The following is a 288,358-nucleotide window of genomic DNA, read 5'->3' on the forward strand; positions in this document are numbered from 1 at the left end:
TGCTAAAGGCGAGGCCAGACCGAAAATAGCACGTCAAAGTCGCTCAAAAATAAAGGTCATGATGACAGTTTTTTTCGATTTTCGTGGTGTGGTGCACTATGAATTACTTCCACGTGGCCAAACTGTTAATAAGGAATATTATTTGAGCGTTATGCGTCGTTTACGTGAAGCAATTCGTCTAAAAAGACCAGAATTATGGGCCAACAACTCTTGGTTTTTGCATCACGATAATGCACCATCTCACACTGCACTCGTTCTTCGTGACCATTTCGCCAAAAATTCCACGCATATCGTTCCGCAACCACCGTATTCGCCTGATTTGGCTCCGTGTGACTTCTGGCTATTCCCAAAACTCAAGAGACCACTCCGGGAAACGCGTTTCGACTCGATTGAGGAGATAAAAGCTGAATCGAAGAAGGTGCTGATGGCTATACCGGAAATGGACTATTTGGCATGTTTTGGGGATTGGAAAAATCGTTGGCATAAGTGTATTTCATCGAGAGCGGATTATTTTGAAGGGGATGAAAGTTATTTACAAGAATAAGTAAAGATTTTTCATTTTACAACCAAATTCACCTCAACCACTTTATTTTTAATTCTCTGCAGTTTTGTAAGACATTTTAACTTTGTCTTGAAATTTTGGCACAAAAGACCATAAGGCCGAAGTGCAAACCTCCAATATATCTAAGAAATTCAGTCAGTGTGAATGAATTTATCAAAAATGTAGAAAATTCTTGCACTAAAAGCTCGTTGGCGTATCTGGCTTAAAGTCGTTTTCCGGACATTTTGCAAGCGCATTTCCTTATTCACATGCCATAAGCATTAAGTTGTGTAGAAATTTATTTGCGCACAAAATATTCACATCTCTAAATTTTTGCATTTCATAGGCACATATTTTAATTATATTTCTATGCTATTCCGGTCTTAAAACCTTACAAAATTTTGTAATTCCTGATGGTTTTATTTCCTAATAGCGCAAATAAAAATAAACACACAAATGCCTGTTAAATAGGAGATCTGCTTGGAAAATTTGTTGCAATTTAACTCACAGCAGTTAAGCCGAAGTTCCTGTTCTCCGTAATGTAGCGAAATTCGTTTGAATTATTTAGTACACTTTTAGGCGAACAGGCATTTAAGCCATTGAAATGTGCATAAACCATAAACTCTTTAATGGAATATCTAAACATGTTGGTGTGTATTCATGTGGATATTCCTTTATTTGTTATTTTTTACAAAGCCACATTTGAGTGACATGAGCCACTCGCAGACATAGACACACAAATGTGCGCAGGCTTGTGTCGAAAACAGGAAATAAGGAAATAAAGCAAAAGGTTTCAGACATATGCCATGATTTGGGTTAAAAATTTGGTTATGCGGAAGGTGTGCCGATAGGGAGCAAAACAAACAAACAAATAGAGATCTCAATGGCAAATGTCGATGCAACGAACAGCGAATAGACCTCTGGGGCAACGCCGAAATGGCATGCCACAAGTTTGCATATTTGAGTATTTTAAAACAACTTTTATACTCCAAAGTAGGCAGCGTAATACGAATGCCATTTTGCATCATTTAATGTATTACACACGAAAGCTTTAATATAAGAGGAACCCTTAAAGGATTGCTGATAGCAATATATTTCATATTTTTGGAATATTTACGTGCAATTCGCTAGTTTTTTTTATAGGTTGGGAGCGTCTTATGGTTATAAGTACTTAGATAATTGTCTATAGCATCCAACCATGTGCCTCTATCTTTTCAAGCAAGAATACCAGAGAAGCTCTTAGATAATAATTGGTAACCAAACACTCACCCTAAAGCACCAAAATTCTCTGTGGTTCAAATAGATTGTCAAGTATTGCTTTCGTAAAGCGATTAGATTTTTTATGAGGCTTGCACCATGAAGTCATGGTCTTTTGTACACAAAACCGTAAAGTGAAGAAGGTGTGTTTAGTTCAACTCCATGAGATTGGCTTCCAAGAGGATCGTTCTACCGCAGCAAAAGTATCCCTTTTTGCCGAAGACCGGACATTCACATACATATATAATGGAATGTAGTCTCGACATCTACTAGGTACATCTCACATATTGCCGACCCACTTACCTCTATTCTGTTGAGGTAATCATTCAAGGGAATAAACTTTGACATATGGTGACCAATGGCATGTTTGCTAAACTTTAGCAGGCCCAGTCCGGCCGCAGTGTGACACTTCGATTGATATTTTAGATTCCGTACAAAAGTTCAGACTATGTTAGTCTCTCTAGGATTTGAGGCAGTCGATTATAACTTTGAGTGTGGCTGAGTTGCCCCCCAAAGCCGATGGCTGATCATTGAATTTCTCCACCAAAGTAGTTTTAACAAGTACGCCCGCGTTTTCGTTGTCCAAGTACTGCCAGACGATGCAGCCCAGATAGATGGAGCTTAGGTGATTCGGTTTTGCATGTCTGCATACTTTGCAAGTTTTCTAACGGCTGTTTATATCAGTCAGAAGATTTTATAATTTTCAGGCACTTTCTCTCATCAGCGATTCACAGTAAAGTTAGTTATGCCGATTGATTAAAGTTTTTTAACAGTAGGTATAAGCAGTTACGCGATTTTATAATTTTTGGCTCGGTTTTATATTTTTCACTTCCATGTCAAGTGATCCAAGTATTTTAAATATTGTTGAACATTTTTCTGAAAATTGGTTTATATATTGGCTAGAGTATAATAAAAAATTAAGTGGTATAATTTTGATATAAAATTTAATAATTTGGAGTTTTATTCAAAGTTGAAAAGTGTGGTTGTAGAGCTTTTTAAAGTGAAATACCTGCGGTACTTTTTAACATTTTTATACTTTATTTCTAGTTTTTGGAATAAAATCTATTAAATTTTTTTTTTTGGGGAAAAATAAAATTATAAAATTTTAAATTAAATTAAATTTTTTTTTTATCTCATAAACTTTTAACAAAAAATAAATAAATTTGTTTTTATAATAATTAATTAATTTAATAAACATTTTATAATTCTAATATATTGGAGGTTGAATTAGTTTTAAAGGTGACACACAGATGGCGCTATTTATCACTTTATCGCATTGTCAATACTGAATATATATTCATGACAAAGCCTCATCCCTAGGCTTTGTTTATCAGTATCTGTCATTTCGCTGAAGTATAAACAACGCAGTGTTTTCGTGCTCCGAGTATGTCAACTTTCGTGCCGTCGAAACGCAATTTGCGGGAAGCTTTGCTTTTCTGCTTCAATTTGAAAAAAAATACAGCCCAAGCCCGTGAATTGCTGCAGGAGGCCTACCCAGACCATACTCCGTCGATTTCAACATGTGAGTACTGGTTTCGACGATTCAAAAGTGGTGATTTTCACACCGAAGACAAGGAGCGTCTTGGCCAGCCCAAAAAGTTCGAGGACGCGGAATTGGGGGAATTGGTAAACGAGGACTCGTGCCAAACCCAAGAAGAGCTTGCTGAATCATTGGGCGTTGATAAATCAACCGTTTGCAAGCGTCTAAAAGCGATGGGAATGATCCAAAAGCAAGGACATTGGGTCCCGTACGAGTTGAAGCTGCGCGACGTCGAACGGCGACTTTTTACGTGCGAATTGCTGATCGAGCGACAAAATCGGAAGGGTTTTTTGCATCGGGTGGTGACTGGCGACGAAAAATGGATCCACTACGATAACCCAAAACGCAAAAAATCATGGGGTTTGCCCGGCCACGCATCAACGTCGACGGCTAAGCAGAATATTCACGGCAAAAAAATCATGCTCTGCATTTGGTGGGATCAGGTCGGCGTCGTATATTTTGAGCTGCTCCAACCGGGCGAAGCAATCACGGGGGATCGTTACCGACTGCAATTGATGCGTTTAAGCCGGGCATTGAAAGAAAAACGGCCGGAAACGGTAAAAAGGCACGACAAGGTTATTTTGCAACATGACAACGATCGGCCGCATGTTGCTCAACCTGTCAAAAAATACCTTGGAACACTTGGCTGGGAAGTGTTACCCCACCCGCCGTCTAGTCCAGACATAGCTCCCTCCGATTATCATTTGTTCCGGCATATGAGTCTCGATTTGGCGGACCAGCGGTTCTCCTCGTACGAGGCTACCAAAATATGGGTTGAGTCATGGATAGCCAAGCAGCGGCCAGAATTTTGGAGAAACGGCATCCGGAAATTGCCCGAAAGATGGGGGAAAGTTGTAGCTAGCGATGGCCAATACTTCGAATAAAATACAATATTTTGTACCGTTTTTTCACAATAAAGCCCCAAATCTTCGAAAAAAACCTTTAAAACTAATTCAACCTCATATTATGATTTATTCAAAAAGACTCTTTCATTTACTTTTAAATTCTACTTTTTATATTTTCTTTTTTCAATTTTATTTTTTGATTTTATTAAAAGCTTTTGAGGTAAAAATTTTGAAAAAAACTTAATAATTTTATGATCTATTAATCAAATTAATATTAGGAACTTTTCAAAAAAATATCTTGTTTTTAAGTTTATGAGAAAGAAACTAAAAAAAATTGCAATCAAAATTAATATTACGATTTTTTCAAAATATAAATTTTTTTGTTAAAAGTTTTTGGGTTTAAATTTTGAAAAAAAAAATATTTTATGATTCATTAATCAAAATAATATTGACTTAACAAAAAATTAGTTTTAACTTTTTTGTTAAAAGTTTATGAAGTGAAAATTTGGTTTTTATTTTTGTGAAAAGCTTATGAGATATGAATTGTGGAAAAATTTAATAATACTATGCGTTTTGTTTTCTAAAAAATCTATTCTAATTTATGATTTTAAAAGAAAATATATTTTTTTGTTAAAAGTTTGTGAATGAGAAAAATCTCATTTATTTTTTGTTAAAAGTTCTTAAGGTAAAAATTTTGAAAAAAATTTAACAATTTTATGGTTTATTAATCAAAACAATATTATAATAAGTTTTTTTTATTTTATTTTTTCTGTTAAAAGTTTATTAAGTAAAAATTTTAGTTTTTATTTTCGTGAAAAGTTTATGAGAAAAAACTGTGGAAAAAATTTAGTATAACATTTGTTCTTTTTTTATTGTTTGTTTGTGATTTACAAAAAAAACTTTTTTTTTGTTAAAAGTTTGTGAGGCAAAAATTTTGATAATAATTTTATGATTTATTGTTTGAAGTAATACTTTTTTGTTTTGTTTTTTTGTTAATTTTTTTATTTTTTATTAAAAGTTTTTAAGGTAAATTGTTTTTTGAAAACAATTTTATAATCAAAAAGATATTATGGTTAAAAAAAAAAATATGTTAAAAGTTTTTGAGTAAAAATTGGGGAAAAATTAAATTGGAAAAGATTTAAGAATTTTATGATTTATTAATCAAAATAATATTATAATTTTTTCAACAGATCTTTAAGTTAAAAAATTGTGAAAAAAATTAATATAATTATTTTATGATTTATTAATTGTTGAAAATTTTGGTATAAAGGTTTTTAAAGTGAAATATCTTTAATGTTTTAGTACAAACTCTGTATGCTTAAAAAAATGTTTTTTGGGAAAAAAACTTTTTTATGTTTTGTTCAATATTTTTGGCGAACTTTTTTTTTATTACATTTGTATTCCCAAAAATTTTTAACGGAAATATTAATTTATTTCCCGAAAAAAATTTTTTTTAAGTATGTTTTATACTAAAAAAATTATGAAATTTTTGAATAGAACCGAAGGTATTTATGACATAATTTATTTATCTAACTTTATACCAAATTTTCAACCTTGACTATTTTTGAAAATTACTAAATATTTGTTTCAGTTTATTTATTATTATTCTCAAGTCTACAAGTAGACTAAATTATTCAGAAAATTTTCGCGAATATCGAAAATAAAAACAAGAAAAAATTAATTGGGGCATACACTTCGGTTAGATGTTAGGCCGAGTTTCTTCTCCTATTTGTTCCGCAAATGGAGGGACCCCAAGTTTTAAGCCGACTCCGAGGGGAAAATGTTTTTTTATGAAGAGTTTTTTTCATGGCAAAAATACTCTCGGAGGTTAGCCATTGCCTACGGAGGGGCGACCTTTACAAACAACCGTTTCTTTCATTTCGTTTCTGTTTCAATATCCCAAATAATTGGGCCACCAGACATGGAGTCGTTCTTTGGCTTTCTCAGCTTTCAGTAGTGTTGACACGCAAATCGAATTTGGCGTGATCGAAGCGTGACATTGCAGGCATTTCCTTTGCTTTATTCTTATTTCCAATGCCTTCATTAAAGTGACTATTATGTTCATGTGCTCTCCATATATGCCCTATGTTCCATGAGGTTTTCAAAAATTTCAGCTTGGCTCTGTGACTCGCTTGACTTATAAGGCAATCCTTTGAAGGGGATTTATTGAACGATAATTCTTTAGTGGAGAGCCTTCGGGTACCCTTGTCGTCTTACTATCAAAATACAATCAGAAAATAAATCTATGAAAACAAGTTTCTTGTTCGCTTTGCATTTTGCTCGATCATTGCTTAAGTACCTACCTTTAAAAGTACTTGCGTTTATCTGAAGTCCTTAAGAAGTTCGTGCGTTTATCTGCTGATTTTTTTTATTTCATTCACATTCGGGACCTGCGTAGAGAAATGGATCCAAAATATAGTAAATCGTGGCCATCCCGATAACTTTTGAATGGTCCGCATCCAACTTCTTCTTCATTGTTTGCTGCACTCATTGCACTCCTATTCAAACCAATTTTCTAGACTACTTTTTTGGCAAACATATTCTTAAAAGTGAGTGTTTTTAACTCCCTATTGACTCTACTTTAATTAAAGGCACCGCTTTTCAGATAACTTCATGGAACCAAACTTATCACTTCATTTATGAAATCCTCGATGACACAGCTCTACTTTTTCGATTGCATTACCACTTCCCGTTTGAACAGCCCTTTCTTGCCGTAAGTCTTAATTTTTCCTTCTTTTTTCATGATGTGAAAGACGCTTTAATAAGAGGCTGTCTAGTTCAGTGATCAGCGAGTTAATGAACTCTAATATTTTGCTCGCACAGTGACTTTCTTCGCTTCACTCAAGTAAGTGTAACATGAAGAACGCTCGGTGAGCCCAGCAGGCTTAGTCAGTTAAGCCCTTTGAGTGCTCTGAAAAATCTTTATAAAAATTTACGCAGTGTAATTCCAAAGGAGCAAAAACTGCGCTGACTAATGGAAATTGCGATAAGCAAATCAGAGATAAAAATGTATGAAAATTGGCACATTTAGTGCAAACCATTTAAAGCACACACATACAGCTATATATACGCAGATATATTTATCAGTTGCTCTTTTCCTAAACCGTAAAGCCATAATGAGTTCATATTTTATTTAAGTGCTTCAAAACATTTCAAAATTTTTTATATATTGTAAATATTATTTACATTTCGTCTGACACCCTTCCACTTAGCGACTAAATAGTGAAGCATACTTTGAGGCGCATATGCTAATTGGCTTTCATGTTAGAATAAATAATAAAAACAAAGTGAGTCATATTTATATGCTATTGGGCATGTGTACATATTAATATGCAAATGTGTGCGTGCCTGTATTGCCTTATAAAATTTTATACTTTTTTTGTCTGCTTTTCCTGCCTGCGGATAAGCCCAAGTAAATTAAGTTCATCTTTGCGTCGTTAAATTGTGATGAATATTAAAAATTCAAACATTTGAAATTTGCATTTTATATGCGCCTACATATATACATATTTACATTAGCTGACAAGCTCACATATGTAAGTGCGTACTTAAATGCAAACAGTTTTCAGCATTACTTTGATTTCGGGTGGTTGGCATGTGGAGGTTATTTGTCAAAAAAAAAAAAAAAAAACATAAAAAAGACTACGTCTGGCATTCTGGATATGTTTGTTAGTGTTAACAGCTTTGGTTAAGAGTATATTTAATGAGCCTTGCGAGTGTTTAGGAAAAATGATAAATGAAAATTTCCGGCTGTTTTTGCTTTTTATGCCAACACTTAAGTGATTTAGTGGAATAAGAATTGAGAATTTGGTATGGGTCACTAATTTTAATGTCGTTCATCAATATACGCAAAAATTTACGTCAATATATTAAAAATGTTTATAGGCGGCTAATAAGTATCAGGCTCACCACATTTCTCATATCATAAATTGAAGCATGGCAAAGTAATGTTGGCAGCTCTGATCGAGCGAGTGATCATCTGCGACGTGAGACTGTGGACGGGAGCTGTTGTGATCCTCCACAGAGCTTGTTGTGATTAATTGTATATGCATTATATATATATAATTGGCGCTTACATTATTTTTGGGTGTTTGACCGAGCTCTTCCTCCTATTTGTGGCGTGCCTTTTGAGGTTTTTCCACAAATGGAGGGACCTACAGTTTCAAGCCGACTCCGAACGGCAGATATTTTTGATGAGGAGCTTTTTTCATGGTAAACGCCAATAGTTAGATAAAAATGAAACACCAGAACCGACCTCTGGAGATGGTGGGATATGGCCGGTATTGTTTATTATGAACTTCTGGAACCAAACCAGACGATAACTGCTGATTATTATTCCTATCAGCTATCAACCCTGAATAAGGCACTTAACAAAAATCGACCGTCTTTAGTGAATAGACGCAAATTTTTGTTTCACCACGACAACGCAAGACCTCACACCGCAAGGCAAACATTAAGCAAACTGAACGAGCTCGGATGTGAGCTAATACCGCATCCACCATACTCTCCGGATATTGCACCTTGTGATTATCACCTTTTCCGTGGACTTCAATCCCATATGAGTAACAAGAACTACTTCTCAAAAGAAGCTATAGAAAGGGATTTTGAAGCGTATTTTGGCTCCAAGGACAAACAATTTTTTCAGCAGGGAATAAAAAATGTGACTAAACGTTGGGAAGACATTGTAAATAATGAAGAAAAATATATTATTGATTAGTAAATACTTTAAACATCTTTTTATTAATTTTGAAAGCACCTTTAAAAAACGCACGAATTTATGGACACACCTGATATTTTACTTTTATCGACATTTTTTGTTATTATCGAATTATTAAAATTTAATGAATGTTTGCCATGAAATGCTTCTTCTTCCTTTCCTTTTTTTATAGTTTTAAAATTGTTTATCGATTTAATAAAATCTATTAAATATAAACTTTAGAAAACTAACATTATATGCAACTACTACTATACAAGGAAAGCATCTAATTAATTTTTATTGCCGAATAATTTTTAGTTATCGTTTTAATTCATTACAAACGATTAATTTTTATATTTTTATTATCGACATTATTTTTACTATCGATGTATTATTTTTTATTCATATTTGCTTTATTGTCGATTTATTATTTTTTACTATCGATTTTCCAACAGGTTATTAAGATCGGTTATTCAGTGATTGATTGTGCTAAATTAGCACTCTATTTTCTTTTTTCCACAACCTTCCCACTAGTTTGAACCAGAATACCAGAGAGGGAAACAGGTGCAACACATAACTCCCAATTTATGAAAATTTTGGTTTCTAAAAATTTAGTTTTTTCCACGTTAGGCTGATAAAACTATAAATTCTTAATTTAACAAATGACCTTAATTTTTCCAAAATTTGTCGAGAATAACAAAACCTAAGAGCCATGGATGATAAGAGATGTCCTGTACAACTAGGAATGGTATTTCTTACAAATATTTTAGAAAGAAAATCAGGAGTTTTTGTATTGAATTTTGATAGCATTTTATTTCGTGGGTTTTCTTCGCCACACATATTTCATAATTGTTTGCGACTTATTTCGTACCAATCACGAAATACTTCTGAATACATTTTTCATGAACTGAGTACTTGGAAAAGGCTATCAGAAAACCAAGTAAATTGCAGAAATGCTTCACTGTTCAGCCAGTCAATGCGAATTTTCATAAAGTACGTCAGACAGTTTGCTCAAAGAAAGCGTTACAAATCGACGAAATTCCAAAAGCACGCATCCTATTGACTATTAGTACACAAATATAAGTCTCACATCGCTCAAATTCGATCCTATTAATAATGAATTTTCCTATCGAAAACTCCTGCTTTTCTAATTACCCTGCAATAAGCAATTTATTTATTTGATGTATTCCCTTCAATTATTTTTTGCACTCCTCATAATTATTACCTCATTTGCCTTTGCAACACAACTTTGATAGTCTTTCAAGTAAACAATTTTTTCATTACCATTAACACAGCAATATTAACAAAATAAAAATATCGTCTAGTTGAGTTTTTGTTCTTCTTTTTGGGGCCTTAACGGCGTGCACGTGATTGGATTCCTAAGCAGCAGCGGTCACATTAACAGACAAACTCAAGCAACTAATCAAGAAACAAAGTACTAAAATTATACAAATTGCTTTGAGCTCAAAACAACAATGAACGTCAATGAATATGCGAGCAAAAAATCACAGTTTATTCACCTTATAAATATGGGCATGCCGACGCATAATTGCGCACAAATTTGCATAGGATCGTTATTGTGGTCCACTCGGGCGTATACTTAAAATGAGAAATTGGTTTATTTTGTAGCAAAACTTTGAATTTCCTTTCTAGATGTAAATTGCGGACATAGCTATAGATGGTGCACAGGACCTGCCTTCTGGTAAAATGGTAATAATAAAAAGTTGTTAATGAAAGCTGGCAAGCATAAATAAATGAGTTCATTAATGTAAGCAAAACATTAAAGTAAATACTTGGGCATGATTTGATGTTCTAAAAAGTTTCGCTTTCGAAGGGTGTTAATGGTCAATTTTGTACACTTTGAGTGTGCAAAGAAAATTGGTTTTTCAAATATTTAAATATGTAAGGAAATGTTGTTTTTTGGTATAAAATTTCAGCAGTTGATGCTGTTCTTTAATTATTTCGTTTGAGATTTTTGTTAAAGCTCATTTTTCACTACGGTTATGATGAGTCCCTATACTCCAAATAGGAGTTAATGCAACATATTTATATAGAAATATAGACAGAAGGAATTTATAGGTAATGAACATCTGGTAATTTTTATAAGACATTCGCTTATGTGGTGCTAAATAAGGCCACAAATGCGCGATTCCATGTCGAGTGATCCAAGTATTTTGGACGTTGTCGTCAATTTTATTAAAAATTTGTTTATTTGCAGGCTTGAGTTTAATAGGAAATAAAATTATTAAATCGGGAAACAAATTAATAATTTCGAGAACTACTTAATGTAGAAAATTTTCGTACGGAGATTCGAAAAGTGAAATGTCTTCGATTCTTTTTAATATTTTGCAGAATAAAATATATTTGCTAAAAAATTAAAAAAAATTTTTTTTTGTTAAACATTTTTGATAATAAAGAAGCCATACCAGGTTAATGAGAGCGGTGTTTCTTTAAAAAGGCAAACCAAAAAATGTTCTTCAGGGTCATGGAAACGCGCAAATTGCATGTGGAAAACTTACTTTTGAGATAAAATATAGTGACTAAAAATCTGAATAACTTTTTAAAATAAAATATATTTTGAAAAAAAAAAAATTTAGAAAAAAGTTTTTGGGGGAAAAAATTGTAGGGAAAAAATTTTGAAACATGTAAATTTTGAGAAAAAAATTTTTGGGAAAAAAATTTGGAAAAAAGCATGTTTTGGAGATGACTCACTAATTGCTTAGAGTAAAATATACATATGTGCTATACGTAAAAAAAAATTTTGTAAAAAAAAATTTTCAAAAAAAAATTTTCAGAAAAAAATTTTTTTTATAAAAAAAGAGTTTAAGAAAACAAAATTTAGAAAAGAAATTTTTGTTTCTAAAACATTTTGGTAAATTTGGAAAAAAAAAATTGGGAAAAAGATTTAGGAAATAAAAATGTAGGGAACAGTTTTGGGAAAAAAATTTGGAACAAAAAGTATGTTTTGGAGATAAAAGGTAGTAACTAAAAATCTGACTAATTGTTTAGAATAAAATATATCTACTATACGTAAAAAAAAATTTTGGGAAAAAAATTTTGGAAAAAAAACTTTTTGAAAAAAAATTTAAAAAACCAAAAAAAGGAAACAAAAATTTTTTTTGTAAAACATTTTGATAAATTTGGGGGAAAAAATTTAGAAAATAAAAATTTAGGAAAAAGTTTTGGGAAAAATAAATTTGAAAAAAAAAAATTGTTGGAAAAAAATTTTGAAACATGGAAATTTTGAGAAAAAAATGTTTGGGGAAAAAATATGTAGATAAAAGGTAGTAACTAAAAATCTGACTAATTGCTTAGAATAAAATATATTATATGTACTATACGTAAAAAAAAATTTTGGAAAAAAAAGTTTTGGAAAAAAAAGATTTTGGAAAAAAAATCTTGTAAAAAAAAAATTTTGGAAAAAAAATTTTTTTTGTAAAACATTTTGGTAAATTTGGAAAGAAATTTAGGGAAAAAAATTAGGAAATTAAAATTTAGGAAAAAGTTTTGGGAGAAATTTTGGAAAAAAAAATTGTTGGAAAAAAAATTATTAGACATGGAAATTTTGAGAAAAAAATGTTTGGGAAAAAAATTTGGAACAAAAAGCATGTTTTGGAGATAAAAGATAGTAATTAAAAATCTCACTATACTATACGTAAAAAAAATTTGTTAAAAAATTTAGAAAGATTTTTGTTTTTTTTTATAATTTTGGTAAATTTTTTATAAATATTTTTGGCAAGAACAAAAAAACTTGGTAAAGGGAATGAGGGCGATGTTTCTTCAAATTGGACAAATAAAAGGTCTTCAAGATTCAAAAAAACCTGCTTCACCTGACATGGAATCGCTCAAATTGCACGGGGAAAACATTTCATTTTAGACAAATCTGACTAATTCTCGAGTATTCGAAACTAGGAATCTTTCTAATTCACGAGTTATACCTATTGCAAAGCTCCACAGCCTTTCTGTGTAAAGTTTTGAGTATATTTGGTCATTCCGCAGTTGCTGAGCTCGTAATTGGGGCAATGTTGCCATTTAAATTTAATTCAGAGGCTTAATTGGAAAATACTTAAAAGCTTTCGCACTCAAGTGCTCTTTATCAAAACGGCGGCAGTGCTACTTGAGGAGTGCCAGACTGGCATTTTAACCAATTCACCTACAAAGTGCTCTTCCTCCTTCTCAATGATATTATCTTTAAGAGGCAAAATTTTTTTTTAATGTTTTTTAAAAGTTTGTTGTTACCATTTTCCTTTCTATATCTATTATAGTATGCAATTTTAGAGATACTTTCCCTTTTTGAGTAGCCCGTAACCAGTTATTCAACCATTGCTTGTTTTTATCCAGTTTATTTCCGGCTGATTTTCACTTAATTTTATAGTTCTTATTGAGAGAAATAGTTCAGTTGATTCACTGCAGTTAATAATTTAACTTTATAGAGCCAGTCATTATGCCATCGCATTTTTACTTCACACTAATGTCTTTGGCTTCTACTTACAGTTGGTTACGGAGGGCAATAAAAACAAATAATTGGCACGTACACTTCTGATGGGTGTTGGCGGAGCTCCTCCTCCTCCTTGTGCTGTCTTTATGTTGTTCCGCAATGTACGGACGGTTATGGTCCGACCTAATAACGTAGTGAAGCAAAATTAAAAGTTTCATTTGTTTCTAGTATTTTTCAGATCAACTATACAAAATAAAAATATTCGTTTTTTACCAAATATTTGTAACAGGATCTTTTTTCATTCTATGCCCTTCCAAAGTTTAAAGTTCTCATTTTATGTGAAGTTACGAGATGTTATGACAAAAATCATATTCAAAATCGTCAAAGATTCTTTAAAAATTTATAGATCTTATGTGGAAATGTTGTTAAAGCCTTTTATCTTAGCTTGAGCTATCACAATTGAAAATTCGCTTAATTGTTTTTGGTTAATGGTTTTATAAACTAAAATGGTTTCTATGACTAAAATATTTTGTTTCATAAATATTATTTTCTCCTTCGTAATAATTGATTTTAAAAGAAAAATCAAAATTAATTGCTTTATTTATATAATTTAATTTTCTTGGTTTCCATAACCTGTCAGAGTATGTAGAACTTGCCCCTGTGCTGGCCTGAGTTCCATTTCTTCATGTGCTATTTCGAAATCTAGTACAAAAGGCGGAATACTGAGAAAGTTTTGGAGACTCCCCGCCATTCTATTTCCAAAGTCGTAGCTGTGTGCCCACCAAATTGGACGATCGGCACACCCGCGGGAAAGCTTAGTTTACCATTTAACCCCCATTGCAGGAGCTGTGGGGACGACCTTTCAGAGAAGAAGACTGTTGAGCACTTTCTCTGTAAATGCCCGGGTTTGGCAGCCAGACGATTAACGTCACTGTGTGCTCCTTCGAGAGCCTGGGGTAGTAGACCAACCTAAATCCCATCAATCTTCTCCATTACATAAGCACCTCTGACTGGCTGTAGATATCTGCATATTGGAGGTCTCATAATGGTATCAAAACGGCGCTTTAGTGCGCCTTGGGGAGTGCCAGACTTCAACCATTTGACCTACCTACCAATAACCCATCAAAAAAATACCACGAGGCCCCAGTGATTAAAGTTTTATTTAACTTTTTGGCGCTATGGGTCTTCCCTTTATTATTTTTGGTATGTAATTTTGGTTTTTCTTGAGACATACGTCGTCCTCTTCACACTCAAGTATTTTGTCTGAGCATAGCCTTCATTCGCATTAGAATTATGTTAAGCCTTACAATAAGGCGATAAGCATAAATATCACTTTATTGCTAGCGACTTCAAAGATTAGGAGCACCACTCAATTCTATATATAAAGTTGGGAAATGAGTGTTCTTTCAGTATTTTAAAATGTATGGCAGGGAAAAATGTATGAATGGGCACTCAGATTTGTGATGTAGAATTTCTTTTTTGGACAACTAAATTTAATAATTAGCTAGTCACTTTAGTTAAGTAAAGTTGTTTTTAATCACCTTCCTATTAATACCTATATTAAGAACACCAAGCACCGATCGAATAATTTGCTTTGAAATTCCCATTGATTTCTGTAATTACTCACTCAAATTTATTCAGGCTGCATTCGCCCGGCAAAACCACAAATGGCAAATCGTAAAAGCGTTTAATAATCTCCTGAGGGCAACAAGCGGAATAGTAAATCCTTGCTTCACACCACCTTTTCCCCTATCCTGCACCTCCACCAGCTCCACCAGCTCAAGTAATCTGCACACATATCTGTACAATATCAATAAATCGCACTAAGCCGCAAAACTTTGCATGACTAATTTCAAATGCAATTCACACATACACAGCCACTTGCGCGTAACAAACAAGAAAGCAACAAAATAATAACCAACAATAACAAGAAGATAGGAAAATAAGCGAGCAACTGTAACATGCAGAGCGTAGCGCGCAACAGCGTCAAGTGATTGAAGGATATCGCTGTGAGGAAGTTGAGACAAGGAACAACTTTTGGCGGCAGGCGATACATAGCAAATTGCGGCGTTAACGACACAAGTGGCTAATGTGGAGTGAGAGCGGATGTATGTATGTGTATATGTAGCTATGTATGTATGTTTATATGTATCTATGTGTATATGTGTATATGTATCTATGTATGTGTGTAGTTGTGTGCATATTTTGTTTAGTTGCTAAAGTGGCAGCAACTGTGCGACTCTGTCAACTAGAACGCAAAATTCAAATTCAGTGCCAATGTAGTTGGAAATACAAGTATTTGCATATGTATGTATGTATGCGTGCAGTAGATATTTATGTATTGCTATGTAGACGTCGTTATTTAGCACTTGGCGTGAATTCGACAACACGCTTTACTACTTTATCTACATAAGTAATTTTATGTGCGTCCGTGAGTTACACAAAGGGTGTAAAACTGATTAGAATAATTTAATTTATTGAAAATGTAGATGTACACCTGCTTGCCGAGATGCCATTTAAAAGAAATTAGCATCTGCTGAGATGTGGTTGGTAGGCATGATGGAAAAGTTGAGTAGTACAGGAGTTGATTTCCTGAAAGTTTCTGGGGATTACTTTATAAAACAAATCTTTAATGAATTTGTATATTATATTTGTCGTATTTTTTCACACTCGTGTTATATTTTAATAAATAAGTAATTAAGTAATATACGAGGCAATATTTCAATGTGCAGGCCCATCGCAGCTGATATCAAAGGAAGGAAATGGCGTTGGATTGGGCACACCTTGCGCAAACAAGACAATGACATCCCAAAGATGGCCCTAGAATGGAATCCACAAGGCTCCAGAAAATTAGGGCGACCCCGAACAACCTGGATGCGATCAACACACGCGGAATACCAATCAGGATGTTCCTGGCATGAAATTCGAAAAATTGCACAAGATCGCTCACGTTGGTCTGAGTTTGTTTCCGCCCTGTGCTCTGATTAAGAGTGGTATTTTTTCATATAACTATATAAATAATTTCATGTACAAACTATTTATTGTTAATTTGACAAGATATGTCAAGGAATAAAAAAAACAAAAAAGAAATATACGAGCCATGTGCTATGAGTAGCAGTTCTGGAGAGAAAAAGTGCATATACACCAAATGCCAGTGATCGAGAGCTACTAGCCCTGAAACCTTCCATCTTGCTTCCATATTTGGTTTTTGAATACCTTTTTCACTAAATAAAAAAAAAAAATTAGTGATGTAAATCCTTTTTCTTTTTTGTTTTTTTTTTTGTGCTTGCTAGCAGCCACATTCTTGGGCAAATCAAACGCAGAAAGTGGCGATGGATAGGTCACACATTGAGAAAACCATCAGATAGCATCACAAGGATGGAACTTGACTGGAAGCCGCAAGGGAGCAGAGGTCGCGGTCGACCAGAAAACACTTGGAGAAGGTGGATGTTGCGCGAACTAGCAGATGCCGACATCTCTTTGAACGGTGCCAAAACAACAGCACAGAACCGTGTACGGTGAAACAGTCTTGTCGAGGCCCTATGCTCCCGAGAGAAGTGAAAAAGGCAGAAAAAATCGTTTTTATTACCATTGTTCATTTGTTTTGGTACTCCAGTTGTCTACATTCTGTCAAAAAAATATTGGGTATTGTTCACTTAAAAAGCGCGCGTTACACATACAAGTACGTCTAAATGTTTTTTTGCTAGAATGTTGGTACATTTGTCCTCTATAGTGTCACCTGTTTTGAGCCTGATCTGTCAATTAACTTGTTTTTGGCATTGAATTATATCAGTCAACCGCAGGTGTGCCGTGCGATTTTCACTATGGATAAAAATATCAAACAAAGAATTTGTCTTAAATTTTGTGTTTGGAAGGGGATTTCGTGTGCCGAAATAGTTGAAAATGTTGCAGAAAGCCTTTGCTGAGTGTGCTTTATCAAAAACACGGGTCTACGAGTGGTGTAAGGCTTTTGCAGAGCGCCGAGAAGACGTGGAAGATTTGCCCCCATCTGGTCGCCCATCAACGTCTTCAACGGGTAAAGACGTCGACAGAGTCAATAGAAATGGTACTCGAAAATCATCATTTAAGTTGCTTAAGGGGTTATATACCTTGTGTTTTTCAAAAAAATCAAAATAAATTTTATTTCTTTATCGTAAAGTACAATCCCTTGAGAACATTTTCCAAAAATTTCATAGAGATCTGAGCAATAGATCGAAAGTTACAGCGTTTTAAATTGTGCGTCGTCACGTCCTGAGCGTACGGCCTCATGCGGCGCTTGAAACTTTAAACGCGATTATCTCAAAAACGTGTTTTTCCAAAAATGCTTTTGCGGTGGACGCGATTGCAAAAAAAGTATTCAACCGATTTTTATAATTTTTTTTTTAAATTGTTCGTAATTGATGTCGCCTCTTAGTGAACGATCAACTTTTTATGTATAAATTTTTATTTTGCAGATATGAATTTTTTAATGCCAATTTTAGGACTGTAGAAGTGGAGTTTTTTAAAAACATGTTCCTATTTTCACAAAAATCAAAATATTTAATATATTGATCGTTCACTAAGAAGATATAACCCTATACTAATGAAATCTTTTCGATTTTTTGATTTCAGTTGACTTGGTGGACTTGAATCGCGTCCACCGCAAGCCTCTTCCAAAAAAAGGGTCTTGGGGGAAAACGCCATAACTCCGCCATTTTTAAATATTTTTACACAAACAAAGCCTTTTTTTTTCTTTAAACATTGTAATATCCAATAATAAAAACTTTTATACAATAAAATTATTGCTACATATCTTTAAAAAAAACCCAACTTTCGCTAATTTCACCGGACCACAAGGTATATAACCCCTTAAGGCGGTAGCTCGTGACCTTAGTGTATCTCGCGAATCAATTCGCAATATTTTACACCATCAATTGGGCTCGAGACGCCAAGACACATGGCTGCTCGACTCGTTCCAAGAGAGTTGAATTTCTTTCAAAAAATTCATCGGAAGAAGGTGGCTGAAGACAACGTTTATCCAGCGCATCGTAACAGGTGATGAGCCGTGAGTATATGAGTTTAGCATGCAAGCCAGTCAACCAGTCAACTGGCGACTGAACGGCGCTATCCACATGAGCCGAAACCTTAAAAACTACGTCAACGTCTCTCAAAAGTGAAAGTCATGCTACTCGTTTTCTTTGATTACCATAGAGTAACGCACTCGGAATTCATTCCAAATGTTTCTACTCTAACTAAAGAATATTATTTGGAAATTATCCGACGTTTGAGAGAGAATGTGCGTAGGAAACGGCCCAATTTGTGGGAGGAAAACTTATAGATCTTGCACCATGACAGCACACCGTCTCACAAAGCTCATATTGTGAACACTTTTTTTGCCAAAATCAGGACAAATATCATCAAACATCGAACAACCACCGTATTCACCAGATTAAGCTATGACCCTGTGACTTTTTGCCTTTCCCAAAACTTAACAAACACTCCGCGCACGCTGCTTTGGGTCGATAGAGGCCATTAGGGAGAATTCGCTAAAAGAGCTGAAGAAGATCTCTTCAAACGCATTTTAAAGGTGCTTTGATGACTAAACTAATCATTTTCTTATATGTATTGCTTCGAATGGAGCCTATTTTCAAGGCGACAAATTAAATGTTGAAGACTAAACAAATATTTTGCGTTTTATTGAACAATTCCCGGTACTTTTTTTGACAGAATGTACTACTGCCGCGTGGAGTTGGATGTCTCAAGTGGCGGTGGCAGATATGCAGGGTAGGTGGAAAATAAAATACCACCTAAAATACCACTTACAGACCAAAACGAGCAATACCTGCTTGGAGGTAATTTTTATATGATACCAAGCTAGAAGAGGCGGGCTAGCATCCTACTTATTAGAATTTAAATTGCTAATGAATCGTTCAATTGTAACGCCCTATACTCGACTAAGAGTTAAGGGAAAATATATATATGTACTTACATATATATAATATATATATTACGGCGGGTCGATTTAAAAATCGCTAATTGCTTTGTGAAAACCGTATTCTAGGGATCAAAATAAGAAACTTTGCCGAAGGAACCATACCTCTAAAACGAATTCTGATGCCCCCCAATTTGGGTCGAACGAAAAATCCCACTTTGACCCATTTAGAGTGCTCCAATCGAGTCCAAATGTATGACCGACCCCCACTAACTTTGGACGGCCGATCCACCCATGCAAGGGGTACACCCCCTGGAACTCCCCTGGGGGGTTCCCCATACAATCACTTCAAAATATCACCATTTTTGACCTTTACATTAGAAAAGAAACTAAAAAGTTCGACCCAAATTAGGGGCCATCCGAATTTGTTTTAGAGGTATGGCTCCTTCGGCAAAGTTTCTTATTTTGATCCCTAGAATATGATTTTCACACAGCAATGGGCGAGTTTTTTGCCTCCCCACAAATCGACCCGGCCTAATATATATATATATATATATCCGAGTTTATATATAAAACTGCATACCAAAAATCTTTCTGAACATTCTAATTAAAGCCCGTGGAATTGGGGTGATAACTGTGTTGCCTTTTTCTAATTTTTGCATAAAATTTGGAAATTGGATTTACATGGGTTTTGCTAGACTATCAGCAAAAAAAAAAAAAACAACGAAACACAATCAAAATTGGTCAAAATGTAGATATGCTTTACCGAGGTGTGTAATTTTTTCCTGCTTTCCTTTCTTCCTCTCAATGGTACCAAAATGAACGAATTAAGGTTTCACGTTTAATTCAGAACTCTTTTATTTGGTGGCAGCCATCTAAACTAACCTACATATATTACAAAAATTTAAAATATACCCTTGTCCGAAATTAGTTGATTACCTCCTCCCTTTAAAGCGAATAAGTTGCAAGTTAAATAGCACCGGCGTGTCAGTGTTTACAACAGAATAATTTTTAATTACTCACACTATATTTGAGTTAAAAGCAATAGAGCCAAAACATATTATATTTATTTTCCCTCAACTTCAAACAAACTCAAAATACATACATACCTATCTGCGCATCAACTTTCCAGCAACTAGTAGCTCTTCTCTTTTAACTGTAGAGGTATTTGTTTGTCCTTCTATTTATTGTAAATGAGCGGCATGCTGATATTTCACATCCTTCTACTCCCTGGAGATGTGGCGCACCATTAGACTGATCTGCATTTTAAATCATGCTTTATGTTAAATACCAACAGCCAAATAACCATTCGCATGTTTGCTATGTACATTCCATGCACCCTTTGAGACATTTTGAATTCACTTCCACTTTATTTTATCAACCCAATTACTTACAAGCGACTCAAGCATTTAAAGGAAATGGATAAGTGGCATCACATAGGAATTCCTTTGTCACGAGTTATTAATAAATAATGCAGCAATGTGTACATAGGTATGTATGTATTTTACAAAGAAAGAGAAGCATATATACACACACCTAAGTATGAAGAAAAGTGGTAGAAAAGCGTGATTACACATTCGAGCGTGATAAGGCAAAATAATTTGTAGCTGCACAGATACATACATACTAACAATATATGGCACATAAAATTGCCCTTTAAGAACTCTAACCTTAAGCGAAAAGTCAAGTGCTTGCAACTGAAGTAAAATTCATATCAAAGTTTAAAATCAAAGTTAAAAGAAAACCGAGTACAGAAATGCCTACCATACATTGGGCTGAACTGTAGTGGAGAGCAGTCATTAATGGGGCGCACGCTAGCCGAAATTAAGAAGCTTGAAATGCAAATTTCCCTAGTGTGCAAAGTTTCAGGTAATAAGGTAACTAAAGGTAAGGGTAAAGCCGCCTCCATTAACTAAGGAAAGTATGAATAAATAGCGCTAAGGGTATACGCCAGTATCGAGGCGAAAAAACTGAACATGTTTGGGATTAGGAACTTTTTTCCGCAATATGATGCAATAAATTAAAATTCAGAAGAACATAAGCACTTATGGTAAATATCACAAGCTTTATAAGTTTTTTTGTTTTTGGTGAAAAAATATAAGAAATTACACCTTATTTGATTTTCTTAAGTCAAACTCTTTTTATGGGTTTTTTCCACAACGGCACAGTGTTGCTTTTTTTTTTTTAATTTCAAAATTAACAAAATAATGGAATTTTTAAGATATGATGAATTTTTTTTTCTATGCCTAAGGGATGACAAAAGTGTTCTCTATTAATATCGATTTTTACAAAACCAGTCATAGGAAGTAGTGCAAGTTCGATGTTGGTTGTACAGTGGGAGGCAGACCTAACCGCAAAATACTCAAATGTTCTCCGTTCAATGATTGTTTCAAATCATTTTAAATTATCGTGAGCAGTTAATGTTAATGGTTAATGGTAGTAAAGGGTTAAGATGTGGGCTTTTAGCACTGCGACCATATAGTCGTCCCCTTAGTATAACAATAGCCTATGTGCTCATAGGCTATTCTCTTTTTATTGAATTTTAGGATTCTCCATCGTCGATTTTATATGTGGTCAAAATTTTGTCAAATTCTAGTTCCACAAAGTGGGTCAAAACGTCAGTCAAAAAATAATAAATATTTACAGACATAACGAGATTTGAGTGAGAGCTACTTTCGACAAAAAGTTTGAAATTCATTTTCTCAAAACATCAAAAAAATTATAGGCTATTTCAATACTAAGGGGACGTATTGTGCACCCTATGCTGTCTACTGACTGTTAAGTATGTTTATGAATATGTGATTGAAGGTCTCCATCTATAAGCATGAACTTGTTCAAAAACTTTTTCCTTCTATGCGTCAACCCCGGACATTCGATGATGAGATGTTCTATAGACTCCTAATCTTCGCAGCAAAATCTGCAGGTGCTGGTGTTAGTTATGGCTAATTTATGTAAGTTGTTGCAGGTGAAGTGACCCGTGAGGGCGCCTGTGAGAGTGCGAATGCTCTTTTTGTTTAACGCGAGGGCCATGTTAGATCTTTTAGCATTGAAACTTAAGAACTTTTTGGAGTGTCTAAGACCCTCTACGTTATTCCAATGCTGATTTAATAGAGTTTTAGCCTAGTATTTTACTTTTTGTTTTGGGCTGCTTTTGGTAAATCCAAACATGGGACTAGGTCCGATGAAATTTACATCTGCCCCTTTTTTGGCTTGAAAGTCTGCCTTTTCGTTGCCTCATGTCCTGCTACCCAAATTAATGACAATGTCTCATTTGGATGTCAGGTTATTGAGTGCCTTGTGGCATTCTAAGAGAGTTTTTGAGTTGTAGTTATAGCTTGCTAAAGCTTTTAGAACTGATTGGCTGTCCGAGAGTATTGTAATCTTTACTCTCTTGTGGTTTCTACGTTACATGATGTTTGTTGCTTCCATTATTGCGTATAATTCCACTTGGAAGATGGTGGTGTCCCTGGTGAGAGTGACTGATTTGTGGATTCTGGGCCCCACTACTCCTGCTCCTACACCATAAGATGTTTTTGATCCATCAGTGTACCATTTTTGTGAATCATCATTCATCCATTTTGGGTTTGTTTTCCACTCGATGCTCTCAGGAAAGGAAACTGTGTATCCTTCTATGAAACAGAGGGTTGGGTCAATGTGGTCTGGAGCTTGAGCCATTCTTATGGTGTTTTTGATTTTATTTAGCCTTTGTACTTTTCCCAGTTTGGTTACCGCTGTTTTTTGAATAGATTTGCTCCACCATACTAGTGCCCCATGCAGCATGATGGGTCTAACCATTTGGGTGTATATCCAGAGGGCCATACTAGAGCTGAGGCCCCAGGATCTCCCTAGTAATTGTTTGTTTGTCCACAAAGATTTCGTGTTATATTATTTATATGTGACTCCCAAGTGAGTTTTTTATCTAAGGTTAACCTAGATACTTGACCTCTTCCTTTACTTCTATCACTGTTGCATCTATTTTCAATATAGGAAACTCCAACTTTCTTTTTCTTGTGAAGGGGATAATAACTAGTAGGAACCATAGCAGTGGAGAAGGAACTCCTCCTTGCGGACATCCCTTTACTGTTGTTACATTAAGTTCAGCTTGGCCTAACGAGGCTTTAATAATCCTCTGATTAAGCATTTGGCTTATCCAATGTGTTAGTATAGGGTTCTTTTCTCGAGTGCTGTTTCCATAGATTTGTAATTTGCGTTGTCGAAGGCTCCCTCTATGTCCAGTTAATACAAATGAAAGTTATCGAGAATAGGTAGTATAATAAAAGTTCTTATATTAAACAGTTTGTAGAAATGTTGGATAAAATGTAATTTTGATAAAGAAAAAGATCGAGTACAGTTCGAAAACGTGAAAAAGGGTGGGAATACTTACTCAGAAAAAAAAAAAAATAAATAAAAAGAAAATACTCAGAACGTGCATTTTAACTTTAAACGCGTTTACTTCCATTGCTTCCAATGACATGTACGAACTTGGCTCGAAACGGCCAAAGTACAACTCGTCACTGAAAAATTCATATTTCGGACCACGACATACGTGTACAAACTGAATATCGCACGTTTCGCGATTGTTTTCGAGAAGTTTTTTTTCTTATGGCGGTCACTCTTTGCGAGGCTCTATATTTCATTCGAGACAAAAGGCGTTGAAGTAATGGTCGCTCTCGGAAGGCAATAGCAAACCTCCAAGTGTATTTCTGCCTTGAAGTAGCTTCTCATGAAAAAAAAAAAAAAAACAACAAAAAGCAATAAGTAAGCAGCAAGAAAAAGACGCAAAACCGGAATAGGAGGAGAAGCTTCACCAAATGTGGAAGTGCCAATTACTTTTATTAGTAATACTACTAAGCGTCTAGAGGTATGAACTTTATCATTGTTTTTGCGAAGCATTTGCTTAGTCATATATTTTAGTGGACCCGATCGAGCTTGTTCATGACACACTTACTGAGTTTGGGTCTGCGCATCAATTCATCTGCAAACTTTATCACCACGGACGCTTCAAGTATGTCGCATGTGGAATCGCATGGTAAAGAGACTGTAACTGAGAACAAACCCGGTTCTTAAAAGTACTCGGCTCCGATGGGTAGCTAATAAAATAACTTGCGTAAATGTAGTTTTTCCGCACACGCGAAGAGTCTCTTAATGGAACACCGCTGCTAATCTATCCACATTGTTGGGAGGCTTAAAATAATAGACTGAGCTGTGTTGGCTGAAGATGATATTTGAATTTTCACTGATATCCTGACAGCGATAAAATTGCTCTCAACGCCGTCGACAACCTCTTAGGCAGTCAGCAAATTCCGCATACAACTTAACGATGAAGGCTTAGACTCTTCCTTAAAAGTAAAATTTGCGACTTTGAAGGGAATTGCAGGACCAATGAACTAGCGAGACTTGGTATCAAGGTGGCTAATGAGTACACACTCAAGGGCACAGACACAGGGCCACTTACTTTTGAGGAAATTGTAAGATAAGCGAATGAAAGAAGGCATAACAAACTCACTTGCAGAATCGTCGGACAATTGTGACCGACTCTCAATGCTAAGCTTACAAAAACTTTGCACAGCCAAAACAAGCATAACTTTAGCACACTGACAACCGTTTTAACGAGGCACTGCCTAACAGGCAGACACACCCAAATAATGGGTGTACAGAAACATATCTTCTGCAGAAGTTCTGTATATGAGGAACTGGAAGAGATGATCCCGCTGCTGTCCTGCTCTATCCAGACGTAGATTCACCACAGTTCGGTGGAAATCAGGGATCTTCAAAATTTTTGTAAAAGTTCACACTGGTTTTGAGAGAGATTAGTACGAGTTCCCTACGTGGCATCACAATGGGCCATGAGTCTAAGGGCGTCCCATAGTAGACAATCGCTCAAACCTAACCGAACCTAATCTTAATAGCTCGCAGGGTCTGTTAGCTTACTCCAGTATAATGTTAATAAGCGCTTTTTGCATTTACATTTATTGAGCCTTGTGGTTCGAGTATTCATGATGCGATGAGGTGCAGTGCATTATTTGATCTTCAAGATGAACTTTTGTTGAAATTTATTAGTACAGCTTTGTTTCTCCAGAAATTCTTGTAAAGAGGCGCTCTTAATGGGATCTGTTTAGTTTGAGGCACTGGTGCGTTATGTGACTTTCCGGGTGAGCTCTTAAGGAGTTTATTGGATCTTCTGCATTAGGTTTTTTAGCTTGGCAAATGAAAGAAAGTTAAACGGAAGTCGAAGCGAAAGTCAAACAATAGCAGTGCGAAATTCGGTGGTATTTTCCATTTCAAATCAAATCAAATTATGAAATGCTTGACTGCATTTCTCTCTTTGTTTTCTAATAATAAAAAAAAAATATGCCCCACGAATTTTATTTCGCAAAAACAAAAAATAAATTACCACTTCTAAGCACTTATTTTTACATACATTAAAAATCGTTATCTCATTCGCGCACATGTTTTTGCATTATTCGCATTCCAATTCCACTTGTTCAGTCATATTCGTTTGTCTATATGTCAACCATGAACATTTACGCCGCATTTATTTCGCCGCAAGCCCTTTTCGACAGCCAAGCAGAGGCCACACCAACGCTGATAGCGCCAATGTCACTAGACATTTATATACTCACACATACATATACACATGCATATATACGTGTTTTAGACGCACACCATGAAAATGGGCCACATATGCGAGCTAATCTTTTTTAATTCACTCATTAACGCCATTTGATTGCTCGGGACGTGTGTAATGGAAGCGTTTGAAGGAGTGAATTCAAAGCATAAATGGTTTTCGAGCGCACGTAAAATTGACTGTGCGAAATGGAAATGAAAAGGGATTTAAGGCTTATAAAAAAGTGTGCGAGTGTATGTGAGGGAAGAGAGCGCATATAGGTTGTGAAATAATGCTAACTAATTTGTATTTGCATTTTTATTTGACATGGGTAAAACTCTCAACAACGATGCTGTTTTCCGTTGTTTTATTTTAAGCTTTTTAGAGGCTTACTAATACGCACCTGATATTTCTTTTAAATACCCCACATATTGACGCGATTTAACTTTCAGTTAAGTCAAGCTTCAAACTTTATAAAAGGGAGCCAAATCTGACGAATACTGTGGATGTGGGAGCAATTCGAACTATAATATATTTCATGTAGTTTTGCCGGCACGCACTTTGATCCAAGCTTTATCATAGTCAAATCTTCATGCTATATAAAGACAACTCGTTCTTTTGATACCTTTACGATGTCAGCTGACTCCCGCAACTTCACTTTTCGATTATTAAAAACGATTCTGTCGATTTTGAGGTTTTCTGGTGTTACCGCCTCATTTGGACGTCCACTCCATTGTCCATCATCGGTGTCTCTACGACCAGGTTTGAAGTCAGCAAATCATCATTTTATTGCCAAAATGAAGCCAAAAGCAAGCTAATTAACAGATCAGGCTCAAAACAGGCGACACTATAGAGGACAGTTGTACCAACATTGCAGCAAAAAAAAATTTCGACATGTGTGCAACATGCGCGCTTTTTAAATGAACAATGCCAGATATTTTTTTGACAGAATCAATAATAAAATTAGTAATATATTAAAGAACTTTATTAATAATTTTGTTTCACTGCGTTTATTCAGTTTCGCACATACCTCACACCTTCTTTGAGGCTTTTCCATACTTTGTGTAGGAGGATTTTTTCTTAGGAAGTGACCACCCTCCTCCTCTAAAGAAGTCCTTCCGCGTGTTGGGTGTTAAGAAATATTAGCATTTTGTAGAATTTCTTGTGCAATGTTCAGCCGAAGTTTTGAAAATTATTGTTTCCTAGAATTTGGTATTTGTTAAGCTTTGCGAAAGAAACAACATGCTTTTCAAAGTTAATTCAGCAGGCGTACATTGCACGTCAGTGCCAGTCTAGAGCAGATAACAAGTCGACGTGCATTGTACGTCTTTCCAGCGCAAGAGGTTAATATTTGCAGGAAATAATTGGTTAATTTCAGTGTAGTAAATACTTGAAGGTCTTGTAGCTTAAAATTAGTACCTCAGTGGGTTAAACAGTTTTCAAGTTTGTATAGCTTGAAAATGAATTTTACGATTTTTTACACATTTTTACTTGTAGGCACGCGCCTTTTATCAGCTCATTGAATTTATGTAAAGAAAAACTCTCCGAGAGAGAGACTGGCCTCAAATTATGGCAAACCCTGAGAAAATCGTAGTATTCTGCGAAGAATTATTTTTCGCGTAAATTATTTTAATGCGCACATAAATTTTGAGACTTTATTTTATGAACTGTAAAGAAATATTTCTTCATATACACGTTGGCCAGGGCGTATGAGTGACTTTGTGCTAAGACACCACCCACGTGCATATATAGGTATGTGTGAATTCATATCTGCACACGAAAGTTAAAAGTATTTTTACATAAATTACTTTTAAAGCTGTTGATCAATCAAATATGCATGTTTATTAATGTTTAATTCGTCAGCTTTTGCTATTTTGCTACTTTGCCTAACGACCAACATACGAGCGCAAACAGGGCACATGCTGAGATATCATTTTAGTTCATGAATTTCCGGAAGTGCTAGCTAGAATGCTAAAATGCCACATGTTTAAATGAATGTTATCCTCCAAAAAAAAAAAAAAAAAATTAGCAAACAAAAAATTAAAATTGCAAACTGCCTGAACTGAGTTTTAACTGAATGATATAAAGTTTTAAATTGCTTTAAAGGTGTTTGTGATGTGAGTGGTGCTTGCGTGTGTTTGTATTTTAATGCAATTTGTGAGCGGAAGTGTTTTTCATGCAAATTAAGCGTTGCTCTGCATATGTTTTGAATTAAATTTTTAATAAATTTCTGATGTTTGTGCCCATAATTTTGAAAGCGGTCAAAGTCGTATATTTCTGGTTTGGAGGTATTTAATGAATTGCATGTGAATAAATTAAAAAATATTTTTAGATTATGCGGCCGCTTTTTTCAGAATTTGACTAGTCTTGATTAAACAAAATTTATTATGAATGTGGAATTTTGTGTGAATTTCATGCGAAAAAGTGGTTTTTAAAGTTGAATCATTTAGACTTAGATCCTTTTCAAAATAAACTGAGTGTCCCATAAATGACTTCAAGCAAAAAAGTACTATGAGAAAATATGAAAACAACTTTAATGAAATAATTCAAAAGATTTATTAATTATTTAAAAAAAGTAATTAATTTTTATCAGTTCGAGTTTTTAAGATTCTTAAGGGTACTGATACCTGTAAAATTTCGAAAAAAAATTTGTTTTTACATATAATATTAATATACTCCTTTCAGAATATGTCAAACAATTTTTGGAACGTAAATTTAAGTACTTCTTATATTAAAAATCGTCAACCGTGACGACTCTATTCTTTGCGTTCGAGCGTTGGGAGAGGAATTTTCATGTATTAAAACTTTAGACGCGTTTTTCTCAAAACTATATTTTCCGAATTGGCGAACACGATAACTCGAAAAGTTATTGACCGATCTCCCTGAAATTTTGCACACATCTTTTTAGTGATATTACAATTTTTGAAAACTTCTTTTTGAAAAATTTTTGATTTCTTTTCTCAAATTTACCAAGTCAAAATTTTTTATTTTTTTTTTCAAAAATTTTTGATTTTTTTTCTCAAATTTACCAAGTCACTAATACAGAATGTAGAGAAAAATGAAAAAAAATTTTTTTTTGTAATTTTTTTTTTAATTTTTGATATAAATCATGACTTTTTCAGAGCGAAATTTTTGCTCCTTTAATTTTTTCAGGATTAAATAGAAACTTCGGAGGGTTTTTGTGGGTATATTGAACAGTTAAAGGAGCACTTAACTTAGTGGTTTCGCAATATTTTTGATTGTGCGCTTGATTTTCCAAAAAACCACGAAAAGACCATTATTGGTTGCTTTTTCAAATTCATGTAATGATCGAAAAAATTTGTTTTTGTTCAAAAATCAATTACTAGCCCTTGTAGAGAATTAATTTTTGTAAGAAGAGTAGTACGAAAATTCGCCTCAAAATTCTTTTTTGAAGCAGTTTTTTCCGCGAATTTTTTTTCCTCCTTATTGTTAATTCATATAGAAATTATGACATTAATAAACAAAAACATTTTAGGGGTTTTGTATTCAGGTCACTGACGCCGATGCTACAATGCCCGGCGATTGAGAAGCCCCGCTGCTACCTTCCTGGAAGAATTGAGTGTACATCCGCCATTTTGAATGATTAAAACAAAAAAAATTTATATTATGTTAATGTATAAATAAACTGTTTACCAATTTAAAAAAAAATATATAAATTGATTTCTTCATTTTAAATAATTTTAATGAAAATCAGGAAAAATAAGGCCGTTTACAGGTATCTGTCCCCTTAAAATGTTCCTGAAAAACTAGAAGGATGTATGGTAGTAAACACATAACATTTCTATGTTTTTTTTTGTTACTGATTTTGTTTAATGGACACGGCTTAACATTTCGGTATATTTTTGGTCTTCCCATTTCAGGTGAAATATTCAGATCGTGGAACATCTAAAGATGTTTTAGAACATTTCATAAGGTTAATTTTTCAAAAATCGCATCCCTTGTGTTTGTAGCCAAAGAACAGATTTGCTCCCGGCATTTCTCACCCTTCTTATTGTTGTTTTTTCTATAGTTTTTTATTTTCATGTCTACCAACTCAAAATCACGGTCTTTCGATAGAAAGGAATAGCCCGCTACCAAAAATGTGTGGTAAATCCTCTCAATATTTTTGCCAATTAGGTATTTTTGAGTGGTTATATCCTCCATATGCACTAAAATGTTTCAGACTACTTCCTGTGCACCTCTTGAAGCTGTCTTTTCGTCCCATACATATCTACTTATTGACGTTGTCAATATGGAGATTACGGAAACCCAAGTTCGCTAACCAAAAATCTGGAATCTGGAACTCTCTTTTACTTTTTTCTATTCCTTTCCAAGACAGTTCCTAGTGCGTTCAGCATCTTGTAAATATCATTACTGCATACTCCAATTTTTCTTTCAGTAAATTGCCAAGTTCAGTTCAGTAATTTCCAAGTTCTCATTAATGCACGAACGGCCTGGAAAAATGATTATATTACCTTCGCGCCAATTATATACATAAACCTTCAAACCCGCATCCCAGTACAATGATGGCACGAAATTAGAAGATGGTCGAACAATCGATTCCAATGGGTCTCTACCCAACAATCTTTCAGGTAGACATATATGTCATTGAGATATGTGTGAGGGGAAGTCTCCGTAGCAAAATGAGAGAAACTCACATTAAGAAAAGGGCAAACATGCCCCTAGTTTGTCCTGATTCTTTCCGCGATCTTACAGAAGGCCACATCAACGAACTTCTAAGGAGGTGGGTGGAGAAGAACTTCTTTGAACACTGGCGAAATTCCATAGGTCAGCGAAAAGCGAAACAACTCCTAACGCCGGACAGAGGAATTTACGTAAAACTACTTCCACTTAGCAGAGTAGATTTAAGAATTCTAACTGGGTACTTTACAGGCCACAGTTGCTTGAGATATTACTTAAGCGAAATTCATTTAAACTGAGACTATCATTTCTCGGTTTTGAGAAATGGGCACCCCGAAAATTCAGAATACATTCTTTGTAAATGTCCTGCGCTAAGTAGAGAACGGCCACATAAACTTGTGGAACTGCCGCTACTCCATATAAATTATAGATCAATAAACCCCAGAATGTGTTAACATTTTTAAAAGGTTTTAAAATATAGGGTACCTCAGTAGGCTTTGCACAATAGATCTATTTTGGTCGCAGTGCGCAGTAGCCTAATAATAATAATAGTACTTTTCTAAGTATCATTTTAGTGGAAGGCAGATGACACAATGTGAAAAACCTAATCTATTTACTGCCAAATGAACTATATCGACGATTTGACAAAACTATCACAGTACTTTGTAATAAATCTGCTCTGGGTGCCGGGTCATAGAGACATAGAAAGCAACTGCAAAGCAGATGAACTGGCGAGATTGGATACCACAAGCGAACATACCTTTACCTTTAACAACTTGTAAGATGCTTATAGATAAACACACTGTCAGTGCTGCCAACAGGCTATGGTCTCAGTCCCTAACCTGTGCAACTAGTAGAATGACGTGGCCGGAATGGAACATGGGCCTCGCAAGCCCACTGTTGAAATTGAACAGGAAAAACATGAGAAATCTTCTCAGGATCCTAACAGGGCATTGTCTGATTGGCAGGCATGCCAGTAGACTGGGAGCGCCCTATAACGACTATTGCAGAAGCTGTAATGACATTGAAGAAGAAGAGACTATAGAACACTTTCTATGCGGGTGCATGGCTCTGGATAGAAGTAGGTTCAATATCTTAGGAAAAAACTCCCTGAATAACTTGGCAGAAGTAGCCAATATACAAGTAACAAGTCTTTTTAGTTTTATTAAAGCCACAGATTGGTTCGATGAGGACGATGTAGAGTGAGGAGAGGAACAGTCCCGGTGGTATCACAATGCGCCTACAGCAGGCCTAGGTGCGTCAACCGACAACCACTATACCTACCTACCTACCTACTGCCAAATGAAGCATGAGAGCAAGTAGCCAATAATTAGTTCTGAAGAACCCAACTGAATTACATCTTTAGATAAGCGCGAATGAATTGCCGTTTCTGTTTGCTTATTTCATTGTAATTTATGGGGTTTTGTGTAGTTCTAAAACGCATAAAAGAGAACTACGCGTCATCTCCAGGTTCTGTTTGTATAATTTGTTTGAATTTTGGACTTAGACCACTTTTATAATTAACACTAAGGTAATTCCATATAATGGGAAAATTACAACCATAACACTGAGCGACAGTGATATTATACTTTTATGGAGACCTCCCACAACTTGTAGGTATAGTAAAACTAAGAAAAATGGTGTAGGAGAAATTTCCAATACACTCCCAAAATCTTAATTTATGGCCAAAAAACCGTTTTTCGAGAGGTTGATGGAGACACTGACTTATAACTTCGCCAATTTTAATCCGATTTTAAATTTTTTTTTTAGTTCTAATGGTTAACTTTTGACGATATCGTAAAATTACTTTGAATAAATTTAGTTTTAAATAATTTGGTGTGAAACAACTGGTAAATTAATTTTTTTTAATTTTGAGTTAGACTCCTTTCATAATTATGGGCGCATTTGCATATAAAATTTCACATTACATTGGAGATGGAAATTTGAATTTTTTGCTAAATTCATTTGTTTGTATTTCTTAAGTATTCGGGATTAGAATGCATTTACATACATGCCCATTTATCTTTCCTGTACATCCCATTCAGATCAATCGATTTTAAATTTCATGGAAGCAAAAACAAGCAAGCAATCAGATAAGTATTCATGAACAGCGTCCGACTCATTTTGTTGCTATAATTTATTAATTTTCCCAACAATCTTTGAATAGCTTTTACGTTACTTTTCTGCCTGTTGTCTACCACTAACACACACACAGGCACACACTTACCCAAACTGTGCTTACACGCCTGCCTAAGTTGCGTGCATTGATTGTGTAAATCTGCAAATGTTGTCAGCTGCATCATTTTATTAGAATTTGCTGGAAACACGCACACTTTCTCTCACATTCCCACTCATTCGTACTTTGAGCTTGTTTTGCGTGCAGCCTGTTAATTTTCAAACCTATTAATTACAGAGCGATTCCATGTGGAGTCATGGCAGTATTTTGGACATTCAGTTCTTCGTCAGTTCTTCTAAACATTTGTCGACTTAAGTATGTATAATAAAAGGGCAACAGCCTTGAATTCAGCACATCAACATATCAAATATTCTACATTTTATCTAATGTGATTTAAACTGTTTGAGTGGCCTCCACATATTCAGTTGTATTAAAAAATAGTTTCTGCTATTAATAAAAATTTGCTGCTGAGTAATAAAATGTTTAACTGATTTTGCTCGTTAATCCCTTGCAGTAATTTCCGCTATGCAAAAAAGGTTACCTAACAGGGTAGGCAAAAATTCTTATTCATTGTCTGCCATTTACTTGTGTGTGGGACAGGGTATTTGCTGGAAAAATGGGGAATTAAAAGCGAATTTTAGTTTTTTTTTTTTAATTACATATTTTCATTAATGCTTTATTAAAATATTTTTCTAAATGTTGACTGTCATGCCGGATACACTCTTGAAATCTCTTTGTCATTCGCTGGAGAAGTGATGTCGGAATGCCACCCGGACGGTTTAAAAATTAAAAAAAAATCAATTTTTTTTGTTTTTTCGATATTTCGAAAGTATAGTATTTGAGAGTATACTGTGAAATTTTCACGCGGAAATTCCCAATATTAAAGCTTCTACAGCCCAGCTGTAGCTGAAACTTTAAACTCTTTTATCTTGAAACGGCTTTCTTCGCCTTGGTGTTTTCAAAAACTATTCAACCGAATTGTCTGAAATTTCAATAAGTTATTCACAATACCAATGGCTTTGCCTCGTACTAGAAATATATTATTATTTCAATGATTTCGTAGTTTTTTGATTAAAAAACTGAAAAAACCGATTTTAAAGTGCCAAAATCAAAACCAATCATTTTTTAAATTATTAAAATTAATATAAAAACAATTTTTTTTAATTTTTGTTTGTAAAAGAAGTTTAATAAAAATACTAAGAAATGTAAATAACATTTTTTAATATTTTTATTGTGCAAAAAATCCTGAAAATACCCTAAATGTTCGATCTCTAGACCACCGGTACCTCTTAACCTCACGAACGATATTTTCTTTTGGCGCTGAGATAGTTGCTGGGCTCGTTTCGTAGTCTTAACTTTTAAGGTACCCCGACAGGAAAAAGTTCATAGTTCGTATAGCTTGAATGACGAGGAGATGCCACAAAATGGCTTATCAGTTTTTTAGGGAAAAAATCTCCCCGCAGTATCGCAGTATCACCATGGCCTCTGTGGCTTTGTGCGGCATGGCGTAATCTTTCAGCATGCGGTGATAAAAAACAGCGTTCAAAAAAATTGTTTGCCCCCGTTAATTTTAATAAAAATATGGTCTAACTATTTCAGCGCTTGGGCGGCCTCGGTAGTCTAGCGTAAGTGCACTAGCCTGCCATCCCGGAGGTTTTGGGTTCGTATTCTACGTAAAGCACGGTCCTCACACTTTTCCAAACTTACCTGCTTTCCTAGTTTATATAAAAAAAATAATTCCTCAACCCCAACAACTTTATCCTTCCAATCTTTACTCCCGCACAAAAGCCAGGGCATTACTAGCATTGTGGCTGCTAAAACAAGTAAAAACACAAAACCAAAAAGACACAGTTACACATTCCATCAGAGGCGCCAGCAAGCGGAAGTAGGCAATCGCGGTAATAGCGCAGACACACCAAATTTAGCAAAGTTCTCAACCATCTGTGCGATCCTTCTGCCAGGAAAATGTGAAACACAGATGGCGCCCCAAGCAGTAAGAAGGCGCGTTGGTCCTAAGCAATGGCAGGTGTGCATTCCCACTACTTACGACTAGTAGCGGCAGGTTAACCCTCTACGCTGTCAGAAAGTAAAATGATTAACGAAACCAACGCAAAACTGAGTCTTGTCGAGGCCCTATGCTCCCGAGTGGAGTGAACAAGGGGGAAGAAAGGTTCCACTGCTTGTCAATGCACACCAAACCGTCAACCAAACCCTTGGGACGGTGGAGTGGCTGTTGATGATTTAACAGTAGGTCCTGTCCTTTAGGTAACCATCAGTCTTGAGCGCTTGTATGGTTTTTATTTTGATAGGATGAACTCTAAGATCTTTTCTCAATATTTTATGTACAAAAGGTTCTGGAAGTCTAGGGTAGTCGCACTCATGTGCATGGATTGACGCGGATTATTGTGTAAACTTGTCGCGACAAGCTCAAAACTTCTATATGTTCTCGATGCCCGCTTGGGTACCGGCAATGAGCTGTTTGCCACCGAATTTGTTGCCCGAAAGCTTTGCATCGGTGTACAGATCAAATCTTCACTTGGGACGTCAAGTAAATGTCGAATATTGTAACACCAATCAAATCTACACCGAGCAGTTTCACATGAAAGATTGCCTTTGCGATCATCAGCCCACTGCGACATCGTGACCCACAATCGTAAATAACCTGCACAAATATCGAAGCTTGCGCGGCTTAAAGAGAAGCTTTAAATTTAAAACCCAATTTTTCCATCGGACACCCTGTGTTTTGAACTCACGTCGTAACTCGTTAAAAAAATGTACATTTTTATAGGCTATCGGTGTATGGGTCATAGGGAAGATTTTTGGACTTTTGCACGTTAACGATGGCGAGTATCGCAAGCGATGGAACAATGAGCTGTATGAGCTTTACGACGACACAGACGTAGTGCAGCGAAGGATCCAGTAGCTGAGTTGGCTGGGTCATGTCGCCCGAATGGATAAAAACGATCCGGCTCTGAAAGTATTCGATGCGGTACCAGTTTGTCGTAGCAGACCAAAAGGAAGGCAGTCTCTGTGTGAATTGGCTTAACTTGGTGTGTTCAGCTGGCGCCGGTTAGCACGAGAAATAAATGACTGTACGCTATGTTAAACTCGATCAAAATCTCTTAACAGTCCGGGAGCCAGGGGTCGCTTTTGGACTGCATTTTTATACCGTTAAATTCTTGATTATACTTGTGATTTAGCTTTCATGAATAACGAAAGTGAACGTCAGCTGGCGCACTCGCGGTGGGTGTGATTGTGTCATTTTATACCGGCTGACACTTTTTTCATGTATTGTTGACATTTAGTAGAATTGAAAAAAATAGGTAGCTGCGCGGTAGAGGGGGGACAATACGTCAGCTGAACGCAATGATACATTATTGCTTCGGCTGACGGTCTTTCCACCGCTATAAATGCAGCTGACTATCATTATTATATTTTTATATGTGTCCAAAATTATGTAAAAAAATTTCTATCGGCATAAAGTAGTCTTACTTTTGAATTTTTTTTACAAGTTCACCTGTTCAGTGGACGTATTTTCCCCCCTTTACAAAATTTCAGCCGGTATTAAATGAGTTGTTAAAATTTTTTTTTCGATCCACGCACGTACCCACCGCTACTGCACCAGGTGATGGTTGGCTTCGTAATCCATTGGATGGCGTCAGCCTTCAGTATTAAAACCAGTCGGCATGAAATGATGAGGTCAAAATGACCCCTGGCTCCCGGTCTATAAGTGATTATCGCACCAATCAAGAAGGAAAATGAAAGAGCTATATAATTTGTTACCTCTATGTGCAGTTCTGGTAAACATAATAGCAGAACGACACGTTGCTAAGTTTTGACTGTTAATTTTTTTAAGTTAATTTGCCTTAAAAATTCTAATTAACTAATTTGAAATTTTAAAGAAAATTTTTTTAATATATCTTAAATTTTTTACAAAGTTTGAAACTTTGAGTTTTATGTTTTTTATCAAAAAATAAGAAAACACAATCAAAGAGAAAATAATGAATTAGCCAAAACTGTGCACTAAGTCGCGTTGCTATTTTCTTGATAGCCACTGTACATTCACAATACATTTTTCTAATCAATTTCGCGAGTGCACAATAGAGTGCAAAAAAACTAATAACTAATTATTCCAAAATAAATCATAGAAAATGTAATTTGGTTATGGGCTTTTAATAAATAACGTAAAAGCGAAATCTGGCTCAACTCCAGCGAACCACAAAAAATAACAACTCAAGGGCATGGAAACCGACAAATTAATGAAATTCCTGTATGAAAGACGCATAAATGTGATCAAAATTAATTGCGAAAAATAACGGCAAAGAAGAAAACAACAGCGAAAGGGAAGCATGAAAACAAACAGACGAAAAATATTTTTGGCAAATGACGACAGACGAAGAAAACAGCGAGTGACTTGAAAATACATTCCATAAATTAAGGAAACGAATGCCTTTAGGAGGAGTAAACAACTACAAAATGCGCACATTCTAATCGCCGATGATATTTGACATAGTTTCATTAAAATGGAATTCGTTTTTATTCAAGTGATGAGGACATAACTGCTGTGGAAGCGTATTTTGTAGCAATTGCAGATTCTCACTTCAGGGTTGGAATTCTCAAATTGAAATTTCGTTGGAACAAGTGCATTCATGCTCAGGCAGACTAAACTGGATAATAAAGTGCATTTCAAACCATAAAATTGTGTTTTTCTTATCGAACCGCGAAACTTATTGAACAACCTATTATGTTAGGTACTTAAGCCAACAGTTTGTATTTATTTTAAACCTGTGAATGAGTACTAACACACAAATAAAACAAAGATTGACAGCCTAGACCTTAGCTATGTCAATTTCATCGACGAATTAAAGCGCAGTACTTTTATTTGACTTGATATTAAAAGTGTAGTAAAAAACGCATAAAAACTGAATAGTCAAAATTAAAAAAAATATTGGATGTTGTTAAAGCGCCTAAAAATGTGTCCAATACCAGAAATTTCTTTCCATTTTCGCCGTATTAGCTACTTTTATTACATCACATTACGACCAAAATTAATTACCTCAAGTAAACTTTATTACCCTCCATTAAGGACATTAATGCTGCGGTAGCAAATATTAAATGATATACATCCGGATGAGGTGATGGAAAACTTATATTGTATACAATATTATGCGCATATATATGTAGTACATATGCAATCGCATAAAAACCAAATTTGGGCTGAGTCAGCGAATCCCACACTGTAAGGAGTCGAATTTTCAAAAAATTAATATCTGCTGAGTCATTTACGGTTCACATCATCAATTTGTACCCTGCCTGTTACGCTCATATCAAAATAATTCAGTCAAGATGTTTTTGGCACGATTGCATAATAGCGACTTACGTATGTCAAAAAAAAAACAACAACAAAAAACGTATGTTAACAATAAACTTTTCAAGAAGAAAACGTTCTGGTGCGAGCAGCATTTTCATCAAGAGGAAAGCCAAATGTTTGCTTTGTGTCGAATAAAATGAATTCTAAAATATACACGGAATTGGTAGACGATGATTTAATTTCATTTTAGGATGATAAAATGGATGAAGACAGCATTTTCCGAAAAGCTAAAGCTGCCATTCATGTTTCCAAAAAATCGGTATACTCACACACATAACGTGTCCTGGAGGTAACCTCTATGTGCCATCTCGCAATACTCCCCCTTGTTCACTCCACTCGGGAGCATAGGGCCTGGACAAGACTCAGTCTTGCGTTGGTTTCGTTAATCTATTTTGATTTCTGACAGGGTAGGTGATTAACCTGCCGCTACCAGTCCTAAGTAGTGGGAATGCCCACCTATTTTTGCTTGGGAGCAACGCCTTCTTACTGCTTGGGGCGCCATCTGTGTTTCACATTTTCCTGGCAGAAGGATCACACAGATGGTTGAAGACTTCGCTAAATTAGGTATGTCTGCGCTATTACCGCGATTGCCCGCTTCCTCTTGATGGCGCCACTGTTGCAATGTGTAACTGTGTCTTTTTCATTGTCTTTTTGCTTGTTTTAGCAGCCACAATGCAAGTAATGCGCTAACTTTTGCGAGGGATTAAGGATTGAAAGCTTAAGGTTGTTGAAGTTAAGGAATGAAATTTTTATATTCTTGGTTTTCTTTTTTGTCTTTTTGTTTCATTTATTTATTTTTTCTTTATGAGAAACTAGGAAAGTAGGTAAGTTTGAAAAAGTGCGAGCACCGTGCTTTACGTGGGATTCGAACCCTCAACCTCTGGGATGTCAGGCTAGTGCACTTGCGCTAGACTACCGAGTGCACAAATAATTAATATCTCTCTTGCCAACAAGTGTTATTTTGGACTGAGGCAACTGAGTAGTAAAGTCCTGTCTAGATGAACAAAATTAACACTTTATAAGGCTCTCATCGTCCTATGGGACAGAAGTTTGTACGATGAGGCGTCCCTTGGAGCGTTTAAGAGAAAAACTCTCTGAAAGATTTGTGGAGTTTTGCATGATGGCGATGGTGAGTTTTGTAAGCGATGGAACAAAGAACTGTATGAGTTTAACGGCAACGAATAAAGATCCAGTATCTCCGCTGGCTAGGGCATGTCGTTCGAATTGATACAAACGCTCCGGCGTGGAGAGTATTCGATGGGATACCAACTGGAGGAAGGCCTACTCTGCATTAGAAAAGTCAGGTGGAGAAGAACTTGGCTTCACTTGGTGGGGCCAAGTGGCGTCGGTTAGCACGAGATAGCAACGACTGGTGCGCTTTGTTAAAGCCGATCAAAATTGCGTAAGGGGTTATCGTGCCACTCAAGAAGGCGAGAAGTGTGCCCAATAGCCGATACATTGACCTGAGAGATCTTTTGTGTCCTATTACATGTTTTACAAGTAGTTAATACTAGTCCTACTAACAGGACTAATACCATTAAATGAACTATATCAGGTTCTATTTAACGTAGATGTTCCTTGCCTTAGACTGGAAGAAAAATTCGCTCAGTAAGTTTTCCGCTTTGCCGACAAATTTCAGAATATCTTCAACAGGACTTCATCCTTGACTTCGTTCGAATCCTTTTGATCGCAATGAAAGATGTGCAGTTGTGTCTTTGATAAGTCAGTACAGTTGCATACGATATGCTCTGTGGTTTCATCATCATCCAGACAGAGTCTACACTCTGTCTCATTCACAATGTGAAGTTTCGAAAGATGTACATTTAAGTAAAAGTGACCTGTCAAAGCATCTACTATTTTCTTGATGTCTACTTTAGTTATCCAATATTCTGGACATTTTGCGAATTTACGAACTCTGGAAAACCCAAGCGCAGCGCATATCACTTTCTCATTAGCTCAATTGTACAAATATTTACCTCCACTTAGCAGTCTTCATTTTGCTTTAAAATGTTCTCTGAACTATACCTACAAATATAAAAAATGACTAAACCAAATATGACTCCTGAGACTACTGCACGGTACTTTATATCACCAATGACGTCACAAAAGCAACGTCGCATACATACAGTATAAATGAATTTCTGGAAATCTTTGATTCAAATGAAGCCAACCCTCTAGAAATCTTGCTCAGTAGGAAGAAGGTATAAGTCTAAATGCTCACGGATAATATTTTCTATCGCGTCGGTATCTTCTGCAAAACCACAAAATCCGAATAATCAGAAATTAGATACTCCTTTATTTGTTTAACTGTGCATTCCTTAGCAAATCTCATTAACCTTTTTATACAGATGGGAGTAAAAATATTTAAGTTGTAGTTAAAACCGCTTAGCGCTTTCAGTGCTAGAACAGATATCTGTGTAATAATTTAATCTGTTAGCCAGTTGCGACTTTTTAGTATTTAGTTATGTCCATTTATAGTTAATTACACTTGAATGGCTCACATTCTTATTCTCGGCTAACAGCTGCTTATCAGCTTTTACTGCCGTTATTCCACCATTTTCCCACCGCTTTCCATTCAGCTGCGCACAGAACTGTTAATGGCTTCTGAAATTTGAATAATTGCACTTAAATGGCTTACAAGTTGAGTAGCAATTAATTTTGCAATTTAATGAATATATTCGCAAGGAAGTACTCAAAAACCAAATTGCTTGCAGGCAACGAATATGGCTTCGTTTGCACTCGAATTCCGAAGGAAGAATAAACGGGTAATGGCGGGAACGGGCTTTCAAAAAATGTATGTATCTAAAGTGTATATGGATATAAATAAATAAACTATAGCACAGGGATTTACCATATTGGCAAGGTTTGAGAATCTATTTGTGTCTGATTTAATTTTAATAATGTTTTTTTATGAAAATATATCTACTTCATTATTCTACAAAAACCACATAAATCTCAGTTTTAAACTTTCTGCGTTTAAACAAAAAAGAAAAAATTTCAAAACCTCAAATTTTTGAATTAGAATTTTCAGAAAAATTCCAAGTATAAAGTTTTAAAGTATAATACATTGAATCTTGTTGAAAAAAGAGCAATTTTCAACTGACTACAAAATGCGGTTGATTTTTGCAAATTTATTTTTGACACTATTTCATCTATATAAAAAAATTCTATTTTGTTTTTTTGTAAGCAGAAAATGCACAAAAATGTAAAGAAAAATTTAAGAATTTGAAAAATTAGTCCGGAAACTTAGAATTTTCGTTTCATTCCTTTTAATTTTTCTGGTCATTGTGAATTTTCGGGATCCAAAAGTTTCAGTAATTTTAATTCCGAAAATGAAGTTCTTTGTTAAAAAAAAGTCATATTGTGGCAAGTTTTTAATTTTCGGGATCCCGAAATTTCGGTATTTTTAATCTCAAAACTGAATAACTTTGTTACAAAAAAAATGTTCATTCATATGTTTTCAAGTTACATTCCTTTTAATTTTTCGGGTCATGGTGAATTTTCGGGACTTCGAAATTTCGGTTCCTTTAATCCCGAATATGAATTAATTTGGTAACTCCTTGTAACTTCCAATTTTTTCCTGGAAGCCTAGTTAATTTTAATTTTCGGGATCCCGAAATTTTAGTACTTTTAATACCGAAAATTAATAACTTTGTTAAAAAAATAAAACAATTTTGTGACTGTTTTGCGAATTTTTGGGGTTCCGAAATTTCTGTACTGTTAAACTAGAAAATGAATTACTTTGTTAAAAAAAAAAATTATGTGACTACAAAATTTTGAAATACAAATTTTTTTCTGAAAACTGCGTGTTCTCTGACAGCCAATGAGAAAAATACGACTGCTTTTCTATCGTGAAATTATTTCCTTACCGTATCATTTTTTTCAAAATCCTCAAAATCGTTTGTTTTGTAGGTATTTGGTCTAGCATTTCTTCCGGTTTGTGGTAACTGTCCTCATGTCCTCCATATGGAGCGACCTACAGTTTTATACCGACTCCGAACGGCAACGTGAAATCGAAGGTTTCTTCATTTGGAAGAAGAAATTTCTGCTTAAATTCGTTCAAGTTTTAAAGCCGAAACTAAAAGACTGCTGTGTGAAAGTAACCTGATTCTTAGTTTACTTGGTTGGCTTAGTAATCATGTAAGGGGTTTTGGACGAGTTTCATTAAATGCCTGGCGCTTTCTCATTTAATCACACCCAGTAAGCCAAGCCCACCTTCCACTTGATCCACTTCATTCTCTTCACTTTTCCTACTTCCAAAACATGGAATACTCACAAGGCAGCCATTTGTATGACATAATCCAGTCTGATTACCGTACAACAAACTAGCGGGAAAACAATTTTCCCAAACAATTCCTTTCGAACAGAAACAGCTAGGCCAGCTAACCAGTTTTATTAAGAAAATTGTTTACAAATATATTTATCATGAAAATGATCACATTTTCCACTCGTGAATCTCATAATCTTTGCCCAGTCGAGGCCATTTATTCAATTGTTATATTGCGTGAAACAAACAAATAAAAATTTGATAGGGCATAGCCATCAAAAGACCAGCAATAGTGACGGAATGTGTATTTCAACATTCTTAAAAATAAGCAGAAAAGTAACAACAACATTGGAGGCAAAGCAGTCAGCAGGTCTGCAGGATTAGCAATGGATGAAAAGTTGCAACAAGTCAAGCGAGCCGCAAATGAGTAACTGTGGTACGGAGAGAAAAGTGAAGAAAAGTAAAGAAATGAAAGTTTTTAGGTCAGCAGCCACATATAAAAAGCATATCAGAGGGTAAAGGAGTGAGGGCAAGAGAAAAACACAAGCAAGGCACGGCAACTAAGACAACAACGTCCACAAATTAAGGGGTGAGAAGTTAAAGAGCCAAGTACTGGTCGACGACTAGACGATGTGCCTGTAGCCAGTCGTAATTGGAGTAGCTAAAAGTGGATAATAAAATGGCCAGAGAATCGCAAAATGAATGTCTGTTGACTGAGGAAAGATACAAAATAAGTGGTTGCGCAGGACGGAAACAGAGGCAGATGGCCAGTGTGCAAATTGTGGCAAGGACTGACGTAAACACAAAACAAAAGTTACAATAAATTCACGTGCAGACTTGGGCAGAAAGCGGAGATTAAAAAGCGGCACTTGAGGGAAGACACAAACAATGACAAGAGCTGCAAAAAATTGAAAAATTTCAACCAAAAGTGGGCCAGAAATTTTGTGAGAGAGAACGGAGAAAATAAATGAAATTAGATAACTTGAAACTTTCGCGATTTGGTGCGGCAGACAAACACAACCGAAATTAATAGATGTCACTGTGACCAAACCTAAATCAACAACTATGCGGAAACTATTAGGAATACTTATATTAGTTTTATTGTTTTATTAAAAGTGAAGGAAAGCTTGTATACCAAAGTAGATAAGCGTTATAGAGGTTGGGCGTAATCATGCCAGAGGAAGTTTCCGTGCCGATAAGGAAGCAACGAAACATAAAACTGGCAATAAAAGTTACTTAAACTCGCAACAAATTATTGAAAAGGCAATGAAAAGAAACAACAATAAAAAAGAGCAAAAAAAAATTAAAAAAAAAAAATGGAAGCACAAAAACGACACCAAACTTGGACTGCTTGGCATAGCAGTCCACCCACTTGTGAGAAGATGATTTCTTTTTTCATAGCAAAATATTCAAATGTTCCACGTAGCATATTTTATCAAAGAGTGAATCCAAAAATTTATACGAAACAAATTCATGCTTTTACATTCAAAAAATGATTTTATCATCCACTAAACATGCAAAGCCAGTTAGTTATGGTTCCGGTTAGCTTTTGCGTCATCTATTTTACTTTACACTGTCTGTGGTGTGCAACGGGGCGTATACGTAAAATACCAATTTGGGCGTCGTTTGGGTTGTTCATTTACAAATTGTAGGTTTACCCTTTTCCGGTTGCCGGTTGGATGAATTGTAGTTGGTTTGCGTGGCATACATTTTATTTTTTCCGTTTTCCCCATTTTTTATTTGTTGCTTTTTTTTGTTAGCTTTTGCTGAGTGTACAAGTATGGTTTGATGGTTACGGCCGTTCTTTTAAGTGGCTGCTAAAAGGTTTGCGTTATTGTGGCACTTTTTTAAAAGCGTTTAAATTTGTTTTTTTGTGGCTTAATGCAGATTGGTGTTAAAAAGTCAAGTTAAATGCTTGACTACTTGTAATTTTTTAGTTTGGCTGTCACACGCATACAAATCTCATGAGGGTTATTATGCTATTGAAAGAGGAATAAAATATTTATGCGGTCAAATTAATACGCTGGCTTTTGCAAGGCTTTGCATGGCAATCCTTCTTAATATCTTTAAAGTAGTTCAGACTAATGATCACACATTTCCGTCTCTGTAACCATGTTTTTATGGCTCTTCTGATATAGAAAAAGTACCGATATTGCGAATTATATTAAAAAATCACTTGCTTTTGAAAAAGTAGTAGTCTCAACTACCTTCTTAAAACTACAAGCACTTCAACAAAACTTTGCTTTGGAGTTCACTTTGCATATGGTTTATTGAATTGCAAGTGTACCGTCTTGGAGTTAGTTTCAAAATGTCCATTATGCGCATCTGCCGAAGCGACGAGATTCTTATCTGTTTACAAATCCTTGAATGATATTGCAAATAATAGCAAAGTTGAGTAATTCTAAGAATTCCTAGCTTCAAGTTAGCCAGCGTTGTCATTTTTCAATGACCATCTGGCATCATTATCTTGGCGGCCACCGTAGCCGAATGGGTGTGTATGTTTGTATTACCGTGCATGAAACACCAATATGATAGAAACAGTTCTTTCTAATAGCGGTCGCCCTCGGCAAGCAATGTTAAACCCCCGAGTGTATTTTTGCCACAAAAAAGCGTTTCGTAAAAAATATCTGCCGTTAGACTTTAAACTGTAGATCCCTCCATTAGTGGAACTACATTCAGACGCACGCTACACATAGGAGGAGAGGAACTCAGCCGAACACCTAACAGAGTAGTTTATTGGAAGATTATTTTAATATTTAGTTTGTTTTTCGAACCAAGCAGTTATCGTAATTTTTTTAACATTATTAATTTTTTAACCAAACCCATGTAAATCAAACTATTAAACTTCATAAAAAACTTTGAAAAATCTAAGAAATTTTCATCTCAATACGGAACTTTTGAATCTGAGCTTTTAAAAAAAATTTCGGGAATGCAATTTTAGACCCCATTGAATTTCGTAAAGGGCACGATTTGAGTGGCTTAACAATCGCTTAGTTTTAAAAAAAATTTATTTTTTCATATAATAACTGGAGTTCATAATCATAACCAAATGCTGGAGTTCTAAGTTGAAGCAGAGAAAACTGAAAAAATAAAGCTAGTACTTCTTACCCAGGCTGATCAACTTGCAAGAGAAGGTACCTGCCTCCCATTAGAAGTAGATATACAAGTACTCGATGCCAATTTATCGATAAAAAGAGTGGTCAAATACCTAGGAGTGGAAATAGACGCAACGCTAACTTACTGGGCGCACATAAATCAGCCTGCCACAAGAGCTGCCAAAGTAAGCGGCATGTAAACTAAGCTCATGGCAAACCTTAGAGGTCCAACTCAGAGCTAGCGAACTTGATTCCTCTATACGGATACGAAATATTTGTAGATTTGCTAAGGGTACAATGCGGGCGAAAAACTTTACTATCGGTGATTGCACCTGCGAACAGTAGTAGCAGAAGCAGCGGTTTTAGTTATCAGCGGAACCATCACTATAGATATTTTAGCACAAGAGCGCAAACGGAGATGGAGCACAAATCTCAGGAATCCCAGGACCATGCTTCACTGACATTAGAATTCAAATGCTCATGCTTTGGCAGGCAAAATGGAGCTCTGAGCGGTACGGTAAATAGACAGCGCGAGTAATACCCGATGTAAAGAAGTGGGTAGAAAGAAAGCACGGTGAGGTTAACTATTACCTCACAGAGTTTTTGCCCGGACATGGGTCCTTTCGCAAGTATTTGTAGCGAACGAGAAAGGTGAACCTGCCAAAATGCGTTAATGGCGATATCAAATACAATGATGTGGAGCACACCTTCTTTAAATGCGAGAGGTGGTACATAGAGAGAACAAGTCTGCAACGGGCTATTGGTGTATTTACACCTGAAGAAATAATCGACAAAATGATGATCGTCGAAGAAAAATGGAATGCCACCGCAAATTTCGTTGAGGATATTATCCGAAAAAAGAGGCGTGAAATGGAAACTTATGTTGAAAATCATTAAGCATAGGTTTTTCAAAACAGGCGACCCTGGACGCAGGGTGAGTGAGTGAATGTGTACTTCTTAGGATGCCGTCTTGCACTTCTACTTTGAATCCATGCGGAAGCAGTCCCGGGGGCCCTGAAGAAGAGGAGGGATATTTTTATTGGAATCACTACACACGTAGTAACGGTGGGGAGGCAGTTTTAACCCAACTTAACTGCCACAAAAATATACAAAAAAAAAAAAAGTTTGATCAAAGGGGTACAACTGGAGTTAGGGTAGGTTAGGTTTAGCAGCTGCATCGCACATAGAGACAACGATGCCACTTAGACAACGAAATGGGTCCGTTGTGAGTCGCGGAGGCTGGGCTACATTTTCCTCTCCATACTGAACCATCCTAAGCTTTTGACAAAGCGTAAAAGGTTGTTGATACCTAAAATGTATAGATTATCTATATTCGTTAAGAAGTAGGATTTTAAAAATCGGTTCCTGCTTCTGGCTAGAGCTGGGCATGTGCAAAAAAGGTGTTGAATTGTTTCCAACTCCTCCTCATTTCAGCAGCTACGACAGAAATCATACATGTAAACGCCTAATCTCTTTGCATGATTTCCTATGAGACAATGTCCTGTGAGGGCCCCTACTAAGGTCCTGATTTGAAGTCTACTCAGTTTTATAATATTCTTGGACAGAATAGAGAGTAGATTTAGCCTTGGCCATCTTTGCTTGGCAATTTCACAGGTGTTAGCGCTAATCCATCTTTGATTTGCAGAACTGATTAGTGCGCCCTTAATGAGAAGCTTACAAATTGCGAGAGGTATCTCCATAAAACTACTTATGCTTGGCATACAGGTACCTTCTCTTGCAAGTTGATCAGCCCTACAGTTCTCTGGTATATCACAGTGGCCTGGAGCCCAGCATAAGATACTATTTAGCCATCCCATTAAGAGATTAGCGACAATGTAAGGCACTCTTTGATGTTGTTTGGAATGCAGATATCCGTTGATGATATTCTGTTTATCTTTAGCCATTTTAAGACTTCGTGAATAGCGTTTATTTCCGCTTGAAAAACACTGCAGTGATCCGGTAGTTTAAAGGATTCACTTATAGAAAGCTCTTCGCAAAATAACCCTGTTCCTGCACCGATGTCCATTTTAGATCTATCTGTGTAGATCTAAGCGGGTGTGTTGGGTGTTGCATATCCTTCGAGCCATTCCAGTCTAGAAGAGATTTTCATTAGGAAATTCCTTTCGAAGCAAAGAATGGGAGGGTGATAATCACAGTCACTGGGTATATCCGTCTGGGAGTCTAAGATGGTTGAATGTCCATGTGTGGCAGTCCTCCATTGTGAGCTCGCTTTGAGCCTTAAAGCGGAGCAGGCCGCTTAGTATTTGCAGAAGAGATCTAGGGGTGGCAACTGGAGTTGATTCGTTTCAATTTTTTTGCAACGCTCCTACGCATTTTCTTTTTCAGGAAATTCATTTTCATGTAGAATAAAGTGCAAAAGCCATCGGAGAAATTAAAATCCCAGCAATTTTCTAGTCACATAAACTTTGCACTTGTCGTACTAAAATTTTATAAGTCATGCGCAAATTCTTTAAAAATTGAGATTTAAATGACAAAAAATTATATTGTAGAGTTTTTCTAAATTTTGTATAAAGTTTTTTGTTTAAAAGTAATCAAAATTGAAAAAAAAAAATAAATAAGGAAAGGATTGGTACTCCAAAAACTTTCGAAGAATAAAAAAATCATCAGGTACTCAGTAATGCCCAGTTTCACTGTCTCGCTATGCATATTAGAATATATTCAGAAAAACTCAGCAAAGTTATGGAGATCCCGTTTTGAAACTTGTCAGTAATGCCTATAGTATATATAGTCTCAGCTATTAATAAAAAACCAATGAGAAACTGCTTTATGCGGTGTATTTTTTAAAACTAACAAAAAAAAAAAAGAAATAAAAACTCCAAAATTTTAATAAAAAGCTAGATTTTTTTTTTTTAATGTTTTTTATAATATTTTAATTAGTTAATAAACTTTTTAATACAATATTTTTCGTCATTAAAAAGTTATAAAAATGCCAAAATGAATCGAAGATATTTCACTTGAAAAAACTCTATGCACTCAGCACTAAATAAATCTCAGGATTATTGTATAAGCATTTTTTCAAAAGGTTTTCGTCTACTTTTTACTATACTTAAGCTTAAAAATAAACTAATTTTCTACTTGGTCTTATATTCAAGCCTATTTTTGGAAAAATTTCTGAAATCTGTGAAGTCCCTGACATGGAGCCGCTTTGTGATTTGAGCTGTTCAAGTCCCAAATGAAAGTGGAACATCCAATAATAAAGGGCGCACCAAACAGTTACTCTTCGCACCAAACAGTTACTCTTTGTGGGTACATTGGTTTTTCGGCAATCACTCTTGGATTTTCATTCGCTCAAATGCGGCAATTGTGCTTATTTACGAATCCACTGAGGAAAAAATGTGCCACTGAAGATGATTTTCTTCGAAAATTGGTCATTCACTGTTGCCATTTCCTGCCACCATTCTGACCATTGACGACGCTTGAAATGGTCAAGAGGCTTTAGTTCTTGAGTCAATTGCACCTTGTAAGCGTGTAAATGCAAGTCTTTATGCATAACGTTCATCAACGACTAGCGTGAGAGGTGCAATTGTTGGGCACGTCGACGAGTTGAGGTGGACGGCTCTTCAACCACACTATCGCGAACAGCAGCAATATTTTCTGCAGTACGAGCTGTACGAGCATGCACTGGTGTTTTCACATCTCCTACAGACTCGGTTTGCTCAAACTTTTGCACAATTTTTCCGATTATACGCACATTTGGACGATTAAATTGCCCGAAAAAATCACGAAGTGCCGATATGCATTTTGATTTGAACGCCCGTTTTCATAATAAGCCTGAATAACTTTAACGCGTTGATCGGTTTTGTATCTTTCCATAGTTCAAATTGAATTAGTCTGAGATTGAAAAATATGAAATAAAATGCTGAAAAAAACTTGACGTTTAGGTGTGGTTCACATTCAACATCGGCCCTTAAGACTTAACCACCCTTTATATTTACGTAATTTTGTGAAAAGTCAGAGTATCACTTTTAAAGAGCAATTTTTACATTCACTGTACTTATATGTAAAGTTCTAAAGATATTCAGAAGGGTGTCTTTATTAACTTTTATTAATACTTTATATATTTTAATTTGATAGCTAAAATTTTACGAAACATGACAAACATTAATTTCAATTTTCGTATTATTACAGCATAACTGAAACAGCAACAACAACAGCAGTAGCTAAAGTGCAGACATAAACAATGTAATAATGCCAGTGACTGCAACTGAGCAAACGTCGAAAGCCGCAAAGTCAAAAATGCTTGTGGGAAATGCGGAAAGCAGCGCAGTAACAATGACACTGACAGCGTCAGCGACAGAGAGAGATACAGCAACAACGACGTCAAAATTAAGCAATCAAGATAATCAAAATAAGCGCGTCCCTGCAAGCGGTGATCATAAGTATTTAAGGCACGCAATGCTTGGAAATTTTAATCAACAAAATGTGTTGTGGCGAGCCAAGCAGAAGGCCAACAACAAGAACAACAACAACGACAATGATATAAACAGTTTTTGTGGTAACGCGGGTGAGCTGCACAACGGACAACGACTATTGAGGTTAAATGGTGAGATGAACTATGTCAACAACATGCAGCAAGCGACAGCAACAACAACAGTAAGAGGAACACGAAATGTATGTGAAATGAAAGTGAATGATGCCAGCAACATGCATACTTTCAATAACAACAATACTTCATGCCAGCATGTCATGAATTATGAACAACGCCATGATAATGAAGAATCTCTCAGCTCACAATTTCAGTTGCCAATGGCTTGCAACACAATACCTACCACACGCACCGCCACGTCAGCGGCTGCATTATCAGTGGCGGCAATTTCGACACGCGAGTCCGCATTGCTTAAGGGACCAGCAGGAACAAGAAAAACAACATCAACATCCAGTTGCACTGAGCTCCTGCCATTACCACCACTACAACTGCAAACATCACCACTACCACGACCACCACCAACGCTTGTAGCGCAGCCATTGTTGAGTCACACAGTCGGTGTAAAAATGTCGACTAGTCGTTGTGGCACTAATGGTGCGCTTGATGGTGGCTTTGGCAATAAAATGCACAGCGATAGTGGAAGTATGAGACGCAGAAAAAGAGGAAGAAGAAAACATTTCTCACTCAAGCGTCCAAGCTACTTTAAGCGCACAATGAAAATAGAAAGTCAAAGTGAAAACGCCAAAATAAATGCAACAATGCAACCGAGTGTGGCTAAAAGCATCTCAAAAGCAACAACACTAAATTTTGGCGTATTGACGTCATTCATTTTAAATTCCACATTGCTGGCGCTGTGTAATGCCACCGCAGCGACTGCACTGTCAGCAGTGGTGGCGACTCTTAGTGAAACTATAAGCGACTATGCGGATGCTGATCCTCAACTTCCGCTTGATAGCGACGCTTGGAGCAAAATGCAAAATATGAGCTTTACCAATGCTAATGACAGTTTCGATGCAATTGGTAGATTGGCTTGGAGTAACGGCAGTTTCAATGGTAGTGATATGAGTTTTAACAACAGCGACGCGTTGGAGGAGGAGAAAGATCGCGAGTATATTTTCGATCGCATAGATGTACGAATAATATTCATAACACTGTATACGTTGGTGTTTTGTTGCTGTTTTTTCGGTGAGTTGAAAGCATTTATGGAGTTAGCATTTGAAACAAATATATAAAAACAAATACTTAAAATTATCATTAGTCGAGGTTCTGTATTGCAAAATGGGACATTTTAATAGGATGAGTGAGGCTTGGTTTTTAGTGATCTAATACTTCTAAGTAACTAAAAAATACTACAATTTTTTACATTATTACTTTATATATATTTACTACATATTGAACGAAACAGGACGCAGTTTATTGGAAAACTCCATATATAGGGTTGACCAATAACAGGTGTTATTGGCGCTACGTGCCACACAAGCAACGAAACGACTGATCTTTTACGGGAAAAGTTTCCGGATCATGCTATCTCTCGAAGAGGTGATGACAATTGGCCACCGAGATGCTGTGAATTAACACCTTGTGACTTTTTTCTTTGGGGCCACGTGAAAGAGAAGATCTACGCCAACAGCCCAGTGTCGATTCAAGACCCCAAAGATGGAATTCGTGAGGCTATCGAGGACATAAATTTCATGAAAAGGATATTTTCTTGTAAGTGTGGTCGTGGTGATCATTTGCCTGATGTTATTTTCCACTAGTAACCTTCTTCTTTACAATGAAATAAACATCCGATCATTTATATTAAAAAATAGCATTTTTCTTTGAATATTAAAATAACACCTTTTATTAAAAACCCTTTATGTCTGACATATTGTTTTATTGCATCCTTAGGTTAACCAATACCAACGCGTTCTAAATGGGTAAACACTTTTTTAAGTATGAGTCTACAAGCTCTTCAAGGAAGGAAATTTCCCTTTTTTTTGCATTTTTTCTGCGCTATCTGCATGCGTTTCTTGGCTCAGGAAGAGAACTTAGCCTGTGAGCGTTCTTGAGTACTTTTTTTTTTAATTTCTAGATTCCAGCATAAAAAAATCCACCAAGCAACCTGGCTGTCCCCTGATCGAAAAACGCGAAATCAGATCGATCATGTTGTGATAGATGGAAGACACGCTTCTAGTGTATTAAATGTACGTACGATCCGAGGACCCAACATTGACTCGGATCATTACCTTGTTGCAGCCAAACTGCGCACACGCCTCTGCGCAGCAAAAACGTATATCTACCTACGCAAAGAATGTTCGACATCGAAAAGCTGCAATCACAACAGACAGCCAGAAGATTCACCACTCGACTCTCACTCCTGCTCTCAGAGAGCACTGTCCAACAAACCGGCATGCACGAGCAATGGAGCAACATTTCTCGTTCCCTACGTACCGCCGCCCAAGAAGAAATCGGATTCCGGCGACCCCGAAAAAACAATTGGTACGACGAGGAATGTCATGCTGCCGCAGAAAGAAAGGATGCCGCCTATAGAGCTACGCTGCGATCGAGCGCAACGCGAGCCATGTGGGATCGCTACAGAGAGCTGAGAAAGGAAGAGAGACGTATTATCCGACAGAAGAAACGAGAGGCCGAAATACGTGAGTGCGAGGAGCTTGAGATGCTGGCCAACACGAACAACGCCCCAAAATTCTATCAGAATTTACAGCTTGCAGAAGGTTTTAAGACCGGGGCGTTTTCCTGTTAGAACGAAGACGGCAAACTGGTGACTGACATCCAGAGCAATCTCAAATTATAGAGGGAACACTTCTCGAACCTATTAAACAGTGACAGCTGCGCATGTCACCGGGAATGTGAAGATCCCGATACTCCAATCGACGACGACGGATTTGACGTTCCGCTACCCGACCATGACGAGGTGAGAATAGCGATAACGTGGCTAAAGAACAACAAAGCCGCAGGCGCCGGCGGACTGCCGGCTGAGCTATCCAAACATGGCGCGTATTGTGTGAAAGGCTGAAGCCCACCGTCAACCAACTGATTGGACCTTATCAGTGTGGCTTCAGACCTGGAAAGTCTACCATCGACCAAATATTTACAATACGCCAAATCTTGGAAAATACCCACGAAAGGAGAATCGACACACACCATCTTTTCGTCGATTTCAAAGCTGCATTCGACAGTACGAAGAGGAGTTACCTGTATGCCGCGATGTCTGAATTTGGTATCCCCTCAAAACTAATACGGCTATGTAAGATGACGTTGCTCAACACCAGCAGCGCCGTCAGAATTGGGAAGGACCTCTCCGAGCCGTTTGATACCAAACGAGGTTTCAGACAGGGTGACTCGCTGTCGTGTGACTTCTTTAACCTGATGTTGGAGAGCATCGTACGAGCCGCAGAACTTAATCGCTCAGCCACAATATTTTATAAGAGCGTACAATTGTTGGCGTATGCCGATGATATTGACATCATCGGCCTTAACAACCGCGCTGTTAGTTCTGCCTTCTCCAAACTGGAGATAAAGAGGCAAAGCGAATGGGTCTGGTGGTGAACGAGGACAAAACGAAGTACCTCCTGTCTTGCCAAACAAACAGTCGGCGCACTCGCGTATCGGCACCCACGTCACTGTTGACAGTTATAATTTCGAGGTTGTAAAAGACTTCGTTTATTTAGGAACCAGCCTTAACACCGATAACAATGTCAGCCTTGAAATCCAACGTAGAATCTCTCTTGCCAACAAGTGCTACTTTGGACTAAGTAGGCAACTGAGCAGTAAAGTCCTCTCTCGACGAACAAAACTAACACTCTACAAGACTCTCATCATGCCCGTCCTAACGTATGGCGCAGAAGCTTGGACGATGACAACATCCGATGAAGCGACGCTTGGACTGTTCGAGAGAAAGATTCTGCGTAAGATTTTTGGACCTTTGCACGTTGGCAACAGCGAATATCGCAGACGATGGAACGATGAGCTGTATGAGCTTTACAGCGGCTTAGACAGAGTGCGGCGAATAAGTATCTAGCGGCTACGTTGGCTGGGTCATGTCGTCCGAATGGATACAAGCGCTCCGGCTTTGAGGGTATTCGATGCGGTACCAGCTGGTGGTACATAGTAGAGGAAAAGGAAGGTCTCCTCTGCGTTGGAAAGATCAGGTGGAGAAGGACTTGGCTTCACTTGGTGTGTCCAATTGGCGCCAGTTAGCACGAGAAAGAAATGACTGGCGCACTTTGTTAAACTCGGCCAAAATCGCGTAAGCGGTTATCGCGCCAATTAAGAAGAAGAAGAAGTATTGTACTTCCCATCAATTGCAACACACTCATGCCAGCGCTTAATGCAGCTCTTCAAACAATTCTGGAATTTTATTTGCAGTATAGCCATCAGAGACGTCTTCGATTTCTCTATTACTTAATATACATATAGGTTTCTTAACTCCTACTAGGAGCATAGGGCGTCGATTACGATTCGTTAGCAAGTCAAATATTAAACAAGTAGGTGCTGCCCCAGCTTGTTGCTAGAATCTACATATCAGCACTTGTTGGAGTTTTGCTTGTTTTGGTCTGCGAGTGGTATTTTACCTATTTCCCACCTGACCTGCATATTTGCAGAGTATTCTCCGATCCATCACCTGGGAACTCGTCATATAAGAGGCAAGCATCTCCGCAGTAGAAGCGCAGGGTATTATAGGTCTGGAAAGAGGGAATCTTATTTAAGTTCCAGTGGAAGCCTGATGTTCATAGGACATTTAGATAGTGGTTTATAAGTGATTTTCTGTGATATCGAGAAAAGGGGTAGGAAGTTCTCACCCAAGCGCGTTAACTTTTGCTTCAACTGTGCCCCACACGTAATAATCAAGAGGATTGCAGTCTGGGCTTGAAGGTGACCAAAAATCTGGTGACCAGTGGTAGGGTAGGTTGTTCTGGAGCCAAGCCTGAGTCTTCTTTGCCTTGTGAGCAGGTGTGGAGTCCTGCTGAAACACATATTCTCTTCCAGCAGCCACGCGGTCAATCCAGGGTTGCGTTTTTTTGTAGCCAAACCACTCAATTATCTCTTTAGGGCTTTTTCCTGCACGAAGTGACTCTAGTATCGCAGCTCTTCTGTCCTGCTCTCGGCTCATCGTTTCACTAGCACTTACTCCGGCACTCCAATGTCAATCAGGAGACAATACACTAAAAATATGTCCCTTTATTAGCGGTTTTAGACGTAACGCTCCTGCTCCAGAGCTTTCGAAATGTTTTCCGGATTTACCTCGACGGCCCTGTACTAGAGATGAGGCTTGGATATTTGAACATAACATAACCCTAAGACTTATGCACAAAGTCTAGTAACAGGTAGAAAAGAGTTGGAAGCGGCTAACAAGAGCGAAGATGTATTGCGAGCTGCGAAGCATCATTCATGATAAATCAATTTTTTATCAAACTGACTGAATATCCTACTGTATAGTTTTGTGTGGGTTTTTTGAACTCGTCGTGAACCTCAAGCATGCGCCAGACCAATCCTCGCCCATTATGACAAAATTTTTAGCGAAAGAGGTAAGTCTTAGTTTGTCATATCCATCCTTTGGTCCCGATATTGATTTCTACTTCGACTGCTTCTTATTTTCCAAGGTAGAGATGCATCAAAAATATCTCATCACGGCGGAGCGGGTGCTACGGTGCTCTTTTTAAACTTAAAACTTTCCTCTTTTTCAAGTTACAATTTTTTTTGAATGATTATCAACTCCACCTGGTTTTTATCTCGTCGATTGCTAAAGAAAGAAAAGCCGCTCATGTTTCGGAGCGAAAGACATTACTTGCCGACAAAAACTTGATCACGTCACAAAAAGCTGTACCAATATTATGACGCTTAAGAGTTCTAATGGCAGCCGCCGTAGTCGAATTGCTTGGTACGTGACTGCCATTCGGGAGGTCGTAGGTTTGAATATCCGTGCATGCAACAAAAAATGATAGAAAGGGTTTTTTTTACAGCGGCTAACCCTCAGCAGGCAATGGCAAACCTCCGAGTTTATTTATGCCCTGAAAAAATCCTCATAAAAAAGCATAAGCCGTTTGGAGATGACTTTAAGTTGTAGATATCTCCATTTGTGGAGAAGCATCAAGACGGACAACTCAAGTCGGAGAAGGAGTTCTACCGAACAACTAACATAAGTGTATGCGCCAGAACTTATTTATTTTAGTTTTATTTTTGAAGTTAACCTTCTTAGGCGTCGATGGACGAGCGAGAATGAAGAGTAGAATTTCAACGCCATGCAACGTTTAGGGCATTTGCGTTCCGCGTGAGAGAAAATAGATATAACGTAGAGGAAAAGGAGAGAGAGAGCTATACTTTATATATATCTTAGATACACTTTAGGCTATTTTTCCTGAGTTTTTCCTTGTGGTTGCTAATTTCTAGTGAGAAATAACACTGCCTACTTTTTGGCGCTTGTTTGTTGGTGCAAACTTGTAGGAAATATATTTTTGGTGCCTACTTTTTGGCGTTATATTTCCTTGGTGCCTACTGTTTGAGGCGTTTTTTGGTCCCAATTTTTTTGCGTTTTTTTTCCTGGTGCCTACTTTTTGGTGCTTATTTCCGTTTCCGGGCAAGTGCTTGTGCGTACTATAAAGTGCTATCCATTCCGTTGTCGGATTGCTGGAATAGCTGAGTTTGTACGGGTAATAAACGCTCGGAGTAGTGCGCGTTGTTGCCACGGTTTGTGTCCGGCGTTTACCTACACCGGTCGACCCTTCTCCGTTTTTTGTAAATTTTGTCTATTTGTATTCTCCGCAAATGTTGTGAATTTATTTAGATATATATTCTTTCTTTCGCTCTCTCTCTCTCATTGTCTCTCGGGTCTCTCTCTCTTTCTTTGTCTGCCCTGAAAGTTTCACTTCTGTTATGTGTACAAGCACTTTTTTTTATTTTTAAGATTTCTAAGAGTGAGAATGTCGAAAGGTTCATCTGTCTCTTTTGCTCTCTCGCCATTTACACATTTGAGGCAGCCGTGCAATTCTGAAAATCAACTAGCCGTGCGTTCTGTGGTCAAGATTTATTTCAGTTCTAATATGAAATTATTTTGCATACAGGGATTTCCAAGCGCAGCTCAAAGCTCTTTCTGAAAAAGCTATTAAATAAAAAATAAAAATGACTAACAGCTCGAAGAAGTGCGTGTAACAAAGCTGGGTTTTCCACATTAGCTCAAACTCAAATGGCTTGAACTTTGCAACCCTGCTCACAATCATAGGAAATTTTTCTGCACTGAATACGTGGATTACACTGTAATATAAGGGTGTACGGCTTGAATGATATAATAGTAATATAAATATTGTTTTTTAGAAATGTATCAAACCACACATTGATCTAACCCCTCCAACGGTGTGGCCACGCACTAAACAAATTTTCGAACTTAAGTAAGCATCCGAGTTTTGTGAAACCTTTGATTGCATTTTGGGGTTCAAGAGTTATATATGTGGGGTGTTTTTTTTTTGAGAGTTTGAGAACTGGAAATGCTAATACAAAGCAAAAATATTGTTCAAATGAATTTTCTTTAATATAATCTGGTAGATAATTTCATTATTATGGCATTTATTTTTTTAATATAATTTCCGGCATATGTCTGCCGCGGCTACGAGTTACATGGTTCATTCGATTAGTCTAATTTTTGACTACTTTTTCCAATAAATCTGGCCGTATAGCGTCAATAATGGCTTGAATATTGCAATGAATCGATTGTTATGAGTGCGGTATGGCAATTTGCGCCTTCGAACCAAATGTCATCGATGTTTAGCTGACTAATTTCGGAAACGAAAAAATTCAGCCAGGATGTCTCGATAGCGCTCGTCATTCAACGTAACGGCAGCTCTTTCTTCATTTCGAAAGACTGAAGAAATAAGCATCGACGATGGCACCAGTGCAAGCAAGGAACTTTGCGGACAGATTTATTTTTTTCATAGTAAATATCCACAACTTGGAAGCGTTGCTCTGGCGTTGAAGGATGCATGATGACTTGCCAAATCTTGCATAACAGAAATGTCAACACATTTTGTCATTCTCAGCTCTCAAAGCATAGTTATCGATATTGATTCTTCTCATGCAGTTAAAAAGCCACCCGATATATGGACATTGCTAATTTGATATTAAGCCTCTTCTATTCGCCATTTCCCCGCTCGCTATTTCTGTTCTCGATTAACTTGACGAAAAATTTGCATGCGAAAGCAATAACAAAGTTATCGAGTAAGATTCGCCGCTTGCGAGTTTGGCTATAGCTCATTAGGCTGCACTGCCGTACCAGCACATGGAATATACGGCAGCCCTCTTCTTGTACCATACCATCAATCTTCTATCATGCCATTTCGGAAGTATTTTTTTTAAATGTCCTAACCCTACGATGTATTTATGTGAGCATTGAAATACTCATTTGTGTTCTTCCTCTTATTTTCTAAATATTTCGCTCCACTTATTTTTATTTTCAAATGAAATTACAAGCAATTAGATGCAAACATTTTGCCACCAAATGGGCAGCACTTTGACAAGCCATCAACACAATTTTGACGCCCACAGCAATGCAGGCAAGAGGTATAAATACTTCTACTTTGTACAACAAGTAAATAATCATGCAATCAAAGATAAACATGTGTTTGTGTATTTACAAAGCAAGCAAGAGCATATTTGGATGCATAGTTTTGTGTCTACAGTTGTGTTCTACAGTATGTGTCTACTTATATAAGTCGACACAAGGTGGTCCAATCACAAGTTTCTGCTTGAGTCACGCATTTATGTGACTTCGAAAGGTCTCACCATACGCGAGTTCTTCAAGATAGATAATAATAGTAGCTGCGCAGAATGAAATTATTCACTTAAAGCGTCAACCGAGTCTACTATGAGCAAATTTTCGCAAACATTTTGTGAGCCTAACTTTTGCTTTTTACCATCTTAAGAACTAAGTGTTTACCCCTCTATATCATTAGTTGATATCACTTCGGATGCCTGTAATTGTATAATGCTTTCCGATTTGAATTTGATAGCTTTGACAAAGGATATGCAACTCAGTCCAAGCACATTAATTTTTAGAAAAATGTAATTTAAAGTGTTTCAATGAACTCCAAATATTTAGCTTCCATATTTTTATTTTGTGTGCCCAAGTCCGGTTTAAGAACAAAGCATCAATTAAAAGTTTTACTATTAGTTATTTCTCAATACTTTGACGTTAAACAGAAGTTATATTCAGGAACTCTTGGATGCGCCTGGTGGACAATTCAGCATTTCACGAGTAGTCTCTTGCAAAGTTTGTATAAAAATCTCAGTTTATTCGCCTAAGATATCCAATAGTCTCATCGATCAAATCGCATTCTCAAATGATAAATCCCTCTATTACTACTTCTCTGTTTGGACTTTCAGAAATCTTAATTTAAATAATTGCGCAGATCAGTGATTATATTTAGTAGGAGGATATAAAAGTCATGACCCTGAATGATATTATATTTGCTTCTAGAAATCTGACAAAACTCATCAAAAATCAATTTTTAATGGAATTTTCAGTTGCTTGGGTGGTGTCAGCTAGCAATCGATTGGATCAGCGAATTTCACCTTTTGGAAGGGTACACATGAAAATCGATTTAAAGTAGGTAATCCAGTAGCAATTAAGGCTGGCAAGAGGTTACGTTAGCCAGGTTGCATCTCTAATTGTGCTTCCTCATTGTAATATGTACTTGCATTAGTTTTCCATCATCTAACTAAGTTTCTTAAACCACTTAGATCTTTTTTAAGAAAGTAACTAGTCCGTCTAGTCTCCCAGGTCTTCACAGAAATAATCGCCAAGATATTTGGAGCGCCTTTGAAGTGCTATACATTCCCTGAAGAGGTGTTTTACCGACTCAATTTCTTCTTCATCTCCGCAACTACTGCTGAGGTCATTATGAGTTATACCCATTCTACTGGCTTGGGTGCCAATAGTGCAGTAAGCAAGTGATCTGTGAAATCCAAGCAGAAATTTTGTATTTTTGAGGTTCAGTATTGGTCTCAGTGCTGCTCTGAATATCATTTTGTACTTACCTCCCTTCGACTTTTACGTTAATTCCATCTCAGCTCAAAGTCTAATCAGGTTAAAAGAGTCAATCTCTCAAGCGACGCTGTAGCATTTTAGGGTAGTAAATACCGTACTTCTCTGAACTTCGGAGAGTTATCTATCCGCAAACAGGAGTTTGAAGAGTTTGAGGGTCGGAGAGTTCTCTATCCGCAAACAGGAGTTTGAGGGTCTTGCTAAATAGGCAGGATTTGAACTAGGAACAAATCTGCACCGAAGCAGGCATCTCTATATTCACTGACGGCTCCGAGATGAAATTTTTCTTCTTCTCCATAACTCCTGCAGAAGTCATTGAGAGGTACACCCATTCTACTTGCTAGGGTATGAATAACGCAGTGACCCGTTATAACACCTGTGAGGGTGCTGGAAGTTGATCTATTGAATCCAAGCAGAAATTTTGCCCTTTAAAGATTAAGTTTTGGCTAAAGCGCTTTTGAGACCCTGCAGTTAGTAATTAGATACCATCTTCAGTACAGTTTCTTTAGAGGAATGCTTATGCCCTCTAACATCCGCTGAGAACAAGCTCAGAGCCTTTCCTTGCACACTTATCCGCTCTTTTATTTTCCTCTACTTCAACCCTTCAGAGTGGCCGGGTACCCAACAAAGTGTGATGTTGGACTGATGGATAAGCGATAGAGGTCAGGTCAGTAAAGGTTTTAGAAAATTTATATTCAGCTTAAACCTTACCTTAAAAATTGCACACTCAATGAATTAAGTTGAGAAAAATATCTAAATGTTTATAATTAGATTTTGGTGCAACCAATCTCAGTCAAATGCGTGCCGTTACGAACATATTTTTAACACATTTTTTTTTAATTTTATTTTTCTTTGGCTGGACTGATAGCTGAACAAATTTTAGTAAACTGATTGGAAATTATAGCATATTGAGTTGCGAAGTGAAGTTTTCGATATTTAAAAAATTTTTGTTTATTAATAATTTATTGATTTTTTATTTTTATAATTTTTTGCGTTTTAGTTTTTCTTGTTTGTTATTTTAATTTTTAATCAAAACAACAAAAAAGAAACTACTTTGTCGAAAATCGATGTAACAAAAGGATCCTACATTGTTCTATGGATTAATAAATAATTAATAAATAAATAACTAATAACCACGAAAAAAAAGAAACAAAACCAAAAAAAAAAACTAAAAAAATTGTTTAGGCACCAAGCATTAAAAATTGTGTTGCTGCTGGCCGCACGCCGTTCAAAAGAAGAAAATAAATGCAACCACCATTTTCTAGTATAAAGTGCGAGATATCAAAAGTAGTGATGAGAAATTAAATTCGCAGAATGCACCGTCTACGTACAAACGCTGATATACGGAGAAATAAAAATTTTTTTTTTCTACTATACGACAAAATTCGACCAAAAAATTAAAGTCGGCATGAAGACTGAAAAAATCGAGTCAATGCGAGTTTAGCTCGCAAACGGAGCAATTTTTATCTCAACAAATTTATATTTTGCAAAGTGTTCATTTACTCCCTATTTTTTACTATTATTCAAAATTAACTTGTTCTTGCTTCACCCTTTATTTGTATGCATATCTGGAGTGACTGTTTGTGTGGTGCTTGTAATTATCCTCCTGCTTTGCTGCTTCGCTTTGCGGCACTAATCATTACCATCTAAGTATGAGCTCCTTTACGGACTGGCGCACACATTCTCACTTTACCCAAGTGCACTTGGGACAACAATATGTTAACTAATACAAACATAAGAACCATGCAATTCACACAAATGCACTTGAGCGCATACAAATGCACATACATATATTCGATTACACACTTGCATATGCTACACATCCGCCTGCGTATTTAGAGTCTGATAGTTACATGATAATTGTTACACCCTCACTGGCTGCACTGTTGGCTACCGGAAATATCAATTATACATGCGTTTATACATACTTAGGGGCTCACATAAGTACAAGCTTGTTTATGGCGATTGCCGGTTCAGTAATTAGTGCAGGCGCAATGCGAAGCAAAAACAAGGACAAAAACAACGATAAAATAAATGAATAGTCCATTTGGTTGTAGAAGACAATTTGCAGCAGGTAACCATAAACCACAACAAAATGCATTGCAATCTACAGCAAACGGATGGGAAGCCCTCACCGAGGTGTTGTAGTATGAGTAATGAACTATGCAAAATTTACCGCCTCAAAATGCTATAATTGCAAGCATGTAATTTGCCATCGAAAAGACTTGTTAGAATATCCAACTATAGAATCTACCGGCTCTGTACTAGTCTAGTACCAGTTCACTTTGTAACTCAACTTGTTCGTCTTTTCGCCAGTGCTAGTAACTGCTATTTTCAGCATGGCGTTGTTCCACGAAGTGTTATTCTCATTCGAAAGCTCAGTATCAAGAACAACGGATTATAGTAAATAACTAGTCCATCTTTACATCAGCTTTTTACCATACACCATTTACTGAACTAGTTCGTATTGGATATAAAAAAATCTAGTTAAAAAAAAATTTTGTAAAAAATTTGTAAAAATTGCTTCTGAAGGTTGCAAAAATAATTCTGCAAGAGTGTATAATTCAAGGAACAAAAAATTCGGAGATAAGTATTATAGAAATGCGCAGAACCTCATCTTTGGGTGTATGTAAAAATTCATGGCTCTATCAGTTAACTGTATCTCATTAAATGAAATCTTTACTTTTCTTTAACTTAGCGAAGAATAGTAAATTTAAAATTTTGAAGCCGCTTTTTCGACACTTTGGCTTCTTAGCTTATGCACTCTGACAGCAAATACTTTTTGGAAAGAGTTGCCACCTAATTTTTATGAAAAAATAGAAACTTTAACGTATTCAAATGAAACACCAATATATATAATCAGGCGAAGAAAATTTTTTTTTAGTGGTGCTGCCACCAAATTCTTTATAGAGAAATATTAAATAATTACGGAATTGAATTTCATATTACTATGTGGATAGGATTGGAGGATGGTTCCATGTGTAGAAGTCCACGCAAGTGGGGAAAGTTACTGATCGCCATTCACTTGGGAGTGGCCAGGACGATTCTTCTGCATATGGTTCAGGCAGCTCACAACGTCCGGGATTAGCCCACGTATCCTCTGCGTAGCTTCCGAACACCCGTAAGGTGTGTTTACATGGCTCCTGCCATGTAAAGGAGCCCAAACTCGGTGTCGGATTTGTTGTGGGAGAGAGACTTCGTCGCCTAGTACTGTCGTTCACTCCGGTGGACGAGCGTCTCGCAATAATCCGCATCAAAGCGCGATTTTTTAACATCTCGCTAATTTGCGCCCACGCCCCGACGGAAGAGAAGGACGATGCGACCAAAGATTCCTTCTATGAGCGCTTGGAACGTTCCTATGAGCGCTGCCCCCGCCACGACATAAAAATCGTGCTTGGCGACTTCAACGCCAGGGTGGGCAAGGAGGGAATTTTTGGTCCCACAGTCGGAAAATTCAGCCTGCACAACGAAACATCCGGTAACGGACAGAGGCTGACCGACTTCGCCGGGGCCCGAAACTTGGTAGTCTGCAGCACCAGATTCCAGCATAAAAAGATACACCAAGCTACCTGGCTGTCTCCTGATCGAAAAACGCGAAACCAGATCGATCATGTTGTGATAGATGGAAGACACGCTTCTAGTGTATTAGATGTACGTACGATCCGAGGACCCAACATCGACTCGGATTATTACCTTGTTGCAGCCAAACTGCGCACCCGCCTTTGTGCAGCAAAAAACGTACATCTACCTACGCAAAGAATGTTCGACATCGAAAAGCTGCAATCACAACAGACAGCCAGAAGATTCGCCACTCGACTCTCACTCCTGCTCTCGGAGAGCACTGCCCAACAAACCGGCATGCGCGAGCAATGGAGCAACATTTCTCGCTCCCTACGTACCGCCGCCGAAGAAGAAATCGGATTCCGGCGAGCCCGAAAAAACAATAGATCCACGCTGCGATCGGGCGCAACGCGAGCCATGTGGGATCGCTACAGAGAGCTGAAAAAGGAAGAGAGACGTATTATCCGACAGAAGAAACTAGAGGCCGAAATACGTGAGTGCGAAGAGCTTGAGATGCTGGCCAACAGGAACAACGCCCGAAAATTCTACCAGAAAGTTCGGCGGCTTACAGAAGGTTTTAAGACCGGGGCGTTTTCCTGTAAGAACAAAGACGGCGAACTGGTAACTGACGTACAGAGCAATCTTAAATTATGGAGGGAACACTTCTCGAACTCATTAAACAGTGACAGCTGCGCATGTCACCGAGAAAGTGAAGATCCCGATACCCCAATCGTTGACGACGGAATTGTCGTTCCGCTACCCGATCATGACGAGGTGAGAATAGCGATAACGCGGCTAAAGAACAACAAAGCCGCAGGCGCCGACGGACTGCCGGGTGAGCTATTCAAACATGGCGCGAGGAGCTGGTAAGGTGCATGCATCAGCTTCTATGCAAAATATGGTCGGATGAAAGCATGCCTGTTGATTGGAATTTAAGTGTGCTCTGCCCAATCCATAAGAAGGGCGATCCTGCAATTTGTGCCAATTACCGCGGGATTAGTCTTCTAAATATCGCCTATAAGGTTCTAGCGAGCGTATTGTGTGAAAGGCTGAAGCCCACCGTCAACCAACTGATTGGACCTTATCAGTGTGGCTTCAGACCTGGAAAGTCTACCATCGACCAAATATTCTCAATACGCCAAATCTTGGAAAAGACCCATGAAAGGAGAATCGACACACACCATCTTTTCGTCGATTTCAAAGCTGCATTCGACAGTACGAAGAGGAGTTACCTGTATGCCACGATGTCTGAATTTGGTATCCCCGCAAAACTAATACGGCTATGTAAGATGACGTTACTCAACACCAGCAGCGCCGTCAGAATTGGGAAGGACCTCTCCGAGCCGTTTGATACCAAACGAGGTTTCAGACAGGGTGACTCGCTGTCGTGTGACTTCTTTAACCTGATGTTGGAGAGCATTGTACGAGCCGCAGAACTTAATCGCTCAGGCACAATATTTTATAAGAGCGTACAATTGTTGGCGTATGCCGATGATATCGATATCATCGGCCTTAACAACCGCGCTGTTAGTTCTGCCTTCTCCAAACTGGATAAAGAGGCAAAGCGGATGGGTTTGGTGGTGAGCGAGGACAAAACGAAGTACCTCCTGTTATCAAACAAACAGTCGGCGCACTCGCGTATCGGCACCCACGTCACTGTAGACAGTTATAATTTCGAGGTTATAAAAGACTTCGTTTATTTAGGAACCAGCATTAACACCGATAACAATGTCAGCCTTGAAATCCAACGTAGAATCTCTCTTGCCAACAAGTGCTACTTTGGACTAAGTAGGCAACTGTGCAGTAAAGTCCTTTCTCGACGAACAAAACTAACACTCTACAAGACTCTCATCATGCCCGTCCTAACGTATGGCGCAGAAGCTTGGACGATGACAACATCCGATGAAGCGACGCTTGGAGTGTACGAGAGAAAGATTCTGCGGAAGATTTTTGGACCTTTGAACATTGGCAACGGCGAATATCGCAGACGATGGAACGATGAGCTGTATGAGCTTTACGACAACATAGACATAGCGCAGCGAATAAAGACCCAGCGGCTTCGTTGGCTGGGTCATGTCGTCCGAATGGATACAAACGCTCCGGCTTTGAAAGTATTCAATGCGGTACCAGCTGGTGGTAGCAGAGGAAGAGGGCGGCCTCCTCTGCGTTGGAAAGATCAGGTGGAGAAGGACTTAGCTTCACTTGGTGTGTCCAATTGGCGCCGGTTAGCACGAGAAAGAAACGACTGGCGCGCTTTGTTAATCTCGGCCAAAATCGCGTAAGCGGTTATAGCGCCAATTAAGGAGAGAGAAGATGTGGATAGGATTATCACGGAAAAGGTATTTAAGAAAACTTTAATCCAAACAAAAATTTTTGATGGAGTTGCCACCTATTTTTTGTGGAAAAAATAGAAATTAATATTGAATACTAAAATATAGGATCAGACCTAAGACGTCTAAAAAATACTTTAATAAAAAAATACTTTTAATAGCAACGCCACCTAAATAATGGCATTGCAAAATATCAGTTGATAACAAAACTGATTTGAATATTGTACTATAGGTATCAAAGCGAAGGTATTTTAGAAGATTAAAAAAAACAAACAATACAAAGATGTTTAACAATACTAGTGTCCGATTGTAATATACATATCTCATTTCATTTAAAATGTGGAAGGTCTATACGGAATAGCATTCTTGCGAGTGTTGCCACCTATATGTAATTTGAAGGGAACAATGAAAGGGAACAGTGAAATACGTTCCCTAAGAAAGAAAATCCATTTCATGAAACTTTAATCTAAACATTCTATTTTTGATGAAGTTGCCACCTATTTGTATGGGACGTATTTTTATTGTAAAAACAGAAATTTTCATGCATTTGAATTATTCACTACGATTTATCTTTTAGAGCACACGAAAAAAATTATGCTTAGTGGCGGTGCCACCAAATTCTTTAAATGAAATAAAAAAGTTAATTAAATATTTCGGTATGTGTGGCACTTAAACAGCAAAATGTAGAATAAGAAAAAAAAAGAAAACTTCAACCAAAAATAATTTTTATGACCGAGTTGCCACCTATTTCTTATGACAAAAATATAAGCTACTGAGCAACATATTTAATTATTAATATCCTAGTAGTTATAATCAGATGAAAGGTATTTAAAAAGATTATTTTTAGTGGCATTACCACTCAATTCTTAATGGAAAAATAGATACTAATTTTAAAATTAAATTAAATAGTTCACAGGGTTAAGGTATTTAACCCAATAAAAAAAATTTCGCCAGCGTTGCCATCCAATTTTTATTGGAATAATATTAACTTATGAAAAAGTCACCAAGATATACTAGGTAGCAGATGCAAGATGCTTAAAAATTTAAATTAAAAATTTTAGTGGCGTGGCCACTCAATTCCTTATATGAAAATATTAACTGAAATAATTATATATAGGGATATGTGTATCAAAAGAAATATTATATGTTCTGAGGAAAAAGAAAAAGTATACAAAAAAAAAATTGTGGCGTTACCACTTATTTTTTATTTGACCTGAGTAATATAACAGTTGAACTAAGGTTAAGATCAGATGAAAGCGTTTGAAAAAGTTTGAAAATATTTTTGAATCGCGTTGGCACTTAATTTTTAACCGAAAAATTTTAATAGAATATGGGTAATAAATTCAAACGAAAAGTGTTAAAGTAACTTTCAAAAAACAAATATTTTTTATATTTTTTTATGCTAACTATTACTAAAATGAAAAAAGTGAATTCGAATATTTAAACAAATATTTTACAATATAAAAATTTTATTGGTCGCTTTGCCACTGATCTGCTTCTAATCACTTTCGAACTAGTATGTTTCTTAGCTGCAACACCTAGTTTGCCATCTCACACAGCGTGGGCAGTTAGTGTTTGTGTTTGCATGCGTGTAAATTAACAAGGAATAGCGCATTTGCCTTATGACGCAACCGTAGAACAGCTGCTCCAACAGCATAGCAGGCTGATATTAGCTTAGCAGTACTCGTTCTTGGTTCACCATGAATCATCACATGCGTGGCTAGGTGTCTGCTGCCTGCCAATGCTCAGCATTTCCTCTAGCCGTTGCAGTTGGCATTGTAACTGACAGCTGTTGATTGCTGCTGTCGCAATGCGATGACATGGTTAATTGCGCTCTGTTGGCGATAACTACCAGAATTGCTGTACTGAATTGGTGGAATGCAAGAGCTCTTATTAGGGAAAGACTGTGGGGTGTGATCCATCGCTGGGAGTCATGCTCAACAAATAAAAACTACAGTATTTTTTAAATATTTTGTTTTTTTCTTTGTTTTTATTGGATTGAAGTTAAACTTCCTTAATTTAAGCATAAAAGAAAAAAAAAAATAAATACAAAATAAGTAATTGCCACTTGCACCCGTTTTGGGTGTTTGGACGAGCTTCTCCTCCTATTTGTGATGTGCGCTTTGATGTTGTTCCACAAATGGAGGAACCTACAGTTTAAGCCGACTCCGACCGGCAAATGATTTTTATGAGGCGCTTTTTTATGGCAGAAATACACTACAAGGCTTGCCATCGCCTACCGAAGGGTAACTAATATTAGAGAAAAGGGGTAACTACTATTAGAATTAGGGTTATATGCACGAAGATTCGAACCTATGCACTTCAATCACGCACCAACCCATTCGGCTACGGCAGCAATTCAAGCATACTCTGGGCATGGATTACTGACGATTTTTCTACAGTAAGTCCCCACTGTCTTAAAACGTAAGCCACCGAATCGTTAGAATTTCCGTTTGTTTTGCTGCGAACCAGCATTGGAAGGTCTTCGTACTCAACCATTTTGATTTTTTTCTTCTTTCTTGAACTAATTCTGCGGCCTGTTTTGCTCAACTACTGCTAGTCCTACTACACGTCCGACTTGGGTCTGAACACCGCTTGTTACCACGTGGAAAATAACACTTTTCTGCTTTCTCAGTTAGTTTTCGCAATTTTTCGCATTTAGAGCGAAAGTTGAGTGGCGAATCTATGTATTGACTGTCTGTTATGATTGCAGTTTTTTTACATCGCTCATTCCTTGTGCTATTAGATATATGTACCATATATGCTGAACAGAGGTGTATGAGAATCTTTATTGTGAAAATTAAGTGCTCTAAATTGATGTTGGACTCTCAGAAAGCGTCTTTCTTCTAACATAAGAGAGCACCTTTCCGTAACATAATGGAGTAGATGGTCATAAGCAGAAATGGTTAGCAATCAGATTAGGAGGACTTCCGATCCAGTGGGTGGAATAAGGATATCTGTAGGAATCTTTTTTCGGCATTTAAATATTTTTTATGTATTTTTATTTTATTTTCAAAGACTTTGGTATAGTGAACTTTCCAACCATATGAACACCCGAAAGCTACTTTTTTGAATCTATTTCTCTTATTTCATCAGTGAGGGCCGTTTTTTCTATTAATTGCATTACGCCTTTTCCGCATTCCCGCAATCATCAACCAGGACTTTAATCAAAGCTACGGCGCAAGTCTCAGGCCTGAGTCATGAAAGACTCACATACTTTCGAAAATACTGGAATAATAATAATTCATCTGTAGTCCGTAGGAACAGAAGCAACAGCTTTGTTTTGAACAGGCTAAACAAGTGCTTCTTTCTACGCCACTGGAAAGTAGCCACTTAAAATACAGTGATTTATAATGTGAATGGATTCATTTAATATATTAATTAAATGAAAAAAACTTTCTAATAGCGGTCGCTCCTCGGGCAATGGTAAACCTTCGCGTGTATTTCTGCTATGAAAAAGCTCCTCATAAGAAATATCTGCCGTTCGGTGGCGTCGTGAAACCGTGGAGGGACCACTTGTGGCACAACATCAAGACGAATTCGATGTGACCGCCATAATAGACCTAATAACCTACTTAAAACAACTGCATGGAATTTTTATATAAATCGATAGTACGGTCCATATAATTTAATGTTTGAAGATTATTTTATGCAAACGTTGACCGCGACTGCGCTTCAAATGGTCCATCCACTTAGTCTAATCTGGCATATTCTTTCCAATGTTTCGGCCGGTATCTCACATATAAATGCTTCAATGTTGTCTTCCAATGCGTTAATTGAGGCAGGCTTATCTGAATAGACATGAGCTCTAACATAGCCCCACAAAAAAAATCTAAAGGCGTTATATCGCACGATTGGGTGGCCAATTGACAGGTACCGAACGTGAAATAAAATGTTCACCGAACTCGCCTCTCAACAAGTCCATTGTTACGCGTGCTATGTGGCATGTGACATCGTCTTGCTGAAACCACATGTCATGCAAATCAAGCTATTGAAAGTTGGATATCATTTCACGGCAGCGCTCACCATTCACAGTATCTTTAGAGAAGTACGGTCCAATGATACCTCCAGCCCATAAACCGCACCAAACTGTGACCTTTTCTGGATACATTGGTAGCTCTTGCAATTCTTCTACGTACCCATTGATCTAAAAAAGAGCTTCGTCGCTGAACACAATTTTTCGATAAAAAAGTGGATCTTCGGCCAACTTTCCAAGAGCCCATTCACTAAAAATTCTGCGTTGCTGTAGGTCGTTCGGCTTCAATTCTTGCACCAGCTGAATTTTGAAAGGCTTCGCACCTAAATCCTTTCGCAAAATCTTCCACGTTGTTGAGTAACAGAAGCCCAATTGCTGAGAACGGCGACGAATCGATAATTGATGGTCATCATTAACACTGGCCGATACAACTGCGATATTTTCTTCAGTTCGCACTCTACCACAGCGTGTTGGTGGTTTGATGTCCAATAATGTAAATTTGGTTCTAAATTTCGTCACAATAGTTCAAATAGTCGCTTCAGTGGCTCGATTAAACTGACCTGACTATAAAATGGAAGAAGCGCGCGATAAACTTTCTTAACAGAACACGCACTTTCATAATAGAATTCAATGATTTGCAAGCGTTGTTCGTTTGTCAGACGATTCATGGTTAAATAGACCAATAGACCAAACTGAAGATGTTTGACAATGAAACAAAACACGAAACGTGCGTCAGCGGTTTAAACGAACTGTTTAAAAAGATAATAGCAAAAAAATCACCCGTTACAAACTTATTTTAGTGCGATGCTTGACAATAACCTCCAAAATCTCGGATTAACTTTACGGAAAAAGCTGCTTTATTCGCTTGCGTCAAGAAAAAAAGGCAAGAGGAATTGTACAACAATGACAGTTCGATTTTTCACGGTGCTGCAAAAAAAAAAAATTAAAAAATATATGTCTTGCTAAGTCTTTGGACGATGATGCTCCCATCTGGTTTTAGATCTGTTGCCTTACTAAACCGTCACAATACAAAACCATTCGTTTAAAAATCCACTTTCTCGGAGGGTGGCTGTAGTGATCGATATGTCGTAAATTAACGATCAAACAATTTAAAGTTTATGCTCGTTGTCAAGCTGGCATTTCGCACTAAAAAATTATTTTGCTGTATTTTGTTTGTTCCATTTAGTTGTGAGTTACAGGGTGTTAACAATGGAAGTCGGCAAAGAGCAAGTTCGGCCCATTTTAGAAAGTTTTTTTGTTAAGAGTGAAAATGCAAGCCAATTCTGGCCAGGCTGAAATTGTGATTTTTTGTTTTGGTCCCCGTATTGCAATAGATAATTACGTGGAATTTTGGTTTCGTACCGATTCTGTTCAGGCATTTTTGATGTTAAAGAAAATGTCGAAAATGGTACACAAATTTTATGGATTTCTTTTTCTCTAATATAAAAAATTAAAGGAAATTGTTCTTAAATCGAAGTAAAGTAATATCACTAGTTATATGCAGTCCACCAGGTAGGTAGGTAGGTGAAATGGTTTAAGTGACCGTCTGGCACTCCTCAAGTAGCACTAAAACGCCATTTTGATTCCATTATGAGATCTCCAACAGGCAAATATCTACAGCCAGTCAGAGCTCCTGGTGTAATGGAGAATATTGATGGACTTAGGTTGGCACTTTGCCCCAGGCTGTCGAAGAAAGGAGCACCCAGTGACCTTAATCGTCTAGCTGCCAAACGCGGACATTTACAGAGAAAATGCTCAACAGCCTCTTTCTCAGAAAGGTCCCCACAGTTTATGCAATGGGGGTTAAATGGTAAATCTAGCTTTTCCACGGGTGAGTCGATCGTCGAATGGCCGATAAATACAGATACGAGCTTGGAAATTGAATGGCGCGGAGTCCAAAGGACTTTCTAAGTCCTTCATTGCATTGTAACAGGCCACGAAAAATTTGTACAGTAAGATAATTTAAAATACAGAAAACCAGTGAAAAAGTCCAATGTATCAAGGAAGGCTACACAAGGATATACTCCATGAAGATGAAAACTTGGCTTCATGCCGCAGAAGGCAGGCTGAGAAACATTGGAATTGAAGGTTTTAACTCCCTTACCGCATTTCTCACAGATGGCTTCTTCCGACTGCCATTAGTTTCGTTTCTTCGCACTCGTTTATTGTACTGGGGCCAAAGGGTTTTCGAAATAGCATATGAAGAAGTGGAGCTCTATCTTTTCTGCGCTTTCCTGAGATATAATTTGTGCAGTTCCTCTTTAACAACTGTCAGGGCGATCCCGATAACCGAGTAGGAGGTCACTACACTGCCCGAGCCACTTCAAAGTCGTACCTGATTTCTGTAAATTTTCAAATTCGCTCTGATTTTGAAGCCATTATTAAAATCTGTCATATAGTCGACACGCATCAGTTTCAGGCAATGTTCTCAGAATTTCACAGAATATACAGTCTTTTTGTTGTTTTTTTAGATTTTCAAATACAGACAATAAATGTTATTTTCATTTAACATATTAAAATAATTGTTTACCCTTTACACTTCAACGGCTTTCAATGGTAAATATCAACTAACATATTAAAATTTATGTACATATGCCTGTAATTGAGTGAAATGCCTTCGGATATTGGGTACGAACAAGCAAATTTAGAAGTCAATTTTGAAGCAAAGCAGTAAACTCACACACAGAAATGTGCCCCCTCAAAATCCATTAAAGTGAGTTCTTCAATTACGCTTCATGAGTGCAAATTTGTCAAGAAATATTGAGCGTAAATATTTTTAAGTGAGCCGATGCGATGTTTATGTTTTGCTTAAGTTATTTAGAAACTGAAAAGGATCAGCAGTAGAAATGCGTAAAAAGCATTCAAGCGTATAAACACACACACACATACACACAGGAGCATAAAATGCTTGTACTTGCGTGAAATCCAATACATTTTGATTTGTTTTTGGGTGTCTGCTTTTTTATCTGTTTAACAATCTGTTTGTTTTGTTAACTTTTGACTAACACATACACACACACGCGCATAACTGTATACTGTCTAAGAGAGATGAATTATTTATGAGGCAAAAAGGTTCGGTGGTGTTCGGTTATGAGAAAAAAGGTGTGAGTTTAGTGAAATTGAACAATACTTGGGCACATTTAGCGGCTTTCGGCAGACATATACAATAAATTTAGAGGAATAGCTTTCGAACAGTTGGAAATATTATTTTTTTGTTTGCTTTGTGGAATTCAAATATTTGTAAGAGCATAAAAATTTACAACATTACTAACAAATTTGCGGTAGAAATTTATTTTAGAATTTTATGGAGAATTAAATATAAGGTGACATTTCTGAATGAGGCATTGAATGGTTTTAGGTGTACAACTTTACTTTCTCCTTACGGCCATCTAAGCTGCAGTGGTAAGGTCTAGTGCGATAGGAGCTTCCAAAAAAAAGTATTACAAAACTAAAATTGGACATCTGTGAGTATAAGAAACAACAACAATTTGAGCTGCTTCATATATTTATTCTCGACCAGATGTATCAGTTTTGAGTCAAATTCTTATAATTTGCGGGAAGTTTTGATTTTCTGCTTCCATTCGCAGAAAGCTGCAGTCGGGGCTCGAGTGATACTTTTAAATAATTATGATCAGTCTGCTATTGGCGTAAAAAAGTATCGTGACTGCAATGAACGCTTGAAGAGCAGGGATTTTGATGTCAAAGACCAACTAATCGGCGGAAGGCAGAAAATTAGCAAAGATTTCAAATTGTAGGCCCGATTTAATGAAGACTCATGTCAAACCCAAAAATAATTACTTGAGAAATTGGAACTGACTCTACCAATTATAGGAGTGATTCAGAAGCAAGAACAGTAGGTACTGTCTGAGATGAAGACGAGAGATGTCGCAAGGCAACTCCTTGCTTATGAACAGCTACTTAAAAGGCAAAATGATTAAAGACATTCGCAACGAATATTAAAATACTCAAATATTCATATGTAATATAATGTAAACCGAAACAGTATATGACATTTGTGAGTTATACACTTTAAGGATTATTAGCACTTGTTTTTCTGTGAAATAAGTAGGCTTAGATTGAAATATTGTTTGTATATAAAGGGGAACATTTTTGTATATGCTGCAGGATTTTGGCTTCCTTAAGGATTTTGGCTTTGTACTCATTTCGTCTCAGGATTTTGTCGTCATTTCGTCGCAAACAACAGGATTTTGGTTCAACAGCAGGATTGTGGCTTCGTTACCGCAGAATTGCCGCTTCTCTGGTCAACACTTGTGCACCCCCACTACTACTAGGTTTTGTGCTGCCTTGGAAAATAATACTTGGTTCAACAGGTTTCTTCATTGCATTGTAACAGGCAACGAAAAATTTGTCCAGTAAGATAATTTAAGATGCAGAAAATCAGTGAAAAAGTCCAAGGTATCAAGGAAGGCTGAACCATGTTATAATCCATGAAGATTAAAACTTGGTTTCATGCCGGAGAAGGAAGACTGAGAAACATTGGAATTATAGGTTTTACCTCCGGCACCGTACTTCTCACAGATTGCTCCAACCGACTGCCATCAGTTTTGTTTCTTGGCACATGATCTGGCTGAATGGCATTTTCGCTCTTATGAATCATTCAAAAAATGATTCGATTCATGAATCGATTTAAAAGGCGTGAAGTTATTTCAGCGTGGTACCCGAAAGATGATAAAAGGTACTAGCAAATGATGGAAAATATTGCGAAACTAAAATTTATGATTCAAATGTGTTGCGCCAAAGCCAAATGGCAACCAGTATTCGCCCATCAAGCATCAAATAGTTGAACAAGCTCCTTTAATGGCGGTCGCCCCTCAGCAGGCAATGGCAAGCCTCCGAGTGCATTTACGCTAATGAAAATGAGATTCGTTTGGGAAAAATGGATTTCTATCCATTATTTTCACGTAAAATTTTTGCTCAAATGGTTTGAAACTGTTTTATAGTCGACCTTAAGCCTTTGGGCTATGCCGTAAATCATCCACTCATCATCATTGTTAGTCTTTATGTGTAAGTAAACAATTTTTTCACGATAAAAAAACTATTAATATTTTATTAAATAAAGTAAATTTACAATATTTTTAAATTTCTTATTTATCAACTTTTTCACGTTAGGCAAAAAAATAACATTTTTAGAAGTAGTGCTGAACTACGAAATAACTTGTGAAATGGTTAGACAGGTTTGGCTTCGAAGGAATGAGCACAGACCTAGGCCGTTTATCGGTCTAGTCCTGTCTTCTATTAGTACAGTGGTTGAGATCTTCCGTAACTGTACGAACGAGAAGGAAGTGAACAGCGTTGAACGTTTCCTCTGCCACTGCACCGCTATTGACAAAACGCGCTATCCCTGTTTACGCTCTTACTTCTTTGAGGGACTAACAGATTTGTGATTGGAAGTCATCGATAGTATTTTATCGTTTATCCGAGAGATCAAATGGAGGAAATAGAGGTGGAATTTGAGTTCAAGCTTGTGGTATCACAATGGGCCTCCAGACCTAGTTGGACTCGCTCTACACCGTTGTGGAGAGAGGGGAACCATCGTAGCCAAACCTTGGCTTGGCAATTGGGTAGTTAAGTTATTATGTCCTGTTGTAGAGCAATAACGTAAGAGTTTCCTACTTTTTAAAACAGACCTTATCAAAGGCAGCTATTTTTTTTGACAGATTCAAAATATTTTCTAAAAGCACAGCTACCAAATATTTTATAATGTGGTACAATTTTTAATAAACTATATTGAACATTTTTATAATAACAGGTATTTATGTGTTGTAAACTTGTTGAGGGTGGTCACATAACGAGTCTTACGGATAGCAGAAAGACAAAGAGAATCCTAGAATGGAGACCAAGAGAAGACAAGACCAAAATTGGACGACGGCCCATAAGATGGAGCGATGATATTCAAAAGAATAGTGACAAAATGGTTAAAAATATCACAAGATAGAGAAAACTGGAAATGACGTAAACGGCTGAGTGATGATGGTACTATAATGCGGCTTGATACTTAAAGGACTGAACAGTTTTTTAATAGCAGCTAGTAAACTTAGCTAGTGGCCGTTTTCATGTTAAAAAAAAGTTCTTTTAAAATCCAAACAATATCGATTAGGCTAGGTTAGGTTAGCCTGGTTGGCAATAAGCCACGGATGGACCTTTTTCTCTCTAGCGATACCAAATAGAGACCGACCTCTATGAATACTGAAAGTAGGTATCATGAAGGATGTCAGCGCTTTTGGCGAATCTAAGCAGAGCTGGGATATCCGCTTTTGAGACGTCGTCCAGACGCTCAAGCAATGGGGCGCCCAGGCATTTTAATAGTGCCGGGTAGGCGCACAGAAGGTGTGCTAAAGTTTCCTGAACATCGTCTCTATCGACTAAAGAGCATAGGAATTTTTAAAGAAATTCCTTTAATAGATTTTGATTATCATACCAACTATTTCTACTATATGTTGTCGGTTCCAGGCGACATATATATGCACATTTAACCTTTTGGGTGTTTGGCCGAGCTCTCCCTCCTATTTGTGGCGTGCATCTCGATGTTGTTTCTCAAATGGAGGGGCCTACAGTTTTAAGTCGACTCCAAACGGCAGATATTTTTTATGAGGAACATTTTCATGCAAAAATTCTCTTGAATTGCCTTACACTTGGGCTCACTTGCCATGGCTGCTAAATGGCGGCCGCTATTAGAAAAAATATTTTATATTATCTGATGTTTCATGTCGGAGATTTCGAAGCCGGACACTATCGAATAGTTAGGTTATGTTAGGTAGTTGAGATTGCTCAGAGTGGGTCCACTTGGACGAAAGAAGTTTGGTTCATCCTTTGTGATACCACTGCAAGAGGGGAAGAAGTGGTGAAGGAAAAAAGGTCGGAAGGGAAAGGGATGGGGAGGGTTGAGTGTTTATGGACTATGAACGGTGACTTATCTGCGGTTGTGTTAACCTCTTTATGCTGCTGATGAAGTTCATCAGATTTTTGTTATCAAGACCTGCTATATCAGCAGGCGCAGAAAAGAAGTCAGAACGAAGTTGCTTGAATCTTAGCCCCGCGAGAGGTGGGCAGCTGAGGAGCAGATGCTGAGATGATTCCACCTTATCTATCTCCCATACAGCTGACGCAAAAAGAACTCGAAGTAATTCCGAGTCTCACGGCATGTATACCCCGCGGAGAGTGCCCCATGAGGATGCCCACGAAATTTGAGAGATGAGATTTTGTCATCCTCAGAATATCCCTCGAACGCCTCCTATCCAAACGTGGCCAGAAGGACTTCGTGACCTTACACGTTCGTGTACTTGCCCAGTGCTCGCTGAGTTGGTGCAAAGCCCATCCTTCCAGGAGTAGAGCGCAGGTTGTCAAGGGGATCCCGATCCTCTCGAATAGTAGTCAATACAAAAACTTATTCGCCTATGGTGACCATCTCATTATATCTCACTGAATTTTCAGCGGATCAAAACATTTTCAAACATTTAAAGGTTTCACTTTTGTAAAATGCAAAGAAGTCAAACTAGGTTTTTATTTTTTATTATACTTACCATAAAATTTCGTCTAATTTTAACCTCTTGAGGTCTATTGATATTCAGTCTGAGAATCCAGTCAGATACTAGAAACTTAATCGCACAAGCTTAACCTACCAGCAACGCCATAAGTGCTCAGTTTAGGCGCAATGTTCCTCCTACGCACACAAAACGATTAGGTACCACGGGGCGTATGAGTCACATTTCACTTGCTAAAATGTAATGTTAGAAAAATCAGCAAACTCAGCTGTAAAAATAATGTTATTGTATTAGTTATACATGTTTAGATATTAATTAAAATTAAATGCATAACTTAAGCGATGAATCGCTATCAATTTAGCCGCCCACAAACGCCAACAGCAAATGCAATTACACACAGACTGACAGCGCCAGTCGGTGTTGTGATGAACAAAAACGTATAGCAGCATTATGCCATTAGATTAATGATATTGCAATACATATTTAATGGCAAATAATTTCATATTTACACTAATTAATAGCACGAATTTTTAATTAAATTATCCCTGTCAATAACGGCAAGGCGCGTTGTGCTCAAGCAATTACAGCGAAAAATAGGAAAGGATGGAAAAAATGTTATTAAATGCAATACAAGCACAAATACCTACATACACGCGCCGCACTCATACCAGCTCACAAGTTGCAGCTGACTTCGTAGCTAATGAAAGTCAGGTCCCAATGCAGCAGTACTCGACGGTAATGGGAGTTGGGTAGCATAGTTTGATATTGCCATATTGCTTGCCATGCGCCGTTCAGGGAAATTTTTCCGCTTAAGTTATTAAATTTGTTTACCTTTCTGTTATTTCTTTTCTGTAATTTCCCTCTTTTATTGTGTTTAGTTTGTATGTGCTTACACACCGCCGCATATCCTTGAGCATTCACTATGCAATGTTATTTTCCTATTCCCCTCGCATAACTGAACTTATCTCATTTACCCCTTTCGCTCTGCGTTTTCTTGTCGCACGTTGTTGCTCATTTAGCGCTCGAAAGTCATATTGTCTGCGGTTTTATGCGCGGCTACAAAATAGTTGCTTGTTGAGACAGCAGTTGCGGTAGCAGCAGCAGCAGCGTTGTTGTAGTATAACGCAATAAAGAGGAAGCATGAAAAAATTCCCGGTAGACAGACAATAGCCAACAATTATATTTGCGGTTCTGAGTTAATTAACTTGCTCGAAGCGGGTTGACATTAAGTGGAGTGGGCTTTATACGCAACGAATTAACAGCAAAGTCATCGAGAGTTAATTACAAGTAAAGCTGAATTTCTGCGCTAATTAATTGCAACCATTTGGAGTTTTTTTTGATGCGCGTTGGTGCGGAAGGGTGCAATAAATTATGTTTATTAAAACTACATAAATATTGCAGAAAAATGTGCAAAAAGATTTTTAATCGATTGACTTAATGAGGAGGATTGATGGATAGAATATTTGAATATAGGTAGGGAGGTGAAATGGTTGAAGTGCCAATCTGGCACTCCTCAAGTAGCACTAAAGCGACGTTTCAATACCATTATGAGATCTCAAACAGGCAGATATCTACAGCCAGTTGGAGGTGCTTATGTAATGAAGGAGATTGATGGGATTTAGGCTGGCGCACTGCCCCAGGCTGTCGAAGAAAGGAGCACCCAGTGACCTTAGTCGTCTAGCTGCCAAGCCCGAACATTTACAGAGAAAATGCCCTACAGTTTCCTTCTCGGAAAGGTTGCCACAGATTCTGCAATGGGGGTTAAATGGTAAATCAAGCTTTCCTGCGTGTGTGCTGATCGTCCAATGACCGGTAAACCCAGCTACGAGCTTCGAAATCAAATGGCATGGATTAGCCAGGACTTTCTGAGTCCTCCTTCTATTCTACTGGGGCCAAAGGCTTTTCGAAATAGCACATGAAGCCCCTTCTTTTCTGCGTTTTCCTAAGAAATAATTTGTGCAGTTCCCCTTTAACAACTGTCAGGGGGATGCCGATGACCGGGTAGGAGGTCTCCGAGACCAAATCAGTCCTCTTCCTGGCAAGCTCATCAGCAATTTCATATCCCTCTATGTTCCTATGTCCTAGAACCCAGATCAGAGAAATGTTACATGCACACCCAAGAGATTTGATCTCCTCCTTACAGGAGTTTACTAATGTCGTTCTGCACCATGGCGTCGTCAGAGCCCTTCTCACGGCTTGGCTATCGGAGAAAAAGTTAATATCTCCCTCGCTCCCACGTTCCCTAAGCATTTTCCATGCTTGCAGGATTGCAAAGGCTTCTGGTTGAAAAACATTAGCAGTTTTCGGCAGTTTAAAGGAGATAGATAAATTGGTCGATTTAGAGGATACTCCTGCTCCGATTCCCGATTCCATCTTGGAACCGTCAGTGAAGACAGAGGTGCAAGCTTCGGTGCAGATGTTCCCCTCGATCCAATCCTTAGGTAGATGATTATCATTATTTTTTTTCTTTCTGCTTTTGTTTTGTACTGAGTGAGGCAGGGTTCAAAGTGCCTTCGCACTTACAGCGACCGTCGTCGAGTGGTATTGTCACAAAAGCAGTCCCTCCTCTCTTTCTGGAGAGACACTCATTCGGGGATTGTTTTCTGCAATGCTTCGAGAGGGCCCAGAACGGTATCCATAAAGGACCAACACTATTCACGCACGTCTAGCTCCACCATATTTGTAGTCAGCTTTCATGCTAGAAGCTTATCTTCTTGTGTCTTTATCTGAGCGGCTTCGCTTCGTTGCACTGGGTCGCGGCCTATCGTTTTTCCGCAGTACGTCATCGATGTATATCTTTACCGCGTTGCAGCTGTCCGCATTCAAGCATTTTGCTGATTATGTTGCTCAGCGCGATGGTACCAATCTGCTTGCTCAGAACATCTCTCTCCGCAAGCCATCTGTCACCATTAAAAAACGTGTGCTTAGCGTCATTGCTCGACGTTTCGCAATATATGCACTTGGTGCCCATTACATTGCCCATGCAGTATAGATATCTCCGGAGGTATCCGTGGCCCGTGAGGAACTTAGTTAAGAAGTAATTCACTTCCTCGAAGTTCCTTGGACCCATTTGTATACTGATGGAATGAGTTTCGCCGTCCATCTGCCACTCGGTTCAGTGTCACATCGGCTTTACCATCTCGGCATGGTTTGGCGTCTTCGTTCCGCCTCGCTAGTGATGACGTATGTATTCTTGGAGTCTCACGCATCCATTCGTTCTCTGGCCATGAGGTCGACAGATATCTTCCCACTGATCACAATGACTGCAGCGCCAGCGACAGCGCGGTAGGCTGATGCAACTTTTAGTGCCGCTCTGTTCGCTGCACAGCCTACTGTGCTTTCTGTGTTGGCCCACCAATGTCCGTCATTAATCTGCTTGGCATTCCCGTGACTTTCATTGCTTTAGTGGCCGCATGCCGGATCTGAGCCCAGAAAGTAAACCTGCATTCTGAATGAATACCTGGGTTCTCAGTACTGTTTGGGTCCCTAGGGGCGTGTCGCCTAGTTGCGTGCTGACTTCAAGAAGCATGTGACCTCATGTCATCAGGATTTTTGTTTTCCTTGTTCACTCCACTCAGGAGCATAGGGTCTCGACAAGACTTAGTCTTGCGTTGGTTTCGTTAATCTATTTGACTTTTGACAGGGTAGGGGATTAACCAGCCGCTACCAGCCTTAAATAGTGCGAATGCCGACCTGCCGGTGCTTAGGAACAACACCTGCTTACTGCTTGAAGCGTCATCTGTGTGTCAGATTTTTCTGGCAGAAGGATCACACAGATGGTTGAGGACTTCGCTAAATTTGGTGTGTTTGCGCTATTACCGCGATTGCCCGCTTCCTCTTACTGGCACCACTGTTGCAATGTGTAACTGTGTCCTTTTCTTTTGTTTTTGTTTTTGCTTGTTTTAGCAACCACTATGCAATTAATGCGCTGACTTTTGTGCGGGAGTAAGGATTGGAAGGATAGGGTTGTTGGGGTTAAGGAATGCATTTTTTTATTTTTATGTTTTTATTTTTTTGTTTTTTATGAGAAACTAGGAAAGTAGGTAAGTTTGGGAAAGTCCGAGTACCGTGCTCACAACCTCTGGGATGGCAGGCTAGTGCACTTACGCTAGACTACCGAGACCGATAGTATTACTTCGGTCCTATGTTTGGCGAGCTCTAGGCCATGGTCCTCACACCATATTGCCGTTCTTGTCATACTTGATTCAGCGTACGCAGTGTTCCGGGCTGGTATGGCTGATGATATATCGTCAGCCTCTCCCACGATATATGTATCTTCTGGCATTTTTATGCTGAAGATCTCGTCGTCATAAGCTACTACAGGTATTTCGTATATCAAGCGTTGCAAGGACGATGATGTGCTTGGAAAGGAGCGTCCACATTGAGCGCGGTCTATGCTGCTTACCACCTGCTCTATCTTCTACGTCGAAAGCCATATTGTCTTGCCGATAGTCCTCCTGCGCTCTCAATAGACTCTGCTACCCTGCGCTGTATAAGCTTTTCCATAAACTTTCCGGCGCAGTCGACCATAAAGTGAGCGCCAACTAAACTGCGAGCATCACATCTGATCTGGTTTCGGCCACAAACTTGAGAACTTCAGCTGGCAAGACACCTGGGCCAGGAGCTTTGTTCATTAGGAGACTTCTTGCCGCAGTTTTAAGCTCTTTTTCAGTGAAGGGCGGAGGCATCTCATATTTGAGAGTCTTGGTCTCCGCGCAGCCCACACCCTTGTATGGGAAACAGTTTATCTACGATGTTGCTGATGACATCGCTGTCTAGATGTGGGACTGCAGCGCTTGCACGTAGCCTCACCGTTATGATCTTTTAGCTCTGTCCCCAAGAGTTACTGTTTAGATCAGTCCGAAGATCTTCCCATTTTGCATTCTTACTAGCAATGATTGCTTGTTTCAGCGCCTTTCGGGTGTATATGAGTTATGAAAAATTATATCAGATTATGAAGGACACAAGTAGCTAAGACTATTAGTCCATCTATTTTCAACGGGATGAAGCCATAAGTTACATAACACGGAAAATCATTGCCTTATTGGGAACACACCTGAATCATGCGAACTAACCACTAGGCTACTTTTTGCTGGGTTTTTTGTAAGTAAAGTCTCCGTAAAGAAGCCAACAGCAATTCCAGAGCTGTAACACAACATCCGAGTCGAGATTGCTGAGCTCAATGCGATAATATCTGAGCGAGTCCTTGAAAATTTTAATTCTTGTATGACAGCCTGTAGGCGTGCTTTTTAAAAAGAGTTATTTATAGCTGTAACCATTCGAGTAACAAAGCGTTTTATAAAAAAAATATTCTATGCCATATATTCTTCAAATTCTACAAATTTCTCATCATCCTTAAATCAGGCGCATGAATTTTCCTACAGAAATTTGTAATTTTTATTTTTAGTAAATCTGTAAATCACCGTAAAATTGTGGCGACAGTCAATCGACTTGTAATTTTTTCTTCTGCTTGCTTTACCAACAATGGCATTATTTCATTTTCCGGCCATTGTTGATGGCTTCCCAAAAGACCGAAAATACAGAGATAAGGATAGAGAGAGAGAGTGAAAGGAGAAGTTTGAGATCGGAGCAAATTGCAGCAGCAGAAAATGAAGTGAAAGAACCTCACAAGCAGAGTAAATTTATGCAAATTGTTGCAGTTTTTCTTGAAAATCTGTTGCAAGTGTGTGCTTTAGTTGTTGTATCTTAACTTGCTGTCATTGCTACTGCTGCTCCTGCTGCTGCTGTTGTTGCATTGTGTCGTGCATCATTTTGCCAAGCATTGAAGCGTTAGCTGACAAGGTTTCAGGACGGGTTAAAGCTTTTCCGAACTATGTAATTTTGTAGTCAATAAGTGGCGTTGCAGCAACAGCAACAAATGTAGATAGGAACAACAACAAGCGTAGATAGCAGCAAGTAACAACAGCGGTGGAATGTGGAGTAAAAAGTTGTTTGCCAAAGTATTCACACAGAGCTTTTGGGGTAACATTTTTGCTGAATGCCATAAATTCGTCTGACAGCAGCAGCGGCAGCAGCAGCCAATATAATACCAACTCAATGTGGCGCTTAAAAAAATATCAGCACGAGCGCATGGTTTGCCTTTGAGACATGCAAAATGTGAATTTGAAAAAGTGAAAAAGAAGAATTTCACAATATTTTGGAAAGTTGCAAAGTTAGGGCAGCAAAAAATAAAAATAAAACTTAAACGAAAAAGAAAAAGAAAAAAAACGAATGCATGACAAGTGTCACAAAACTGCTGGGCAAGTCCCATGGGCACTGGACATGTTAGTTATTGCTAAATTTGCGCAAAAAAATGTAGAAAATTTTTGGACTGTTTTTTTCGTAATATTTTTTTTTACTATCTAAAAATAAGTTATTGTGAGCTGGAGTGCGCTTTGCTGTTCTCATAGGACGTAGGCATAAATCAGTTGCAGCATGCAAGCGTGGCCCAGTTTGTAACCCACTTCACGCTTCATTCAGTTGATTTGTTTTTGTCGTTGCCCAACAGTTTAATTTGAATTCTCTGGCATTCGCCTAACAATCCCCGGTTTTTTTCGCCCCTTTTGTCAAGAATGGCGTATCAAGCCAGCTTGTCGCACTGGATGATAGTTTCGTGATGAATTGCTGGCAATTTGAGTGATTGCTTGCTGGGAAAGTATTAATTTTGTGAATTCGAAAATTCAAAGTCAACAAGTCGGACATGCAGCGCATGCGGGCTTCTCCAGTTGATGCTACATCTTGCAAAAATTTTGAAATTAAAAAAGTCAAAGAGTCAAGTAGAAGTGATGTGGAGCAGGAAGTGAGGTGCGACGTTATTGGTTTCTGGTCTGCTCATCGATATTTAACATAACTGAATAGTGCCATTCATTTCTGTTATCAGTTTCTTATTTCTCAAGGATACACAAACATGTTCAAGTAGGTAGTATTTTATGCGAGATAAGACTCATGCCGCTTCGCTATTTGGAAACTAAGTGCGAAAAATTTTAAATTTTAAAAAATTAATGATACAGAAATTGGTTTTTTTTTCATTAGCGAGCAAAATTAGATATTTAATATTTGGAGCTGTTAATGTGTAATCACTGAAAATATGTATTTATATTTTCTAGTATTGAAGTTGAGTATATACCTACGAAATGAGACTTTTTTCCAATTTCAAACGTTTATTAACAAAAAATGGTTACAAATTTAATCTTGAAAATAATAGCCATCACTTGCGACACATTTATCCCATCCCTCAGGCAATTTGCGGATGCCGCGCCAAAAAAATTGCCCGTCTTTGGCCGCAAACCAATCATCGAGCCAGTTTTTGGCTTCTTCGTGAGAATTGAAGTGCTGCTCGGAAAGTGCGTGGCCCATCGATGCAAACAAATGATAATCGGAAGGCGCCAAGTCTGGTGAGTAAGCCACATGCACCAGCGGTTCCCAATCGTACGTCTCCACCAATTCCCGGGTCGCTCTTGTTCGATGTGGTGGTGCATTGTCACATTGTCAGTTCATGCGGAACCCATCTTCCGACCTTCAAAATCAGGCCCATATCTTTCAAAAGTTTTGAAATGGTTGTTCGGGTCACTCCCAACTGCTCTGCCATCAGCTCTTGCGTTTGACCATCATATTCATCCAACAATGCTTGCAATTCGGTCACGGTCCCCGTTCTCCACGCTAAAATCACCACTTCGGAATTTTTCAAACCACCTGAAACACTGTGCTCTACTTAGAGCATGTCCACCATAAGCTTCTAAATATAAGCATTTGATGAGCTTGAGAAGCGTTTTTCTTTAATTAAAAAAAAAAATAAATAAATAATTGGCGCGTACACTTCTGTTAGGTGTTTGGCCGAGCTCCTCCTCCTATTTGTGGTGTGCGTGTTGGTGTTGTTCCACAAATGGAGGGACCTACAGTTTCAAGCCGACTCCGAACGGCAGATATTTTTATGAGGAGCTTTTTCATGGCAGAAATACACTCGGAGGTTTGCCATTGCCTGCCGAGGGGCGACCGCTATTAGAAAAATGTTTTTTATTAATTTTGCTTTCACCGAGATTCGAACCGACGTCTCTCTGTGAATTCCGAATGGTAATTGGTAACAGAAAATACACGATGCCCGCAAATCGTAGTTTGAAGGCACGAAATCCGACATTTTTAAGAGCGACAAAAATGCATTGTTGTATGAAACGTAACAAACAATGAACTGAATATTGTTGACAGATGACAAGCGAAAAAAAACAAGCCATTTGGGAAGGTGTAAAAATACTCCTAGCGTCATCTATGGACTAAAAGCTGAAAGTCTCATTTCATAGGTATATACCGACAAAATAAATATTAGCAATAATTTAATTTATCATTTTTTTGTTAAACCGGCTTAAGTTCACGAAGCAAAAGTACGAAGGTGGGTCTGCTGAAATCATTAACAAAAATTGGTATTAATCGTTTTCGATGATTTTGACATACTGAGTCCAATCAAAACTGAAAAAATAGTCGTAACAAGTAACATTTTGCGGCTTAAAAGAGCAAAAATTACGATTTTCGAATGTGTTTGAGGTTATCTAATATAATGAAGCTTTTGGGTAAATCGCATTTAGACAGTCAAATACTTGTCAGAAATTAATATATAATTTTTAATTCCGTACACCAATCACATATTTTTCGGCCTGTGTTCTTATTATCATACTGCAAAATAAATGTTGTGCATGAGCATTAAACCAAGTTGAGCTGCATTAATTTTTGTTTGTTATGGACAAAGTAATAGATATTTCTTACTACTTTTCTTTGGTTTTTTCTTTTTAATTTTTTATTAATTATTTAGTGATATATTGCTCATTCTACAACAAATATCGTGTACTAAAAATTTCAAACTTTGTACAAGATTTATAAAATTTCGGCAAATTTTCATCGAAAGTTCAAACTTTTTTATCAGAATTAATAAAAAAATTGGTACGCAATTTTATATCCCATCAAAGTTTGTTAATATCGGTCGGTTTGTACCTTGTTAGATTTTTTTATAATAAAGTCCACGTTTGAGCAGATTTAAAATTTTCGTCGATTTTTGATGACTTTTTCTATTGACGGTGTAGTGCATTTTCTCCAAAAAAACAATGTCTTGCAGTCGTTGCGGAAAATGAGATTCCTTTCCATGTTTTACTTTCTCAACTTATTCCGCTGCATATAAATTCAGATGCACTTTTTGTTGTTGTTGAAATAAATTCGTTCCATTTCATTTTTTTCTAATTCATTTTGCTCCAGCTCGTTTTATTTAATTCGACTTAATACCTCTTTTATTTTCATGAATTAATTTATTATTAATTATTTTTTGCTATTTTATTTTATTTTATATATTTTTTTCATTTTGTTTTGTTTTAATTTCTTTTATTTAATTTAATTTTATTTCATTTTGTTTGATTTCATATTGTTTTAGTTTTTTTTTCCTTAAGTTACTTTATTTTTTGTTTTTCATTTTATTTCATTTCACATTATTTTATCTCATTAAATTTTATTTTGTTTTATTTTAGTTTTCTATTTTATTTCTATTTACTGTGGGCAAAAAGTTAGGTGAATTTTATTTATTCCGCAACCACCGTATTCGCCTGATTTGGCTCCGTGTGACTTCTGGCTATTCCCAAAACTCAAGAGACCACTCCGGGGAACGCGTTTCGAGTCGATTGAGGAGATAAAAGCTGAATCGAAGAAGGTGCTGATGGCTATACCGGCAATGGACTATTTGGCATGTTTCGGGGATTGGAAAAGTCGTTGGCATAAGTGTATTTCATCGAGAGGGGACTATTTTGAAGGGGATGAGCTTGATTTACAAAAATAAATAAAGATTTTTCGTTTTACAACCAAATTCACCTTACTTTTTGCCCACAGTATTATTTTTTTGATTTAATTCTGTTATATTTTATTTAATTTTTCTTAATTGATTTGGTTCTTTGTAAACTTTTTTGTTCTATTTTAATTTATTTTTCTTTATTCTTTATTTAATTTAATTTTTTTTATTCTAATTATATAATTTAATTTTACTTCATTTTATTTAACTGTTTTTACACTACGATTATTTTACTTTATTTCATTTCACTTTATTTAATTTAGTTTTTTTGTTTATGTAGCATTTCTATTTTGTTTTATTTTACTTTATTTTGTTGTTTTGAATTTTATTTTTATTTTTCTTCCTTTTTTGTTGTTGTAGCAGCAGCATAAACATTCCCCGTTCATATACGAGGAATGCTGCTGAAGTGACAGTTCTTGACCGGATATAACTCCGGGTTGTTCCGATTACGAAGAACCGACTGTCATGCGAACACTTAACTTTTTTGTTCATTTTTCTTGCTCTATTTTATTTTACTTTTCTTAATTTTATTGCAGTTTGTTTTATACCATTTACTTTTATTTTCTTTATTTTATTTCATTTTATTTTATTTTATTTTATTTGAGCTTAATCCATCTCGGCTATTGCCGGAGATTACACATCCCGGATAAATTTTCAAGGGATTGTGCTCCGGTGGAGCGTAGTCCAAGTTCTACGCCCATGCGATTACTATTGTTTAAATATTTAAAAATCTACGAACTATAGCACATGTGTCCAGTATGGTCGACTTCTGCATGTCTTCTAAGAGGTGTTGGCAGTCATACTTCTTCAAGTTTTTTATTAAATGCTTAGGCACTAATCCAGTGGACGATATAATTATTGGGATTATATTCACTTCCCTCGCTTTGTACATCCGTTTCAGTTCTATTGCCAAAGCTGCATACTTCGATACTTTGGTGGAGTATGTGCTTTGGATGTTGCGATTAAGGGGCACCGCTATATCGATTACTTCGATTGTTTTGTTTATCTTGTCGAACAAGATGATGTCAGGTTTGTTGGCAGCTGCGGTTTGATCTGTGGAAATAAATCTGTCCCAGTACAGTTTAAAATTTGCATTTTCCAATATTGCCTTTGGTTCATATTTAAAATACAAGACTTCTGCTTGTAAGAGACCGTGTTTTATCGCAAGTTGTTGGTGGAGGATCTTTGCTATATTGTTATGTCTCATGACATATTCACGGGGGGCAAGTACGCTACAACCAGCAATTATATGGCCGATTGTTTCACCGTAAATGCCGCACCTTCGGCATCTATCTTCTATTGCCTCGCCATGTATCGACCTTCGGAAATTCCTTGTTGGGATAACTCGGTCTTGGATAGCGATTGCGAAACCTTCTGTTTCAGAAAATAGCTTTCCTCTTTTCAACCATAAATTGGATGATTGTGCGTCTATCCATTCCATTTCGAGATCATGGGGATGGGCACCGTGTATTGTTTTTGCCTTCCATGCTGCGATCATTTCTGCTGGGGATTTAACCCCCTCAGGTACTGGGAAATCCTGCTCCATCAGACTTAGCGGGGTAAAGCCATTATCTGCCATAGCGATAGCTTTAAATAGATGAGACTCGCCGCTTAGAAAATATGTACGTAGCTTTAAAGTTTGCAAGAAGTGTAGACACGCTATATTAATGATTCCTCTCCCACCAACGTTTCGAGGAAGGGATATTCTTTCCACAGCGCTTTTAGGGTAATGGCTTTGGAACTTTGTAAAAGTGGTGCGTATCAGCGTTTCAATCCGAAGGATGTCTGTCTGAGACCATTTTATTACTCCAAACGAGTATGTCAAAAGCGGTATGGCCCAGGTATTGATTGCCTTGCATTTATTTCCACTGTTCAGACTAGTTTTTAATACAGCTTTCAGTCGTGCCTCAAATTTTTTAATGAGGTTTTGCTTTACTAGCGTGTGGTTGATTCCTTTAAGTTGCAGAAATCCTAAATATTTATAAGATTCGCTGCTATGCAAGTTGTCTATAATAATATTTTGATCTACTGCGTAGTTTTCTTCGGTTTCATCAAGCTGACCTCTAATTAGATGTATTATTTTGCACTTCTCTGTCCCAAATTCCATTTCTACATCATCACTGAAAGCTTTAGTGACATCTATTAGCTCATGAAGCTTATGCTTTTTGTTCGCGTAAAGTTTCAAGTCATCAACAAATAGAAGATGGTTGAACGTATGCTCTCTTATTTCTGTTTTGAGTGTAAAGCCGTTTTGCTTATGTGTAAGAAGCCTGCTAAGCGGGTTGAGGCCAATGCAGAACCATAGGGGGCTTAAGGCATCCCCTTGGAATATACCACGTTTGATTGGAATTAGTTTTGAAACAGTTCCATTTAAAACCAGTTTAGTATTCCACTTGCTCATTATGCGGCCCAAGAGGGCAACAGTGGCAGCATCGATTTTGTAAATTCTTAATATTTCTAATAGGTAATCATGCGGCATTGAATCAAAAGCTTTTTTGTAGTCAATAAAAGCAACGCTTAGGTTCCGCCTTCTTCTCAGAGCTACTCCTGTGATTACAGTGTCTATAATAAGCTGATCTTTACAGCCCATTGTGCGCTTCCTGCAACCTTTCTGTTCTTCACATAAAATGCCGTTAATTTCACAATGTTCGTATATCCGATTAGCAATAATTTTTGTCAAGAGCTTGTATGTGGTACTTAAGCAAGCAATTGGGCGATATTTTGCTGGATCAGCAGATGGTGTGTCCTTTGGGAGGAGATAGGTCACTCCGGCTGTAAGGAATTCTGGGATGGCAGCCGTATTTTTCAACAGCTCGTTGTAGCATCTTGCGAGTGCTTCATGCATTACTGAAAGCTTTTTAAGCCAGATGTTGTGTAGCTGATCTAGGTCAGGGGACTTCCAGTTAGCTGTAGTAGATATACTAATCTTTATTTCCTTTGCTGTAATGTCGCAGCAGTGCATTGGTGCTACGTTGTCCGATTTTTCTTTTTCATTGGCTAACCAATTCGCATCAGCATTGAAGTGCTCTGCTTGTGCCCATATTTTCTCCCAAAACTGCTCTATATCTTGTTGTTGTGGATACGATGTCTGAGATTCCGCATTGCTTTTTTGTTCCAGATTTCTATAAAAGCTCTTTTGATTTTTGTGAAAAAGCTGGTTTTCCCTCCGTCTCTGATTATTTTTGAGGTATCTTCTTAATCGTTTTGAGTAAGCGGCGAGTTGCTGCACTTTCCTATCAATTATCTCCGACAGTTGGTCAATTTCTACAGTCTGAGGTTTAAGCGGCGTGATGATTTTAGATATATGCCTACACAACCTTTTAGATCTAGCACCATTTTTAAATGAAGTAAGCCTCCCTAAAGATTCTCTTAGACCGGCAATTCGTGTTTCGAGTCTTCTTTGCCACTTGGGAACTACTAGTGTTTTTTGCGTTGTTGTATTTTTAAATGTCTGTACCTTTGGGTGCTTCCCCAGTAATCGTACAGTAGTGAGGGCAGAAACATAAATAAGAGTGTTAACATATTCCAAGTTGGTGCTATTGGCGACATATGCTGGCAGAATTTTTGAGTTAAGTGTTTTTACCACTTCGTTTAACTTTTCCGATTCGCCTAATCGGGGTATCCTAGGTCTTTGTAAAGGATCCATACCTTCATAATTCGCCAGATAATTATGGAAAGTGTCTTTTACCTCCCGTTCTTCATTAGTTTCTGGACTATCGCTTTCAGTACTTTCATAAATCAAATTTATTTCAGGTCGTAAGTTGGTAAATTCCGCTAAATTTTCAGGCTGTGGGTTGCGTGCCTCGGTTATATCTGGTATTATTTCTTCATCTCTTCTTTCCACTCCTCGTAGCTCGTTGCGTATTGCACTTTTAATTTCCTCTTGCTTTTCTTTTCTTACATATTCGTGTTGAAAGATTGCTTTTTTTCTTGTAGCAAGGCTATTTTCGGTAAGCTTCCCTTTCAGATGTCTGTATCTTCTTAGAAACAGGTCTAGCATTCTCTCACGATAGGTCGTCATGTGCTCCGGTTCTTCACAATTTGTGGAGATGTAGTAGCAGCGCAGGACATATTCATTCATTTCCGTTGTCCATTGAATACGCTGTCTAACACGGCCTGCTCTTGTGGTCCCAAGATTAACTTGGGAAACACTTGTCGCAGTGTTGGGGTTTTCGTGTTGTTGGGCCACTGGCGACTCCGCTATCTGATGTCGATGAGCAGAGCCCTCGCCGGCAGCCGTGGCTTCTGCCGACACTTGAGCGAATATCCTCGCTCGGCTGCAATCATTAGATTCCTCTATAATGCGGCTCTCCGTTTTTCGAAACGGGTACTTGCATTTTAAACCTTCTGCCAGGTGGTTTACAGATTTCCTTCTGGGTTAACTGTGTCCTTCAGACATGCATTCACACAGCCGGCATGTTAGGCATTTTAGCGATATGTTTTCTTCTTCGCTGAAACTTCGGAGCCGTGGAGTCGTTACTTCCAGCACCCCTCGGTGAGGGATGTCCGTGCGGGGTCGTGACTAGGGGCCGCGGGGTTGTCATGCCCGTCAACTCTCTAATGAGAGATGCCCTTGCGGGCAAAGATGCCCTTGCGGGCATTTTATTTTATTTTATTTTAATTTATTTTATTTCATTATATTTTATTTTATTTTATTTTATTTCATTTCACTTCCTTCCTTTTATTCAGTGACATTCCTTCTCATTTCATTCCATTTCAGTTTCACATCTTACCTCAACTAAAAGAAAAAAATAATAAGAAAAAATAAAAGAAATATGCAATAGCGGCAAGCCTGCACTCCTGCCTATCAACTCAGCCTTCCGCAATGTTACAGTTATTGTTCCTAGTTGACGGATATAATTAGCGGTATTGTTATTTGCCTTTTCAGCATATTTCTTTGCATTCATATTAATTTGCCTTCGTCGAAAAAAGTTCATAATTTCTCAAGTGTTTAAGTGAGCCACGAGAGGACAAGTCAAAGCCAAGGTTGTGACAATGAAAATAGCGTCAAGTGAAAAACTTTCTGACTGACGTACTTGGTTAATGAAATTTAATTGGAAAACTTTTGTCATTAAATGTTTATACCTGCCTTGACAAGTACTTACATAACAGCTTGGCAAGATAGATACATTTACTTAAGTATTCACGTTATTAGCGTGCACGCGTGCACTTCGGGCAGTTTGTACTTTTCTTTGTTCTTGAGGTGCAGGCGTGCGTTGCATTCGCTTGAAATTCCACTGACTTTATTCCATTTCACAAGGAAACAATGATGGTGCCTTACTTAAAGTTTCAACGACGACAGGGGTTTATTTACTTGTATTTAATTTTACGAAATTATTACAAATATTTATTAAAATGAGACGCATACTTAATAGTCAATAGAGTTAAAGAAACTAAGTGAGGCAATTCGTGGTACTATCTGTTAACTAAATACTACATAGTAACTTTGTAGCACTTTGAATTGCCGATCTCTTCATTAACTCTACTGTGTGGCTGTCGTCTGCATTCATTTATTTTTATGAGCTTTCGATATGCATTTCTCTGGTCGTTTAAATATTTTAATGTGAAAAATGTTGCCCCTGATTAATACTAATTTATACCAAATGAGCTGTGAGCATTCCTTAGCAACCTATGGAATATAAAATTTGTAAAAGAATAAAATCTACCAAATTTCCACTTGATTTACATATACAGATTTGCTTACATATGTATATGTACATTTAATGTTCTTATTGTTTTATTAACAGTGTAAATATTTGCACTTAATATGAGTAAGGAGAATGAAATTTTAACGATTTTGTTGTTATTGGCGACTTCTAAAACTGTTTTTATTTCTATTAGTCCAATCTACTTTCTATGCAAGCACGGTAACATACAACATGTACGTGTATATGGTTCGAGTTTAATGAGAATGAAATGCCTCTCCCATTGCTGTTATTGCTGCTGTTATGTTATCCGCCCTATGTGAATGATGTTATTTGTACTATAATAATGTAAATGAAATGCTGCTCGTACTACTACTACTGTTAATGCTCGCCGCTGTAACTAATAGCGGTTATGACTAGAAGAGGAATTACTCATGCATTTCTTGCTGTTAACATTGCAAGAATATTGCAACTAGTGGCTGTGAATGCTGTTAAAAGGCTTGCATAATGTAATATTTACATACATAAGTGTATGCATTCAAAAATGTGCTTAAAATTAATAGAATGTTAATGAATTGCTGCTGGTGCTAAAGTCGGCTTCTGTTTATATATTTTTTTTGATGCAATTTTAACTCAATGTAAGTATTTAAATACTTAAAAATGAGTGAAATTATTAAAATATATCTCATCTGTTGATACACACTAGCAAGCGATATGTGGAAGAAAATTAACACTAGAAACACTGAAACTTGGTGTATGTAAGTACTTGTCTTGCCCAAAAGCAGTCAAAATGACTGCATTGTGAAAGAATAAGTAATGTGTAAAGACATTTGTTTAAAACAAATTTTTAATATTTTTTATATTATTTAGAGTCAAATAATGAGTTATAAGTAAGCATTAAGAAGGAAAAAATTTACTTCACTATGAAGAAAAATAATTTATGTATTATTTGTACATTTTAAGCAAGTGAAAGTGGAATAATTTTTATGTGTACATTAGGCCGGGTCGATTTGTGGGGAGGCAAAAAATCGCCCATTAGTCTGTGAAAATCATATTCTAGGGATCAAAATAAGAAACTTTGCCGAAGGAACCATACCTCTAAAACGAATTGTGATGTCCCCCAATTTGGGTCGAACTTTTTAGTTTCTTTTCTCATGTAAAGGCCAAAAATGGTGATATTTTGAAATGATTGTATGGGGAACCCCCCAAGGGAGTTCCAGGGGGTGTGCCACTGGCATGGGTGGATCGGCCGTCCAAAGTTAGTGGGGGTCGGTCATACATTTGGACTCGATTGGAGCACTCTAAATGGGTCAAAGTGGGATTTTTCGTTCCACCCAAATTGGGGGACATCACAATTCGTTTTAGAGGTATGGTTCTTTCGGCATAGTTTCTTATTTTGATCCCTAGAATACGGTTTTCACAGAGCAATGAGCGATTTTTAAATCGACCCGCCCTAGTGTACATCTTCCGCAAAATACTTTTGACTGTTTTCATTTAGTTTTTTGTTTGTTTTTTGTTTTGCTTTGTTATTGTGGTAAAGTTGTACCTGACAAATTTTTTATTCGTTAAAATATGCTGTATTTGATGATCATTGATCAGTTGATCATTGTGGGTACCATTGTTCTGAAGAATTTTCCTGTCTTGCAGCTCTGTAATCGGTGGAAAGCTGTTCTTCAAATTGAAACAATAACTGCTTTTTTTGTATTTGTATTCCTGGTGCTTCTTTGTTCAGTATCCAAGCATTTATATCAGTCAAACCTAAAATATTGAAAACTTTTTGGAGATACCATCTACAAAAACTAGATTTTACTGTGTATTTTCTGCCCATTTGTTCCTCCATATCAACTAAAGTTTTTGTTTTGTTATAAAAATGAATAAAATCCCGTTTTTTTATTACTTCTAACAATCTTCACAAATTTATGGCTGGAACTCAGAACAGCTGATCATTTCTTCAGTTTGCTTTTAATATTCTAAGGATACCATTTTCTGATTTATATAGACGAGTGCTGGCATGTAATCTTCCGTTTGTTTGGCTGCCTTGGGTAGTTTTTTTTTCAATTTACTCTAATAATTCCAACGAGTGTTGTTTTTCTACCAAGTTTGAGAAAGTTATCGGAGATATTATTCGTTCCACAGCTTGTGCGAGTATATGGCTCGACACGCTTCAGAACACCGTGTTCACTGAGTGCATTGACGATGGTCGTTGTTTATCTTTTTCCAAGTCAGGGAAACCTTTCAAAACGTACGTAATGTTAGTACATTTGAAGTAAGTCAGAATTTGAAGCCAAATTTGTTGGGCTTATTAGATATATACAGTATAAACCTGTACCTGTTTTTTGTCGGAAATAATTGCTCGTCTATTATATTTTGCCCTTTCGTCAACAAATGCCTCCGCAGCATCTGCAGAATATTTTAGTAACGATGCATTGTGGAGATTAACGAATGAGGAACCCTTCCTATGGCAAATCAAACGCAGAAAGTGGCGATGGATAGGTCACACATTGAAAAAAAAGGTCGATGTTGCGCGAACCAGCAGATGCCGACAGCACATGGGACGGTGCAAAAACAACAGCACAGAACCGTGTTCGATGGAAGAGTCTTCTTGAGGCCCTATGCTCCCGATAAGAGTAAACAAGGAAAAAAAATGCAAAAAAAAAATTATACTTTGCCCTCGCTGGTAGCTTGACTGTTTTCAATGAACTTGTCGCATAAATTTATTTGCTTGGAGCAGCCTACTTTTTTCGGTTTGTTTTTTTTTGTTTTGTTGTTTTTTTTTTTTGTCAAAAGAAATAAATCTTAGGATTTGCTTGAACTTATTTCAGGGCATAGTTGTTTCTAAATAATTAAATTATAAATTGTTTGCCTCGTGGGCTACACGAGGATATAAAATTCCCAATAAACGCACGTATTTTCGGTAATATTGTTGTCTAATCGTACTCCAAAATTCGGCGGCCTTCTTCTGCTATGCACTTTTTTATATGTTTGAGAAAATAGTTACCTATTATCAACGAGAATGCACGGACAAGATTATCTGCCATAGCCTGTTGGCCCTTTCACATTTTTCAGAACTCAAATAGATGTTGATCTTCTAGGAATACCACATTCGTCAAATTTTAACCACACAGTACCATGGATAGCTGTTTCGGTCTTCTTAAGATTTTTTTCATTTTCTTCATCAGAGTGTGAACTACTTAAGCCCTACCTCTTTTCCTGTGCACATTGACGACATTTTCATTTTCATCATCGGTGATCGCTTCTGGATCGCAATCTTCAGCATCAGGTGACTCACTTTGAATATAATCCGATTCATCTTCAGAAAATAGTCCCAATGTGTTGCATCTGATTCTATAGTATATTGGAACACTCTCCACCTATGTTTTTTAGCTTTTTCAATAACTGTCGAAAAAAATCTATATAAAGTTGTATTCCAAAGGTCACAGTATTATAAGAAGCTATGCCATTATAATTTAAGTTCTCGCTGTTTGTCAATAGATGGTGCCAGAAGTGTGTGCTAGTCGATTTTAACATGGCCTAAATTTCATAAACCAAGCTTAGACATATGGTAAACAAACTACTTCGACATTTTAGTGATTTTGTTTTGGTTTCATATACTTTTGGTTTTGTGAAAATGTCTGATTTTGTGCCGAATAATCGTCATTTGCGGGACGTGTTGATTTTCCTCTTTCATTCGAAAAAAAACGGCGGCTGAAGCGCATCGAGAGCTATAAAAAGTTTATGGAGAGCTGCTTTAAGTGAAACAACGTGCCGAGATTGGTTCCGTTGCTTGAAAGACGGTGATTTTAATGTTGACGAGCGTCCCCGCGAGGAACGCATAAAGAGCTTGCTTCAGTATTAGGAGTTACCCGCCAATCCGTTTCCACATTTTCAAGCGATTGCATGCTTTGGGGCTTGGGTTGCTTATGAGTTAAAAACAAGGGATATTGAACGCCATTTTTTCGCCTGTGAACAACTGCTCCAGCGGCGAAACAGGAAGGGTTTTCTCCATCGCATCGTGACGGGTGATGAAAAATGGATTCATTACAGCGATCCAAAGAAAATAAAGTCATGAGGACTGCCCGGTCATGCTTATACGTCGTCGCCTCGGCCAAATATTCACGCTGCGAAGGTTATGCTATGTAATTTGTGGGACCAAGTTGGTGTTATTCGTTATGAACTGTTAAAACCAAGCGAAACCGTCGCTGCGGATCGATATCGACTTCAATTGATCCGATTGAGCCGAGCAGCAGTTATTTTACAGCATGACAATGCGCGGCATCACGTTGCCAAACCCGTTAAAACCTACCTGAAAACACTGAAATGGGAAATTCTACCCCACCCGCCATATTTTCCAGATATTGCGCCGTACGATTATCTAGCTGACCAGCAGTTCCATTCATATGAAAACATCAAAAAATGGCTTGATCCGTGGATAGCCTTAAAAAATGAACAGTTGTACCGCGACGGTATGCGAGATCTGCCATAAAGATGGGAAAAAGTAGTAGCCAGCGATGGGCAATACTTTCAGTGATTCACTTGTAACCATTTTTTCAGAATAGAGTTGTATTTTCATCAGAAAAAAAATAAAACAGCGAGAACCTAGTTGCGCACCTAATACATAATTGTTGTCCTAATTGAAATTAAAAAGCAGTTAAAATGACTTTCTTAGACAATTTGTGTTATCAGTGTTAAAGTTAAATTCATTTCGTATCTTACTTTGCAATGTAGAAATGCCATATTTTAAATGCTTGGCACAGGTGTATGGCAGGATATTCAAATTGCTTGCATATACTCGAGTTAATACTAAATCATACTTAATTTGGCTTACGTTTAATAAATTATAAAAATTTGCGTACTCTTCTAGCAAATATTTATTTAGTAACAGCTGTTGTGCACAGAAATACGTAAATATACACTAATTAAATCTCTTTTCATTCCAGGAAATTTGCTTGTGATACTCGTCGTAACCTTATCGCGGCGCTTACGCTCAATAACGAACTTCTTTCTGGCAAATTTGGCATTAGCTGACTTTTGCGTTGGTCTATTTTGTGTGTTGCAAAATTTATCAATTTATCTTATAGAGAGGTAAGTAGCATGAAATTTACATACCTGTGGGGTTATTCCGTATAAATTTTAGATTTAATGATGAAAAGTTTTGAAGTGTTGTTTGGGTCGTTCTAGCTTTTACTAGAGGTTTTTGAATATAAAAGTAGTATTGCAAAAAAAAGTAATTTCCCAAACGTTTTTAAATATAAAAAAAGTATTACAAAAAAAAGAGAAAAAGGATTTCACTAACGAGTAATTAAATCCAATTTTGCATTCAATTCCTGTACTTCTACCTTTTTACCGCTTTTTTATGTGAAGTTTCCTTGCTTAAGATTCAAGATCAAATCAACAAGTCAATTAAGAGTAAATGAAAAAAGAGCTCAGCTGATTTATTATACGAATAAGTACTCAAAGGGCAAATACATATATTGAATAATACACTCAATCAAGTGAAAGGCAAAACAACTACGATAATAATGATGATGCCCAGCCAAAGCAAAGGCGTAATAAGCAGAACCACAAACCATTTACACAATTCATCAATAAATTTAAAACTTTTCGCCGAACTCGTACCAGTGAATGCGTGAATATACAAAAACAAACAAACTCAAGTATGCACAATTCACAAATACATATATAAGCGATTATGTGTACTTATGCCCACCCACACACACACATGTCGACAAACACACGGGCCTACATACAATCAGTTGCAAATATTTACTCACTTTCTGTGTATGTGGCATGTGGCATAAGCGTATGCGAGTCTGTTTGTTTGGCAATGAATTGCACTCCACTGTGCATTGCGCTTGAATTTTCAACAGCTGCTTGTGTGGCGTTGATTTACTGCAAATTTGTTTGTGAACACAAACCGAAAAAGCGAAAAGTGAAAATGGAAACAATATACTTGTGTGTGTGCGTGTGTGGTATGCATATATAAATAAATGCATACATACATATATACATACATACATATATGCATACATATGCGGATAATATTCGTTGGCTTTTTAGAATAATCGACTTTCAGAAGCTCCATTACATCAATGCCAATGTTGTCTTAACAGAAATCGATAGAGTACAAAAAGCAAAAAACGAAAAAAAGCTAACAAATTTAAAGAACAGAGAAGTAGTTTGCTTGGATTTTGGTTAGCAAGTGAAAAGTTTTAGCCATATTGATAGAGGAAATGAGGTAGAAAGATTTTAAATCGGATGTGCGTGCAATTTAAAGTTTTTGAGCAAAACAACAACTTGCGCTTTCATGAACTGGAACGCATATTCGCATAAGGCATATGCAGAGTCTAATGAAAATTTTGTGTTTTACTATATACATCGTTCTTTTTTTCCCTGTTCACTCCTCTCGGGAGCTTAGTGTTTCGACAAGACTCAGTCTTGCGTTGGTTTCGTTAATCTGTTTGAGTTCTGACAGGGTAGGTGATTATCCCTGCTGCTACCAGTTCTAAGTGGTGGCAATGCCCACCTGTCGTTGCTTAGAAACAACGCGTTCTTACTGCTTGGAGCGCCATCTGTGTTTCACGAGTTTCTGGCAGAAGGATCGCACAGCTGGTTGAGGACTTCGCTAAATTTGGTGTGTTTGCGCTATTACCCCGATCGCCCGCTTCTTCTTGCTGGCGCCACTGATGCAATGTGTAACTGTGTGTTTTCCTTTGTCTTTTGGTTGTTTTAGCAGTCACAATGCAAGTAATGCGCAGACTATTGTGCGGGAGTAAGGATGGGAAGGATAAGTTCTTGGGGTTGAGGAATATGTTTTCAAATTTATATTTTTTTATTTATCTCTTTATGAGAAACTAGGAAAGTAGGTATGTTTGGGAAAGTGCTTGGACCGTGCTTTACGTGAGATGCGAACCCACATCGTTGTCTCACAGTGGCGCATCTCTACACATGGAGTGGCTAAAACTGGAATGACACAGAGCAGTTAAATTTTGTATAATTATTCACTGGGAACACATGAAGAACAATTTTCAAATTCTAAATAAACGAAACAAAAATTATTTTACTATGCTTTTAATTTTTAATAATTTTAAGTATTTTTTTTTAATAGTTTTAAGTGTTCTTCAAGTCTTTTATGCAGCATGCAAAACATAATTTTCTATATTTGAGCGATTCCTCGTGAAGTGATGGAAATATTTTTAAAATTATCTGAATTTTTCCGAAGATCTGCTTATTTGTATGCTTGAGTATAATAAGAAATGAACTGAAAACATTCCGAAGAAAAAATATTAATTGAGACATTTATTCAGTGGTGAAAATTTTGGTACAGAAATTTTTAATGGGCTCTTTTTTTAATAGATGCTTATACCTATTTTTCTTAATTTTTAAGGTAAATGACACTTAAAAAAAAAATTTCTTTGGAAAAAAATTTTACTTTTTTATTAAAAATTTTGGAAAAACTTTGGGAAACAAATTTTACATTTTTATCAAAAATGTTTAGACATTTTTTTAAATTTTTGAAACAAAATTAGGTTTTTTCAATAAAAGCTGAAACTATGCTCAGTAATTAATTATTCAAAGTTTCATAGCGGGATTCCCATAGCTTTTCGAGTTAAGTTCAAGTACGTACAGCAAATGAATGCAAAATACTTTTCTAGCACAGCGCTAGCGTACCTACACATAAATTACTTTCTTTTGGAAATCACTAGGCACATTAGAAAGCAAATACACGGTATTTCTCTCTGGTTCGCTTTACGCCTTAAAAAGTTATAGTAACTCCATCAAGAAACTTTCAGAGATTAGTGAGAATAGTCTCGGCTATTAATGGGAAACATGAAGGGCAAAAACTGATAAACAACATTTTTTTCCAAACATTTCTCACAAAAAAAAATAATAATATTAATAATTCCAAAAAATGGTAATAAAAGAGGGAAAACATTTTTTTTAAATATATTTTACTTTTATTTTTGTGGAAACAAATCGGGGCAAGAAACTGACATACAAAATTTGTTTCCCAACATTTTTAACAAAAAAACAACAAAAAAGAAAAACTTATACAAAAACGGAAAAAGTTTTAAAAGGCATATTTTATTTTTATGGAAAAAGATCGGGGGAAAAACTGAGAAAAAAATTCTTTTTCCAAACATTTTTTACAAAAAAAGAAAAATATTAAAAAAAAGTCGGAAAACTAGAAAAAAATTATCAAAAAAAGGGAAATATGCTTTTTAAAAAGTATTTTATTTTTATGGAAAAAATCGGGACAAAACTGAACAAAAAAAATTTTTTTCCAAAAATTTGTCACAAAACCAAAAACACAATTTTCCAAAAAATGTTATTAAAAAAGGCAAAACATTTTTTTCAAAAAGTATATTTTACTTTTATTTTTATGGGAACCAATTGGGAGAAAACAATGACACAAAAAATTTGTTTCCAATCATTTTTAATAAAAAAAAATTATCAAAACAAAAAAATTTTAAAAAGTACAATATATTTTTGTTTTAAAAACCAACAAAAGAAATTTTGCCCAAACATTTTTCACACAAAAAAAAAAAACATTCAACAAATTTCATTAAAAAATAGAAAAAAAATTTTCAAATACTGTAGTTTATTTTTATGGCAAGCAATCGGGGGGGAAATTGAGCAAAAATTCGTTTTCCAAACATTTGTGACAAAACAAGGAAAAAACTTCAAAAAAAAAATATTCGAACAACTCGAAAAAAACTTATCAAAAAAAAGGAAAAAATTTTTTTTTAGAAGTATTTTATTTTTATGAGATAAAGATCGGGGAAAAAGTGACAAAACCGTTTTCTTCCAAAGATTAAAAAAAGAAAAGAAAAAAACTGAAAAAAAAACAAAAATTATATAAAAAAAGGAAAACACATTTTTTCAAAAGTATATTTTATTTTTATGGAAAACAATCAGGTCAAAAAATGATAATAAAAAATTTGTATTCCAAATATTTTTAACAAACAAAAAAAATTGTCTAAAAAATTATATTAAAATAAATAAAGACATAATTTTTTAAGTATATTTTATCGTAAAAATATTAGGAATAAGGAAAAAAATGACAAAAATATGTTTTTTCAATTTTTTTTAAAAAGTATATTTTATCCAAAAAAATTATGGAACCGAAGATATTTCACTTTAAGAACTCTATAAAACCTTTCATGGGGAAAACCTGACAAACAAAAAACACAAAAAAAAAAAAAAATAACAAAAAAAATTGTTGAAATTTCATTAAAAAGAAGGGAAAAGCAATTTTAACATTATATTTTATATTATTATTTATATATTATTTATATAATTGAGGCAACGCAGGTCGACAACCGGAGCAATTGAGGATGTAGTGAAGAGTGTAGAAAAAGCTCGGAGCAGAAATCACTTCTCCCGACCGATCGTGCTCTTAGCCACGATTGACGTAAGAAACGCCTTCAACAGCGCAAGATGGGAGGATATGATTGACGCACTTGAGAAGCGTTACAAAATACCTCAATACCTGATGAAGATGATCCGTAGCTACCTCAAAGATCGTGTACTCATTTACGACACAAGTAGAGGACAACGGACAAAAGTGCTAACTTCAGGTGCGGCCCAAGGTTCAATCTTAGGCCCTGATCTCTGGAACGTCAGCTACGACGGCATCTTCAACATCGATATGCCCGACGAATGTTATCTAGTAGGATATGCGGATGATGTTGCAGCAGTAATTACCGCACGCGATTTAGACGCGGCAAGACGGAAACTCTCACAGACGTTGATAAGAATCAAGACATGGCTCGACTCGCACGACCTTAGCTTGGCTCCGGAAAAGACGGAACTAATTCTACTTACGAGGGCGCGCATACCTCTAGAAGTAATAATGCCGGTCTACACGGAGAATATAAGGACTTCAAAAGTGGTGAAATACCTGGGCATCAGACTTGACAACAAGCTGACTTACTGGGCACAAATCCAACACCGTGCTGAAAAATCTGCCAAAATAATCAAACTTATCACGATTAATGGCTAATATCGGAGGCCCCATCGCAAGCAGGCGGAAGCTGCTCATGGACACAACGATATCCATCTTGCTATACGGCTGTGAAGTATGGGCGGACACACTCAAATCAGAATGTCGTCGGAAGATTCCGCGTTGCCTCAGCTTACCGCACGGTATCGGAAGCAGCAGTACTTATCATTAGCGGTACGATACCCATAGATCTCCTAGCGAGGGAACGAAAAGAACTATGGGACCTCAAAAAGAGCGAGACAAATAACACAGACGACCACACATGCGACCGCACAAATACCAGAAGGCAACAAGCTCGAGCACGCACACTCCAAATATGGCAAGAGCGCTGGGCGTCAGAGGCGAAAGGAAAATGGACAAAGAGACTGATACCAAACATAGATAAATGGTATGACAGGAAATTCGGTGAGGTGAACTATTACATCACCCAGATGCTATCTGGACATGGGTACTTTTATAAATACCTCAACAAAATAGGGAAAGCAGAAACTGCTGAATCACTGCTGATCACACATTTTCCAAATGTGAGAGGTGGACATCAGAGCGCAAAGCAATAGAAGATAGGCTAGGCCCCTTAAAAGCAGACAACATCATTCAAAAAATGGTCGAAAGTGCAGAAAGCTGGCAATTTATTGACACGTACGTGGAGCGCATCCTACGTGCCAAGAAATTTGACATGGATAGAGATGATCAATATACATACATCCATCCTACCTGAGTAGAAGATGAGCCGATAGCGTGATGCTGGCTCCAAAATTGGCGACCCTGGACGCAGGGGGAGCAGAAAAGGCTTCTTTCTGAACAGAACGCCTACTTGGATCTCCTCTGCCTACGATGAAATACTACCGTAGTCCCGGGGCAGAGGAAACATCCGGGAAGGAATGGGGAGGGATTGTTTTAGTGGCTACACCATTCGACGCAGTAGACGACGGTTACTGTAAGTGCGAAGGCATTTTGAACCCTACCTCACCGCCAAAAAAAAAAAAAAAAAAAAAAAAAAATATATAATTGAGAAAAAAATTTATTTCCAAACATTAAAAAAAAAAATCTTTAAAAAATATTTATCAAAAAAAAAAAAAGAAAAAAATGTTTTTTAAAACGTATTTTTATTTTTATGGGAAACGATAGGGGAAAAAACGGAGAACAAAATTTTTTTTATTAACAAAAAAATAAAAAAAAATTTCAAAAAAAAAAAAAATTGTCAAGAAAAAAGGAAAATATGTTTTTTAAAAGGTATTTCTACTTTTATGGAAAACAATCGGGGAAAACTGACAAAAAAAAGTTTTGTTCCTAACTTTTTAGCAAGCAAACAAAAATTATCCAAAAAATTTTATCAAAATAAATAAAGAAAGTTTTTTAAAAAGTATATTTTATCCTAAAAAAATTTCATAAACATGATAAAGATATTGTTTTCTAATTTTTTTAAAAAGTATGTGTATAAAGAACCGAAGATATTTCAATTTAAAAACTCTATACTAAAATTTTCATGATTGGATAAATCAAAAAAGTATTGAATATTTTGCCAACCTTTTTTCAATTCACTTCGCTTTACTGTCGCTATACTCTAGCCGACTAATAAACCTATTTCTGAAAGATTTGCAACACTTTCTCAGCACTTGACATTAAATCGAGCACTTCATGAAGTGTTTGCAGAATATAATGGTTACCTTTTGATCAACTTTCTTTTGAACGAGATTCTTTTGATCCAAAGATATTTTCTTTGTCTTTTTCTATGTGTTGTCAGCCCACCTTTCATTAGTATTGCACGCATGTAGATTAGTAGGAAGGGAGGACCAGTACTATGGGCTAAAAGATCAACTGATATTTGCCCACTAAATTTATTTTTTCCGCAACATTTGAAAGCATACACCTCTGGTAATCCTGAATATAAATAGACTTGAATAATTGAAGTTACGATTGAGTCATAAAAGTTACAAATCCATTGAGAGGCTTATGGAAATAGTTAAGAAAAAGGTGTGGTGCCCGCTCGGAAATGAAAGGGATGTGCTTTGGAGAAATAAGACCTCCAAAGCACATCCCGTAAGTTCGTTTTTAAATTTTGCTTTGTGTGTGTGCTTCCTACATTTGTGCATACTAATTAGTAGGTAAGGTGATTAGAAATAAATCTTCAGACAATAAAAGGTTCATATATCCAAAAGCGTTAGCTTGCGGACACATATTTTTAAGTGTATTCTTTTTCTTTCGTTTGCTTCCTTTGCTTTTGGTTCAAACGCTTACCTCCTGAAATATTTTAAATATTTTTTAACATCTCTTTTGCCGCATTTAGATTTCAATAATTTAAAAATATTTCGCTTCAATAAATTATAATTTTTTTTCTGTCTACGTCTACACAGTTTAAATCACCCTAAAGTGTATTTGTCTAAGTAACCATACATAAATATGTATAAGTAAATACCAGCGGAAATATATATTCAACCACATTTATCATAATTACTATCATGCAAGTCAGTTTCACTCCTTTTCCAGATGTCCAAAAATTTCACGCGCCTGAGTGCGATGACAAATGTTGCTCATCCGCCCCGCCACCACAAAAAGGTTTATGTATAAGTGAAGTGCGATTGCATGGAGCGATAAAACTGTCTGAAAATTAATACATGTGCTAAATTAAATCGTAGAAGCAGTATTTCGATGTACCCTGCAGTAAAAGAGCTCGTTCATGAATAGTCATTTGATGGTAGAAGTCATACTAGTACGTGAGTGACCAGAGTTATACCAGTTGATGAATAGCATTAAATAATTGTAATTTCCCATGAGAAGTGTATGCAGAACAGATATCAAAAAGATAAGTGCTTCAAGCGTAGCTCAGAAACCTTAGTTCTAAAGAAATGAACTTGTCTATACTGCCGCATTTACCTCAAAAATCATTGACATATTAAAAAATCGGCGTGGTAAACATTTGGTCTGCACTGACACTGCTCTTAACGCTATACGAAATTTAAACCAGAATAGATATCATCTCACTGCTAGTAGAAATCAGTCGATCTACATATTATCACCCTAAAATATTGCTACCTAAAGGAATACTTTTTTTTCTTAGAAATTTATCTAGAATCTGGAACATTTAGGAATGATGTCGAATGAAATCATACCATAAAAATTAAACCACTTCAATCTACATATATTTAAATATGTGCACGAGTACTACGAAAGCTTGCATACATATTTTTGCTCAGTCTTTAATTCTTCTTAATATGAAATAATTGGGAAAATATGCAAATACAAACTCTACATTGGGATTGAGATATAAATTAGTTATGTATAAGCACGTAGCACTCATGCACATGTACATATACGTATGTATATGTTGCACATGTATATGTACATATATTCGCTAAACATACGTATATTCTTATATGCTTGCAAAATTTCATAACAGGCAAATAAAATGCGTTGTAGTGCCTAATGGGGGAAGAAATATGAGTCCTGAGCAGGAAGAAAGAGACGGAACACGGACAGAACAAAAATGTGTGTGCATGTGCGCCTTTATCTTGATTTCGGTTAAGTGGGTGTTTTTAAAATTAGTTGCAAAAATATTGCTTGTCGGTTCCTTTATAAAGTTTTCATGATTTTATTTAATGAAGGCACTGAGATGGTGAGCTTACATAAAACTGTATTTTCGTGAGTCTGATGCCTCAAATAACACAGGCCTGCGAAATTTAACTTTTTTCAGTTTCTAGAATGGCTGTACTTGTTTCTTGTAGTGTTTTATGCGCTGAAAACGAATCTGACCTTCAAAATGCTCCATCACGTCAGGATTTTTGGTAAATGAAGCCTAAAAGGTCAAAAAATGGCCATTTTAGCCATTTTTGATAATTTTTTTTGGGATAGAAAATTTTTTTTTTCAATTTTCGACAAAAAGGTCGCATAGTACAACTCTTTGGCTTTAAAACCCATTTTTTAAACTTATGGTACGATTTTTTTAAAAAAAGTTATGACATTTTGAAATTAACAGTTTCAGTTACGCCAATAGACGTTATACCCAACGTATACGTAACTGAAACTGTTAATTTCAAAATGTCATAACTTTTTTTAAAAAAATCGTACAATAATTTAAAAAAATGGGTTTTAAAGCTAAAGAGTTGTACTATGCAACCTTTTCGTCGAAAATTGAAAAAAAAAATTTTCTATCCCAAAAAAAAAATGATCTAAAATGGCTAAAATGGCCATTTTTGACCTTTTAGGCTTCATTTACCAAAAATCCTGACGTGATGGAGCATTTTGAAGGTCAGATTCGTTTTCAGCGCATAAAAAACTACAAGAAACAAGTACAGCCATTCTAGAAACTCACCCTCGCAGGACTGTGTAATTTATGATATTTTAATTACAGTTTTTTGAGAAGGAACTATTTTCGAAAACCGTTTGCTGATATATACCATAAAATGTGATCGAAAATTTTTATATTTTTGCAAAAAACCAAAAAAAAAAAAATCATTTAAGGAAGGTCAACATTTGGGAGTTGGTGCCCATGCTTAGGAGCTGTGGTACCCAGAGACAAACTGTGTGAGAAAATTTGAGTCGTTGAAAGTCTATATCTACCATCAACACACGACGAGAGTGAAATGTATTTGGGTCCTTTAGGTTTTGACGCCTCGTTAATAACGTGGAAGTCATTTATGCAAGGTGTTATCCTTATATATAAGCTCTTTGGCCCGGATTCCCCTCTGCCACTCCCTTCTGCAGCCATCAAAATCATAGTTAGCAAACGGATTACTTCAACCCACAAGCGAGCTTGGCAAGTTGAGAGATGCTGCAGATGAACAAAACTGATGTTATCCGTCATGTTCAAATGACTGTTGCTCTTGTTGCTGTAGCAGCAATACTAAACCCTGTCAGTGCAATGTAAGTCACCAATCGTCTTCGTCTAGCTCATCTAAGGGTAGGCCCAGTAAACTTTCTGTTTCGACAGGTGGAGTCCAGAGGGAGAGGTTAGTATCGTGCGGGGTGCTGGACATATGTTTGGTATGTCATCGGGGTCAATTCTTGATTTTAATCTGCTATAATATACAGAACGTAGTTGTACCAAGGTTACGCGACCCTCTCAAGGAAGTTGGAGCTCTTCATCTGCTGAGGGTGGTGGTTGGCATAAGAAGGTGGTAAGCGTCTCCCGATGAATGTCGGTTATTGCCTGGTCCAGTAGTTGTCGATTCGTTTTGGCCTGGATCTCGGCGGCGTAGTAGAAGAGGTTCCTTCAGACGTGCCTGGAAAGCGATTCATTCTCAAGCAAGTGTCCACATGGGTGAAATCTGGGGTAGCACCCTAGCAGAAATTGTCCGTCCAAATCCTCCTGTGAATAAGCAGAAGGAACTACAGGTGGCTGGTTTGATTGATGACGGGCCACATTCTATAGGCAAAGCACATGGAAAAGGTAGGCATCTCAGACGGTACGAACGTGAGAAAGAGTCGTTTATCTTTTATTATACAGAACTGAGTACAATCAGTTTGCGTTTGCGTTCCAAATAATTGGGTGAAGTTTGTGGTGCCAACAAACATGAAGGTTAAGTAATAATATTGAAAGTGGTGCAAAGGCAAGGAGGTGTTACTTCTGAGAAACAGCCGGTGACCTCCATTTTCATAAATTTACAGCATTCACTAATTGATTGAGAACTTGAGGATACACTTCAGCAATTACTGTTCGAGTTTGAAAAAGCGGGTGGCTAATCTCAGCTGAAAAAACCAAATATATGGCAATATTCAGAGAATCTCTCCGATGTAAACTCGGCGTTTTCAAAAGATCAATTGAACAGGTGTTTGAATTCAATTACCTTGGAACGCTAATAACCAGCAACAAAGACATAAAAAAATTAAAAATTCAAGTTACTAAAGCCACTGCCATATCAGGAGGTTTAAAAGAATAATAAATGGCATAATAAATTTGAGTGTATAAAACATGTGTGCGACCAATACTAACGTATTCTTCAGAAGCCAGAGCTGATGCAACAGCAACACAACAACAAGCAACAACTGTGGAACTGCATACACTTAGAGTTATCGTCGCGCACACTCTGTACTATAGAAAAACGAATGCCGAGATCGGTGAGGCTTATGAAGTCAAGGATATCAACAAACTCACCAGAAGAAGAAGAAAATATTGGCGAAATTATGTTGAAAGTATGCACTCTGATAGAATAGCCAAAGTAGTTATGAAAGCCAAATCAAATGTTATAAGGCCACAGGGACGACCACCCAAAAGATGGGACGTGTGCTGGATATCGAGTTCGCAAATAATTTCTTGTAAGAGGAATCAAAACAACAAAATCCCTTTTTTACTAACATCATATCTTTTAGTTTAAATATTCATACATATTGCATTTTTTTAAATAACAGAAAACAATCTTAATAGAAGAAGAAGAGAAGAAGAGAAGAAATAGTGGTAATCCATAGGAAGCTCTTGGAAGGCTAGATTTTAAACTGTTGTGCCCTTTATTTCTTTTTAGATTTTATGCTTATATGGTTGAAGAATTATATTGAGAATAGATTAACTCCCATGTCCGTGCGTCATAGCCGCATATTCTGTTATATTTCTTTCGTGGCTCATATTTTTCTCAGATTTACTATCGTTTTTTGTTGCAAAATGTTTGTCCTTTTTTTAATATTTGTCCTTGTTTAAATTTCTGCCCTTTTTTTACATTTGTTCCCTTTTTACATTTTTCCCATCCACCCAGCAAGCAGTGAATTCTCTTTCGTGGCCACATCTCTGCGATAAACCAACACAAATTATGGCCCTCAAGGCAAGTATTAAGTTTCACGCACATTTAAGTGCTTTGATGGGCAGGTCATCTAAGAGAATTGTAGCGCATAACTGTCTTAGCAATTACAGTTGCCACCATGTCGTTAGAATATTGCGATTTCCATGCGGTTTCCGATAAAAATAAATTTGCAGCTACTTGAGTATTTATGCGAACCAATGAACTGTAATTCTCGAAGTTTGCAGTGGGCAATAAGAAAATCACACAAATATAATTTGAAGTGTTGTACCTATACGAGTATATGTATGTATGTATGAGTGTGTGAGTGCATGTATCCATTCATGTTTAGAAATTTACTTAATTCGTGTGGATTGCTATATAAATTATGTTTATGTCACTGAAGATAGGGAACAGACGACGGAAGTAAGGCTGACAACAATCCATGTACATACTCGTATTTATACATTCTTTTTCTTCCTCAGATATATACATGCAATATAGTAAATTAGCTGTAATTATATGGCAGAATCAAAAGCTTTTCTCATTCACCTAAATCATTGAGATTAGCTATAAATTATTAAGAATTCGTTGAAGATATGCACACCAAACAAATAAATGGATATGAATACGGAATTATGCGAATTTATTATTTTGTTTAATTTACGAAGTGTGCTCAAAAAGTATTGCGAATTTTGATTTTTCGGCCATTAATTGTTGACAGATGCTTTGCTTGCACATGTTTCGGCTCGTCTTCGATTTTTACCTATTCAAAAAGATGGATCGAAGGACCTGTATAAAATTTTGTGTGAAAAACGAAATTAAGTGCGCGGATGCATTTCGAATATTGACTGTGTCATAAGGAGAAGCTACCTTGGACCAAAGCAACGTTTGTTGATGGTGCAAAATGTTCTCAGAAGGCCGAGAAGATGTGAACAACGAAAAGCGTCCCGGACGCCCAAGCACAGACGAAAAAATTGATGAAGTGAAGAAAATGGTATTGGCCAATCGTCGAATCACCGCTGGGGAAGTTGCTGAGGACCTAGACATATCGATTGGCTCGTGCCATTCGATTTTTTTCAATGATTTGGGCATGAGACGGGTCGCCGCAAAATTCGTACCAAAACTGCTCTGTCCGCGATTCAATTTCAACCAAAACAGCTTCGCGTGAACATTGCTAACGAGATGTTGGACTCTGTCCGCGACGACCAAAATTTGCTCCAGAGGGTTATAACTGGTGACTGGTGGTAAATCGTGGGTTTATGGTTATGACGTGGCAACCAAAGCTCAATCATCGCAATGGAAGCTGCCGCACGAACCAAGACCGAAAAAAGCGCGCCAAGTTCAGTCGAATGTAAAAGTTTTGCTTACCGTTTTCTTCGATTGCAGAGGCGTTGTGCATCATGAGGTCAATAAGGAATATTACCTGCAAGTTATGCGTAATTTGGGCGAAGCAATCCGCCAGACGCCAGAAACGCCCGGATTTGTGGAAGAACAAAAATTGGCTCTTGCATCACGATAACGCCCCTGCTCCCACATCGTTGCTTGTGCGCGACTTTTTGGCCAAAATTTTATTAGATTATGGTGTCCAAATTTTCGTTCAGGTTCACTAGTATGATATTTTTACATTTAGTACACTAGGCGACCGGGCATCCTTACAAATAAAATATGTATTAGGTGCGCAACTAAGTTCCCGCTGTTTGTCAATAGATGCCGCCAGCCGTGTGTGCTGGTCGTTTCTAACGTAACCTAAACGTCATAAACCAAGCTTAGATATATGGTAAACAAACTACTTCTACATTTTAGTGATTTGGTTTTAGTATCATGTTTTTTTGGTTTTGTGAAAATGTCTGATTTTGTGCCGAATAATCATTATTTGCGGGAAGTGTTGATTTTCCTCTTTCATTCGAAAAAATCGGCAGCTGAAGCGCATCGAGAGCTACAAAAAGTTTATGGAGATGCTGCCTTAAGTGAAATAACGTGCCGAGATTGGTTCCGTCGCTTCAAAGACGGTGATTTTAATGTTGGCGACCGTCCGCGTGAAGGAAGGCCAAAAACCTTCGAAGACGCTCAATTGGAGGCATTGCTCAATGAAGATCCGTGTCAAACGCAAAAAGAGCTTCAGTATTAGGAGTTACCAGCCAATCCATTTCCAAGCGATAGCAAGCTTTGGGAATGATTCAGAAACAGGGGACTTCGGAGGGGGGACGAGTTAAAACCAAGGGGTGTTGATCGTCGTTTTTTCGCCTGTGAACAACTGCTCCAGCGGCAAAAAAGGAAGGGTGGAAGGGTTTTCTTCATCGCATTGTGACGAATGATGAAAAATGGCTTCATTACAGCAATCCAAAGAAAAGAAAGTCATATGAACTGTTAAAACCAAACGAAACCATCACTGTGGAGCGATGTCGACTTCAACTGATGCAATACGCGGAGAGGCACGAAGAAGTGATTCTACAGCATGACAACGCTCGGCCTCACGTTGCCAAACCCTTATAACACTGCCTGGAAACACTGAAATGGGAAATCCTACCCCACCTACCATAAAATAAAATAAAAAATAAGTGAGATTCTCTTGGGGCACCGTGTATGGGATTTTATTTCAATAACAGTCGTCTTAGTTGTACTAAACCCACAATTGTGTCACCCATGTCTCCTTGCCAGTTCACTGGCACGCAGCGCTATAATCCCTAATTACTGTTGTGCAATTTCCTCGTTGACTACTGTCAACAGCCTCAAGTGGTTTCGACTAACACTTTACCGCCAAGTAGAAATGAATCTTGTCTCTTAGATTCTGTTGTCGCTTGGACATAAAGTGTCAACTCAATGTCATGCATCTAAATTTTGCCACTCTCATATTCATTTCGACAATTGTTTGTACCAGCACGTGGGGCGTGTGGGCATTTGTCTTGCAATTATGACAGTAATCCATGATTTGTATGCGTTGAAGAGGGAGCGATGGGCGATATGCTAAGGCTCTTAGGTTTAAAGTGAGCTGCTTGTAGTGAAATGAGAAATATTTGCAAATGAAGTGGGTTGGCATTTGATATTTGATGCAGTATTTTGTATGAAGATCAGAAGAAATAATGATGCAAAAACTTAAAGCATAGAATTTAATATCTACTAATACTAATACAAGTGTTTTACACAAGCCTAGGCACATTGAACAGGTAGCAGCTGATTCGAATTTTTTTTTTCTACTTATTTGGTATCTAAATTGTAAAAATTTGGTTAAACTGCTCTCAACTGTCTATCTTTGTTTATATATTTTCACATTTTAGATACCAAAAGCAAAAACCAAAATACGCTGAGTTTGTTATTTTTGCTGTATTTACTGGTATTTTAAGGTACTTTATAAATAAAGAAAGCAAAAGAATAAAAATGAAAAACAAATATTTTTTAGAGAAATGCTCTAATTTGATAGAAATCATAATTTTTAATGCAATAAAAAAAATTTCCAAAAGCCTGAGGCCCAACTGGTGTTGGTTTCCTTTAGAAATAAATAAAACTGTGAGCAGATTAAAGCAAGTGCAGCTTTTGGTGGACTGCGCGCGAAGAGTAGCTAACGTAGAACCCAATGCTCAAACTGTCTTCCGACGATTTAGATAACGGTAGTACCGGAGTAACGGCTTAATGCTTGTTCTTCGTAAGAACAAAAATAAAAAAAACTTGCTTTCTAATCGTCACTGGCTGTCAAGCGGCATGAGCATTTCTAGTACCCTACGCTTATAATTTATTTTTGTTTTGTAGGCGAATGTTCGTGTAAAATATCTCGATCTTTCATTTATACTCTGTTAAGGCGCTCGACTCATTTGAAATGGTGTTTTTGGGTGTTTCTTTAAAAGCGTGTAAAACGGAAAGGAAAACAAATTTGTTGTCCTTGTTTTCAGCATTTTATTTCTTGATCGATTGTGAAAAAATAAATTAAAATTTTTTTTTGGTCTTACGAGGTTCTTTCAAAAAGTTGTCAATCTTCAAAAAGTGATATTCCATAACAAGGTATGTCGCTGGCTGCACGGATTCCGGGACTCACGGGAGTCTGATATCAAAAAGACAAAAAAGTTCTTGTTCAGTTTGAATGTCGTTATAGTGTGAGATATGATCGTTAAAAAAAATAAAAATTTGACAAAATGGCGGACGTTCAAAGATGAAAAACTCTTTTTTGACCCTTTTTTTAATTTAAAGGCCCGAAAGAAATACTAAATTTTTTTTCCCCGAATGAGCGTAGTTCACACGATAAAGACATCAATTTTACATCATATAAATTTTATCTCATCAAAATTGCTTTAGTAGAACCGGCTATATCTGTGTCCATTGTCCACGTGAAGACCATTGTTTGAAGGCTGATAACTTTTTGATGGAACCTCGTATGGCCAAAATTTTTCTTACATTTTTTAATAACAGATTAGCAAATAAAATACTGTGAACAAAAATAAAAAATCTAGGCTTTCAGATCCGAGTAATTTTTATTTATGATTTTTTATATGAAGATACATAATCCTCAAAAATCGATTGAGCATTGTCGGTTTTCTTCTGGGAATTTTATGAAACCGAGGGTTGTATAAAAAAAAAGTGATTTTCTAGTTTTCTCAGGCAATTTTAATCTATTTGAATTTGATTATATTTAATAAATCTGTAATTCAATGCAAATTCGGGTAGAACCGATTAGAATCTGTAATCTGTTTTTATTAAAATCGCTCTCTATGCTATGCTTTGTTAAAAAAAAACCAGATCCAACAATTATTTAATTAGAATTATTAAATTATTAGCTTAAAAAAAACAAATAAAAAAATTTATCATCTTGTACATTAATCTGTACTTCTGATTTGTTGAATTTTCTTGCTGAAAAAACACTTCAAGTGCCCTATTTTTTCTCTGAGAGCAGCAACTTAAATCAAAAGTGCCTGGGAATCGCCAGCCTAGGAAAACTGAGAATTTACTTTTTGATATATAGCAAAGACTTTTTTAATTTTTTTACTGCAATTTTTTTTCGGAAATTTTTATTCCATCAACTCACCAGCTGACTGCTGAACAGCCTAATGAAGAAAATATAAGAAGAAGAAATTATTTATAATAATAACACTGCCCTGCAAATTTCAATTTTTCTGATGCGAATAAGATCTGACCTAGTGTTACCGAAGGGAATTTTCGCGCTGAGCACGAATCCGAGTTCAAAAATTTTCCATCACGTCAGGTTTTCAAAAAAAAGGGGGTTGAAACCCCTAAAAATAGCGTATTTGGCCATTTTTCAAAAATTGTGGAGCAGAACCCTGAACCCTAAATACCTTAGGAACACTGCACTTTTCATTATATCTTATCTTGGGTGTAGATAAGTTCCTATGTTCATTTTTTTTCTAAGGGTGCTTGCGAACAATTTGGGTTTGGGCTTATTTCAAAGAGCAAAGTTCAACCTTCAATTACTGACAATAACGAAGATCGTAGCACGTTAGGGTTCTGCTCCACAATTTTTGAAAAATGGCCAAATACGCTATTTTTAGGGGCTTCAACCCCCTTTTTCTCGAAAACCTGACGTGATGGAAAATTTTTGAACTAGGATTCGTGCTTAGCGCGAAAATTCCCTTCGGAAATCTTATTCGCAAAATCGATGCAGGGCAGTGTAATGAGTCACAGAACCAATCTTGCCAGTAAAGAGGTGAAGAGTACTAACTTGACTCGTTCCTCGTTTCTCCAATGCAATATTTTGAGTAACTGTAACTTCTCTCCCATGGTTTTGATACAAAAGTCTTCTTTGAAACATAGAAAACCTGTAAATTTTGTGTTACGTTCTTACTTGTCATTATATTTTGACTATGAATAAGTTCGTGCGGTTTTTTTCGAAATTTGAAACTTTATTGACGTAAAATGGTTACAAATTTAATATTCAAAATATTGTCCATCGCTTACTACTACTTTTTCCCATCTTTCTGGCAATTCACGGATTCCCTTTGTGAAAAATTCGGTCGGTTTTGCCGCAATCCACGAATCGATCCATTTTTTGACTTCATCGTAATTACGGAAGTGCTGGTCAGCCAGGCCATGTTGCATCGATCGGAAGAGATAGTAATCGGATGGCGCAAGGTCTGGACTATACGGCGGGTGGGGTAGGACATCCCATTTGAGCGTTTCTAAGTATGTTTTGACCACTTGTGCAACATGTGGCCGAGCATTGTCATGTTGCAAAATAACTTTGTCGTGTCTATCGGCGTATTGCGGCCGTTTTTCTCACAGTGCTCGGCTCAAACGCATCCATTGTCGTCGGTAGACATCCCCCGTAATCGTTTCATTCGGTTTCAGTAGCTCATAATACACAACACCCAGCTGGTCCCACCAGATACACAGCATAACCTTCAGGCCATGAATATTCTGCGCCGACGTCGATGTTGAAGCATGGCCAGGGTATCCATACGTTGCCCGACGTTTTGGATTGTCGTAATGGACCCACTTTTCATCGCCAGTCACAATTCGATGCAAAAAACCCTTTCTTTTGTGCCGTTGAAGCAGTTGTTCGCATGCCATAAAACGGCGTTCAACGTCTCTTGGCTTCAATTCATACGGCACCCAATGGCCTACCTTTCGGATCATTCCCATGGCTTTTAAACGTTTGGAAATGGTTGATTGATCAACTCCCAAAGTTTTTGCAACCTCTTCTTGCGTTTGAGCCGGATCTTGATCGAGCAATTCCTCCAATTCGGTATCCATGAACTTTGGCGGCGCACCCTCGCGTTCTTCGTCTTCCAAGCCAAAATCACCACTTTTAAAGCGTGCAAACCACTTCTGGCACGTTCGCTCAGATAGAGCATGCTCACCATAAACTTCCACCAAGATACGATGACTTTCGGCTGCTTTTTTCTTCATATTAAAATAATGATGAAGAATTCCCCGCAAAAACACATTATTTGGCACGAAATTCGACATTTTCAAGTGTGGTAAAAATATTGTTGTTTACGCTTCAAATAAAAAACTTATACTGACGTTTGTGCCTTACGACAGTAGCTCTCCAATGAATGTTTGGAAATGTGGATCGATGGAATAATAATCAAGTTACGCCATCTGTTGTAAAACCGCACGAACTTATAAATAGACCTATTATTATAATTTTACGTTACATCTGAGAGCAACTAGTGTTTTAAAGTCTGAAAGAACGAATTCCAGAGCGTAAGAAAAGTTTGGGTTTCGTATGAGAGTTGGCTCTGCGTTATAGGGAAAATCCGGAGTTAAAACCCGAGAAATTTCACTAAGCGTAGCAGTCCTTAAGAATTTATGGGGAATATTTTATGCAGTTACAACAACAACTAATAACAAATACAATAGCTACAAACATTTTTTGTCGAAGTTTCTTTTAAAATTCCACATGTTAGAGAAGAAAAATAATTCTTTGGTGCAAAATGGGTCAGAAAAAGGTAAAAGTTATATATCTGTTTAATAAATTCTTTGATTTCGGGGTAAGCTTTGATTCAAGTCATTCCTCTGTTAACCATATTAACTTCGTCGTATCGAGGGCCTATTCTAACTTAGCTCTTCTGCGGCGTCATGCTAAGCACTACAAAGAGTCCTATACTAGATAAACGGTTCCAACTCCCTAATTATGACAAAGTTCAAGTATGCATCAATAATTTAGAACTAGATTTATTCCCTGCCTTCTGCCAGAACGAAAGTACTAAGCACCTACTCATACGCTTCACTCTTTACCTCTAACTTTCTAGGACCTCCACCGCCTTACTGATGCCGGTGCGAACTGATAGATTTCGAGTCACTTGCTTTCAGATGCTCTATACAGTAAGTTGTGCCCATCAATGATATTATCTTTGCTCTCTTCAATTGTTCTCTTCTTGCAGAGCACATAGCCTTAATATTTTTTAAGGAGTACTGCAATTTCATTCTTCGATTTTTGGGAAATTTGCTATTCTAATTTTACTTCCATTACAAGAACTGTTGGTGAGCTAAACATTGCCTGTAGAAGCATTGATCTCGACTTTGCTCTTCCCAGCTCTTTTTTCAAGACTTTTGCCTTATTTTTAATAGCTTGTATCCTTGCTTTCTTTCAGTTTCTGGTTGAATTTGGTATAAAGGTATGACAATTCATAATCTCGCCAAAAAATAAGTAATTCCTTCTCTGAGTTTGTTCTTTAAAAAACGAGTCTCATTGCTTTGTTTAGTGCAAGTATCTTTTCTTAAAGATCTTCTACTTCAACCTGGTTTAAAATTCGTTTGTTTCCATGGCGCCCATAATCGTTTAGTTGCTGTGGCGGAAGAAAAGGAATTAAATGCTTGGGAAAAACGAACAGTGCACACAGCTGTCGCATTTGGCAGAAGCATTTAACGTTTTTTCGCATTTCCGCATTTGCGCATTTCCGCTATTCCTTGCATTTGTGGTTTGTCTTGGAGGGAGGTTTGATTTCTCCAGCATTTTGCTACACTTTTGTTGAGCTGCATACATCTCTACACTTTCTTTTGCCGCTTCTAACAGTCGCATCTGTTTCTATCAGCCAACAATGGTAATCCTTGCGCTGTCGCGACGCCATTGCAATTACGCATAATGAGAAATGTAAGCCAGTAGCTGCAGCCTGCAATGCAATGGTAGCAAAATACTGGTAAAAACTAAGTATGAAGTTGTTTTTCTAAGTTTTCGTTTTATGTATATTATGTTTGCGGTAACCGTTGGTGTACTGGGGTGGGATGAAAAGTTGCCTGTCTAATAAAGAAAACAAATTTTTTGGTAGTTTTCTATTTTTTTTTTTTTTTTGTTGACATGTATTACATTATTCATAAAAAGTGCTCTAAGGCAATGATACCATTTGATGAAAGTGCGCTATGACCAGGTACTCAAAAATGTTAATGATAAATGTGTTACAGTTTTTTTATTCATAATTATAAAGGGTTTTCCAATGAGAGGTGTTATTTTGATATTCAAAGTAAAATACTATTTTTGAAAATAAATGATCGGATGTTTATTTCATTATAAAGAGGAAGGTATGCCGTTGAATAGATAATAATAAAACACCATCAGTCAAATGACCACCACGACCACGCTTACAGGATAAACTCCCTTTCATGAAATTTTCGATAACCGAATTGCAAAATGGCCTCGATAGTCTCACGTATTCCACCGTTGAGGTCTTGCATCGACCCTAGGCTGTTGGCAAAGGAAAAAGCCATAAGCTGTTAAATTACAAGATCTCGGTGGCCATTTGTGGTTCGAGAGATAACGCGGTCTGGAAACTTTTCGCGTAAAAAATTAATGGTTTCGTTACTTTTGTTGCACGTAGCACCATCTTGTTGAAAATAAACGTTGTCCAGATCAATACCATCCGATTTCGGTCATAAAAAATCGTTTATCATCTCTACTGCTTAACACCTAACACCTGTTATTGGAAACCCCTTTACCATAACATAGGTATATATATATATATAATTGGTGCTTACACCCTTTTCGGGTATTTGGTCGAGCTCCTCCTACTATTTGAAATGGAAAAACCTACAGTTTCACACGGACTACGTGTTGCAGATATTTTTTATGAGGAGCTGAAATACACTCAGAAGTTTGCCATGGTCTGCCGAGTATCACCCGCTATTAGAAAAACCTTTTTCTTTATTTTGGTGTTTCACCGAGATTCGAACCTACGTTCTCCCTGAATAGGCGAATGGTAGTCATGAACTAAACTAGATAAGAGGCAAAAGGAATGGGTCTGGTGGTGACCGAAGACAAAACGAAGTGCCTCCTGTCATCAAACAAGCAGTTGGGGCACACGCGTATCGGCACCCACGTCAATATTGACAGTTACAATTTCGAGGTTGTAAAAGACTTCGTTTATTTAGGAACCAGCATTAACCCCGATAACAATGTCAGCCTCTAAATCCAACGTAGAATCTCTCTTGCCAACAAGTGCTACTTTGGACTAAGTAGGCAACTGAGCAGTAAAGTCCTCTCTCGACGAACAAAACTAACACTCTACAAGACTCTCATCATGCCCGTCCTAACGTATGGCGCAGAAGCTTGGACGATGACAACATCCGATGAAGCGACGCTTGGTGTGTTCGTGAGAAAGATTCTGCCCAAGATTTTTGGATTTTCAGATGAAGCCTCCTCTGCGTTGGGAAGATCAGGTGGAGAAGAACTTGGTTTCACTTGGTGCGTCCAACTGGCGCCGGTTAGCACGAGAAAGGAATAACTATAGCGCTTTGCTAAACTCGGCCAAAATCGCGTAAGCGGTTATCGCGCCAATTAAGAAGAAGAAGAAGAAGTCACGCACCAACACATTCGGCTATGGCGGCCGTACTAGACTATAAATACTTATTAATTAAATAATAATTCATTATTACATATTTTATTTATTTTTTTTATTATCAAACATTTAATTTTTTTAAATTAAAAAAATTTACTTAATCAACCAGACGATGAGTTAAAGTATAGTTTCATGGCTCATCTGTTTTTCCTTCCATTATCCCTTCCATGTCACAATAATTCACATTTTGTTCTAATTTAGCAGGGATAAGCACTTAAATATAAACAAAATTATTGAATCCTAACATCCAAAATTGGTTTATTTCCTATTAAGAAACTGAAGCGTTCATTTCTTTATTCTCTTTTTATTTTTCAAAGTATTTCGACTTTTCCACAAATATACAGATTTTTCTTACTTTTCCGCTTTTTTTTTGTTTTTCCTTGTACTCTCCTCTCGAGACCATAGCGCCTCGACAAGACCTGTCTTGCATTGCTTTCGTTAATCATTTTGATTTCTGACAGGGTAGGGGATTAACCTGCCGCTATCAGTCCTAAGTAGTGTGAATGCCCACCTGTTGTCGCTTAAGAACAACGCTTTCTTACTGTTTGAAGCGCCATCTGTGTGTCACATTTTTCTACTAGAAGGATCACACAGGTGGTTGAGGACTTCGCCCAAGTGGTGTGTTTGCCCGCTTTCTCTTGCTGGCGCCACTGTTGCTATGTGCAACTAAAACATACTTCGTACTTCCGTTACTTGAAGACTATGCTGGAAACTTTCCGCTTCACCCTCATAAATCATATATGCACTTGCACTATATTAACCTTTTTGCTCTCCATGTAGCGACATATTCCTCCAAAATTAAATTCCCTTTGTTTTACATATCTGCAAAGAGAAATGCAGGGCAATATTTTTTTCCGCTGAATGCTGTCATTCACAGTCTTTGCATGAAACGCATATGCATCTACTACTTTTGTTAGAATTTATGTTAATTAAATATTGCGCATACGCCATGGTACCCACTGAGCGCATAAATGCTCTGGTATGCTTTGTGAAAGCGGAGCCGAAATCATGCTGTTAATGCGTGTGTACGTGCGTGTGTGTGCGTGCAGATGTGTATTTTGATACTATCTGTATCTGCTCGCATTATTATTGTGCCACGCATGTATGTTATAAGTCCTCTGTTCCAAAAAATGCAGTCTTTAGAGGAAGTAAAAAATTCTGCATGTTTTTGCTTTTCTTCATAAGGCACAAGGCGAAATTTACTTTTAATTTACATAAATTTTGACGTCAATTTCATACTTCTGTAATTGTCGAACTTTTGGTGTCTATTGGTGAAAAATTTGATCATCGTATTTTCACCAGCCTCTCTTAAGGCTTGTTTTGTGCTTTGAAGAAAATTTTGGAAGAAAAAGGTGACAATTGCTTGGTTTCTCTTTTGCATTATTAATGAATTAATTTACTATAAATACTTTACAATTTCTTTAGAAGCCTTTTTTCTTTAGACGCCTTTGGCATGCCGTTAAAAGTATTTGTGGCCCTGCGTTGTTCTGCAGGAAAATAACTTCCATCCTTTTCGCCAGTCCTGATATGCTTCAATCCAGCTAGTTGTTGGTTGTGTTGTTCTAAACTGAGTGTTTATCCCGATGGGCTCAGCTTATAGACCGATAATGGATGACTTCCCCCTAAACCCACCAGCATACACAGCAAAATCTGGTCAACCATTATTTTCCGTTCCGTGAACGATTCGATTTGCCTATTACCTCTTTTGGGTGTTGTTCTGTATATGAGTATGACACATTTTTCATCAACAGTTCGGTGTACTTTAAAAAGTATGTTGTGATTAGTTCTTATCCCTCACACAAATTTGCAAGTGGTAGAAGCATTTTTAGATAGGTAGAAAAACGCTCGCTTAGTGATGATCAAATACCAGTTGGTCCCCAGAGTGAATTGTCTACAGAAAATATAAAAAAATTATCAGGATTTGATTTAAAATAGTAGTAATAAAAATCTTATAACACTCTATATGAATCACATTTAGGTTAGGTTAGGCTGAAATCCATTGTGAAGCTACGTCGGTAACTTGTGATTATTTGTCTTAAAATCAATGGGTACTTACACAGTTCTTCCATCTCAATAAAAAATTGTTTACTTCAAAAGGTAAATATGCGTCTGGATAGAGCAGAACAATGGCACAGGAGGAGCAAGATCGTTCCTTCCTCTTCCTAATATATTCAGCTTCTGCAGTAGTCACATGTTTCACCTTGTTCGCCTGGGTGTGTCTGATTATTTTGGTTTAGCGGGGATTCTGTGGGTCTAGCATTGAGGGTTGGCCGCAATTGTCGAGCGATTTTGCCGATGATTTTGTTACGCCATCTTCCGTTTGCTGCTCTTACAATATCTTCAAAGATAAGCAGCTTGCACGTACTTAACGGTAAATTTGGTGCCGAGTCTCGCTAGTTTATCCGCTCAGCAGTTACTCTCAATGTCACAATGGCTAATCACCCATGTTATGTTTAGGTGAAATTACTCAGTTATCTCGTTAAGAGATGCGCGGCATTTCATGACCACGTTGGAGTTTGTCGACTGTTTTGTGAGAGATTTTATTACCGCCTAGCTATCACTGCCAATGTAAATATTATATTATCTGCAGATATCTCATCCCACTGTACCAGTTTCACGGTTTATATTTTTTTCCAGTTTTTACTGTTTTTATTACTATCATTTCAGCTTGATTAACACTACAGTAGTTGAGAAAATGAAAACTAACACAATTTGGTGAAATTCTTTTTTATAATCGGAAGCTTGATTCGAAAATTTTATCACAGATAACCAAACAAGCGATCGAATATTTCACTGTTGTTGTTGTTGTTGTAGCAGCATAAACATTCCCCATAAATATATCGGTAATGCTGCTGAAGTGATTGTTACTGGTGACTAGATCGGGTATAGAGTTTTCAATATGAATCTGAAAACAAACATCAAAATGCCCACTCAAGGCCCCCAGAGGCATTCAAACGTCGATTTTACGTTACTGGAACGACCTGGACTTATATCCGGCCAAAGAATGCCATTTCAACAGCATTCTCGGTATATGCATGGGGAATGCTTATGCTGCTACAACAACAACAGCCACCAGAGGAAAATTAGCTCGAAAAAAGTATTCCGCAAAAGTCTGAAGTACAGATTGCACAAGTTTTTTTTTTTTAAATTCTAAACAAATTTTCAATTAAGAATTGATTTCATTAGACTCAGCAATCACCGACAACTTCCATGTGCTTAAGAGTCTAGAAATGATTGGTTGCAAGAATATAAACTTCGTATTTCAATCCTGAGTATCGAGAAATTTACAGCTGAACACTTTTGTACGACAATTCGTCATTTTATCAGTGATTTTGAGTAAATTTCTGGGAAATCGGAAATCTACTCATTGCACCGTTAGCCGCCTTCAACTGATTTGTCCCTTTGGATCTATTCCCATAGCGGAAGTTTTCGATGGAAGGAATGAAATCAGTAGAAGCTTTCAAACAGCCAAGACCACCAGTCTAAGCAAACTTTCAGAAAATGGCATGCTGGATAGTTTTTAATAACTTGGCAAGGCAAACAAATTTGTGTATCGCAGTGTTAGTCGGTTACATTGATTTTGCGTATTAAAAAATTCCTGTCGCAAAATATACACCGTTGCTTAGTTTTAGTTTTGTATTTGTAAAATAGTTTTGGTTTTTTAAAACAGAGGTGCATATTATGCATTAAGACTACTTGACTTTAGCTTAGCCGCGTGCACCGCATAGTTTTACATATATGGTACATGGCATACTGCCTGCTTGTACGTGACAAGTAAGCTATGAGGATTTGCGTGCACCACTGACTTAATCGCTGACTTGCTTTGACTTCATTTGATTTTGTTCACAAGTTATGTAATTATTCACACACACAGTGTCACATATAAACTTACACGTATATCGCCGTTAAGAAATTTGAAATCCAGAAATTAAAAATGTAAATAAAAGTGCATTATCCCATTTGTGGCGTGCGTCTGTGTTGTTCCACAATTGGAGGGATCTAAAGTTTCAAGCCGACTCTGAACGGGAGATATTTTTTATGAGGAGCTTTTTCAAGGCAGAAATACACTTGGGGGTATGCCATTGCCTGCCGACGGGCGACCGCTGTTAGAAAAAACTTTTTCTTCATTTTGGTGTTTCACGGACATTCGAACCTACGTTCTCTTAGAATTAATATAAGTTGGGGAATAAGTAATAAAAATAAGTAAAAAAAAAATAAAAAATACAATAGTTATAATTTTTTTTCAAAAATTTTCAAAAAATCAGTACTTTACATAAAAAATTTCGATGTTGTCTGTTACATTATATTGAAGAACAGGACGGTAGCTTGTAGTCACTTGAACTTTGTATTTCTGAAATTCAATGAGTCATGAAACTATATAGACAGAAAAATTCTAGAAATTCTGGTTAAAAGGTTAAACATTTTGATGAAAACTCGAAAACTTTTGTAGAAAGTTTGAAACTATGAGTTATATGTTTGCTGTTGTAGTATGAACCATATAAAAAAAACAGTGCGTGTAGCGTAGTAAACATAACAGAAGTGAAACTTTCAAGGCAGAAAAAGAAAGAGGGAAAGCTCCGAGAGAGAAAGCGAAAGAGAGGAGGGAAAGGATATGTATCTAAATGAATTCACAACACTTGCAGAGAATAGAAATAGACAAATAGGAAAAATAGCCTAAAGCGTATCTAAGATATTGTATATATAAGGCTCTCTTCCTCTTTTTCCCCTACGTAATACCTTTTTTCTCTCTCGCGGAACGAAAATGCCCAAAACGTTGCATGGCCTTGAGTTTTACTCTACATTCTCGCTCCGTCATCGACGCCTAAGAAATTTCCCTTCAAAAAACAAATGCTTATAAATTTGTGACGCCTGGGGACAAGAAAAAAATTAATAGTGGTTAGGGCAAGCATAAAGTAAGACCGTTGGGTACCATCTGACTTCCGCTTTTGATAGCATTGCGTTTACGATATTTTCGTTGAAGATTAATCTCAACAAGTGCATTTATGTCATGGAAAATGTTTGGAACTCTAGGAAAATACTTGAAAGCTTACCCGTCGGCAATGATAATTATGCTTTTCAGATGTCTGCCTTCTGAAGTAGCCAACTGTGTGCCAAATGAAGAGTGTGCAATTTGGTTAAACCTTTCTAAAGTTAGAGTCGTTTCAGTTTGCCTTTTTTCCCAGTTGTTCACTCCTCCCGGGCCTCTACTTGTGCGTTAGTTACGTTAATCTACTTGATTTCTGACAGAGTAGGTCATTAGCCTGCCGCTACCAGTCTTTTTTACATTGCACCAAAAAAAAAAAAATCGATTCTCACCACATTTGAAATTACTATCAACGCTTATAGAAGAATTTATTTATTGATTTTTTACGATACCATAGTACACATGGCTCCAATAAACGTGGAATGAGTGTAGGAAATTTCCATTTTTGCTTTTATATTAATAAATTGTTTCAGACTTTATTGCCAATATTAGTTATCTCTTCACATTAGGATGAAAAATTATAAAATTATACCTTTAGCTGTGTGGCACCGCAAAGCTAATCGGGTGTTAGCTAATAACACAAAAATTTCTTTGTTATGTCCTTTACTTAAATACTTAAAATTTATTATACGTCAAATAATTTCAATGACCTTACGTTTCTCTCTTCTTCACTTAGCTGGGTTTTTGGCGAATTCCTCTGCCGCATGTATCAGTACGTGCATTCGCTCAGCTACACTGCGTCGATTTTCATACTCGTCGTCATATGCATGGAACGATATTTCGCGATTGTCCATCCGATTACGTGCAAGCAAATTTTAACCGCCGCGCGATTGAGGGTAAGTAAAAAGAATTATACATTACATACAAAGTTTTATACATTTTTTCGGTACTTCAGATTCTTGCAAGAAATACTTGAAAAACTTGATTTGCATTTATAGCGATATTTTCGAAACTGTTTCTTACGATATATTTATTTATTTATTATAAGTAAATCTAGAAATACAGGATTTCTTACAGACAACAAAAAAAAAAGAAATGTATGACCAGTAGTTCATATTTATCAGTGTAACTCATTTAGTGTCTATTTGAAAGTTTTGTTGATAAAAAAAAACATTGGAAAAAAATTCAAATTTTATGAAATCCATTAAATATTTTATGTACCGGAGAATAAGAGGCATACATCGTTTTAATCTATTCCAAAAAGCATAAATCAGTACTCTACAATTTTTTTGTGTTGAATGTTGAGATAAAGAGGATAGTCAATTACATCACTGATGATATCAAAGATAAATGACTTACCTTTACTTTGTCGACTTCGATTAGCTGCTATTTCATAACAAATATAGGGTGCCATGTACAATTTGCTTTTCGAATCGGCTATAAAAAAAAAATTAATCAATACTTTTTCAAACTTTTTTTTTTATTTGGAAGATTGAACATTGTCATTTATGAATGAAAAATAATATCGTTCAAATGACTGCCACGACTGGCTTTACAGTAGGCCATTCGATCAACCCAATTTTTAAGCACATTTTCTATTGTTTGTGCTCCAATTTCATGAATGGCAACTTCGATTTCGTGTTTTAAAGCATCAATCGTCTCTGGATGGTTCGCATAGCTTTTGTCCCTAACGGCTCCCCACAAAAAATAGTCCAACGGGCGTCCAGCTCCGAGGCGTCCAATTGATATCGGAATTCAAAAACGGTAGCCAAAAGTTCGAGTGTAACTTTGCAGTGTGACAAGTTGCACCGTCCTGTTGAAACCAAATGTCGTCCATGTCACCCTCTTCAATTTTTGGAAACAACTCGTTGAGTATGTCACGGTAACGCTCGCCATTTACTGTAACCGCGGCTCCTCGCTCATTTTCGAAAAAAATGCCCCGATGATGCCGCCAGACCAAAAACCGCACCAAACAGTGACAGTGAGTATTAAAAGAAACTTTTGATTTTAGTAAAAGTATATAATTAGCCTTATTAATTAGTTCAACCATGAAAAAGCTCCTCATAAAAATTATCTGCACTGCGGAGTCGGCTTGAAACTGTAGGTCCCTTCATTTGTGGAACAACATCAAAACGCACACCACAAATAGGAGGAGGAGTTCGGCCAAACACCCAAAAAGGGTGTACCCGCCAGAATCATCACTTCCTAAGCGAAACATTTGCTTTAAAAAAAATATCTACTGGAAGAAATTTTATGTCAGCTTTTACACAAAGGTTTAAAATACCTGTGTATATGAACTTTACCACTGTTTAATAAATAATATTAAGGTATGTGACTACCAAATTGTTTTATTATGTTCTAGTATTCATCATTAACTTGAACAAGAAAAAGTGCTTTCCGTAGCAAAATGAGTTGAGAGGTCGTAAAGAAGCAGTAAATCGTCTATTGCGTGATGATACTGAAACTAAAAATATACCAAATCCAGACTTGATCAACTTTCCATCCGGGCTAGAACTATAAAGTGTCTCCGAATAGTTTGATAAGGATAATTTAGATAGTGGCATGATTCATTTGATCAAAAAGTAATATTTGGGAGGAAAAAATTGGGGCTTGAAAGTTTTAATTTTTCAAGAAATTAAAAGAGCGGGCAAACTCCTTTTCAATCACGTTTTGGAAGTCTAAATCGGGTAAGATTTGGATGAAAACTTGAATATCTTTACCACAATCTTCCAATAAAAGTAAAGAAATGGCATCAAAAGTTTTTCCATTTACTTACTTACTTATGTGGCGCTGCAACCGTGTGTCGGTTTTGGCCAAAGCCAAAATGGCGCGCCAGCGGTTTCTGTCCTGCGTTCGGTGGTGCCAGTTGGAAATCTCGAGTGGAGATAGGTCCTACATCGCTTGGTCTTTCCAATGGAGATGACGCTTTCCACGCCTTTCTTTTTGGGGTACCGTGTAGTAAATTCGCCTTGCTGGAGCGTCTTCTTTCATACGGGTGACATGGACAAGCCAGCGTAGTCGCTGTATTTTTACACGCTTAACTATGTCCATGTCCCTATATAGTTCATACAACTCGCTGTTCCACCATACGCGGTACTCCTCACAAAGGCGGAGGGGGCCAAAGAATTTTTCTCCCAGAGTCTCCCAAAACGTTTCCATCCGTTTTTGACATCGTCCATGCTGCTGCGATATATATATATAAGAGGACGGGAATTTGAGCTTTTTGTAGAGTGCCAGTGTAAGCCTTCGAGAGAGAGCTCTACTTCTCAGTTAACTGCTAAACCCAAAATAACACCTGTTGACAAGGGGTCTTCTCCGTTTGATCTCCAGGCTGACGTCATTTCTGTTATTAGTACTGGCCTCAAGGTACACAAAGTTCTTCCCAACTTCGAATTGTTGGTTGTCAACTCTGACATATTGTCCAAGACGCGACGTTTTACCCTCATTCACCGCAAGACCCAAAATGCTCGCTTCTCTCTTTAAACTGGAGTATGCCGAGCATACAGCGCGGTTGGTTTCGTCGATAATGTCGATGGCGTCGGCATATACTAGTAGCATGGTACTCTTATGAAAGATAGTATCAGTGCGGGTCAGCTTGGCAGCGCCAAAGATTTTCTCCAGCAAGGGGTTGAAAAAGTCACAAGATGAAACCTCGCTTGGTATCGAACGGCTCGTTATTCGAGGTTACTTCCAATTCTGATGTCGCTTGTAGTAGCGTGCAACGTCATCTTACACAGACGTATTAATTTCTTACACAGACGTAATAATCTCCGTTACTTGTTTGTAGCTTTTTAGTTCACAAGTGGAAAATACGATTGATGTACGACTCTATTTGCAAAAATTACAAATCTACCGATAGCAGCCACAAGTGATACTCGTTGAGTCTTTGTATGTAAGCGATAGCAAAAGTTTTTCCATAAGCTTCAATGGACACAAACAATTTGCTCATCTCAAGTGCTTGCAATTCTCAAGCAAAATGTGGCCAATATCTTCACATGTATACGCGAGCAAGCATATGTATGTATATGAATAGACATACCTCACAGACTCGTAATCAGTATTATTTTTTTAGAAGGCTTTAGAAGACTATTACATGTGGGATGGAATTTTGATCTGACTTATGTTTTCAAAATTTTAAACCTGTGTGCCATTGAACGATTTTTTCCTAAGCCTATTTTTATAGTATGTACCCTACCTATGAATCGAGTATCATGGCATTAATGCGTACCATTTGTCTAGTGGAGACCAGGATATTTAAATGGACAAGCAAGACTGAATTCGCAGTGTCTGATTTTCAGTAATATTTTCTGTTATAATCAGCAATTAAAGAAGCCATTTAACTATAAAAAATTATCAGTTCTAATAATCGATATTAATATGTAATGAAATGTATTGGGTCACTGTTAATGTTATTTTCTCCTTTTTAACGCAACGTCAACTCATCAATAAAGTAGAGAAATTCAGCTAGCCAATACTTCGGTCTTATTTTTAAATTTTCTAGGGAAAACGATTAGTTTTATTTATTTATTTACTCAATTAATTTATTTTTTCAAAAAAATATAGTATTTTTGGCAGACTATGAAAAACAGATTAATGCAAAAAAAAAGAAAATCAAAAATAAATAGTTTCATTGTAATGAGTGAAAGAAAAGGTAACATTTCTTATAATTTACAGAAAAGGAATATGAGATAATACTAAGAATGCAGTTCAACTATTTATTTAGTAACATTTTTGTCATTTTGTTGTGCTATGGAATTTAGCCAAGCGCTGTTTGGATATAAAGAGTACGTCAACGTAATTCCAGACTTTTTCACTGCCTCGGTCATCTTCCCTCATACACGCACATATCTATTACACACATGGCTTAATTTTACTGCCTAATGGATACATTTATTTCTATAACAAAAGGGGTATCCTTTGTTATTTAATTATTGTTTGTTTCATCTTTTTTTGTTTGCCAATCTGTCGTCGCTCAGCTTTTATTAATTTGTATGTGCACCCATGTGAAGGGCCATTCAAGTTTGAGTTTCTCTTTGCTTTGATAGTTGCCAGAGTTCAAAGGTATATTTATTGAGGGTTTTAAGTAGACAACCTACAATTTCTTAAAATGAGTTCGAGAACAAATAGAGGTAGAGTTAGAATTGGAGAACTAAATATATGCAATTCTGGCTTCGTCGATTCCGTTCAGGCATTTTTGATGTTAAAAAAAAATTCGATAAATTCACAGAAAAATAAATAGAAATGTGCTCACCGTCGACGCATTGCGATAACGAATATATATACACAAATATTTTGTTCTTCATATGTTTAGATTGAATTCAGAAAAAGAAATTTCAACTTGAACGACCCTGTAAATATCTTATAAGCACACATGGCTTAATATTATTGGTTAATGGGTGTATTTATTTTTGGATGTACTCGTGTAATAAAAAGGATATCTTTTGTGCTGGCATTTAATCATTGTTTGCCGAAACTTTTTTCTTTGCAAGATATCAAAAGCTAATCTGTTGTCTCACAAGTTTTATTAATTTCGATGAACACACATAGAGGATGGCAATATTAGTAATCATTTTTCAAATATTTCGGGATTTGAACAAAATGTATTATCGATTTTTCGGGACTTGTTCTGGAATACAAATTCCTTAAGTACGTTTTAGAACTAATCAAGTCCGACTATTCGTTAAAATTCCATGAGCAAGAATTTTACAAGGTGGCGCAAAATTAATCATCCAGTATGATTTAAACATTTTATTCGATAAAAAATTAAGTTTGGGTGATAGAAATCTTTGTTTGGCCTTTACGCAATCTATGGTCTGTCTGTTTGTTTAGTTCAGAAGTGTCATATGTGACTGACGTACGACCTATTTGCAAAAATTATACCTCACAGAAATAAGTATATGAACAAGGGTATTTTCTAATGAAAAACTATATATATTTTAATATAGGTATATTCAGGAAAAATAGGAACAAAAAATTATAGAACAAAAATTCAACTTGACTAAACTTATTAAATTAAAAAAGAAATTAAAATAACTTCATATGAAAAAAGTAGATGTGCATTGACCTTTCTTTACACTTTTTTCAACGTTTCTAAAACTCTCGATTTTCTTATAATTAATATGTTTTTCATTTTGAGAAAGAACATCATTTATTCGCTTAGGCATAGAGTCTGCCAAGTTTTGAAGAGTGGAATCACCTATCTTATCCCACTCTTCCACTAAAGCACCTTTCAGGTCTTTGATTGTCTCAAACAACAAAGTGATTAATTTTGCGCCACCTCGCATAAACCACTCGAGAAAGCAAAAAACAATGGCTAATAATAGAGTTAGTAACAATGAATAAACCAAATGAAGCCGTTAATAATTTGAATAAAAACCGACCGTCTACTAATGAAAGCATTTTTGGTCTACCCCGCAACAAACGTAGCGATGAATACTTGGTTTTTATGGCATTCCTAATTTCAATTTGAATTCTTATATGCTTTGTACTTGTGATTTGAATTTTTTTGTAAAAAATATGAATTGTTGTTGTTTTTTTTTTTCAATAAATACTACGTAATATGGATTTCATTATTACTTCTTGGCATGATGTTTAGGATATTATTTAGATTTTCTTCATTTTAAACGATTTTTTTAAGTGGTGGAACTTACCGCCAAATTTACTATATGACGGATATATTTTTTTGGCACAATTTTTTGCACGTTTTTCTCAGAAACCTATCTACTGTGAAAAAAGAGAGTTGAGTACATATCTAATTTATTTCGTCATTCAAACGATGCTTGCTTTGCTCACTTAGATTTTTGTCAGCACTTTTTTTGAAGTTTTTTCATAAACAGTGGAAATGCTAACAAATAAAACTGACAATTTTTGTGTACAAAAACTCAAATTGTTCAAAAGCTCGCCAATTTAGAACAATTATTTGAGCAGTTGAGCAGAGAATAAAGTTAAATGATAATTAGTGTATCGTACTGGCCTATGTACGGCTAGCTAAAGCTCTAGTTTCTAAGTCTAATAATGTAATTACTCTAGACTTAGACGTAACCTGACAACTTTAACAGCAACCTGCGAAATGGGAAATATGTATAAATTATTACCACTGCCTTAGGAAACTTAGAAAGCTTTCGATTTTAGATTAGTTAGGTTAAGTTAGACAAGTTGTTTATCTAAGATAATATACTCGGTGAATTTAAGGTCCATTGTAATATCTCCAGTTTATTTCCATCTCCTAACTAAATTGCTTTTACCGATTGAATCTTTTCAAGAAGGTAACTAGTCCCTCCAGTGAGACATTTTGCAAATTTCCCAGGTCTTCAAGGAAGGTCAATCGAAGTGTAGGTCAATCACAAAGGAAATCATTTTCTTCTACATTTTTCTACTGGCTAGGCTGCCAATAGTGCAGTGACCCATTATAACGCCTGTAACGACGCTGATAGTTGATTTGTCGAATCTAAGTAGTCATTTTGTCCTTTGAAGATTCAGTTTTGACTAGAGCGTTTTGGAGGTCCTGCAGTTAGTAGTCAAAGAGTGGTTTACGCGATTACGCCCAAGTCAATGAGAATGTATCGTTTTAGAAGAATTCTTATGCCCTCTACCACTCGCTAAAGGTCAAATTTGAGCCATTTTTGGTTTTGAGCAAACGTTGCGGATTAATTAAAAAGTGAAATTTTGAATGGCCACCCTGGTGAATATTGGTAGTCCTAAGATAAGGGGTGAGTTTTTAAATCCTGATCTAAAATTAATCATTAATAAGGAAATGAATACAATAAATTAACTCGGGACTCATCTTAACGACAGTCGAGATTTTCGAAACTGTAATAAATTCGCGGGACTAGTATCTCTGCTACAACTGCCTGTGCTCATCAAATGCAACGCTCACTTCTCGTTTTAATCGATAATAATAAACTTTTACTAACTCACTAAAATTCAAGTTCAGTGGTCTTTGATTTCGAAGGCAGCTGTGTAAATATGCGACAGCAGCGACGTTAACGCAATATTACAAGGATTTTCCATTAGTTGGTTATTTCGTCTAATGAGTACCATAAACTAAATTATTTGTTGAAAATCGTATAAAAATCCAATTAGTTGGGGAGAGAGAGGTGGAAAATCAGTTAGATAAAGTTAGGGTGTATTTGAAAAAGGGCGGCGATATCTCATACCAGGATCTGATGGAGGGTTCAGTGCATAGGCAGTCTAAGTAGTTTATCTTTCTCTCCAGAAAGGTATAAAATAGGCTAGGAATTGCGAAATTGGTATTAGCTTTTGGAGTTTTTGCGAACTAAATGATTGAACAGACGAAGACTTCTACATCTAGGGGGTGTCACTCTAAATCTATTACCGGCATGTTTTACTTCTCGAGGTGGTACTGAAATTCATCAGGAGCCTCCAATTATAGCCCCGCGGTCAAGCATGATAGACCAGATTAGAGAGGCTCGAAAAAATTATAAGTGAAGTAAAGTTAGAAAAAGTACTTCCGTATGCACCATTTTTTTTCTTTTTTTAATTTTTTATCTGGGGCTTAAACGACTAAATCAATCGTGTTTTTTTTTTTATTCATAAGCAAATCTAGACCACATTCCTACAAATTGTCCCTGCTTGACAATCTCAATAGATTTCTGCCTAAAGAATGTTTTTTTGAAATAGTTTAGGAACAATTAATATGAAAATGATAAACCTTCTTCCCAAATTTAGTCTGATAAATGTCCATCATTATTAATATGAAGAAAATAAGTTCATTTTTTTTTTGTATATTTCCATCGCATTTCAAGATTTAATGGAGTTAAATTTGGAAACGTTGGTGACCAGTCGTAAGAACTTCTGACACGTTTGCCAGCGATCGGGTGGTCCGCCATTGTCTCTGAGCTCTCATTGTTTTTTGGCTTGCAAGCATGAGCTTTTTTAAAATATTTTTTTTTTTGTTAAATAATTTTGTTCAAAAATTTTGTAAAAAATCTGTTTAGCATTTTTGAGATGTATTTAAAGTTGAAAATATTTAAAACACATTTTTTCATATGTATAGATCGAAAATGCTTTTATTTTATGTTATTATTTTTTTTTTATTTTATGTTAAAAAATTAAAAAAAAAGAGGTTGCCTGTAAAGTCGGAATACTGAGGATAGTTTAACGTGACAACGTCATAAGAAAATATTGATGTAAGGGTTGTAATTTTCAAAACAAAATTTTAATTTTATTTGTTTGATAGATATTTTGTATGGATATAGAGGAGGAGGTAAATGGAATTGCAATGGAATAGGTCAAGTTACATTTACACAAACGTGAAAAATTTACCAAACATTTATCAAATTCATGAAAGATATCTTCAATTTCGATTGTGCATCAGACGTTAATAAGTCAACAACACTAAGAGGCACCATCATCGATTTGCCTTTTTCAAGACACTACACTAGAAACACCCCCTTTCATTTCCTACTTTTCCTCTCATCGTCCTATTCTCAACAGAGAAATGGCCCATTACCATGCACACAGGAAGAAGGCATATGCATATACGAATATTTGAATTTCTATACATATGCGCATATACATACATATATATGCTCACTCAAATAGAAGAGATCCAGATGTTGAACGTTGTCGAACGCGCAGGCCGATTGAGCCTCTTTGTCGTTCGTTCCGTGCTCTCGCTTGCAGTTCCAGCAAGGTAACAACGCATGAGCAAGATAACGATACATTTTTTCGTGCATGCAGCCGGTTAAATCGAATTATAAGACGTTATGACGTCAAAAAAATATTTTGTTCATTTTTTTTGTCATTTGTAAAAAATTCACTTCCTCATTTTTTCTTATTTGCTTTATTAATAGCTCAGACTATATTCAGTAATAATCAGGCAACGCATAGAGTGCTAACAACTCAATTTTACGGTCGTAGAGCGTGCCTCTCTTTAATATTATAACATCCACAGATATCAGTCGTCAATCGCCTTTTACTGCCTCGCCACCTCTGAAGCAAAATAGCTCAATGAGGGGTTTTGACCAACATTGGTCTATAAATTAACTTTGTGAACAAGCAATGATGTTTTGTGAAAGATGTGTTGAAAGAGCTGCAATATTGATTGCTGTTGAAGAAAACTTTCTTCCAATAACTCGGCTCAACTTCTTCAATCTGAAGAATTTTCCGTAGGCCACGCAACTCGGTTTGCCTCTTTACAATGATCTTTGTATCAACTGCATTTTGTATGGAAACATGTGAAGATCTTTTGCTTTAAAATCCTCCTGAAAATGGTTCTATTGATGCCTATTTTCTATACTCTGCAGCTATGTGGGATATTTGACTATTTGGCACTTTTGCTGACAGCTGTAATATTTTTGTTGAAGGGACATCAACGTGGTTTCGTATTATATAGTGGAATTACTGCTATATCCATGTGCTGGGACTAACTGATGAATTGCTTCGCCTTTGGCTGTAGTATGGTCGCGATATTTGGTACAATAGGCAGGCTGAGTTATCAAAAGCTGATTGGTTATTTTAAATGTTTTTGTTTTTTGTTCACTGTTCCATCGTACATCGTTCTGGGCTGTTGTTTTTGCGCCGTCCCAAGTGGTGTCGGCATCAGCTCGTTCGCGCACTATCGACCTTTACCAAGTGGTCTTTGGCCAATCGCGATCTTGGCTCCCTTACAGTTTCCAGTCCAATGACATTCTCGCGACGCTATATGGTTGTTTTCTAAGCGTATGACCTATCCATCACCATTTTCTGCGCCTGAGTTGGCTAAGGATGGGTTCCTGATTTGTTGACCTCTACAGCGCGTCGTTGCTGATGGTGTGCGGCCAGGATATTCTACAGATGAAGCGGAGGAATTTGTTGACGAAAGTTTGTAGCTTCTGTAGGTGGGAAAGATTGTAGCCTCCGTGCAATAACGGGCTTAACGCATGAGCTAAATATTCGCAGTTTAGTGTGCCATTGAATGTAACACGACAATATTTGGCTGCTTCGTTTAGGTGGATATCGATACTTGGCTGAAATTTTACTGAACCAAGATTTAAAAAATTATGAAATGATGTCACTGATTGGTTGAGAATTTTCCAATTTGTTCAATAGTTTCTTTGCCGAAATTAGACTGTGTATTAGGGCGGGTCGATTTAAAAATCGCTCATTGCTCTGTGAAAATCGTATTCTAGGGATCAAAATAAGAAAAGGAACCATACCTCTAAAACGAATTCTGATGTCCTCCAATTTCACCCATTTAAAGTGCTCCAATCGAGTCCAAATGTATGACCGACCCGCACTAACTTTGGACGGTCGATCCACCCATGCCAGTGGCACACCCCCTGGAACTCCCCCGGGGGGTTCCCCATACAATCATTTCAAAATATCACCATTTTTGGCCTTTACATGAGAAAAGAAACTAAAAAGTTCCACCCAAATTGGGGGACATCAGAATTCGTTTTAGAGGTATGGTTCCTTCGGCAAAGTTTCTTATTTTGATCCCTAGAATATGATTTTCACAGAGCAATGGGCGATTTTTTTGCCTACCCACAAATCGACCCGGCCTACTGTGTATCCTATGCAAGTCAAAACTTTTCAAGTGCGCTTTAGTGTTTCCAGATGCACTGTATTTATTCGAGGAAATGTACATTAAAGCCAGCAAAATAGTAAAATCCAGAAAATATACGCTGTAATATAATACAAACCGGAAAATTTTGCTATTTACATTTCCAAAAATAACACGCATTAATTTTCGAACACTTTGAATTTATGGGGGCTTCTGTGCCTTCATAGAATTTAATCTCTATCATTACTTATAATTTTTTTTTTCTATTTTTCTATTTTCTATTTTTGTTTTTTTTTTTTGTTTTTCTTTGTTCAATTTTAAATTGAAAATGTTTTCCATTGCACATTGCGGTGGCAGTAAATTAATTTTAATAGCAGCAATTGGTGAAATTTCGTGTTTGTGCACATGAGAATGTCTGTCTGTGCCAAAACAAATCATTCTATTGACCTAGTAGGGCAGCGGCAAAAACAAAAATGCAGGCATACAAGTATAAAAACATACAACATGACGTATATAAAAACCCTATATATGAATGCATGAAAATGTGCGTATGTGCGTGCGCCACACACGCGCGCCGTCATATTAATATTGGTGTGAAAGGGCAAACCATATGACTCAAGCATGCAAGGCCAAGTACAAGCCTTATATTTTGTGCACGCACGGTTACAACAACAACAACAACAACAAGAATAGTAGTAACAAAAAACCTAAGCTAGTCGCTGGGTGGGTGGGTGAAAGGGAGGTAAGAGTAGTGACATCGTCATTAGTTCTGACGCCGGCGGCTGCATTCGACATCACCGCCGAAATGAACTGCGGCATTGCAGTGGCACGTTTTCAAAATTTATCGACGCCACAAACAGCCGTTGGCGGCTTGATGGCGGGCGCTGGAGAAGGTGTAATGAATGAATAGATGTGTGTAGAAAATTTCAAATTACAATGGTGTTTATTTGCCGTCATTTTGCAGGCATGTGTGCGTGAAGTATATAAATTACTTCAATGTTTACATTTAAGTGCATATATAAATTAGTATAAGTGTGCGTGCGTGTGCGTGAGTGTACTAGCTGCAAAAATTTAATGAGCGCAGCTGGCACATTCAGCCGGCGAATATTCATTACGCCAGCTAATTGCGCCGAAAAATGAATTTGTCCGTACTTTCATATAGACAATTTGACAATTCTTTTGCTTTTTTTTCTATGAATACTGGCGCATGGTCTTGCATGGAGAAGGGTTGATATAATAAATTTAAAAATAAGAGAAGTCTGTCTGTATAAAATAAACTCTAGTAATAAATCATTATTTGGTATACAAATCGCTCATTTGCTGGAAGAAGGTCATAACTCCCGAAATCTAAAATTTGAGCAAAACAGCTTCAAAGTTCTACAAAAGTTCTAATTATTTGCAAAGAAAATAATTCTGAAACAAATATAGTAATGAAAAGTAACAAAATGTAATAATAAAAAATAACAAAAAAAAAAAAAAATAATCGAATAGCTTGGAAAAGTATTCGAATGACAAACGAGAAAATAAAAAAATTGAGATTTAAAATTAAAACAGAAAAAAGTTTGAAAAATAACTCGATTAAAATTATATTAAATTTATTGAAAAAATTTCGAAAATTTTTAGCACTTCAAAGTAAATTAAAATACAAATTTGCCACTAAAAGTGCCAATTATTTACAAATAAAGTAGGTGAAAAAATTATTACTTAAAAATAAATAAAAAAAATGCAGGGAAAAAATAATGAAAAGATACGCGGAAAAACTTTGAAAATTAATTCGAAATTAACAAAGGAAGTCACAATTTTTAAACCTACATAAAATTTAAAACTTCGGAAAGTTTCATATACTTCAGCAAAAATTAAGACAAAAGTTTTCAACTAAAAAATTTAATATAATTATAAATCGAAAAGCTCCAAAATAAATATAATTAGAAAAAAAAAAAAAAAAAATTTGTCACCGGAAAGTTGAAATTGCAAATTCTAAAAGCTCTGAGTATTTAAAATAATTAGAAAGAATAAAAAAGAATTTATAAAGAAATAAAAAAAATTCAAACCAATAAGTTTCAAATGGTGGTTCGGTGCAAATGAACAAAAAACTTTTCTAATACTAATTATTTGCAATTAATTCGGAATAATGCAGAAATTGAAAAAAAAAAATAGCTACATATATATTAGAAAAATATTTGCATGCCACCGATGAACATTAAAATCGGCAAATAAAAATTACAAACAAAACAAATAAAAAATAGTACAAAAAAACAAATTTAAAACCTACATAAATTGAAATAAAAAACCAAAACCGTGCGTAAAAAAATCGTTACATTATATGAACATAAAAATTTAATAATAAAAATTAACAAAGAAAAAAATTATACAAAAAAAAGTTTATCTTAGAGAATTTTCAATAAAAAACCTAAAACTTCCAAAAAGCAAAAAACAAAAAAAAAAACCTTTCTACTAACTTGATATACAAATAAGAGTTTTAAATTTGCTATGCCTTCCTTCTAATGGACAGTGTTAGTATATATGGCCATACATTTTTCGCGCAGCATAAATTCACCCTTATCTTAAGGGGGTGGTAGGGTTTAGCGCTAAAAAAAACACTTTTTTTTTGAATTTTTTACAGAAATATGGCTTAAGATACATTAATAAAATCAGTTGCATGTTATTGTAATATACATCTTTTCAATAAGTTTTTAAAAAAATATTAATAATAAAATATTGACAAATAAGCCCATGACAGAGTTTTTTTGGAGATATGTTTTTCGAGAGGTCCTCTGCGGTGCCAATCGGCATTCGTCGTAGAATCATCTGAAACTATGGATGGAACCCCCCCCCCCCCCCCCCCCCATTAATAAAATTTTTTTTTTTCATTTTTGTAGTTTTGGTGGCAAAAAAACGTAAAACGAGCATTTTTGGAGAAAAATTTTGCCATATTTGTAAGTGAAAAACAACCTTAAAAAAAAATAATAAAAAAAAAACAGTGTAGGGGGGAGGTATTTTTTATTTAGAAAACGTGTGCCAAATTTGAAAAGAATCGGTTGAATAGTTTCGGAGTTGTGATTGGCACCGACTTTTAAGAAGTCGTTTCGGGAAAAATGCGTTTGAAAAAATGACTCTGAGAAATTATCGATGCTCCGCATTCGAGGTAGAGTGCCTACAAAGGCTATAACTTTGAGAGTTCTGCTCCGATCCACTTAAAATTTTGACACAACATTCTTGAAATGATTTACTATAAGATGAGTCAAGAAAAAAATTTCGATTTTGTGACCCTACCCTTAATAAGGCACTCTTGCAGCAAATTACCGACATTTTCTGAGTATGAGTAAATAAAATGCTATATGGAAGGATTTTATGGTGCTAGCATAGAAAAACCTAAGCTCCTTTAATCCGCATATTAAATAGCACTTATACGCTGCTTTTAGTCTACGTTGTTGATCATGCGTGAGGTTAGTCTTAAACCCACAGCCTGCGATTCTCTATACAATTCCTTCCTCCGGCTAAGAAAGCTATGAACGAAATAAGCGACAGAATTATTATTTTTTTGATTGTTGGAGAAATTGCAAACAAAGGGAACATAAATGAGAAAGCAACGTAAAAAAAAAATATTGTCAAAAATTAGTACATATGTTACAATGAAACACCCTTTGACGTACATTTTTATTTTTACATTTTTCACTTTCTAAAAACTGTCTATATTCTATTTATTTATTTATTTAAGTCTATTTATTACAACCTCTACAACCTATGATACAAAAGTAACTTAAATTAAACTAACACATGGGCTGAAAAGTCTCGGGCCTAACTTATAGATGATTCCAGTTTTAATGCATTCGCCTCTTTTTTAGTTAGCGCCAAGCTTAAAAGGACAGCTGTCACAATTTCATGATACTTTGTTTATTAGTTCGTGAGTTATTCTGCTCAGAGTGACGCTACTTTTGTTATTTTCATGGATAAAAAAGAATTTACATTTTAATTTTATATTTCTTCTTGATGGGAAAAAATACCACTCAAGCGAGGCAATGGCTTGAAAAGCAGAGTTCCCAGCTCCATGAGAAACAACCATAAAACGAGGGCTTGCTGACTTCAAACTTTAGATATCGTACAATGATTGAATTTTTATTTTTAATTTAGAGGCTTAAAAGCAAAGGAAATTTATGAACGAATGGTGAAAGTGTATAAGAACTTTAGTACAGAAGAAAAATGGGTTGCTGAACTTAAACGTGGACGTACAAGCCTTGATAGAGTCACGAGAATGGCATTGGTCTCGAACTCACAAGGGTGCAGATGTCGCGGTCGACCGAAAAACACTTGGAGAAGGTCGATGTTGTGCGAACTAGCAGATGCCGACATCCCATGGAATGGCGCAAAATCAACAGCACAGAACCATGTACGATGGAAGAGTCGTGTCGAGGCCCTATGCTTTCGAGAGGAGTGAGCAAGGAGAAAATAAACAAGCCTTGAAGACGATCCACGTCTAGAACGTCTTAACACAACAACAATCGTAGAAAAAATACAGGATATCATATTGGAAAATCGTTGATTGACTAAAAGAGATTTAGTAGCAGCCCTGGGCATCTCATTGGGCAGGGTAAACAATATGTTGACTGAAGAATGACCCAGAAAGAGTGTAGGCGCCAATTATAGGTGCCGCATTCGCTAACAGCGGAACCAAACCACGTTCAAATGTGACTTTCTCAGCAACATTTAGAGCTTTTTCGGAAGGATAAAGAGGATTTTTTGAATCGATGAATCACTAGAGATGAGACTTAGGTCTATTGCATTGATTGTAAATCAAAACAAGAGTGGCGAGATCATGGTTCTTCGGCTCTGAAACGAGTTCGTGCTTAGAAATCGGTCAAGATGCGAAATAAATTTTGTTTGCGGTTCACTTGCAAACTGGTAAAACAAGAAATTGTGAATATTATTGTAACCTTTTAACCAGTTGAAGGAAAAAATTCGTGAAAAAGACCCGGTTTCCAAAAATAAAATTTTGTTTCATCAGCACAATGCGACGTGCATTTGACAAAAATCCATGAATTTAAGTTAGAATTGTTGGAGCATGCACCGTATTCACCCGATTTGGCCACTAGATACTTCCATCGGTTTTCAGACATAACGAAATTCAGGAGCAGAAAGCGTTTTCCATCAAATTATGAGGTCAAAACAGCTGTGGAAGCGTATTTTGTCGTCCTTCCAAATTCTCAACTCAGGGATGCAATTCATAAATGGGAATCTCGTTGCAATAAATGTATTAATGTTCAGGGCGACTATGGACTATGGGGACTATGAGGGAATAATAAAGTGTATCTCAAACCACACAATTGTGTAGGTCTTATCGAACCGCAAAGCTTATTGAACAACCTAGTGTGATTGACGTACGGCACCATTTGCAAAAAGTATAAATCTTTCTACAGGGTGATTAATTTTGCGCCACCTTGTGTAATGACAACTACTTTTTATTGGGATCTTGTTCATGTGTGTTTTTGTTGTTGTTGTGGTTGAGTATTTCCACTGAAATAATCCTAATTAGTGACCAGTACGGTGTTATTACCATTGTCCTCGTGTGATGATGTTGTTGTTGTTGTTTTTTTTTGTTCTAAGTCAGACCCATTTAGTGAGGTCCAAGTATAGCAGCAAATTTCTTTATCTCGACGTCTAAGATCTGATGAATTTGCTGCAAGAAAGGCTTACCAAAGGAGCGGAGTCGTGCCGTAGTTAGCCCTGGACATTGACATCTATAGTGGAAAAGACTTTCCTTCGCCCCTTCCGCTTGACAGCTTCTACAGATGGGATTGAAGGGGAGGTTGAGTCTGGCTGCATGCTGCCCTACTTTCCAATGACTTGTGAGGATTGCAGTGATGCGTGAGATGTTTGGCCGAGAACATCCTAACAGATCATTCGTCCTTTGGATTATATATCACGGCCATGTGTTTTTTGTTGTAATACATGTAGTTAATTGCTTCCATTTTCTTTCGGCTAAAGCATGACAGTGTGAAGCAATGGACGTCTTTAATGTGTTGAGTGGGGTGAAGACTGCCACTGCCTCTCCTATTTCTAGTGTCGAACCTTTTCTTGCAAGCTCATCCGCTATCTCATTATCCCGTATGTTCCTATGACCGAGAACCCATATCAGAGTAATTTCAAGCCAATGACTAAGCAATTCCAGCTCTTCTCTACACTGTAAGACCAGTTTGGATGAAATGGAGTTGGACTTTAAGGCCTGTACAGCTGCTTGACTGTCTGAGAAGATAGCTACTCTTGCACTAACTTCCTTATAGAGCTTTAGTGATTTGCATGCTTCTCTGATCACTAGAAGTTCCGCGTAAAACACCTAGCATAGTCAGGAAGTCTAACTGACTGAGATAGGTTGAGTGTCTCTGAATGAAACCAGCTCCCACGCCACAGTTCATCTTAGAACCGTCAGTGTGTATTTCAAAATCGAATCTTCCAATCACCCTCCCTTTGTTCCATTCGGCCCTCGGTGGATAAAGTACCATAAAGGCTTTCTTAAAGTTAAGGTCGGGGACTGTGTAGTCTGATCTGTTTTTGAGCAGCGGGGGTCCATATAGGAGGATCTTGCTGTGACCGTACGACCTTGTTGTCCAGCTTCCTATGTCTCTGAGTCTCACCGCGCTGCAGGCGGCGATTGTTTTTATATGTAAATCTAATGGTAGCAGATGAGTTAGTTCATGTGTGAGACACTCGAATCAATTAATTAATTTAAAAGGTTCAGACATTTCTTATTTAACTAACCAACTAAAAGTCTATTATCTTTGGTGAATTCTCCTATTGGTGGGAAGAAGATACTCCAGTTCATTTATGTGACTAGCTTAAAAAAAAGTTGGCAGAAAAAGGGTAAAATAAGATTTAAGGAAAGGGTCGTGTATATTTGCACGTTCATGAATAGAACTCAAATGTGTCAAATAGACTCACGAAAAATTAAACCCAAATTTTTTAAACACCAGCAATTGTCACTCGAAAAAATATACTAAATACATATACACATATACATATATACACATGCACATAATATACTCGTGCATGTGTTGGCGAAATCCAAGGTAAGTAAATTTCATTTCATTCAAGCTCAGTGAGTTGACTGACTCATACAGATAAGCGTTCAGTGAGAATCATAGAGTACTATTTTGTTATTGTTGCTGTCCGGGTACAGACGGTCATATTAATCAGCGTATAGGCGAAGTGAATATAAAGAATGAAAAAATAGCGTCATGACAAATGATGCATAAAGATAAAAAGGTGTCAGTGAATATAATACAAAAAAATAAAAAATATTTGAAGAATCATTCGTGATAAGTAAATATAAAAATGAATGAAGCGGAAAAGTGAGGCTGTGTGAAAAGTAAGTAAGTGACATTGACAATAAAAAAATGGGTATGCATATAGATTCAACCAAGGCAGGACATTCACCTGAAAAGAGTTAGGACATCTCTTCGCCTTTTCGGATATTCAGTCAGTCACTCAGGCATTCAGGCACTCAGCCTCAGTAGGCAAACCCATACGGTGCGGATATGAGTGGAGTCGATTTCGACCGTTGAAGTAAATTTTTCTTATTGTTACGTTATTTTTCTTTAAAACATCTAAGTTAATGTTGCGTAAATCAGGATATTTTTCTAAATAAAGAAGCAGAAAAAGAAATGAGCTGTGAGCGATTTTAATTCGGCTCTATTTAAAAGGTTTAAGTCATTCGCACTAAAAGGTATGCAGAAGTTCAATGGCCTGCCATCAGTGCTCTTTGCCTTTGGAATACATTTTTATGTATTTATATAGCAACTCATAAGAGGGACTGGCCGCAGTGATGGCATCTTTCATCTATTTATGACTCATTAACTGCTGCCAAATCTCTAAAGAAATTTATCAACTATTTTATGACAATTTTGTTTATCTCATCAAGAAAATGTTGTAAATTGGTAAAAATATAACAATCGGTTGGTGGTGAGTATGGATTAGGCAGCCTAGTTTTTGGAGATTGCAGAATATGGGTGCAGCCTGGGGTTATCTTGATGGAACGCGACACCCTATTCTGGCCAATTGCAGGCGAACAGTGGTTTAAAATGAATCGCCTTTGAAAAGAGCGGTCCCTATTGAGTGCTTGGCCCGATGGAAGCAGTCTATAGTAAGCGAATTTCTTTTAATCTCAGCAATGTGCAGGGTGTTTTTTTAATACAATACAGCTTTAATACAAATTCAGAAACATTGTTGGAATAATTTTTGTTTTATGTTTTTTGTATTATCTGGCAGATGACATTTCTTGTTAGAATATGAAACCCTGCATATGTGTGCCTCAGCTACAGTTATTTAGTCCATTCGATCAGTCCAATTTTGGATTACTTTTTTCAATAAATCTGGCCGCATGGCGCCAATAATCATTTGACTATTGCTATATATCGATTATCAACGGCGATAGCACTCGCAGGTCAACGTAATGGCAGTTTCTTTCTCATGTCGAAAGAAATAAGTACCGATGCCGCCGGTGTTCTATGAACTTCGTGAACAGATTTATTTTTTTTTCAAAGTAACGCTTTCAATTTGGAAATCCTAGTTAGGTAGGTAGGTCGGGTGGTTGTCATAAATACACACTTAGACCTTTCGCAGGTCCATTGTGATACCACTGGAGCTTATCCTTACCCTACGTGTTCCTTTTCAAACCATCCGGTAAGTTTAATAAACGAGCAGAGCTTCGTTAGTTTTAGATGGGCTATGTCCGCTACATCGGTTAGAAATGCTGTATCAAGAGTGCGCAGCCTTCTCATAGCTAAGCTTTCACACTCACATAAAAGGTGTCTGACTGTTTCCTCTTCTTCTGTATTAAGACAGCTTCCACAGAAAACGAAGTACGGGAGTCCTAACCTTCTAGCGTGGCTGCCTATTAAACAATGTCCAGTTAATACCCCTATCATTTTTCTTATAGCTTCTCTATTAAATCTTAACAAGATTTTCGATCGACCGCTGTTCCATTTCGGCCATGATTGTCTGCTTAGTTCGCATGTTGTGAGGTTTTGCCAGCTTGTATTTATCTTTTTGATGGTTTTCCTGTCTATAAATAATTTAAAAGTGCCTATAGGCATGGGTATCAGCGTTTATCCTAACCCTAACAGTTAAAAATGATTGCTTGGTAAAGTTTTGAATTTACGATTTTCCACTAAATGTTTCCTGCTTCACATCATACCAAAACAAAAAAAAAATTAATTAAATAAAAAAATTATACTAAAAACTGGAAACTATTTCGCAAATAATTTTAAAGACTAAAGTATCTGCTTTAGCTTCTTCTAAATTTCTTATACCGACGAAAGCTTTCAATGGGCTTAATTGAAGCATTTTCAGAATGATGGAAACTCTTTTTGAAGTGAAACTTCTTAGGCGTCGATGGACGAGCGAGAATGGAGAGTAAAATTTCAAGGCCATGCAACGTTTTGGGCATTTTAGGTCCGCGAGAGAGAAAAAAGATATAACGTAGAGGAAAAGGAGAGAAAGAGCTATACCTTGTATATATCTTAGATATACTTTAGACTATTTTTCCTGAGTTGTTCTTTGTGGCTGCTAATTTTTGGTGATAAATAACACACAATAATACCTACACCGGTCGACCCTTCTGCGTTTTTTGTAAATTTTGTCTATTTGTATTCTCTGCAAGTGTTATGAATTTATTTAGATATATTCTTCCTCTCTCTCTCTCTCTCTCTCTCATTCTTTCTCGGGTCTCTCTTTCTTTGTCTGCCTTGAAAGTTTCATCTCTGTTATGTATACTACGTTACACGCACTGTGTTTTTGTTTTTGATTTTCAATTTTTAATATCGTTCACTTTGTTTTGTACTTTTTGTTAATTATATCTCCATTTATTAAATACCATCTGTCTTAGCTTAAGGGGGGAGCCTGGTTTATGAGGTCTGAAACTTGCATCTCTGCGATTTTTTTTAAGGAAAAAATTAATTTAGCACTGCAAAATTTTTTCTATATTTTAATGAACATTTAAAAAGTATAAAAAATTTTTTTACGGGTTAAAATAAGTTGAAAAAAATGTTTAACATAGAAATTAGTAGAGCTCCAGCGTTGCAAAGTTTCCAACTGGCGTACAAGATACAGCTCGTAATTATTATCTAAAGCAAAAAAGTCAAATGCATTTCTAATTATCATGATTTTTTATTCTAGATAAACTGAGAGAAATTCCAAAATTTCATCTTTTTGGAGGTTTTAAAGAAAAAAATGCCTTTCCATAAAAAAAAAAAAATTCACTTCAACTTGGTATAAAAATCTTGAACAATTTTTTTTAATATATTTTGTAAGTTCAAATAGAAGAGAATTTAATACTGAAGGGAACAAGCTATGATTCATTTCAAAAGGTTCATTAGTTTTTTTTTCATTCATGTACGCCAATTCAAAGAAATCATAAAAATGAAAAGTCGAGAAAAGAAGATAAAGTTTGTACTACGAGTATAGCTGTCCGGTCGCAGCGTAACTACCTAGCGCTCGCCTACCTTTGGCTTTGTATCTACGGAGAATTAGGCTTTGTAACTTTGTGTAAATATTCTGAAAGATATTAGAAATCGCTTGAAACGAAAAAAAAAAATTGATTTTTTTGACCTTATAAACCAGGCTCCCCTCTTAATACTCAAAATTCATCATCATCATACTTCATTTACTATTGCTCTCCTACGTCTCGGTTCATTTCATGGTTTCTTCGCGCGTCCATGCAACCCAGGTCGTCTTCCAAATCATCGGCCCACCCTTTTGGCGGCCGTCCGCGATTTCTGCTGTCCGAAATGCAAACTTAAAAGTCCTCTTTGCAAATCTGTTGTGATCCAGTCGAAGTACGTGTCTTCGAAGTCATCAAAGATGCTTTCATGAAGCGCACTATGTTTTCTCCACTTATAAGTTATTCGATCTCATTTCTATGCTTTACTCTATAAGACCCATCAGGTTCTCGCCAGGAAATTTTACGCGCAAAACATAAAAGATATTTCACATCCATACGTTGCTATTGATCGTATAAAATTCCTATAGATCTGTAGCTTACACGTCCATGACAAGAGCTTGTTTTTTAGCGGTTTAAGGTGCGCTTAATGGCTTCTGTTTGCCTTTTCTGTACCTTTTTCCTCTCGATGTTGTGGAAGCTTTTTTCAAGTGTCTAAAAATACAGTGAGTATCGAGCCCGTGAAGGTTTTATTACGAAGCAATGATCTGGTTTTGGTCTATTGGTTCTAAATCCGCGTTGATACTCGCCTAGAATATCCTCTGCCACCGGATTAATTTTTCCAACGGGTATGTTGATGAATGCTTTGCGTGCAGAGTTTTTCTCTATTTTTTTTTTTTTTTTTGACTAATTAAACTTAAATCTTTGTGGTAACTTTTTTTTAGTCTACGCGGTATGCTGGTGTTGTTTATAAAATTAGAGGCTTCAGGTTAAAACAAGCCTGTTATTATACATATTTATGGCAAATATTGCTAATTTCAACGAATACAGTTGGTACCTTCAAATCTTGGTGTATAGTGTCGTTGCAGACATTCTATTGTGCGTTTGTGCATTTGCTTGTGGGTTCACTTCAAGAAATAAATGCAACTTGTGAATGCTTCATCAATCTCAATCACCTTAGTCCAATACATGAAATGGGGTAATAAATCACTTCGGGTAATAACGAACACTAAAAAGTCAATTAATGCGCAATCAAATTAACAGAACAGTCAATAAACTAAACAATCAGCAAAACTTCTAGTGAATTTGCAATTAAACGAATTTTACTATGCATTTGCTAAAAAAAATTGCTAACAAACCCCATAAGAAAGGAAGTGAACAACTACAGCTCAATTAATTACTTGCACGCAATTTGTTGATTGCAGGAGAAAATATGCAAACACAATTTGTACACTTTGGTTTACAAGAGCTTACAAGATGTTTTATGTGATTTATTACGAGAGTTTCATGTCGGTATGCAACAATCGCATATATAATATAATCAAATATTACAAAAACAGGGTGGTCCAAATAAAATGATTGTTTTTAATCAAACAATATTTTAGTGCTGATTGGTCTTTGCAGCTCAAAATGTCAGCCATCATTCAGTAACATATCTTAGCCGAACGAGATTAGTTGCTTTACTGTAGAGCAACATCGTCAGATATTTTAAAATTATTTTTATTGAAACAATTTTTCAATAGGAAGTTCTTCAGTGACATACAGAATTGTTGCATTTGGGAATCTAGAAACTTGTACGCGAGAAAAATTTCAGAGAATGACAATTTGAGTGGATTTTAGACTGTTTTTTGCTACCAAATTTTGTGGGCGGGGTCTTAGTTCCTGCAGAATGGTGCGCGCCAAATACACAAAAGAGTACCCTTGGAGCCTGGGAGTAAAGTGGGGAGTTGGTCAAGCCCCTCCTATTATTTCTGGTGTGCGCGTCGCTGTTTTCCCACAACCTTTGAAGGCTTCTGAACGGTATATGTTTTCCCTTTTCTGAGGAAGATTTCTTTGTATTGAAGTTTTTCGAAGACATTTTTTTTCATAAGGAATTCCTCTCCACAACGGAATTATTTCAACTCCAAAAAAGATTATTCTATATAGCAGAACTACTCTATAACGAATTGATTTAGATGTATTGGAATGTTGCCCGTTAGTAGTTTTATCAGAAATAAAGGGAAAATCCCAATTCAATCAACTGTGTGCCATGAACTATTTTTTTTTTTTGACTCGCTAATAACGAAACCCGGTGACCGCTGTAGTCAAATTGATTGGCGCGTGAATGCCATTCGAAATTCGATACCCCGGGCATAAAATACCAACTGATAGAAAAAGTTTTTTCCATGCTATTGTGGTCGCCCTCGACAGGCAGTCACAAGCCACGAAGTGTATTTCGCCATGAAAAAGTTCGTCATGGAAAATCATCCGCCATTCGGAATCGGTATAAATCTGTAGGTGTCTTCATTTAAAAACATCAAGGCGCACACCAGAACTAGCTCTCTTCGCGCTCGGTGACTCACCCAACAAAGGAAGTAATTGTCAATTATATATATTTAATTATGTATATATTTATATAGTCGACGTGGTGCGCTAACTAGCATGGCCCGTGGAAACTGAAAATTAGCACACAAAAGTTATAAACAAGAATAACTCGTTACCTACATTAAATTGTGACTCTCTGCGTTTTATCTCCGCGAGCAAATTTTCAATTGCCGAGTGCGCCAGTTTTTTTGTTTGGTAATAAAGCCGGTGAGTAAAGAAGTAATTAGCTGGTGCTGAATATTGGATTGATTGCTTACAGGTATGTCAGCCATATATTGGCTCCACCGATTTTACCATGTGATCAGTGCGACCAACATTTGTAGCTTTCTATGTTTCAGCTTGAAATAATTCCGGTGCTACTTAGCTCGGCTTTTACATGAAGCAGTTAGTTTTTTTTGCAAAGGAACTCAAGCTGGCACTACAGAGAAAGCTAAGAGTGGTCTCAGGGATTGGTGTCTGGAGACTCCTCAATACTTCAGCTTCGCCTCAGAGGCATCTTGCTCCACACGAATTGGATGTCATGTCGAGAAGAAAAAGCATCTCTACTTTGTAGGACCGACTGAGAGACACAAAGGCCTACCCATTCGAGCACCACTTGTGTTAATAAGAAAACTTAGTTTTAATAAGGTATTATGAAGAGGAGATAGCACATTTGCCGTTGTTTAATAGGGTTTGTGTTTAATATAGGGTTTTCCAATAACAGGTGTTATTGGTGAATGGATTGCGCTATCGAGAGATGACTAACGATTTTTTGTGGCCGGAATTGGATGGTATTGATCTGGACAACTTGAATTTACAACAAGACGTCACTTCGCGCCACACAAGCAACGATAAAATTGATCTTTTACCGGAAAAGTTTCCGGACCGTGTTATCTCTCGAAGAGGTGATCACAATTGGCCACCGAGATCTTGTTATTTAACATCTTATGACTCTTTTCTTTGGGACCACGTGAAAGAGAAGTTCTACGCCAACAGGCCAGGGTCAATTCAAGACCTCAAAGATGGAATTTGTGAGGCTATCGAGGTCATAAGCCAGCCACTTTGCAATTTGGTTATGGAAAATTTCATGAAAAGGATATCATGCTCCTGTAAGCGTGGTCGTGGTGGTCATTTGCCTGATGTTATTTTCCGCTATTAATGGCATACGTTCCTCTTTATAATGAAATAAACATCCGATCATTTTTATAAAAAAATAGTATTTTTCTTTGAATATCAAAATAGCACCTCTGTTTGGGAAACCCTATACAAACAATAGAAATATATTAAGCCTTAAAGTCCAAGTGTACATCTCCATTTTCATATACATATCTACCCTCTTCATTGCATTATAATTCGTTAACTTGGTTGAAAAATACAGTTTTAGTCTTTTATCTTTTCGAACTCTCAACCGAACCCCACGTTAGTTATTTTTCAGATGCCAAGGCAACACCAAAGGCTCTGATATCTATTGTGCACGCGGTTCGCATATACCTATCTGATTGTTTATGTAAAATCTACGGTAAAAAGTCACTCTATTCCCATTGTGTGAACACGAGATTCAAAAAGGTGCTACTATTTAATTACTACGAGACAGCTTTGTGCATACAATTATTTTTCAGATATACTGGACAAACCTTTTCCATTGTCATTTTAACAAAGCAAAACCACAAAATACCAAAAGAAATTGAATTTTCCGCATTTTACTTCCCTTTCAGAAGAAATCACTTGCCTTTGGAATACCCTGTATTTAAATAAATTACTCCTCATTTAAATTCCACTTGACACGCATGTCGTATGAGTAACCTCCAGACTTACCGAAGTATGACATTTGTCTTAAGGCTCCAAGGCACGTTCGAGTGTGAAATCGTGTCGAGCGGCACTAATGCATTAATGCAATTATGCAAACAATTAACGGTATTTAAGATATATTATTAAGTGTATTTGAACAAGTGCATGGGGTGGACTGAGATTAGCGCGTACTGATTAGAAGTGAATGTTTAGCACATTTGCAAGTCGTATGGAAGGCATGCAGGCACTCAAATGCAAGAAGCACGCACACACACACATACAATCATTTTAGCAAATGGGGATATTTTTGAATAAACACTTAATCGACAACACTTGCTTTGGTACATTAACCGCATCTATCTTTGATTTTGGTGGCAAATCGTACACTTGGCATACTCTTATCTATGTCTTTCTGTCAATTCGGCCTCTATGTACATATATACAAATGCTTGTTTAACTCATACATGCATAAGTATATAGTTGTACAAGTATGCAAATAACTTCATTATCTTTCTGCATTCATCTTTGTTGCTCTTACAAGCGCTCAAGTGTGAAACAAGCAAACAACTTACCACATGATCGAAAATTACGCCACAGAGATCTGTAATTAGTGTTATCAGAACGAGAATATATGTGCAAAATATAATACAACAATAATTGTTTGCTTTCTGCTTGATAAGATGTATACATGCAATCAGGAAAAGGAGAGCCAAAAGTGTGTATTTACATGCATTATTTGCTCCAAGTAGTGTCGAAAGTTGGAGATATGGGTGACTAAGGACTGAAAGAGTTTGCTTTCGGTAAGCTTCATTTCTCTCTTTCCTTTGGATTTTATTGTTAAAATCTTAGCACTTTATTGCTATTGTATACTGAACACTATGCTGTGCTTATTGCATAGTAATGAGGATTGCAAGGATGTCTCAGAGGGAGTAAGTATGAGACACAAAGTTGAATATGGCTGGTTAAGTAGCGGCAGCCGCCGTAGCTGAAAGGGTTGGTGCGTGACTACCATGCAGGATCTTCGTGCATGAAACAGCAAAATGATAGAAAAAGTTTTTTCTAATAGCTGTCGACCCTCGGTGGGCAACAAAAATAACCTCTGTAACGAAAAAGAAACTATTTGCGTTGGAGTCAGTTTAAAATTGTTAGAGTCTCCATTTGTGGAACAACCTCTAAACGCACGCCATAAATAGGAGGAGGAGCTCAATCCGACACCGAACAAGAAGTATTAAGAATTTTTGAGAGTTTGCCAATATTTGGTCCGAGAGAGGCATATATCAGAACAAGCAAAGGATGATCAATTCAGAGGTAACCATTCATGACATTCATTTCTTGAAGTTAATCCCTTTCAAATGTTGGCCGCAACTGCACCGTAATTCAGGCATCCGTAAACACCAATGAATGACACACTGGACTTGAGTCGGTAATGCCTCAATCGAAGCTGGTATATCCACAAAGTATTTACACTTTACATGCCCCCATAAAAAATAGTCCGAAGGTGTGATATCACACGTTTTTGTTGTGTGGTATCAAAAAGTGGTTTATCAAGGCGCGATAACGTTCGCCATTCACTGTTATATTGGCGATAGTCTGGACTTTGAAGAAATATGGGCGAATAATTCCTCCAGCCAATAGGCCGCACCAAAGGGTTATTTTCAATGGATGTAATGGCTTTTTGTGAAAGGCTTTGGGTTGCTCTTCAGCCCAAATACGGCAAGTTTGTTTATTGACCTAGTCATTAAGCTAAAAATGGGCCTGATCGCTGAGTGGTTATGTACAACATAAGTCGGCATGAGCGCTATGAACCCTTTTCCCCAGAGCGTCGATTTTCGTAATTTAATCGTACGATTTTCAAACGTTACTGAGGCGTAGGTCTTTTCATGATGAAATACCAAGAAATAATGAACAAAATTATTTAACCACAAATTATGAAACCAATGATATTTTACGGTTATAACACCTCTTACGTACGGATATAACACCTAACACGTGTGATCTGTCAAAAAAAATCCTGGTCGAAAAAGAACCTCCAGTCTGGTCAACCCTTACAAGAACGCAAAATAGTAATAGCTAAAAAGTATTTATGGCGTTCAGTTAAGTAAAAAAAATTGAAAGTTGCGAACTAAACTGTGACAATTTGTAAAAACTATCGCCTACAAAAACTCTAATAATATTTCAGTGTTCGATGAATTCACGAAACATGTACGCTCTCTTTGAAGTGAAAGTTCTTAGGCGTCGATGAACAAGCGAGAATGTAGAATAAAATTTCAAGGGCATGCAACGTTTTGGGCATTTTCGTTCCACGAGAGAGAAAAAAGATATAACGTATAGGAAACTGATAGAGAGAGCTATACGTTACATATATCTTAGATACACTTTAGGCAACTTTTCCTTAGTTTTTCCTTGTGGTTGCTAATTTCTAGCGAGAAATAACACTGCCTACTTTTTGGTGCTTGTATGTTGGTGCAAATTTGTAGGGAATACATTTTTGGTGCCTACTTTTTGGCGTTATAATATATTTCCTTGGTGCCCACTGTTTGGGGCGTTTTTTGGTTCTAATTTTTTGTGGCGTTTTTTTTTGCCTACTTTTTGGCGCTTATTTCCATTTTCTGGCTAGTGCTTGTGCGTACTATAAAGTGCTATTCATTCCGGCTCGGAGTAGTACGCGTTGTTGTCACGGTTTGTGTCCGGCGTTTACCTACACCGGTCGACCCTTCTCCGTTTTTTTGTAAATTTTGACTATTTGTATTCTCTGCAAATGTTGTGAATTTATTTAGATAAATATTCTTCCTCTCTCTCTCTCTCTCTCTCTCTCTCCCATTCTCTCTCGGGTCTATCCCTCTTTCTTTGTCTGCCTTGAAAGTTTCACCTAACATTGCTCACCCAACAGCCAACCAAATTCCAAGTTAACAGTGAAATTCGTATTGTAAATGCAATGTGTCTTGGAGACGATACAAAATTTTCCATCAACGCCTTGGGTGTGTGGGTGGAGTCACCTACGCGTATACATTGTCAGTGATGATTGATGAAAGTCAAAGGAATTTAATTTTTTCATTTGATGAAGTGTTTTTTTGTGATCATATCGCATATTACTTGCCATAGTAGACGCAAATAGCAATAAATCCTCACGGTTATGAGCAAATGCTACGAATTCATAATGCAAACGGGTGATTGACATGTTTATTCGACTGCCTGGTTAGCTATAACTGACACAGCCTGCAGTGATTGACTAAATTTTTTGATCGGCTGCTGATAAACATATTTGGCGTAATACTTTCAGAGTCATTTTATACAAAGAAGAGAATGAAACTATTTAATTTTTGACAACTACAACTGAAAATTTTCCAAACAATTGTTTTTGTTTTATTTTAGCATTAATATATATTTTATGTAATAAATGAAATTGCATATTCTTAATTACTTGAAAATAACAGATGCTAACAACTACATTAAGATCCTAAAACTTGCCTTCATTATAAGCCAACCTTGTATATAAATATAAATATAAATATAAATATAAATATAAATATAAATATAAATATAAATATAAATATAAATATAAATATAAATATAAATATAAATATAAATATAAATATAAATATAAATATAAATATAAATATAAATATAAATATAAATATACAGTCATGTGAAAAATAATAGGGACACGAGCTTTACTAAATTGTACGGCAGCAAAAAACAATATTACTTAAAGGTTATTTTTTGCGAACGAGCATACCAACTGGTCAGTGCAGAAATGGCGGAATATCCTGTGGTCGGATGAGTCTAAATTTAATATGTTTTATTCTAACTGTGGTTCCCAACACGTTCGCAGGCCAGTGCACACCGCTTTCAAACCGCAATATACAATTAAAACCATACATGGTGGAGGCTCAATTATGGTATGGTGATGTTTCTCCTACTAAGGTGTTGGTGCGGTATACCGAATCGAGGAGAAAATGACAGCTGCGACTTATTGTACTATTTTAAATGAGGTAATGCTGCCTTATTCGGAGGATAATATTGCACTTCGATGCGTGTTTCAGCAAGACAACGATCCGAAGCACACATCGAAGCTGGCCAAGAAATGGTTTCTTCTTCTTCTTCTTCTTCTTAATTGGCGCGATAACCGCTTACGCGATTTTGGCCGAGATTAACAAAGCGCGCCAGTCGTTTCTTTCTCGTGCTAACCGGCGCCAATTGGACACTCCAAGTGAAGCCAAGTCCCTCTCCACCTGATCTTTCCAACGCAGAGGAGGCCGCCCTCTTCCTCTGCTACCACCAGCTGGTACCGCATCGAATACTTTCAAAGCCGGAGCGTTTGTATCCATTCGGACGACATGACCCAGCCAACGAAGCCGCTGGATCTTTATTCGCTGCGCTATGTCTATGTCGTCGTAAAGCTCATACAGCTCATCGTTCCATCGTCTACGATATTCGCCGTTGCCAACGTGCAAAGGTCCAAAAATCTTACGCAGAATCTTTCTCTCGAACACTCCAAGCGTCGCTTCATCGGATGTTGTCATCGTCCACGCTTCTGCGCCATACGTTAGGACGGGCATGATGAGAGTCTTGTAGAGTGTTAGTTTTGTTCGACGAGAGAGGACTTTACTGCTCAATTGCCTACTTAGTCCAAAGTAGCACTTGTTGGCAAGAGAGATTCTACGTTGGATTTCAAGGCTGACATTGTTATCGGTGTTAATGCTGGTTCCTAAATACACGAAGTCTTTTACAACCTCAAAATTATAACTGTCAACAGTGACGTGGGTGCCGATACGCGAGTGCGCCGACTGTTTGTTTGAAGGCAGGAGGTACTTCGTTTTGTCCTCGTTCACCACCAAACCCATTCGCTTTGCCTCTTTATCCAGTTTGGAGAAGGCAGAACTAACAGCGCGGTTGTTAAGGCCGATGATGTCAATATCATCGGCGTACGCCAGCAATTGTACGCTCTTATAAAAAATTGTGCCTGAGCGATTAAGTTCTGCGGCTCGTACGATGCTCTCCAACATCAGGTTAAAGAAGTCACACGACAGCGAGTCACCCTGTCTGAAACCTCGTTTGGTATCAAACGGCTCGGAGAGGTCCTTCCCAATTCTGACGGCGCTGCTGGTGTTAAGCAACGTCATCTTACATAGCCGTATTAGTTTTGCGGGGATACCAAATTCAGACATCGCGGCATACAGGTAACTCCTTTCCGTACTGTCGAATGCAGCTTTGAAGTCGACGAAAAGATGGAGTGTGTCGATTCTCCTTTCATGGGTCTTTTCCAAGATTTGGCGTATTGTGAATATTTGGTCTATGGTAGACTTTCCAGGTCTGAAGCCACACTGATAAGGTCCAATCAGTTGGTTGACGGTGGGCTTCAGCCTTTCACACAATACGCTCGCTAGAACCTTATAGGCGATATTTAGAAGACTAATCCCGCGGTAATTGGCACAAATTGCAGGATCGCCCTTCTTATGGATTGGGCAGAGCACACTTAAATTCCAATCGGCAGGCATGCTTTCATCCGACCATATTCTGCATAGGAGCTGATGCATGCACCTTACCAGCTCCTCGCCGCCATGTTTGAATAGCTCAGCCGGCAGTCCGTCGGCGCCCGCGGCTTTGTTGTTCTTTAGCCGTGATATTGCTATTCTCACCTCGTCATGATCGGGTAACGGAACGACAATTCCGTCGTCAACGATTGGGGTATCGGGATCTTCACATTCTCTATGACATGCGCAGCTGTCACTGTTTAACAGGTTCGAGAAGTGTTCCCTCCATAATTTAAGATTACTCTGCACGTCAGTCACCAGATCACCGTCTTTGTTCTTACAGGAAAACGCCCCGGTCCTAAAACCTTCTGTAAGCCGCCGAACTTTCTGGTAAAATTTTCGGGCGTTGTTCCTATTGGCCAGCATCTCAAGCTCCTCGCACTCACGTATTTCGGCCTCTCGTTTCTTCTGTCGGATAATACGTCTCTCTTCCTTTTTCAGCTCTCTGTAGCGATCCCACATGGCTCGCGTTGCGCCCGATCGCAGCGTGGCTCTATAGGCGGCATCCTTTCTTTCTGCGGCAGCATGACATTCCTCGTCGTACCAATTGTTTTTTCGGGCTCGCCGGAATCCGATTTCTTCTTCGGCGGCGGTACGTAGGGAACGAGAAATGTTGCTCCATTGCTCGCGCATGCCGGTTTGTTGGGCAGTGCTCTCCGAGAGCAGGAGTGAGAGTCAAGTGGCGAATCTTCTGGCTGTCTGTTGTGATTGCAGCTTTTCGATGTCGAACATTCTTTGCGCAGGTAGATGTACGTTTTTTGCTGCACAGAGGCGGGTGCGCAGCTTGGCTGCAACAAGGTAATGATCCGAGTCGATGTTGGGTCCTCGGATCGTGCGTACATCTAATACACTAGAAGCGTGTCTTCCATCTATCACAACATGATCGATCTGGTTTCGCGTTTTCCGATCAGGAGACAGCCAGGTAGCTTGGTGTATCTTTTTATGCTGGAATCTGGTGCTGCAGACTACCATGTTTCGGGCCCCGGCGAAGTCGATCAGCCTCTGTCCGTTACCGGATGTTTCGTTGTGCAGGCTGAATTTTCCGACTGTGGGACCAAAAATTCCCTCCTTGCCCACCCTGGCGTTGAAGTCGCCAAGCACGATTTTTATGTCGTGGCGGGGGCAGCGCTCATAGGAACGTTCCAAGCGCTCATAGAAGGAATCTTTGGTCGCATCGTCCTTCTCTTCCGTCGGGGCGTGGGCGCAAATTAGCGATATGTTGAAAAATCTGGCTTTGATGCGGATTGTTGCGAGACGCTCGTCCACCGGAGTGAACGACAGTACTTGGCGACGAAGTCTCTCTCCCACAACAAATCCGACACCGAATTTGCGCTCCTTTACATGGCAGCTGTAGTAGACGTCGCAAGGTCCTATGGTTTTCTTACCTTGCCCCGTCCATCGCATCTCTTGGATGGCAGTGATGTCAGCCTTTACTCTCACGAGGACATCAACCAGCCGGGCAGAGGCACCTTCCCCATTAAGGGACCGGACATTCCAGGTGCATGCCCTCAAATCATATTCCTTATTTCGTTTGCAGGGGTCGTCATCAGTAAAGGCAGTTCTCATCCGAGGCTTGTTAATTCTTTTCATTGGGGGGGGGATTTTTAAGTGGCGGGTCCCAAACCCAGCGCACAACCAGCTATCCTGGAATGCTTCGCCTTCTCACGTTAGCTCACTCCCGAACGGGTGTTCGGAAGCTACCCAGAGGATACGTGGGCTAATCACGGCCGTTGTGAGCTGCTTGAACCATATGTAGAAGAATCGTCCTGGCCACACCCAAGTGAATGGCGATCAGTAACTTTCCCCACTTGCGTGGACTTCTACACATGGAACCATCCTCCAAGAAATGGTTTACCAATAACAAAATAAACATACTGGATTGACCTTCTCAATCACCGGATCTAAATCCCATTGAGAACTTGTGGCAACATGTAAAGGTAGCTTTGAGAGGGAAAAAAGCGACCAACAAAGGCCAACTCTGGTCAATAATAAAGGAAGCTTGGGAAAGTATCCCTCAGGCCACATGCCGTAAGTTGGTTCACTCCATGCCTTGACGGTGCATGGGTCTTATGCAAAGCAAAGGCTGTGCAACAAAATATTAAAAAGCGAAAATAATTTAATTTATAAACAATTTATAAATGTTGAACTTTTGTAGCTGTCCCAGCTTTTAAAATTTTGTTTATTGTAATTGTTTTCAAAGAATTTGAGTATTTTATTTTATTATTTTTAAGCTATATTATTGGCCTATTTTCTATACTAATATTATAAAGAGGAAAACTTGGTTTGTTTGCAATGAATAGGCTCAAAAACTACTGGACCGATTTTAAAAATTCTTTCACCATTCGAAAGCTACATCATCCACGAGTAACATGGATTATATTTTATTTTGGAAATAGGGCTCGAGATATAGGTCAAAACGTGGACCCGGGTAGCCTTCGGATGTGTATGTACAATATGGGTATCAAATGGAAGCTGTTGGTGAATGCTTTAGTCCACAGTATTTTTCATGCCGCTCCGTGACTAGGGTCTCGAGATAGAGACCAAAACGTGGACCCTAGAATGTGTTTGTACAATATGGATATCAATTGGAAGCTGTTGGTGAATGCTTTAGTACAGAGTATTTTTCATGCCGCTCCGCGACTGGGGTCTCGAGATATAGGTCAAAACGTGGACCCGGGTAGCCTTTGGTTGTGTATGTACAATATGGGTATCAAATGAAAGCTGTTGATAAGTGCTTTAATACGGGGTAATTTTCATACCTATTGATGACTAGGGTCTCGAAATATATCCCAAAACGTGGACCCGCCGTGTCTTTGCACCGAATTAAACCAAACTTATGCACATTGTTAAGTATGTATTGAAAATGGGTTTCGTAAAGTTTGGTTGTAATTCGGAGCAGTGGCACCGGGTACAGCGTTCTTTTGAACCAGCCATAATGTCGCTTACTTTTTTAACGCTTGGGGCGGAACTGAACTGTCAAATTGACAGTGTGAGTTACAATGTGTCAATATTTCTTTCTGATTTGGATGCCATAAGGAAAAAACGTAAGTGCAACATGTAAAAATTGTTTGTGAATTTTTTTGGAGTGGATTTTGGAACAGTGAATAATTTCTTACGAAATTTGAGAATTTAATGTGAAATCCGAATGAAATTATGTGTTTCCGGGAAAGAAAATTTTTTTCGTTTTTTTTTTGAAAAATAATGGATAATGGTTAAAAAAGCTCCAATGCTTAATAAAACATATAAATTGAAACGAAAAATTCATGGATGATCAGGAAAAAAGACGATTGTTTATTCATATGCGTTGATTTGAGATTTAAAAACAATCTTCTTTTTTCCTGATTTTCAATTTATATTTTATATTTACTCAAAAACAAATAGAAAAACAAAAAATATTGTTTATGCCAAAGCGCTTGAATTAAGAATAAAGAAATAAATAATATGAAAATCATATATTTTCTCTTCTAAACCATATCTATTCTATTTTAGTGTGCCCAGCGAAGGGGGCCGGGTTTGCTAGTTTAAAAATAAAATACTAACCTGAAATAACTGAAAATAATGGTTTTATTTATATTTGTATGAAATATTTCTGTGTGTCCATATTATCTTTCACATGACTGTAAATATAAATATGAATATACAATCAAATAACATAAAATATAAAACAGCTGTTTGAATTAACTCAATTGCTAGAGAAATGTTTGTTATTTTCGAAACTTAACCAAGTTTTAACCATAATTGAGTTGGTAACAGAATTGAAAAGCTGAGCTGCTAACTCAACTTTGCTCCCATAACAGCAAATGTTATATCGACAGCGATGCCTGTACTATAAAGTTGTTCTCTTATACAGGATGCTTTCAGGCGCAATCAGAGCCGGAGTTATACGCATACTAAAAAAAAAAGGAATAGTTAATGAATTTTTATAAAATCGAGTTTTCCTGCATAAATCAACATTTTTTTTTTTTTTTTTTGAGTATAAATATATATTCGTGGTAATAAATGAAATGTAAAAAAATTCACGAAAACAAGACGCGCCTCTTTACATAAAACGACGCAGAGCTCTGTTAGTCATCTGCAAACAAAAATAACAAACAAATGCTCTGTAACACAAATATGTTAAGCAGGTTTAAAACTTTATTGCGGCGGCAATTCTTTTTATTTGTGAAAATTAACAGACCTGTAGAGTTCATTTCTTAGTGAAAATCTTAAAACGCATAATAAATACTCGCTTTATTACTCAATTTTACAGATTTAATTTTGTGTTCATTTACTTAAGAAATTATTCTGACGGGTTGTATTTGTATAATACCCCGTCCACTGCAATTGAAAATGCGAATTTCTTAAGCAATGTTTGTTTATAGAAAATTAGTTTACTGTTTGCACTTTCCCCGCGTATTACTTTTTATCCTTATTATTTCAATTTGCGATGCTGCTTTTGCATGCAAATATCTGCAAGCAATGTCTGCGCCTAATTGAAAAATTGCTCTTGGATTAATGTTTGCAATCTTTTACTTGGTGCGTTGGAAAAGTTTCGATTCGCTTCATTATTTCTTTATTAGGAGTTGAGTAAGCGAAAAGCAGCGAAGAAGTAAATTGAGAAGTAGACGAATTAAATAGCGAGAGTAAAAGAGTAAGTCAAAAAATAACGAAAAGAATATTAAGTAGTGTCTAGCAATGAAACGCTTAAGTAGCCAGTGAACTTGAATGCTACATATTAAACATCTACAATACATTTGTAACAGCAATAAATTGGTGATGTTCGTGCTAATTTTTATGCAAGAAAAGTATTCGTCAAACAGTTAACAGCTTAATAAGCATTTTTGGTAATTACTCTACTCTCGTGCTAATAATGGGACAATAAATTTTTATGCAAAAATTACGAAATAGAGTGGAAGTGGTAGCTAAAATTGCTTTGGGCAGAATTTCATTAGGTACGCAATTTCTCATAGCCAACTAAAGCATCAACGTGGAGTTTAACTTGTGTCAGTTTCTCAATTACAAGGGAATGAAGGTCAGTGAAGCAAATGATATGTGAGCAGTCTTTCTCCCTCTATGGAATGAACACAAGTATTCTAACGCTTTGATTGTTGCCCAAACATGTAGACTGGGAAATCATGAGAGCATCTTCCAAGTAGAACTGCTGAATAGGATTACAGGAATTGTTATTAAAGAATCGGGTTAGTAGTAAAAGTTAAGCAGTCGATTTTTTGTTCTGCAAGGTGGCGCAAAATTAATCACCCTATCGGAAGATTTATAATATTTGAAAATGGCGTCGTACGCCAATCGACACCATGGCAACCAGGCAGCATGAAATGTTAAAATAAAGATTTCCATCACACAAAACCATTTTGTTATTTTAAAAAATTTATGAAAAATTGAATGATTAATTTTACGCCACCTTGTAATACTGAAAAATATTGCATGGGCTTTAGAGCTAATCCGCTAAAGATTCTAAGACTCAAAATCAGTTTTTTACTTAGTAAAGAAATTGGATGATTTATTTTGCGCCCCCTTGTAATACTGAAAAATAATGCTTGGTCTTTAGAGCTCATCCGTTAAGAGATTCGAAGATTCAATTTAATTATTTTATTCAGTAAAAAAAATTAGATGATCAATTTTGCGCCACCTTGTAATACTGAAAAATATTGCTCGGGCCTTATAGCTAATCCATTAAGAGATTCTACGATTCAAAATCAGTTTTTTATTTAGTAAAGAAATTGGATGATTAATTTTGCGCCACCTTGTAATACTGAAAAACAATGCTTGGTCTTTACAGCTCATCCGTTAAGAGATTCCAATATTCAATCTAATTTTTTTATTCAGTCAAAAAAATTAGGTGATCAATTTTGCACCACCTTGTAATACTGAAAAATATTGTTTGGGCTTTAGAGCAAATCTGCTAAGGGATTCTAAGACTCAAAACAATTTTTTTATTTAGTAAAGAAATTGGATGATTAATTTTGCGCCACGTTGTATTCCTGAAAGCATTGCTCAGGACTTAGAGCTAAAAGATTCTAAGGTTCAAAATCATTTTTTTATTTAGTAAAAAAAATTAAATGATTAATTTTGCGCCACCTTATAATACTGAAAAATATTGCTCAGTATTTAGAGATAAGCCGCTAAGAGATTCTAAGATTCAAAATTAGTTTTTTAATTTGGTAAAAAAAATTAGATGATTTTTTTTGCGCCTCCTTGTAATACTGAAACCATTGCTCAGGATTTAGAGCTCATCCGTTAAGAGATTCCAAGATTCAATTTAATTTTTTTATTCATTAAAAAAATTAGGTGATCAATTTTGCACCACCTTGTAATACTGAAAAATATTACTCGGACTTTAGAGCTAATTAAGTATGGGATTCTAAGGGTGTACAACTTTTGGTGTATGCCGCTGAAACTGACAGGATTTGTTATACTAATATCAACTGAGCGGCCTCTCTCATACTGAATAAAGAAACAGAGCGAAGGGATCTAACTGGGTGTGGGAGTTGGTTATGTTAGGTTACGGTGGTAGTCCATCTGTACAACCAACTCACTTCGACCTTATAGTCCGTTGTGATATGAATGTGCGACACGGGAACCTCATTTATTTTCCTTCGTGAAGGGGGCGAGAGACAGAAGTTGTAATTACTACAATCACACAAAGTTTAAAGTAATATAAGACTTCGCCTACTTTGGAATAATCATTGATGCCGCTAGTAGTCTGAGTCTTGGAACCCAGTGGATTATCTATCGTGCAATTGATGATTAACATGTAAAGGCTTCAAACGAAAAACTTGCGTTATATTTCGAACCATTTTTAAACCTTCCTCGTCCTAATGTCCTTACGTAGAACTACGGACTTTCATATGGCTCTTACCTAACCTGTGAAGGATGAGAGAAATCAAGTGACTAATCAGCTAGTTAAAAAAAGCTAAAAAAATAATAATCAACCCCAAATACATAGCACTGGTAACACAATGGACCTTTAGGGGACTGAGTGATTTCTTTGTACAGATCAGTCAGCACTACCTAACCGAACCTACCTAAAAAAAGGGGGCAAACATACCTCTAATTGGTCGGTCGTGAGCTTTTCTGTGCCAAAGTCAATTTTTCGCTCAGTTCTCAACTATGCAGCTTATCGAATCTGTGTTGTCAGCTTAGCGTAAGAATCGTTAATAAAAAAATAAAATTAAAAAGATACCTACTATGGGTTTTAAGTATGTTGTGGTAGTCAATCACAGTGGCTACAGTGGCCGCTGCTCTTAATTAATTTCATTTCAAAGCTTTCTAAATAGCAATTAAGTTAGAGTAATACTGTATATATGCCCCACGAATAATAAAAATGATAATAAAAAACAAAAATAAAAAATAAAAAATAATATAATAACAATAAAACTTTCTACTACTATAAATATTTTTTGCTATTTCTTTCCAGTTGGCCATCTTAGTCGTGTGGGTCGCCTCAGCAATTTATTCCACGCCAAAATTCATATTTAGCAAAACCATCAAGAATATTCATACCAAAGATGGGCAAGAGGAAGAGATTTGTGTGCTTGATCGCATGATGTTCAACTCGGTAATATTGGATATGATCAATTTTGTTCTTCTCTATGTTATACCGCTGCTGGTAATGACGGTAAGTGTTGGAACTAAAACTCACGTATTTATTAAAAATTATTTATCTCTCTCTTTGTAATTGAAAAATTAATGCAGCATATCGGTAGAGGCCACTTTGAAAAATTATTAAAAAATTCACTTTATAGGTGACGCTCTGGTCGGGACTTTCTGAAAAGCCATTTTCGTGGCACAATTTGGCTCTTACTCTTTATACGTACGAGGGTCGTTTGAAAAGTTCGTGACAAAATAAAAATTGCTTAATTGATTGTGATAAACGTTTTTTATTTTTCTACCTTAGTCTCCATAGTCTTATGCACTTCGTCCAATGCTGTTCTAGTTTGTTGCTCGCTTCCAAATAACAGGGTTGGGCCAAGTCTGAAAAATAGCTATTCACTTCTGCAATCACCTCCTCGTTTGAATACAACTTTTTCCCGCCAACGATTTCTTAAAATTAGGAATCACAAAATTATCCAAGCGATCCGAGATAGCCAAAACTGTAGTATAGAGGGATTTGTAACGAGTTGGAATCCTATTTCTATTAATTTTGCGTCCACAACTGCTGAGGCTTGAGCTGCTGCGTTGTCGTAGCCGAAAGGACTTTTTTCAAAATCACTCGACTCACTCGATTCAAACGAATGCCAAATACAAAAGCTATAGACCGATCTGGTTGAACCTAGGTATGTGTTCTTCCAAGAGAGTAGATTAGATTAGATTCTTTATGAGATTTGCTCTTCGATCATATGGTATTTTGTGCTGTCCACTCATCGCAGAACCTCATCCAGACTTAGTCCCCTTATTAAACTCGGGATGAAGCTGGGTTGGATTGAGCATATCGTCCCCTTTCTGTGTTAACCTTGTAACTTAATTTTTTTTGAAATTGAGATTTTTAGTGAAAAACACTCCTAGCACTCCTGAATTTTTTTGAGAGCGTTTCTATTTTTCTCGTATCTACACGTTCGAATTCAAAAACCTCGTATCTACTATAAGTATCGTATCAAATAAGTTTTAACTTTTCATAGAAGTTAAGTAACTCTAAACATTTTTTTTCGATTTACTGAAAATTATGATTTTGTAGATACGAGGTTAACACAGAAAGGGGACGACGATATGTGCCTTTCTTATGGTTGCAGTTGGCCAAGATGTCTTAACCTTCTCCGCGCTATAGCGCTAAATTCCAGGAGAAGGTGCATTGGAGTCCCAATGCCCAATGATATGCGGAGGTGTAGTGGTCTGTGAGAATGCCTGTTAGCATTCTCAGTTTATCCTTGAGGAGGGTTATGAGTTTTTTGAAGCTATTTTCATTGTACCCTTCCAGTAAAGATTTCGCTTGGCGTAGCACTATTGCAAACCTCTCTTAGCCCTAGCTCTTCACTCCTAAGTTTCTCCTTGATAGTGTGTTGCCCCATAGCAAGGAGGAGTTTGGGTCCTATTGGTAACGAGACTGCAGACTCTCTTGCAAATGTGTCCGCTACTTCGTTCCGAGTTATACCCATCTGATACTGAAATGAGCTGGATGCGATTGTGCATTCCTAATAATTTCAGTTTCTCGATACACTCAAGGACAAGAGAGGATTTATCCTCAGAGGATAACAATGCCGCTTTGAGTGCTGTCGGACCTTCGCTTAGAATGACAATGTGCTCATTCCGGAGATCCCCGTCTAAACTGATTTCTGCACAGAGGCAGATGGCATACATCTTCGCTGGGAAGATGCTTGGAAAACTGTCCATCGGTACAGAGCGCTTGGTTTTGGCGCCTCTGCCTTCTAGAGGATCTTCGAGCCGTCTGCTTACCAGTGTAGGAAACACCTACTGCAGTTTCTTTTCAAATGCAGGTCTACTCCAGTTTAACTTATTGTTTAGTTGAATTTTGAACGTCTTTCCGGATTTGATTATTTTAGTGATATCATCTCTGTGTCGCTGAGTAAGTGAGATCTGCAGCATCAGTACTTCCACGTTTTTGGATGTCATGACTCTTCCTCTCCCGAAGCCTTTCCTGGTAATATTCAGCAGGGTACGCTTGGCTCATTCATTGCTGAATAACTAAATGTAAGCCCAGGTGTTATCTATCGTAATCGAGAGATGATGAACGATTTTTTATGACCGGAATTGGATGGTATTGAGCTGGACAACGTTTTTTTTTTTTTTCAACAAGACGGCGCGACGTGCCACACAAGTAGCGAAACCATTGATCTTTTACGGGAAAAGTTTTCGGACGATGTTATCCCTCGAAGAGGTGATCACAATTGGCCACCGAGATCTTGTGATTTAACACCTTGTGACTTCTTTTTTTGGAGCCACGTGAAAGAGAAGGTCTACGCCAACATCCCAGGGTCGATTCAAGAACTCAAAAATGGAATTCTTTAGGCTATCGAGGACATAGGGCAGCCACTTTGCAATTCGGTTATGGAAAACTTCTTGAAAAGGATATTGTCCTGTAAGCGTGGTCGTGGGGGTCATTTGCCTGGTGTTATATTACTTTCCACTATTAAGGGCATACTTTCCTCTTTATAATGAAATAAACATCCGATCATTTATGTAAAAAATAGCATTTTTCTGTGAGTATCAAAATAACACCTCTTATTGGAAAAGCCTTTATATGAAGCGATGTCCGCTGAGGCATCACCTCCAGCTCAAACTTAACCCCTGCACGCGCCAGTAGTCCATCTCTCTGATTTTGCACGGACTTTCCAAACGACCCTCGTATGCTCTACCAAAAAACAAAATATTTTTGGAACAGTTATTGCGTATGTGCATTATAACATTATTTTTGTCACATCCTTTGTACCTTACTTCGCCTTAAATGTGAATAAAATTTTATTGATTTTTCTAAAATATTAAAGATGGTATACGAGTACCTTCAATTATATATTCAGTCCATCACTTTTTCTGCAGCTGGTTATTTTATAAGTAGATATCGACATTTAGAAAAACTTTGATTTCCCCGTCTCGTCGTTACAGCCAAAACTTCTAACGATTGCACTTCGTCTCTCGGATGTTCGGTATGAGTTCAGCAACCGTTGGGTCTATTAAATATTGTCATGGCATACTTTTCATTAAAGCATCTACATACTTGATTTAATGACCTTGTCTAGCCTGGCAATAAACGCATACGACCCGCATCTAATATAATAAACTGTCGCACTTAAATCTTTGCAATAAATTTTGTCAATCTCCTTCAATTTATGTATATTAAAAAAACAAAAAATTGCTTTACAGGTGCTTTACAGCAAAATTGCCATCGCTTTGTGGCGTAGTTCGCACGGCCTTTCGCACCATTCAGTCCCACAGCATCAGCAGCAGCAGCAGCAGCAGCAGCAGCTTCAACAGTCACAACAACAGCAAGACGAAAGCATGAGTTTGCATAATAGCATGTATCATCATCAACATCCTCATCCGCATCCCCATCAGAGCAGTCATCACCATCATCATCATCATCACGTGCAACATAATCATCATCCACTGCAGACGGCTGCGCATAACATCAATCATCATCACAATCATTTACAGCAGACACAAACCGCGCAACCGTTATCAGGCGTTGCATTGACGAGTACACCTGTAGTGGGCGTGGTTGGTATGAGCAGCGGTGATGTTGTCATTTGTGGTGCCGCCAGCCAAACGCGCGGTTTATTGTCGCGTAAGCAGAGCAGCAAATACGAGAAGCGCGGCGTAAGCATCACTGAGAGTCAGGTGAGTTGTTAATTAAATATGCGCGAGTTGTATGTTTTCTTTCCACGTATGCCAGTGCTTGTGTACATATGTGTGTTTGCATTGCCATCAAATAACATAACATGCGTGCCATTTTGGGTTGGCTTTTATGGTGTTTGCTACTAATATGATTTTGTATGCTTAGGTGGCACGATTTTGTGGATGTTTGCGTAGTGGAATTTTGGCTCGGGGGGCGACGGGAGTGCATATTTGAATTTCGTTTTATTAAATATTGCGGGACAAATTTTGCATAATTGCAATTTTTAGTTAAGGGATACATATTGACACACATACTAAGCATTTGCATATCAGTTCATGGATATTAGAATTTTTGGAAATATGAATGCCACTTGTTTTTTTCTGTTTGAAGAGGGAAATTTAGTGTATGGTTGCACAGTAATCCAGCCAATAATGCTGTATGTCGTGCATTTATTTATTTATTATTTACAAACGTGGTATAATAATACAATTACTTTAACACGAGAATAGGAGCACTGACTGCCAGGACCTTCGGCCATTTATTTACAAAGTGTTCAAAAACCTTTAGTTAGCCATATCGCACGATGAGATGTAAATGTAGTGACTATGTAAAATAAGAGGGGGGTTCAATAAGTACACGTGTTAGAGATGAAGACACAATTTTTTTTTAATTTTTTTATCTTTATATTTCAAAATAGTCCCTTTTCAGAAAGATATAACTCTCTCAACGCTCCGGCCATTTTTTTAATCCCTCCAAAAATAGGATTTTTTGAACTCTCCAAGCTACGTATATGTCTCGTCGATGACTTCCTACGAGGTGTGTTGAAAATGTATCGCGTATTACTTATTTATTCATTAATGTATATTTTGTCCTCTTCAAAGTAATCTCCATGAGATATTATGCACGTGTGCCAAAGTTTTTTCCAATCTCCGAAGCACTTCAAAAAATTATTTTTTTTATCTTGTTCAGCTCCTCCTTCGATGCCGTTTTTATCTCGTCAATCGTAGCGTAGCGTCGTACTTTCATGGGCCTCTTCAGTTTCGGGAACAAGAAAAAGTCACCAGTCACCAAAAGGCCAGATCTGGGGAATACGGTGGCTGTGGCATCATTAGTGTGTTGTTTCTGGCCAAAAAGTCACCCACACGCAGCGATGTGTGAGCAACGCCCCTGCTTGATGCAGGAGCCAATTTTCGTTCTTCCACAAATCTGGAGGTTTCAAGTGGATTGCTTCCTTATTGACCGTTTAACCCTGTGACAAGAACTCTTGATGCAAACCGCCCCAAAAATCAAGGAAGCAAAACTTTTACAATCGACAGAACTTGGCGAGCTTTTTTCGATCTTCGTTCGAGCGGCAACTTCCATTGAGATGATTGAGCTTTGGTTTCCACGTCATAACCATAAACCCACGATTCACCACCAGTCACCTGTTATGACCCTCTGGAGCAAATTTGGGTCGTCGCGAACAGAGTCCAACATCTCACTAGCAATGTTCATGCGATGCTGCTTTTGGTCGAAATTGAGCAGTTTTGGTACGAATTTTGCGGTGACCCGTCTCATGCCCAAATTATTGAAAAAAGTCGAATGGCACGAGCCAATCGTTATGTCTAGGTCCTCAGCAACTTTTCCAACGTTGACTCGACGATTGGCCAAATCACTTCATCAATTTTTTCGTCTGTTGTTGAAGTGCTCGGGCGTCCGGCACGCTTTTCGTCGTTCACATCCTCTCGGCCTTTTGAGAACATTTTGTACCACTGATAAATGTTGCTTTGGTCCAAAGTAGCTTTTCCCTATGACAGAGTCAACATTCGGAATCCATTCGCGCATTTAATTTCGTTTTTCACACAAAATTTGATACAAGTTCTTTGATCCATCTTTTTGATTAGGTAAAATTCGAAAACGAGCCGAAACCTGTGCAAGCAACGCAGCTGTCAACAATTAACAGAACATTCAAAATGGTCGAACTCGTCAGCATGAGTGAGAGACATGAGCACCAACATATCGCCACAAAAAAATCGAAATTCGAATATACGTAACCTGCGAAAATTCAAAATTCGCAATAATTTTTGGACACACCTCGTATTTTGAACTAAATTTTTTCCCCCATTCATCCAACCATTTCTTTATGTTAGGGAACAAGAAAAAGTCTCAAGGAGCCAGATCGCGTGGGTACGGAGGGTGCAGCAGCAATTCATAACGCATTTCATGCAGTTGGCGGCGACAATTCTGAATGAATATGCTGATGCGTTATCGTGGTGAAACAACACTTTCTCTTTCGCCAAATGCGGCCGTGTCTCCTTCAACTTTTTGTAAAAGCGGTCCAATAAGTCACTGTAGTATTGTCCACTGATCGTTCCTTCATTTTCTAAAAAGCCCATGAGGATGACGCCGTTCGCATCCCAAAAAAACGTCGCCATGACTTATCTGGCCAATGGGTCTGTCTTCACCTTCTTTGGAACAGATTTACCGGGAGAAATCCATTGTTATCATTGTAGCTTAGTTTCCGATGTATAATGATGAATCGAGGTTTCATCAACGGTGAAAACTCGACGCAAAACTTCCTTCGGATCTCGCTTAAATTGCGCCAACACTGCTTGCCGCGCAGACAATTTTTTCATCGCCAACTTATCTTATAAAATATGAATTGCCGTTGCGGTCGACACAGCTATGACCTCTGTTATTTCGCACACTTTCGTTCGTCGATCAGCTAGGATCTTGTCGTGGACTTTTTGAATGATATCCTCGGTAACCACGTCTGGTACCTCCTCATTAAAAACGGATGTTCGCCCCCATTTAAATTCGTTTTACCAATATCTAATTGTGATCATGGGTGGCGAAGGGTCCCCATAGACAACATCCAACTTTCCCTTGATCTCCTCCCATTTTTTCCCATCCAAAAACAAAAAGCGAATTACTGAACGATACCGCTCTTTTGCCATCTTAGCGAAAATCACGAAACAAGTCTTACTCGTATAGCTGCCAAACCCTAACTAGCCTATCAATCAGTGTGATTCTTTTGTCGTCGTTTGATAGACGGCAGCATACGATGCCAATACCAACTTCCCTCAGGAATGCCCTCGGTAACGCCCTCTGTCATTAAACACGGGTACTTACTGAACAGCCCTCGCATTTTTCCTTACTCCTATCAATTTGTTCAATATGGTAACTCTATCCCGCCAAGTAATATGTCAATAGTTTCTTATGGTTTTCTTTCTTTGTGATGTTCCCTCACTTCTTTGTGATGACATCAGTAACGATACTATGCTCGAGCCCCTCGTAGTTTAAGACTATAAACTTAAACATACACTTCGGATTATTTTATTTGTGTGGCGGACTCGCTTGGGTAACGGGAGCGCACTAGTTTATCATTCTAATTATTCCAAGTACCTCCCTTCCCAACAAACAATCTACTTCTTCTAGCTTAGAATCTTTGTGTCAAACACTCCAAGCGTCGCTTCATAGGATGTTGTCATCGTCCAAGCTTCTGCGCCATACGTTAGGATCGGCATGATGAGAGCCTTGAAGAGTGTTAGTTTTGTTCGTTGAGAGAGCACTTTCCTACTCAATTGCCTACGTAGTCTAAAGTAGCATTAAGAGAGTGATAAGAGAGGTTATTCGTTGCATTTTAAGGCTTACATTATTGTCGGTGTTTTTATTGTTGTTGTAGCAGCATAAACATTCCCCATACATATATGGAAAATGCTGCTGAAGTGACAGTCCTCGGCCGGAAATAATTCCGGGTCGTTCTGGTAACGTAGAACCGACGGTCGTGGGAACGGTGTCGGTGTCAATGCTAGTTCCTAAATAATCGAAGTCTCTTACGAAAATCAAAACCGAAGTCTCTTCAAAATCATAAATGTAAATTGTGAAGTGGGTTCCGATGCGCAAGAAGCTCGACTGTTTGTTTGATGTTAGGAGGTACTTCGTTTCGTCCTCGTTCACGAACAGAGCCATGCACTTTGCTTTTATATCCAGTTGAGAAAAGGTCGAACTAAAGCGCGGTTGTTCCAGCCGATAATCTTAATATCCTTGGCATACGCCACATCACAGCGAGTCACCCTGTCTGAAACTGGTATCAAGTGGTTCGGGGAGTTGCTTTCCAATTCAGACGGCGCTGCTGGTATTACTCAACGTCATCGTGCACAGCCGTATTAGTTTTGCAAGGATACCAAATTAAGACATCGCAGGATCCACGTTAGCTCTCTCGGGCTGTCGAATGCGGCTCTCAAGTCAATTAAAAGAAGATGTGTATCGGTTTTCCCTTCATGCGTCTTGGCGGTTTGTGGGTATCTGGTCAATTGTGGGGTTTCCAGCTCTACAGCCACACTGCTAAGGACCAATCAATTGGTTGACGGTGGGCTTCAGTCTTTCGCACATTTCATTGGCTAGAACCGTACACGAAATATTTAGAATACTAATTCCGCGGTAGTTGTCACAGTTTGCAGTATCATCCCTCTTATGGATGCGTCAGAGCGCACAGCTTACACAGACACAGCTTACAAGCTCCTCATTGCCACGTTCGATAGCTCAGCTGGCAGTCCGTTGATTCCCACGACTTTGTTGGTCTTTCAAATATTGGAAATGGCTACATGGCTACATTTATCATTCCATTTGGCATGAAGTTTCAAAATGAAAAATAAAAGATTTTTTATTTTTCTAATTTATTTACGTACAAGTTTTCATTCACACCAAGCAAAGTTTAACGCCATGTCACCATCCTTCACTTCCTTCGTTTCCCTTACGAAAACACACAAACTCACTTATGAGTACATTTCTAATGAACGGAAATCAAGTAAAAGTTTGGCAAGTTGCACATTTGGCTAGCGGAAATTCGTAAGAACAAGCAAAAGATATTTTCATGCAACTAAACTGAAGTGGCAAGTTTTTTCAATGAAACTTTTCGCCCAAAGCTAATCTGCACCGCAAACATAGCCACAAACAAACCGACACAACCACAGCCACAATTATAGCCACAGATATAACCATAGCGGCTGTATAAATCTATGAATGAGCGAAGGAATGGCTGCTGTTTGTTGATAGTGTGAGAGCAATGAGCCTGCAACAGCAACGGCTGGTTGCTGCAAGTTCTCACGAAAATAAGGTAATAAATGGCGAAGAGTATCGAAAGTAGGGAATAAACTTTGCCACTATGGGGTAGGGTCTGGGTGCCATAAAAAAGGAACAAAAGCAAAAACAAAGAAAAAATTAAATACCAAAAGTTCGATCGATTGCAGTTATGGGGCAATGCTGGTAGCAGTGAAATTGCAATAATCAAAGAAAAATTAAAGAGATTTCTAAAATAAATTGTATTAATGAATAGGAAATAAATAAATGGAAATTTAGCTAAGCAATCAACCATCTACCAATCCAAACTATTTTAAAATATATTATCTAGTTTTAATAACTATTCCTCCCGCACTTTAATTGACCCAATGAAATTATTTTCTCAACTTTCTTGGCACCTGAAATTAACTGTCACTAATAAATGCCAACATTCAACCATTTCACTACTCATCAACTCGACATTTCCCAGCATTCATCCGGTTTCACTTAATTGGCCAAATATTTCCGCTTGAAGTTAGTCTTCACTGACACTTAGCGCCATCGGTGGGTGTTGGTTGTTGGATCAGACCAACTTTTGTAGCGCTGCTTTCCTCGTCGTACATTTGCTAAGCACTTTCACTATTATTTTTTTCTTCTGTTTTTTTTTTCGTTTCTGCTACATCACCTTTCAGTAAATCTGAGGTAGTCGTTTCCTATGGAGGCTGTGTTTGCAGCAACAACGCATCAGTTAAACTTCTGTGAACAGTTCAAAGTTTTCACTTAATGCATTTGGAGTGAAATAAATAAAGCAGATAATCGGTAAAAGAGACTATTTTTACTGCTGATATGCTTGAAATAGCCGCAGGGACCAAAAGTAGTAGTAAAGAAGTTTTCAGAAAGGTAGACTACGGAAATTTCAATAAAATCAGTATTTATTTAATGGCTAATATTTAACTAAAATTAGTACTAAAATTATTAGTTAAAAATAAAAATAATTTAAATTACCATGTATCACTCGAATCTTTAGTTCTATTGCATGGCGCAGTGGCTGTAGGAAGCAGTGGTGCTCCTGTGGGGACTCGAAGCATTGATTGTATGGAAACTTTCGAGATATCTATGGGGCATTTACTCCAATGAAAGTTGCAAGCTTTGTAGGAAGGTAGATGTGCTAGCCGCAGTGGAAAATGCAGGTTTTGTTGTGAGGAAGATGAAGCCGTCAAACATGTGCTGGCATCGTGCCCAGCGCTATGCATAAGTGGCACGAACGCCCGGGTAAACATATTTTACTAATGGGGAAAATAAAACTCATTAATAACTCAAATAACTTTCAACTTGCAGTGCTAAGGAAAAACAAAAATAAAAAAAGTGCATGTAGCGTAGTACACATAACAGAAATGAAACTTTCAAGGCATACAAAGAAAGAGGTAGAGATCAGAGAGAGAATGAGAGAGAGGGAGAAAGAATATACATCTAAATAAATTGACAACATTTGCAGAGAATACAAATAGACAAAATTTACAAAAAACAGAGAAGGGTCGAGGGGTGTAGGTAAATGCCGGACAGAACCCGTGGCAACAACGCGCACTACTCTGAGCGTTTATCACCCACACAAACGCAGCGATTCTGGGACCGCAGCAACGGCACAAATTACCATCAGGCAATACCAATAAATCCGACGTCGGAATGGATACCACTTTATAGTACGCACAAGCACTAGCCAGGAAACGAAAATAAGCGCCAAAAAGTAGGCACCAAAAAGAAAAAAAACGCCAAAAAATTGGGACCAAGAAACGCCCCAAAACAGTAGACACCAAGGAAATATAACGCCAAAAAGTAGGCACCAAAAATATATTTCCTACAAGTTTGTACCAACAAACAAGTGCCAAAAAGTAGGCAGTGTTATTTCTCACCAGAAATTAGCAGCCACAAGGAACAACTCAGGAAAAATAGCCTTAAGTGTATCTAAGATATATATAAGGTATAGCTCTCTCTCTCTCTCCTGTTCCTCTACGTTATATCTTTTTTCTCTCTCGTGGAACGAAAATGCCCAAAACGTCGCATGTCCTTGAAATTTTACTCTCCATTTTCGCTCGTCCATCGACGCCTAAGAAATTTCACTTCAAAAATAATAATAATACTAAATGGCGCGTACAATTCTGGTCGGCCGAGCTCCTCCTCATATTTGTGGTGCGCGCCTTGATGTTGCTCCACAAATGGAGGGACCTACAGTTTTAAGCCGACAGAAATTAGAATAACGTATTTTTATTAAACTGTTGTGGGTTTTTCAGAAATCCTTTAAATAAAAAAGTTGATCTTTGATTTCCTCTAGAAATTAGTTCTTGAATTTTTCCTATTTGGCTCGGTCAACAAGTCTTGCCTGGTGGGAACAGCGGGCTCTTGAAACTTTGTTACAAACCGTTTTCGGTGCGTAAGCAGTTGATTTTTAGTTAGGATTTTGCTATTTTAATGTATAAATTAAAGAGAACAAACGTTTTTGCGATGCTTTTTATTAGCCAACTCTTAGGAGATAAAACATGCTTGATGTGTGTCATCTTGAACTTGGTACTCGTAGCGGTTTTCCCAAGTTATCGTGGACAACAGCTGTGTGAAAGAAGGTGTTGAGCTGATTTTACCTTATCCTCCAGACAGCTGCTGCAGCAAAGACTTGAAGCAATCTCCGGATTTTTTAGCCTGAGAAGTTCTCTTGAGCGAACTCGATCTACCCGTGGACAGAAGGATCTGACGATTTTGCACGTTTGCGTACTAACTCTAATTATTTTAAATTATCGTGAGCCCCATCTTTCCAAAAATACACCATAGGTTCCCAAGAGAACTCCCATCAGTTCCCATCAGCTGTCCCCTGTCTAGCTAGCTCGTCAGCCCAGCAGTTCCTTGTTATGCCACTGTGACCGGGAGAGTAAATGAGCCTAATATAGAAGTATTCAGATGAGTCCAGGCCGGCAGTTGCCGCTCAGATGCCCTGCAGCGATGCAAAGCCACCAGACTGCAGCTCAATAAGCGAAGAGTTCTGCTCATGGATAATGCGCCATTATAACATCGGCCAAACAATCCATTCGAAATTATTATGTTTAAATTATTAATCTTTATTAAATTATTAATCTAGTGATAAGACGGCCAAGAGACCTTAGTGATCTATGAAGCTCCATGTCTAAAGTCGAAGGTTAATTTTCGCTTGGCGAAGTTCTGTATGACTTCCTAATGGGTGATCTAAAATGAGCTTTATTTAAAAATGTAGAGTCCGTTTCATGTATTGTAGTCCGAATCGGAGAGAGAATATTTTGATTACTTCATAAAAAATAATTTTAACCAAATACAGTCTGTGTCAGAAAAAAGGAACCGCGATTATTAATGAAGTATAAAAGATATATATTTAAATTTTCTTTTTAATAAAAGTATGTGCAAAACTACTAGTCGCAATTACTCAAAATGCCGTGTAGTCTCCATCGTTGTCGAGTATAGCTTGGCATCTTCTTGGCATGCTTTGAACCAGCTTTTCTGCTTCTCGTCGACAGCTCGTCGAGGACTGGCTTTTTGGTAAGATCCATTTTCATAATTCCCCACACATTTTCAATAGGGTTGGCGTCTAGGGACTGAGAAAGCCAATTCATGACTGTGACGCCATTTTCTTATTTCCATAAAAATACCGCCTCGAAACGCTTCGTGTATTTCTCACTCATTTTTGTTTGGTTGCGTTTACGGGAAAGTTTCGAACGACACCAACCTCAGTTAGCACTGGCGTTGTAGCCCTTGAGTGAGACTATTACGCAGCAAAAAGCAGAGCGAAATATATCTTGAAGTTATAAGAAAAAAACCGGTTATTTTCTTCTGAGAGAGACTGTATATACTGGTTGTTTCTATTGGTAAAAACCTCTTTGCTTTCAATAACGACTGCATTAATGCGGTGCAATAAATGGGTGGTCAACTTTCGAAGTCTTTTAACTAGCTTTGACATATGGCAATTTCTCTCTTCGTAAGCTGTGTCTTTGTATACTCCCTTAACCAATCGAAATTTTCTTGCAGGCTAGACTTAGATAAATCAATGCATATTTTTATTTCCATATTTGCTGGCTTGCAACTTTTCGATTCGTTCAATTCATTGCATACGTGCTTGAATGTTTCATTCGTACGTGATATTGGTAACCAAAAGCAACAGTTGCAGATGCTGCAATCGAAGATGAAGTTCCTCTGTCTCTATTTAATGCCATTGGGTTACTTTGTAGGAATAGCAACTGGATTCGAGCTACTGCCTCTTCATTAAATATATAAACGTAGCAAGACACACTGCCACTTTTTACACAAGTAATTATGAATTTAAAGATGAGTTAGTATTAAAAAAAGTCATAACAAAATAATTAAAAAAATAATAAAAATAGAGAAAAAACCTTGGGAAATCAGCCATTAAATGTTGCCTAATTAATTTAGCAAAAAAAGTAAAAGAAAAGTTCATCAACATTTCATTCTTTTTATTCAGAGTCTCTAGAAAAATTTAGAGTAGCCCATTGTATTTGGAATGGATGCAGCCACTCCGGTTCGGAAAGTATTCGATGCGATACCAGCTCGTGGTACTTTACGTTGGAAAGGTCAGGTGGAGAAGTACTTGGCTTCAGTTGGTTAAAGAAAAGAAAAAAGCTTTCCTCCTTCGCCTATCTATCTTTTCCACGAATTTTTTCTGCTCCTCTCGTATCTGTTAACGATAATTGGCTGAAAAGTCTGATTTGTTTCTTCAATATCTGGGTAGTACCAACAGATACGACCGGCTTTACCAATTCCACGCGTAATTCTGAATATTCTTTTTCATAGGAGGGTTGGCTGTTAGACTTTTTTCCTAGACATCACTTTTTTTTATATAAGTAATGTAATAAGTCATTCATTCTGTATTCGGGTGCTTGAATATAAAAGTAAACTTGTGCGAGGGGTGCCTTTTATATGTCGGGATTAGAGAACAAAAACAAATTTTAATCATCGAAAATCACTTTATTGTTTTTCAAAATATTCTCTATGAAGATCAATACACTTTTGCATGCGTTTGAACCAATTGTCGAAGCACTTTTGCCACTCGGAATGAGGTACCTCCAAAACATGCATCCTGAATGCCGCAACCGCTTCTTCAGGTGTCGAAAAACGTTGACCTCTCAGTTTGTTTTTTACGTACGGGAATAAAAAGAAGTCATTCGGTACCAAATCAGGAATATACGGCGGATGACCCATTAATTCGATGTTTTGGGTGCTCAAAAATGCGGTTGTTTGAGCCGATGTGTGAGAGCTCGCATTGTCCTGGTGAAGAGTGATCCGTCTTTGGCGATTGGTTTTCCTAATTTCTTGGAAGACAACTGGCAAACAAATGGTTGTGTGCCACTCAGAATTTACTGTTCTGCGTTGTTCTAGTGGTACGGTTGCGACATGTCTAGTTTTCCGAAAAAACAGGCGACAATTTGCTTGGAAGTGCTTCGTGCGCGAACAACTTTTGTTGGATTTGGCTCATCTTGAAACACCCATACCATCGACTGCTGTTTACTTTCGGGCCCATACGCGTAAATCCATGATTCATCACCTGTCACGATGTCATAGACGTGTTTCGAAGCCCCGCGATCGTATTTTTTGAGCATTTCCTTCGACCAATCGACACGAGTCTTTTTTTGAGCGATTGACAAATTGTGTGGGATCCAACGCGAACAAATTTTTTTGACAGTCAAATGTTTATGCAATATTGAATGTATGCTGGTCCCACTAATGCCTAAGATTGTCTTAATCTCACGATAGGTCACGTGACGATTTTGCAATATCAGTTCGCGCACAGCATCAATGGTTTTCGGAACAACAACTGATTTTGGACGACCTTCAAGAAATTCGTCTTGAAGTGATTTACGACCACGATTGAATTCACCATACCATCGATAAACACTGATCCTTGATGGAGCTTCATCGCCAAAAACTGAATTAAGTTCATCCATGTAATGTTGCTGAGTTAATCCACGTCGAAAGTTGTAAAAAATAGTCGCACGAAAATGTTCACAATTTAATTCCATTTCTGGACCGAGATGAATCTTTTAAGTTACTGTAAACAACACAAATAGCGTTGGTATTTCAAAACGTTCTGAGTACGTAAAAGCCAAAAAATGTCAAACTTTGCGATACAGCTGTCAGTTGCCAGATTGCAACACTAGGGTTGCCAAATCCCGACATATAAAAGGCACCCCTCGTAGTTTGACCACTCTGTATGTGCATGAAAATTTCTACATTTTCGACTTTCATTTTTCAATATTTCTCAAAAAAATTTAAACAAATTTATTTATATTTAGAAATTTTGTATGCAATTTATATATTCGGTCTCCTCTATACGTATAACTATCGTTTCATGTCTTCACAAATGCTTACAGATTATATTAAATTTCATTACATTTTTATTTAATTTGCTCAATAATTTCAATTCAATCTATTTAAACTATCTTTGATTTTCTATCTTTTCTTTGGTATGTATATCTTCCGCGACTGACGGCATGACAGTACGAAGGCAGCCAGGTGGGTAACTTTAATGCGTTACTAAGAAACAGACAAGCCAATGGCCTTCAGCCGGTGCTGTTATTTTGTTATTTTTCATATGTTTTTACCTATGACTAATATAAAATATAATTCAAATTCTAAAAACACATGCATACTAACATCATTAATTTTAGAAAAATTTAATGATATAAATCAGAAACTTAAATATTTCTTTTACTAAATTTATGTCAGCAGTTTAATATACCTAAGTTTTAATTAAAAAAAAATCAGAACCAAACCCGAATGATTATATCGTTAATTGAATTTACGAATTTTATTTACTTGAATTTGTTTGTGGGGTTATTTTATACGAATCTAACACTAGCTGCTATCGATTCATTACTTCCCTGCTTTCTAGAGAACTCCACTGGTCGCCAAGCGAAATATTTTTGCGTGAAGGAAACAATAAGTTAGCGATGATTAAGCAATTTTTTTTGGCCGCTTAACTCATAAGCAACACTCCTAGGCCAGTGCTTCCAAGTATACCTTTTTTACTATAATTCTTACTAGCTAACTTTCATACTTTACATACTTTCAGGCGGGTTGTTTTAATAAGCAATGGCATAAAATAAAAATTTGTCTAAAAAAAACTTTTGCAGTGCTACCAAATCATAAAGACGCAGATTTATTACAAGAAGCCTTCTATAAGAAAACGTAAAGGTCAAGCTCTATCTGGTACCACTAAGGACCAATAGGTCTATGTGATAGCTTTAGCCAGCCAGGTCAACCTAACCTAATCGAACCAAATCATATGCATCGTTAGATTCCAGTGGCAGTTTCTGTTTTATTCACCACTCCCCAGGTGGTTGGTGAATCGAATGCAGCTACTAAATATAATGGAATGATATCCCAGAGACGAACTATTTATTTATCTATTTAGTGGTTCAATCCTAATACAATACGGGCAAATCTTTTAATTATTAGTGCTAATCACCGCAGATTGCAATTATCAAAATTAAATTAATATATGAAAAATTTTTTAAGTTACAAAGGAAACAATCCAGGTCCACATGGAAAAAAATGAGAAAAGTGCTTGTGAATTAATATTAGCCGACATCGATTCGTTACTTTTCCACTAGCTATATTTGGGCTTTGCTTCGCCTGACGAAAAATTTGCATGTGAAGTTATCTAGCAAGATTCGCCTCTAGCGAGTATGAGTATCCCTCATAAAACTATTTCAACTCACTATATTCAATGCTATCAACTTTTTTTCTGATATTAGGCCGATTTCATTAGACCGCATTCATACGTGCCAACTTTCGTTGCTTCAATACGTAACTTGTGGAGAGCACCGAGTTGCTCGTGCTCATGCTGTTGGCTGTAGACTAAAAACTAAGACAATTGCAATAAACGGAGTTGACGTGAATGAAAGAGATTTCGCAATGTTGAACCAACAAGGGTTTCCCTGCAAGAACGCGGTCTTAGTAATACATTAGTAATAATTTCTGGTAACTCTTTTCGAATGCTGCATGTTTAATTATACCAGTTGCTTCATTTATTCGCCACTCACTAATGCATGGCGAATCGAAGACGCCTTATTATCTGTCTTATTGCTAATATATCTCTGGAATTCACGTCAAAATGTGCTCCTGTTAGTTATGGATATTAACTTTTGGCGAAGAGAATTCTTTCTTTCTGATATCAGTGTTTTGTAGTTGGCAACAAAAAGTTAAGAGTTCTCTACATATTTTGAGCCAGTTAATTTGTGAGTGAGGTATTCACATATAATACTTTCGAAGAAGTCCTGATGAAAGATAATTTTTTTCTTTTGGAAATTGGGTATTTTTTAACGAACTCTTTCCTTCAGCTAATCTAAAGGGTTACAATAATATTCAGAACTTATTGTTCCACGAACAAAATTCCTTCCGCATCGCAAACAATGGATTCCTATATCTTCTTGGTCGATTTCTGGACAAGAACCACACTTTAGCCTCTTGTTTTGATTTGTGATCATGTTGATAGACCCAAGTCTCATCCATAGTGATGAATCGGCACACAAAATCCACTATTTCCCCAAATGTTGCTGGGAAAGTCACATTCGAAAGTGATTTTTTCTCATTGTGGGCAAATGCAGCACCCATGGTGTACACAGCTTTCTTTTTCAGTCACCTCATTATTTTCCAATACTATTTCTTGTATTTTTTCTACGATTTGTGGTGTTGTTGGTATTGCTGTTTGTGGATGTCCTTGAGGTGGATAATCTTGAAGGCTTGTGCGACCACCCATCCAACAACCAGGATGCTATATTTCTACTGCACAAACTGATTCCGATAAGTCCTTATACACTTTCAATACTCGTTTATAAATTTCCTTTGCTTTTAAACCTTCCAAAAATAAAAATTCAATCATTGCACGATACTTGATTTTTTCCATTGTAGAAAATATTGTGACACGTCAATACTTGATGGCTTGTAAACAAAGAATTGTCATATATATATTAGATTTCCAGCACTCAAAGTATTTTTTTTTATTTAGTAAAAAAGTGAATCAAAAACAAATGTTGATGATTAATTTTACGCTGTGCTTTGGCAAACTTCGTAAAATATAATACATTTCATAGTTCCGTTAGAATAACAGCTCCTGCACCTGATGGTGCATTCTAATACATATACACTTGCATGTACTTAGCTAAAGCTGCCTTTACATCTTTCAGGTTTCACTCGATTCCGACCGACCCATTGTATCGGCATGCCGCAACGGCAGCAACAACAATGGCAACAGTAGTGGCATCAGTGGTGGCAGCATGAATAGTAACCACAAGAGTAGTTTTATGCAACATCATCATCATTCGTCAGCGCATCCGCATCCGCATCAGCGAACGCGTGTCACCCATACGCCGCACTCATCGAATGGTGTGTTGCGCGCCAGACGCGGCGTAGTGCGCATGCTGATCATTTTCGTGCTAACCTTTGCTTTATGTAATTTGCCCTATCACGCGCGCAAAATATGGCAGTACTGGTGAGTGGGAGCTCAATATTATACCGTTATATTATATGTATATGTATGCATAATGACCGCTTCCAAAAAAAAAGGGACAAATTGTGATAAGAAGCGAGAAAATTACTAAGGGACACAATTTTGCGGTTCATTAAGTACAAATTTGGCAAAGTTTTTTTTTTTGTGTTTTGTGTGTTTGTTTGCGGGTAATGCGAAATTTATGCGCTACACTGCGCTACTAAGTGGAATAATATTGTACTTGTGTGTGTAGCATGCATTTGTTTTTTCTTTTTTGGGTGCGCTAAAAGTATTTGCTTGCTGGTGTTGCCGTGATTATGGCTGTTGTTGTTATTAGTCATCTAGATAAAAATGCTAATACGGCCAAATCACTTGGAGTTACAGCAACAAGTTTGTATGCTTTAGTTGCAAGGTTTCGTATGCTGATGAATCTTAGTAGCAGCAAGACGTGCTGTGAAATTTTGAATTTAATCAACGAAGGCAGGAAATGAAATGTTCGTTAGATGAGCGCAAACTTTGTGGTTAAGGTAGTTTTTTTTTAAATATTATGAAAATTAATACTTATGAGAATTTATTTTAGCGCAGTGAGATGCAAAATAGTGCTAATTGACAAATTTTGAAAAGTTAGAACTTCAAAAAAAAATTTCAGATTCAATAATTCTGAGTATTTTCGTAAGTAAAAATTGCTAGAAATTAGAAACTTTTCCAGTTTTTGGCAAGAAAATAAACAAAAAAAGGTTTGTGCTTTTTTCATATGCGATTATTCTACTTCGGGAATATCTTGAATATGAAAATGTGCCCAGTGATAAAAACACTTTTTGCCACGAAAGTAGAAACTATGAAGAGTTGATTTCAAATATTTCTTGTGGAATCTTGTGAAGAACATTAGTTTAGAAATAATTGTAATTTTTACCGCCTAAATACTGAAACTATATAGGAATACCTTCCTTGGAGAAAAGGGAAGTTGATTGGTAGATTCGACATGGAAATCTACCAGTACAATGACGGTTCTAAGATGAACTGTGGCGTGGCTGCTGACCTCTATTCAGAGCCGCTCAAATTATCCAAATCAATTCGACTTCCTATCTACACCAGCGTATTCCAAGCAGAACTATTACCAATCAGAAAAGTATGCAAATCATTAAAATCATTAAACAAAGAAATTGTGCAGCTATCACGACCTTAAATTGCAATTCCATTTCATCCAAACTAGTCTTACAGTGTGGAGAGGAACTAGAATTGCTTGGTCAAGGGCTTCAAATTACTCTGATATAGGCTCCCGGTCATAGGAATATAGGAGGCAATGAGATAGCAGATGAGCTAGCAAGCAAAGGTTCGGCACTAGACATAACAGAGGCGGTTGCATTCGCTACCCCATTCACTACAATAAAAACAACCATTGCCTCATACTACTGTACTTTAGTCGGAAGAAGGTGGAAGCAATTAACTAAATGCACTACAACAAAAAAAAAAAACATGGCCGTCTTACGACGACTAGAACACGAATTACCTATTAGGATGCTCTCGCCCAAACATCTCACGTATCACTGCAACCCTTGCAGCTCACTGGAAGGTAATGGATCATGCAGAAGATGTCAGGCGAAGGAGGTAAAAGAAAGTCTGTTCCCTACTTATGCGAAAGCCAGGACTAACTAGCGGAATAATTTGCTCAAGGCAGAGAGATAAAAAGTTTGCTTACTTGGATTTCATGAAATGGAGTCAGATTCAAAACCAACTACAGGGTTACCAATATTCGACGGACCCATCGGGCAACCCTGTATCTTTTGACGAATACGTCAGATCGCTTAATGACATACCGCGTTTGAAGCGTCAGTCCAAGCAGATTTTTACCATGGAAAAGTACACGCCACGCAAGAAGTCAATTGTGAAAACTCAACGTGCTATAAAAAATTAAATAATGTGAAAAGTGCGCCTTCTAAGAACACCATTAAACGTTTGTACGAAAGGTTTTCGACTGGTGATGCTCTTTCTAATCCAAAGAGGCCAAATCAAAACAGACCAAGGCGATCGGATGAGAATATTGCTCAAGTACATCCCAAAATCGCCGTTCTCAGCAGTTGGGCATTGCTCGGACCACTTTACAACGAATTATCTGCCTTAATTTGCATTTATTCCCGTATAAGATTCAATTGACACAAAGATTGCTGCCTGCGGACAAGCCTCGTCGATTGGAATGGGCCCAAAGAGTCATCGAAATCCGTGGGGTCCGTCGAATATGGGCACCCCGTTATACACCAAAGACATACAAACAACTATAACAAGACATCACACGAGAACAATGGAAGTAAAACGGCGCTAGCCGCTAACTAGGATTGCTTAATCAGAAATACTCAGCTACTTAAACAAGAACAACAACAATTATTTGGGACAAACAAAGGGGTTTTCTACCAATATTCGCTTTAGGAGTAATTTGCTTGTTGAGCGATTCCATGTCAAGTGATGAAAGAATTTCGGACACATGCTTTAATTTGGCAGGCTTGAAGATAATAAGAAGAAACTAAAGTAATTTGAAAATTTGAGATTTATTCAATGTTGAATTTTTTGGCATGCATCTTTCAATTATTTTTAACACTTTTATAAATTTGAATTTTTCTAAGATAAAAAATTCGATTAAAATTTTTTTTTGATAAAACAAAAGAATTTTTTGTTTGTTTAATATTTTTGAAAAAAAATGAAAAAAAACTAAAGTTTCGAAAAAAAAGTTGTTTTGAAAAAAAAGAAAATTTGTTTTGAAAAAAAAAAAACTAAATTGTTTAAAATTTTTGGAAAAAAAATTAGTTTAAAATTTTTGAAAAAAAAATTTGTTCAAAATTTGTAGTAGAATTAATTTTTTTCATTTTTGCACACCAATTCAGATATTTTTCTTCAATTCATCATGTTGAGACAATGCTCAGTAGTCCTGAAAGTTGCATTTCGAGTTGTGTCTTCAAATATCTTCTATTATTTTTGTAAGTTTTTGTTTTTTTTAACTTGAAAAATACTGTTAAAAATTTGTTTCAAAAAAAAAAAAATTCATTTTTCCTTTAAAATTTAAAAAAAAATTTTTTTGCTCAAAATTTTAGGGAGAATTTATTTTTTTCATTTGTGAGGAACATCCCAACTCAAACGTTTTCCTTCATTTCATTATGCTGAGACTATGCCCAGTAGGGCTGAAAGTTCCTTAGTGGGCATTATAAGCCAAATGACTACTTTTTCTGTGTTAATTACAGCTAGAAAATCAAAATGATCTTCATACCAAAACTAGTCAGCAATTCAATAGTAAGAATAAGTCTCAAAAAAAAAAAAAATGGAACTTAACCCATTAACTACTACAAATTAAAATTAACCCTTTTGCAATTATTAACGCAAACGTGACAAGTCATTTATTTTTTTAAATTATAGAAAACATTATTATCAATTATTTAAATCTAATTTATTTTGTAGATTTAATTTAAATATTAAATCTTCACTTTCATTAACTGCATCGTCTTGGTTGTTAAGATTAAATTCTTCGCAAACATAATAGTTCAATTACTACGGAAGGAAGTGTGGAAGGTTTGCGCTTTTGTAAGCTTCTATTTAAGAATAGTGTGGAAATTAATGTATTTGAAGTATCGACAACCCTATTAAATACGTCTAACAGGCTCCGTGCTCTCTTCTTCCATTACTGCTTGAAAAACTTCTTTTTGTATCTCAACAATACTTTCAGCCGTAATACTCTAAAACAGACTGCAACGAAACTATTACAAGGGTATCATTTTCTTCTATACCCTGACGTCGGCATTTGTCTTTACGTCTGTAATTTAAGAATACTGTGGATAAATGTTGCAGTTTCTTAACTTGTTTTCGCAGCGTATTGGGTTGTACTGCTCTTTTGATAAATTATTTTCAAGAAGGAAAGCTAAAGCCTTATCTGTAGAAAGTTGAATTGGTGATTTGGAAGCTTGAATACACATCTTTGGGGGCCTTATTGGGCTTTCCATACTTTCTTTCAGGATTTCAGCCATATCGGTATCTCCTTGCTTACGAGCCGATGTTGCTGCTGCATGAACAAGAAGATTAGTATCAGCTTTCTCAATTGAAAGGTCTGCAGCTTCTTTTCTTTTGCCAAATTCAATTCTGATTTTTCGCTGAATGTTACACGCGGACAACCAACAATAATACTAGTTGCATTTTTGAGAATGCTCTTTATCTCCGAATTTAGCCACACATGATTTTGATCCTTAAAGGCATTTATCTTTCTGTAGCATTTTTTCCACTTTTGCGTTAATTTAACAACAAAAAATGTATTTTTTGCATTGAATTTTTCTTCATTTCATCAGAAATATTAATGTCCTTAATTTTTCCAAAGTTCACCAAGCACTGCTGAACTCGCAAACAAATTTATACGAAAAATTATCTCGATTGACTTTGAGGCGAGCCAGTGTAACGGTGTTTTTTATTAAGTGAAAATAAAATCCACCTTTTTTTTAAGTATTTCTAATTGGAAAACCACAACAACAAAACTAAAACAACACTTTCATTTGTATCACTTTTGCACAGCTATGTGCACTCTTTCAAATTTTAAATAAAATATACTTTATTGGACAAAAATTGTTAAACAAATTTTGCCAAAAAAGTTTTATTTTTAAACTAATATAATATTTTTATTCAAAAAATTTTTTTCTTTTTATGTAAAATAAGCCATATTAGAGTTTTTCTCATTTCCTTATTAGTAGCTCTGAAAATTGCATAGTGAGATTCCATTAACTTATCGCATAACACGAAATACTTAGAGGAAACCTATGAAAATTCCGGGCAGAATACCGCTCTAGCGAAGAATATGCAATATTTTCCTCTTGAACTTTGAAAATAAATTTTTTATATTTTTTAAAGTATATTTGTTTCTATAAAATTAAATTTTTGATTATATCTTTTTTATTAAATTAAAACTTTCTTTTTTATATTTTCTGGAATATATTTTTTCTATAAAATATATTTTTTTTTAAATTTTTTAAAGTATTTTTTTTTATAAAATTTTAATTTTTTTTTAATTTTTAGAGTGTATTTTTTCTTTAAAATTAAACTTTATTTCACATTTTTTTGCGTATATTTTTTTCTATAAAATTAATTTTTTTTATATTTTTCCTGAGAATTAAATTTTTGATTATGTTTTAAAGTGTATTTTTTTCTATTAAAATAAAACTTTTTATATTTTTAGGAATATATTTTTTCTATAAAATAAAAATTTTTTTTTCTTTATTTTTTTAAAGTATTTTTTTTGTTTAATTATAATTTGTTTCTTAATTTTTAGAGTATATTTGCTTCTAGAAAATTAAAATTTTTTGTTCATATTTTTAGAAATATTTTTTTCTGTAAAATTAAACTTTATTTTCGCATTTTTTAGAATATGTCTTTTTATATGAAATTAATTTTTTTTTTTAATTTTCGAATAAAATCAAATGTTTGATTATATTTTTAAAGTCGATTGTTTTCTATAAAATTAAAACTTTCTTTTTTATAGTTTTTGATTTGCATTTGTTCTATAAAACATTTTTTTTTTTAATTTTTTGAAGTATTTTTTTTTATAAAAATGTTTATTTTTTTAATTTTTTAGAGTATATTTTTTTCGATAAAATTAAAATTCTTTCTTTATATTTTTAAAAATATTTTTTTTTTATAAAATTAAAGTTTATATTTACGTTTTTGAGCATATATTTTTTTCCATAAGATTACATTTTTGTATATGTTTTTTAAAGTATATGCTTTTTTTTTAATTAAAAATTTTTGTTATATATTTTAAAATACTTTTGTCTATAAATTTCTATTTTTTTGGGGTATATTTGTTTCTATAAAATAAAATTTTGACTATGTTTTCCCGAATATATTGTTTTGTATTAAATTATAACTTTCTTTTTTTATTTTTTGGAATCTATTTTGTCTGTAAAATTACATTTTTTGTTTTTTAATTTTCTGAAGTATTTCTCTTTATAAATTTTTTTCTTAATTTTTTAGAGTACGTTTTTTTCTATAAAAATAAAATTTTTTGCTTATATATCTAAGAATACTTTTTTCTATAAATTTTTTTTTAAGTATATTTCTTCTATAAAATTAGTTTTTTTTATATATTTCAAAATACTTTTTTCTATAAATTTCTATTTTTTTAAAGTATATTTGTTTCTATAAAATAAAATTTTTTTACATTTTTTAAAGTATATTTTTTTCTATCAAACAATTTTTTTTAAATATGTTTTAAAGTATAGTGTTTCTATAAAATTATTTTTTTATTTTCTAAAGTATATTTCTTTTGTAAAATTAAATTTTTTTTAATTTTTTTCTATAAAAATGAAAAAAAAAAAAAATGATTTTGATTTTGATGAAAGGACCAAAGAAATTTCTTTACACTAAAATTGTCAAATAGAAGCTCTAAAAAATAAGATTCCAGGCGGAATTGCCGAGTTAAAGGTCATTTTATGCCTCAGCTGATTCGTAGGAAATATCACGAAAATATATACATCAGTGGGCGTGCGTATCGAGGTCACTTGGAAAATATAATTTATCGTTTATAAATTGTGGAAGCTGTACTACTATACTTACGCATATATCGATAAACACGTTATGAATTCCCACTGCAATTATGTTTTTCATATAAAGTAAAAAAATCGAATTTGAGCGGCCTTGCAATTTGTATGATAGCGCAAAGAAAATGAAAATAGTGAAAGAAATGTATGGCAAATAAAAGCGGATATACTACATATTTGTTCACACCTTCAGTAAGCTTCTCTCTCTCCTTCTAAGCTCTGGAATATAACTAATGAATGGCTGAACTCAAAGCGAATTTAAAACTAACGTTTGGGCAATGAAATAAAAAAATACTCCCTCAAGCAAAACTCACTAATATTCTTGAATAAAAAAATTCACACAACCGTAAACTGCCTTGATTTGAGAAATATTTTGTTTAATGCCATATGCAATTTACCCATAAAAGAATTTTTACCCACATTCGTTAGCATCTACTTTACATCCAACCTCATAGCCTTACTATGAAAACTTCTTCCTCTTCCCTCTTCGAAAAATTCATGAAGCATGGAATTACTTTTGGGAATTATACTATTAGAGAAAAATATCTTTCACATACAAAAATAATGAATATTCATTGCGGGCGTATGCAAAAATAGATAAGACAGTGCAACGCTCCGTTGAGTGACTGAAAGACTATTCTCACCGAAAGGATGCAAAAGGAAAATGCGCGAGTGATGCATTTACATTGAGTTTGGCTCGTTTATGGTTTCTTTCTTTTAAATCGCTGATGTAAGCGTAAATATGTGTGTGCGTATGCATATATATGTGAATATGTATGCATGCCCCTGAAATGAATATGACTCCCATCAATCATTTGCAATCTGTTCTTCATGCGCCAGTGGTTCGAGCATACGCGGTTGGATGGTTTAAATATGAGATTACGAGCGTGGCTCATATTTGTTGGTGTTAGTTGTCCAAGAATGTATCAGCTATTGTAGTCAGAGGTTTGCGCATTTGCTATTACTTTGTTTTATTTTTATGCTTCAAGCTCAAACAACAAATTGAACTCGCGCTCTTCAATGCACAAAATCTGGTTTGTGTGCTTTCTTATGCATTATTAAAAAGCGTATTTTAAAAGATGTTGGAAGTTGTTTTAAAGTCACCTATGTGAAATGCAATATACTTGTATGTAAATTTAGATTCTTTCAAGGCTCTCCATTTTTATTCAAAATAGGACTCTTGATAATTATTTGTGAACTCATACGAGAATTAAAATTTTGAAGGACTCGCGCATAAATTATCGCATCACGAGGCGAGTGTAGTGGAAACGCAACTGGCTTCTTCACATAGACTATACTTTTGAAGGTCTCTTTATATTGATGCGAGGAACTTTCGTGAATCGACTGAAACAGTAGCGCACGAGATGCTTAAACAAAAATATTGCTTAGAGTACATAGATGGCGACAGCAGATAGCGAGACAGAGCATGCTTTCGGGGTCTACCATTAAATGATTTAAACGAAGAGGACAGTAGTCGCCTGACGCACAGACAGTGTTTAGTACGCTGATACTCGAACAGAGCTATCCTGAAGATACAAGCTGCCAGATCTAGAAATTACGATAGTTATTAAGCACATGTTTCAAAGCAGAGATGCATTCGCATGGGGTACTCAGTTGGAAGTTGAACTTGTAAACGAAAAGTAGTAGAGTGATGGAACAACATTTCTCGTTCTTAACGTACCGCCACCGCAGAAGAAATCGGATTTCGGCGAGCCCGAATAAACAGTTGGTACGGCGAAGAATGTTATGCTGCTGCAGAAAGAAGGTATGGTGCCTATAGAGTCACGCTGCGATCGAGCGCAACGCGAGTTATGAGGGACCGCTACCTGGGGCTAAGAAAGGAAGAGAGACGTATTATCAGCAAAACAGGGGAGGCCGAAATACGTGAGTGCGAGGTGCTTGAGACGCTGGTCAATAGGAACAACGCCCTAAAATTCTAAGAGGGACGCAAGAACAAAGACGACGATCTGGAACTGATATCTATAGCCGGCTTAAATTATGGAGGGAACACGTTTTAAACTTGCTAAATAGTGACAACTGCGCATGCCACAGAGAAAGTGAAGATCCCGCTATCCTAATCATTGACGACGAGACTGTCGTTCCGCTACCCGACCATGAAGGGGTGAGAATAGCAATAACGCGAATAAAGAACCACAAAGCCGCGGGAGCCGACGGACTGCTGACTGAGCTATTCAAACATGGCGGCGAGTACCTAGTAAGGTGCATGCATCAGCTCCTACGCAAAATATGGACGGATGAAAGCATGTCTGCCGAATGGAATTTAAGTGTGCTCTGCCCAACCCATAAGAAGAGTGATCCTGCAATCTCTGCCAATGACCACGGCATTCGGCTTATAAATATCGCGTATAAGATCCTAGCGAGCGTATTGTGCGAAAGGTTGAATCCCATGATTAGACTTTATCAGTGTGGCTTTAGGCCTTGAAAATCCACAATCGACCAGATATTCACAATCCGCCAAGTCTTGGAAAATACCCAGGAGAATCGACACACACAATCTTCTTGTCGATTTCAAAGTTGCATTCGACAGTACGAAAAGAAGTTTCCTATATGCAGCGATGTCTTTGTATTCGATGCGGTACCAGCTGGTGGTAGCAGAGGAAGAGAAAGACCTCCTCTACGTTGGAAAGATCAGGTGAAAAAGGACTTGGCATCACTTGGTGCTTCCAACTAGCGCCGGTTAGCACGAGAAGGAAACGACTTTGTTAAACTCGGCTAAAATCGCATAAACGGTTATCGCGCCAATCGAGAAGGTAAAGAAAGTCTAGGTAACACTTAGTTCTAACAAGACGGCGCCACTTCCATAAAGCCCGAGGAACAATGGATTTACTGAGTCGTTGTTTTGACGAGCAATTTATCTCTTATCTCGGGCCAGTGGTCGTATGATATCACACCTTTGGACTTTTATTTCTGGGGCTATTTAAAATCTAAGTGTTTTGTAGATAATTCAACTTTGATTGAGGCAATGGAAGCCAACATTATTAAAGTAATGCACGAGATACCGGCCGAAGTCCTCCAGCGAGTCATTCAAAATTGGTGTTTGCGGATGCCTGAATTACAGCGCAGTTGCGGCCAATATTTGAAAGGGATTAACTTTAAGAGATAAATGTTATGAATGGTTTTACACAAAAATAATAAATATTGCCCAATCAATTTGAAGTTTCGTTGTCTCATTTCAATTAAAAACCCGATACTTTTAAATTGATCACCTTTTACAAGAGTTTTTATATTGGGCGATGCCATACATTTACCATACCAAGCGATTATTTTAATATTTCAATGGATTCATAGGCTCACAACATTATATGCCCGGTGCTTATTTAGGCTCCTTATAATATTCACTTTTTTCTAAATTTTTCGCTCGCCTCTAGAAAATTTTGTGGCCGACTCTTCCTTGCTTTTGGCTCTTAGCCAATCCTCCTAATTGATTTTCCACTCATAATGAGCTGATGTCGAATTTTTGGTGCAGATTTAAATGGATGATCTTTGGAAATTTCCCCTTCCCGTAGTACTTTTGGGACCGTGCGAACTGGGTTTTCGAAAGGCGCGCTGGCTTTCTTTGTAAGATGAGATTACTTTCCAAATCGTGGTTTGGGGCTTGCAGAATGTATGTGCAATGTATTTGTGGGAATGGTCATCTTGCTGTAAACAAATTATAGCAGAACGCTGTTGGCTCATTAGCCTATTGAAAGCTCGACACTGGATGTGTTGAAATGTTTTTTTCGGCTTCTGCTACTTTGTTTGGCCACAAAATACAGCACGCGCCAAATTTTTTAGCAGTGCACAAATAGACAACAAATAGTCAATCTGTTTTGTCACATATTCAGTATTTTTGTTTTGAAGTGAAACTTCTTAGGCGTCGATGGACGAGCGAGAATGGAAAGTAAAATTTTAAGGCCATGCAACGTTTTGGGCATTTTCGTTCCGCGGGAGAGAAAACAAATATTACGTAGAAGAAAAGGGCAGAGAGACCTATACCTTATATATATCTTAGATACACTTTAGTCTATTTTTCCTAAGTTTTTCCTTGTGGTTGCTAATTTCTAGTGAGAAATAACACTGTCTACTTTTTGGCGCTTGTTTGTTGGTGCAAATTTGTAGGAAATATATTTTTGGTGCCTACTTTTTGACGTTATATTTCCTTAGTGCCTACGGCGTTTTTTGGTCCCAATTTTTTTGGCGTTTGTTTTTTCCCCTATTTTTTGGCGCTTATTTCCGTTTCCTGGCTAGTGCTTGTGCGTACTATAAAGTGCTATCCATTCCGGCGTCGGATTTAATGGTATTGCCTTGCGGTAATTTGTGCCTTTGCTGTTGTCCTGAATCGCTGCGTTTGTGCGGATAATAAACGCTCGGAGTAGTGCGCGTTGTTGCTACGGTTTGTGTCCGGCGTTTAGTTACACCGGTCGACCCTTCTCTGCTTTTTGTAAATTTTGTCTATTTGTATTCTCTGCAAATGTTGTGAATTTATTTAGATATATAATCTTTCTCTCTCTCCCTGTCTTTGTCTCTGGGATCTCTCTCTCTTTCTTTGTCTGCCTTGAAAGTTTCACTTCTGTTATGCGTACCACGCTACACGCACTTGTTTTTATAAAAGTAAGTTCATTGTGTAAAAACCCGTACAAATTCAAGTTTAAAATTTTATACAAAAATAGAAAACCCCCAAATATGCTGTTCCCATCTTTACGTTTTTTAATGTAGAAAAATATTTGGTATACTGTTTTATAGTTTATTAAATTTTAGTATGTTTGTAATATGTATGTTTGTAAATTTTAGTTTGTTTGCAGAAATTCTTATCAAAAATCGTGAAATCATGATGACAAGTTTTTGAGTTTTTATTATTTTTATAATAGGACTATGAATAAGTTCGTGCGGTTTTACAACAGATGGCGTAACTTGATTATTATTCCATCGATCCACATTTCCAAACATTCATTGGAGAGCTACTGTCGTAAGGCACAAACGTCAGTATAAGTTTTTTATTTGAAGCGTAAACAACAATATTTTTACCACACTTGAAAATGTCGAATTTCGTGCCAAATAATGTGTTTTTGCGGGGAATTCTTCTTCATTATTTTAATATGAAGAAAAAAGCAGCCGAAAGTCATCGTATCTTGGTGGAAGTTTATGGTGAGCATGCTCTATCTGAGCGAACGTGCCAGAAGTGGTTTGCACGCTTTAAAAGTGGTGATTTTGGCTTGGAAGACGAAGAACGCGAGGGTGCGCCGCCAAAGTTCATGGATACCGAATTGGAGGAATTGCTCGATCAAGATCCGGCTCAAACGCAAGAAGAGGTTGCAAAAACTTTGGGAGTTGATCAATCAACCATTTCCAAACGTTTAAAAGCCATGGGAATGATCCGAAAGGTAGGCCATTGGGTGCCGTATGAATTGAAGCCAAGAGACGTTGAACGCCGTTTTATGGCATGCGAACAACTGCTTCAACGGCACAAAAGAAAGGGTTTTTTGCATCGAATTGTGACTGGCGATGAAAAGTGGGTCCATTACGACAATCCAAAACGTCGGGCAACGTATGGATACCCTGGCCATGCTTCAACATCGACGTCGGCGCAGAATATTCATGGCCTGAAGGTTATGCTGTGTATCTGGTGGGACCAGCTGGGTGTTGTGTATTATGAGCTACTGAAACCGAATGAAACGATTACGGGGGATGTCTACCGACGACAATTGATGCGTTTGAGCCGAGCACTGCGAGAAAAACGGCCGCAATACGCCGATAGACACGACAAAGTTATTTTGCAACATGACAATGCTCGGCCACATGTTGCACAAGTGGTCAAAACATACTTAGAAACGCTCAAATGGGATGCCCTACCCCACCCGCCGTATAGTCCAGACCTTGCGCCATCCGATTACTATCTCTTCCGATCGATGCAACATGGCCTGGCTGACCAGCACTTCCGTAATTACGATGAAGTCAAAAAATGGATCGATTCGTGGATTGCGGCAAAACCGACCGAATTTTTCACAAAGGGAATCCGTGAATTGCCAGAAAGATGGGAAAAAGTAGTAGTAAGCGATGGACAATATTTTGAATATTAAATTTGTAACCATTTTACGTCAATAAAGTTTCAAATTTCGAAAAAAACCGCACGAACTTATTCATAAAGTTTTAGATTTGGTCTTATATGGTATTTATTAGATAATACGCCATAATATTATACAAAAAATAATGAAAATGGGAAAAATAGTCAAAACATGTCCAAATGTTGAGGTACTATCATATTGTCCTAGGCCGTAGTTGCCTGTGTCAAATCAAAAGACAGCGCAAGTGATATTAAAGGAAATTAGCGAATGGCTCACATTTTGCAAGAAAAAAGGAAAGTGAAGCCACTTCACATTGAAGAGTAAAAGGGTAGCCCTGCCTTTCATCACATTTCAGAAAATAAGTGCCAAATCAGGCGCTTGTGCGAATAAATATACTCGTACATGACAGCCACGAATGGGTCACATTGAAATGCCAAAAAGGAAAAGCGAAAAAAAAACTTAAAATAAATACAGCAAAAAGGCAAACAACAGTAAATAAAACCGGTTGACAACATAATTAATGAGCTGTAAATAAAGACAACTCGACTCAGTCACAGACCAAGCTGATGAAAATAACACCAATGAAAAAGGAACACGGAAAAATATAGTAAAAAAAATTGAAAGGTATATAATTCTTTCCTCACAACAAACCAACGGCGACTGTGTCGAGTGAGTAATTCACTACGCGCGGGTGGTGGCATCAAGTTGGTTGCTGTTTGTTGCACCTTCTGGTGCGGAAGCGAACAAAAATTTCATTGGCGAAATGAATTTACGGCTGACTGACCGAGCGTACAAGTAAAAGTGAATGAATAAATGAATGAAAGAAATATTGTGCGACAAATGAAAAAAAATTACTCCTTTGTTTCTGCGCGAAATCTGGAGATGGAGAGAAGTGCATGGCAAAAGGACGTCAAACATGAAAATAAGGTAAAATTAGTGCTGCGAAAATTTTTAATTCGAAAGAGAAGAATTTCCATTGCTTATAAATATTTTCAGCCAGCAATCAGTTGCATTAACTAATTAAAATTGGCTTTAAAAGAGCAGAAAAACCAGAACATATGAGAGAAAACTAGTGAAAATAGATAATTTCCTTAAAGCTGCATCAATTCTTAATTCAACAAGAGGAGTTGAGGATGCGGATGAATGCGTTTCATTTTCTGTTTTCCCTCTTTGTAGCAACTCTGAAGCAGTCATAGATATGGTGAACACATCTCCCTGAAAAACAGTATTGTTATTAAGGAAAAACGTGAACTGAAAGCGCTTTCTATCTAAGAAGATTTCAGTTTCAAAGCTGGAGTCCATTAGAGCCCAGTACCTATAAGCGTTGATAAAAAACTCTCCCAATCATTAGAGTTTCATTCTGTCCGGTCAGGGATAACTCACCGAAACTGCATCCAGAATATTAACTTCGCCGGTTTGGATATCAATAACTTCCCTCTTTACCCGTCGCAAGCTGCTAATACGAGTGCTTTCAGCAACCTCTCACTTTAGCTTTGAACGTAGGAACCTCTTAACCAACACATTAAGCTGGTATGTGGCTCTAAGACCCCTATTATCCACAGAAAAGTGTAGCGATGAGGCACAAAGTGAGATCTCCATTGGAACTCTCGGGGTGCCTGTTATGCGGTGACATGTAACAGCTACCCAGGATCATCACTTAAGCCAACCGTCCGCAATATTAGGGTTGACAATATGGGCATATGTTCAGTTTAGGTACTGAGTTCATAAGACACAGCAGTGCAGTGGAGGCCGACCGAAATAGACGGGCTGACCACAATCACAGGCACTTGAGTAATTGACTCGCAATGACGTACTACTTGAGCATGAAGCTGGCTACGAATATGGTGGACCCAGAAGTGGGTGAATAGAATTGCCGTTCTGGGCCTTCCCGAAGTAATGCAGGAAGTAGTCCCGGGAAGAGTTTCTCCGCTGAAGAAGAAGAGGAGGGATTGTTTTAGAGGTCACACCATTCAACGCAGTAGACGATGGTCGCTGTAAGTGCAAACGCATTTTGAACCCTACCTCCACCCACCAAATAAAAAAAAAACAAAAAATTGAATAAGACTAACGAAACATTCGTCTATATTACAATACCATGGGATTTTAGTGGCCATTTTCACTTCTGACATAATTTAGCCAGGATAGAGAAGCTTTAGATACAGTCAAATTCCCTAACATATCACGCACTCAGCCAACTAGGGCTGTATGTTCAAAAAAGCATTCCTTTCCATTTATCACCTTCCTTTTCAACATCATAGAGCTCAGGCTCGAGTAGCCTCAACAGACTTGCCTTTCTAGTAGGCATACTGGCTGATGGTCCCCAACTTTTCGAAATCCTTCATCTGAAATGATGATAAGCATTTCCGCCAGATACTTTTAGATACATCACAGGTATCTCTCTCCGCTTTAGAGATGAACATAGTCCTAACAGGCCAACACACCTCTGTTATAACAGAAAAAAGTGTAGCTCAATTACTCACCGGCTCTGTATATAGCCGCCATAGGGGTAAATAATACATCCTTGACCCTCTGCAGGAGCGTAGAGTAAATACGACAAGCAGCATACTTGTAAGCATAGAAAGCTAGAAAAACAATACTTACCCTCTAATTTTTTGCAATTATTGCCGATTTTTTCTGCCTGTCAGACTACGTGCTTTCAGGCAATATATGTTTTCCTTTAACTTCTATTGGAGCTTAGGACATCAAAGCAATGCTGTTTCCTCATTAAGAGTGCTTCATATTAAGGAAAATTCGTTCTTAACATATGTCCACTAAACATTGAGAATAACTTCTGGCATACGCCATTTGAAAACAAACAATTGAATTAAAAATTATTTTTATTTGGTACTTCAGTCGATTGTTTACATATAAAAAATAAATTTAGATTACACTCAATGGAATATTGCCTTCGATTTTTCGTTGAGTAGAGCGAATGTCCCGATTTAACTTTTGGACGGTGCTTATATCGATTTCTTTCAACTTTCGCTTGATTCGATTGATCAACTGTTGCTCGTTTCGTGCCTCTCAGCCCTTTTCGTACACCATCCGCTTGAGAACTGTTCAGAAATTTTCTTTTGATGATTACGTCACTATTGTGATATTTATCTATGAATTTCTTCAGTTTTGGCAGGCATTGATAATGCGGTCATCCTTCGAAGAAAAGCTGGCATATTTAACCTCGTTTGGTGTTTTTCGATGTTGTCAGTGTAAAAACCGTCGTTGCCACTCAATTCATGTTGAGAAAATGTGAAGTACGATTCATCATCTAAAATTATGAATTATTCATTCGCAAAGTGTACTCGACGAAGTGCACGGCAGAAAATTGGTATTTTTTCGAATTGTTTCGCTGTATATTTTGGTCCTGGCTTACGTTTACGATAAATTACATTGTTTTTATTCAAACTCTTCGGAACACCAGGCTTTGAAATGCCAAATTTTCGTGCTAATTTGCGTGTTGATTGACAAACCTTGTTTTCGGCACTTGGCAGCAGTTTTTACGTTTTTGAGGCACTTACTTTTGGTCGGCGACCCGGTATACCCTTATTTTCCGGTTATACGAAAAATGGTCGCACGGGAGATTGGTTTATCTTCAAACACCTTCAGAGTTTTCCTTGCACTGAGTCGTCCAAACAGATTGGCGACAGATTTACGTAAATCCAGCTTGTACGGCATTTTGAATGGAAACTTTCGCGTAATATGAGTTTGACAGTTAAGTATAAGCACACTTGGGCATGACAAGTGCATGAAGCTACATCTGTGTGTTTCTTTATGCACTTATATATATGTCTGAAGTTAGTCTCAATGCTTAGAGGACATATGTTAATAGGAGACAGTCTCCTATTCTGAGGAAGAATACTGCTCGTCTTGGTTTTTTAAGACACCGGTTCCGAGCACTAATACTCTTTACCACGCAATAGAAATGCCGCCCTGATTCGGTCACTATCATATTTTCTTGACTATGATTCCCGCTTTCTTGTCAAGAGTTCTGTCTTCATGGATCGCCCACACCTTATGGCAATTCGGTTTCACAATACAACTCCGTAAGCCTCCTAGGCCATACATTTTATGTTGCAGCTTTTAGCTCTGACCACAGATTCTGCCTCACGAATGAAGCTCTGATCTGTCTATGCTTAGAGCAAAATTTCGCTTGCAACAATTCACTTTGGCCTGAGAACTTTTACTGAAATGTAACGAAATCAATTCATTCTTGAAGCGGTTGGTAGGTAGCTATGAGAAATTGGTCACCCACGAGAAGTACAGCGCGAAGAGATCGTGATTAAACCAAGCCAAGTCAGCTCCAATCATTGTCAAGCAAGGATTGATGGCAGAAATGTTTTTCCATGTGTTTGGTGTGAATGCGCAGTGCAAAAAAATTTGATATGAAATTCTGAGGCATTCTGGCAAAAATGATATCTGAAGCCATACAAAACTAATATATTTTAAAATTTTTTTCAATAATTTGAGTTATAGAATTTGAAAATCCGCTTAATAGTTTTTAATTAACAAGCAAAACTTTAAAAATATTGATGTTTCGGCTAATATAATATTTAATATATTTTTATGCCAACAACAGAAATTTTTTCTCCGCAAACCATAATTTTTAAAGTAATTTTCAAAATTAATTATTTTATGCATTTATTTTTGAATCTTTTTATTTTAATTAATTTATTGTTCACAATGTTAGAAAGAAATATTTTTTATTTTTTGCGTTTTGCTATGTAAGAACTCTCCATCGTGTAAAACAATTTATTTGACGTTTACTGTCAGATTCATTGACCAGATGGAATCAGAGTATTGACCACTGACAACAAAAGAGGCTCGTGAAAATGAGTTGGTCAATCAGTAGGATTTATTAAGAGAGCAATACGGAATCCTTGAATCGCATAAATACAAAATTACGTTAAAAGTGGACAAACATAGGTTATCGGAGCTGCGTTTATTTGATCCAGATCGAAAAATTCTAACTAATTTAATTGTAAAAATGAAGCGGAAAAATTATCAGAATCTTTTACTTTACTACTTTGCTCTAAAATACTTAACTTTTTTTTAACTCTTCCATATTCGTTTTGAAAATATTCTTTAAAATTATTTGGCCACAGCTATGCTTGACTTGGCGTACTGATTTAAGAAATATTCCCAAATATTCGCTAAACAAATATTCTCTCTTTCACATGTGATCTAATCACTCAAAGGTTTCTAGCGCACCTTCAACAATATGTTGCTGGCAAATAATTTAATCCCATTTCTTATTTACCATCGCTTCCAATAATCGTAAGTGATAACAGCCTTAAAGTCGATTTTCTCTTTCACCGCAAAGAAAATAAAAAAGTTTATCTTTTTCTGCTATTCATCAGCATTCACTTGCTTTGCTTTTCGCCAGGAGTGTCAAAAAGTTTGCATTCATTGAATTATCCTTCATGCGTCAATGCATTACTTGCTTCTTTTGCTCTTCATCCGCACCTTTTTTCATGCTTTTATTTCCAGCTGATCGAATCACTGTTAGTTTTTACTATTTTTACTTTCTTTCCTTATTTGCGCTGGGCGCGAATTTCTCATACTTTTTTTGACTCATTTACCTTTCATTGCTTTTTATTATTTTAACTATTTTATTCATTCGTACGTTTATTAGTTCCTTTCACAGCTTATTTACCTTTTCTGGTTGCCTTTTGACCGTCGCTTTACCCTTTTTGTAATTGGATTTAGTCACCAAGTAATTTTCATGCAATTAAGCTTGAAGCGCACTTTTGATTCTTGTCTGCTTGTCACTGCTACTTGACGCTTGACATTTATGTTGTATGCGCTTACATAATTGTCAGGCAACATTTCATTTGGTGGTGATATAAAAGAGGGGGAAAAATTGAAAAAAAAAAGTAGAAACTACCTGAACATTACGTGGGATTGTGCGCCAGAAAATTCGATGTAAAATATCAAATACACGGAAAAACGTAAGAATTTTATGCCACAATAACACAGCATTTCACAAAGTCTTCATAATGAATGAATTTCGGGTCAATAACTCAATAAATATCATCGAACAACCCTGGTATTCAGCCGATATGACTCCGGGTGATGTTTGCCTGCAGAAACTCAAACTACTACTTCGAGGCTATTTTAGTCGATAGAAGACAAAAATGAGAACTTGCGTCAAGAACAGCAGCCGATCACCAGAATTGCGTTAAAAAAATTTGTATTGTTTTTGGCACAAGTCCATTGTTTCGAGGAGGTCTACTTTGAAGGCGATACAAAAAACTAGAGCGCAGAATGAATATTTTGTGCTTGTGCTTTTTGCACAAGTGTATTGCAAAATAAGTGTATTTGACCAAAAGTTGTTACTTAAGGAAAAAGTTTTTCAACAAACAAAAAAAAACGAAGGTAATAACAAATCTGCTATTGGTCTATGGTTGCCTTATCATTACCCTATAAAATAGGGGGTAAGGTATTTAAAATTCTTTTTTAGTTTTGTTTGCATTTAAAACATTTTTTAAACGAATGTATACTATCTCAAGAATATTGTATCGAAGTTTCCAGTGAACCGAAACCAAAGTGATAATTTGTCATGGACGTCCATTGTTCCTGGTCGGCTCTCTATGCTGCAAAACTTTAGTACTTGCACGACCAGTTACACTTTTTTTATTTATTTTTTTATTTTGTTTTCTTTTTTATTTAAACTTTATTTTGTATTCTGTCTATACTTAGATTTCATAAAACACCTTTTAAAAATATTTCATTCCTTTTGAAAAGTGAAGTATATTTCCTCTGAAAAATCCTTTCCGATAAAGAAATTTAGCATTTTATAGGTAGCTCTTAGATGAGTTGTATCGGTGGCTTCCTTTTTAACCTTAAAAAAGCACGTAATGTTGACATGAGAGCAGAGGCCAGTTCCTTTCGGCTGAACTGAAGACGATCTCGGTATTTTCAAGTTACATTTTGCATATATATACATTTACATAAAAGAGGAACTTTTACTAAAGAAATTTTTAAGCCCAGACAAATTTTGGTACTTGTCACGTTCCATGAAGGGTGCACCAGGATGCGTAAGATCTGGGACTTTAAACATTGCAGAATTTCCAAATTTTAATTTGATTTTGTGCCACATAGCTGGATTCCATAAGTGTAGAGTAGTTTAAGTACAAATTTAAAGTATAAGTTTGATATCCTTTGCGGTTAAACAGCCAATGCATTTTTCCAAATATTAATCCTAGGGCTTTCCTTTCGGCAAATATATGCGTTTTCCACGTAAGCAATTTATCCAATTACACGCCTAGGTATTAATTTAGTTATTGCGGGATTGAGGTAAGATTTAAGTAGATTTGTGAACAAGTGGTTCCCCTTAAGGGAAAGGTTACTTGTGAACACTTATTTTCATTCCCTTTCAAGCGCCAGCTTCGGTGTTATTTGGATATTTCATTTATGCCGATTTAGAGCTTAGAAGAGGCTTCTGTGTGGTCTGCTGCTGTCGTCATAATAGCAGTGTCGTCAGCAAGAATATCGGTTACAACACCATTTGTAGTTGACAGATCATGTGTAAAAATTAGGTACAGGATTGGACCTAATATGCTACCTTGTGAGAACACAGCTTTAAGTTTTCGGAAATTGGAGAATTCACTTCCATAATTTACATACAATGGATGTTTGTTTAGATACAATTTGAGCAACAAGCAGGCATTTAGCGGTCATTTTTTTTTTTATTTTACAGAGTAGACTTCGATGCCACAGTCGGTCGAACTTCAACCTGCTAAATATTGATTAAAGTTTGTTGAAGTGCTGATTATAAATTTGTGACCAATTTTTAAATTCTTCACTTCTAGGGGCGAACTCTATTAGACAATAAATGTTCTAGCATTTTGATGTTTCATGCATATGGATTCAAACCTATGTACTCCCGAATGGTAGTGACGCACCAATCCATTCGACTACGGCGGCTATAAAAAGTCTACTTGGCAAAGCAAACTGCCTACAAAATACAAACATCTTTTGCGGTGTAGTATATAAATTAATTACAATGAGCCTGTTTCATTCCCTTGAGATTTGTAAATAATCGTCCCATTTTTTTCCGTGTTTTCAGGCTTTAAGAAGAAGTTATCACAAATAAATAATTGAGACTGTGGATATAGTGGCAAATAATTGTATCGATTCAGTAAAATGTATTTTATTTTAAGTTTTTTTATTTATCTACCTAAATGTTAAGTTCAAAATTAGGTTTAAGTTAGATTTTAAGAAAAATGTGTACAAATGCAAAATAGTATAACAGGTCTGACCTCGCCGGCGATTCGATATTTTTACTCAATTACGTTTTTTTGATGTTCTCTTATTGTCAAGGCTGCCATCGGGTCGTCCGTCTAGTTGCCACAGAGACCTTTAAAGAAATATGAACCAAAGTAAAAATTAATACTCTGTGATTTCACAAAAAATTTATAATTTTTGCAGTTGGAGCAAATACTCATATTATCAAGTACGACCCAAGAAAGTGTACACCACATATTGACACATTTTGACCATTTATTTATTTATTTTGTAATTTTCCTTTTTTTTAATAAAATATAATTTGTACAACAAGAATCATAGAAAACAAAGTTTTCAATTTAGAATCAAATTTTTAAAAATTCTGCGAATTTCCATCAAGATCTCAAACTTTTTGTCCGGAATTTTTAGAAAAATTTGGGGTACGCAGTTTTATAAATAATTGAATTTTGGTATAACAAAGTGTAAGTTTTAAGTGGGTATTCTAGTCTAGAAATTTGAAAAAATCGACAAATGTTTTTTTCCCAACTCGATAGTTTAAGTATTCAAAAATATCTCCCTAAAAGGATTTTTCAAAATTCGAATTATTTTCGCAGTTACAACTATTTTAGTGACGCGACAGCTAGCATGGTTTGAGCGGATGGCGAACTTCAAACGTGTTTTTCTCGAAACTACTTCTTTCGATACGGTCGGTACGATATCTCTAGTTCTAATCGACCGATTTGCTTGAAGTTTATCATGAGTATTCTTTAAACATATCTCTATCGGAGGACACACGAAAAACTGGAAATTTCAATTTTTTAATATGTATATGTAAACAATTCGAGAAAGCTTAAAAATTAGGGAAAAATCGACCTAAATTTTTGAGTAGCCGCCATTTCATGAAACAAATTTTTCTCCCTTTTTTTTCTGTGTCATACGTTAATGACATTCATATTAATTAAGAATTTGTCATCTTTTTTTTTCAAATGACCACAAGGGTAGAAATCGTGACGACGAGGGCGCTGTCTTTTGTTTTCCCCATACATTTCAAGAATGCATCATTCCATTAAAATTTATTTCTTTTTTTTTAATTCATTTTGTGTGCTCTTAATACATAAATAAATCATGATAAAAAAATGGATAGTAAAAATATCAATAGCTTTTTTTTTTATTCACCGTCAAAAAATGCTCGAAGTTCGGGCCTCTAGACTAAAATACCCCCTTAATTGGTTAAAAAGTTGCGTTCATTTTTAACAATTTTTTCTTCTGACAGTATGGGTGATTTCTTCCATATAAAAAAATTAATGTAGAAAGTTCACTAGGCCGCGAATGAATTTTTTTTTCAAAAATCAGTTTGTTTTTTGACTCACTTTAAATTTGCACTTTACCGAAATTTAGTGAGCTATAAAATTCCATAATTGAAATTTTTTAAAAATTCTGAGTAGAAAGTTTGAAACTTTGCTTCGTGGGGTTAAGAATAGTCAGAGTTTTCAAAAAAATGGATTTTTACCTTAAAAATATTATGTGAATATTTGAAGTGAATCCGACAAATACTTTTCGAGTTATTCAACAATTAGCAAAGGGCTCTCGGGCGCTCCAGAACGTTCGAGAGCAAATAGCAAAAGTTGAAATGCGTTTCTCCCAAAACCATGTTTTTTGAACTGGTGATCACTATAACTTATACTGCTTCTGAAAAACATAAAAAACTCGTGCCTGATAGAAGCATTTTTTTTACAAAATTCGATTTTTTTTAAATAATGAATTGTCGGTTTTTTCTCGAAAATCTGAAAAATATTTCTGGAGGTCGCCATATTGTTAACGTTGAAAAAAAGCTTCGATCAGGCACACGATTTTCGATTAAAAAACTCATTTATTTTATCCGATTAGGTGAATCTCCAAGGACTTATGTTGATCACTGCAAGGGACTTCTGGAGAAACGGGCTCCACAAAAACAGCGATAACTTTTACAATTATTGATGTTTTGTTTTTGAAATTTTGCTAAAGTCAAGTCGAAACATGATTATTAATGTTATGTTTTTATTTTTGTAAAACGAAGCTACTGACTAGCAAAAAAAAATTATTGAAAATCATCATTTATTCGGGCCTCTGACTACCCCTAACCCCATAATTGAGATTGGAAAGCAAAGAGATGAATAGTTAAAGCTTGCCAATATAGGACGCCTACTTTTGTTTAGGGTTGATTGAATATTACGGCCGCATTTAAACGCTCTATTTGAGTATTCTTTCCCTCCATTGTACCTTTCTTGCTTTCTAAAATCCTCACCCAGGAGTCACACCAATTACTTTTCCTGAGTCAGCAAGTACCCGCATGCTCGCCAGTGGGCTTCCTTTGGAGCAAAAAAAAAAAAAGAACTCTTTCAATTTAACTTTTAAACACTAATCATGCTGAGTTTATTTTTAGGACATTTTATACAATACCTTACTGTGCCTTTTCGAATTTTTAGCATTTCTTGAAAGTCACAATGACAAAGTTGTTGTTGCATGTAAAATTTGTCGTATATTTGGCAACAAAACAACTTTTCGAAAATTGTATGAAATGTGTAGTGAATCCACAAGTCCCCCTTAATAGCATTGAAAGTGAAATTTTAAATTGGCAAACACAAAAAAAAAAAGAAAAAACGAAATGTAAAACTAAGTATGAAGTTGAAAGAGTCACCTTGTGCAATGTGTCCACTCACACACAATTACAAGCAAACACACTTATAAGTGCATACATACGCATATGTGCATGTATGTATGTACGTATGCAAGTACTTGCACTTAAAATGCTGCATAATTGCTAAGTTTTCAGGTGTGCATTGGAAAAAGTGAATTTTGAGGGCATTTGAGATTTGAAGTAAATTATGAGAAAACGCACTTTAGTGCCATTGCGCCAGCTTTGAACTTTGCCGTTTGAAGGAGAAATGCAGCAAGTGGGGCAAGTAATGCAGATGCCTGGGATGGACAATTCAAACGTAACAGCAGCAATCAGGAAAATAAAAATGTTGAAATAAAATGTTGAAAATCTTGGGAATTGGAGACTGCAGTGCAGCGGTAAAATTGTGAAAAGGAGAAAATATGTAAAATAGAAAAAATATGAATGCAGCTAACGAGCGCATTTGCTGAGAATTCTTTAATTTTACAATACTACAATATAACTGTGCAAAAAGGAAAAAGTTCAAGTTACAGAACTTAAAATTTAAATTTAAATATTTCGCACTTGTGTTAAATTTGTGACGAACATAACTAAATATCTAAGCGACTTGCATTGGCTGTGTGTGCTCATTACGTCATTCGCCTACATGTGCGGCGATAGGTATACAATTTTTAGTTGTGCTATTCGTTTGTTGTTTCACTCGACTAACACGCACGTCTGCACTTCTCAGCTGGTTTATGAAATAGTTTATGGAATGCGGACCAAACTGAAGCCATGCGGTGAGGCCAATTTCAGACTGAATGAGATTGGCAGTTGCATTACTATGACTCCGATGTAAGCATCCCAATTCACTGATGCTCAGGGCAGCAAAAACTGTCAGTGAGATGACGCGACACAAATCTTTGCAATAGTCGTGACAAATTTGATAAAACCTTTATATATTGATCAAGATAGATATGCAGTTAAAACCATCCATTCCATTCAAACTCTTTATTGATGCAATAAAAGTTTGATATTCATTTAACCCCCCGCATGTAAAATATTGGAGGTACTTTTTCTAATAGGGTTCTTTTGACAGCCGCGGCTGACATATGTCGGTGGTTATATTAAGAAAATTAATGGTAGATAGGTAGGTAGGTAAGATGGCAAGAGTTCTCCAGGTACACTTTAAGTAGCACTTACGTGCCGTTTTGATACCACAATGTGGGCCACTGCCTGTGAAAACAATTAGGGAAGAGAAAAACCGTCTACAGCCATCCAGTGCAGTTGATGTAGTGGAGGAGAGAAAAGGGATCTAGGCTGAAGAATTTCTTCAAGTCATCCCTAAAGGGCATGCTAAGGATTCTCAAGCACCTAGCCGCAAGAGCCTGACATTTGCAGAGAAAGTGTTCAACAGTCTCTTTCTCTGCAGGATCCCCACTGCTGCTGCAATAGGGGTTGTACAGAATTCCAAGCTTGTTCGCATGAGTACCGATCACCCAGTGACCAGTAAACACCGCAATGAGTTTGGATGGCGGGGGATTCCCATCACCTTAAGCGTTCTGTTTCTATCGTATAGATGCCATAGTGTTTTCGAAATAGCACACGATGAGACAGACCTCCATTTGTCTTGCGCTTCTTTTAGAAAGAAATTGTGTAGTTTCCCTTTAACAACGGTCAAGGGGACACCGATGTCTGAGAAGGGGACACTTGGAACCGGTTCTGTCGACCCCTTCGTGGCAAGCTCATCAGCAATTTCATTCTCCTCTATATTCCTGTGCCCAGGAACCCAGATAAGGGAAATGTTTTCTGCACATTCTAGATGTTTGAGTTCCTCCTTACAGGAGTTCACCAGAAGCGAGCTGCAATACGGCGACGACAGGGCCTTGATCGCAGCTTGGCTATCGGAAAAAATATTAATGTCTCCCTCCCAACAGCGATCTTGAAGCATTTTGCATGCTTGTTTCCGGCAGTTTAAAGGAGACCGAAATGCTCACTGATTCAGAGTAAACCCCCGCTCCTCATCTTGGATCCGTCAGTGAAAACAGAGGTATCTAGTATATCCGTGCCGACTCCCCCCCTCTTTCCAATCTTGCCTGCTCGGAAAGATAGCCCTAGCACTACACTCAAAACACAGTTTGCGGATGGAGAGATCAGTGCGAAGGACAGAGAATCTGCTTCAAGATGCTACTATGTCCTACAGGAAATTGTCTCCAGGGGCCAAGCTCCTTCAACCTGATAGCGCTCTGAGCAGCAGTGGATTTAACTTGCAGATCCACAGGAAGTAAGTGCAGAATAACGTTAAGGGCAGTAGCGGGACATATTCTACAAGCAGCACACATGCAGTTCTCTGCACTCTCTCTAGTTTAGTGGTGTTTTAGCATTTCTGAAGAGCTACCCACCAAACTAGGTTACCGTATGTCAAAATTGGCAGAACCGCTAAATTGTACATCCAAAGTACTACACGTGGCTTGAGACCCCATTTCTTGACGAACAAAGATTTACAGGCGTAGAAGGCTATATTGGCCGTCTTAACTCGATTTTCTATGTACAGCTTCCAGTGGAGGTTCGGGTCAAGTATTACACCAGGATACTGGACTTCCGATGAGAGAGTAAGATACTGGTTGTTAAGTCTTGGAAGCTTAAAGGGTGGAATCTTGTGTTTTCTGATGAATAGCATCGACTCCGTTTTGTCAGAGTTGACTCTGAGACCGCAATGGGCAGCCCAACTACTGAGCCTAGCGAGTGCACCTTCCAAAATTTCAGCCATTACTGATGGGAAGGGTCCTGAGACCATTAGCACCAAGTCATTGGCATATGCTACCACCTTTACCCCACCCCTGTTTAAGCGAGTGAAAGCTTCATCCATAGCTACTAGCCAAAGGAGAGGCAAGAGGACGCCGCCCTATGTACAAACCTAGTGATTCTAGCCCCTTCTGCTACAGCATTTATTTCCCTATCACCAAGAAGGGACGAGATCCAGAGGTAGATAGGTCTTTCTACCCCTAACCTATTTAGACATTTTTCTACGGTCCCTACTACGTCATGTAAGACAGTCTCGGTAGATTTTCCTTTCCGGTAAGCATCCTGGGGTGGATAAAGTCTGGTTTCAAAGTGCTCTCGAATGTGATAATCGATCATTCTTTCGAATACCTCGAGAATAGAGGAGGTAAGGCTTATGGGTCTGAAGTCCTTGGCCAAAACACGGCCACCATGGTTTTCTTCCAGCTTGCAGAAACGTGGTTTAGCGAGATACACGCCAAAAAGATCTTTTGAAGAACGGGAACCACCAAGGTTTTAGTCTTCTGATGCATTACTGGCATGATACCATCGATACCTGGAGACTTGAAACGGGGAAACCGAAAACTCTAGATTGCCCAGTTTATTCTGTTGACGGACAGGACAGGTGTCAGGGACATCGCAGGTAACCCGTCCTGTCGATTCGCGCCTTAGTTACAGACTGGAGTAATAGAATTTTCCGGGAAATGGGCATCAATAAGGATTTTTAAAAATGCACCTGCAGATTCAGCTCACTCCCCATTCTCTCTTTGACAAGAGTTAATTAATACCAGATTATAATAAAAAATTCATTTCAACAATATTTCTGTATGGTTTTATCATTTTAAGTTCTCGAGCTCTTGACCATGATCTGTAACTCACTGTGTGGACACCAGTGGTTATTTGTAATCACACTTCTGGGAACTCTGCGATTTTTACAGCTGGAAAGACCTACAGGAAATCGTATATATCAAAAAAAAAGGTCAATTAATGGTATAAAGATTTTGAAAGAGCATCGAGAAGTGGTAACTTATTTGGCTCGTTTGGTCGGCCTTCAAATTATACCCTATGATCAGAAAGTATTGTGAATGTTTAATTTAAATGAACCGCGAACGTGGGAGCCGGTCCATATTTTTTTCTTATGTTGGTAGGACTGTAAGACACACATCTGACACTATTTATCCGTTTTGAAGCATTTGCGAGATGTTGTACGTCACAAACGGCTGGAAATGTGGGCAATCAATTCTTGGATTTCGCATGATGATAATACGCCATCGCACCGAGTACAAATTGCGTTGGATCATTTGACAAACACCAAGTAAATATCATCGTGCAAGCACCTGATAAGGCCCCGTGCGACTTCTTTTTGTTTTCCAAGTTGAAGTTACCACTTCGTGGAAGTAGATTTCAGTCGATTGAGGAGATCAAAGAAAATGCGACGAAAGAGCTGAAGGCCATCCCTTTGTCGGCCTACCAGGAGTGCATGGAGGACTTGGTTAATCGTTGGCACACGTGTGTTGCTTCAGACTGGTCATATTTTGAAGGAGATAAAATAAATTTGCCTGCAATTTAACTCTGTTTGTTTTTTTATTTAAACATTCCCGGTACTTTCTGATCATAGGGTACTTGCAAGGAAAACTCAGAAAGCTATTTCTTGAAGAACCTCCTACGAGTCCTAGATAATTGTCTCAGGAAGTCATCATATCTGTTAAGTCCATTCGTATTATCATGACTTATATATTGGTGAGTTGCCTTACAACTGACTCCAAAGGAGCTTAATTTCCCTTACTTCTTCTGACTCAACAACCATACATGGCAAGGAAGCAAGGGCTTATGCGTATAACATGTAAACAAACCGATGACGGCATTCGGAGGTCGGGAACTTAGGAAGGTGGTAAAAAACTCCCGATAAGTGTCAGTCAATGCCTGTCTATATATGTACTTCCTGGTCCAATCGTTCAACTTGTGTTCGTTATGCTGTGTAGTTGAAGAGATGGCTCCTGAGCTGTCTGGGATGTGGCTCAGCCTACAGCAAGTATCCGTAGGGGTAGTTCCTACCGCAGAAACCTAACAGGAATATCTTGCTGAAGATCTAACTATGTCTTTTACTGGAAACTGTCTTACTGAAATTATAGAAGAAAATTATAGGAATTTACCTATTCAGTACATTAAAAAATAAATGTAACCAGCTTCCTTTTAAGAAATAACGTCCTCTGCCGGTGCTTGTAGACTGTCTATTATTATTATCTGGCTGTTTTACCTAACCATTTTAAATCAGAATAGTTTCAGGTAAGCAACTAAAAAACTAAGGATTAAAATTAAAATTGTGACCAAGATGAACCAAGGATGTATATTAGGATGGTCCACAAAATGCCGAAGTACCGAATATTTATTTATTCTTTTTTAAGACATCTCCCAGAATTATTATATTTTGGAAAACAAAATACAGACATTTTTTTATTTCATAAAATTTTGTTTATTTATTTTAAATTTATTTATTAGGTGCGCAACTAAATTCTCGCTCGTTTTATTCTAAAAAAATGGTTGCAAGTGAATCATTGAAAGTATTGCCCATCGCTGGCTATTACTTTTTCCCATCTTTCTGGTAGATCTTGTATACCGTCGCGGTAAAACTGTTCATCTTTTGAGGCTATCCGCGGATCAATCCAGTTTTTGATATCTTCATTCTAATGGAACTGCTGGTCAGCTAGACCATGTGCCATCGATCGGAACAGGTGATAATCGGATGGCGCAATATCTGGAGAATATGGTGGGTGGGGTAGGATTTCCCATTTCAGTGTTTCCAGGTAGGTTTTAACGGGTTTGGCAATGGGGGACCGAGCGTTGCCGTGCTGTAGAATCACTTTTTCATGCTTTTCCGCGTATTGAGGTCGCTTCTCGCGCAGTGCTCGGCTCAATCGCACCAATTGAAGTCAATACCGATCTCCAGTGATGGTTTCGCTTGGCTTTAAAAGTTCATAATAGCACCAACTTGGTCCCACCAAATACATAGCATTACCTACGCAGCTTGAATATTTGGCCGAGGCGACGACGTAGAAGCATGACCGGGCAGTTCCCATGACTTTCTTTTCTTTGCTGTAATTAATCCATTTTTTATCACCCGTCACGATGCGATGAAGAAACCCCTTCCTTTTTTGCCGCTGGAGCAGTTGTTCACAGATGAAAGAACGACGTTCAGCATCCCTTGGTTTTAACTCATAACGAACCCAAGTCCCTTGTTTCTGAACCATTCCCAAAGCATGCAATCGCTTGGAAATGTGGAAATGGATTGGCGGGTAACTCCTAATACTGAAGCAAGCTCTTCTTGCGTTTGACACGGTTCCTCATTGAGCAATGCCTCCAATTGAGCGCCTTCGAAGGTTTTTGGCCTTCCTTCACGCGGACGGGCATCAACATTAAAATCATTAATTAAAATCACCTTTGAAGCGACGGAACCAATCTCGGCACATTGTTTCACTTAAACTGTTTCACAATAAACTTTTTGTAGCTCTGGATGAAAGAGGATAATCAACACTTCCCGCAAATGACGATTATTCGGCACAAAATCAGACATTTTCACAATACCAAAAGTAAATGATATCAAAACAAAATCACTAATTTGTCGAAGCAGTTTGTTTACCATATGTCTTAGCTTGGTTTATGACGTTTAAGTTATGTTAGAATCGACTAGCACACACTGTTGGCGGCATCTATTGACAAACAGCGGGAACTTAGTTGCGCACCTAATTTTTTTATATTTATTGCAAATGCAGATATTTTATATTCATTTAAATTTTTTTATTTATTTTAAAAATTTTATTAAATTTGTTTTTTTTTTTGTCTATTTTAAATCCAGGTATTTTTTACTTTTATTCATTTTAAATCCAGATATTTTTTATATATTTAATATTTCTTATTTATTTTAGAACCAGATATTTTTATTTATTTCAATTTTTTATTTACTTTATTTAGCTTTTTTATTTATTTAAAATTTTATAATTAAATTTTTTTATTTATTTCAAACTTTTTTTCTTTATTTTAAATGCAGATATTCTTTTATTTTTTTCAAACTTTTTTATTTTTTTTAAATGCATCTGTTTTTACTTATTAATTTTTTTAAGTTTGTGTTAAATACAGAAACTGTTTTTATTTTTAATTTTATTTTTTTATCTAACAAAAACATTTACTGATTCCGCAAAGCCTTTGAGTTTCTCTTGGTTATTTTAAAAGGACTGTTTTTTTTTTTTAATTTGTAATGTTTTAGTTTTTATAACTCGCTAAAGGCAAATATTTTGCTATAGGCAACGATATTTCTTTTCAAACAAGTAAACTGTCCTAATAACGCAGTGTGACCAAATAAAACTTTTTCTCAAAGACCGAGATTCCGACATTGGACTCTGATAGAAAGAGAGCAAAATACGTGCATCGGCGATTTAAAGTTTACATTTGAATTTTATTTCTGCATAGGAAAGTATTTGCTTCTTGAAGTTTTGATATAATTTAGGAAGTTCTGTAGAAATAGAATGGAAAACATTTTTGTGGAACATTTTAACTCACTAACTCCTCCATAGATGGGTATTTTTGGTCTCTTTTGTGAGAAAGCTAAAAAATATACATACAAAATGGATATAATGAGCTAAATTGCACCACATAAATTTTTGTCATAAAATTTTACTATAAGCTTTTCAATACAACAAAGCACAAAATTCAATTTCAATGCCATAAACAGGTCAAAATTCAAAATTTGTGGGGCTTATTTCTTCATTAAGCAATGGAAAGTTCTTTTGATAAAATTTTAATGTAAACAAATAGCAGTGCAGCTTTTTCTTGTTGGCTTCTGAAGAAAAAAGGACTTCTTATAATAGGACTATGAATAAGTTCGTGCGGTTTTACAACAGATGGCGTAACTTGATTATTATTCCATCGATCCACATTTCCAAACATTCATTGGAGAGCTACTGTCGTAAGGCACAAACGTCAGTATAAGTTTTTTATTTGAAGCGTAAACAACAATATTTTTACCACACTTGAAAATGTGGAATTTCGTGCCAAATAATGTGTTTTTGCGGGGAATTCTTCTTCATTATTTTAATATGAAGAAAAAAGCAGCCGAAAGTCATCGTATCTTGGTGGAAGTTTATGGTGAGCATGCTCTATCTGAGCGAACGTGCCAGAAGTGGTTTGCACGCTTTAAAAGTGGTGATTTTGGCTTGGAAGACGAAGAACGCGAGGGTGCGCCGCCAAAGTTCATGGATACCGAATTGGAGGAATTGCTCGATCAAGATCCGGCTCAAACGCAAGAAGAGGTTGCAAAAACTTTGGGAGTTGATCAATCAACCATTTCCAAACGTTTAAAAGCCATGGGAATGATCCGAAAGGTAGGCCATTGGGTGCCGTATGAATTGAAGCCAAGAGACGTTGAACGCCGTTTTATGGCATGCGAACAACTGCTTCAACGGCACAAAAGAAAGGGTTTTTTGCATCGAATTGTGACTGGCGATGAAAAGTGGGTCCATTACGACAATCCAAAACGTCGGGCAACGTATGGATACCCTGGCCATGCTTCAACATCGACGTCGGCGCAGAATATTCATGGCCTGAAGGTTATGCTGTGTATCTGGTGGGACCAGCTGGGTGTTGTGTATTATGAGCTACTGAAACCGAATGAAACGATTACGGGGGATGTCTACCGACGACAATTGATGCGTTTGAGCCGAGCACTGCGAGAAAAACGGCCGCAATACGCCGATAGACACGACAAAGTTATTTTGCAACATGACAATGCTCGGCCACATGTTGCACAAGTGGTCAAAACATACTTAGAAACGCTCAAATGGGGTGTCCTACCCCACCCGCCGTATAGTCCAGACCTTGCGCCATCCGATTACTATCTCTTCCGATCGATGCAACATGGCCTGGCTGACCAGCACTTCCGTAATTACGATGAAGTCAAAAAATGGATCGATTCGTGGATTGCGGCAAAACCGACCGAATTTTTCACAAAGGGAATCCGTGAATTGCCAGAAAGATGGGAAAAAGTAGTAGTAAGCGATGGACAATATTTTGAATATTAAATTTGTAACCATTTTACGTCAATAAAATTTCAAATTTCGAAAAAAAACCGCACGAACTTATTCATAGTCCTATTAAAATAATAAAAAATTTCATAGGCACCACCATAAAATATTAAAATGTATATATATATATTTCATAGAAGATAGTAGTAGTTGATAATAAAGGGTTTTTCAAATGGCGCGGGTCGATTTTGGCGCCCTATGGCAGCCGTTTTGTTTTGGTGACATCTGTCAAATCTATTGTTTATTATTCAGTTGCTTATGCCAAATCATCATGGCAAGTTACACGATTGAACAGCTAGTTCAAATGATAAAACTTTATTATCAAAATGAGTGTTCATTAACGCAAACGTTGCGCGCATTGCGCCCATTTTTCGGTAGACGGGGTGGCCTTTCAAAGTCGACTCTTCAACGTTTGATGGCCAAATTTGAGACGCCGGGTCAGTAAACAATCAGCCAACACCCGTACGTTCAAGGAACGCAAGATCAGCCGAGAACATTACCGCGGTCCGTGAAAGTGTACAGCAGAACCCGAGGCAGTCTATTCCTCGCCGTGCACAAGAACTTGGCCTTTCGCAGACTTCAACTTGGCGAATTGCGTCGGGAATTGGACCTACATCCGTACAAGATCCAACTGACCCAGGAGCTCAAAGTTGATGACCATAGACAACGCCGTTTGTTCGCTGACTGGGCTTCGAATCGTTTGGAAGAGAACCCCAGTTTTGGGCGAAAAATCATCTTTAGGGACGAGGCGCATTTTTGGATGAATGGCTGTGTTAACAAACAAAATTGCCGTATATGGAACGACCCCAATCCACACGAGGTTCACCAGGTGATAATGCATCCTCAAAAAGTTACCGTTTGGTGCGGATTTTGGGCCGGCGGCGTCATTGGTCCGTGCTTTTTTGAAAACGACGTTGGTGAGGCGGTCACCGTCAACTGCGAGCGCTACACAACGATGATAACCAATTTCTTATGGCCCATATTGAACCATATGGACTAGACGACATGTGGTTCCAGCACAGCAAACGCCACGATTGACATTCTGGATGAACGATTTGAGGGTAAGGTTATCTCTCGCAAGGGTGATGTGGATTGGCCACCAAGGTCATGCGATTTGACTCCGCTAGACTTTTTCCTGTGGGGTTTCTTGAAGTCTCAGGTCTATGCAAATAAACCACAATCGACCGATGGTCTAAAGGTGAACATAACACAGGCCATCGCTCAAATTCAGCCGGATCTATGCGGAAGAGTCATTGAAAATTGGACCACTCAGATCCGTTCTACCGTAAGAAGCCGAGGCGGGCATTTGAATGATGTCATATTCCACACTTAATGGCATATATGCGCCTTTCAAATAAAAAAATATATTAATTTTGTCAATAACTCACACACAGCTTGTTTTATTCCATTTCAACGTCTACCCGCCCTTATTGAAAAACCCTTTCTAAGAAAATTTACGAATTCTGAGTGGTGTGTTAATGAATTTTCAATACTTCGCCTTTTTGTGCACCACCCTAGCGTGCGTATATATTCGCAGAAAGAAACCGAAAGCAAATAAATGGAAAACAAATTGTATCAAAATAATGCTTGCTTATTTGATATGGTCACGTACCTTAACAATTTGTTGTTGTTGTTGTTGTAATACAAGTATCGCCCATTGCGTAAGAGCACAGACGCATTTGTGTAGAGTTGATTTCCATTAGTACCTGCACTCACTTTAAATGCAAGAGAGAAATGCTGTGCGCAGCAGAAAGTATTTTTAGAAACTGTTCAAACTTGCTTATATTATTTTTCTAGAAAAACTTTTCGAAAGAATTGCCATTAAAGTTTTTGCTACGGGAAATGAAAGGTAAAAATGTGCATGTGGTAGTGAGTTGCTTTTAGTGTGGCTTTAAGTTGCTTCTTAGAGACACATAAAGGAAACTGTTTTGCGAAAGTATTTATTCGTACGAATGTTCGTATACGAGGGCGTCTGATAAGATCGGGGTGTAAGATACGTGACGAATGGAAAATTTGGTTTTAGACTGTTTTTTTTTTTCAATGTAATTCCTCTAAATGAAATACGCTTTGCACTTAGTGAATACCTACATTCAATGCTTTTATGCCACAGAAAAATTATTATATACGTAGATACTCGTATCTCTTCAAAATGCTTTTCTACAGCCGCCTTTATATTTCTTTTTTAAATTTGCGAATAGGGAAGTGTTTGTAGACGTCAGGCATGGCATCTAGCGTGGGTGGTAGGTTTTTGTGAATTTCATGGTTTTTAAATCATCCTTCGTCGAACGAAGTGAACGGTAACATCTTTTTGCAGAAACTACACTCTGCGCACCAACCCGCCTCGTCTCTGCTACAGGGCTCGGCACTCGAAGTGTAACCAATTAAAAAGGCCATACATTTAGTTTAGTAAATTATTTTTATTCAATTCAACATAAAAAAATTGTGAAAATAATACACAATCAAGAATAAATTTACTTTTGCTCGATATGACCAACTTTTGCTTTGACTATGGCCTTGAAATTAATCGGAAGCTGCCCGAATGTGACATTGTGACTTGCAAGTATTTTGGCCCACTTGCGGACAATTCCCCAAAGGGAATAGTCTGTCGTATTCGCACCTGGTGAATTTGAGAGCTAATTTGTGGACGTTATGAAGTTCGAACGTTGTTTTTAGCCATTCTTGGTTCGCTCGAGCTTTGTGAGTCGGTGCTGAGTCCTATTGAAACGTCTATGGTCTGCCACCGAAGTGTTTTCCGCCCACTGCTTCAAAGTAACCTCCAGAATACTTTCCCCATAGTATTTCGCATTTTCTTTGACGCCAGGCTTGATGAAAGCGATTGGTGGCCAATCGGTGACTCAAATTCTCGGATGAACGGTCGGTCAAATAAGCCCTATCGTTTTGGGAGTTTACGAATTACTCAATTCGAAAAATTTTCTCGTCGGAAAACACAATGTTCGGAAATTGACTGCTTTCGACCAAGCGAGGCAACTCCTTCGCTCTCAGAAATCTGATTTCTTGCTGCTTTGGTGTGGGATTAACTGTCTTTTGGATCTTGTAAGGCTTGACTTTCAGATCATTTTTCAGTATGCGACAGATATTTTTAGTTCTTCTGCAATTTGATGGACACTTTGACGGGGATTTCGCTCAAGTCGCTTTTTCACATTTTGAACCATTGCACGTGACGTTGCAGTCTTTTGATAACCACCTCCATGACGTTTCACGATATGACCAGTATCATTGTAACGACTAATGGTGCGATAAACAAAAACTTTATTTACTTTAAGGTGCTCGAGCTCACGAACAATAGCTCGTTGAGATTGTCTAGCCAAATATAATATAATCGTTTGAAATCCATTACAGGTTTTCTTTTTTTTCATTTCATCCACTACATCAACTCTTTCTTGGACCCTGAATTATACTGAAAACTCCAGGTTTCATAAACGATAATAATGCGGTTGGAAATTGCATCCGAAACTTTCTGCCAAAAATCTAAAAAAATTATTACAACTTTCTCTGTCTCGATATCTTGGGATGATTTTTGATAAAAACTGCAAGTCTCCCAAAATAAAGTACTTAAAATTATGCTACGACTCCCATGAGATTTCTCTACCACAAAGCTGCATGACTAGTTAAAAATTTATTGGGTTGTTCGGAAAGTAATTTCGTTTTTTTTTTTTTTTTTTGATGAAAATAAAAAACCATCTAATACGAAAGACGACGAATAAATATTTTATTAAATTTTATATTGGCCATTCTGTTCCAACACCTTTCGCCATCTTTCTGGTAGTATCATGATTCCACGCTCATACAATTTTTGGTCTTTGCTGGCAAAAACCTGATCCATGTGATTTTTGACGTGTTCATTTGAAGTAAAGGCTTTAGTCCAAAAATTTTTGCAGTGACCGGAACAAATAATAATCCGAAAGGGCCATGTCTGAAGAATATGGTGGGTGTGGCAGTACATCCCATCCAAGCTGTTAAAGCTTTTGGCGAGTGACCAAACTTGTATGAGGTCCCGCATTATCTTGGTGGAACACTACACCTTTTCTGTTGATTAATTCTGACCTTTTCTGTTGAAGTGCATTATTCAATTCATCCAGCTGATGATAGTAGACTTCCGAATTAATTGTTGTTTTATCCGGTAAAAGCTCACAAAAAAGTGACTCCTTTAAAATCACACCAAACAGACAGCACCACCTTTTTTTGGTGGATATCGGCTTTTGAAATGCTTTGAGCCGGTTCATCTTTTCTGCTCCATGATCTCTTGCATTTCACATTGTTATATACAACCCATTTTTCGAGCCCAGTAATGATGCGCTTCACGAGGAGTGACGTTTTAAGAGTCAAGCACAGACCGTGAGAACATGGGGAACCCATATATCGAGCTTCGAGGTTAAAACCAGGCCTTTCACGTGGACTTAAACAGTTGAGTTCGATAAATTTAACCTCTCACCGATCTCACGTGTTGTTATTCGTCGGTTTGCTTCAACTAATGTCTTTATAGCGCCTTTTTTAGCTTCTACCGGCCTTCAAAATGTGGTGCATCTTCGTCATCAAAATTGCCGGATCGAAATTTTTCAAACCAGTTCTGGCACTGGTGTATTGTCAACACATCTTCTCCATACGCATCGCTTAATTTCTTTCTGGCTTGAACAGCATTTTTACCTTTTCTAGAGTTAAAAAGTTAAATATGACGAAAATGCTGCTTATTGCTCTCCATATTTAAAAGGGCACCGACCAAAAACTACTGCGTAAAATCAATTGAAATTATTCACACACAAGCCTTGCTATATCAGCTGTCAAAACATATGACATATGACATATGACTGAGGTGTGAAGTTAGCTGTGAAAAAATACAATTAAATCCTCTGTCGAAAAAAAACGAAATTACTTTCCGAACCACCCAACAGGTTTTGTAAGAAAGATTTAAAATTCGTTACAGTTTTTTGGACAATTTTTTCATAGCTACTACTGTTTTTCATGTGAAGTTGTTCATGTAAAATCTATCCAATTCATTCTATTGTAATCTATAATTCTTCTCGCATCTGTTACAATTTAATTTTTCCATCCGCCAGTATTGCTTTTCTGGGTTTTTGTACATTTTCTTCGGTCACTGTTGTCACCAGGCTTCTCAGCGTTTGAGTGGGCCTCGTCTCTTCAGGCCTCTCTTCGCTGCTGAAATAGGCAAAACTATTTTTTATCATTCTGGTTGAAGGTGCAGAATGCTCAAGAATAATGCATTTTCTTCAAATATTTGTTCCAGCCTATTTACTTTTTTAACAAGCGGTGCTCGAATTTGCGAGTGCTTCCAGTTTTCATTGGCAGGGCGTTGGTGCCTTTTTCAGCTCTAGCCAAATAGAAATGAACCAATTAAAATGAGGGAATCATTTATTATTCTAACTGTGAATCACACAAGAAGTGTTGTCAGCAATGAGTTGATGAATCATCAAGTAGTGCCTTAAAGTGCGCACTTATAAGCTGGCCCTTGTGATATGTTGCATGCAATAGACGCCTGCACTGAATTTGAACTAAAGTACACATGGATGGTTCCATGTGTAGAAGTCCACGCAAGTGGGGAAAGTTACTGATCGCCATTCACTTGGGAATGGCCAGGACGATTCTTCTGCATATGGTTCTAGCAGCTCACAACGGCCGGGATTAGCCCACGTATCCTCTGGGTAGCTTCCGAACACCCGTTCGGGAGTGAGCTAACGTGAGAAGGCGAAACATTCCAGGATAGCTGGTTGTGCGTTGGGTTTGGGACCCACCACTTAAAAATCCCCCCCCAATGAAAAATTTGAAAAAGCCTCGGATGAGACCTCCCTATGCTGATGACGACCCCTGCAAACGAAATAAGGAATATGATTTGAGGGCATGCACCTGGAATGTCCGGTCCCTTAATGGGGAAGGTGCCTCTGCCCGGCTGGTTGATGTCCTCGTGAGAGTAAAGGCTGACATCACTGCCATCCAAGAGATGCGATGGACGGGGCAAGGTAAGAAAACCATAGGACCTTGCGACGTCTACTACAGCTGCCATGTAAAGGAGCGCAAATTCGGTGTCGGATTTGTTGTGGGAGAGAGACTTCGTCGCCAAGTACTGTCGTTCACTCCGGTGGACGAGCGTCTCGCAACAATCCGCATCAAAGCCCGTTTTTTTAACATATCGCTAATTTGCGCCCACGCCCCGACGGAAGAGAAGGACGATGCGACCAAAGATTCTTTCTATGAGCGCCTGGAACGCTCCTATGAGCGCTGCCCCCGCCACGACATAAAAATCGTGCTTGGCGACTTCAACGCCAGGGTGGGCAAGGAGGGAATTTTTGGTCCCACAGTCGGAAAATTCAGCCTGCACAACGAAACATCCGGTAACGGACAGAGGCTGATCGACTTCGCCGGGGCCCGAAACATGGTAGTCTGCAGCACCAGATTCCAGCATAAGAAGATTCACCAAGCCACCTGGCTGTCTCCTGATCGAAAAACACGAAACCAGATCGATCATGTTGTGATAGATGGAAGACACGCTTCTAGTGTATTAGATGTACGTACGATCCGAGGACCCAACATCGACTCGGATCACTACCTTGTTGCGGCCAAACTGCGCACACGCCTCTGTGCAGCAAAAAACGTGCATCTACCTACGCAAAGAATGTTCGACATCGAAAAGCTGCAATCACAACAGACAGCCAGAAGATTCGCCACTCGACTCTCACTCCTGCTCTCAGAGAGTACTGCCCAACAAACCGGCATCCACGAACAATGGAGCAACATTTCTCGTTCTCTACGTACCGCCGCCGAAGAAGAAATCGGATTCCGGCGAGCCCGAAAAAACAATTGGTACGACGAGGAATGTCATGCTGCCGCAGAAAGAAAGGATGCCGCCTATAGAGCCACGCTGCGATCGGGCGCAACGCGAGCCATGTGGGATCGCTACAGAGAGCTGAAAAAGGAAGAGAGACGTATTATCCGAAAGAAGAAACGAGAGGCCGAAATACGTGAGTGCGAAGAGCTTGAGATGCTGGCCAACAGGAACAACGCCCGAAAATTCTACCAGAAAGTTCGGCGGCTTACAGAAGGTTTTAAGACCGGGGCGTTTTCCTGTAAGAACAAAGACGGCGAACTGGTGACTGACGTACAGAGCAATCTTAAATTATGGAGGGAACACTTCTCGAACTTATTAAACAGTGACAGCTGCGCATGTCACCGAGAAAGTGAAGATCCCGATACCCCAATCGTTGACGACGGAATTGTCGTTCCGCTGCCCGATCATGACGAGGTGAGAATAGCGATAACGCGGCTAAAGAACAACAAAGCCGCGGGCGCCGACGGACTGCCGGGTGAGCTATTCAAACATGGCGGCGAGGAGCTGGTAAGGTGCATGCATCAGCTTCTATGCAAAATATGGTCGGATGAAAGCATGCCTGCCGATTGGAATTTAAGTGTACTCTGCCCAATCCATAAGAAGGGCGATCCTGCAATTTGTGCCAATTACCGCGGGATTAGTCTTCTAAATATCGCCTATAAGGTTGTAGCGAGCGTATTGTGTGAAAGGCTGAAACCCACCGTCAACCAACTGATTGGACCTTATCAGTGTGGCTTTAGACCTGGAAAGTCCACCATCGACCAAATATTCTCAATACGCCAAATCTTGGAAAAGACCCATGAAAGCAGAATCGACACACACCATCTTTTCGTCGACTTCAAAGCTGCATTCGACAGTACGGAAAGGAGTTACCTGTATGCCGCGATGTCTGAATTTGGTATCCCCGCAAAACTAATACGGCTATGTAAGATGACGTTGCTCAACACCAGCAGCGCCGTCAGAATTGGGAAGGACCTCTCCGAGCCGTTTGATACCAAACGAGGTTTCAGACAGGGTGACTCGCTGTCGTGTGGCTTCTTTAACCTGATGTTGGAGAGCATCGTACGAGCCGCAGAACTTAATCGCTCAGGCACAATTTTTTATAAGAGCGTACAATTGTTGGCGTATGCCGATGATATTGACATCATCGGCCTTAACAACCGCGCTGTTAGTTCTGCCTTCTCCAAACTGGACAAAGAGGCAAAGCGAATGGGTCTGGTGGTGAACGAGGACAAAACGAAGTACCTCCTGTCTTCAAACAAACAGTCGGCGCACTCGCGTATCGGCACCCACGTCACTGTAGACAGTTATAATTTCGAGGTTGTAAAAGACTTCGTCTATTTAGGAACCTGCATTAACACCGATAACAATGTCAGCCTTGAAATCCAACGTAGAATCTCTCTTGCCAACAAGTGCTACTTTGGACTAAGTAGGCAACTGAGCAGTAAAGTCCTCTCTCGACGAACAAAACTAACACTCTACAAGACTCTCATCATGCCCGTCCTAACGTATGGCGCAGAAGCGTGGACGACGACAACATCCGATGAAGCGACGCTTGGAGTGTTCGAGAGAAAGATTCTGCGTAAGATTTTTGGACCTTTGCACGTTGGCAATGGCGAATATCGCAGACGATGGAACGATGAGCTGTATGAGCTTTACGACGACATAGACATAGCGCAGCGAATAAAGATCCAGCGGCTACGTTGGCTGGGTCATGTCGTCCGAATGGATACAAACGCTCCGGCTTTGAAAGTATTCGATGCGGTACCAGCTGGTGGTAGCAGAGGAAGGGGGCGGCCTCCTCTGCGTTGGAAAGATCAGGTGGAGAAGGACTTGGCTTCACTTGGTGTGTCCAACTGGCGCCGGTTAGCACGAGAAAGAAACGACTGGCGCGCTTTGTTAAACTCGGCCAAAATCGCGTAAGCGGTTATAGCGCCAATTAAGAAGAAGAAGACTGATATGGCACTAAATTCAGAAGAAGCAATGAAATTTAGGGACTTGTAAATATACGTGCTAATATATATATGTGAATGTATATATGTATACTATGCTGAAGTGTTTGTGATGCCTTAAAGCAAAGTTGTGCGTTGTAGTGACCAAAATTTGACTAATTGAAATCAGCGCCTGCAAGCTAATCTACCAATTCAGCTACATGGGCAATGCGATATAAAACTTTTTAATTTGAGAACTTCAAAAGAGTATAACTGATTTAACTATCGAAAAGATACCAAGAATTAACTCACATGAAGAGATCTGCTTATTTAAGTGTTTGAGGAAACAGTTGCCTCAATTGAATAATTCCCAGCGAAGGCGTTGGTGTATAAGTAAAGATTTTGGACCGATAAATTAGCCAACCCTGGATCAGCGGTTTCCCCAGTGGATAAGCGATTATGTAGGCAATCTACATAAAGAGCGATGGCCCGGTCTAGAACGCTGCAGAACTGCAAAGTGTTTTGTGACAAGTCCGAACAGAAAACTGTCAAACTCTCTACGAAAACTTAGAAGGAAAGACATTCGGTTGATGGTCGGCATCATTACTGGACACAACCCATGAGATCAGCATATTACCACCATTGGAATCATCGAGGATATTTGCAGATTTGCCAAAGAATCTGAGAGCTAGCTATCTCTATCTCTGTCTCTATTCTCTCCTATATCTTTCTCTGATACTTTTTTTCTTCCCTCCTTGACTATCTACTCTCTTTCCAGAGCTCTAAATACGATAGGCTTTTTACCCTGAGTGTTTTAGGAGCCACGAAATCTCCTGGTGCACCTTGGCTCGACCTTTTCAAATTTCAATTTCAAAGGTTTTGAATATACAGGAATATTAAACACTCAACGCCAAAAAGTACTGGCGATAAAAGAGGCCTGTGGAGTTCTGTAAAAGATCACATACATTTTGTATCTATCTTAATAGTAGCGCTTAAAGTCGAACTAATTGCATTTTGTTGCAAGGGGGAATGAGTTAGAAATTTTGGAGTACGAACTTTTGGGGATACCGTAGTTGTGACTTTGAATAAAGCGGAAAGAGTTGGGTGCATTAAGGCTTTCATTAATAAACTGCATAAGATTCGTTGGCACAGTACTGACACCTGCAAAACAAAAAAGCGTTTCATGAAAACGACTGGCAGTGTAGTAGCAAAATTCTTTCTCACAGAAAGAAGGTGAGAGCTAGGAGAGCTGATAGGACTAATCACGAAACACAATCCATTGGGGCGACACATGGTGACCAGAGGCATCCCCGACGACTCTCGGAGTACATTTTGCTTGAAGCATCTGCTCTACCACTGTCCGGTTTGCACCAGACTTAGATGGCGCCATTTTGTGTCGTATTAGAATAGACGGAGTGACTTGCCATCGCTTATCGAGAAAATTAAGTTCAACATTCCTCAGCAAAGCATGAGAAATCATGATGTTTTCTGGTTAGCGATTATTAGAACTATTTATGCTTTCAATCTCACAAATCCCCCCCTCGAAATCTTAAGTGCAATGGGAAATTATGCTTATGAGTTTTAAAAATTTTCGGCCATCCTCAATTCTATTCCACTCCATTCCATTCTAATTACATTAATCCTCTTCAGTACTTTCTCATTACTCATCACAAACGAAAATGTTGTGCAAATTTGTCCATCCTTCTAGCAAAAACTAGAATTGATCATATTTTTGTTGCATACCTTCAAGCAAATAAGTGTTTTTGGATGCGAACTCATAACTCAAAGGTAAAAATATTATCTACATCCGCATAAGCATTAAATTTTAAATATTTTTGCTATGAATTTGCTCTGCTTCCATTTCGAAGTAAATTTTTTTTCCTATAGACATTTTCATTCAACGAAATCCTTCCCTGATATTCGTCTTTGAATGTGTGCTGTTGAAATTTATCTAATAGCAAAATTGATTTGCGCAGCAGAAGTTTTAGTTGCTTGGTGTGAAGAAATTGTATGTATGCATTTGTGTACACCTGTGTTCACAATAATAGTAGCGCGACATATTGCAAACTTTGCATTTGTCAATTTAATTTTTGTTTATATTTTTTTCTATATTTTTATAAAAATATATTCCATCAAGATCATCGTTGTTAGTTGGACAACCTTGAGCGGCTCTTCGCCTGCTGCGGCATATGCTTCCCATTGTCAGGGTTTTGTGCCAACGTCTTCTATGCCCGAAATCCTAAAAAACCTGCGTCTTCATCTGCGTCGTCAATACATCTGAGCGACGAGTAGCCTTTTTTCTCTGTCTATCGCAATTACCAAAAATTATTGGGGGTTGGGGTGAGAAATCGGTTTTAATCCATAATATGTGACTTGCCCATCTCAGTACATATATCACTATTGGCGCCTTTATCACATATCGTGCCAACGATTTTTCACGGAACTCTCAACGATCAGCAGCTTCTGTTTATTCGCATGTCTGAGTAACCAGGTTGTACTACCATAAAGCAAGGTGGGAATAAGTGTTGAGCGGCACAGTAAAATCTTCGTTGTTTTGTCTAGAGCCGGCTCTTTAGGTGATGGCACAAAGATAATGATTAGCGATTCTGTGAGCTATTTCTTCAGGAATTTTGTTGCCATGATAAATGGTTACTCCTAGATACCTAAATCCCTCTACTACTCCTAAACCAAATCAACGATTTTGAGTATTTGATCCACAATGTTTGTGACAGAGTCCGATGACGTTGAAAAAAGTGCAGAAAAGACATGAGAGCTCACCGTCTCGCCGGAGTCCGTTCAGGGTAGTGAACTCTCGAGGCAGATCGGTTTGAACTCTTACGACGTTCTTTACATTGTGCATAGTTGACTGCGTTAGTCGTAAAGCTTATCGGGAATATCGATCTCGGCCATCGCTGAGAAGAGCTGCAACAAAAAACCGTGTAACTCAAAGTTTAAAACTTTTAAAAAATTCAAAAAACTTTCATCAAAATTTAAACTAGCAGTTTTGCACAGGGTGCACCATCTTTTATGTCGGAATGAAACCATTCAATAACTTTGAACAAAAAAAAAACTGATTTGTATAAGTGAGGTATTTTTATTTGGTTTGGTTATTTACAATTTATTAAATCTATTTTTTCAATACAAAATTATTCAAGTGGCCACCTTTATTAGCAATCACAAACTACGATCTTTTTTCTGCGTTTGTTATCACCTTGACAAGCATTTCGGGTTTTATAGTGTCGATATCGGCACGAATGTTTGCCTTAAGCTGGTCAATAGTCGTCGGCTTGTTGGCGTAAGCCTCACTTTTCAGATAACCCCACAAAAAGAAGTGCGAGGGGGTTAAGTCAGGTGGTCTGGGGGGCCAGTCGATGTCGCCTCTTTTCATTGCAGAAATTCAATTGCATTCACAGTGTGGCATGGTGCACCGTCTTCTTGGAGCCAGTAACCGTCTAAACCTTTCTCACGAATTTGCGGGCAGACATAATGAGCCAACATCCATCGATATTGGTTTCCATCGACCGTTTCGTTTTCTCGGTAAAAATATGTCCCAATGATGGTTTTGGCGCAAAAGCCGGCCCAATCAGTTACTTTCCGGTCATGCAATGGCGTTTCATGGATCTCGTGTGGATTCTCAGTTCCCCAAATGTGGCAATTTTGTCAGTGTAAACCATTCAAATGACGTGAATGGTCTGTCGGCAATATTCTTTGTGTCAATTGCACTTTATACGGAAACGAATTGAAATAATCCTTTATAATGTGTCGGATTGAGGTTTCACTGACGCCAAAATCCTGGGGCGACGACGATATGACACTGTTGGCTCCTGGCCAACGCTCTCCCGCACTGCTCCAACAAGTTCATTGGAACGTCTTGGTCATTGATGAACGGCATATTGACGATCCCCTACTGTCCCGTGCTCAAAAAAATTCGACACCAAACGACGAATAGTATTGTTTGCCGCGATACTTTTTGCGAAATGCGCGTTGAGTTAGAACAATAGAACGACTATTTTCGATGCATAGCGTCACTATTTCAGCGCGTTGTTTCGGTGTAAAGCTATCCATGGTTGAAATTGTACTGACTTGACGTATCGAAAACATGTATGTTGAAGTCGATCGGTTGGTAAATGGCAAAGTTATTCAGCGTTTACATACCGACATACCGATCGTAGACAACTCAATTTTGGGTTAATAATGTGCCAATTTAAATTGATCAAAACTCAATTTAATTTTTAAAATATTGTATTTTTTTTTTTTGACCTGTCACACATTTTTCATCTTCGAAACTTTTTTCATATGGAGAAACTGCACAAAACAACCAGCAAAAAAAAAAAAAATTAAAAGTCAAAACAATTTTCGAACCACTTCGAACTTCCACTTTATTCGTATTGTACTAAAAACAGTTGACCATAAAACTGCGTAGCCAAAATTTTTTTAAAAACGCCGGTTAAAAATTTGAAATTTTTATGAAAAATATTTGATTTTTTTATAAATTTTGTATAAAGTTTTATATTTGAAATGAGTGCTTTCTGTTGTAATCTAAACTATAATTTCGTAGAAAGCACAAAAAATTAAAATATATTAAATAAATAATTAAAACTTTGCAAATATGACGCGCTGCTATTATTACGAACACAAGTGTATATATGGCCTTATGCGTGAGAAATCTTGGAAAATTTAGTTGTGAGAATGCATTTTAGAGTATTGAATAAACTTTTTGCAGCTGTCATACATAAATTGCCACTGGCAAAACAAACTTTGACGTTCACCATCTTGGCAGAGAAACAGTAACTGCACACTTGAATAAGTGAAATTGGCAGATGACGCACGTTATAAATAATAAATGCTTTCGAGAGACAAATAAGATTTAGATTTAATTTTATAAAACTGTGTATATGTCTATATGTGTATGTGTGCGTGTGCTTTCTTTGGGCAATAAATAAATGAAGGTACTTAAAATTCATGCCCGAAGGCTCCACTTTTGATCTAAGATGGCGATATGAATAAACTTTTTAGTGCATATATCATTCCGCAGGGTAAATACAAATATACACTAATACTTATAAGTATGTACTTGAACCACTTAGTAGATTTATTGGTGTTGAAGGTAAGTGCAGGTTTCTAGGGTAGGTTAGATTAGGTTAGATGGCTGCATCTGAAGCAGAGAGCGCAACTGCGCAGATTAATAAAGAACTACAAGTATTCATTGGCGTAGTAGGAATAGGGTGAATAGAAGCAATGGAAATATTTGAATCATGAATATTAGAGATTTGGATGACAAATATCTGCGTATTCTTGAGACAATTCGGAAGTAAAAATTTTCTAAAAGTAATAGTTTTTCGGCCGCCGTAGCCGAATGGGTTGGTGCGTGACTACCATTCGGAATTCACAGAGAAAACGTAGGTTCGAATCTCGGTGAAACACCAAAATTAAGAAAGAGTTTTTTCTAATAGCGGCCGCCCCTCGGCAGACAATGGCAAACTTCCGAGTGTATTTCTGCCATGAAAAAGCTCCTCATAAAAATATCTGCCGTTCGGAGTCGGCTTGAAACTGTAGGTCCCTCCATTTGTGGAATAACATCAAGACGCGCACCACAAATAGGAGGAGGAGCTCGGCCAAACACCCAAAAAGGGTGTACGTGCCTATTTTATATAATTAATTATATAAGGTGATTTTCAATAGGTGCGCTTCAACTTTTTTCCGATAGGCAGGGCGAACGACGCAATATTTTTTATTTTTCGCTTGTCATTTGTAAACTTCATTAGTATACATTTCATCATGGAACGCTACACACTTGAGCAACGCTTGCAAATCATTGAATTTTATTATAAAAATGCGTGTTCTGTTAAGAAAGTTTAAAGTCGAAAAATCATCTTCAGTGATGAAGCTCACTTTTGGCTCAATGGCTTTGTCAACAAGCAAAATATGCGTTACTGGGCAGAAAGCAATCCACACGTGATTCATGAGGCACCGTTGTATCCCGAAAAAATCACTGTTTGGTGCGGTTTACATGCCGGCGGCGTAATTGGCCCATATTTTTTCGTTGACGAGAACGATCGCCACGTTACTGTGAATGGAAATCGATACCTCGACATGATAAACGACTACACTAGTCTACAAGGAAAAGTATCCGAAATAATTTAAACTAATATCTGCTTCTCTGTCCATGCAAAATTCGGATTGATAACTAAAATTAATTTATTAGTTTGAGTTTTTACGATAATCGTATCTTTCGTGTTTAATGGAACTAGGCCGACAAAATATAACCAACATTCAGACCCAGAAACCAGACTATATATTTCCGAAGGTTTATGATGCGCTGAATCCAAATCTGGCCTCAGAATTGCTCTATCAGCTCTGGTAATCGTAGTAATCGAATATATCATGTCTATGTTATCTTAATCGATTTTCAGGTGTAGGAAAATTTCGAAACATGAAAATTTCAAAATGCGATATCTCTGCGAAAAAAATGATATTTGAGCAAACAAAACGCCATTTGAAAAAAGAAGGATTGTATTTAAAGATGCCATCCTTTAATTTTGGTGAAAGAAAACATCTGCAAGGCTACATAACCTCAAATATGGGCAAAAATGGGGTTTTTTGCACTTTTAGGTTAGGATATCTCGAAAACTCAAACTAATAGAGCAATTCTGAGGCCAGAAAGAGTGGTCGAAAATTGGGTTCAACGATTAGACTTCGTAAAACGTGCACACGGTGGTCATGCAAAAGAAATCGAATTTCATACTTAAATGTATATGTTCAAACTCGATAATAAAAAAAAATTAGTTAAAAAAGTCAAACCGTTTGTGTTTTATTCAAAAAAAAAGTTGAAGCGCTCTTACTGAAAAACGCTTTATATATTAGTTTTTCACGCTTTGTTAATTGTAAGGATTTGAAAAAGCAAAAAAATCTGAGAGAATTAAATATTATTTCAAGAAGGTCAAATCTACTAAGTACCATTTGTATTTCGTTAAATAGGTATAAACGAGTGTAGAAAAACTTCAACTATTGAAACAAATCTCTCTGTTATAACTATATTCCTAACATGGGGATAAAAATCAAGTTAATTTCTAGAACTCCATAAAATCTAAAATGAGTAGCGCCAGTCTTACCACCATTATCTTCCTAGATAGAAGTTAAGCGGAAAGCTCAAGTGAAGCAGTAAATTTATTTACCGAGTTTTTTATACCTAATTTTCTTGATGAAGAACTTGATTATCCATGTGGGTTTTACTCTGGACCTTCACATCTTTCCCCTGAAGATATTAATAATGCTTTACATGAACTGAAATCTTCCTCTCAAACTGTTGCTAATGAACTTTTATCAGTTTTGGCAAACAAGTGACCGGTCTTGGGCTATTCCCTGAAAGTAATAATTAACGAATCTATATCGTCGGCGAGTTTCATTGCCACATAGAAGCTCTTTTCTTTAAGAGTGTCAATAAAAATGACGTATTTTTGAAATGACGGTATTTCTAATTTAAATTTCGGTTAAATTTTTAATTTGCCGAAATCAGCTTGGATTTGTTTCCAACAAAGCCACACTAACTGGCTGAATATTGCAATTGATTCTTTCTCGGCTGTTTTCCAGGTCGACTGTATTTACACTGACTTTTCGAAAGCCTTCGATAAAGTTTCTCATAGAATCCTAATAAAAAAATTTGCTTGTTTTGGCTTCCATTCTGCTTTTCTGCAATAGATAAACTCTTGTTTGTGTAATAAACTTTGTGTTGTAACAAGTGTTGGTATTTCATCTACCTTCTTTCCTGCCCCCTCTGGTGCTTCCAAGAAAGTATCTTGGGGTGTTATTTATTTGGTTTGTGGGCACGTGGCTCTTTTTTCTTAATTTTTTTGTAATTTTTAATATTTTTAGACAAAATAAACTCAATAAAATTGTTTTTTACTTATTTTGTTAAAGAATTTTAAAACATTTTTTTTCTGTTAAAAATTTTCAAAATAATAATTTCCTAATTTTCTAAAAATTAAAAGAAAAAAATTATTTACTATTCAAAAAATTAAAAGGAAATAATTTTGTCACGAAATTTTGGAAAAGGAATTTTTTGTTTTTTAAATTTTTAGAAAAAAACATTTTTTTTTTTAATTTAGAAAATTTAGTCATTTTTGAAAAAGTTTCAGATTATTTTTATATTATTCATTAATGGCTGATTCATCAAAATTTTAGGAAAATATTTTTTTTTTGTTATTCAAATACATATATAGAAAAATATATTTTTTTTGCTTTTTAAAAATTTAGAAAAATATTTTTTTTTTTTTTCATTTTTAGAGAATTTATCTCAAATATGAAAAATCCTCATGATTGACTGATTCATTAATACCTCTACAAGTTTCAAAGTGCGGTTTCCATAACTTTTCGAATTATATTAAATAATATGTGTACAATCGCTCAAATATCACTAAATCGACACACGTTTTACATTTCTACAAACATACGAACTCGCACATGGGTATAAAATAAGTGTAGATGAATGCGTACCACTCGCGATGAAAAGGTATGCCCGTATTTGTTGATTCGATTTTAATTTGCATTGCCTGCCGAAAAAAAAACTATTTTTTTTTTTCGTACAAATTTGAACTCGTATATGTACTAAAAATCGAGCTCACAACCTGCGTGCTTTCAGATAAATTAATTTTCTAAAAGCTGTAATTTAATTCGGTTTGAAGCTTTGCCAAATGCGTCTAATAAATCTTGTAATTTAATGCCTCCAACTATTAGCCTTGATATCTAAATTTAAGATTGAAATTCTCAGTGAAATTTTCTCTGTACATTTTACTTTACATTTTCCTTATCTTTCCTTTTGGGTAGAATTGAATTCTATTGATAAAACCTTTTTCATTTCTTCATTCAGGTCACATTCATATCGTGGTGATTCGAATTTTAATGCACTGCTTACGCCGCTCACCTTTCTCGTCAGCTATTTCAATTCGGGTATTAACCCGCTGCTGTACGCCTTCCTAAGTCGCAACTTTCGCAAAGGTATGAAGGAGGTGTTGTTATGCACATGGAAGAAGGGCAAAGGAAAATCGTCATCCAATTCATCTGTGCATCACAAGAGGGCCGCACTGCAGGTAGTTGGTATAAAATCGAACTTTAAATGTGCGAAAAGAAAAAAACCCATTTCTAAAGTTAAATAAAGATAAAGAGCGAAGAAAAGCCAGCAGAGAAGTAAGGCGAATATAAATAAGAAAAACACAAGAAAATTAGCGCTAAAAATACTTGGCAACTTTTTTGATTGTTAGTAGGTGGTATACTCGTAGAGGTGGCTGTTGGAAAATATTGTTGGTACATTGCTTGCTTAGTGTGTTTTTAAATTTAAGTTTCTTAAGTTTTTTATATCTTTTAATTAAACAAGCGGCATTTGAAGTTAATTTTATTCTTTAAATGAGAAAAAGATTATTACACTTAACAACATTTTATAATAGTATCGAGATGCCTCTGCAACATACATCATCAGTATATTGAAAAATGTTGCTGAGGCATTGCTTTTACAATATTTTTATATTTTTTATTAAGGACGGAGCCTGCTTTAGAGGCTTCAAAAAGTCGATTTTTTTGTTGATTTTTTTGGAAAGGAAAGAAATATTCGATTGAAACGAAACTTTCGGGTTTTATTTTTATATATTTCAACAATATTCTCAAATTTTTTCATTAAAATATATGTCATATTATGCCTGGTACAAGCATTTTGCAGAGGCGCCTCGTGTGCGCATGTGTCGTGCGGCGGGAAAGATGCAGGTCGCAATTTTCATATGAAACCAAAAACCCAAAAAAATTTTTATTTTAGTATAGTATGGCTTCTAGTTAACCCAAGAAAATTAAACAAAAAGTGAGAAATTCAACAATTTTTCGCTAATTAAAAAAAAATCATTTTTTGGGAAAAACAAATTCACTTTAGATTGTTTAAAAACTGGGTTAATCATAACATTCTTAAGGTTTTTTAGGTGCAACTAGAAGAGAAATTAATTCCAAATACAATCAATGTTATCTCGTTTCGATAGGACGTTTAACTGTTTCACTATCTTTCCCGCCAATTAGGAAAAATCGTAAAAATAAAAAACCGAGAAATACCACTTCGAGTGATCCGGCCGCTCGTATACCTGCTCGACGCTTGCTCACAATTTCTTCTGTAACTACGAAAATATTTTGAATTTGCTTCTGAAATTTTAAGGACACGTTCTTGGATAGTTTGGGAAGACATTTACGCAAAAAAGAAAAGTCGATTTTTTGAAGCCTCTAAAGCAGGCTCCCCCCTTAAACGAACGACAATTTAAGTAAATTATATTTTTGAAATAATAAAAGATTATGTAAATTTATATTATAAAAATTGAAATATTATTATAATAAGAATGTTTATAAGAAATAAAATATTAAATATAACTTGGCAACATTTGAATTTGTTCTTAGTTCTTATGCTAAAAAGAGTGATTTCAAGTGAAATTTCTAGAAATTAGTAGAAATCATCACCCAACAGTCAAATCAATGTTTGACAATAATATCGCCAAATGTTCACCGTGAAAAATATTGCTGAAGACTGGCTCTGAATTAAAAAAAAAAAAATTATTAAGCTGAAGCTTGACTTGAAGCCAAAATTTTATTTATGTATTTTTTTTTAAGCAAGCGGTATTTTAATTAAGTTCTACTAATATAAAAATCCAAGAAAATTAGCATTAAATATCAATTGGCAACATTAGAGAATGTTATTAATAGGCATCTGCAACATGTTCACAAAGGGCTATCTCTTGCAGATCTCTTGCTTTTAAATTTACTTATATATACTACTTCAGCTAAAAAAAGAACCGAGTGTATTATAAGCTAAAAATTAGAAAAAAATTAACCTTAAACAATCATCGTAACATTTAAAAATGCTATCAGCCATCTGCAACATGTTTGTGGGTACGAAGAAAAATGTTGCTGAAGCCAGGCTAATATTTCTTGTATATTTTTATTAAATAAGCGGCATTTTATGTAAGTTTTATTATTTTCTATTATACATAAAAACAGGAGAAAATTAGTATTGAAAATGACTTGGCAACATTTGTGAATATAAATAACAGGCATCTTCAACGTATTTACAAAGGAATATTTGGCAGATGACTTACTTTTTATTTAACTTACATATATTTCTTTAGTTAAAAAAGAGCCAATTCAAGTGAATTATATTCTTAGAATAACAATATATTATTAAAAATTACTTGGTATATTAGCATTTGATACCTTTGAACACCAATATCAGGCACCTGCAACATGTTTGTGACTACATAGAAAAATGTTGCTGAAGCCTGGCTCCTAAATTTTTTTTCTATAATTTTTTATTAAAAGGGGCATTTAACTACGTTTTACTAACATAAAAATTTGAAAAAATGAACATTAAAAATTACTTGGCAACATTTGGGAATATTATTAACAGGCATCTGCAACATGTTCTCAAAGGGATATTTGGCAGATGCCTCGCTTTAAATTTATGTATATTACATATATTTTTTCAGTTAAAAAAGGAACCAAGTGTATTATAAGCTAAAAATGAGGGAAACATTTTCCTTAAACAGTCATCGCAACATTTAAAAATACCATCAGACACCTGCAACATGCTTGTGAGCACGAAGAAAAATGTTGCTGAAGCCTGGCTCCTAAAATTTTTTTAAATTTTTTTATTAAAATCGGCATTTAAAATACGTTCTACTAACATAAAAATGTGAGGAAATGCACATTCAAAATTACTTGGTAACATTCGGGAATATTATTAGCAGGCATCTGCAACATGTTCTCAAAGGGATATTTAGTAGATGCTTTGCTTTAAAATTTACTTATATTGCATATTACATTTCAGTTTAAAAAAGAGTCTTTCCAAATGAATTATAATCTAAAAATTAGCAAAATTTATTAAAAAAACAAAATCTAAGCAACATTCGATCCTAATATCTGACATCTGCAACATGTTTGTAAATTCAAAGAAAAATGTTGCTGAAGCATGGCTCTGAAATTTTAAAAGTTTTTAATTAAAAATGTGACTTGAAAATAAGAAAAAGTTAACAAAAAAAGTACTTGCAGCATTACAACAATATACATCTGTAGAAAGTTTATAAGAGCAAAGAAAAATGTTGCATCAACAACTTGGCTTCTAAATTTTCCTATATTTCTTGCATTCCTTTATTTTGCTTATCGCCATTTCAAGTAAACTCTATTTGTATACGTTTGTATATTTATATGTATCCACTTTTATCTCCAAATCCTTTAGACCCATTCGCTACCAACTGACACAACGCACATTGGCAACGAGCAACTATGATGGCCCATACGTCGCATTCGCGTGCATCGCCGAGTTTTTGGCGCACGTTCTTAAGCATTTACCAGCGTACGATTTGGACGGCTACCAATTTACAGTTATAACTGGTTGGCGTGAATTGTAGGTTTGTTAGCAATATGTTTTTGTTTTTCTACAGCCTTCATTTTTATCTCATTATTTTACACTTTGTAGCATACAACTACAAACGAGTATGGAATTTGAAGTGAAAATCAAATAAACAATAGCTGTGTTATAGCTTTTTGTAAATGTTATAGATTTAAGCAAAATTTTATCAATGTGATGTTTTTATGCTTCGAAGATGCTTAGTAAAGTAGTAATTTTAAATAAAATTAGTAATTCAATATATAGGTTTTAAGCTTTCAGTCTTTTAAACCAAATTTATAAGTAGTGTACTTACAATACAAAAATTTGTTTATAAAAAAATATACATTGAAATCTAGTCACAAACTACGTTTTTGCTTGTAAATATGCTGAACTCCACATTACCGTCATGAGTAGGATATTATTAAGTAGCGGCTACTCACGGTGCGCTGTGAAGGGATATATTGGACTGATCTGGATTTTACAAGCTTTGAAAGATGTCGCGATTTGAATGTGGAAGTTGTGAGAGAATTGCTTTGTTAGGCGCGTAATAATTAAAAAAGAAATTGTAATATATAATTTTGATATTTATAGAAAAATAAAAAATTTCAATACCTAATTTTGATATTTATAGAAAAATAAAAAATTCATCATTTGATATTGAAAAGATAAGTGACAAGGTTCGTTTACTCAAGGGCATGTTTGCATAGTGAACAATGGCAACAATACTCAAGTATGTTGAGTATTGAGTTAGGTTAGGCTAACTTATCTTATCAACACTTGTCGCCCATAGGCTAGAGCTGGTCTCCAATATTGAAAAGTTAGTGTAAGGTGGAGAGCGCTTTTGATTGCAATAGTGATGACCTATTACGCGAATTTTAGCGAAATATTGTTCAAACAGATTTAAGAAGACAGTTCAGCGCTTTTTTTAACAAAACCTTGCTTATGAGTCGTAATTTTGCTATTTCGGATGATGTAAAACAGTGTCTCGTGGGTAACCGAACTACTAGTATGCAATTTACTCTTGACAAGTTTAAAAGGAAGTTGATGGCTTTTAACTGTAAGCGCGAAACATTGGCAGTCCTCCAGGATGTACTTAATATGCCTAAATAAAAAATAGGTAATCAAGAACAACTTATTTCTGCTACGGACTTAAGGGGATAGATACCTGTAACCAGCATATTTTCCCTGATTTTCATTAAAATTATTTAAAATGAAGAAGTCAATATATTTTTTTCAAAATTGGCATACAGTTTATTTATACATTAAAATAATATAAATTTTTTTTTAATTTTAATCATTTAAAATGGCGGATGCACACTCAATTCTTCTAGGAAGGTCGCAGCGGGGCTTCTTAGTAGGCGGGCATTGTAGCATCGGCGTCAGCGACCTGAATATAGAAAACTAAAAATTTGTTTGCTTATTAATGTCATAATTTCTATATGAATGAAACAAAAATTAAAAAAAAACAAAATTCGCGGAATAAAATGCTTCAAAAAAAAATGAATTTTGGTTCGAATTTTCTATTTGTGTTTCGAAAAATTTTCAAAAAATTGTAAATTCTCATAGAAAGTAATATCATAAAAAATATGTGTGCAAACTTTCAGGTAGATTGGTCAATAAATTTTCGAGTAATCGTGTACGCCAATTCGAAAAATATTGTTTTGAAAAACATCTCTAAGATTTGAATACATGAAAATTCAACCTCTTCCAGCGCTCGAACGCAAAGCATAAAGTTGTTACGATTGACGATTTATAATATAAGAAATACTCAAATTTACGTTTTAATTTTCTTTTGACATATTCTTAAAGGATTATATTAACATTTTATGAAAACAAAAAATTTTTTTTTTTCGAAATTTTACAGGTATCTGCCCCCCTTAACGCATATCTCTGGCTAGAAATTCACTTTCACATTTCTGGCTTCAGGCTTTGAAAATGCGAGAAGTATTTTAAGAAACTCTCAAGGCAAGAATGCAGCAAGTCGACCCTAAATGCTATTCACTATCTTTGTGAAATTTATACTATTTCATTAGATCAATAAAACATTGTAAGAATTTTGATTATGACTGAAAACTATTTGCTAGTTTTTTCTAAAAAGTGACTTTAATTTACTCGAATCGCATTTTTGCATATCTTTCCAATTTGAGGCTACAGCGAGGATAGAGAATAAAAGAAATTTTTATTTCATGTATACTACGATATTTGTTCGAAATCTGAGCCGAATAATTCCCAGATAGTCAGCCCCTTGTTACGCTATATTCTGCTATAGCAGGACCAGAGCTGCTCGAGTTGCTGGTTTGCGTTAAGCTGAAGAATTTTCATATTTTCTAGGAGCACCTCCTCTTGGTAGCGCGGGCAGTTTGAGCTGCCAGCTCAGCTGGTACACAGCGCACATTTTTCATCATTTTTGCAGCTTGTACCTGGTGGATTTCCTTACCACATTGCCTGCAAAGTTTGGCATCTGTAGCACCGTCTCGGTGGTGTAATTTCTGCTATTCGACACTGCTACTGAACTATCCTACATTGAGATGCTTCAGCACCTTTTTAGCATTCTCTGCTCGCAGGAATAAATACATGGACTGTGTACTTCCAGAAATGGTGCGTGTGCTTCTTATCGCCGATTTCTTTAGATTCTCACTTGTTTGTAACCGCCTCAAACAGCTCTTCCTCCGTGTTCAGGTCAGTGATAAGACTTTTACATTGGATTGCGATTGTATGCGGCTTCAGGTTCACCGATGCTACAACATCGAGCGCATTTTCAAAAGCCGTTTGGCAACTACTCTTCTCTACATTCTTGCCCTTTTCATGTCAATATCAAATACCAAATGCCCTCATTACCGCTTTTAGATTTTATGCAGCGTTAACCACTTAACCTGGCCTGGCGAAATTTTTCGCCCCAAAGTAAGTTCAAATTACAAAAGTTTTTGGATACCTCTGATTAAAATTTGTGTTAATTTTTCTATCAATTTTGATTCTAATTAATGTATTTTCACTTAGACTCGGCTCAGGACTTACGTTTCCTGCAAAGGAACTCAGGACTAGAACTTGTTGATAAGTATTAAGAATTTATTAGTTTCTAATGAGGTGTCGAGCTAAGGGTGTGGCACTATCCGAGAGAACTCGCCTTAATATCGAAGACTCATGGCAGCCCTCCGCCCTTTCGCAGAAGCTTCGCCATGAGTCCAGCTTAGCCTTATTAATTTCGGACTTATAGCTGGAACCCTAACTCATACAGTTGCCATCCTGTGGGAGATTTAGCGCTTCTAAATAAAATAAAATAAATAAATAATTGGTGCGTACACTTCTGTTAGGTGTTGCGCCAAGCCCCTCCTTCTATTTGTGGCGTGCGTCTTGATGTTGTTCACGTTGTTGTTGTTGAAGTGGTTGAATATTTCCACTGAAATACTCTTAATTAGTGATCAGGACCGTACGGCAGATATTTTTTATGAGAAGCAGTTTTATGGCAGAAATATACTCGGAGGTTTGCCATTGCTTGCGGACGCATCAACCCATTCGGTTACGGCGGCCGAGTCCTTCTTAGCCTTACTAATTTCGGACTTATAGCTCGAATTTCAACTCATACAGTTCTCATTTTGAGGGGACTTAGCTCTTCTAGCCCAATTAAAGGCACGAAGCACTTAGCTCAGAGAGCTTAGTTATTCACCGAGGCGGCTCTCCTCAGCTCTTAATGGCACTATTATAGGCTGAGCTGCAAATCTCCACTTGCCCGTTAGTTAATACTTCCGAGAGGTGTGTATACATTTTCCAAGCGTGCTTCCGGAATCATACTCTGAAGATTTCTGTAATATATATAATAGGACTATTTATAAGTTCGTGCGGTTTTACAACAGATGGCGTAACTTGATTATTATTCCATCGATCCACATTTCCAAACATTCATTGGAGAGCTACTGTCGTAAGGCACAAACGTCAGTATAAGTTTTTTATTTGAAGCGTAAACAACAATATTTTTACCACACTTGAAAATGTCGAATTTCGTGCCAAATAATGTGTTTTTGCGGGGAATTCTTCTTCATTATTTTAATATGAAGAAAAAAGCAGCCGAAAGTCATCGTATCTTGGTGGAAGTTTATGGTGAGCATGCTCTATCTGAGCGAACGTGCCAGAAGTGGTTTGCACGCTTTAAAAGTGGTGATTTTGGCTTGGAAGACGAAGAACGCGAGGGTGCGCCGCCAAAGTTCATGGATACCGAATTGGAGGAATTGCTCGATCAAGATCCGGCTCAAACGCAAGAAGAGGTTGCAAAAACTTTGGGAGTTGATCAATCAACCATTTCCAAACGTTTAAAAGCCATGGGAATGATCCGAAAGGTAGGCCATTGGGTGCCGTATGAATTGAAGCCAAGAGACGTTGAACGCCGTTTTATGGCATGCGAACAACTGCTTCAACGGCACAAAAGAAAGGGTTTTTTGCATCGAATTGTGACTGGCGATGAAAAGTGGGTCCATTACGACAATCCAAAACGTCGGGCAACGTATGGATACCCTGGCCATGCTTCAACATCGACGTCGGCGCAGAATATTCATGGCCTGAAGGTTATGCTGTGTATCTGGTGGGACCAGCTGGGTGTTGTGTATTATGAGCTACTGAAACCGAATGAAACGATTACGGGGGATGTCTACCGACGACAATTGATGCGTTTGAGCCGAGCACTGCGAGAAAAACGGCCGCAATACGCCGATAGACACGACAAAGTTATTTTGCAACATGACAATGTTCGGCCACATGTTGCACAAGTGGTCAAAACATACTTAGAAACGCTCAAATGGGATGTCCTACCCCACCCGCCGTATAGTCCAGACCTTGCGCCATCCGATTACTATCTCTTCCGATCGATGCAACATGGCCTGGCTGACCAGCACTTCCGTAATTACGATGAAGTCAAAAAATGGATCGATTCGTGGATTGCGGCAAAACCGACCGAATTTTTCACAAAGGGAATCCGTGAATTGCCAGAAAGATGGGAAAAAGTAGTAGTAAGCGATGGACAATATTTTGAATATTAAATTTGTAACCATTTTACGTCAATAAAGTTTCAAATTTCGAAAAAAACCGCACGAACTTATTCATAGTCCTATTATATGTAATATATATAGTTCGTTCTCCTCAGATTTCTATAAGCATATTTTTTTAGCCGGATTTCGGTGAAAGAAAAAGTCGCTTTGATTTTTAACATATTTTTTGCTCACGTTGTTGGGTGTTTTCTCCCTACAAAAAAATGTCGAGCATTCGTTGTATGGAGAAAAAGCTCAACACCGGCAGCAAAGAAAAGTTATCAAATGTCAGCAACAATAAATATCTCCCCATTTTGCTTGGTCTATGGGCAATAAGCAAAGCTAAAAAGCACATTGCAGTGCAGCATAAAGAGTTAGAAGAAAATAATATGCCTCAATATTGGATTCCAGAAAACTTATCAAAATGATTTAGAAACGGGGCAGTTAGTAATAATTTTAAGTAACATTGGGTCTGTATGCAGATTATAAGTTTGCGAAATATCAAATTTCATATACTTATTTGTAAAAGATGACGCCAAATTAATCACTGTGTCGCATAAAGGCCAAAATAAAGATTGTCCTCGCAAAGGCAAAATCAAAATAATTTTTTTTATTGAGTAAGAAAGTTATTAAAAAAAGTGGTTAATTTTGCGCCACCTTCTATGTATCTTTTCAGTAGTCTTCGAAGTTAGTTCCTTCTTTATTTTATACTATGTGGTATATGTACGAGTATATGTAAGTGTAGTCAAACTAGCCAGCCGGTTTGTTTTAAGGTTTAAGATGAATTTGTGTCAAGGTTTATTGAAGAAGTTAGGCCCAGAGCCACCGGAGTTCGCTGCTACGTAAAGTTACTGTATACATAGATTGCTTTACTGAGCAAATAAAAAATGCACAATAGTCATAATGAATAAAGAATTTGTGAGTGTGTGAAAACTGATAAGTTGTAAAAACGAAAACAATAAATTATTAAATTTTAATTATACTCGTATATTGTATAATATTTTATTGAATAAAAGTAAACCATTTTAATGCTTAAAAAATAAATACTAAATTACTTGGAATGAAGGTAGGTAAGTGAAATGCTTCAAGTACCAGATTGGCACACCAAGTGGCACTAAATCGTCGTTTTGAGACCTCCAATGGGTAGATAACTACAGTCAACCAGAGCGGTTGATATAACGCTCCAGGTTTTCGAAGAAAGTAGCACCCTTAGGTGAGACCTTAATCCTCTGGCTGCCAACCCCAGATATTCACAGAGCAAGTTCTCAAAATTCTTCTTCTCCGAAAGGTTTCCACAACTTCTGCAATTGGGATTAAATGTTAAACTCAGTTTTTCAGCGCGAGTGTCGATCGTCCAATGATCGGAAAACACAGCAACCAGTTTGGAAATTGAATTGCGTGAAGTCTCCAGAACTTTCTGAGTTTCCCTTCTATTGTACTGGTGCTGCAGAGTTTTCCATATAGCACACGTAGAAATGGACCTGATACTGATCTGTGCTTTCCTGAGAAATAAGTTGTGGAATATCCCTTTAACAAGAGTCAAGGGGATGCCGATGACCGGGTAGGTGACCTCTGAGACCAATTAATTCGACCCCTTCCTGACAAGCTCATCAGTAATTTCATATCCTATGTTTTTATGTCCAGGAACCCAGATCAGAGAAATATTACCTGCACACTCAAGAGATTTGAGCTCCTCCATACAGAAGTTGACCAATTTGGATCAGCATCAAGGTGTTGGCAAAGCCTTGATCGCAGTTTGTCTATTAGAAAAAATGTTGATGTCTACTTTGCTTACACACTCCCAAAACATTCTGCTAGCCTTCGTGGAATATACGAAACAGTGTAAAGGGACCAAACCGGACTATTTTGAATAAATAAACTCGAAGTTGTCAGAACAAAGCGCCTGTCGTTTCTCAGTCTTGTTTATTTTGGACTTCACCTTGTATTTAGAGGAATTTTCAGGAAAGGTAAGTAGGGGCGAATACAAGCAATACAGTGAGTGCCACTGAAAATCTAACAGCTTTTTGTTTTTTGTTCTTTGGTAATTTGTGCATTATTTTCAAAATTAACTTTTTTCGCAAATTTACTATAAGGTAGATTAGTCTCTATTCCTAAACAAATTTTGTAAATATAAGCTTCCAGTTTTTCAAAAAACTTACGTAAAGTAAGTCGGGGAATGCCTTATTATGACTTTTTTTTTTTTAATTTGTATATGGATGGAGTGATGGATGGGTTGGGATATGGATGCTTTAAGTTAATATTAGAACGTTCTCTCTCAGGTTAGAGAGACATTGCAGAAAAGATTATGTTTTAAGAGCTCATTAGGCTGGCGTCCCATGAGGTATTGGTGTTCTTCACTACCTGTGATTTGCTCGTATCAACTCAATGAGCGCTGGACAAGTACACTAAAATATAAGGTCTCGAGACCCTTCTGAACGTGCGTAAATTAGAGCAAGTTAATTTGAAAAATAAAATAATAAAATAATTTCAATTTATTTTTACATATTTTGCACAACTATGCAACAACTTACCTACCTACCTACCTACCTACCTACAACAACTTACAGGCTTCGACACTCGAGGTGTAACCAATTGCAGGCCGCTCGCGCAGCTGATGCACGGGTCCAACTGCCTGTTGGGTGACTAAATGATAGTCCAGAGTATAGTTGCTGGTTAAGTTTCAAGGGTCGGTGTCGATTTTGAATAAAATACAATTTTTTAAGAAATTATTATCATTTCTCTCTACTATGATAATATTGGCATGGCTTAGTTACGTACAGAACAAAATATTGGCCAAATGGTTGCCGCGGCCTCGGCGGCACACCTCCATCCGATGGTCAAAATTTTCGATGACGCTGAGGCATAATTGAAGTTCTATGCCGTTAATGTGCCGAATCATCTCATCCTTTAGCTCTTGAATTGTTGCTGGCTTATCGACGTACACCTTTTCTTTCAAATAATCCCAAAGAAAGAAGTCCAACGGTGTCAAATCACATGATCTTGGTGGCCAATTGACTTCGCCGCGACGAGAGATTATTCGGCAATCAAATTTTTCGCGCAAAAGAGCCATTGTTTCGTTAGCTGTGTGACAAGTGGCACCGTCCCACAGTGCGGCCGATTCCCGAAAAGCTGGCCAAAACTCAAAAAATTAAGTAATTGATTCAAAATTTCTTACTCGGGGTTGTCGGGGTCGCTGATTACGAATTTGATCTTAAAATTTTGAAAATCCACCCCCTTTCACCCCTATTGGCCACCCCCTCACGTGAAATAGCGTATATTCTAGAACATAATCAAGATGCATGTAAATTTATATGTTTTCGGGGTCGCAAGGTAGCAAGAGGTAGCAGCTGAATCTTGTTTTATTCAGTAACCATTACTTTTAAGTAGTAACCTTTACTAGGTTTCAAAGCAGCATATGACGGCGTTGTATTACTATACAGTTTGAAAACTCAAATTTTATAAAAAAAATTGCAAAAAATGTATCTACGTATTGCTGCAGCTAAAAATTTTGTGTCGAGGTATTGATATGTACTAAAGATTTCTCGTATTTTACTAACCTTCCGAAGATGATTCCATTTGATTTTGTTCAATTTACTCCATTACAAAATCTTTCAAATGTGTACAACTTTCACTATTCATCGACAGTAATACGATGCTCAAACGAAGGCCACGTTGCGACTGAAAATACAGAGGATACTAAGGGTACAGGACGTTGCTATGAACGGTTTTCACTACTCAAGGCATTACAGTAGCCAACCCAAAGACAAAAAAACTCTATCTAGAAACTTTTTTTTTCGACTTTTGGCCAGCTTTTTGGGAATCGGCCGCACTGTGCGTCCTGTTGAAACCACATATCGTCCACATCCATATCTTCCAATTCGGGCCATAAAAAGTTCGTTATCATCTCACGATAGCGAACACTATTCACAGTAACTGCCTGACCGGCCTCATTTTGGAAAAAATACGATGCCGCCCGCCCATAAACCGCACCAAACAGTCACTCTTTGTGGGTGCATTGTTTTGGGTTTTTCGGCAATCACTCTTGGATTATCATTCGCCCAAATGCGACAATTCTGCTTATTGACGAATCTACTTCTACTTCGAAAATTGGTAATTCACTGTTGCCATTCCTGCCACCATTCTGACCATTAACGACGCTTGAAATGGTCAAGAGGCTTTAGCTCTTGAGTCAATTGCACCTTGTAAGCGTGTAAATGCAAGTCTTTATGCATATTATTCATCAACGACGAGTGTGAGAGGTGCAATTGTTGGGCACGACGAGTTGAATTGGACGGCTCTTCAACCACACTATCGCGAACAGAAGCAATATTTTCTGCAGTACGAGCTATACGAGCACGCACTGGTGTTTTCGCATTTCCTACAGCCCCGGCTTGCTCAAACTTTTGCACAATTTTTCCGATTGTACGCACATTTGGACAATTAAATTTACCGAAAAAATCACGAAGTGCGCGATATGCATTTTGATTTGAACACCCGTTTTCATAATTAGCCTGAATAACTTTAACGTGTTGCTCGATTGTGTATCTTTTCATAGTTCAAATTGAGTTAGTCTGAAATTGAAAAATATTGAATGAAATGCAGAAAAAGCTTAACATTTAGGTGTGGTTTAAATTCAACCTCGGCCCTTAAAATTTAACCACCCTTTATGTATTAGTTCTCCATTTATAACTCCATCTCTATTAATTCTCGAATTCATTTTAACAAATTGTAGGTTGTCTTCTTGAAACACTCACTTCACAGCAAAGCAAAGGGAACCTGAAGCTTGAACTGCTCTTCACATGGGTGCACATAGAAATTAATAAAAGCTGAGCGACGACAGATTGGCAAACAAAAAAAGTTGAAACAAACAATAATTAAATAACACAGGATACCCTTTTCGTATATATATAAATAAATGTATTCATTAGGCAGTAATATTAAGGCATGTGTGTAATAGATATGTGCGTGTATGAGTTAAGATGACAGACCGAATAGGAAAATCTAGAATTACGTTGACGCGCTTTTTAAATCCAAATAGCGATTGGGTAAATTCCATAGCATAACAAAAAAACTAATTTTATTTTCCATAGAAATGCCCAATCAATCTTATGTATTCAAAGCGAATTTGGTAAGTATTTTTTGTGCTATTTCGATTTTTTTGGAATGTACGAGTTCCGCAGTAACGAGCAATATTCGAGTCGGATTTTCTCTAAGGCAATATAAACCAACTTCAAAATTTGAGGATCCTTAAACTTGATTGTATATCTTCTAACGAAACCGCATGTCCAGTGCTTTGAGAATAATAAATCAATATGATGGAAGAATGATATCTCGACGTCTAAAATGACAGGATTTTTCATTTCGTGATGTTGATTTAGTATGCAGTGGTTTTGTAGTTTGTAGTGAAATAAATGAATATTTGGCTACCTGATAAATGTTACCTTAATACGTTTTTTTATATTGAGACATTAATGGCTCGTTATGCATCATTTCTCAAATGTATAAGTATCTGACTGCCGATTATTGCTGTCAGATTGCCTGCCTGCCTCAAATAGGAGTTTGACATCATCTCCGTGCAAACGGCAGTTGTCAAACTTAAAAGGATGCGATAAGTTATGTATAAAAATAATGAACAACATTGAGCCACTGGGTGAGATCCTTGCAGCATAATGGAGCGAATAAGTTAAGTAAAGTTTTAGAGTCAATAGAACCAATTTTATATTCCACCGAAGCAAAAAAGGAAAGGTTTGAAATTTTCGTACCTTTTTGATTCAATTATAACATAGCTTTAATTACGAATTGTCTACATTTTTCGTGACTCCTTTGCAAATATTTTTTCAAAAAATGAATACAAAAAACCAAAAAAATTTTATTTATTAATGTCATAATTTCTATACGAAGTGAACAAAAATGGAAAAAAATCGCGGCATAAAATGCTTCAAAAAACAAAATTAATTTTATGGCGAATTTCGCTACTATTTTTGCTTCGAAAAAATTATGTGTGCAAGATTTCAGGTAGATCGGTCAATAACTTTTCGAGTTATCGTGTACGCCAATGCGAAAAGTATAGTTTTGAGAAAAACGCGTCTAAAGTTTGAATACAACGTAACTATACCTCTCCCAGCGCTCGAACGCCAAGAATGGAGTCGTCACGGTTGACGATTTATAATATAAGAAATCACCAGTCACTAAATAATAATAATAATAATAACATCGACACACAAGAGACTACTAAAATTAATAAACGATACAATAAACCAATCAAACACTCTACCAGCTTTTCTTACTCAAGGAATAACTTTTATTTTATTTAAAAATTTATTAAAAAAAAGAATGATCAAACCAATAATCCAGCAAATTACAGACCACTCACGTGCTTACCCACTCTTTACAAAATTATCACATCATTAATGTCCCAAAAAATATACACGCACCTAATAAACAATAACATTTTAACAAATGAACAAAAAGGATGTAGAAAACAAAGTCAAGGCTGTAAAGAACAAATAATAATACACCAAACAATCACACAACAAGCCATTAAAGAACAACGAAATCTAATATACATACATGTTATATTGACTACAAAAAAGCGTTCGACAAAATTCCACATAGCTGGCTGTTACAAGTTCTAAAAATATATAAAATACACCCAAAATATATACAATTCCTTAAAATAAATATGGAAACCTGGACAACAAAAATACTTTTACAAACCCCATCCATAAATATAACAACAGATGCAATTAAAATAAAAACCGGAATATTTCAAGGAGATGCACTAAGTGCGCTATGGTTTTGCATATGTCTGAATCCACTCTCCAACACACTCACTAAAACAAAATATGGATTTGATATAAAAGTCAAAAACAAAATATTCACAAAATAAATCACCTATTATACATAGACGATATAAAACTATATGCGAAAAATCAACAAGAACTACAAAGATTAATAAAAATAACTGAGAAATTTACTATAGACATAAAAATGGAATTTGGAATAGATAAATGCAAAACCCAACATATAGAACGCGGACAATGGACGGACAGAAACACAATAGAAACACTAAATAATGAAACTCTCCTAAATATGGAAGAGAATGAGTTTTATAAATACCTAGGTTTTAAACAAAATATAAAAATAGACCATACAACAACTAAAAAAGAATTAACCGCTGCGTATCTAGCGCGTATAAATAAGATCCTGAAAAGCTACTTGAACTCGAAAAACCTTTTTAAAGCCATGAACACATATGCGATACCGTTATTAACATACTCTTTTGGAGTAATCAAGTGGAGTAATACAGATATCGAAAATCTAAAGATAGCCACAAGAACGAAATTAACAAAACATAATAAACATCACCCACCTTCATTTGAAGAGCGTATAACAATACTCAGAAAAAATGGAGGAAGGGGACTTACTGATATCCATCAGCTGCAGAACAACCAAATAAATAACTTAAGAACATACTTCTACAATCAAGACACATCCCTTCATAAAGCAATAGTACTAGAACAAAAAACTAACGCCCCTTAACCTCAACAACCAATGCCTTATTCTACCAAAACATACAATAGAGGAAACCATAGCAGCATGAAAACAAAAACAAATACACGGAAAACACCCACATATAGTTAACAATGTCAACATAGATCAGCAAAACACATATACGTGGCTAAGAAAAGGAGATCTACAAGTAGAAACAGAAGGATTCATCATTGGAATACAAGACCAAATCATAGCCACAAGAAACTACAGAAAATACATAATAAAATATTCAACCATCACATCCGACAGATGCCGTAAATGTAACATATACACAGAAACTATAGACCATATAACAGCGGGATGCCCATTGCTCGCTGGGACAAAATACACACAAAGACACAATACAGTAGCCAAAATCATCCACAAGGAAATAGCCACATTTCTCAACTTAACCAATGACACCGCACCATATTATGAATATACACCTGAAACCATACTAGAAAACGAAGACTTTAAACTATACTGGGACAGAGCCATATACACTGGTAAGACAATAATATGCAATAGACCAGATATAACAATAATAGATAAGAAAGAAAAAACCACAGATTTAATTGAAATAAGTGTCCCTAATGACGTTAATATACACAGCAAATATACAGAAAAAATTGAAAAATACATAGAGCTTGCGCAAGAAATCAAAAACATATGCAAACAAAATGAAGTGAAAATAGTACCAATTATTATTTCAGCAACAGGAATATTACACAACACTTTCATACAAAACCTAAAATCAATAAATATAAACGAAAAAACGCACGCACAAATACAAAAAGCTGTTATACTGAAAACTAGTAATATAGTAAGGTCCTTTCTAAACCAGATCTATTAAAATTTTACATTCTTACAACATTACTACATCGTAACACAAAACAACAGAGCATTGTCCCTTGATACCGATATCCGGGACACATGTTATCTCCGGTAGTTGCGAACCCTACCGAGATGGAGTAACTCTATAATAATAATAATAATAATAATATAAGAAATACTTAAATTTACGTTCTAAAATTTTTTTGACATATTTTTAAAGGATTATATTAACATTTTATGAAAAAAAAATTTTTTTTCGAAATTTTACAGGTATCTGTCCCTTTAAAAGGAAGCTGAAAAGATATGACATAAAAAATGAAATGCAAGATTTGTGATACAAAACTCGATTTACGATTAATTTACAATGCAGATATTTCTGTTTTATTGATTCGTTCAATTGAATATTTGTCATACCTTGGCAATAGCTGAAAATGTGTAATATTTGGCTCACTTTACGATTAAAAATCTCAGAGCACTGCCTTCCTTTCAAAGTCAATTTCAGCCGTTGCCAACACTTACGCCAATAGCAACAGCAGAAATGGATGCAGAATAGCTGTGAAATAATATACCTTACTTATGTATTTTCAAGTACATGTTGGAGAGGTGTACACTTAATCAGCCGCATACATTTCGTTGTTTGCTGGTTATATCAAATGTCGTTAGCAAACCGGCGCAGCGTGGCGTATGAGCAGCATTAGTTTGTACCTCCATTTCTGGGAACTGAATTTCCCTCACTCGTGGTCGTTTAAGCATTTTATGATATTATCTTATACATATTTGCTGTTATTTACGTTTTCTAAAGGTCTTGCAAATGAGCATATTTTTTCTCATATTGCATTCACAAATCGCTGAGCAACTCTCTCAACCTGGCTATACCTTCAGACACATTTGTGGTTTAATGTTACTGCCATCGAAAGCATTCGTGCAACATAATACACCTCATTTAAAGCATTTTCTGTTTCGCATGCCACACATGTCAAAAAAAAAACATCAGCCCAACCCTCTCACAATACGAGTAAGTTGTCTGTATCAGATTTACTTTGCTGTCTTATTCACGAATTTTGGCTACAATTGCAATTTTTCCTAATACCTCTGAGCTTTTCTGCTGGCTGCCGCACAAATGTGTATTGGAAACACGAAACTCTTCTATGTAAATTTGTATACTTATTTACGAGTATTTGCAGCAGATTTTGTCATCGAAAAGCGATTATTCAGTGATTTCAATTTATCTTCTTTAATGTAGTCTCAGAGCAAAACCGCCTCAGATGGCTACAACCAGGCGACCAGACAGAGTCATATTTTCTTGCTTACGTTTGCTATTTGCTTTTCATTACTTTTTGCTTATTTTCCATTTTCTCTCATGTTGTAGGTTTAAAGATGTGTTGCAAACTTTAGTAAACAATTTAAGAAAGCTATTAAAGCTTGCGAATACTGTGGCCGCAGGCAGTTGGCAAGACACTTTTCAAGGTTTCATAAGTTTTTGGTTGCCAACAAATGCATTAGAATTCGTATCAAAAAATATTTGAGTATGATAAATATCCTTTGTCCAACATTTATAGTTAAATTTTCTTTTCATCGTACATCGCTGCTTTCCTTAAGCTGAATTAGATGAAGGTTTGCGAGCGTTCAACGATGAAATGCTTGCTTTCACTTTCATAGCCGAACAATGAGTTATATACGTTTTTATTATACGCAATGGATTAAACAGTAGGAGGCCAAATAATTCGCTAAATGGTTACTAAGAATTGTAGAAAACATTTTTGTGAATAGTGGTGATATACTAAGACTCAAATCACAGAGCTGGTCTAACATCAAAGGGTTGTTCCATTTGAGTATTTTCAAATTTTAAATTTTTATTTCTAGGACGAAATTAATTAAGGGGTCAGAATTTTCAAAACATTTGATTCTTTTTTTTTGGAATTTTCTTAAAGTATAATATCTTGAAAATATTTTGTGAAAATTGGAAGTGGATCTGACAAATACTTTTCGAGTTACTCAACAGTTAACAAAGCGCGCTCCGGAGTGTTCGCAAAACTTAAAAACTGCTTGGGTGGTTGGTTGGTTGGTTAAAGTGGTGATTCTTTCAGAGTTCAACAGGCGCTTCCGCACCATTTTGTTGCCATATCCTCGTTACCAACTTGTTTAACGGTTATTTACAGCAAGACTATATCCAGTCTGTGTAGTTTAAGAACTTTATTAGGTTGTTGACATCTAAGCCAGACAATTGCTCGAGACTCTCGAACAGCGGTTTGCCCAGGGTGAACATTCTGTCTTTCTATAGGGCAGGGCATTTGTAGAGGAAATGGAAAATCGTTTCCTTTTTTTTTCAGATTGTTTATCACTGTGACAGTGTGTATGGTGAGGAACACCCATTTTGGCTACTTGTTCTCCCACAGACCAAAAGCCAGTTATTACTGCCGTTAGTCTACAGACGCCCCGTCGTTTCATGCTTACTAAAGCCAACGATTGCTTGAGGTTTTAGGTGAGCTATAACGTTCTGCTAATTTTGCCTTTCCACCTACAATCCGCGATTCGGATATATATTTATGAAATTGTACTCTTGACTGCACCTAATGGTGTGAATACCGATTATGCCAGAGCGTTATTCATGGCAGATCCCCCTCTTGCCAGTTCATTGGCTTTTTCGTTACTTTCAATGTTCCGATGTCCCGGGATCCAGATTAAGGTAACTTTGTTCCGCCACTTTAGAGGTTGTTTTAGCCGAACCCAGTGCCTGGATCGCAGCTTGGCTATCCAAAAGAATAGCGATATTGCCCTTAAAAGAGCGATCTGCGATTAGTAATCTACAGGCTTCCCCTATTGCCAGTACTTCCGCCTGGAAGACACTGCTGGCATTAGGGCGACGCACAGATTTCTCAATTTTAAGTCTGTGAGAATATATACCAGCTCCAACACCGCAGCCCATTTTATTGCCATCTGTATAGACTGTAGTGTCGAAGTTGTTTAGAGAGAATCCCTTAACCCTTTCTTGCTTAGATGGAAAGAGAGTAGCAAAATTCCTATTGAACCGCTTGGTAGATTTCAATAAAATTTATAGTGCTTTTGAAAAACAAAAAAAACTCGTGCCTTATCGAAGGATTTTTGTTTTCAAAATTTCGTTTTTTTTTAAACAATTGATTGTCGGTGTTTTTCTCGAAAATCTGGAAAATATTTCCTGAGGCCGGCATATTGTTAATTTTGAAACAAAAGGTTCGATCAGGCACAAGATTATCTGTTAATAAAACTAATTTCTCTTGTCCGATTGATTTTAGATGAATCTCAGAGGACTTGTGATGATCACTGCAAGAGACTTCTGGAGAAACGGGCTCTAAACAAACAGCGGTAACTGTTACAATTATTAAATTTTTTTTGAAATTTTTGCTAAAGTCAAGTCAAAACATGATGTATTAATGCTTTTTCTTTTTTGTAAAATAAAACAATTTATTAAAAAAAATTATTGAAAATCATAATTTTTTAGGACCTTTTAGGGGTTAAGGGTACCCCTTAATGCAATCCTTATGTTCCAAACAGTGCTTCTACTCCGGTTCAATGCAAGTATTTGTTTGATTTTATCACTATTTTCAATGATCTGTCTATTAGAGCGATCCAACGACTTGGTGCGTTCGCAATACAGATATTCATCGTGACCTGAACATCGCTACGGTCACTGATGTTTTAAGAACCAATGAGAAGCCAACTCTATTAGGCTCCAGAGCCACGTTAATGAGGATGACAGCACAATTAGCAACACCGCAGTCCTAACACACCGACTCCAACAAAAAAACCATACGATCTTATTGGTAGTTAGTATTAAGAACAGATTTTAAATTCCCTCCACAAAAACCCATCAAAATTAGTAAACTCGTACTGCTTTTTAATTTCTTTTAAACGAGTTGTAGTGGCAACAAACCTTGTATTGGGTTGGCGACTAAGTAATTACGGATTTTTCTAGAAAATCACAGACAATTTTTTCATGGAACCAAATAACTTTTTTCTGTAATGTATTGCGCACTTTGATCAATAAATATGAGCTTTTGAGGTTGCTTGAGTTGGTTCACCTGGCCTGATCCACAATCTTTTCCGCTAGATATTGTTGTAAACAACCCATTTTTCATCGCCAGTTATCAGTCGTTTTAAAAATGGATCATTTTCATTACGTTTCTTTACATTTCAAATCGCAGCTGTTAATGCGTTGCGTTAAATGCATTTCTTTTAGTTCGTGAGGAACCCATGTATCGAGTTTTTGAACATAGCCAAGTTGTTTTAAGTGATTTTCAATGCATGTGCCTGCGTGATACATGAAGCTTCTCTGCAATCTCACTTGTTGTACTCGTACTGTGACGATCCGAATCGATTATTGCTTTGATTAGGGCGTCATCAACTTCAACTGGACGACCAGAGCGTTTTTCATCTTTGAGTGAAAAATCACCAGAACGAAATTTGGCAAACCAATTTTGACACTGCCATTCTGTTAAGGCTTTGCCATCATAAACAGCTAATAAATTTGTATGAGCTTACGATGCGGTTTTCCCTTTGCGGAAATAAAAAAGCAAAATATGACGAAAATGTTCCTTTTGATTTTCCATTTTTCAACGATCCCAAACGAAAACTACGCAACCGTTCAAAAAATTTGTTTACTGAGTGACAGCTGAATTGCCAACTATCAAACAACAAAATGTGTTTTACATTTGTGCTACGTCTGCAAACCTCAAAATTCAACTGAATTAATCTATAAGTGAAATGCGCAAATACTTAGTTGCCAACCCAATATTTATATATTACACTCTGACACTTTAAGACTCAGAGCGAGCTCACAATGGAAGACTGTCCCACATGGATATTCAACCATCTTAGACGCCTATACGGATATACCCAGCGACTGTGATTATTACCCTCCCATTCTGTGCTTCAAAAGGGATTTCTCAGTGAAAATCACCTCTAGATTGGAATAGCTTGAAGAAAATAAATCACCTAACAGTTAAGATCTACACGGACGGTTCTAAAATGTATACCAGATTAGGTTTAGTGTTATATTGCGAAAGCTTTTTATCGGTTAATCCTTTAAACTACGTGACCACTGTAGTGTTTTTCAAGCGGAAATAAACGCTTTTCAGGAAGCCATAAGATGGTTAGAGATAAACAAAATATCATCAAATGATATCTGCATTCTATCAGACAGCCAAGCATCCCTACGGGCTCTGGATGCATTTCAAATAACATCAAGGAGTGTCGTATATTGTCGCCAATCTCTTAAGACACTAAGGCTAAGCAGTATCTTATTATCTTATGTTGAGTTCCAGGCCACTGAGATATACCAGGGAGCTGTTGGGCTGATCAACTTGCAAGAGAAGGTACTTGTATGCCAAACATAAATAATTTTATGGGGGTACCTCTCGAAGCTTCTTAGCTTCTTGTTATGGACGTACTAATCGATACTGGAAATCAAAGATGAACTAGTGCCAATACCTGAGAAATTGCTTGGAAAATATGGCCAAGGCTAAATTTACGTCTATCCAAGAATATTAAAAATTTGAGTAGACTTCAAATCAAGATCTTAGTAGGGACCTTCAAAGAACATTGTCTCAGAGGAAGTCACGCAAAGAAATTAGGCGTTTACATGTAGGTTTTCTGTTGTAGCTGTAGTATTCAGGAGGAGTTAGAAACAATTCAACACCTTTTTTGCACGCGCCCGGCTGTAACCAGAAACAGGAACCGATATTTAAGATACTACTTTTTAATGAATATGGATGGGCTATACACTTTAGGTATCAACAACCTTTTATGCCTTTGTTCAAAACTCAGGACGATTCAATCTGGAAGGAAAAATGTGGCCCAGCCTCTGCGGCTCACAACGGACCCATTTCGTGGTCTAAATGGCATTGCTGTCCCTATGTGCGTAGTGGCTGCCAAACTTAACATAAATAGCCTACATACTTAAATATACTTTTAAAATACTTTTAATAAAAAAAAGGAATTATTTTTTAATTTTGCTTCTAATTCCTAGTTCTGCAACCAGACACCCTACACCACTGTTTTTCCCCCAAAAGTAGTTTCACCAAATGTGGGAGTCTGTGAGAGTACTTAGTTTTTTCCAACATAAAATTTAAAACAGATTTTTGTTTAATGCTTTTCGATACCGAAAAATCACCAAACATATCAAAACACGTCAAAGTTTTACATCTTTCTGGCTGATAACGTCAACATCTGTTGGGGACGTGTGGAACAAAATAACAAGCAACAAAAAAATTAAAAAAAAAAAATCGTCCATCAAATGTAAGCAGCCTGTGAAATTTAAAGAGCCACCCTTTTATTGAGCAAACCTCGCATGTGAATAAGCAGCAGATTTCCTGCGAAAAGTAATTAACTTACGATTTAATGTCACAAAATGAATGAACTTATGAGCGAAACTTTTTCATGCGTAACTTTTAATTTCATATATGAATAAAATCCCAAAAAGAAAACCAAAAAAAAAAACTTAATATAAATGAAAACATTTTACGTTGTGCAGCTCTACATTTAAAATGTGTACTGCAAATTAAAATTCAACCAAGGTGAAACCCACTCCATAAACAATTTGAATTTAGTAAACCAAAGATGCACAACTTTTCCATAAAACATGATTTGTAAGAGCCGCAAAAGCCACTTTAGGTATGTTTACTACTACCAACATATCTCAAATGCCTGATTCATTCGTTGTTTTGTGCATTTGGGTAAAAGAAAGAAGCCTTTGGCAATGAACTGATATACATTTTTACACTCAATTCACGAATATCTGCCTAAGCCAGCTGCGTCAGTGTTGCGCTTCAATGCATATCTAAGATTCTTTCATGTACAAGTATGTATATGTGTATATGTGTGTGCATACACTTAATGTACGAGTGGTGGTTAGCAGCTCTCTTTCTCATTTGCAATAAATCAAAATTTCATACTGTTGGCAAATTTATAGCATTTGCAGATTCGTAAAGATAAAATGGAAGGCAACAAAAAAAAATAAAAAAAAGGGGAAAACGGGAAAGAGAAAGGGCGAAAACTTCAACTAAGAACTGTCAAAAGTGCTACTGCTATTTTTGGATATTTGCTGAACTTATGTGGAAATTATAGATGCCTTTTTTTTTTTTGATTATTTGTCCGCAATCCCGATACTCTCGGGACTTCTAATTTCCTGTGAAGTATTTGAAATGGAGGCAAAAATCGCTTTTCATTAGCAAGAAAAGCAAGATTAAGTTGAACTTTTGAACTGAAATAGCTATGCCAGAAGGTTTTTTCTTTTGTTCATTCTTTTTTCATTATTATTAAAAAGCAATATATATGTACTAGTCCATACTTTTATTGCAAAAAGTGGCATTGACATACTTAAGGTAGTAGTCTGGTAACTTATTTTGAACAGCCTGCCTCCTGATAACAGGATGCTTAAGTACAACACCTACTAAGGCTCTAAATACGTTGCTTCACTTGTTCCCTATCGATCTGGCTGGCAAAGCGATTGCAGCGAAAGCAGCGACACGCATGAATGCTATATCGAAATGGAAAAAGTATCTTGGCCATTCGGCCATACTGAACAGGAACACTGTTATCTCTTCCGACATAGACTATCATGTAAGTCTTTCATCACCACCCTTGCTATTCTCCTGTTCACTCCCAACTAGGGAAGAATGGAAGACAAATCTAACCGAAATCAATGGCCCTCTGACTATTTATACAGATGGTTCAAAACAAGACGGCAAAGTGGGATTTGGAATCTTTTCCAATTCCCCTCACATCAATCTATCATTTAGATTACCCGACTACTGTAGCGTATTCCAAGCGGAAGTATGCGCTATCTGGTATGCTGCGAAAACTCTCTTAGAAAATAGAATATCACTAGAGGATATCCGCTTTTTCACCGACAGTCAAGCGGCCGTTCGAGCACTCAGCTCCTCTTATACCCACTCAGATGTGGTTCGATCCTGTCTCTTATCTCTTAACGAGATAAGTGTTCAGAATTCTGTCCAAGTTATCTGGATACCGGGACACAGTGGATTCGAAGGTAACTGCAAAGCTGATGAGCTCGCAAGAGCTGGAGCTGCGCAATCAAATGTTAGTAACTTACCCACAATCCACATTCCGCTCTCAACATGCAAATTGCTCATTGATCGAGAATTTCACAGCATTGCTGATCGGAGGTGGCGAGTGGAAACTACTTGCGTTACGACCAGACAAATCTGGCCATCCTACAATCTGAAACAGACAAAAACCCTTATAAGTCTTTCGAAACACGAACTAAGGCATATAATATCTCTTATCACCGGCCACTGCCTTTTGGGCACTCACGCACGTCGGCTCGGGGTTCCTCAAAACGACCTGTGCAGATACTGCGAGGACGAAGATGAGGAAGTATCGAGCAGGCATTTGCTGTGCAGTTGTCCCGGTCTAGCCAGAAGTCGCCTCGCTCTTCTTGGCTCTCCAACAATTGACAATCTTTCAGTACTCTCGAACCTGAAAATCGAATATCTCATCAAATTCTCGAAACGAATTAATATCTTTGACCAAAATCCACAATAAAAATCTCGGTTAGGTGGGGAAATCATGTAACATAATGAGCTCTAGGGCAACACAACAGACCCAACTTGCGGTCTATGTGGCACTCCGATGCGGGGTCACCCTTAAACCAACCAACCAACTTATTTTGAAAATTTCGAATTTCGGTTTTTTACATATTTTGAAAGTGCGATATATTGTACGAAATTGTATACTGTACAAATTTTAGGCCGAAATTCGAAATATTGACGAAATTATAGCACATACATGAGAGCGGCTCGTACTTGCGCGCGCTAAGCCGCTAAACCTTTAAACGCGTTTTTCTCAAAACAACGTTTTTCCGGATGGCCGTCGTGAAAACAAATTTTCTATCTAACGGATTGAGCTGAAATTTAGATATGTTTTTCTATACAACAATAGTTTTGGCGGATAGTAGATTTAATTTATTTCGTCCCTAACTTTCCATTTTTTAGTCCGATTTCCACTTAAAAAAAAGGCAATTTTCTTACGAAGTCCGTCATTTTGTTATTTTTTGTCAAAATCATTTGATCTTACTACCCGCCAGAACGACAAGTACACTGATTAATAAGCAATTTATTTTTTTCTGTTTCAGATGTCCACAAGGGACGAAATCACGCCGTATCAAAACATTAAAAAAAAAAAACATTTTTTTTGTACACCTTCTGATACCTTTAATAACATATCAGAAAATCAAACCGATTGAATTTTATTTTCCCTTCCAAAAAATGTCCCAAACATGGCCTCAAAAAACGTGTAAGTTATAAAAACCGTGAATACCGAAAGTAGACACCATGTAGGATGTCAGCGCTTTTGGCGAATCTAAGCAGCGCTGGGAGATCCGCTTTTGAGACGTCCTCCAGACCCTCAAACAATGAGGCTCCCAGGCATTTTAGTCGCGTTTTTAATAATGCCGTACAAACGCACAGAAGGTGATCTAAAGTTTCCTCAACATTCTCTCTGCATTTCCTGCATTTGTCCGTGTTAGCAATCCCTATCTTGTACGCATGCACAGCCAATAGATTATGACCTATCAGCATACCTATGATAGTTCTGCAGTCTTTTCGCGAGAGCGTAAGTACGAATGGAGTCAGTTTTTTGTCGTTAGTTCTACACTTTGTTTCTTTTCTTTTTCTTTTGCTGTTTCGCATGTGGTCAGGTTAGTCCACCTAGCTTCCACTTGCCTTTTCAAGTGGTGGTCCATTTCGTTGTATATAGTATTTAGCGGTTTTGGTATGTCATTCTCTTCTTCAAACATTTTTGGGCTTAATACAATATGAGCTTATTGCTCTTATGGCTGCTTGACTGTCCATGTATAAGTTAAGTTTTAAAACACCTTTTTTATAATATATTTTTTACATTACTTTATTTTTAGTCTAATTAAGTTTTAAAACACCTTTTTTATAATATATTTTTTTACATTACTTTATTTTTAGTCTAATTAAGTTTTAAAACACCTTTTCTAGGACTTTATTTATTCCCGTCCACGACTTGTCGTCGTAAACCCACAAATCAAATAACTGCCTTCCTACTCTACGCTGCCACCTTAAATACCCTTTGTCTGTCTATGTTGTTGTTAGCGAACGCCACTGTTAAGTTGCTGTTAAGCAATGCTCTTAGTCTGGGTACCTGGGTACCGTAAAGAGATTTGCTGTTTTTCATTGTTGCACTTGTTTATGAAAAACAACATCAAAGCAATGCTAACTGCTGGGTCAAATATTAGGGCAGGCATGATATGATAACTTATATAAAGCGTTTTTCAGTAAGAGCGCCTCAACTTTTTTTTTGAATAAAACACAAACGGTTTGACTTTTTTAACTAATTTTTTTTTTATTATCGAGTTTGAACATATACATTTAAATATGAAAATCGATTTCTTTTGCATGACCACCGCGTGCACGTTTTACGAAGTCCAAAATCGGCCGAAATTCCAGCAATTTCGCGTTCAATATTGGCTCTGAGCTCACATAACCTCAAAGAAAATAGTCTAGAGGCGTCAAATCACACGAGCGCGGCGGCCATTCGACCGGTCCATTTCTGGAAATAATGCGCTCATCGAACTTACTCTTCAACAAATCAATTGTAGCGTGTGCTGTGTGGTTTGTGGCCCCGTCCTGTTGAAACCACATGTCGTCTAAGTCCATACCATTCAATTGCGGCCAAAAATAATCGTTTATCATGTCGCGGTATCGATTTCCATTCACAGTAACGTGGCGATCGTTCTCGTCAACGAAAAAATATGGGCCAATTACGCCGCCGGCAAGTAAACCGCACCAAAGAGTGATTTTTTCGGGATGCAACGGTGCCTCATGAATCACGTGTGGATTGCCTTCTGCCCAGTAACGCATATTTTGCTTGTTGACAAAGTCATTGAGCCAAAAGTGAGCTTCATCACTGAAGATGATTTTTTGAAAAATTTATAAATTTTCATAAAAAATTTGCACGATTTGCAATCGTTGCTCAAATGTGTAGCGTTCCATGATGAAATGTATACTAATGAAGTTTACAAATGATAAGCGAAAAATAAAAAATATTGCGTCGTTCGCCCTCCCTATCGGAAAAAAGTTGAAGCGCACCTATTGAAAAACGCCTTATTAATTGTTGAGTACTTTCTTGTTCAACTCGTAGTGTAGGCTAGCTCCGCTGCTTTCCCCACAGCAAAAACTTACACTTGGAAAATACTGCAGTGGTCTGACAGCTTGATAGGCTGTCATATCCCTAGTTTTGAGAAGTTTAATTTTAACATAAATGAAAATATATTAGCGTCTACGACCTTCCATCTTTGCACTTTGAATTGTGTGAGATTAAGGCATCTTTCTGGCCTAGAGACGTGAAAATTGAAGGCGTTGAATTGAGGAAAATCAATCGGTATCAATTGAAAATCGTTTTTATCCAATCAACCAATTCTTTATTTACAACAAACAAACAAAATAGTTTTTTCAATAGCAATAATAAAAAAATTGCTTCCCCTGCCATAACACATGCCATTAGCATAACTGATTGGGCTGCTCAATTCGTCTGAAAAAAAAATTCGGTCGATTATTCATCAAGAGCTATGTCGCTATGGTGGGTGCAGATTTACAAAAGAAAAAATTTTTTTTTTTAGATATTTTACCTGTTTATTGGAAAAACAAAAACAAAGGATTTTTTCACGTTCTCGCTCTTAAAAAAAATAGAAAAATAGATTATAAAATTATAATTCTGCTACCCGCTAGAGCCACAAGTCTACTCAATAAAATATTAAACATTCAAATCAATCGGTTTAGTACTTTTTGAGAAATTACCAACGCCAACTCGGAAAAAATAGTTCCGAGAAAAACACGGTTAAAATTTCCCTACGGGCTTCTACCTGGGCGTCGTACTCCAAACCGGTCTCATTTTAAAGGACTGTAACGTCTAAACTACAACGAATTTCAATATAAAAATTTGCAAATATATTTTTGAAAGTCATAAAAAAAAACTATCATAACATGAAAAAAATCGATTTTTTCGAAATTCTTGACCAGAAAGGTGCCTTAACAAAATTTAATTAAAACTTTTGAATTTCTCTCAACCACGAAATATATTTTTTACCTTTTAAGCTTTTTGCATCGATATTTCTTAACATATTTTAAGTTATTTTATCAGATTTTTTTTTTATTGAAACGTTATAAATATTGTAAATAGATACATTTCATGTTATTGCACCTAATTATATAACTAACAAGCAATTTTAGTTTGTGAATTTATGAGTCTACTTATTAATAACCACTAGGTCCAGTGGTTTCGTCCTCTTCTGTCTCCTAGTATATATTGCTTCTTGGCAAAGAGATGAGGCTTGAGCATTGATGTGTTGCTCAATCCTATTGGCATGCTTGACAGCGCAGAGATTTATCATTTCATTGACTGTATGCAATTGTAGGTCTCTATGTAGGTCGTCATTCCGTATATACCAGGGGGCTTTTACGATGTCCCGGATTACCTTGTTTTGAAAACGTTGAATGATTTCTACATTACTTTTTGCGGTGCATCCCCACAGTTCAGCTCCATAACACCATACTGGCCCAAGGATTTGTTTGTAAATTAACAATTTATTTTCAATGCGTAATTTTGGAGTTCTGCCGATAAGTCAGTACAAGTTTCTATATTTTAAATGGAGTTCAGCGACTTTGGTTTTGACATGTTCCTTCCACCTGAGCTTAGTTTCTAATGTCATGCCCAAGTACTTTGCTGTACAAGCATACGGAACGTTTGCGGAAAATATTTGAATGGGTTTGTAGATAACTTTTTTGTTTGTAAAGTTTACGTGCACCGATTTAGTGTCGTTAAGTTTAATATTCCACAAACTAGTCCAGTTTGTTATTACAGTAATCGATTCCTGTAGCTTCGCAGTAGATTCATCCACGTTTTCGCCAACAGCGAGGACGCACGTATCGTCCGCAAACGTCGTTATTTTGCAGGATTTAGGAACAAGCAAATCGGAAGTATACAACAAGTAGAATACAGGTCCAAGTATGCTGCCTTGCGGAACGACTGCGTTGATTTTTCTAAGGCTGGTATATGCTTTTCCTTGTTTTACGCAAAAATATTGATCTTCAATATAAGAAGTCAATAATTCGGTAAATTGCATCGGAAGTAACGTCTTAAGTATATAGATCAGCCCCTCATGTCTGACTTTATCAAAAGCCTGAGCTACATCTAGGAAAATCGCAGAGCAGATGTTATTTTTTTCCAGCGACTCTTCTATTGTGTGAACTATTCGATGAACTTGGCCTATCATCGAGTGTTTTTCTCTGAAGCCAAATTGATGTGTAGGAATTAGTTGCTTGAGTGAAATTATTTCTTTTATGCGCAAGACAAATAGTTTCTTGAAAAGTTTTCCCATGAGTGGTAGTAATGAAATTGGGCGATATGAGGCTGCCTCGTTTGCATTTTTGTCTGCTTTAGGGGATCATTATGATCTCTGAAATTTTCCAGATGAGATACTTTTCATTTTAAATAAAAATAATAATAATAAAGTGCAAGCTGGCATAAAATTAATCATCCAAATTTGCTTTTGATTAACTGTTTACTATATAAAAAAAAATATTTTGAACGATGGAAAACATTATTTTGATGACTTTTACACGCTTAATTGTTTTTCTGTAGCTGCTTAGTTCATAAAAGTGCAAAAAATGGTTGAGCTACGACGCCATTTGCTAAAATTAAAAATCTTCCGAATGGGTGATTAATTTTGCGCCTCCTTGTATTATGACAATCCATTTATTTATTATTTTTTATATGGAAAGAAAGTCTTATAAGCTTTATTGATGACATTTTTTCCGAGTTAAGTTGCTGTAAAATTATAGATATCTAAATCCCGAGAGTACTCCCGAAGCTCCGTGAATGTAAAAATCGAAAAAATTGCATCCCTAACATAAACTCCTACATATGTGCACGCCTACACTCCTACATATGTGCGAATTACTTTCACTTTGCAAATTGAGTCTTGTTTTTGAGGCAATTATATTCATACATACACACACACACTTACATACAAAAACTCAAAAAAAAAAATGAAGAAAAAATTAAAAAAAAATCTCGAAATATACTAGGCGCTCAGCATCGAGTAGAGTGTTAGTGTCAATGCGAATGTTTGTATAGAAGGCTGTGTGCCTCAGTGCTACCAATTCCAATTTAGGTCAATCGGCAGTTTGGGCCAATGTGAGAAAGGAGATTTTTACTGTAGTCTAGGCACCGCAGAATGGCCTACAATTCTGAGAATAAATGGGCAGATTCAGGTGAATCACATGGAAATTAAATTTTCACAGTAATGCCAATGAAATAAAAGAACATAATATTTGTTTATTGCATTTCTTGGTTACTCATACGTCGGGGCGGACACAAATTTATTTGAATGGGCAATGAGCTCCCTAGATAGTGAATTAAAAATAAAAAATAAAATAAATAGGTCGAGTAGCAAGGCAATATTTTGTGTGAATTAAGATGAAATAAAGCTGATAAGCTAACAAATAAATTTATGAACTCGCATTTCAGAGGTAGGCGGGGGAAAATGCGATTTTTCAAGAATTTCCATGGAAAGGATGTGAAAATTTGTGTGCATATTGCTGTAATTTGCAGACTGATTATTATGATTGATGCTATTATCACTTTTTTTTTATTATTATTGGGTAGTCGAAAAAGTCTTTTCGTATTTCTAATAAAACTTGAACTCATTTTTTTTTATATTTATAATGAACTTTATTAAGCCAAATATGTACCATTTTGGTCGACCACCTTTTGCCATTTTTCTTTTAGAGACATTATTCCATCTGTGTAAAACTTTTGTGGTTTCTCGGCGAACAACTGCGACAAGTAATTTTCACAGGCTTCTCTTGAAGCCAACTTTACTCCATTAAGGGAGTTCTGCATTGACCGAAACAAATGGTAGTCCGATGGTGCACGGTCAGGGCTATATGGTGGATGCATCAAAACTTCCCAGCCAAGCTCTCCCAGTTCTTGCCGAGTCATCAAAGATGTGCGTGGCCTAGCGTGGTCCTGATGGAAGACGACGCCCTTTCTGCTGATCAGTTCTGACCGTTTTTTTTTTTTCGATTGCTTGCTTCAATCTCATTAGTTGTTGACAGTAAAGTGTAGAATCAATCGTTCGAGCAGGCTGGAGCAGCTCATAGTGGATGATTCCTTTCCAATCCCACCAAACACACAGCATAACCTTTCGAGGCGTCAATCCTGGCTTTGCGATCATTTGTTGAGCTTCACCACCCTTGCACCAGGATCTTTTTCGCACATTATTATTGTATTTGATCCATTTTTCGTCTCCTGTTACCATTCGCTTCAGAAATGGTTCGATTTAATTTCGTTTCAGCAAAGAATCGCAGATGTTAATTCGGTCCATTAAATTTTTCACAGACAATTCATGTGATACCCAAACATCGAGCTTATTTTTGTAACCAGCCTTTTTAAATGGTTGAAAACCGTTTGATGATGAATGTTTAGTGCCTTGGCGATGTCATGGCAGCTTAACCGATAGGTCGATCGGAGCGAAGTGCATCTTTCACATCGAAATTTCCAGAACGGAAGCGAGCGAACCATTGTTGTGCTACACGAACTGATACAGCATCGTCTCCGTAAACTTCACAAATTTCATTGGTGGCTTTTTGTAACACTCGTATGTCTATATGACGGTTTTCAAATACGTTAGAAGTGTATTAAAAAGGTGTAATCGTATAAGTCGAGAATCATTATACTCGTAGGTATACTAGACTTTAAAGTCAAAATTATTTAATCAAAGCTAATACACACATTTATTTCAAAACCAATGGAAATTTCTCAAGAAAAATCATTTCTAATCGAAGAACCAAATATACAGGGTGGGCCAAATAAGACCTATTAATGTTAAGAATAAATTACTTTTTTTATTTTTTGACATTTATATTTTTCTCTTTTTGTAGGTTATAATTGAATTGTTCGAAATTTACTATGGAACCCTACAGTGCAGCACAACGCGTTAAAATTATCGAGTTTTCCTATTCTGAGACAATTAGCCACACAAATTGATTTTTTAAATAATGTTTTGATGTCGGATGAAGCGCATTTCCATTTAAATGGTTATGTCAACAAACAAAACTGTAGATTGTGGGGCTCTGAAAATCCAAGGGCAACACACCAACATCAGCTGCACCCATCTAAATGTGCGGTTTGGTGCGGTGTTATGGCCACTAGAGTTATCGGTCCATATTTCTTCAAAAATAAGATTGAAACGCCGGAATCGATTTCAGGAGCTTCTTACGCGTAGCATTTGGTCTGTTGGACAAGGAGTGTTTGTCATCATATACTTTATATCTAAGCGCACGAAACTAAGGAAACTCGAGTCCAACGTCATGTCAGTTGTATTATACAGATGCGAGACTTGGAACACGTTTATGCGTGACATGCATGGCCTACAAGTTCTTATCATCCGCAGCCGTAGTAGGATCATGAGCATTTTTTCGCCTAAAACTGTGATAAATTTCTTGTGAATATCAACCGATCATCACTACTGTGAGTACTTATATCAAATTTAAGCCATAGGTAGCTCAGAATAAACCATAAAGAGGTCAAGTCTGTGTTTGCAATACCTGAATATTCAAACTGTCTGAGACAAGTTCAAGTCAAAATATGACGTTAAGAAGCTCTCATATTGAATTTCTTTGACTTTTTTCACTTTTAACAGGAAAGTGCTGTCAGTTCTCATTTCACTTTTGACCATAGAAGTATGCTCAAAACTATATCTACCTTCTTCCCCTCTAGAGAAGAGTGGAACACTAACCCAACATGGCTAAATGATGACTCACAAAAATGGTACACAGATGCTTCCAAAACACTCCAAGGAGTAGGAGCAGGAATAGTGGAGTCTAGAGCACACAAATCCCTAACACTAAGTACAGATAATACGATTTTCCATGCCGAGCTCTTCACCATAATGGAAACAATGGAAATCATATGCAAAAGGGGGTTCGAGAAAGTAAGAATTAAAATACTTTCGGACAGCCAGTCGGTTCTCAAAGCCTTCAATAGCTTCATATTCAAGTCAAAAGTTCTACTAGAGTGTAAAATGCACTCAAAAAACTGGCTACTTATAATTAGATCTCACTGATTTGGATACCAGGGACACCAAGGAAACAAGAATACAGATTTATTTGCCAAAAAAGGGGAAGGAGGGCTATTTATTCGACCAACCCCATTTTTCTCAAAAATAATATGAAACAGGAAACCAAAAAATAAATCCAAACTAAAATCAGGGAACACTGGAATGGCGCAAGCAGCCTTAGTCACTCCAATAAGTGTTTGAACTTCAATGCCAATAGAGCAAAATCTGCTCTAACCCTAGATAAAAAGGGTCTCAGATTACTCTGAGGGCACTTACAGGTCACTTTGCCTGTAATAAACATTTTAACACAATAGGATTATCGAGCACAAGATTATGCAGGTTCTGCTGTGATGAAGCGGAGTCTATGGAACACTTAATCACCAACTGAGAGGCATTAGGCCACAGGTGACAGAGAATCCTGGGCTTGAACCTACTAGAGGAGGAAGAACTACAATTGCTCCCTCCTAAGGAGCTGGTTCGATTCCTCGCTATACTAAATAATTATAATTAACTAATTAGGGTCGCATAATACAATAGATCAATCTGGTCGCAGTGCATAAAGGCCTAGCCTAACCCGTACAAACATTACCATACCAACTCAATGCGTCATATCTATTAAAAGCTAGAATGTAAAATTATGTATCAAATAATTGATAAAATACAAAATCATGAAGTACTAAACCCAAAATTTGTTACCTAGCACATAAAATAGTCAAAGATCGTAATGAACCCATCATTTTACTTTATATAGAGGTAAATATATTCAGTCCCCAATACATCATTATATGAATCTGTACAATTGCAATCAAACATTAAGCGCTGTACTTCTACCTTGCACATCTATGGTATCACATTATGTTGCCACACTTGAATATTCAGTTAAAAAATAATGTATAAGGATTTATTAAGTTGTATCCTACACTACACAGACATGCACCATAGGCAAGCAAACGCTCCTGCCATACATACTCGTATAGCTCCATATAAACATGCTAAAAATGTGGCATAAAACTATGTGTGAACTGGATATATCTACAAATACAGGTAACTAAATTTAAATATATAGTAGGTATGTATATGCTAAGAGTGCCGCTTTCCACTAGAATGCTGTTTGAGGAAGACGCAATTGCAACACAACCGAAAACCTTTTGCTTCAACGACTAGGCTTAGTGCAATCATATGAACAGACACTCAAGCACGGAAGGAAGATTATCCTTGCAGTGCAGAGTGAAACAGCAGATTTGCTAGTTCATGAATTTGCTATCTGTTGGAAGTAGTCGCACTAGTTCGAATATGACTAAAATTGGACCAGTTGCAAGATGGTCAATTATAGTTGTCTGCAAAAGAATTTTCGACAGTTTTATAGAAATCTTCTTAAGGTGGCGCAAAATTAATCTTCCAGTTTTAGTTTTGGCGCTTTTTCATTGCACAAATGCACCCGAAGAATTGCTATTTGCTACTCAGGGGCGCCCGCTATTAAGGGGGGAGCCTCATTTATGAGCCTCAAAAAATCGATTTTTTTTTCGATAATCTGAAAATATAGTATCTTGAGGATATACTGTAAAATTTTCATACCGGAATTCTCAATATTATAGCTTCTACAGCCCACTAACTAGGTAGAGAGCGGTCCGCGCGCTCCTGTACCTCAAACTTTAAACTCAATTATCTCGTAACGACTTTTCTAAAAACTGCTCATGTTGTAACTCAAAAAGTTATAGACATTTCTTTGATGTTTGGTGAGGCCTTTCTGTACATTACTATCGGTAGGATAAACGTAAAATTTCAAATATTTTGCGCTGATAAATTACTTTCTGTAGGTTAAAAATGTCAATAAAATAGTCCTAAATTCTGACTTTATTTTTAAAGGCTTATTTTATAATTAATTTTATACTTGTTTTCTAGTTTTATAGGTTCATCCTATGTTATAAAAAGAAACCAATTTTGTTTTTTGTTTCAGATCGATAGATTAAGAGTAATATCCAATGCAGTAGACCTCGCACCGTAGGCAGCCGACAGGAAATGATCTTGAGCCGCCATTTTGGAAAAAAAATGAAACAAATTTTTTTTGTACGCTCGAAAGGTTAAATAAAGTTGTGTTAAAGTTTACAAAATAATATAATTATTTAATCATCTTTAAAAACATGTTTAAAAAATTACCATTTTTGTGGCTTCTACATGAGGCTCCCCCCTTGAAAACAGCTTTTTTTATCATTTGTTGTTTCATGCACGAAACTTACGCACATCCAAATGGTAGTCACCCACCAAACTATTCGGCTACAGTGGTATGAAAAACATCTGTTATTCGGAGTCAGCTTAAAACTGTAGGAACAACATCAAGACGCCCGCCACTTAATACAACTGTAGGAGAAAGCGCCTCTCTAGTGTACGGGAAGATCGAAAACTTATATGCGAGTCTCTTAGGGATGGTCAAAAATCCTTTTCTGCCCTTGCAGCTGCCCTATCGGGAGATATTGGAAAATCCATTGGTACTCAAACAGCTAGAAAAAGGCTTCTAAACGCAGGCTTAAAAGCAAAGATGTAAAGCCCGTAAAGGCAGTTGATTTCAGAAAAAAAAACGGAGAAAGCATTTACAATGGGCTCTCCGATATCAACAATTTACCCAAGAAGATTGTTCAAATTTTCTGTGGTCTGACGAAATGAACTTCAAGGGAGGCTTAGTTTACATCGTTTAAAAATATCTACCACCATAGCTTCTCACCCTAGTCCAACTACAAAGAAATAACACAAATGTTGTTAAATAAAAAAATCTAACCTTTTACCTTTGCTACAGGTATTTTTAAAACCTGGTGTGATGTTCGTTTGGCGTCGGGTTGCCGAGGAATACTATTAAGATTTCGTGGTACCCACTGTAAAATATGGCGATATGGTAGCAATATGATCTGGTGATTAGTGGCTGCTGGTGATGTCGCAGAATAGTTTTAACAATAAGAAAAAAACTTGTATAAAATTTTAAAATTATTATTTTCTTGTTTGTTCTTTACTTTTTCGCAACATTTTTAACATTTACATTTACTAAACTTAAACATTGTAATAAAATAATAAAATTTAGTGAATGACATTAAGTTTATATAAAAGAGAACAAAAGTAATACCAGATGTTTGTTAGTTCATGATGAAATATTTTTCAGACGTCCCAACTTTAGTTCATTTCATTTTTCAAGTCATCCCAATCTAGTAATTTTCGTCACAAGTTCGACTAGAATTTTTTATGTATTTCTGTTTATTTTAAATGGTATAATAAATGTTGATGTATTTACGATAGCCGAATGGATCTGGTACTACCGATTAGTAGATTCGAAACGTTTGACAAACCTCCGATTGTACTTCTGCCATGGAAAAGCCCCTTTTAAAAGGCATTTGTCATTCGAGAGCAGCATTAAACTGTAGGTCCCTCCATTTTTAGAACAACGCATATCACAAGTAGGAGAAGGAGCTCAGCCAAACGCACAGAAAGAGTGTAAGCGCTCATTATATATATATATATATATTTTTTTTTTTTTAAGCATTCTTTTCACAATTCTTTGCTAAATACATATCTCAACTTATTAAACTGTTTGCTTTCGCTTCAAACCGGAAAAATCCGAACTATTTCATTAACTGGTTCAAGACTGATAAATAGGTCCACCAGTTCGTTAACTGTTTCAAAACTGATAAATAAGGCGATTAGTTTCTTAACTCTTTGAAGATTGATGAGTACGCCGACTTGTTCGTTTGTCACCAGAGTTTTTCATTTTTTGCTTATTATGTTGGGCCAGAATATTCCGCACATTATCCTCAAGCATTTGTTCGTGAAGTATTCCAGTTCCTCCGTGATCGTTTTCAAAACAAGCCACCTTTTACTTCCACATAACAGCGTCGACTTGACAACTACGTTGAATATCCTGAGCTTGGTGTTTCTGAAGATTTACGAGTGTACTCAAATTTTGCAAAGGTGCCCAAATGTAGCACTTGCATTGCTCAATCTGTTGTTGACGTTTTCGTCGACCCCGCCATCCGCTGCTATAGTGGAGACCAGATAGTAGAAACTATCAACGAGCTGCATTTTTTTGGCAGGTATCATTACGTGGTTAATGTTGAGGTGGTGGATTCTCCGTGCCGTAATTTTTGCTTACTTCCATTTCGATTTTTTGTGCCTACGTTACTAGTTCGTCCGCCCTCGCTTGCATATCGGTCAACTTGTGCGACGACAAGCAAATATCGCTAACAAAATGTGTGACGAGTTTTGTTTTTAACACACTTTTATTAGATCGGGTTGTATGTATGTATGTATATAACGGAATCTTTCAGCTTAATTTTCACTGGCTTCTGAAAATCTGATCGACTTGAAATTTTGCACACCTATCAAGGACCGATGACAATGCAATAATTTGATAAAAGTTTTCCATTATCCTTATTAGGATTGCCAGGATTAATATTTTCTTTTTTTACTGTGGGCAAAAAGTAAGGTGAATTTGGTTATAAAATGAAAAATCTTTATTTATTCTTGTAAATCAGTTTCTCAGGCTCCCTCCACGAAATAAGTTCTTCATCTCGATTACTTCTTTATCACGGCCGATAACTGCATAGCTTTAGACTCACAGTCGATAAGAAAGGAATTAAATATAACACGAATATATCGAATCATTTATTCACTGACTGCAATGATAACAATAATTTTCATTCATAATAAAAAATAGTTCAAAAAAAAAAAATTAAAAAACACGCTTTTTTGCTAATCGAACTAAAAAGTAGGAAACAAATTTTAATGCATATTGCTTCACTCTCATAACCCTCTGTACATAGGTAGTTGCCAATAAAATGATTGTAATATTTACTATATCAAGCATCCCACGCTTTTAACTCTAATTTGAATTACTCTATTTGTATCTTAATTTTTGTTATAATTCTGTTCTGAGGTAGTTGACTATGACTGATCGTTCGATTCGCTATTACTTCATTATAGGTCTCTTTGTCATTAAAATTTATTTTCTACTTTTTAGTTCGATTAGCAATAAAAGCGTGTTTTTTTAATGCAGTTCAAATTGAACTTTCGACTTTTATACCAAACTTAAAAAAATTCAAGATATTTCGATCTAAATGGAACTCTTCAGTTTGAAATTTTAGAAGAATTTGGAGTCTGCAGATTTGTAACCCATTTAGTATAATAAAGTGGCTAATTAAAGTGTTATATACCTTGTGAGCCCGAAAAAATGGACGATTGTCATAATTTTTTTTAAATACGTTTTAGAACTTTTATTCAAATGAGGCACATATCATACTGAAGGGTAACTCTCGAAGAATACATTTTGGCGTTTTTATTTTAAAAAATGTTATTATTTATTGTTGATATCGCCCCTCACCCGAAACGCTGTTTTTTAGAAGAGGCTTGCGGTAGCGCATGAGCAGCTCAACTGGTATCAAAACAATTAAATGATAATTGTAGAAAAATGTTTTTAGTGAATCGATATGAAAACCTCCTTGCACCAAAAAAACGATTTTTGGGGGTTGAAAAATTAAAAAAAAATTAACTCCCGCAAACTATGCGAATATTTATAAAAAATTAACCGTTCAGATTAGCGAGGTTGTCACTTCGAATACTTAAAAAAAAGTTTATGTTTTTGTAATAGTTTTTAATAAATAATGATCACCGCGACGGTAATTTTCAAAAACCATGACTTCGAGATAATCGCATCTAAAGTTTTGCGTGCACTTCATTTATGGATACTTTGCGCGCTTCCACGGTCTCTAACTTTCGTTCTAGTGCTCTGACCTTTATGATTTTTTGAATTTATATTTTTAACATAATGTACTTTCAGAATATGCCATAAAAAAAATTTCGATTTTTTAGTCCAACACAAGGTATATAACCCCTTAAGTGGATAAAAAAATATTTTTTTTTTGTTAACGGTTTCTGCGGCTTTTCTTACATTATAAGTTCAATTACCAAAAAATTTAGTTAATTGATTTTATTTTATTTATATTTTATAATATAATATTTTTGGGGCTTTTTTTAACCTCAGTTTTACAAAGTTTCTGCCACAAGAAATTCACGTCGATAAAGAAAATGTAATAAATTAGATTATTGTAAATAATAATGAGTAATTAAAAATCAGTATGGAATAAATAAAATTAAACTCTAGGCAAGTTTTATACCACTTACAACTTGCACCCATTTCACTAAAATTCATTTCATGAGCCACATTACTGCGTTCTCGAAAATTCTACCAAAATTTAAGATTAAAAAGCTCAAAACTTTGAAGCAGGTTTGCTGCATTTTTCTACATTTAGTAAAATGTGTGAAAGTCAGTTTCATCTACTATAGTTTTGGTTAAAAAAAAACGAAGAAAAGAAATAGCCAAAGAATTCTTACTCGAAAACCATGGCAAATAGTAAAAAAAAAATCTTAATGCACTCTGCTATGCTCGCCACTAGAAGTTCAGCTGCAAAGCAAACTGGCTCAGAGCTGCTACATTTGACTACCTGGATATTCAAACAGATTTAACAATTTTCCAGAAAAAAGTATTTCTTCAGGGCACATTTCTTCACACACCCATGTAAACACATGTGTGTATGTGTATGTGCTTCGAAAATTAAAAAAAATTTGCGAAATAAAAATTTCTTAAAAATTTCATAAAAATCATGCTACCAGGTTCTCATAATTCATCAGCAAGTCGATATAACCAGTTGGGAATTTCAGCAAACAAAGTATTTCGTCTTCTTTTTTTTTCTCGTACACAAACTGTTGTTGTAAGCGACTGATGTGTGCACGAATATGTGGCAGGGGTGGCATGGAAAAGCGGGTCTTAACTTAAAGCTAAGCATTCAACAGACAATGAACATAAAATACTACAAGCCCAAAAACACATACATAATTACCTACATCCGAGTATTTTGTACGACAAGAGGCACCCCAAGTCACCTCTTCTGCCTACTGGAAAAGTCCCTTACCCACACCTCTCGCCCATTTTATTTCACTCTGTCAAGCAATACACACTTTTATGAACTTCTGTGTGTGTAGGTGTGTGTATGTATTCCCAATTACCATGGGCTACACATGGGAGTACATACGAATACTATATACACGTGTATATGTGTTAGTATACACATATCCATATTTACACATGCGTTAACAACACACATCTTTTTTGCCAAAAACTCAGGCTGAAGCTGCTTCTACTTAAATTAGCAATTCGAGTTTGTTGAGCTGCACTCCTATTTCTGTTTTAAGGATTGCTGCCAGTGCTATTATGCGTACTTGTTAATGTAGTTTTTTATTTATTTTTTTCAATTTTTTTTTTTTAATTCTTTTTTTTTTAATTTTTTTTTTTTTTTGTATATCTGGTATGTTCTAAGTAAAATTGCTTGCCATTTGTTGTAAAATGATTAAATTGCTTATTTATTTTCTACAGATTTTCATATACTACATACACGTACACCTACATATGTACATGCATATAGATGCATATGCAAAATTTGTACTTTTCCATGATTACCCAGTATCTAACTGTTGCTCAGAAATGTGAGATGGAAGATATACATATACACTAGGGCGGGTCGATTTCAAAATCGCTCATTGCTCTGTAAAAATCGTATTCTAGGGATCAAAAAAAGAAACTTTGCCGCAGGAACCATACCTCTAAAACGAATTCTGATGTCCCCCAATTTGGGTCGAACGAAAAATCCCACTTTGGCCCATTTAGAGTGCTCCAATCGAGTCCAAATGTATGACCGCCCCCCACTAACTTTGGACGGCCGATCCACCCATGCCAGTGGCACACCCCCTGGAACTCCATTGGGGGGTTCCCCATACAATCATTTCAAAATATCACCATTTTTGGCCTTTACATGAGAAAAGAAACTAAAAAGTTCGACCCAAATTGGGGGACATCAGAATTCGTTTTAGAGGTATGGTTCCTTCGGCAAAGTTTCTTATTTTGATCCCTAGAATATGATTTTCACAGAGTAATGGGCGATTTTTTGCCTCCCCACAAATCGACCCGGCCTAATATACACATATCTACAATACATAAACATAAAAACATTCTGTTGCTAAAGGTGGAAAATGAGAGTGAGAATAAAATGAAATACTTTAGTACAATTCTCTGTATATAAGTATGGCCCGGCCGTTTCACATAAACTTCAATTGATTATTGGAATTGAACACAAATGGTATTTAAAACTGAAAATATATGTTACTTATATTAAGTAGCCGCAGAAGCCAGTAACGGAAATAGTTACGTTCCCATGATAGTCTGTTCTAAGATATCGGAAGAATACGACCAAGAACTGTTGCTTCTGCAGCATCACCTAAATGTTTATTTAATAAATTCTAATCAACAAACAAGACGCTTACAGACTATTAGATAGATAGCTACAATCAAGAGCCTTAGAATAAGAGTCTTATAAGCAACTTCTTCACAGTAAACTTAGAGTAAGAGAGATCAAAGTCCGTTTATAGACCACTATGAATGCTGGATAGCGCAGAAAAACTCTTTTGAGAAACTGATAAAGCGTGGGCTTAGCGAAGTAGAAGAGAACAGTGGCGGCCTGCCTGACAGGCAGCATGGTTTTAGAAGTGGCAGATCTATCTTAAGAGCTACTCAAGATATAAACGGTAGCGTAGAACATGCTCAGCCAACGTTTAGTACTAGTTACTAGCCACACTGGATATTACAAATGCATTCAGCAGTTTAAGATTGGACGACGTTATTGAACCCTCAAAGGTGAGATTCAAGATCCCAACTAATCTACTGAAGATTATTCTCAGCTCTCCAAGCAATCGCGTGCTCTTATACGGAACCCGTAAAGGATGAAAGACTAAAACAAAACCAGCAGGTGCGGCCCAAGGTACACTAATCAGACCTGAACTTTGGAATATAAGCTACGATGAAATCCTTCGAATAGAGATGCTTGAAGATGTGCATTTAGTGGAATACGCAGATGACATTGCAGCTGTAATAGTCGCTCGAAACACTGACGAAGCCAAAAGTAAGGTAAATCCGTTGATGATCCGAGTTCAGACATGGCTAGAGTACCACGGATTAAAACAGGCCACAGAGTAAACAGAGCTTATCCTTCTTACCAAAAAACAAATCCCATTACAACTAGATACACAAGTATTCGATGCCATTTTATAGACGAAAAGAGTGGTCAAATACCTAGGAATGCAATTAGGGACAAGACTAACTTACTGGGCGCACATAAATCATGCTGCCACAAGAGCTGTCAAAGGAAGCGGCATGTTAAGTGTGCTCATAGCAAACATTGGAGGACCAACGCAGAGCAAGCGAAAACTTTTAATGGACACAACGAACTCAATTCTTCCATACGGATGCGAAATACTGGCAGATTCGCTAAGGATGCAATGCCGGCGAAAAACTTTGCAATCGGTGCAACACATCTGCGGTTTCAGAATAGCTTTCTCATTCAGAACAGTATCAGACGCAGCGGTTTTAGTTATCAGCGGAATCATCCCTATAGATATTTTAGCACAAGAGCGCAAACGGAGATATGAGGCAAAAATCTCACGAATCTCAGGACCATGCTTCTCCGACATTAGAATTCAAACGCTCACATTTTGACAGGCAAGATGCAACTCCGAACGGTATGGTAGATGGCCAGCGATACTAATACCCGATTTAAGGAAGTGGTTAGAAAGAAAGTACGGTGAGGTTAACTATTACCTCACACAGTTTTTGTCCAGTCATGGGTCCTTTCGCAAGTATTTATGGCGAATAGGAAAGGTGAACCTACCGAAATGCATTAATGGAGATACTAAACACAATGGTGCGGAGCACATCTTCTTCAAATGCGAGAGGTGGAACACAGAGAGAACAGGTCTGAAACGAGCTATTGGTGTATTTACACTTGAAGAAATAAACGAGAAAATGATGATAGACGAAGAAAAATGGAATACCGTCGCAAATTTCGTTGAGGATATTATTCGAAAAAAGAGACGTGAAATGGAAACTTATGCTAAAGACCGTTGAGCATAGGTTTTTCAAAACAGGCGACTCTCGACGTACGGTGAGTAAGTAAGTGTCCTTCTTAGGGCGCCGTCTTGGCCCTCTGCCTCAAAGTAATGCGGAAGCAGTCCCGGGGTGGAGGGAAAAATCCAAGAAAAGAGGAGAGATGTGTTTGGTGGAATCATCACAGACGTAGTAGCGGCGCTTACTATATGATGTGATGGCATTTTCAACCCAACCTCACCGCCAAAAACAAACATAAAATTCTAAGTAAAAAGAGTAAGCATTTAATTAAGCTAAAAGGGGCATTTTAAAAGGGGCATTCATTCCATGAACAGTTTTAGCAAAACCCACAAAAAACGTTCCATTACAACGGAAAATCCGTCAGGAAATATTTAATTTTATTGAGCAGATATTAATGGGAAAATTGGAATAAAATCAGAGGTGGAATCTTTTTAAAATGTCATATTTTATACTTATATTTATTTTATATTACCTATATATCTATTTTTTTCCAAACATAACTTTCATCTTAAAAAATTAAGGAGAAAAATATTTAAAAACGTTAAAATAAACGTAATAATATATTAATATTTCACTTAAAAGTACCCTAGCCAAAATTTTTGGCATGAAATAATTTTTAAAATATTTAATTTTTTTGAAAATATTTCCAGCCTACTTCTTATTACACTCAAGGCCACAAATAAATCTATTTTCACAAAAATTTGCGATAATGTCCAAAATACTTGGACCCTTAGAACGGAATCATTTACAAATAAAAATTTTCATGTTATTGAAAACAATTAAAGTATTAAAATTTTTGAAAAAAAAAATTTTGATAAAAAAAAGAAATTAAAAAGTAATATAAAAAGTAAAGAAAAGAAAAAGAAACCAAGTCGAGAATTGAGTTTTACTCTTGACCAAGATTAGCAAATTCTATGCGAAATCAAGGGCATAAAAACTGAGAAATTGAAACTGAAAAATTCTGAAAACAAATTCAACCAATTCATAGATATTCCCTGGGAGTTGTATACTTGCGAAGTTATTTTTTGTCGAAAAAAGATCCTTGGATTCAAAACACCCAACATTTTGGTGGTAGGCAATTCGAATCTCGAAACAGCTGAGTTCTACATTTTTCACTGTTCCAAATGATGTGAATTGCGAAATTTATGGTATTTAAATTAAAGTGGATAAAAAGATGGTAAGTAGTAAATAAAATATAAATAAGTGTGAATAACTATTCGGGCTGAATAAAATCAAGATATAAAAAGATTTCACGAAATATTCGGGCAGGCTCCGTAACTCACTTTCTGAAAAAAATTTTCTGAAAATTTCATTGAAACTCACCCAATGAATACTAAGATAGTGGTGAAGCAATTACCTAAATAATAGGGAAGCGTAGAGGCGAATTAAACATGCTTTTAAAAACTGTTAAATATTGAATTTTGAATTTTTCGAAGCTCTTACCTTTAACACATCATGTGACTTTTAATATCGGGTGTTTTTTCACCTAGATGAGAACTATCGACAACAATAACTATAGTTTGACAGCTGAAAATAGCAAACTGTGTTGATATTTCTGTTAAGTAAGGTTCGGCAAGTCAACATGGATCGTTTAACGCCAGAACAACGCCTCCAAATAGTGGAAATTTCGTAAAAAAAAATCTATTCGCAAAGTTCATAAAACGAAGTGTTGAAGAAGATGACAAAATGTCGATTCGTCGTCATACTCAACTTGTTTTCCTTTGTTCTTTGGCTATGAAGATTTTGACTTACGTGCCAATAACAAACAACTCTTGCAAGAATTCAAGCCAAATTTCCATCATTTGCGTCGCATTTTTAAAGATTAGGCGCATTTTGATTTATTATTTAGATTTCTTGGAAAAATTGGTAAAAAATTGGATCACGGATCGAATAGACCATGTACCTTGTAGCCGTAGCGGGCATATGCCAAATATCATATTCAAAAAATAAATAGGACAAAATATATTAATGAAATTATCTATCAGACAATAAAAAAATTCAATTTAACAATATTTCTATTTTGTATAACCATTTTCAACTCTCAAGCTCTTAAGAAAACAGCCTTTGTAGGTTTGTAAAAGTTGTATACCATTTAAATAAGAGAAAGAGATGCAATTTTTACTTTTTTGTTGCTTCCATGCATTAATTAAAAAATTATTTTCACCAACGCTCAGTATATTCAAGTTATAGTGGCCTGATACCATAAGCAATGACTGTACGAGAGGCGCACAATTCAATCTATAGCTGACTTGATAAAGCTAAAAGTGTGGAAGTGGATTAGCCATACGCTTCGCAAAGACGAAAGTGGAATTTGTGACCAAGTCCTGGACTGAAACCCACAAGGCACTCGCAAGATTGGTAGCCCAAAAAAGTCATGGGGTAGTGAAGTTATTGTATCTAAAGTGACAGTATGTTATGGACATTGGTAAAAAAATGAGTTTCAAACAAAAAGCTAATATCAAATTTTGTTTTAAAATCCGTAAATCGTTTACATTTGGATTGATGAAAAAAGGTTATGGCGATGATTGGTTTTCACGTTTCTGAGATGGTTGTGAGGACATAAATGACAATGAACATACGGGCCGCTCAAGATCAGTCATCACCAAAAACTCCTTCGAAATTGTTCGTAAATTTATGAAAAATGAACCGAAATCATCGTTGAAATTCAAGGAATCGGAAATGAGTATCTTCAAAACATCGATTTATTGCATTTGAACTGATGATTTGTGCTTACGAAAAGTTATTCCGCACAACTTAACTGAGGACCAAAAATTGCTCAGAATTCAACAGTCGAAGGACCTCATTAAGGAGGAGAGAAAAGACAAGAACTTCCTTTACAACATTGTACCTGTTGATGAAACGCGGTGTTTCCAGCAAGAACCTGAGACTAAGCGTCAAGGTGCACAATGGAAGGCCCCAGATGAGCCACCACCCAAAAAATCGCGTTTAGAGAAGTCAAAAATCAAATCGATGCTCATTTGCTTTCACGATTCCAAGGGGATTGTCCACAAAGAGTTCATGGCAATGGGCCAAACTGTCGATGCCACTTCTTTATGTTGGCATTTTGAAGCGTTTGTTGCATCGCATTCGTGGAATTCGCCCTGAATACTGCGAAGGAGGAACCTGGCACTGGATCCACTCTTATGACTGATTTTTTCACTAGAAATCGCATTCTTATCATGAGTCACTCACCGTATTCACCTGATATGGCCCCCTGTGACTTCTACCTATGCGGAAAATTCTCAAAACAAAAAAAAAACCCTTGGTTGTGTCCAACTCCTCTCGGCCGAGTGATGGATAGTGTTAAAATTGGCCTATTAAGTTAATGAAATCTAATGTGCTGCCAACAATTCATACATTTTTCGTGGACTTACTTATCGTCTTCAGAGTGCATTTGAAGATAACGAAAAATAGTGAAAAATGTGCATCCAAAAATTTTCTATTCGACTTCTGAGCCATACTCATGAAATATTCTACATAAATATTTGGCACGTACACCCTTTATGGCTGTTCAAGCAAGCTCCTCCTTCTATTTGTAGCGTGCGTTTTGATGCTATTCCACAAATGGAGGGACCCACAGTTTCATGCTGACTCCGAAGGGCAGATATTTTTTATAAAGAATTTTTTCATGGCAGAAATACACTCGGGGATTGCAGAAATACACTCGGAGGTTTGCCGAGGGGTGACCGCAAGAAAAAGCTTTTTCTTCATTTTGGTATTTCACGGAAATTCGAATCTATGTTCTCCAAATCGCGAATGGTAGTCACGCATCAACCGATGCGGCTACGGTGGCTATAAATATTATACCATCTAGTTTTTGATTCTTTCTACAATAGCAAAAAGATGTTTCTGGATAAATTGAAAATTTGGGTGTGTTTTTAAGCTTTCTATACAATTTTTTTTCGAAGGCATCCGAAAATTTGTGAGGCAGTGAGCGAAAGTTAAGAAATTAATTTTTCAATAAACGGAGCGAAAAATAAAAGTTTCTAAGCTGTGATCCCACCACATAGTCCATTTGTGAAAATCTGCGCAAAAACTTTTAAATTAAATTTTTTCATGTGCCACAGAGAAGGTCGAAAAGCAGTCACTCCAAAGGTGACTAACTCTATTAAAATAATAATTAATTAAGTTATAGCTCAAAAGTTCATTAAAGAGTAAAACAAAACTGTAAGGTACATAAAGAGTTTGACCGTATTGGTGCTCTATGATCTTCATACCGAACATAAAACCTCTCAGTGAATAGTCCAATGGCGAAATTTAGTCACACCACACATTTAGCCAGCTACAATAATATTCCCGAAATGCTAATAATTTCAACTTCAAAAATTATATGTTGTCCATTTCATGCATGACTAGCCAAATTTTGACATTCCACTTTAAAAGATACATTACAGAAATTTTAACATTTGCCTGTAGCTGATCTCCTACAGAGCTGACGTTACTCATACGTCCAGTGGCCACATACTTACAGCGCTTCCAAAGTAGACATTTTATTCAGAAAATAAATACTACCATGCATTGCCCTGAATACTAAATCAAATATTTACCAGTTGCATAGCATTCTACAATAACAACAAAAACAAAAATATGAAAAAGTTCATTAAATTTGTAAGCACGAATATATAATTCCATATCGTAGCAAAAATGCTGTGGCTGCTGTTGCATGTTGCAGAACGTTGATAGAAATTTTTGATTTCCAATGCCAAAAGCATACAATGCAAATGTACTTAGAAAATAGAAAATAAGAAAAATCGTATATACGAGCAAGTGCAATGTGCAAGAGGAATGACTGCTTTTCCAAGCAGAAAAGCCAAACAAATCGTATGGATATGACGAGCCACATATGCACTTGTGTGAGAGTATTCGAGCGTTAAGTACTCACAGAGAAGAGGAGATAGAGGTAGCTACAGCTGGAATTTGTTGTTACCATAAAACGTACATCCACATATGTAGTGGTATATAAATATATACGTATGTATGTACCTGCTTATATGAAGAAGAAGTGATGGTGCTGGCGCTTGTAGTGCAAGTGAGTACTCATTTTGAGTTGGTTGCTGCTCTGATATTTATTTCATCCACATGTTGCTTTCTTGTACTACCAATGCTACTCTTGTAAACATGTGTGTGGGTGTGTATGTATGCTGATATTTTTGCAGCAACTTTCGTTATTCTTAAACACATACATAAATTTCAGTATTTATTTGTGAGTAAATATTTTAGTTGTCTTCTTGCTGACTCTGCTGTGCGCCGGCTAGGTAAATTTTTATAAATACTTACACATTGCGTCACGTGCTATAGAGACATAACAACAAATAACAAGAGTAGTAGACCTGCTGGAAGGGTAGGTGTTTACAACTACACACATTTTCAAGTGAGTAGGTGGCTATTTTTGTTCAACTGTATATGCACAAATAGTAGGAAAGGTGAAAAGTCATAAATATAATGGTTGCTCCTCTCGCAATTCACTGCTTATCAAGGCTACTCATTCTTAAAAATCTTAACTTGAGCCCATAGCAGCCTAAAGCCCTATTGAAAATTATTAGACTTAGGTTTGAAAATAAAATAATATAAATAAATAAACTTGAAAATCTTCACAATTTAAATACGCCTTTTACTTCCTTTCGGCATCTCTAATCCTACAGGGGATTGTATTGTACCTTCTGCTCAAATATGAACGAGACGTTATCAATAAAACGGTCCGCGGATGACATATGGCAAAAATAAATTTTTTGTTGGATGGTAGGACTGTTATAAGCTTACATGGCAAATTTCAGCGTGATATGTCACATAGTTTGTTTTCTGTGCTACTGTAAACAAGTCAAGCTCGAGTGTGTTCTTCGAATTTAACGATGGAAATTCAAGTTGAACAAAGAATTTGTTTGAAATTTTGTTATTCCAACAAAATTTCGGCTTCAGACGCCTTAAAAATGTTGCAGATAACCAATGGGGACTCTGCTCTATCGCGTGCACGTGTTTTCCAGTGGTACAAATCGTTCAAAGAGGGCCGTACATCGGTTGAAAACTTGCCTCATGAACGTCGTCCAGCAACATCAGTAAACGACGAAAACATCGGAAAAGTAAAGGAAATTGTGCTTGAAAATCGCACAAATCGCAAAATCTGTTAACGCTGAATATTACTTAGACGTTTTAAAGCGTTTGCGCGAGAACATTCGTCTTAAAAGGAAGGAATTGTGGGACAACAAGTCATTGTTCTTGCATCACGATAATGCACCAGCTCATACATCACGTCTTGTTCGCGATTATTTGAACAAAAATAATGTTAATATCGTTCCGCAAGCACCGTATTCGCCTGATATGGCTCCATGTGACTTTTTCCTCTTTCCCAAGTTCAAGTTGCCGCTCCGTGGAAAACATTTTGAGACAATTGAAGTCATAAAAGAGAATTCGAAGAAGGAACTGAAATCCATACCGAAATCGGCCTTCCAGAAATGCTATGATGATTGGAAAAAACGTTGGCATGTGTGTATCGCCTCCACTGGTGATTACTTTGAAGGAGATAAAATAAAAATTGAACAATAAATAACCGTTTGTGTTTTATTAAATCAGTCTCGTTCATATTTGAGCAGAAGTATTACCACTTTTTGTTCAGACACCTTTATCAAAAGCATGTTTTTCAGTTAAAATGCGATAAATCGATGTTTTGGAGATATTCAACTCCGATTCTATGGATTTCAGCGAAGATTTCGACGAACAATTTCGATGTATTGTAGTTATAGGTGATAACTGATTTTGGGCGGCCCGTAAGTTCATTGTTATCTATGCCCCCACAACCATCTCTGAAACGCGTAAACCTTTCCTGAACTCTGGCACGCAATAGACAATCATCGCCATAAACTTTTTTCATCAATTGAAATGTTTCGGTAATCGTTTTACCCTTTAACGTTTTTGTTGAAATAATTTGTATATTTTAGTTACATGGTAACTTTCGTTCTCTTTAGACCTTCTGTCCTTCAGTCTTTTCTCAAGCTTTTGCATGCAAGTAGGCTTTGCATTTCATTCTTGCGTTTTGCTGTTACAAATAAATACTGAATTGTTCTTTCACACGAAATAACGCATTTTATTCAAAAGTTTTACTCATTTTTGTATCGATGACACAAACATACTGACACTTTAGACGCAGTAACTTCGCTTGCACAGAACCGAATGTCACCAAGCTTTCACTGGAAGTCAGTTAGGGATGTAACTTTCAACGCACTACCTCATTAAAAAGATGGCGCCATCAAAAACGTTTGTCTTGTTTGCTTTGAACTTCACCTTGTATAAGTGGGCACGTAGTACGGCGTGGAAGCCCTTATGGCTATTTCCGGTTTTGATTTTAGTAAGATAGTAAGTATCAGTCGGCTTTTAAATCAACTCACTTAGACTTATGTTGATACTCAAATCCATAAGATCACCGCTATCATTCAAGATTGATGATCCAAAGTATCTAAACCGAATGGCATGCCACGCGGGACAGTAACAGAGAAAACGTCTGACCGACTCTTTCTTCTCCTCATTTTAGCAGCTACTGCAACAGTCGAAATGAGGTGCGTTCAATCTTTGAGTAAGTCGACTTAGAATAGAGTAGCCTGTGATTAAAGCAACCAGCATAAAAACCTTTTCCTTGACCGACGGAGTAGCGCCTTTGAGCACCAGACTTCCCATTCTGGTCATATTCGTTGTGTAGCGGGACATATCAAGCTATCAACCCATCTCCTGTTGACTAAAGTGACAAAGCTACTTGCACCACATCGTTTGTAGGTTAGGAGAGGTAGTATGCCTATCCGGTAGTGCCCGCTTTATCTCTCTAATTCACTTGCCCTATAATTCCCTTGTATGTCACTACGCCCTCGCGCACATATCAAATGAATGGGGAAATTTTCCGCTATCTCGTTAAGGGAGGAAGCTGGTCTAGAATTTTGAAAAAATCGAAAAATTTTTTTTTGTCTTAAAAGGTGCTTTAGGGTCTTAGAAATAATATACCAAATGAGGGATGCCAGCAAAAATGTCTAAATGCCCAAATTTTTCATTCGACGGCAGTGCCTCGCAGGTATGCCCCGAACGCTACTTACAACTTTAAACGCGTTTTTCTCGAAATCACTTTTTTTAAACTGGCCGAAGACATACTCGAACAAATCTTTACCGATTCTTACGAAATTTTGACAATACATTCGAAATACCTTTCTCCGGAGACGTACGTAGGATTTTTTATTTATATTACATAGTTTTTTTTTTAATCAACAATTTTATGTCGTTCTTTATAGTGAAAATTGTAACTTTTTGTTCAAACGTGCACCATTTCGCGAAAAAACAAAATATCGAAAAAATCCTACGTACGTCTCTTTCTGGTGTTATATAGAAACTAAAAAAAATTTATTTTTTGATCCAGGACAAAAATTAAGGAGTTTACGTCTTCGGCAATGGACCCACTAGAAAAAAAGGCGCCTTAGGAGAACTGCTGGACAGCGGCCATTTTGAAATTAATTCAGACGAAAAATTTTGTATTTGTACCATGAAAGCTATATTATTAAACCTATTTCACAGATTTTCGATTGATTCCTTTGTTGAGTCAAAATAAATTCATAAAATATGCCCATTTTTTGCGCTCTAGACCAGCTTCCCCCCTTAAGAGATATCTATGTAGTATTTATGACAAATGGTGGAGTTAGTGGCAGCCCCTCCAAGGGATTTCATCGCCGCTTGGCTATCAGAATATATACTTATATATTTCTATAAAGGTGTAGTCATATTTTTGCCTAACCAGGCAACTAACTCATTAATAGCGAGAATTTCAACCTAAAATATGTTTAAATTATTAGGAAGATGAGCCCAAAATGCTTACTTTTGGATTTTTTAGTAGACGCCAAAGCCTACTAAAATGTGAACCATCCAAAGAATAGTTAATAGTATTAATGGAACCTAGACCGAGTGTTATGGCCAAGTGTCCAACGCCTAAATCACGCCATTATTTGCGATTATTTGCGAGCAGCATTCGGTTTACTAACCAAGTCTAGGTTAGGTTGACCTGGCCGGCTGAAAACCATCACATAGACCTATTGGACTTTAGTGAATGCAGCTTGATCCTTACGGTTTCTTGTAGTAGGCTTCTTGTAACAAGCCCTAACGAAGTCTAGGAGAGGAAAGAAAAAACAAACAAAAAAATAAAATAAATGATATTCAAAGTATCAGAGGTATGATTTTAATAGCGCCGCTGATACATCTAGCGCCAGACATTGAACTTTCTGAGTTCTAGTCGTAGTAATGTGTGTATGCCAAGTGGCAGCTAAGAACAAGAATAATTGATTTAGTTGCAATTACGTTTAAGTGGTAAGTTTGGGCTCACAAATCACGAAACTTCGTTCATTTGCTAATACGATACTCTTCAAAATAAACTCAACGAGCTTGCATACTTTTTCGCATTCATATTTTTGAAAAATTTTTTCTATAAGAAAGAAATCTTCCTATTAATAATAATTACTTAACATGGAATCCAATTTCATGCCCAGAACTTCTCGCCCTGACTCTACAACCGGCCTATTCGTTCAACTAAATTTTTTAATACATTTTTGTGAGCTGCGGCAGCTTAGATTTCTGCTTGCAGCTTTTCATCTCTGGATGGTTGGTGTACTATTTGACTTCAACAGTACCCCCCTCACACAAAATAAAAAAATCGAGTTAACTCCTAACTTTTTCACGGCCAATTGAAATCACTATTTCGGCTGATTATTCGATTAAAAAAACTAAAAAAAAAATTTTCTTAATCTCTCAACTTTGTGTAAGCCCATTTTTAGATAAATGGTTTTCCAATAAAAAGTGTTATTTTGATATTCAAAGAAAAATGTTATTATTTAATATAAATGATCGGATCTTTACTTCATTATAAAGAGAAAGGCATGCCGTTAATAGCGGAAAATAACATCAGGCAAATGACGTGGTACCACGCTTACAGGACAATATCCTTTTCATGAAATTTTCCATAGCCGAATTGCAAAGTGACTGCCCTATGTCCTCGATTGCCTCACGAATTCCATCTTTGAGGTCTTGAATCGACCCTGGGCTGTTGGCGTAGACCTTCTCTTTCACGTGGCCCCAAAGAAAAAAGTGGCAAGGTGTTAAATCACAAGATCTCGGTGGCCAATTGTGATCACCTCTTCGAGAGATAGCCGGTTCGGAAACTTATCCCGTAAAAGGTCGTTTTTGTGTGGCACGAAGCGCTGCCTTGTTCAAAATAAACGTTGACCAGATCAATACGATCAAATTCCTCTCGAGAGCGATAGATAACACCTGTTATTGGAAAACCCTTTATATAGACATACATTATGGATTTTATTTTTATTTTTCAACGTCAAAAAATCAAATTCGAATTCTAAGCACTTGATTTACCAGCCACTATTTAATAATTTTTTCATATTTTTCATATACGTAATTTTTTTCACTCTATCCGTTAGTTTGCATTAGAATGCCTATCTGTTGGCATTTTCATTTTTGGTTACCGTAACCTTTTCATTCGTATGTTTTTGATCACCATAAAATATTTTATGAAATAATATTTATTTCACTGGTGCGCAACTGGGAGTGACAAGTGACTTCGGTTTTGTACCGGCCGGTAAATATTTTGCTTATATTTCTATTACTTTTTAAACAAATTTCTGTTTATTCACACACAGAAAAAAATACAAATAAATACCTATCGTCGCATTTTTTTTTTAACTCAGTATTGAACAAAAAATAAAAGCTTAAAATAAAATAAAAAAAAACAGTATCCAAGTATCCCACATCAATTTTGACCTCTGATGTGCCCAGTGACCGAACGTTCAACAAGCAAATGCCCAAACTAAAAAAAACTAGGCCGCATGGTGCTAAGCAAAGGAGCAAATGAGCAAGTGGAGAGTGTCCACGGGTGCCCACTAGGAGGGCCACAAGTGGGCCCTTGGGGCGCTAGGTGTTAATGAACCTTAGCAGGCAGCAGCTGTAATGGACACAATGAAATTAATGGATTAAAAAGTTAAAGAGGGTCGTAATGGATTATCGATAGCATAGAAAGCAAATTACTCCAATTTTTTTGTTTTTGCAAAATTCTACTAATTAAAGGATTGAGTGCTAATTACAAATAATGTCAAAACCAATACAATTTATAATCGATGTGTATTTAATATGTTTTTCTAAACTAAAATATGAAAACTTGCCACTAATAAAGATGAAGTTGCTCAGCTGTAATACCCACCTAGTGACTACAAGCTCAAGTCAAGGACATACTCGTATTAGATAATAAGATAAGCAACAAACTAGTAGCAATTTTCAGCTTCTGTATCGAATATCATAAGCTCTGCTCCAGCTGTGTTGAAGGAAAAGAATTACCTGAGTAAAGCTAAAACTCAAATGCTTTAGTTAACTTTACCGTGCGTACAGTGGCTCAAAAGCCATCCAAGTTTAGTGAAATATTTATGAGTGAGTGAGGGGAAAGCTGTGAAAGTTTTTGTAAATCTTTTAGATTTTTGAGGTTTACTGAAAACTATACAGAATTTAAATTTTAAAATTTCAAAATTATTGATTCAAAACCGCGGACAAACTGAACTTTTTCGTAAGTTCTGAATCTTTATCAAGCTTGGTTTATTTATTTTCGTTTTTCAGGTTACTGAATTCGACAATCAACTAAATTCGAAACTCAAAAAAGTTAAAAAAAAAAGAAACGGTTTGAAGTTATTTTGATTGACTTTGACTGAAGAGTACAAAAAAATTTTTCAAAATTTATACTTGCGAAGAAATTAAGAAAACCGACATATCCAAACTCTTTTTACAGATTGAACCAAGAGTTGAGGAAATATAAAAAAAAATTGAAATTCTTTTTACCAATTTTTTAAGATAGAACTAAAAGATTTTAAAACAGAAAATGAAGATGAAATTTCAAACAGAAGAGTTTAAACTTTTTCATTGTTTTTTTTAGAGATTTAAGATAGGATTTAAAAACTCAGAATGGCAAACAAGTTAAAAATAAAATATTTTAATTTTTTTTCTAAATTTTTAAAGTTGAACTAAAATTTTTT

General features: G+C 36.8%; 1 protein-coding gene across 2 annotated transcripts; it reads left to right on the top strand.

The window, feature by feature from the left end:
* Positions 1 to 49,539: 49,539 nt before the first annotated feature.
* LOC128863375 (trissin receptor) lies at positions 49,540 to 238,612 on the top strand. Of its 2 annotated transcripts, none has more exons than XM_054102503.1 (10): positions 49,540 to 51,017; positions 97,637 to 97,781; positions 125,347 to 125,506; positions 163,844 to 164,044; positions 167,242 to 167,715; positions 179,279 to 179,293; positions 181,969 to 182,273; positions 232,262 to 232,484; positions 235,649 to 235,820; positions 235,889 to 238,612. In XM_054102503.1, the coding sequence occupies exons 1-9, from the start codon at positions 49,595 to 49,597 to the stop codon at positions 235,697 to 235,699; spliced, it is 2,997 nt and encodes a 998-aa protein (XP_053958478.1). In that variant the 5' UTR covers positions 49,540 to 49,594; the 3' UTR covers positions 235,700 to 235,820; positions 235,889 to 238,612. The 2 variants fall into 2 exon arrangements, with proteins under 2 accessions (XP_053958478.1, XP_053958479.1); XM_054102504.1 differs by having other exon boundaries at positions 232,262 to 232,481.
* The last annotated feature ends 49,746 nt before the right edge of the window (positions 238,613 to 288,358 follow it).

The sequence above is a fragment of the Anastrepha ludens genome, chromosome 5 (genome assembly GCF_028408465.1).
Source record: "Anastrepha ludens isolate Willacy chromosome 5, idAnaLude1.1, whole genome shotgun sequence".
Lineage (NCBI taxonomy): Eukaryota > Metazoa > Arthropoda > Insecta > Diptera > Tephritidae > Anastrepha > Anastrepha ludens.

Coding starts and splice junctions, on each gene's coding strand:
- LOC128863375 (XM_054102503.1), top strand. CDS start 49,595: ATGCCAGTGACTGCAACTGAGCAAACGTCGAAAGCCGCAAAGTCAAAA. Junction 125,507..163,843: donor TAACCGCCGCGCGATTGAGG/GTAAGTAAAAAG, acceptor ATTTCTTTCCAG/TTGGCCATCTTAGTCGTGTG. Junction 232,485..235,648: donor AGAGGGCCGCACTGCAGGTA/GTTGGTATAAAA, acceptor CAAATCCTTTAG/ACCCATTCGCTACCAACTGA.